Raw genomic sequence first — 288,358 nt, forward strand, 5'->3', positions numbered from 1 at the left:
CTCTTCCTAACCTCCTCTCGGAGCTTTCACGCTACCAAACTCTCTCCAATTATAAAATTAACCTACAAAAATCTGAAACACTCAACCTCACTCTCCCTCCCTCTGTCGCTACCTCACTGGAATCCTCATGCCCTTTCCGCTGGTCGCGCTCCTCATTAACGTATCTAGGAGTCCAGTTAACACTGGCGGTATCTGACCTTTTTAAGGCAAACTTTCCACCGATGCTTAAACGGATCGAAGCAGACTTGCTCAGGTGGCACAAGGGCACCTTCACCTGGTTTGGGCTCTGTTCGATCTTTAAAATGAATATCCTACCGCGTCTGCTTTACATCTTCCAAGCCCTCCCCGTGACAGTGCCCTTGTCTTACTTTCGGCAACTCTCTACACTTCTCACGAAATTCATCTGGGCGTATAAACAACCCCGCCTAGCTAAATCGATTCTGTACCGTCCCAAGGCGAGAGGTGGGCTTGGTCTCCCCAACCTTTATCATTATTATTATGTGGCTGCCCATCTCTCTCAGGTACTGGATTGGCACCGCCACGCCCCCACTAATTATGGGTAGGCCTGGAAATGTCAATCTCCCCAATACCTGCTGCCTCTCGCTTTGCTGGTCCCCACCCCACTATCGCCCCCACACTGAAGTTGTGTTATAAACACCTTTCCTCTGGCTTCCTGGCCCCCCACCCCTCCCCTCTGTTCCCTGTCCTGGGCAACCTCTCTTTCTCGGCCGGCAGGGAGGACCCGGTCTTCTGAGCCTGGTCTTTCTCCGGGGCCCGACATGGTTGCCCCTCGCTGACCTTAAGGACCTCTCAGACCCGACCCCCATAGGGTTCTGGATGGCGTTACAACTCCATCACTTCCTTTGCTCTCTCCCGAACCCCTCCGGCTTTGCCCGCCCCCGCACGTCATTTGAAACCCTCTGCCTGGGCTCCGGCCCCCTCCGCCATGCTCTTTTCCTTCATTACACTATGCTGGGCTCTCCGCCGGAAGAACCACCTCCTCCATTTCTCACCGCCTGGGAGGGGGATTTAGACATTTCCCTCTCTGCGGCCCAAGTCAACAGAGTTTTTACATGTACACACTCCTGCTCTATCTCCTCACGTTTGCAGGAAGCGGGTTACAAACTACTCTTGCGCTGGTACCGAGTCCCCACCTGTCTTCACCGGATTTTCCCAGAGGTCTCGCCATTATGCAGGAGAAACTGTGATGAGGAAGGCACCCTTATACACACTTTCTGGAGCTGTCCCAAATTGGTACCCTTCTGGAAAGAAGTGTGGCGTATCTCCTCCACCTTTACTGACCATCAGCGTCCCTTTTCTCCATTGCTTTTTCTCTTGCATATTTTCGACATCTCCCTTAAATCTTATCGGCACTCTGTCTTCCGCCATCTGATCAACGCTGCGCGAGCATGCATCCCAGCATCATTTTGCGCCGCCCTGACCCCCTAGCATAGCCATGTGGATCCGCAAAATCGAGGACATTAAACACATGGAAAACTTTACTGCACTGCTCCATGGACGTAACTCCAGGTTTTTCCGGACATGGTTTTACTGGGACCAATTCTCCGAGACGGCTGAATACGGGACTCTTTTGGCTCAGTGAGGCGCGGACACCTTGATCCCCTTCCCCTCTTCCTTTTCCTCTTCTTCTTCCTTCCCTTCGTTTTTGTTTTTCTCTTCCTCTTTTCCCTCTCTTCTTCTTTCTTGGTGGTTCAATCTTGGTCACCGACCGAGTGGTAGCCCATTCCCAGCTCTTTTATACCCTCACAATGCAACTCCCGCTGTGAATGCAACTCCCAAGTTGTAAAGTGCACTTGTTAGTTTTAGCAAAATTGTCTGTTGTTGTTGGCTGTTCCTCCTATGATCCCACATGAGTTTATCGTGGATGTATTGTTTCACCCTTTTTTGTTAAAAATTGAAAACTTTAATAAAATTGAGAATTAAAAAAAAAAATAAAGTAATAAAGTCAGGAACCATTGGCTGCACATCCGTCTGTGTGGTTGGGGATGTGCGGCCGATGATTGATTGCAGTGAAAGGACACATGAACAATGCAGCACGGTTTTATATTACTGTAATCACGACACCAGAGGCAACAAACTGATTAACTCTGTTTCCTGTGCTGGCCACAAGTCCTTTTCATTAATAGATGCAGTGTATATAGATTGTAAGACAGCATTGAAAATCTTTTGATATGGTTTCCAAGCTGCTTTTAGTCAGCTTGAAAACTGCAGCATCCAAAAGTGACATTAAAGCAAATGACATTTACAATTATCACATCTAAAAGCTTGCTGTGTTTTTTTTTTTTTAAGTATCCATAGGTTTCCACATTCGTAATGGTTTCTGAATATGGCCTAAACCATGCCCTAATTTTTCTCCAATAAGCGGTAATTTCAGCAACATCAAGCAGGTATTGGGGGAAGAAAGGAAGAAATGGGGCATGGGTTTTGGCTTTGTTCAGAATGTAGGAAATAGCCTCAGTTTTCACATGTGACTTTAATGGTGACTAACTGCAGCTTTAAACACTGTATATTAAAGTCACAGTTTTCATAGAATCAGTTGTAGGAGAATCTGGAAAAGTTTTTATAATAAAAAAAAAAAGTGTCAAAATATATATTGCCTTTTTACATTAGTGTGGCCCAGTTGCGCATATTCTTACAAGTATGAAGTTGTAGATTATGATGGCCATTAGATCACTCAGAACTGAATGCGTTATAAGGAGAAAGAGAGAGTCATTACATATACATCAGTCTAGAAAGATGGAATGAATGCGGGGCAGCTATGACAGGTTTTAAATAGCTGCTACCAAATTAGCTCTAAAGATGAGTCAGCCTGAGTGCCCCATGCCATTTAAAGTAGGTCATGCTAACATCTAGCAATAGGTGAGCGAATTCTAACAGCCTTTACTTGCTGAAACAACCTAAACTGACCTTTCATTTAACCCTTTCCCTCAAAATGATTAGCTGCACCTTGACATATAGATATTGTAGATGGCACACACTCAGGAGCTGCATGTATCACCATCGGTGGCAGGAGCCTACGGCCAGTTATGGCTCCCAGAAAATGCCAACACGTGGAAACATTTATTTTTTATTTTTTTAAAAAGGATGGATGTACAAAATAGCTCTCACACCTCATTGGGAAGGAGGTGTTCATTCAATTCAGTGTTTCAATCCATCCAGGAGTCTTAGAACATTGACTAGGGATATAATTTCAAGTGATTTTATTATGCAGAAATACAAACTGCACCATTAAATGAGAAACAAAAAAGTTATGGCTCTCAGAAAAAGGGGCCAAAAAATAAAGGCAATACACAATTAAGGAAATGCACATGGTCAATGCTGTAAAATTTAAAGGAGAAAATTGGCAGAATTGCAGATAGTTTTTCAATTCCTCCCATAAAAAGTAAATGAAAGTTAAATGAAGTTATATGTATCCATGGCCGACCATAGCTATGTGTGACAGTGTGCCAGCCGCCAGACTGCTTATTGAGGAGTGATACTGGCTGGCGGGACAACATTAACAAGTGCCTGTGCCCCCTGATTTTGGGGAACAAAGGCTTAATTAGCATTAAGGGGCAAAGAAGGGGCTTAACTACTATATGGACACACAAGGGCACCCACCTAACTACTATATGGGGACACAGAGGGGATCTAATTACTCTATGGGGGCAAAGAGGGGACCAGACCACAATATTGGGGCAAAAAGTGGCCTAACTACTAAATGGATTCACAGAGGGGACCTTACAGCTATTTGGGAGTAGTGAGGGAGGGAACTAACTACTATATGGATGCACAGAAAGAAGCCTTAGCACTAACCAGGGCCGTATTTGTGTGTCATGTCTTCCTGGTTCTATATTGGTGGACCCCAAGGATCAGTCCGACACTGGACAGAAGCGGTCCTCAAACTAAGACGTCCCAAGCCTTCTTCCTTCCTCCATCACGTCTGTTTGATGAGAAGAGCGGGCAACAAGAGGGGGAGGGGTCAGCATGCAAAGTGCCTAGGGCAGCATGAACTCTAAATACAGGCCTGGGCCTAACCACTATATAGTAGTACAGTGTTAATCTAACTCTGTGTCCCCTAATAAAACGGGTACAGAGGGGACCTAACTACCATATAGGGGCACAGGGGAGATCTAATACTATATGTGTAGAAGCAAGGAACTGAATATGTTTTTCTGCCAAATTCTGCAGAGAAGAGTTGTGGCCCAGGACACAAAAAAGGGAGTGACTTGTGAGTTGCTGTCATCATTTGTATCACCTACAGAGCCTGTGCAAAGCTGTAATCTATCAATCTATGGTCACTGTGTAGGGGGATAGTGGTCTTGGCATAGTATAGGATTTTATTCAGTAATAGTATTACTGTGGTCATGGTGTGGGGTTATTGTTAATAATGGTCTTGGTAAACTGGATTTGCCAGCAACTAACTGCTGTAATCCACAGTAGCACAGTAGATGCAACCAACCAAAACCCACAGTGCAAGGTGATCTGCACCCCACCATGCTAGTTACTCTTGCAGGTTTCAACCACTAATTTTAATTTTTGCAATGCAATCTACAATATCTATTAATTTATCTCTTTCATATCTATCTGTAAGGATTCAACCTCTCATGAAAGAACAACAATAACAGCACAAGGCCATTCTTAATTTTTCACAGCATCACCATGACAACCACAGATGCTATATGTAGTGTAGTCACTGACAGCCATATAGTTATTATCAGACGTCTGCAGGTTGTGTTAGTGTAGTGAGCACATGGGTCCCTCTTTGTTCATCTAAAAAATTGGGCGGGCATGTGCTGGTTACAGGGCCGTTCTTGGGTATATCACATTTACGGCTACCCGTGTCCTCTCTAAGCTTTTATTTAGTGTTATTAGTGCCTGAACCATAAGCTGCTTAGTCAAAAGTGTGTTTAATGACCTCTGCAGTAATTCTCATGGCAAGTTGTTAAAGGGTTAATGCTTCATATTACTGTGGGCACTTTTAGTAACTATAGCAACCATGAACTATGAGGACAATCACTTATGTCATAAGGAAGGTTCCATAAAAGGCTCGCTGCCTGGATCAGTGCCATCTTGGATGCCAGAGGGCCTTGAGCTTGACTACTTTACTCTTCCCTGTCCTTGATGTAATTTGGAGGTTCTAGAAGGGGAAAGGGGGTTGGCTGTATTAGACTACCCCTTTTACCGAGTGTACACAAGGAAGAAAAGTTACTTCCACCCATCCATTAATAAGGCTACAGGTATGGCAGCCAGATCTCTCCCACATCTAGTGTAGTATATTTTTGTTATGCTATCATCTGTAAAGTGAATAAAATGTGGGGAGGGGCAACTCTACAGCCACAGCTCCCTCGAGGTTTCCTCCATAGGGGGGTTTTCCTCGCCTGTGTGCTGGAGGGTGACTCTTTGTGAGTCGGGGGTCTACCGTTTTCATTGTTATGTGATTTTAAATAAAATTGGGATTATTTGACACATGATTACAATATGTTGTATCTTTATTTTGTATCTTGGAATGCAGCAGTTTGGGAAACATTGGGGGAGGGGGGATGACAGGGAAATTTTGCCTGAAGCCTAAGGAAGGCCCTGTATGTATCCAGTAGTGGATCATAATAGGGGCGTTTCGGGCGGCAGCCCGGGGCCCCGAGCTCCTGGGGGGCCCATGACCACCCAAAAAGACTTTCAGTGGTGTACTGTCTCCTGGCTACACTTCCGCCATGATTTGCAAAAAGTCACTGTTTTTTTATGGTAATTTTGCCAAATCAGGACATCATGACATCATCTATCCTGTACTATGAACGCCAGGCTAGTGCTGCCATAGTTACAGTGGTGTGGGGGGGGGGGGGGCAGGCTTGGTGCACAGCCAGGGGCCTATGGTAAAGTTAATCCGCCCCTGTATGTATCCCACAAAAGAAGGTACTCTTAGAAGGTAGGAATAATAAAATACAATAATAATTCAGCCATAAGTGTATCCAGAATCTGCACTGACAGATAATGTACCTAATGTGCCTCCACAGGTGTCTCACTACTCACCTCTCCTGCTTCATACTGTACTCAATTGTCAGTCTTTTTCCCATGATCTGCACTCTTTCAGCTGCCTCTATGCTACTGCATTTTCTGTTATATTCTATAGGAGCAAGTTGCATGCTCCACAAGCTATTTAAAAGGGCTAATGCACATAAGTCTTTCACCACCTATCCTTGCTAGGCATTTATTATATAAGGGGAATCCACCCAACATCCTGTGCTAGAGTTGTTGGTTTCTAGTGTCCATTTACTGTACTGACTTCCCCGTTGTCGTCCTGCTTTGAGAATCTGCCATAGACCATGTCCCAGGGTCCTATTACACTAAGCGATTTTTAACGATTAACGATCGCAAACGAGATTGTTTATTGTTAACCTGAAATCGTTCACCATATTACACAGAACGATAGTCGTTAGTTATGATCGTTACTATGATAGTTTATTCCTTCTGATCCCAGGAAAACAATGAACAATGTGCAATTATACTGAACGATTAGTGAACAAATGCGGAACTTGAGCAAACGAATGTGGAATTACAGCGAACAATTGGCGAAAGATTAGCAAGCGATGAACGATAATTTTAGGTTCAGATCTAAATCAACGATCAACGACATATGAGCAATTTTTCAATCACTGCCTGCAATTACAAAGAACAATTATCGCTTAAATTTGAACATATAACGATTTTTCGCACAATAATCGTCCCGTGTAATAGGGTCATAAGACATGGCCCAAAGACAAAGCAGTTTGGTGCCACAGCAGGTCCACATCTGTTGTTTTACACCACATTTTTCTGTCTGCTCTAACAGACGGGGTTCTCGCGTCCCCCTGTATATTATTCATGTATGTGCCATAACAAGTGATGTCAGATTTTTCAGTGTAATCATCCCACATACTGTAGTACACTTTATATCACGCATATTAGTCACTAGCACATATATTTGTTTCTCATTTGTGATATTGATTTCTTTATTCATTTTTTGAGGGTTTGTTGAGCTGTATTTTTCTACCATGTTGTTGGCCTGAGACTCCCTATATATTGTATGGGTCTCACATGTCCCCCCCCCCCCCCTTTGGTAATTTTAATTGTTATTAATATTGTGTAGGGAAGTTTTTCCGTGCCATTGCAGTTATATATGTATGTGTTTTTGTATATTCAATAAACTTGGTATTAAGCGGCCATTTGCTCTCTGCTCTGCGAGTCACTCTTGTGGCTGCAGACAGGATAATTTTGCCTCTTATATGCTGTGCCTTGTGTTGGGAGGGGGGCGCCTTACAGTTTTTTTTGCTATGGGGTCCTGTGAATCCTAGTTACGCCCCTGGGTGATGTGCACAAGGGTTGTCCATAGAGAGAGAACCTTTAAACGTGTTGGTAATATATGGTGAATGTTCTTACAGATCGGTGTTGGTACAGGCTCAGTAGAGCATAAACCTGTACTGTAAAGCATAGACTAACACATTCCCAGATATATGTAATTTCATCATGTGCTGCTGAATTGCTGCCACCATGTAAAGATGTTGGTGTCATTTGCAGTATCACATTGCTAATTATAGAAGTCATAAAAAAAATTCCCATTATAAGACGCTGTTATAGTGAATGGTAACTATATACTACTCGGGAAGGGATTGCTTTATATACAGGCTGCTGAGTGATCACATGGCAGATGTGTATAAGAAACCAGTGTAAGTCACATTCTGTTTACGACAGAAACATGTAAATGTGGAGGAAGACTCCTGTTTCTTAGACAGGGTCAGTTGCTTAGCAACACTTAGAACAGCACGGAGAAGAACAAGCACGCCAATTGTGGGAGCCGACCTGATCCATCACGTGGATTACAATTAGAAATGATAATATGACATCTGAATACTATATTAGCCAAATAGTTTTTTTGTGTGTCCTTTTTTCAGTATATATTAAAAGCTTGTATACTTACCAGGTTCCCTAAAAAATTACACTATAGCAAAGCAGATTATATTTTGTGTGTATAAGTATTTACCAAAAAGCTACAATTATGGGCTCATTTAGACATTAACGTCCAAAGCAGCCATAAAACCCTGTAAAGAAGCAGTTCACAATTTTTTTTTTTTTTATTATATTGCAGTCCAACTCCTCACAACCCCATCAATCAGCTGTTTGAACAATCCAGGGTGCTTATGCAACCTCTTCAGTGTTTAGAAGCACTTGTAGCAGTAATGCAATGTACTGCAACCCTTGCATGGTATAACGCTACAGTACTTTGCACCACAGCTTGCACCATCACATCAACTTTCAAAGGCTGGATAGCCAAATTAATGCTAACTTTACCTCTATACTCACAACAAGGTTTGCATGATCATTTATGGCAATTGGCAGAAGAGTAGATTTAATCTAACTGGTGCTAAGCCAGAAGTAATACCTATTTTATATAAACCCAGAAAATACGCTCCACCTTAGATCTCCTACAAATAAGACCAGATCATCTGTGTACAGTGACATTTTAACTCCATATCAATTTAAAAATGTTATGATGTTAAAACAATCATAATCTTCAATACCAGTAATTTAATCCAAGGAGGGACCAGCAGAATGAGCGGGTTCATTCTTTGGGTGGACGGCGGAATCTGGCAAACCATAGAATGAAGTCTATGGGAGCAGCGGAGATATGCGTGGCCAAGTACACAAGCAGGTGTGAGCTGTGGAATCCGTGACAGGTGTTCTGTCGGGATTCTGTAGTGTGCACATACCCTAATGCCCCTATTCCACGAGTCGTTTGGAGGAGCAAAACGAGCGCTATTAGCGCTTGTTTGCTCCTCGTTCCCCGCTTGCTGCCGCCGCTATTCGACGCGGCGGCAGCGAGCGGGTGAGTGCGGGAGGGGCTGCTCGGAGGATCGCTGATCGTCCGGGCAGCCCATAGGATATAGCAGCATCTGCTGCCGATGCTCCTATTCAACGGAGCGACGGCAGCAGATCGCTGCTATATCAGTCGCTTGTTTTTCAACATGTTGAAAAACAAGCGACTGCAACGATCAGCCGACATGAACGATGTCGGCTGATCGTTGCACTCTATTCCACGGGACGAATATCGTTAGTAGCGGCCGATATCGGCCAAATACGAAGGATATTGCTCCTTTAAACGACCCGTGGAATAGGGGCTTTACTGTGAAAAACCATAAATCTCCCATTGTCATCTAACATCTGTACTATTATTTTCCTAATAAATAAAAATGGCTTCCTTCCACATTTCTGGAAAAAGAGTAGACTCAGTTATAAGCGTGACTCATCCATTTTTTTACATAGCCTATTAGCCAACTGACCAGTAAAGTGAGTCACCTGAAGACAAATCTCTGTAGGTAAGTGGATTGGTAGTTAAAAGCAGCACAGTTCTTCAATCTATTCCCTAAACCTCTCATATTCCAATTAAACTTGATTTTCTTTAGTAAAGAAGCAAAAATAAAGGCAGAAAAAAGCACATACAGTTGATATAAAAATTGTAATGTAGTATACGGTCCCCTATACCATTGACTATTGCTGTAAAAAAAGGTAAGCCAGCTCAAAGATTCCCTATTCCATTTCCCTTCCCCCACATAAGTGTAAAACTATGTCCTTAAGGGATAAGGTTGATAATTGCTGTGCAGGCAGCCCCTTGGGATCTATGGTGTAGCACCTTCATTCTAACAAAAATACTAGCATTATTATGCCTGTAAATAATGGCTTCAGGAAATAACGTTAATATTTGAATAAATTAACCAGTTTACCAGACCTGTAAACCGAGCCCTGTAACCCCTGTCAGCATTTACCAGGTAAATAATATTCCCAGACCAACCTGTTTTGTCTGTCATTATCCCGGGCTCCCAAGATGCTTTTTTGTACCAGGTGGCTATGTTTTTGTTGAACAGTAAAACGTCTCCTGAGAATGTCGATTCACAATAAGTGTCATTAACTCCAATTCTTTTGTTATAGCTGTTCTCACAGATCATTTTATATTTAGGAGATCCTTAAACTCTTCTCTGTATAGGATGATATATTGTTAGTTACGATTTTTGTCAGATCATGTGCTGGCAAATCAATCGATTGCACAGCTTTCTCTGGTTGTGAAAACCCATCTAGATACAGCAAATGGTATCATGTATTTATTTCCTAATTTTAAAACTGATGAAAACTTTACTCAAAAAATAAAAAAAAGTTTCTGAAATATTCTGTGTTAGATTATTGGAGGAAGTCTGAAGTATGAAATATCCAACACAGTGCAAGTCAGAATCTGCCATATTTTTGGGTTATGTACAACAGGAGCATTTGCAATGGTCAACAGACTGTATAGCCTGGAGCAGTGCTTCTCAAACTGTGAGGTCCCCATTCCTTGCTAGAGAGTCCTTTTAACACAAGTAATTTATGCAGCACAGGGATTTTTATGGTTGCATCAATGATTGGTTTAGCAATGTAAAAGCCTAAAAAAAAAAAAAATTCGATAGAGTTTCACCACTGGAGCACAGGTGCTGACAGCCTGGGGAAGGGTGCAGAGAGCAGAGGGAGGCCGGCGGGTGATCCCCACTAAGCAGGGAAAAAGCAGGCAGAAGTAGCAGGGAGCAGGGGCCGCCGGCATGGAGAGGTGCAGGGAGCTGGGGGAGGCCGGCAGGGGTGATCTCTTTTGCGGACGGACTGGAGCAGCAGGAGCCAGCAGTTTATGTGATGTGACGTCACTACTTTACAGAGAACTGAACACTCCATGATGTAGTAAGTGCAGAGAAAATGCACTATAGGTGCATTTCCCAAAATAAGTGTCTATTAGTAAATTTCATAAGTTTTATTGGGCAATAACATATCTTAAAGGGAACCTGTCACCCCCCGTGCCGGGGTGACAGGCTCCCGACCCCCTGTTAGAGCCCCATATACTTACCTAATCCCGCCGGGTCCCGCTTCTGGAGGTGGTCCGGTGATGAAGATCTCAGCAGCTGCAGCCCGGCGCGCGCGCTAAGAGATGAGTCCAAAGCTCATAGAGAATGACAGGAGAGTCCATATATATGGGGCTCTAACGGGGGATCGGGAGCCTGTCACCCCGGCACGGGGGGTGATAGGTTCCCTTTAAAATTGATTTTGCCCCGTAATTTTCCTTTAAGGCTGGTAGCACATGGGTCCGGCTGGAAGGCAAGTAATAACTAATAGTATTACACAGCATGTATTTAACTGGGTGGACATGTGTTTGAAGGTCAGGCTGGGTCCATCAGAGTGGCTAATAGAGGAGGCCATCCGCTAGGTCTATATGCCCTAAAATGGTATTATATGGACAGGGGTCTCGTAGCAGGGACAACCACTTTAAACATCATAATAATTTTCAATAATTCATTCATGATTATTTAATCTTGACATTTAGGGGGAGATTTATGAAAGGGTGTAAATAAACACCTGGTGTAAACTGTCCACAGCAACCAATCACAGCTCCTTTTATATTTTACCAGAGCTGAAAGCTGAGCTGTGATTGGTTGCTGTGGGCAGTTTACACCAGGTGTTTATTTACACCCTTTCATAAATCTCCCCCTTAGTGTTCTTATTAAAAGTTTAACAATAAATATAAAATCCCCAAATCAATCCATAAGGTTTTTAAAAATTCATTTTAATGAAGAAATAATTCCATTCCAAAATATAGACACACAGTTATTATAACCACTTTAAAATAGGACGTGTCCCATGTAGGTTACAACACATACACACACACAAAACAATACTTAACAGCAATACAAAATTTTCCATACAGTAGTAGTTTTGTTACAATACCAATGAAAATTGTCAAATTCTTTAGTGTGTCTGTTCTTGCGGTCTTCAAGTGGTCAAGTAGAGAAGGTACAGAATTACAAATATCACTTAGTAACCTTGAGATTTTTTTTTTAGATGATATTTTTGGTTCAGAAGTCAAAAGGCCTGTTCTAATACAGAGGATCGCTCGCTGTTATCTGCTCTGTATATTACTGTGACACCACTTGATTGACGCAACCTGAGGCTGCCCATATTTACAAGATCTATCTACATTGAACTTCATCTGTTTCCTGCACAGTGACTTGGCGGCCATTTTGTGGGTTAAACATATGTTCCTGAGAACTTCTATCCCTGCTACTCCAGTCCCAAGCCAACAGAATCAAAGGGACAATCACGCTACAGGTAGATAATGATAAAAACCCATGAGTACCCTTTTCCAGCCCACAAAATGACCCCTTCTACTCTGTTCAGTTGACAGGAGCACTACAAGATGGGAAAGAGAACAATATGAAAAAGATACCTTTGTTAACTAATTGTTACATGATCCATGCAATAAAAAAGCGTGAAAAAAAGAACACAACAGCAAAAGTACCTCAGTAAAGCATCTTAATAAAGGCCACGCAAATCATATGCGAAAAACTGTAAATAATCTACATTCTAATTATCTCTCTGTATACATTCTGTGAACACTCAAAAAGCAATATATGGAAGCCAGCCTGTGCTATGATTAAAGCCTATTTATGTTTAACACAGTATAATATAGGCTAAATGAACCACTCAGAATAATAGTGGAAAAAAAACAGATAAAACCAACAAGGTGGAAATGGCTACTCCTCTATTGCTAAAATCTTCTATGGAAAGTACCCAGTACATAATCCTTATCCCGCACTCCTCTTGTGAAAACACCAGGGACTGTGCCTTCATAGTGACTTTCCAGTCATCTATTTTCTCACTGTACTTTTTCTTCAACTAAATTTTGGGTCATAAAAACAAAACAAACAAAAAGAACATAGATGCAAACAATAATAAATAAAAGCTGATACCATAGATCATCATTATTAGTTCTTATGTACAGTAAAAGTACAGTGTCAGATTAGCAAATCTCTGTATTATTTAACATATATGTGAGGGTATGCATCAATTGGTGATGGCCCCAGTATGTGACTCTATACCTACATGATATGAAAGGTAATTTAAATATTGAACTCAACTTTAAAGGCCATGGAACCTTTGTACAGATTTTTTTTCTTACCTGTATGCAAACCAAAGCAACTTTCTAGATGGTCTTTATTTATAATGTCCTACTATTTAGTAAAGATAAGTGAATTTGCCGAAGTTCGGGTTTGTATGAACCTGAACTATCGGCTTCTGATTCCTGCTGTCTGCAGCCTCCGCGAACAGGGTGGATACAACCTAAGGACCGCCTGGAAAACTGGGATACAGCCTATGCCAGTGTTTGTATCCCAGTTTTCCAGGCGGTCCTAAGGCTGTATCCACCCTGTTCACGGAGGCTGCAGACCGCAGGAATCACAAGCCGATAGTTCAGGTTCATACGAACCCGAACTTCGGCAAATTCGCTCATCTCTACTATTTAGCTGCTACTTAGAGAACATTAGGTCCATCAAACAGACTTTCTGTTGAAGATAGCTACGGGGAGGGATATTGAGTTACACAACAGTTCAAAGTGTTGACAAGGAGAGAGAAACCTGGAGAAAGAAAGGAAACTAGTACTATGTAGTGGAAGAACATAAAGGTTGTGCACAATTATATAGAGAAAATAGAGTTCATACAGCACACTGTACAGGTTGTAGAAGAGAACATAAGAACATTTTTAATAAAGACCTTTGAAGATTTTTTTTTTTTGGACAAAGCACAAATAAAAATTGTCAAAGATGTCCATAGCCTTTAAAGCTAGATGTCCTCTAATGATAGGCAACCTGAAATACAATAACTTGACACCAAGGAGTGTTTAGAAAATATAGTAAATTTATTTCTTCTGATCTACCAAGATGCCATAGCATCAAATAGTTCTGATAAAAGCCAAGTGCTGGATCATCAGACATAGAGCTAAAGGTATTTTACTTCACTTCTAAATGTTCTTGGTATAATTTGGATTAAACACACTTGAACAGTGTGACAAAACCACTTCATGATTCGTTTAAAAGAATCAACGTAAAAAACTGTAGGGCTATTTATAAAGAAATAGACCACACACTAAAACCTCTGTCTCCCAGATTTATCGGCAGCCTCATAGTTTTGAGCTGAGGATACAGGTATCTGGATTCAGTGGTCTAAAGCAGTGCTTCTCAAACTGTGAGCCAGTTTTCACAAAAGTAACTATGATCTGCACAGTCCTTTTGCTGTTTGCAAAAATCTCCATTTTAGCAACATTATTTATTTTGTACTTGATTTATTAGCATAGAGAGCTTGGGAGACAGGTGTAAGGCAGCCCTAGCATTATTTTCAGCTTTAAAATGGACTTTAACCACAGATAGTAAGGCCCAGGCACCCTCTTGGTTAGTCCGGTGAGGCCCAGGCATTGCCTTTGTCTGTTGGGTGAGGCTCCAGTCAAAAAAGTTTGAGAAGCACTGGTCTAAAGTAATGTAGACACTTCTAAAACAAATGTAAACGACTCACAACTTGAGTTTAACCTTCAGTGACAACAGATATAAACACTTTCCTGACCTTTCATTCATGTCCAACTAGTAGGCACCTAGAATGCAACTTAAGCTAGGTTCACTTAAACTGTAATTCTCAATGTTTTGTTGTTATGATAAAAAAAAAATAAATAAAGCAGCTTGCCGCTGGTGTGAACCTAAGTAAACCTTTATTAAATTCATTATCCACAATTCTGTACAGTATAATTTACCTTCAGCATAGCAGCATGTCTATTCAAGACCTTTACATGAGATGTACCTCAAGCAGTTAGACATAAGGGTTCCTGTTTAATATACTTGACCTTTGCTCCTATCCATACTTACCTACTTATCTTAGAGGCATCAATGAGATATTTCCCGACCCCAGCATTAAACACTACTTATTAAAGCTATTATCCAGGCCTAGAAAAACATAGCTGCATTTCCAAAAACTGTACTATACATGTCCACAGGTTGTGTGTGGTATTACAACTCAGATCTAGTCACTTCAAAGAAACTGAGCTGCAATACCATACCCAAATTGATAACAGTGCTGTTCCTGGAAGAAAGCCGCCATGTTTTTCAAATGCTGGATTACCTCTTTAATTAAAGAGGTAATGAAGGATTAGAAAAAACACAGCTACATTCTTAAAAAAAAAAAAAAAAAAAAAGCACTGGATAACTCTTTAAATTAACTTTAAGGCCTAGTTCACACAATGTAAAAATAAGGGCAAAATACGATCTGAAATTAGATCATGTTCTTTATTTCTGTTCTGTATTTTGCCCTTATTTTTATGTTGTGTGAACCTAGCCTCAAAGGGGGTTCTTTGCTCTTCCTAAAAGTCTTCCTTTCCTACATAAAGTAACAATTCTGGCGATCCTTTTGTGTATTTCGTCATTCCTCTGTTATTCATCATAATTCAAAGGTGATATCTGGAGAAACATTTTTCATTGAAATTTGAGCAAGCTGAGTTACAAAAAAAAAATAAAACTTCCTGGTTTCAGTTTCAACACAAGGGAGTCACTGTACAGCCAGTAAGTGGCTGCCGCAGAGGCGACCCCCTCAACCACTGACTAGCAAGTAAGTACTTGTGTCAAGACCAAGACTGGGAAGTGCTGTGCAGCAGGGCCAGGCACCATTGAAACAGCAGTGGAGGGGGAGCAGGGCAGGTGAGTAAACATTTACGGTTTTGTTTTTTGTTTTTTTACCCTAACCTGGCCAAATGTTATTGAAAAAAAAATATTACCAGAACCTTCCGCTTTAATGTATGCTTAGACATCTGGACACATTTATCCAGAGAAAATTTTCCTGAAAAGCTAATGAGAGCAAGTGATGTTGTCACCCCCTTTACATCTCAGCACCATTCTTTACATTTTATATGTTACTGTATAAAGGATTTCTTGGTGGTGTCTCCACTCAAAAATACATGTTATCGTTGGTGGACAGTGCCATATGGGTGGGGTTTCATGACCATCGTGCCTCATCTCCCCACCCCTCTGTGACATCATTGGAATGGGCCAACCTGAAGACTTAGGCCCGACCCCCTTCGCGGTGTTATCAGAGATAGCTGGATCAGAAGTAGCTGAAGGAGGATTTCTAACCTTAGGGCTTTATCCAACTTCAGCAGCCACCGCTAATTAAATGCCGAACGATCGGGTTCGGATGGACTCGAGCATGCTCGAGGTTCGCTCATCTCTATTGACTGCATGTGGGCTAAACACCACATATGCCCTGCAGGACGACATGTGTGGTGTTTAGCCCACATGCAGTGAACTTACTGAAATCTTCTTTTAGCTCCTCCTGATCCGGCCAGTCCTGATGACGTCACAGAGGGGAGGCAATTATGTCATGGAGGGGTGGGTCCTATTTTGCCAAAGTAGACAAGGAGATAGGGCAGAACAACTGTGAAGCCCCACCCAAATAAGCTTAAGGATGGTGCTGAGAACTCCTTATCTGTAAAGGGGGGAGGTGACATTATCACTTTAAAGGCTATGGACACTTTAATATATGTCAAAGGGTACCTATTATTTAAACAAACTTCTGACATGTGATAGGTTTGTATCGGTTGGGGTGCGGGTGCTGAGACCCCCATCGATCGTTAGACTGAAGGGGAAAATGAACGCAGCAGTGTGCGCTCTGCCTCTTCATCTAATGTAACGATCAATGTAATTATGATGGGGTCCCTATGGAACGTACGGTAATTGCTCTACCGGAAGTTCCATAAGGCACCATTATAATTCTGTCGATTGCTACTTTAGCAGTGAGACAGAGATGAAGAGGCAGGGCATGCGCTGCTGCCTCTTCATTGTAACGATTGTCGTGGGTCTCAGCACCCTGACCCCAATCGATACAAACCTCTGACATGTCAGAAATTTGTTTAAACCTTTTAAAATATTTTTTACTTTGAGTTAAAATGTTCTAACTAGTGTTGAGCAGACTTGCTGAACTGTTCATGTTTGGCAACGTTCTTCAAACCTGAATGCTCGGCATTTGACTCCCAATGTCTGGAGAAGTTGGATAGTGTCCTAGAGAGTGCTGGAAAACATGTATACAGCCATAAAATGTATTCATGTTTTCCTGGCAGCCCTAGGGCAGCATCAAATGTCTTCAGGAGTCAAATACTGAGTGTTTAGGTTTGGAGAATGTTGCTGGACCTACTGGATCACTGGTTAGAACATGATTAATTCCCACCCCCATATTTAGGTTTTCAAACTGAGACTCTTCTAATATGAGATTGTCCTTCCCAGTCTATATATGCTGAATGTGAGTTCTGTCAATTAGGGATGGAGCTACCTTCAAAAGATGTCATGACCTAGCTTCACTCCTTGCTTTCCTTGTACAGCCCATAAAGGATCTCATCTTTGCTTTGCAGATACACAGTGACACAAAATATTTGTTTCCTATTTCCATACTTCTGTAAGTTCAGCCATGGGTACTCTTTTTTTTTTTTTTTTTTACACAAATGCACAGACTTAAAGGCTGTGAACACCTAATGGGCATTTTTATTTACTGAAATATTTTTCCAGTTGTTTATTTAACTGTTTGGTTCTGTAGCTTCTGTGTATCATCATACATACTGTTGCAAATCTGCAGAATCCCATTCACAGGGAGCTCTAAACTCAATCAGTTATTATATAATCGAGGCTAATCAGCTATGCTATGTTCTATGATGCACAGAAGTTGCAGAACCACAATGTTTACAAAAATGTATAAAATTTCAGTAAAAAAAAAAATGCTTCTAAAGGTGCTCGTAGACTTTATAGGGGTTATCCAGCGCTACAAAAACATGGCCACTTTCCCCCTACTGTTGTCTCCAGTTTGGGTGGAGTTTTGAAACTCAGGTCGATTGAAGTAAATGGAGCTTAATTGCAAACTGCACCTGAACTGGAGACAACAGTAGGGGGAAAAGTGGCCATGTTTTTGTAGTGCTGGATAACCCCTTTAATTTTGCGTAAAGGCAAAGGACAACAGAAGAAAAATCTAGTGCAAAGATGTTTATAGCCTTTATGTACAGTTCCATTCAGTCTGTGACTCTCCTATGTACAAGATATAGGTTCAACAACTAACACAGAAAATGGAAAGTCAACATTATGGTTCGCTGGCATGGCATATAAATGCCACTGTGTGAACAGACATTTTACAAACAAATGCGCTACATAAATGAGTGTTCCTGTGTGTCTTAGCTGTAATCCAGCGCATCCCACCATTAGAGTACTGTAGCATGCTTCCCTATATACACTCTTACACACGCAAGCCCTTGGGCTTTTCACTGCTACACCTACTTGCCCTCAATACACATGCAAAATGTCTGGCGGCCATAAGGCATTCAGAAAATAATTCTTAGTATATTCGCCGCTAATATGCAGGGAGGACATTTTGCTGCATTTTCCTGTGTGTGTAACTTAGTAAATCAGTAGGACTTTGCAATATCGCTGAGGCAAAATGGCTGCCTTCACTATGTCTAAGTGACAGATGTACTTTTACTTTGCAGGCATGCAGTAACAGTGAATACAAAGGCCTCAAAAGAACAAGTAAAAAAAGCTAAATAAACATCAAAGAACACAGTAGATATTCTATAGGTGCATCAAAACAGCAAAATAACACAAAAAGAAGACCGCGAGGCAACAGCAAAATGGAACAAAATGAGTTTCCGCTATGAGTTTGGGGGTTTATGGCACCTGTGGTTTATAAACAGCTCTATCCTTTCAGCTGCCAAGGATGGGCATGCAGTGCCCAGCAGAACCCTGCAGCAGTGAGAGGGTTAATAATGAGTCGCTCAAAACATAGTTCACAGTTTAATAGCATTTGTGTGGATTGCAAAAACTAGATTCTAAATAGTCTGAACATTGTATATATTTTGTCTTTTTTTGTATATGATAGTGTCTATATTGAAAATGAAAAATATATTTATATATAGATATATACACTAAAAACTTGTATGGCTGATTTGTGAGTTCTTGAGAGGAAAAGAAATATAAAATTATACAATTAGCCCTAAATGTATTACTTTATTTCACTTGGGCTTTGTACACATAAAACTCTAGAACTGTTTAGAACTAATCAAAATAATATTTTATTTAATGCATCCAATTCTGTCCAGTGACTGAAACAGAAGTAAAGAACTCTATGAAACTGCTGCCTTACTGCCATTATCGGATACACCAAACTGATATCCAGGATTGCAGTCCCAAATTGCAAAGTGCAAATCCTGCTGTAGAAGAATTAAATAAAAAGTGCTGTTGTCTGGGTGATGCCATCCATGTGCATTGCAGGGTGCTGGAGCCAGTGCTCCTGTTTCTCTAGTCACTAGCCCGACTATATAAAAAAGGGGCAAGACAATGCCCTGCACAATGGATGACATCGCAGCGGCGCTGCTTGCCTAGGTACTGCTACTAGATAAGTGGCTGAGTAGGTTCAAATGGAACTAAGGCACTCAGACATCTAGTAGTAACAGCTGCTATTATACAAATCATTGGCTTCTATGGTCCACCACGACGTGGTGATAGAGAGGTTCTCCTCTGGTAGTTTGGCCAGTGACAGAGAAGACATTTGCATACACCTGGTTGATATATTCAGTGTGTTTTTACAGTGCATTAGTAAGCTTGTCGGAACTTGTCTCAATACTTAATTCCCCTTCCCCTTGGAAGTTAGGGGGATGTCAGTTTCCAAAGATGAGACTGCCTGCCAATCTGCACTGGCAGCTCGTACATATATAATATATGACAATGAATATGACCGTATGTGCAAATGGCTATATTTTTTCAAATGCAAATTATGCTTTACGTTCAATTTTTTTTTTTTTTGTTCTTAAAGTAATCGTTAAAACACACACCTACAAACTACACGGTTTAGAACAAATGTGCTGTGCTACATTCCGGTGGACTCTGATGGGATTCTTTATACTAGAAGATGCAGCAGGTGAGGTCAACCTGCACTTTTCCTGCCGGATTGAAGGTTGGCAACCAATTCTCATGCTACGTGCATCTTCTCCATACTACTACTTTTCTGTAACATAATAAAAAAAAAACAACACAGAATACAATGTTATTCCTCCTTGCACATAAAAGATTCAGCTTTTTTTTTTTTTTTTTTTTATAAATTACTTAGAAAAACGTATAAACTTGGATCTAATAATATATTGCAAAATGCATTTACAGCATCTTTTGATGACATGACATGATTATCTTTTGGTGCATTCACACCACATTTCTGCTCTTTAGACAGGCACTTTACTGGCAAGCTCTCAAAGCTGGAAGGTGACGTAGAACCTGATGTGCCTGCTAATTTTAATGGGCTGAATGGAGTCTAGTTGCCCATTTTCTGAATGTTTATGTTTTCTGTGATGGTTTTATGCTCTGTTGGGAAAATTAGGGTCTTTCCATTTATAAGGATGTTACACTGACATTTACCACCTAACTAAACATTGTTGTAGTCCGTACATCCTACAATGACATAGATTTCCGGGCGTTACGCAAGCGGTGTTAACGTTGTGGCTGGTTGGTGCGTGTGTGTGTGTGTTAGTGCAATATCTCATTGGAAAACACTTCTTTCCCTAATTTTATACATAGATAACCTGTATCTGTCTGATGACTTAGTCGCTAGTACTGAGAGATTGCTCACTGGCAGATTAAAATAAAGACGTGAGCGCCCTCTGCTGTTTAAATACCTGCATTTTTCACTATCAGCCCTTACGGCTGTTCAATACACCTAACTATATAAAAAAACAATGTATTTATTAGTTTTCCAGGCAGATGCTTAATGTAGTACAGTATCTCTTTATCCTGACAATCTTTCTAAACAATACAGACAGCTAACCATGCCTGTATTATATTACCTACATTTACATGTTTAGGGGCATGGTGCCCATGGGCTGATTTGGTTACACAACTGCTAAATGTTGTAACACTTAATAATTTAGTACTATAGTAAAATATACTTACTTCAGAGGGGAAGGAAACAGAATAGTGCATTCAGCCCTGCAAACTGACCTGTAGGGAGAGAGTGAAGAGGCAGATGATTACAGGTGTATTTAGGGCTATGACTAGACATTTGTAGTGTGGTTCCTTTTCTTTAGTTACATAATTAGAGTCTAACTGAATATTTGGGCTCTGCAATTTTGCCTAAATTAATAGTATTAGTTTGGTCATGTAACTCATCACCAGGCTTCATTGCAGAGGTTTTTCTTGTTGTAAATGCTTGGATTAAGCCTGGTAATGCTAACCACAGACAGTCAATTTAGACAAAATTTTAGCCACCAAATAATTATTTAGGCTATAAATATGTAAACAAAGAAACAACAAAATTGCGTGTGTGGACACAGCCTTAGACATCTCGCATTTCATTTTTAGAGTGATTAACATTTTAGAAAATGGAGATTTCTTTCATACAAAGCTAAGATTCATACTACAATATTTTTAGCAGGATTCTCGCATGTCTATTACTACCTTAGGCCCAATTCACGGAGCAAAAACTGTGGAATTCCGCCGTGCCCAGTGCCCTGCAGTGAGTGAATTGGACATGACATGTCAATTCTTTGAGCGGAGAGAGGAGGAAGCGGACTCGTGCACGCGTGCCCTCTCATTCACTCACTGCAGGACACAGAGCATGGCGGGATTGCGCTGCAGAGAGTTCCGCTGTGGGATTCCGCTGGTTTTGCTCAGTGTGAAATGGGCATCTCAGTGTGAATTGGGCATCTTTCAGCACCCAATTCTTAGGGTCCTTTTAGATGAAGCGATTTTTAACGATTAACAACTAACAATAAACAATCGCAAACGGGATTGTTTATCGTTAACCATATAACACTGAATGATTGTTGCTAGTTACGATCATTACTACGATCAATTACTCCATCTGATCCCAGGAAAAGAATGAACAATGTGCAATTACACTGAAGGATTTGTGAAGAACAGTGAACAATTAGTGATGATTTTAGGGTCAGATCTAAATCAACGATGCATGAATGATTTTTCCATCGTTGCCTGCAATTACACAGGATGATTATCATTTAAATTCGAATGATATAACGATTTTTTACTCAATAATTGTCCCGTGTGCTAGAGCCCTTGGGGTTTTCTGGTTCACGTTCAACAAACTCTCCCCAGAGGAGAAAAATTTAGATCACTTAAAACTGATAATCCACTGTTCTTACCGCCTAAGTCATTTGAGAGAAAAAAAAATAGCTAAAGTAAATGTGTACTCCTCACTTGTTCAGACCAATGTACATTTTCTCCTTCAGTAGTAATGAAACAGTTTCAAATTTACCTGGTAAGCTTCATCCTGCAACTTTTGTTTCAGATACTCTTCCATCTTCAGCTCATTTTCAAGTTGGCGCACAGAGTCATTCTCGTACACTTCATCCTCGTGTCTGTTATATGGATCTTCAGAGACCCTAAAAATAGTAGTTATTTCAACTGATGTAATTTCCTCAAGCTTTTATAATCACCCTAGCATTTACATTTGCAACTTTTTAATAAGATTAACCACATGACCTTTAAAGTAGCAGGCTCTTAAACGTTTTAGGTAGGCTCTGATAAAATCATATTTACAGTACACTCCCAACAATACCATACAATATTTACTGCTCCCCTTGGCTGAAAGTATCAAGGCAGAAATCCAGGAATGGAAACCAATGACTACAAAATTGCCCCTTGCAGCTATAAATACATCATTTTATGACACTGAGCCCTGTCTCTGCTTATACGGCCCGGAAACGTACTTTGCCTTACCTATGTATGTAGCGCTGCTAACTAGTCACGACTGGTGTGGAAACTCTTAATCAAACACGACCCCCTGGAAGCGTCAGAGCTCAGGGACGGCCCCTTCTGTGACACTGCAGGCTTCTATAAGCCAACGCTCCAAGGAAGCTGTGATTAGTGAAGAGTTTTCCCAATAGCCATGACTAGTTAGCAGCAGAGGACCGCCCCAGTGCCTACAAAGGAGATTGGAAGTGTGGGCTTCAAAAGTGCTGTGCCTATTACATAAAGGCGCGCAACGCCTGCATAATTTGTATTGTCCCCTCTGCCTCTAATAAGAAACTCCACGCAACTGCTGTGAAACAATAGGGCAATATTTAAGCGGCAATGTTGTCTTCTGCAGGATTCCTTCCAAAGAGCACAACATGCACAGTGTGCAACACTTTCATTCCACTACACTAGCGTAGAATATGTGAGAGACGGAGATGACAATACAGCCTAGAGGCTGTCAAAGGAAGGGAGAAGGTAACAAGCAGCCCAATAGGCGTTGGTAACAAGTGGATGTGATGAACTAGGCTAAGTAGAGATGACCGAATCTAAAGAACACGATCATGTGGCATTTGATTACTGGCGGCAGCAGAAGTTGGATGCAGCTCGAGGAAGTCCTGGAACAGCCTATGGCTGTTTCCATGTTTTCCAGGCAGCCTTAAGGCCCTATTCCACGGGTCGTTTAGAGGAGCAATATCGTTCGTATTCGGCCGATATCGACCGCTACGAACGATATTCGTCCCGTGGAATAGAGTGCAACGATCAGCCGACATCGTTCATGTCGGCGGATCGTTGCAGTCGCTTGTTTTTCAACATGTTGAAAAACAAGCGACTGATATAGCAGCGATCTGCTGCCGTAGCTCCGTTGAATAGGAGCATCGGCAGCAGGCGCTGCTGTATCCTATGGGCTGCCCGGACGATCAGCGATCCCCCGGGCAGCCCCCCCAGCAGCTCCCCGCCGCCCCTCCCGCACTCACCCGCTCGCTGCAGCCGCGCTGAATAGCGGCGGCAGCGAGCGGGGAACGAGGAGCAAACGAGCGCTAATAGCGCTCGTTTGCTCCTTCAAACGACTCGTGGAATAGGGGCATTAGGGCTGCATCCAATGTCTTCAGTAATCAGTAATCAAATGTAGACGTTCAGGTGAACCTGAGCATGTGCGAGGTTAAGATATTTCTAGTGCTGAGCTTTTGTATTCCAGAGGGATTTTAAGGCTCAATTGGCTTATTACGAATGTGATCTTTTAGAGCTGGAGGGGTCAATTGTAAAAACATAGCTACTAAGGGATTCGGGGTCAGAAGTCCTATACTGCAATGCTGACAGGTTAGCTTTACAGAGGCTGGAAATGTAGGGAAACAATTGGAACAGATTCTAAAACTATTAAATACTAGAAAGTTCTGACTTAAAAGGATAACAGATACATACTGAATATTTCCAGCAGCTGAAGAATTATGGTTGTATGTTGGTTTTCTGGCATGAATTTGAGCAAGGAAAGCTTTCTCTGAGGTTGGAGATGGGACCAGATCATCAAAGTGAACCCTCCCATACTCTGCATTCATACTGCCTTCTGCTTCATTACCCACATCTAGGAAAAAAATTGATAATAAAACACATACTGTTATGAAAGTAAGGACATAACTTCAAACCGTATGTACAAAATGCCTCACCTGCAGCATTTAAATGGCAAACAACATTGAGAAACTGGATTAAAACTGAACACTACTGAGATAAGTGTTTTGCCACTTCTCTAAAACCTTATGGAACAACCTTCCAAATCTTAGAGACTCATGAGCAATTCCTGAAGATATTTTTAATGATAGACTTGTGTTATTTTGCACTTCATAAAGCTTTTTAAGAAAGAACCCTAGTTATTTCCTTGCTTATTGCTGAGCCGATGCATGAAGAGACCTTGTACGGCTGTCACCTTATGCACATTATGCGTGTATTAGTCCTTTCTGCTTGAATTATCAATACGATATAAACATAGTGATTTGCAAAGCAGCAGCATTAAAAGGCCACCGTGTATCTTTTCAAAGGGAAACAGCTATTGACATAGTCTCATTTGGCTCAGAAAATTATGTATTTACAACACACCTACCAAAAAGCCTTTGAGTAGTTGGCACAGAAACCTTACAAAACAGCTAAAAAGTTTGCATTCTAGATAAACGTAAAACAAACATACAAATAACACACAGCAGAGGTTGGGGGTCTGTAAATATACTTTAAAAGTTTTTCACAGTAATAAGCCTGAAAAGCAAAGTAAACAGCCAATATGCTTTATGATAGATTATTTCCATTAGAAATATCACCTGACAGACTTATCCACAAGGTAGGTAACAGTACCTGCACTCACCAGCTTGGTTCAAACGCTTTATTCCAGGCAGATAACACACAATACACAGTGCAATCCAATAAATATGATCGTTCCACGCTACATGAGCTTCAACGGGCTGTGTGAGCCCGTTGAAGCTCATGTAGAGTGAAAGGATCGTAGCCATGGCCATAGGGCCCAAGGTATAAACAACAACATGTTGCATCCTTCCTCCCGCAACAGTCAGTCAGCAATGGCTTCCTGTCTGATTTGTGATAATATCAGTAAGTGACACTACTGAGACAACACTGATTAAAGGGGTCCTTCCAACTTGCTAATTTATCCACGTCCACATAACTATCTGATCGCAGGGGGTCTGACAGCTGGGGGGCCCCCCACAATCTTAATAGGGACCTGAGTCTCCTGGTAGAATGGAGTGGAGGGTCATACATGCCTGTTGCTGCTCCATTCATTAACTGAGTGGGCAGGTCCTGCTCTGGTAGGGATAAACGGTGAGCAAAGGGGGAACAAAAGGTGCTGAAATGGGAGCTGCTGGGGATCAGGGTAGGAAAGTATCACTTTGAAATGTTTCTTTCGTCCAATTCCTTGCTCTTCAGAAAATAAAATAAGTGAACAATTTACTTTTTCTTTTATTATTATTATTTTTGAATAACCATTAGCAACCAGAACCTAAAGGCCTCAGTATGTTAAAGTCCTTTGACCAACTTCGCACAACATAACACTACACTACACAGGTTTCTTCTTCTGTTAAACATTCGATTCCTCTCGTACCTGACTTGAGCTCCTTCACTAGAGAAGACATGGTGTTGGTTATGGAATCAGCTGCCACCAGCAGGTCATTCCGCAGATTCCTCCTAGCACCTAAATGATGAAATAAATAAAAGACACAAGACATGAGTGATATCTGCTGCACATAACAAAGGCTCTGAGATATTCAAAGCATTTCTGTACTACTGATAAAATAGTTTACTTAGACTATACAGTTTGTAAAATCCTTGTCCTTTTCTCTGGATAGTGTGACCCCACACTCCAGAAACACTTTCCTGTTAATTGGCTATTAATTTGGCAAACTGGCACAAGTGTGTGTAGTAGAGATACAGGAACCAGACTGAGAGCTCCACTCAGAAGTGGGAATGGTACAAAGTTTTTTGTGTGTGTCTTTTCTTAACTGCTAAACTTCTAAAAGGTGTCATCAGGACACCGGCCAGAGGCTTTGTATATCCCTTAAAGAGGACTTCCATCCACAATGAACAAATGCCCATATATTAGCAAATAAAAATATGAACACTCTGTTAATTCTATTACTTACAGAGACATTGGCTTTCTAGCAGCAGCTGTTTCTTCTTATGTAAAAATATAAATGCCTAATTGATATTCAATATATATAGTACAAGGTTAATCATTTTATGTTATCACTTACTCTGAGCAAACGCCTCTTGCACATCTCCACCAACCCCTGTGAGAGAGTCCTGAGGAGTGTGCGTTGGGGTGGAGCAAGCTGATGCGGACCTTATAGGCATTGGGATAGGCCGGCTGATGGTATGGCTGGGAGAAGAGCGAGGAGAGCCTGCCCCCTGGGTCTGTAAAACAAATAAACATCAGTAAGAAAATGTATGGATGAGACTGTATGTACATTTGTATGTGTTTTGTATCTGTGCAATTGGGGTCCACAGGACAAGAAGCTCATCTAGACATTGTCATTATGCATTCCTGACTCTTGAGGCATCTGCTATTTAGGAATATTAGGAATACAACCACAGTCTATAATTGTTATCACTGCACTATAGATGTTATCAACAATGCAAGTCTACCCTGTCTTTACATTTCGGCAATCACCCGAATAAAGTATTACCCATGCCACATGCAAACTAACTATATGTAGTCATCAGGACGTGAAGCAATGTGAAACTAGTCACAGTACTCAGTTTAATACCATGCTCAGCAGACATGTCTGACAGGTAAAAAGGCTTCTATGTCCCAGCAGCGAGTGGTAGAAGCCTCTCTGTCTGTCAGTCATGATTACAGACTCAGACACAAAGTACTGTGAGTAGTTGCACTCTGCTCCCTGCTCCGATACCTATAAATAGTTCATTTGCATTTGACACGAGAAAGATTAAAACTATTTTTGAATTATTGCAGTAACATAAAATCAAGATAAAGATATGGTAGGGGCAATGCTAACAATATCTACAATTCAGTGGTTTAATGGGGTCAACCCTCCTAACAGGATCCCTTTAACAACTTGTCAAGCGAGAACAGCAACAACAAAAAATCCCCATATTGTCTAAATTCTATTACAAAGAGGCAGAAAAATCAGGAACATTGTTCCCCACAGCAGTTCGTACATAGAAGCTAACCGTATAGATATGACATTTGCACAATCCATAATTAATAGAAATGAAGCAAAAATGGTAACTATGTCACAGTCATGCATGTAATGTGTCAGACTTTATGCACTGATCAGGTATACAGGAATGCTAAACATATATTACAACTTATTTGCCATCTATAGCAACAGCATGCACAACAACAACTTAGATGCACTACTAGCAACTACATATCGTCAGTCCTACACAAGTCAGATTGATGTTTCACATCATTATAACGGCCATACTTTATCACTGTTTCATAAAAATATAATGCTCATATTTATAATGGGCAAATACACTAAGACCGTTGTTCTAGACATATATTGCAAAATGGCCACAGATTTCACTCTTTGCAATCGACAGTTAATGATAAAGTACGGTGTGATCTAATCTATGCTTGCTACAAAGTTCCTGGTGTTTGTGCAATATATATAACACCCAGCCAGAATGAGGCGCATTTGACAATTACCCGAAACAGTACAGAACAACCATGGTAGAGTTATCTATAGCAGCTATTTAGAGCACAACCAACAAAAGCTGAAACAAAAGTAATGTCAAAAGACAATATTTTACAAATGAGACAAAAATAGTTTGTGCGCATTTGTGTGTGTATGTGTGTGTGTTCACTAGTAAGTACAAGGGAATACAGACTAAAAATAGACACAGGTTATTGTACACAAAAATACGGAAACGTTCTGTTAGACAAAGAAAACTTTTTCTAGATGTCTTTATACCAAATTTAAGACACATAAAATCATATACAGTTTTTTTAAAATAAATCTTAGATGTCCAAAATTTCAAAACACCTGAGATACCTTTACAGTCATGTGTTAGATTCTTTTTAATTTTGATTTTGTTAAAATAATGTTACATTTTTGCATATCATGCCAATACAGCCAAAACATGCACCAGGTAGAGGCAATATACAAGAGTAGGACTTACTGCCTGTCTCAGCTCTTGTTCCTGTAAAATGTTCATACACAACAGAAAACACAATATGAAGGATTATTAATATTCCTGAGGCCCCCCAAACTATTAGAGATTGCAAATAAAGTTAAATTTTTTTGTTTAGGATTAGAAAAACACTGCTGCCTTCTTCCAAACTCGGTGCCGCACGTGTCCACAGATTGTTGCTTTCAATCTCAGACTTAAACACCAGACACAATCCATGGACAGGCAAAGTACTGTTTTTGGAAGTAGGGCTAGGTTCACACTGCAGCGGAGCCTCCACTGCAGAATCTGTTTGAAATTACGGGACAAAAAAACACTGCATGCAGCGTTTTCTGTCCCGTTACACTCCTGTAAAGTGACAGACCCAAATAAAGTCAGTGAGGTCTGTTGGACTCAGTTGGTGTCTGTTGATACAGTGTTCAGTTGTGTTCCATTTGCCAATGTCGAACAGCAATAGAGTCTCCGATGCAGTGTGAATGCAATACTTATACAACCTCTCTACTTCTACGAAAACAAATGGTGCAAATAACTTCTGTCCCTCACCTTCAAAAGTTTCATGAGCCCTTCAAGCTGTACCATCAGCTCCCTCCTGCTTTCTTGCAACGCGGACATCCTCTGCTCAAGTTCATCTTTTCGCTGTCTGAAGGATGACAAGAATCAGATCAGAGAGCTCCTGAAACACCCGTGAGAGATTACAATCAATCCCATCATTTAAAACCTTCTTGTCCCTTCTTTTAGTTGGCAAAGGAAAAGATGCTATCTCACAACTTCTGAACAAGTAACGTGCACAAAGAAATTAAATGGGAAATATATCACTGAGACAATCAAACTGCTGTATGCCACAACAAGAGTTTATGGTGACACAGTAAACACGAGCATAGAAAGCTGGCGTCTCTGTGATTAATGTGGAACTGCGAGTTCACTGTCTTCCGGTGTCTGCAATAGTACATTGCCAACTCATATGCACATTAATAAAACTGCTGAAATCCAACAATAAAGACAAGTGAAAATGCTTCCATTGTATTTTTTTTCAAACATAATCCATGTTGCGGCATGCTTGTTTTTTCCCTCTTAACTGTTGAATGGGGTGAACTACGCAGCTGTGTACATTATTATCGGCACGTCTGCTCTTATTTGATGTGTTATAGGTAATTATCCTGCTGCAGTATAAATCCTTTTCCAAAGACGTTCAAGCCAGAGGGTACTGTGCAGGGCAGGGGTAGAGAACCTTGGCTCTCCAAGTGTTGCAAAACTACAACTCCCATCATGCCTGGACAGCCAAAGCTGTATCCATGTTTTCCTGGCAGGCAAATGGCGGCATCCAATTTCTCCAGACGCCGGGAGTTGAATGCAGAGTGTTTGTGTTCGGCCACGCTGCTTTGAGGTCACTACTAACCTTCTTAGTACAGTGGTCCCTCAAATTACAATATTAAAGGGAACCAATCACCTAAAAAATCAATATAAGGCCAATAATCTGTGCTAATACACCCTCTAACACACTTTCCACACAAACCTATACACCCCAAAATCATACTTTGATCTTGTCTCCGCCGTATGCTAATTCCAGTAAGGTAGTCATGTGGGCGTTCGTTCAGACCAAGTAGTCACGGCCTCGGGGGGGCGCGGTATCGCTGTTATCACGCCTCTATAGGCGTCATTCACAGCCCTGTCACTGCATCATCATTCGGGGACAGAGCCTGGGACTCTTATCCCCTTCCTCCCCCTCCTCGCTCTCCTCATGTTCTCCGTATAACTCCATGGCCCTGTGACAGCAGCGACCCCCCTCCCTCCTCTCCTTTCCTCCTTCTGCAGTCGGTGCTGCGTTCATCTCCCATCTCCCTCTCTAGCGTAAGAGACGGAGCGGCACCAGAAACGCACGGGAGAGAGAGGAGGGGGCCACACACAGTAACTGCTGGAGAGGACGGGGGATATGAGCGTCCCTGAATGAATGATTCTACACCAGCAGCAGCTGGGTTAGAATCATCCATTCAGGGAAGCTCAGTGAAGCAGCAGCAGCCTGTGTGAGAGGACAGTTCACACATACACAGTATAGGGAGGATAGGCAGCTGCTGTGATGGTTCTCAGTTACACAGTCCCAGCCCCGCCCCGGATGATGATGCAGGGACAGGGGGCTGTGAATGACGCCCATAGAGGCGTGATTACAGCGATACCCCACCCCCTGAGGCCGTGACAACTCGGCCCGAACAAACACCCACATGACTACCTTACTGGAATTAGCATACAGCGGGGACAAGATCAAAGTATGATTTTGGGTTGTATGGGGCAGAGGCAGATTCTATAGACATATGTGTGGAAAGTGTGTTAGAGGGTGTATTAGCACAGATTATGCCTCACATTCACTTTTTATAGGTGATTGGTTCCCTTTAATTGGTTACAGGCTGACCATTGAACTTTATAGGAAAATGATAACTGGTTCTGAAGCCTCCATAATGTCATCCCAAAATGAGGAAAAAATGGAGATTTAAAGACAACTAAGCATAAAACTAACATGAATAAAGCAAGTCCTTACATAGAACAGTCAGAAAGAGCAACTAGAGACTGTCAATTACTTCCTATGTAGAGGAGTGGAGCATTTTCAGGGTCCTGTACAGATCACAGGGTTCCAGAAAAATAAATGAAGCCGCCCTTACCTGGTGCCCAAAGGAGAAACTCATCCTGGCACAGGTAAAGAGCAGTACAGAACATGTAGTATCACACTGTACTGTACGGAGGTGCTACTAGACAACTAAACACTGCATCCACTTCAGCAATACTGGGGTTCCACAGATTTACATGTTCCACAGATCCTGACAGTCTGCAGCATTTTATGTTGAGTCTGGTCTCAGGTTATGATGGTCCAAGAAGAATCATTGTATGTTTAATATATTGTAATCTAAAGTCATTGTAAGTTGAGGGATCACTGTATCACAGCACACTCTTTCCTTGAGTCACTGGTCTCTCTTAGTAAACCACTTTCATTACTGGCCTCCTGATGGTGTATAGCACTATCTTTTATTATGCCTTACTGTGTTTTACATGAAACTGATCCAGTTTGAGGAATGTTTTTGATTGCCATGCACTTAAGAAACTCCCATTCTACAGTAGCTATGATTTCCTTAGAATCCCAATGTAGATCCTAGATTCTGACTGTCACAATGGCACTGCCTCTAATGCCTAAAATCAAACCCATCTAGGAGTTGTCAGAATAATAAAAATTAAGTATTTTGTGCTTGCACATTATCTTGAAAATAAATCTGCCAATTTTCATATACAGCCCCTGTGCTGATGTGTGCGTCTCTACTGTCACATACTACAGAGTCTTTGTGCAGCCTGACCCTCAGTCATTGCTTTCGACCCTCCATCTGACCCATCTTCTACAGGGAATAAAGGTCCAGAGAGAATGCTGTAATACAGTACGTTTTAGGAAGGCGCAGTCTTTGGGAGCACAATTCATATTCCTAGCCATTAAATGTTGCTATTTATTTATTTAGTCACTTCTTACAGCAGCTCAGCAGGGTCTTGAAGTTGCCTTTACAAAGTATTACATCTGAGTAAATATCACACAGGGAGCTGTGAATATTACTTTGTTTGGTCTGTCTTTCATAGGTCTCTTTATGTAGTCATCTCTTTATTTAGCGTCTCTGGCTACTTAGTTTTTCCATGTACTTACAGACATAGGCAAAGTACTAGTTTTTAGTTTAGAGAATGAATACACTTATAAAACAAAGGTGTCCCAAAGTGCAAACAACCTATTTATATCATGGCATGACAAATAGAACACTTTGTCACATTACTGTTGCTTTAATATCTACAATTGATGTACAGTGGTTTTCTAGGCTGTGGTCTGGGGTTTTTTGTCTAAGGTTTGCTTTGAAAGACAATTCTGCTATCAAGATGACTGCTCTGCATACCCACTCATAACAGAATGAACGGGGACATGTAAGTACTCTGCTTCATAGTGATAATCTGTAGCCAAACTGGGGTGGGTTTTCTCTTTTGTTACCTGAGCAGTCGGAGTTCTGCCAGAAGAGTGGGATTCTGCTGTGCTTTTTCTGGTGTGGGCTGGGAGGCCTGTTCGTGTTCAATTCTCAACCTCTGTATTTCCTGCAATATTTCTCTGAAAACAGAAGAGGGATAAAAAAAATTACTCTCACATACAGCATATACTAATTTAAAGGGATTTTTCAGGATTAGAAAATCTTGGCCACTTTCTTCTCGAAAAAAAAGTGACTCTTGTCTCTCGTTGTCTAGGTAACAGACCACCACTCTGCTCTAAGAACAGTAGTCTGACTGGTTTATATATATAGTTTACATATATTATACAGTATATATGCACAATACAGCTCTATGCATCTACATTATACCTATATATACACTAGCCAGACCACTGTTTTTAGACTAGAGTGGTGGTTTGCTGTCAACAAGGGAAGGAGAAGGAGACAGGTTTGCTAAATGAATATATTTTGCGAAAATGTTTAATATGACAAGCCCTACAAGATTAACTATAAGGGTTGAGAGGGTTGAAATGGAAAGAGACAATGCTGCATGCCCAAGCACAGCTCAGAAATCATTGTGACTACAGAACGAGCTAAAAAGACTAGAATTGTGGTGTACCTTAACTAAAATAACTCCCTTGACTTTCCCTACCAAAAAAAAAAGTTATTTAATACATCATTTAATGCACCCAGAAAGTCTTCAGACCCTGTTACTTTTTTTTTTTTTGTTATGTTGTGGCCTGCGTTTTCGCCCACCATTCTGCACTTAATAATGACAAAGTGAAAAGTAATAACAGGATGTTAAAAATCTTTGCCAATTTATTGAAAAGGAAAAATATATACAGTGGTACCTTGGTATAAGAGTAACTTGGTTTAAGAGCATTTTGGTTTAACAGCTCATAGTTTTTAAAAATTGTGACTTGGTTTAAGAGCTCCCTGTACCAGGTGGGAGCACGAGTGGAGGAGGGGCATGGTCTGCATAGCGTGGTCTACAGCCCTGTACTCTGACCTAGGAAGTCTCCCTCACCTTCCAAATCATAGCAGATCCATTTCAGGCTGGGGCTTGCATCAGGAGACAGGACTGGAGATAATCTCTTCATAGCTGTAACCCCTCTCTCCCCAGACAGAGAGTGCTGCATGTATGTGCCCACATCTGCCCTGCTCATTCCTTCATGCTCCCTGCAGTCTCTGTCAGCCCTTGTGTTTCCCATACTCTCCATTACTGTACAGTAACTTATAATATCACATATTCTGCTGTTTCTGAATGTTTGTTTCATTAGTTTTACATCTTATTTAGAATAATAAATCATTATTTTTGGGGTGTGGAACCAATTGTCTGCATTTCTATGATTTCTTATGGGAAAATTTGCTTTGGTTTAAGAGTGGATTTGGATTACAAGAACAGTCCCGGAACCAAATATGCTTGTAATCCAAGACACCACTGTACACATATCGCATTGATATAAGGGTGCCTTTACACAGAGATTTATGACAGATTTTTGAAGCCAAAGCCAGGAACAGACTATAAACAGGGAACAGGCCATAAAGGAAAGACTTAGATTTCTCCTTTCAAATCCATTCCTGGCTTTGGCTTCAAAATCTGTCAGATAAATCTCTCTGTGTAAACACACCATAAGGGCCTGTGCACACTGAGAAAAAGAGGCAGAATTTACAAGCAAAGTTTACGTGGTGGATTCCGCTTGTCATTCTGCCTATCCTATTGCTTCAATTAGATTTCTCCTGTGCCTCTGCTTTCCGATCGAAGAATGAACATGTTCATTCTTTGAGCCGAGAGCAGAGGCACACAAGAAATCCTATTGAAGCAATAGGACAGGCAGAATTTCAAGCAAAATCCGTCGGGCAGACTTCGCTTGCAGGTTCCGCCTCTTTTGCTCAGTGTACACGGGCCCCTATGAGTCTCTTTACAAATAAGGTTTACACACCCGTATTTCCTTTTATTTTTGTCATTCTTCTGTGCAGACCATCTCAAGCTCTATCAGGTTGGATGGGGACTGCCGCTGGACACTATTTTCATGGCTCTTCAGAGATGCTCCATTGGGTTCAAGTCAAAGATCTGTCTGGGTCACTCTGGGACATTCACATAGTTGTCTCTAAGCAACTCCTGTATTGTCTTAGCTGTATGCTTAGGGTCGTTGTCTTCTAGGTAAGGGCCCTAATACATGGGACGATTATCGTGCGAAAACTTGTTAAATCGTTCAAATTTAAACGATAATCGTTCTGTGTAATTGCAGGCAACGAAAAATCGTTTGTTTGTCGTTGATATAGATCTGAACCTAAAATTATCGTTAAACGTTCGCTAATCGTTTGCTGTAATTCCACGTTCATTCGCTCAAGTTCTGCATTTGTTCACTAATCGTTCAGTGTAATAGCACATTGTTCATTGTTTTTCTGGGATCAGAACGAATAAACGATCGTAACTAAAGATTATCACTCTGTGTAATATGGTGAACGATTTCAGGTTAACGATTAACGACTAACGATAAACGATCACAAACGAGATTGTTTATCGTTAAAAATCGATCAGTGTAATAGGACCCTAAGAAAATGAGCTTTCCTTGTTGTTCCTATGGAAAGCTATTTCACAGTTCTTACAGTAAAGACCCCTTTATGCAGTAACTAAACAGCTTCATCATTATGTTTGTGTAAAAGGGTTCTTACTGTCCACATAAAATGTTAGTATCCCTTTTTAATAAATTTGCAAAACTGAGTGCAGACTAATGGGGGGGGGGACCTTTTTAACAAATATTTAAGATTCAAAATGGCTTCTATAAATATATATATAATATATATATATATATATATATATATATAATGGTTTCATATAGCAACAGGGATGTTTGATCATTATAACTGTTACAACGACGAAAATAACAACAATAGTAGTAAGTGTACATGCCCATGTGTCAAATGTAGTAGATAAAGAGCACTCAATAGGCAAGTTCATCATTGCAATATATAAGTAAGCTGGCCAGAGTGTTGAACAATTGTACGATGTGCAGCCTGGAGGAATTTCTAAAGTTATCAAGATCTTCACTATCAAGATAACTTAATCCAGTTCCAAGTAACATTTCCCCGCAGTATAATGACTTTACTCACAAAGTGTCCACAAGAGAAACCATAAAACCTTCTACAAATGACAGATACCGTACCTATTTTTATTTTCCAGCTCTGCAATAAGCTGTCTTTGCTGCTTATTTGCATCGATCGTAAAGGAGATGTCTGGGCCTCTCTGCTGACTCTGCTGTAATAAAACAAAACATTCTTATCAAGGATCTCCCCAGCGTCCCAGCATAAGCCGCACAATGACACCCAATAGGGGAATAGACATTCCATTGCAAGATGCGCTGAATGGATAGAAAAACAAAGCCATATTTTCAGTTCAAGCTGTTTTCCTTGAAGGAATGCTGTTTTTTTTTTTGCACATGATCGTAAGTACCAGAGTATTCTACATGAGAAAATTTTTAAAAATGTGGTCAATGTTAAAGGGGTATTTCCATCTTACACATGTTGGCATAGCCACAGATTACTCCTTTAATACTTTATGTGGGTCTTGTTCATCTTCCCAACCGGTGGCTCCCCAGTTGTTGCAAAACTATGATTTTAAGGATTCCCTATGCTATAAAAACATGTTGGAAATTGTAGTTTTGAGTCTTGCAACAGCTGGAGGGCCCATGGTTGGGATTGCTGTTCTTGGCAAATGGAGGTCCAAGGAGCTTGCCTAATTTCTTAAAAGGTATGGGTCCCACGAGTATAATTAAGCCCTAATAGAAATACCTTTTTAAAGGGGTAGTTCAGCAAAAAAAGAAAAATCTCCAGGCTTTCGATACTTATCATCTGCTGTATATCCTGCAGAAAGTGGTGTATTCTTTCCAAGCTGCCACAGTGCTCTCTGCTGACATCTTTATCTATGCTATGAACTGTCAATTATATGTATATCTCTGTCTCATTTTTGTCTATGTATTTACCTCCAGAATTGTAAACTGCTGCGGAATCTGTTGGTGCTATATAAATAAAAAATATTTTCATCTATCTATCTATCTATCTATCTATCCATCTATCTATCTATCTATCCATCCTATCCACTGTATGTATCTATCTACTCTATCTATCTACTCTATCTATCTACTCTATCTATCTATCTACAGAGGAGAAAGAAGCCGCACTTCTTCACAGGTGTAGCGGGTGCAGTTGGATGCAAATCCCTTGGCAGGGGGGATCCCCAAGTATCGCACGAAAATCCAAAGCACTCCAGCATAAGGTGAAAAAAGGTAGTGGTTTATTATAAAAATGTGCAAAAACACAGGATGCAACGTTTCAGTTCTCTTACAGAACCATTATCAAGCATGCTTGATAATGGTTCTGTGAGAGAACTGAAACGTTGCATCCTGTGTTTTTGCACATTTTTGTAATAAACCACTAACTTTTTTCACCTTATGCTGGAGTGCTTTGGATTTTCGTGTGATATCTATCTATCTATCTATCTATCTATCTATCTATCTATCAGCAAGACTACTGCTAGACAATAAGCTGTCAACAAGAGGAGAAAATCAGGTACATATGGAAGAGTAGGCAGGTTTGCTAAATTAATGTGTTTGCAAAAACATTTATTTTGATGAAGTGCAAGTGTTAGTTAAGATGGAAATACCCCTTTAAGTAACATACCAACTCTTTTTTTTTGTTATTTGGGGGGGGGGGGGGGGGGAGTCCTCTAGACACTAACACACACCTGTGGTAATGAATTACATTTCATTTTAGAATAAAAAAAAAATCTTTCTGGTGGGTTTCAGCTGGGTTTGAGCCCAGCAAAAGCCTACCAGTGTCTTCCTCTAGTATTAGACTCACAGCATCAAGCAATTTTTATGTCGACTTGATATCATTAAGATTTTTGTAGATATGCTAGTCTGCTACCCATGCTGCCATGTCTGGCTTTATAACTGAACAAAAGGTTGCTAGGTTTTAAGGTTGAAAGTATTATAAGATCCAAGTCCATCAATCAAAATGCCAATATGTGTATTTTAACACTTAGGAATCTCCACCTATGGATATGAGTCCAATGTCCATAAGAAATCACTGCTCTAGTGGCATCAGACTCCTTTCTGCTCATTTGCATAATGAGCACGGTGGCAATTTCTATGCAGCAGGACTGGTATCCGGAGGCAGACCACCAAAGGAGGGTAAGTGTCAACTATTAAATCCCGGGGTAGGGTGGGTTCTGGCCCACTGTCTGGGCTGACGTTCCCTTTAAGGGATTTAGTTTTATGCTGTGCACCTTGTAGTAAAACTGATATGTTATATTTATTCTGAAGATCAGTATCAGTACAGTGACCCATTTAATTTAGAATTTAAGTTATGTCTAACAAACTCACCGTCATTTTTCATTTTTTTTTATCTACAATGTAATATGATGGGTTTTTGTTAGCTTTTTATTCTATTTTACCTGATACATAAATAGGACCAAAAATCAGCTCTGGCATTTGGTATTATTTTTAGTTTACGTCATTCATTAAGCCAAATCAATAACATAATATTTTAATACTTCAGACAGTTTCACACACAGCAAAAATAAATGTTAATTCTTTTTTATTTCCTTTTTTTTTTTAAATGGGGGGCGATTTGAATTTTTATTAGGAGAGGGACTTTGTATACTTTTATTCTATTTTTTTTTTAACAGATTTTATGTCCCCCCTATAAAGTGTAGCTTTGTACTAGCTAGAGAACTCCCAGTTTGACAGCCATGGCCTATACTGATCAGTGCATTGCACTTTTCTTTTGCACTAGTCTCCATTAATGAGTCTGTGGTGGGTACACTGGTGCAAAGGCATAAAATTATACATGAAGAAAAATGCACAAAACAAAGGTTAGGAAAGCACATAAAGAAAGTCTGAACATTACTTATTTCTATTCTAGTAGAATGTACTTACTGCTGAAGTGGTCTCTGCTGCCAGCCTTGCTGCATATCTGGCAATCAATCTATGTTCTTCATCTAGGCGGCTGGGACTGTCAAGCATTCTGAACAAAGGAATTTAGGACAAGAAGAAAAAGGGGGAAGAGAAACATTTTACTCCTGGAAACTTACTACATGCCAAGCAAAAATCCCAAATGGTAGACAATATATATAAAAGAATGGAATTTCCATATTCATAATAAGGGTATGTTGACACTGAGTAAATACAGCGGAATTCGGCGGAGGAGAATCCTGCCGTGCTCTGTGTCCCACTGTGAGTGAATGAGAGGGCGCGTACTCCTCCGCTGCCGCCGATCTCCGCTCTCAGAAGTGACATGTCACTTCTTTGAGCGGGGAACGGCGGCTGCGGAGGAGCACACGCTCTCCCATAGACGGGCTATGGGACACTGAGACAGGCGGGATTACCAAACTGTTCATACTCTATGTAGAGTACTGTAGAATTGTATAACGCACGCAATAGTAGTCTAGATGTACCAACACAATATAACATGAAATTTATCTTTTAACACTGTATATTATAATAACTTGACATAATGTTAGAGTACGGTACAAAGCAGTAATTGGCAGATATCTAACGGTTCATAACTTTCTCTACAAACCAATGAAGCCTGCACCATATTCCCAGTGGTTTTATATATATTTTTTAACTTAGAAATCAGCCCTATCATCACAATGTCCTGACCATAAAATACTAGACAAACAAATCTTGCACATAACTACATATTGTACATAAAGATAATGAAAACCCATACATTATTGCCACCTATAAGATTTATGAAACAAAAAATAAATCATGGAACTACAGATATACACAGTGTCAGACTGTAGTACCTTGGTCCCACCTGGGAATTTGATTCTAGGGGCCCGCTCTACATACACCAGATATAACTAGTACCAAACCTTTCACATTACTATAGTGACTTTGCACACAGCTGTGTATGTGACCAGCGATGCTAGCTCACTGCTAGTAACCTGTCAGTCTCTCTATGCAAACAGCATAACGTGCCACTTAAGTCTCTTGAAAGGAGAAGTCCCATGAAACTAACAAATCTCAGGCAGGCAGGTGTGTGGAAACATAATAAAGAAAGTATACTTACCATTCCTCGTGCTCCCCGTAGAGCTTCCTTAACGATATGAGATAGCCGCCGGCCTTCTGCAGCTCCCCCAGCTGCAGTGTTATGTACTTGGCTGATGGATTGCCCGCTCAGCCAATCAGTGACTACGGAGGGACACTGCTGCAGTCACTGACTGGTTTTATACTCTGGTACAGAGTTAGAGGCTTCTCCAAGCTCCTTAATAGCTGCAAGTGGAATGTCTCCTCTCTTCCCTCCCAGCTTAAAGGACACCCGGAAGCTGAGTCTCAGGAGGTTTAGGTATGGGAGGTGGAGTTACAAATGAGTGCACATAACATGTACATACAAATATGCACAACACATAGACACATTATATACAGATATAAAGAAATGCACATTACCTATATGTATATAGTACACACACACACACAATACGTACAGTACATACAGCATACAGATATAATCAAATGCACATTAAATATATGCATAGATAATGCACACAGAGACACAAACATTCTTCATGTACACACAGCATTTAAGCTGTACCTGGTGCTTTCCTCTACCACAGGTAAATTTCTGTCAGATCTGCAGCTCCAAGAGCTTCTCCAAGGTGACACTGTGCAAACTGCAGCCCTTATCCCTCCCCTCTTTCTGTGTCCTGACTGCCAGCAGCAGCACATAGAGCAGATGCAGGCAGCCTGAGATAAGGAGGTGGGGGAGGGTCCCAGGGGAGAGGAGAGAAGCTGCGCTGATTCTGCACATTACATGCTGCTGCCTGTCACCCTGGTCACTTCCGGCCTCTATATAGCAAGATGAAACTCCAGGTTACTATAAAGGAGCAGTTCATGACCAGATGACAGGCATGTGAAGCAGTGCTGGTGGAATATATGTCATCCTGGAGCTGTTAAACAGGCAGGCCCACCTCCTGCTCAGGGGCCTACCAAGGGGTAGGGCCCACCAGGACTAGGGCACTCCCCTGATTCCCTGTAGGGCATTCCCCTGATTACATTTAGAGCCCACCACAGCTTGAAACTGCATCTCCAGCAGGTGTCTTGTACATATTATATACAATTTTATAAATTATTACAAAAGTAGTCTTAAAAGAGGTTATCCAGCGCTACAGAAACATGGCCACTTTCTTCCACAGACAGCCCCGCTCTTGTCTCCAGCTTGGGCGGGGTTTAGCTGCTCAGTTCCATGGAAGTGAATGGAGCGTAATTGCAAACTGCACCTGAACTGGAGACAAGAGTCATGCTGTCTTTGAAAGAAAGTGGCCATGTTTTTGTAGCACTGGATAACCCCTTTAAAAGGTGTACAGTACATTCACATATACTACATCTGCTGTATTAAAGCAACGGTGGATTCTGCTACCTATTGACCTCAATGGGTAGAAAAATCCACAGTCGATTTCCCAATTCTGCACATCTGAATGTACCCTAACAATTGTAGATTTGTGTGTTGACCACATAAACAGGAAATCCCAATAAAATACATTTTCATAAGAAGTCACAATATAATATTATCTAGATAAGTATTTAAAAACATAAGACCTAGTTGTGTGACTAAGATTATCCACGTCCACCTTAGCTGTTAAAATAATATTCTATATAACCCACTGTAACTAATATCACTAAAAGCTGATGTAGCGCCCTCTCTATGTACAGTGGGTAAACCAGGCCCGGACTGGCCATAGGGCAGCTCTGGCAAATGCCAGAGGGGCCGACCCCCTCTGGGCCGGTCCCGACCCCCTACATGACCGTCCAGGGGGTGTTGGTACCGGCGCTTCCTGTCAGCTGTGCTGTCTCTACTTCCTTTCCCCAGCAGCATCTTCAAGCCCTGTCCCACACACACAACGCTGCTGGATGGGGAAGGTGAGAGACGGCCGGCGCTGCAGGAGAGAGGTTGTACTGTGTCTCACAATCTCTCTCCTCCCCTTCCCCACCTCTCTCTTTCTCCTCCCTTCACCACCTCTCTTCCTCCCTCCTCCATCATCCCCCTTCCGACATCTTCCCCTCTCCCCCCATCCTCCATCTCCACCCTTCACCTCCTCTCTCCCTCCCTCCTTCATCATCCCCCTTCCGACATCTCCCCCTCTCCCCCCCTCCTCCCCCCTTCATCTGCTCTCTCCCTCCCTCCTCCATCATCCCCCTTCCGATATCGCTCTTTCTCCCCCTTTCACCTCTTCTCTCTCCCCTTCCTCTATCTCCCCCCTTCACCTCCTCTCCCCACCTCCTCTCTTAAAAATTAAAAATAAAATGACCATGTTAATAAAGTAAAGCAGGGAAGAACAGAAAATATGAAGTTGTGAACTCCACCTCCGGGCATGCCCTGGCAGCTATAGACCATCAGGAACTGCTGGGAGTTGTAGTTCTCCCTACAAAATGAAAAAATGTATTTTGTAGGGAGAACTACAACTCCCAGCAGTTCCTGAAGGTCTATAGCTGTCAGGGCATGATAGGAGTTGTAGTTCCCAATCTATGGGGTTAGGTGTTACATAATTCTAAATAAATGTAACACCCAACCCCATAGATTGTGAAATACAACTCCCAGCATGCCCTGACAGCTATAGACCTTCAGGATCTGATGGGAGTTGTAGTTCTCCCTACAAAATATATTTTTTAAATGAATGTAAATTGAAAACCCCAGAATTATGTAATACCTAACACCATCAATTGTGAACTACAACTCCCAGCATGCCCTGACAGCTATAGACCTTCAGGAACTGCTGAGAATTGTAGCTCCCAGTATGTCCAACAAGATTACATGGTATAAAGTGTCTGTGCTGCTGTGACATTTTATCATAAAATTTCCCCTGTACGGTCAGTGGGCCTGTGTGCGTTGAAATGCCAGGGCAGATTTTCATTCACAGTCCGGCCCTGGGGTAAACAAAGGTACATTTTTACTTAGCAAAAAAAGCTAATTATGTCAGTAAAGGTCATAATATCATTAGGTTTCATAAATTCTTGGATATAAATTTTGCCTCATGGGTTCTATGCCTCATTTCAGACTGAGAACCAAGCTCTCTCTTTCTACTACAGAGCATAACAAGCCAAGTGAATCATAGAAATAAAAGGAACAACAAATGAATTGCATCTTTTGTGTTGAACCACATTTAAGTACATGTATTCTATGTGAGATAACAGTTCTGGAACATCTTTTCGTATAGCTCTTTGTGCCATTCTTTAGTTATTCTTACTAGAAATGTATGACTAAATAGCCAACTAGGCGTTGCCAGGATAGATGGAGGCATATCCGTACTCTGCCTCCGAATCTGTGCCATCAAACATTTATAAACTAGCAAAGATTATGTTTGAGGGGTTATCCTACCAGTTCACACATTGTCATATTAATGATTGCATCAAAATGACGTATGTTGGTGTGTTGTGCGCCCTTTGCAGAGTTTTTTTTTTTTCTGCTCCGGACAGGATGTTCAGTACCCCCATAAAAGACCGTTTGCACTTTGTTACCATTGAGATACAAAATGGTAGGTATTTGTTTTGTTACAAAGTTTACCATTTTACACACATTGGAAGATTTAAAGAAACAAAATCTGTACACACTTTTTCCACTGCACATGATCAGTTTTGTAGAACCCAATTCTTTGGTATTACACTGTACACCATGTTGCAAGTTTTTGGTGCAGAATCTGTAACCATGTAGCCTAACAATTTCTGCTGAATTAGCATTGAAGGAGCTGCATGTAGCTTGTTTGTATGGCATTGAATTTTGGCTGACTATATCAAGGCTATTAGAGCCTTCAAATTTAGGATTTAGTGATACTCCATAAGGCTCAGTTCACACTGTTTCCACAGTGCATGTTTACCTAGGCAGCAAAAAGATCCTGGCATATGCAGTGAACGTAACCCTCAAACCCACCCGTTATCTGATGAAGGCCAAAGGTGTTGTTTTGGCCCCCGTTTCGGTGGAATACATCAGGGTTTGCTGGGTGGAACAGTGTATATTGCAGTTTTCTATTGAGCTGTATCCAAAGTATACCACACAGTATATGTTGTTTTTCATTTTTATGTAGGGTCTTATGCATGCAACTAAGTGTATACATCCGACAGAGACTGTTACATCTGACGGAACCTTAAAGAAGGCTAGCCTTGAAAAAATATATGACAAAGGAAGCCATAAAAAAGTATATACTGACAGTGCTTGCTACAACCAACTGAATACAGTAACTATACTAACAAATTAGATGAGTGCCAGGGTCAAAGACAGGGAGTGAAAGAAAGCATAACATCAAACCGCTTAATATCCAGAGCATGATGCAAGCTCGGCTCCTTTCTTACAAATGCATCTGTCATCCAAGTAACCAGGCCACCTGAGCACAGACTGAAGTCGTCTGACGACTTAGCCGACTATGTTTCATAAACAAGTGACCATCATATGCTTCAACCTCCATTCTGCACACAGAAGACATTTGCCAAGCTTTAACTAACCGTGGAAGGTTGTTCTGCAGCATATTGGCATATACCCCGATGAGAACATGTTCATCAGCCAGCCTGTCTGCCACATCCAGGCTGTACTGTAACCTAGAAGGATGGTTTGGAAATATGAAAGGCTTAAATGTAAAAATAAGGAAATTTAACAAAGAAAAATATACAAAGTGGGCATGCTGGGAATGTAAGTTAGGAGAGTAAAAGCAAAGAGAAAGAGCATGCAGCAAAATAAACCATCACCGCTGATCAGGATATGAAGAAATAAGCAGCATGCAGTAGTTCCTAAAGGCCACATCTCTCTTTCAATATCTCAGCCATCTGGGCACTTTATTTATGCATCTGCCAAGCAGAGTGTACCAACATTAGATTTTATTTTCTACAAATATACCACCAAGGATCACAAAAGCTCTGTTCAAATTGTTCACATCATGTACTATGTTCTGTATACACTTTTCATGTGTGGTAGTTTAAAGCCCAAAAACAAGCAGGAGTAAAACCAAAAATATATAGCATCAAAACCATGAACTAATACACGGTACATGTGCATGGACCCTTACACTTTTTTTTACATCTAATTATTATGCAATATTACTGTTTAATTGTATTAGGAGATTTTTCTGTCTATGCAGTCAGCTGCACCTAACTATTCAGTAGTAGACAGTGTCTAGAGGTCTAGAATGCAGAGCAGGGTGCTCCACCTCCTACTGTCTAGTATTGTGCAGACCACTATACCGCCTGTTCATACTGCAGTTTAATAGTATAATGACCTAATACAGTCACATAGAGAAATGGTTATAGTGCAAACTTCTGCTCTGTAATGGCTTCTCTTTAATAAGTGGATTGGAGCTGTGTCAGACACAACATCCTGTAACACAATAGCTGTTTAGAAAGTTGTATCACCATTGTGATTCATTCATTTAAACCAGATATTGATAACTATTTTTTTTCTCCTTATCTGTTTTTATTTGAATATTGTAGAATTTTTATTCCTTTTTCTATACAAGATTATTGGGGCAGCCATCTTGCCTGAGCTACTTTTAAAAACATTTAGGGATATGCTTTACAGCAGTCACATGGGACAGAGGAAACAGTCTGGAGCTGACTGATTGACTTCTATACCAGAGTTTTCTAGGCATGATTTGTGCATAGATCATTGTGCAGGGGTGGCGGGGGAGCAATATTTATTGTAAATGGTGGATCCGGTGTAATCTATATACTGTTATCACCTTTAATTTATTTTTTAAGTAATCCTGCCCATCATAATAGAACTGCAGAGAAATTTCCTTTACAGAACAAGTATCATCTGCTTCTTTTTAGGCTAAAACTGCAAGATTAATAAGTAGAAAATAGGTAGTGACATGACAAATATAACCAAAAAAACTAAAAGTCTTTACAATAGGTTTAACATAAAGCTTTTATTTTGACACTAGGTCATTCTTGATGGCACGTTCCCTTTAAAAGTTATAGTACCTTAGTTAGAAGGTATATACTTTACCAATTCATACACCAAAGACAAATAAACAAAGATGTAAAGCTATTCCTGACATCAAATGTTGAGAAAAGGATAGATTGGGCATGTTGGATTTCAACATGCAAGCTCCTTTATTGTTAGGTAAAGATAAGATGACAGATTGATTTATCTCTCTCTCTCTCTCTCTCTCTCTCTCTAGTGAGGACGCATGCATGTGTGGGTGAGCCGAGCATGCATATGTAGGAAGTCCAGGGGAATAGAGACATGTCAGACCTCAAATGATCATTAGAATGAGCTAGGAAAACTGTGCGCCAACAACATTCCTAACTCGTTCTGGCAATCAGCTAGGGCCTGTACACTCAGACCCCGACCACTCAAACCTTTTGACATATTTCTATGACATGTGATAGTGCCCATTTAATTATAAGGCTTGAGAAATTCTAGTACGACTGCATTGAAGACAAAATATGCTACTATCAGTTTACAGTGTTACTATATCTCAGACTCTTCTGTCTCTAGTCTAGAAATTTGCTTTCCTAAAGCAACAAATTGTTTGCAGAATAATTTAAAATTTTCTTTTTATTTATATAGCGCCAACAGATTCCGCAGCACTTTCCAATTCGAATAAATGAACATAAGGAATTTACCTGATTAAATCGGAAATAAACAGTTCCCATCTATGTATCACGATGTAGTTAAAGATCAAAAGTTTTATTCCCCTAAAAAAGTCTAAAAGCTTGTGGAAACAAGAAACTTCATAGTAACAATTCACACAAATACACAAAATTTACAAAGAAACAGCCACTAGGCTTGGATACAATGTTGCCAAAGGCGTCTAGTAACTGTTATACCAATTTCCACTGGCAAAAACTGACGTTTGCTGTACTGTACTCACCTTAGCCACATGTTGTCAGGTTTATTTCTATTATATATAGGCAGCACGGCAGAACAAGTCATTTTGACAGTTGTGGAAAGACATTAGGTGACTGTATAGTCGGCTTCCCCTATAGACGGTCACTGTTTGCCTGCTCTGCAGCCTCTTAGGTGTAGTACTGCTGGTCACAGACTGTAAGCAGGCAGGCAGATTATTATATAAACCAGCAGAGAGGACTCTCATTGGATAGAGGAGACAGTCATCCACTCCGACCATGCATCAGAGGCCTTGACATTCAATCTTCCTGTTTTCTATGGCCAAATTGGCTTTCATCAGGTGACAAAAGACAAGTATAACAACACCAGGTGGACTGCCGGATAGTGGAAGACATAGTCTCGCTATGATAATAGTATGATTACATGGATCTCCTGTTTAATCCCATAGGACACATCATTGTTGTCAGCAAATCCCACGGCTAAAATAGAGTCTGAAGACTGGGAACACAGCTTGATCTTACTTTTACTCTTACATCACATTATTTTTACTGAATCATAAAATTTACTATATCTGGTATTACAGCTCCTCCCTGCTGAAGTAAAAGGGGCTATACTGAAGTTACTGACAGATCTCTGTTTGTCGCAGCCTCCTTATTCTACCCCTTAATAGTTAGTCACCATTCACATTAATAGCAGTACATTTTACAATGTTAATGATGATGCTGACAAATGTAACTCATTGTAAGGATTCAATCAATTCAATGCTGAGAGAATCACACAAGGGTTTATCAATAGACTTTTCTTAGTTTATTAGTGATGCACGAATTCAGTTCTATGTTGGCGTCGCCATTAGTATGGGTTAGTAGGACTATAGTACCACTACACACCTGCATGCTCTGGAGGACTACATGCAGATTCCACCACTAGAGGTCAGTCTCAAACTTACCCTTTGCCTTTTAGCAAAGTTGGAGCGGCCATAGCCAGCTGTCTGCTCTGCTCGGTTTCTGAGGTCTTTTGAGTCGAGCTGGTTAACAAGACAGAACAATGCGGAGAAAAGCTCAAAGGAGGAACAAAGGTGTACGATACATAAGCATAAGTGATGAATGAATGCTCCAGAATGTAAAGTAACTGGTTCACTGGTTAAAGAGAAATTAAATGAGGGGCAGAATATAATTTAATTTACAAAAAAAATAATCTAAAAGGAATGGAAGGTTGAAAAGATTCCTTTTACTGAGCCAAGCTAAACTAGCCTAGGCAGGGGAGAAGCAGTCTGCATTTTATCCAGGTAATAGAAATATATTTAAAAGAATCAGGTCATTGAGCCAGCCAAAAAACATGAAGATCCATCAACTGGAGATCCATTGTTGTTCCACTGAGGGAAACGTTGTTAGGTAAGATGGATTTTACCTTCTTACACTTACACTTTGTTTCCCCTAAAATAAAGGGTTAATGGGGCTTATAGCTCTTTTATGCATATGGTCAGCCCTTCTGTGGTTCCAATACATAATACAGAGCTCAATCAATAACTACTTCATGTCAATGCTGTAACTGTGATTATCGGGTCTAATGGCTTGTGTAATTTATAATTTTTGTCTTGATTTTTACGCTTCATATCACATTGCTCTGTTCTACATTTAGTGGGCAGTTCCAGTTAAACTACCAGGCTACAACACTGGTGTTAAGCAAAAGATCAGCAAATTTTTGCTGTCTGTGTTCTCTTTGACAGAGACGCAGAAAGAGAAAGGGGTAGTGGGCGCTGCTGCACACAAAGGGGCGTGGCTTGCATTTCTGAAAATGTACGTCAGCTCACCAGGGTAAATTTTTAGATAAATTTACGCCTGCTCGAATCTGGTATACATTTCACTGGTGGGAAGTGCAGTGCAGATTTTTTTTTTTTTTTTAAGATGAGAAATGCCAGTCTTGATAAATCCCCCTCATCCTCCCCCCACATATATCTATACACAATCACTAACAAAAAATAAATAAAAATAATGCACTAAGCTGAAGTTGTTGGAATGGAATATATGTGTGAATATAATAATATATATAAGTGATTACAATATTAGAGAGAAAGCACACGTTTATTGGGGAAAACTGTACAAATGAAAAGAGGCTCTAATACCCTGTTGGGGCACCTCTAGCCTGGATACAAGATGAGATACGGTTGGGCATGGAGACATACAGGTTCTGTATGGCATCCTGTGGCACATTTGTCCAAAAATATTGCAGCTGGGCTGGAACACTGCGGTAAGCAGTGGCAGACAGTGACATTACTGTAGAGGGCTGTTATGAATATTTATAAGGAGGACAGATATCATATCAAACTACCTCATTTACATATGAAGCTATTAAGATTACATTAAGATTTATCATTAATGGGTCAGTGGACCTTCTAAATAAAGGGGCTATTACACTGAACGATTATTGGCCATACTTGGACAATTATAGACAGTTCAGGCCGATAATCGTTCAGTGTAATGGCACATGTTGAAAGATAACGATTAGTGTGCTGAATGTCACTCCATCTAACAGGAGCAGTGGCAGCAGAACACCGCTGACATCAATAGGATGCCCAAATGATATAAGGAACGAGGGGGAAGCAGGCACTTGGGAACACCAGCAAGAGCCATAAAACCATTGAAGCTGGAGCGGTATGGATTTGAAAGGTCTTCATTTCATTTCATTCATTTTCGCCATAATTAACTTATATTGGACTTTAAAAAAAAATAGTGCTTGGAACCCTTGAGTCATGTTCTACACCCTCTAGTGCAGCACTATGCATTACATAGTATAGGCTTTACAAGGGGCATCTTATGATATGGATGGAAGCATAATACCCTGATATTTGTACATTATTTCTGTGTGTTGTAATAATAAAGCGACCATCCGAACATTCCCAGCTGAAGACTGATGAAATGACTAATTCACCCATATTACTAAGGAGCACTTGGACATGTCGCTTAAGATAAAATTTAAAAAAGGAAAAATATTTACTAAAAACAATGAGCAGCACTGATTGCATACTTTGTTTTACCTGCATATACTGTACAATTGCAATAAAAAATATCCTCTGATTGACAACAACCTGAAAAATGTCCACCCTAACTATACAAATACTTAGAAGGAAAGTCCCATGAAAAACAAAACAAAAAAAAAGGAAGGCAGGGGGATGCAGAAACATTTTAAACAAAGTATACTTACCTGTCCCTGAGCCTCCGCTATGAAGCTCACGGGATTCGCTGTTCGCTGTCATTTTCAGCCGGTATGCAGGTACGTCATGTACCCAGCTTCCCCAGCTCACTCAGCCAGTCAGTGACTGGGAGCGGTGTCCGACCGCAGTCACTGATCACCTGGGAACGCAATGTTGCAACTGGAGGAGCTGCATTAGGCCAACGGCTGTCAATGAGACCCATGAGCAGCGGTACGGGGCGCGAGGATCGGGTAACTTTACTTTACTTTATTGTGTTCCTGCACCCCCCTGACTTCTTGTCATTTTTTAGTTTCATGGGACTTCTTCTCTAAAGGAAACCATAATCTGCACACAACATATTATGAAGTTGGGCAAATTTAACAGATTGCTATACAGTTTTGTAGGTAAAGATTCAATCTAACTTATCATTTATTTAATTCCTTAGGAGTCCAATGGGTGGTCCTGATCAGTAATTAACAGCAACACATTCACAATTATAGAGAGAAAGCTCTCAATCAAGTGGTTATCCAGAGAAACATGGCCGCTTTCATCCAGAAATACAACTCCTGTGCTTAGTTTGGGTGTGGTTTTGCAGCTCGGTTCCATTGGAGTGAACCAAGATGAATTGTATTATCACAAAAAAACCTGGGGATATGGGTGGTGCTGTTTTTGCAAGAAGCTAAATGTTTGCGAGTTTGAAAAATGAAAGTATTTGCAAAAGTTCCTAACTTGAGGAGCCCTAAAAGTACAACTATATTAGCTGAAATAGGAATACCCCTTTAAATGAATAAATAACAATGTATACAAAACCTTTACCTGCAAAACTGTAAATGAATCTGGTCAGCTCCACCTGCAGGAAAACACCTTGCATACAAATCATACTGCATAACTTGACATGTTCGCTTTAAATAATGGAGAGTGGGTAAATGGTCTAGAAAAGCTTTTACCCTCCAGGGCCAGTTAGATATTACAGGATTAGGTTTCACCTATAGTTCCCTTAAGTTTCCCACACATATAAGTCAAAAATAGTTCAAAAATGGTTGATTCAAAATGCAACAGTGAATGGTGATATAAAAAAAATGAACACCATATCTGGCAGCTTAGTGATGGGAACAACAAATGCAGAAAGTACGACATGGAGAGAAAAAGGAGCTGCCTCTCGGCTACATTTAAAAACCAACGCCAGGATGTTGGAATATAATTTGATCAAACCATATTGCCTCATGTACCACGTGCAGGTCCCCTGGCCCACATGAGCCTACACTAACTCACCATCGTGTCAGTCAGCGACCACCAACCCCGCAAAACGAGCGCAAGCAGGGAAGGGAGGCCATAGAATGGCCCTGCAACTCCACTGTCACATGATCAATCCCCAAGGGCCCAAACCCAAATGCAGAAAGGGTGGTCAAATGTTTTTTTTTTTTACAGCCTTTCCCAGTCTGTAGCTGATTTCTTGTCATCACTTTACATCATTAGGCTGAAATGTAAGATAAGCCAAATGGTAAGCATATTGCCTTTTGGTGTGACATGTTTCTGGCACTGTTCACATGAATGATCTTGCACACCACGGATTAGCTGCGTGCAGGATGTTTTTATCTAATGTATCATCATCAGTGGCGGAACTACCGCCGTAGCAACCGTAGCGGTTGCTATGGGGCCCGCCGCATCAAGGGGCCCGGGCCCGGCCAGCTAGTTGTTTGTGTCCTCTCTCCTCTTAGAGTGCAGACAGTTTCTCCCTGGTTAGGCTACCCGGGGAGAAACTGTCTGCACTGTGCATCTGAACTCTGTGCACGTGCGCTCCCCCTCCCCTTCTCTCCCTCCCTGTCACTGTGAGGAGAGGACTGCCTGAGTGATGTGCCCTGGTTAGCTGTTCAGGACGCTTGTCCTGACACTAGCTAACCAGGGGAGAATGCCGAGCGAACACCCACCAGCAGGGGGCCAGGCATCAGAGTATGAAGAGAGGGGAAGATAAAGCATGGCTGCTTCCTTTAGAGACTCCTCTCCTCCTGGTGCAGCTAGAGGCCGCTCTACTGTCTGCCCTGTCAGCTGCCAGCACAGAGGAGCATCCTGTGAGGTTGGTGACCCCCAGCCTTCTCCCGCCGGGACCTCACCCAGAGACAGTGACAACTCCTTCCTCCCCCTCCTGTAAGTATACACTGTCTCTGATAAGGTGTGTGTGTGTGCTTACAAAGAAGCATAAGTGTGGGGTTTTATTTGCACAAGTGCTGTGACATAGGACTACAACGCCCAATGTGGTCTGTCTGCTAACTGTGCCTCTCCCCTCCACCCAAAGAAACAGACAGATCACACTGGGAGTTGTACTCACACACTGTCTGTAAAGAAAGCTACCCTGTGACTGCAGCTATGTATACACACACGCACATATATATATATATATATATATATATATATATATATATATATATATATATATATATATTTTACAGTATGTGCAGTAGCAGGCTGGATGCTGGATATATCTCCAGCCTCCTACTGCACGTACTGTGTGTGTGTATGTGTATGTATGTGTATATATATATATATATATATATATATATATATATATATATACATACAGCCTGCTACTGCACATACTGTGTGTATATGTGTGTGTATATATATATATATATATATATATATATATATATATATACATACATACATACACACACACACACACACAATACGTGCAGTAGCAGGCTACAGTCACAGTATGGCGGTATTGGTCAGGTATGCTATGTTGGTGTTATCCAGTCACAGTGGGGCGGTATTGGTCAGGTCTGGTATAGCGGTATTATCCAGTCACAGTATGGTGGTATTGGTCAGGTCTTGTATGGTGGTGTTATCCAGTCACAGTATGGCAGTATTAGTCAGGTCTGGTGTGGTGGTGTTATCCAGTCACAGTATGGCGGTATTAGTCAGGTCTGTTATGCAGATATTTAATGTGCAACCTTGTTTATATTTTAAGCAGTTAAAAACCACGTAGAAAAAAAGTCAGACAATGCATGTGCCGAAACCATGCGTCCATTTCCTCCTCAGCAGCCAGGAGGGGGGGCACCATTGGAAAGTTTGCTATGGGGCCCAGCCATTTCTAGTTACGCCCCTGACCATCATTTTTAAGTAGCATCAAGTTGGATAAGACTTGACTCAGCTCTCTAAAGTATTAAAAGGGAACCTGTCAGCCCGACACCTGGTGAAGAGCGCATCCAACCCCCCCCCCCCGCCCAGTATAGCCCCAAATACTTACCCACGTCCGCCAGTCCTGCCGCAGAGAAATTGCCGCCCGGCAGTCTGCGTGCTCAATATGTAAATGAGAACATATGAGCCCGACGTCCATAGGGGGGTTGGGCAAGCTCTACCCTGGGTGCTGGGGTGACAGGTTCCCTTTAAATAAACTTCTTTCTGAACTGTTTGACATGAAGGAGAGTCTCAGATGCCATGTGAGAGGAATATATATGGTAGTCATGTACAACATGCTTGTTATCTACATCAGATACTCTTATTATTATGCAGTAATACTGATCAAACAGAAAACAGAGTCAGTTTTGCAACTTATTCCCTTTTGTCTCCAGCCAATGATACTTTCAGAGCTGCCAGTGTAGAGCAGATCAAGCCTTTGAGTACAGAGCTATTTATTCCAACTTGTGTACATCTGTTTCAGGATTTATGAGGCTTGTTTTTAGGATTCATGATGCAAGTGATGTCATGCTAATGCATTCTGTTTTAGGAAGGCATTGCAGAGCTTCACAGTGTTTCCATGGGCCGGAGACCCACCAAAAAGCAACTATATTGGATATGCAACATCATGTCACTAAACACATTACTCCGTAATAAAGTGTGCGCAGAGTATACAGGTTTACCATGTATTCCAAATGATGAATAGAGGCTCAAAATATGTTTTTTGCTAATACGTTGCTTTAAAGGAGAAGTCCGGCAAATATTTTTATTAAGGTATTGTATTCCCCTCCCCAAATTTATTTTTATATATACAGCAATATACACTTATTACAGGAAATGCTTATAAAGTGCTTTTTTCCCTGCACCTACTACTACATCAAGGCCTCACTTCCTGGATAACATGGTGATGTCACGACCCGATTCCCAAGCTGTGCGGGCTGTGGCTGCTGGAGAGGATGATGGCAGAGGGATGCCCTGTGTCCCTCAGTGTCCCTCTGCCATCATCCTCTCCAGCAGCCACAGCCCGCACAGCTCTGGGAGTCGGGTCGTGACATCACCATGTTATCCAGGAAGTGACAACACAATGTTATCAGAGAAGTAAAGCCTTGATGCAGTAGTAAGCGCAGGGAAAAAAGCACTTTATAAGCATTTCCCATAATAAGTGTATATTGATAAATCGTATAACTTTTGGGGGGCAATACAATATTTTTATAAAGATTTTTGCCAGACTTTTCCTTTAATAAAGTTATAATACTTTGTATTATAAATAAATTAATTTATAGTTTTTTCTATATTCCTGTTGAGTGGCAGCAGTTGGGGGGTGATCTGGGAGCCTCTGCTGCCACCAATGTTTGTGTGAGGAATTGCAGGGTTGTGTTCTCCCCTGTGTACTGTATGTATATATATATATATATATATATACACACACATATATATATATATATATATATATATATACACACACAAAATGTATATTATTATATATTTATATACAGTACCTGGAGGTGGGGCAGTTCTACTCTTTGCTATAGTACAACGCAGCAGCCTTTTCATAGCGACTGATGATTGAAATTGTTGTTCTCTCTGCTGGTTCTATTAGTGGAGTATTAGTGGAGAGGCTGCCGCGATGTGCTGTAGTGACAGAGAGCCTCCCACAAATTGGTATGATATATAAAAATATACAGTAAACAGGGGAAACAGGACGCTGCTCTGTGCGGCAGACAGCCCTGCAGTTTCCAACACAAACGCTGATGGCAGCAGAGAGGTTCGTATCGCGCCTTGCTGCTGTCATTCAATGGAAGTGCCTGTATAAAGAAACAATTATACATTTATTGTAATGAAGTTATATTACTATTATATTTTTTTTAGTCTGTGGAGTACCCCTTTAACTTGTGCTATTAAGAAATACAAGTTCAACCATGAAAATATTCATTCTAACAAGGCACTCTGTCTTCAGAGGAGTCACTATTGGCATTAAATACTGTCGCATCATGCAGACTATGTTAATGTTAGGAAAGCTGCCACCTCTGGCCTATCTAGAAGCATATACCAACACGCAGATGCTAATGGTTTAGTGTACAACCTACTGAGCTAGCACGGTTAGTGGTTTAGTTATCTCATACTGACCGTGGACTGTTCTGCAGCTGACATACATACATCTTTATCAGAGAATGTTCATCAGTGATGGCACTAGTTACACTTACATTGTCAGGTAACCTGAATGAGTCAAACAGTGGAGTCGATAGTTATGTTACAAGGCAACGTCAAACGTGTTTAGTTATGCGGGTCCAAAGACTGCTGATAGTACTAAAACCCTGCATCATAAAAACACAGCCAGGAAGCAAACTGGAAATTCATGAGGATGCAGTAGGCCTGAAAACTGCAGCATAACCATGCAGCGTGCATTAATGCAATATAGCATAGTCTGCATTGTTAGCTGAACATGAGTCTTTGTCTTACACAGTAACTTGTCATTCACTACAGATAGAAAGGTTTAACTGTAGAAAGGTTTAACTGTATAGTGCTGTAACAATCCCAAATGTGACACTAGTAAACTGCACATTACATTAAATTACCAAACCACCATACAACTATAGGGGCTCCACTTTCTATTGACTATACAATGAATATACTGCACATGACTATATATATATATGCATAGGACTTACATTTTGTTAGTAAAAGGGCTTCCTGAGGGAACGGAGTGAGAAAACAGAGTGTCATTCATGCTGGTAACTGGTCTTGGAGGCCTACAAGAAAAGTAAATCTTTAGATGCATGTCACACTCTGCACATAGAACAATTTACAACTAACTAATGGTGTAATTCTTCAATGTAAGAGATTCACTGACAGAATGCAATCCTAAATAACCAGTCCACAGAAGAAAAACCATTCTGTGCTGCCTCCACATAAAATCAGATTAGGCAAATTGAATTTCTGCTGGCCCATATTTGCAGCGCTCCTCATATAACATAAGTGGAATCATAGGGTTGGTATACAAAGCTTTTCATGCAGGAAAATCAAGTACTGGTCGGGTGTGGTACTGTATCTCAGCAGTAGATGTTTGACATCTTGCCATTGTCTTGCTTAGGGTTCTATTCTCGATTATATTAAATTCATTATAACACATAATGGAATGAGCCTGAGAATGAAGGAGCTGAAGTATAAATTCAGCTCAGGAGCACCGCAACGCAGACAAAAACAGTGACGGTCCACAGTGACAAAATAGTGCTGAAGCCTATACTTCTTCAAGAGAGGTCAGACTCCTGTCAATCATAGAGTTATGGAAAACATTAGAAATATATTATGAGATTTATGAGACTGAAATACCCCTTTTAGTCTTCGACATGTGAAGAGTAGCCTAGAAAATATAGTTTCCTACTGAATCCATTAAGACAGTATTGACTCTAAAGTCCAGAAGGTCTTGTGATATTTCAATAACGTATTACCAGATTTCATAGTACAAGGCGCATGTTTGGATGATAAGATGTAGGAATACTGAATGTATATTTTATACAGAATGGAAAAGTCAATATGAAAGCTGAAGAGTAAATGTGAATGAAAAGTAATCACAATTCACCATCTATACTCTAATGATAATTGTGGCAGTGATTTTCTAGCTAGAATGGTAGTAGCTCACAATACTCACCAAGTGTCCCTTTTGATGCCAGAAAGGAACAAAAAGTATAGAGTTTTAGGCACATGAGACATTTTGAGTAAATTAAAAAAAAAAAAAAACATTTGGAAAAAAAAAAACAAAAAACACAGACAAGGACGATGACTCACATACATCATACTAGATCTGAAGAAAAAGGAGCACAAAGAAAAATGAGAGCTCTGTAACCTACACTGATGCTAAAATGAATGCAATATGATAGCAAGTTATTACCTAATTCTTTGCAAGGGAATTCTGCAACTATGTATATCAGCCCTTACACATTCATTAAATGATGGCCAAACCCACCATTTGGCTGACCATCTTAAGTGTATGGAGTCCTCCCTGATAGATGCCAGGTGAGGTTTCATGGAGATAAGCTGCTGCTGTTTGACTTCTTCTTTCTCTATTCACACATGTATGTTTGGCCAAACCAAGTGTGCATGTAAATATGGAGACGTGAAGACCAGGAGACATAGCCATCCTTCATCTGACAGCTATCTGTAATGTACAGTCAGCTTTAGGCTTCAATAGAATGCCACCTCTTTATTAAAGTGACACTGTCACCCCCTTTTTGCATTCTGACTTTTCTACACAGGTCAGCAAGAGAGCGGGGCCAATGTGTCTATGACGTCATGGAGGGGCGGGGCTAAATGACACTGTTACAGTGAAGCCCCGCCCAGTTAGCGCAATCTGCAGATAATAAAAGATAAATTTTTACTTGAACAAGCACCATGACGTATGATAGAAAATAAGGTGTGAAAACTGCTAAATTTATCCTTTACAACTGTGTAGATATGTCAGAATGCAAAAAGGGGGTGACAGAGTCACTTTAAGTCTGAAGGTGCCTCATCTGGAATAAGAGACGCCTGGGAGGCCCTGATTTCCCAATAGGTGGGGGTCCCAGAAGTGTGACAGATAGGACAGTGTATCTAAAATGTAATTGATAAGAGGTGGCTTTTAGTGATACATAATGAACGGACACAAAATATTAAGAAGGTAGAGGGGTTGGGGGTGCCATCTAATTGCTAGGCTCTATACAATCCTAATTGAAAATAAATATGACGCCACCTAGGATGGGTCTGGGAAGAAGTGGGAAGAAGATTTGGGCCACATTAATGATAAGGGATGGGGAAATATGATTTCTAGTGTTTATAAAGTAGTCGATAACCCTGATAATAGGCTTATGCAATTCAAAATACTGCACAGAGGCTATTACACTCCAGTTTTATTGCAAAGGATAGGTTGGGGAGACAATTCTAGATGTGATAGATGTGGTATGGAGGAATCTGATATGATACACCTATTTTGGGCATGCAAGTCAGTAAGCGAGTACTGGGAGGAGATAGCAGAAATAGGGTTTATAAAGAGAAATTGTCCTTTGAGTTTGCAATATTGGGAGGTGATACTGGGATAAAAGAAAATAGGGTTTTAATGAATAGGATAGCCTTTCTTGCTAGACTGGTAAAATTAATAAAATGGTACAGTACATCAACACTCTCAAGTAAAGAATGGGTCAATCAGATGAATTTGATTGTCAAGTATGAATTACTAGCAGTTAAGGGGAGTAGAGAGATGATAATAGGGTTAGGAAAATCTGGAGTAAGTGGGGGATTCCTGATTAGTTCTCCTCTGTTTTTTCTTTTTGCTTGCCTAGCTCTCAAGGGTGGGGGGGTGGGGGGGATAGGGGAGAATGAAGGTAAAATGTGACTGTAGTGGTATTCATAATAGGATCAGGGTATAGGAAAATGTGCATAACTGTATAGTATTTTCAGACAATGCATGTATTTTCAGACAACATATGTATCAATGCATTGTTTATAATTATTACATACCATAATATTGGTTGGGGATGAGATCATATATTGTGTATGTTTTTATAAAAGTGAAATTATAAAGAATAAAAAAAAATGTAATTGCAATTTGATAATTCATCCACCACAACATTAAATGTTATCTGTCATGTCTCTTTATTAATATATGGTACTGTTCTGTTTGGCTACAAATCCAATAAAGAGGTCCCTGTCTATATGTTCTACTAGGTATATGGATTTCCTCATGGAGGGACACCCCCTTTTGTAATGTGCCATTTATACATAGCTGCAGGAGAAATGTCTGACTTGCTTTCTCTGGCAAAATCAGATACTGGCATTTCTGGGAGCAGCTTCATTTTAAAAGGGCCTGTCTATGATGTTCATTTAAAGCACGCTGTGTCCAAAAGCCAGACTGAATATAAACTAATATACGATAACAAGTATTGAGCATACTGCAAGAGACAGCTTTTAGTCATGTATACATTAAAACCGTTGTGAAATACTGTAAAGAAAATGCTTACTAAGTCATGTCTGGTGCAGCATTTATGCCTCAAAAGACTTGTTGTGATGGAGCCAATCGGGCCCAGAGAGTACAATCAGTACATTTATTTTAAAAATACTAAAAATGTAAAAAAAAAAAAACCCTATGATGAATGCCAGACATTAAAAAGGAGTGGCACTTAGGACCAGAGTTTCAAGATTCCAAGCAAATTCTCTTATTGAATAGAATAAAGAACCTTGACGCTTCTGTTGATGCTGCATACAGAATAAAGCAACCAAGTATGTTTCAGTAACATTTGGCTTCAGGCTCTGTTTACATATGTCCCTAATAATGAAAACCACAAGGAACTGCCAGGGCCGAACTGGCCATGTTGCATTTCTGGCAAATGCTAGACGGGCCTGTGCCCTCTGTGTGCAACCAGTGAATCAAGTATTGTTCTTGACATTCTATGTCAATATTCTAAACCTACATTCTACGTCACCATTCGATGCCTACAGTCTGTGACAACATTTTAAATCTACATCATATGTCAACACTCTAAGCTTAAATTGTAACGCAACATTCTATGACAACATTCTATGTCAGAATTTTGACACAGAATGTAGGCTTCCAATGTTAACATAGCATGTTGACATAAAATGTAGGTTTAGAATGTTATGTTAATATTCTATGATAGAATGTCAGCATCGAATGTTGGCATGTTACCGGATGTTGTTATAGAAGGTTGACAAAACAGTCAAAACCTACATTCTATGTCAACATTCAATGTGACAGAATGCTCACACAGAATGTAGGTTTAGAATGTTGACATATAATTGTTGCAAAGAATGTTGGATTAAAATGTTGACATAACATTTTAAACCTACATTTTTTGTCACCATTCCATGTCAACATTTTAAGCCTACATCCTATGCCAACATTCTTAGCCTAAATTCTAAGTCAACATTCTATGTCAGAATGTTGACACAGAATGTAGGTTTAGAATGTTATGTAAACATTCCATGTCAACATAGAATGTTGTTTATCCAACATTCTACCTTCTATATAATAACATGACAACATTCTCTCATAGAATATTGACATAACATTCTAAATCTACATTTTATGTCAACATGCTATGTCAACATTCTATGACAGAATGTTGGCATGTTATGTTGTTATAGAAGGCAGAGATAACATTCTAAACCTACATTCTACTGTATGTCAACTTGCTATCACAGAATGCTCACAGAGAATATAGGTTTAGAATGTTGACATATAATTGTCGCATAGAATGTTGGATTAAAATGCTGACATGGAATGTTGACTTAACACTCTAAACCTATATTCTTTTTCACCCCTCTATGTCAACATTTTAAGCCTACATTTTATGACAACACTCTAAACCTACAGTACATTCTATGTCAACATTTTAAAACTACATCTTATGCCAACATTCTAAGCCTAAATTCTAAGTCAACATTCTATATTTTATGTCATGTCAACATTCTGTCTCAACATTCTAAGTCAACATTCTACACATTCTAACCCTACATTATATGACAATGTTCTATGTCAACATTCTAATGTTGTTATGTAGGCTGGTGGAGTAGTTTGTGTGCCAGGGCTGACTTTTTGTTCTAGTCCAGTCCTGGGCACTTCCAGATCCATTACACGTGGGATACCAACAGCTGTCTGATGGCAAAAACTGTGCTGCTTGCTACGGTCTTTCTGTCATCAAATGAGATGGAACTGACAATGCCGCCTTAATCGGACTACAGGTATAGATAGGAAGAATACTTATTCAGAAAACATTACAGTATCAGAATAAGGCTGGGACTTCACCCCAACCTTGCCTGCAACATGGGTCACGCAGCAAAGTGAATGGGTTTACATTGCAACAAGCTAGTGGCATCGACCTAAAAATTACTAGGGTGGATTTTTGGTTGCAGCTGTGGCTACTGGACGATCACAACACAACCCAATTACTCAACATGCTGCCAGCAGCACCATTTAGGAAGAGTGGCAGAGCAATCTTTGGCCTAGCAAATCTTGCTATCGCCAAAGTCCGCTAACAGTCCTAACATAAAGCACACAATTTCAGAAAAACTGAAGCAACGAGTGAGAACCTAAGGTGCTAATCAAAACTTGCTATGTCTGTCACACAGCATTTGTACGAGTTTGCCCGCTGCATCGTAATACCTACATGACCGGGATTCAAATCTGAACCAAACCAAATGAGACAAAAACACTTATTTACTTATAGTTGAAGGCTTATCTGGCTTAGAAAACAAATGTTTAACTATTTAAAAAGGTTAACATGGAAGTGTTTCCTGCTCAGAATATTCACTTATTAGAGAGTGAAGAGTGGCTACAAAAAGCCTGTCTAGAGGACTAGGCATGATATTTGGATATGTAGTGTGCCACTATACTTCTATGTCACCTATTGCATGGTACTTATGTCAGGTGTCACACTCTGGGCTGAAGGCTGCTGTTTTGCATTTTCACCATTTGGTGTCTTCACCCTGTTGTTCAAGCCCAGGACTCGTACTACAAGAACTGACACACCGTGGGTTCTTCTGGCAGAAGGCAGCATATCTCTGTTCTAAACTGTATGAGAGTCTTCAAGCAAGTCACTAACTTATACTTAAAGTTGCCCCGGCAGAGTTTTGCACTATTAAACAGGGCCCCAAGACAGTGCCTTACTCTACACCAGTTACACCTATTTACAGATACCTCTGTAAAGCTAACTCTTCTGTGTTGTCCACCAAGAGAAAGGACTGTTCTATTTTTGTATCTATTGCATCCTATCCAAAGCATAAGCTGTACTGCACTGAAGATTTTTTTAAGTAAATCGGTTCCTGTTTAAGTCCTAGACTCTGTGGTCATTTTGCACTTGTACTTACATACCTTGTTCTACCTTTACAAAACCTGTATTAGTATACCCAGGTGGCCATACCACTCCTGGCCACAATGACAAATGCCTAGTCAGTACACCCCAACACCTAGCCCACTGCTTACACCTAGCAACCCTAGGTTACTGCAGATATACAGTTCAGGTCCATGTTTTTTTTTGTTTTTTTTTACAGTTGCTATATGCAACAATTTTACTAATGGTGTACAAATGTGGTCAATTTCTATAATATAAAAAGTAAATGGCATTGACTATAACATAAAAACAGAATACCCCCAGAACAAGGGTATTATACCTTTGTAACTTGGTGACAACAACCATGTAATGGCTGCAATAGAATACAGTAAAAGCTAAGAAAATATCTGATACTGTCCAAGTACAGTACATTTTTCACTATACTAATTCCAACCTTGAGCATGTTGCTTAGCTGCATAAAAGATATGGGATACAAAAGGCGTTGCATTTCTTTTTGTACCCAAGGCTAGCACACAATTCACAACAACCTAAAGAGCTTTGGTCCCAGAGGTGACCTGTACACGCTGTACTCACATACATGTAGGGTACGCAGATACTTACACAATATGAGCCAGGTTTAAAGGTTTTTCAGGCTGATCGGGAAACATAGGATGCAGAGGCTCACGGCTGGAAGCACAGCTTAAAGACTTGCTTAGTGCATTAGTGAGCTTCTTTGCAGGCGATTTCTGAGAAACAGCAAACACACATAATGAATATATAATATCGTATCACTGGAAGCTGCATATTGCTGTATCATTCTGTTGTTGCAGCGATATTCTCTACACTACAAAAACACCTAGAAAATTTGCAAAGTGTGAACACAGTCAAGAATTCCCCCCCCCACCCCCCAAACCAGATGCACGGTCTGGGCAACTGCAATGATTGCTACAAGATTTCCGATTGACAAAGTTCCTTACAAAATGTTACAAGCATGTGCATCTCAGAACTTACACAATAACAGACACAATTCTATCATCATTGTCTCACCTATTGTTTCTGTGCCTGAGGCCTTAGCATTACACCATTGTTTTATTTGATTTTTTTTTTTTAAATAAAGCTTTATACTCATTCATCATTCCCAAAAGAAAAGCAAGTGACTATAAAGAACCTTCATAGTTCTATAGTTCTTTACACTGCCGAAAGGTTTGATAACAGGGCAAAAAACATGCTGAAATACAGATTATAATAGCTAACATAGAAAAATACATGAGTTTTGGAATACAGCCAATGCACAGATTGGTGTCTTTAATGTTAGTACATGCTAAGATGGCATCTTTTGTAGCAGCACGTTAGATCCACAATTTATATACACACACACACACACACACACTATTTGTGCAATGAACTTTTGCATTGACGTACGAAAGCGATAACCATTATTAAGTGACACTATAATAAGTGCCATCTTTTGCTGAATGACTTTCATTTGCAATACGGACCTATATACAATCTACCTATTGCAGAACCCTGACCCAACAGAACAATACTACGAGTAAGTATGAAAATACCTGAAAGCAACTCCTAGCTCTTGTAGTCCAGCTTGCAGTACCAGCACTACCAACACAGCCAACTCCATACACTGTACTGAGCCGAATACTTACATATGGGCCACTTCTAAACTAGTGTCTTCCAGAATGATAACGCAACAATCGTCCTCTCTCACCAAACTCATTGTGTGCCCTGCCCTGTCTTAGTCCACTCCTGTGTGTGCTTCTTGTGCAGTGCAGCTGCAAAACCCAGTGAACCTTCTCTTACCCATGACGTATACTCTTTCATTTGGTGTTGGTTGCTATGGGAACCGCTGGCATGTCCCCTCCAGAAGCAGTCCTGACAGAGCTGGTAATTGTGACACTGCTGGCAGCGATAGCGAAAACCCATCATACTCTCACTGTGGCAATAGGAACACTCGACAGGGTGGAAGACTACGAGCAAGAAGACAATAACTTTTATTTACAATTAAGACATACAGCTGAATGAGAGAGGATGGTCCCAATAACATTTTAACATTAAGTCATACAAGCTGCCGCACACCGGAGTGTCATGTGACTTCACAACAGTTAACTTAATCCCGGAACATTTGATCCCCACCCAGGTCAACCTCCAAGATGCTCAGGAATGCCCAAATTTGAGTCAAAACTTTGCCACCACTGCTGCAAGACCCACTTTCTTTGTTGCCATTTTCTCGCACTGTAGGTAACTTTGCAGTCAATTGGACTGGTCACTGCCATGACTAAAGACCCACAGAAGCAAACTACATTAATACAACATGTTTTGAGGCCCAATTTAGGCACCCAAAAGATTACACACAAAATAAGCCCAAGATCATGGCTCTTACTTTTATAAAGCTTGCTACATGCTCAATAGTAGCCAGGACGTATCACATATGTCCTTGGCTCTAGAGGTACCACCGTGCCATGACATGTGAGATATGTCCTTAGCAAAGAAAGGGGTTAAGGCAAAAACAGTTTTTATTACCCAGTATTTTTTTTTTTTTTTAATCTTTGGATCATTTTTTTTTTTAAAGACAGCTTTTAGATATTTTTTTTTGCTACAGCCCCCCCCCCCAAAAAAAATGTCTTGCGATGTCTCAAAATATGTCATAACAATTACATGCCAAAATACAGCTGTACTTTGGCATATAATCAATTAGAAAAAAGGCCAGAGCTTAAGAAGTCTCATGAAAATAAAAAAAATTACAGGCAGACAGAGGGGTAAAGAAACATAATAAGGAAAGTATGCCTTCTCGTGCCCTCACATCACTGCCTTAAAGGAGAAGTCTGGCCTCAGCCGACTTCTCCCACGCAGCAGGAGAGAGAGTAACAATAGAGTATTGCTTACCTCTCCCCGTGCCCGTGATGAGCAGTGGGACCGGCTTTGGGAGCCCAGCTGGAAGGCATTTTCCCCCAAGTTGTTATGACGTTACATCTGGGGAAAATGCCTGCCGGGTCATGACGCGTGAGGCGCCGGAGAACCCTAAGTCTGGTGAGGGTCCCCTCTGAAGAGGCACGGGCAGAAGTAAGTTAATACTCTTTGTTACTTTCCCCCGTGCCCATCTTTTAAAAACAAACAAAAAAAACAAAAAACAGGGAGGCCAGATTTCTCCTTTAACAATAGTGCACAGCAGCCGGCCTTCACATGCCAGATTGTTGGGTTGCCTGCTCAGCCAATCAGTGACTGGGGCAAGACAGTGCTGCTGTCACTGACTGGCTGAGCAGGGAATCCATCAGCGGGGGCATGAAATTCCAGCAGCAGGACCTGGGGCCATGACCTAGGAAGAAGCCGGCCCAAAGTGACTTCTGGCGGCTGTCAGAGGTGACAGCAGTGCTACAGAGGTATGGGGGCAGGGAAGTATTCATTCTTTATGTTTACAACCCCCCCTCCCCCTTTGATGTTACATAAAAGTTATACAAGCCATTTTTGGGGCTTTTTGGATCTTTTAAACAGTTACCACTCCAGTCCTAGTAAGCATCACGTCCCCTTTTTTGGTTACCAGGTAAATCACCATACAGTTTATAGTGGTTGAGTCTGGTACTGCAGGTCAATCCAATTAAGCTACATATCAGGCAAAACTGCAGCAAAATGTAGAGAACAAAGCCTGCGATGAACTATGAAAGGCCCATGGCCCCTACAGTCAACTGATCAGTTGGGGTACTGGAGTCAGACCCTCACTAATTATATATGAATGTCTTTAAGTCCCAACAAAACCACCCCATAGCAGCTCCTCTGGAATCTACTGTGCCAGTTCCCAAAGCTGTCCATGGACTAACTGCAGCAAACAGGATAAGGCTTTACCAAAGAACATTTGGTTATAAACTTACCATTTTCTACATTCGCCAGTCGATGCAGAAGAGGTAACCAGACAAGACACTGAGGCGGTGGGTCAGACATAAGTGTGTCCAAGAATGAATTTAAGGTAACTTTTTTCTGTTTAGGGTAAAACATAAAGACAAATCACTCAATATGAATACATCCAGACAGAGAAAATACTGGAGCTGAAACATCTGTATATTAGTGGACTGCTGAGCTTATCTACTCTCTAGCTAGAATTAATATTCAGTGGTACCTTGGTTTAAGAGTAACTTGGTTTAAGAGCTCCCTGTACTAAGTGGGAGGGCGAGAGGAGGAGGGACATGGTCTGCATAACGTGGTCTACAGCACTGTATTCTGACCCAGGAAGTCTCCCTCACCTTCCAAATCATAGCAAATTCACCCCAGGCTGGGGCTTACATCAGGGGACGGGACTGTGGAAGTAATCTCTTCATAGCTGTAACCCCTCTCTCCCCGGACAGACAGTACATCATGTATGTACCCACATATGTCCTGCTCATTCCTTCATGCTCCCTGCAGTCATGTGTTTCCCATCCTCTCCATTACTGTACAGTAACTTATAATATCACATATTCTGCTGTTTCTGAATGTTTGTTTCATCTGTTTTACATGTTATTCAGAATAATAAATCATTATTTTTGGGGTGTGGTACCATTTGTCTGCATTTCTAAAGTTTGCTTTGGTTTAAGAGTAGATCTGGATTACAAGCACAGTGCTGGAACAAATTATGCTCATAATCTAAGGCACCACTGTGTATATGTTTAATACTGGTATACGCTTTCACAGCATTTCACTTGTCGTAACCGGTCCTTGGTGCTACCCTAGGGCACCACAGTGACACAACTGTAAAGACAGGGGCTGCTCTGTAGAAGTCACTGTTTATTCCCAGGGGACTACCAAACAAAAAATTCCCTGGCTATTTCCTGGCTCATGATAGGGGGAAGGCCCATGATGGCATGTGTGCAGTGCAAAAACCAAGACACTGGAGTTGCAGCATAACATGTGACAAAGTGTCACTGTCATAAAAAAAAAAATTCAGAAATCAATAGTACAGGCAATTTTAAGAAGCTTTGTAATTGGATTTATTAGCTGAAAAGTCATTTTTATTATGAAAAAGCAGTTTAAAGTTCTACCCCCCCCCCCCCCCTGTCTTCATGGTTCTCTTATGGAGAGGGGAGAGATGAGGCACCAAGACAGGACAACAAAGAGTTAATTTACACAAGCCAAAAAGACAGAAATGGCTGCACATCGCACCCATGGCTGACACGAAAGCTTATTCAGCTACATTTATAACCAACATCAGAAGTTAGTATATAATTTGACCAAACCATATTGCCTCATGTACCACTAGCAGGTCTTCTGATACACATGAGTCCCTAACAAAAAAACATCACTGTGCCGGTCAGCGACCACAATCCCCGCAAAACAAGCGCAAGCAGAGAAGGGGGGCCACGGAATGGCCCTGAAACCCCATTGTCACAGGACCCGACCCTAAAGGGCGCCTCAGGCGCCACCGGCGGAAAAAGTGAAGGCCAAGCAACACAAGTGTGAACAAGCTCTTACCTCTCTCTATTCCTCTGCAGGTAGAATGGGAGAATAGTAGGAGATCCTCCCCTTATGTACACAGGTGCTTCCTGCTAATTTGGATCACATGGGTCTTACAAAGCACGAGTGCTAGCCACAATGAAAAAAGGGGACAGAATACATAAAATATGCACAAGCCAAAAAGACAGAAATGGCTGCACATCGCACCCATGGCTGACACAAAAGAGTTAATTTACAGCTACATCACCAGGCTCTCTCCTCTGACATCAGCACTGACCTCTCTGACCTCTGAATAGGGTCTTTTAGCAGCTCCCTGTGGTGTAATCCTTTGTGCTCTGCTCTCTGCTGCCCACTAATCTCCTCCCCCCCTCCCCTCTCCATAGCACAGATAGGATCCGACTGATGTAAAACAGTCGAGATTTCCTGATTCTAAGCAGTGGATGACAGAAGGCCGGGGGGGGGGGGGCTAGGAAAAGGTTATTTAAGTGCAGATAATGGCATATTTGCCTAATAAACCCAATTACAAAGTTTCTTAAAATCGCCTGGACTATTGATTTAACAGCAGTGACACTTTAAGCTGTTCCTACAACAGTGCCTGTAATAACAAATGATAGATGGCACTATCATTTATCTACAAATCTTTCTTATTGTAAGGTGACATTTTTTAAGTCTCAGAATGATCAGATTTCCCATAGAATGGTAATCCTGAAACAAATATATATTGTAACTGGGGGGACCACTGTACACGGTAATATACATAATTGCAGTTTTAACAGTAAGATATGCAATGTACATACAGTAAAAAAAAAAAAAAAACTACTCATACTTTATTAAACCATAAGAACACTTGTAGTGGGACACTGCAACAGTTACCATAAGTGTCAAGAATAGCCTCTTAATAATGCATTGTGAAGCACATTGGTACGAGAAATACCACTTAACAGTAAAAGCCTAAAATACTTCACAGATTTCCTTAAAATCACACTCTGGGCAAAACATTACATTTTATTTTATGTCACTAGATATACTATTTATTTTCCCCAAAAATCATTATTTGTCACATCAATATGAGGCGGCAGGTTTAAGGGGGGGTGTTTACATGCCTGTATCTGAGGTCCATGCTCCATTCCATACTTTTTTGGCAAAACCAGTAACCGATCCCAGCAGGAGGAAGCAGGAGAAAAAACATAATGATAAAATATTTTATTCTAAATGAGCCACACACATCTGCAGAGCCACAGGCATGAAATGTGCCTGGTTAGCGTGCATTCCATCCTACATACACTTACGCTTGATTTGTTTACCCACAAAACCATTTAACTGCTTTAGTAAACTTTTTATTAAATGATTAAATATAGAGGCTACAACTGTTTAAATTAAAATATTCTCCCTTCAATGGCTGTAAAAATGTGCAGATCCCACTGGGCTCCACTATTAGAAATACAAGCCTCTGGCTAAAAACGCTGCATTATTTAAATGTTAACCAAATGTGCAATTTCTGTAACTGAAACCCTGTCTACATTTATAGATAGTAAAGCCCACAACCAAATGGTACATATTCTACCTGCAAATTACAGAAAACCAAATAACAAAAATACAGTTAGCCCTTCCTTTGTGACAAAAGACTGGTTGTATGGACCTCTGAACTCCCGGTTACACATGCAGCACCCATGAGATCACAGTGACATATTTATCCTTGACAAAGCATTAAAGGGATATTCTTATTTGCTTGAAGTGTTCTTGTCATTATTATAAGCGTTTTACAGATATGGGTCTATGTGTGTTGCTACATATTCAGCGCTATAAAATCTGGTTACTACTTGGGCTTTATATCTCCGTAACCCTCTCTGGTTTATTTCTATGAGAGACGGCATATTTCTGTAGCCCTATAAATTACCTACTGCCTGCTGTGGTCTAGTTGCATGGGAGATGCCATGTTTCTATAGGCCTGTGCTGATTTGCTGTTTCTGTAGACATCAGCACATACTCAGTTACAGTACATCCAATATGGCGCTGGGCTAACAAATGGTAATGCTGCTCCTGATGAACCCGTGCTGGCGGCAGAATGCGTAGGGTGCTTCTCCTCCATGACCCCACTTTATTCTTCACATATGGTGATTTTTTTTATACCCTTTTATTGTTTTTTGGGTTGATATTATTACCGCATTATTTTCCACCATTGTACTTATTTTTTCATTACTCTTCATCCATGTTGTGTTTAGTAATCAATTGTTAGTGCATCCCATTTTTAAGGCAAGCGGGGTATTGATTTATGCATTTTAAGTGTTTTTGGTCTCGTGAGGCGGCTTGTCTCCTTTTGTCTACGTCTACATAAAATATTGTTTGGATGTGCAGCTCTTGTGTGCTTTTTTTCTGTCTTTGAATTTAGAATTGTAGTTTTGAAACACCTGGAAGGCCGAAAGTAGGGATGAGTGGATTTACAGTAGGAACAAAGCAATTCGGTCCATTAGGATGATCTGGCAGCGTGTCAGGCAGCTGGCTTTGACGTTTCTGTGCCTCCACTCCTCCCTGACTGCTGGGAAAAGCTGGATAAAGACCTGAGAAACTGGGAGAAGTTTCCCAGGACTGGATCCATATTTCCTGGCATCCACAGCGGAGCGGCCCAGACTGCATACACAGACCACTGTATGTGTGTGTATGTATGTAGGTGTATCTTAAAATAAATACACCATACATGCATTTTTTTTCTCAAGCTACCAGAGATTTCTTCAAAAACACCACGCTCCTTGAGAAAACAGATACTTCCAAGTTAGTGCTGCAAAAATAATACACATATGTCGAGTTGGCTCCTTGGGTTATTTTTTTTTTTTATTCTTTATTTAAGCATTTTAACACTTTTCAAATAACATATTTCTTGGGAGATATCACCAGAAGCCTAAGATGATACCATGCATGTACAAAGTGACAATGCAATGGATTCAGTGGCATCCCCTAAATATGTTCCCTTAAGTAGCACAGCACGGTGAGCGTATACTCATCAGAAGTATGTGTGACGCATATATCGGCCAAACTGACTTAACGGCAATACATTAGGAGCACCTCTTTAATTGCATATATGGTATGTAAATTCGCAATCAAGCATAAGGGTGCTAACCTGTGTGTGGGTTTTACTGAATGCCATTTGAAGATGGAAGATGGGAGATGTCATAGAAAATTTAATTTGTTTGCTTTTTAGTACATAGGAGAGGCTGAGTAGACTAAATTCTATAAATAAACTATACTCACCATAAAAGTCACAATGCATGGCATGTTTGGAAAGGTTGCAGTGGCATGGTTCACATTATAAATAGAAGCCATTGTGTTAGTGTGAACAGAGCCAGATAAAACACAACATAATGAGGTAATTGCCTTTCTCCTACCTGCTGTGAGAAACAAGACCTTGCAGATTGCTCTGTATAACCAAATGAAGGTCCTTCAAATACAGCGGTTGGCAGTTTCAGCACCTCCTTCAGAAACTGGTCATACTTCTGGTAAACCATGAGACCACCAGAATCAGAGATCAGCGAGAAAATGTCTGTAAGAAACAGAAGACAAAGAAAATTATAAAACAGGGAATAGGTTTTACACTCTCTTGCTTTAAGAGTAATGGTTTTTCAGACGCAACGTTAAAAAGTCACTGTCGTATTTTTTTTTTTTTTTTTTTTTTGCAGAAATCAATAGTCCAGGCGATTTTAAGAAACTTTGCAATTGGGTTTATTAGCCAAATATGCCATTATCTGTATTTAAAAAGCCTTTTCCCAGGTTCCCCCCTCCCTCCTCTTTTCCATCCACTGCAAAAAAATCAAGAAATTGTGACTTGTTGCATCAGACGTACCCAGTCTGGTCTATAGAGAGGGGAGGAGGGAGTTAGCCGACAGCAGAAAGCTGAGAACAGAGGATTACAGGCACGGAGCTGGGTGAACACTGTAATCAGAGCTCAGAGAGGTCAGTGCTGACTGTCAGAGAAGATAAAGGGTGAGGTATTTGTAGATTAACTCTTTGTTGTCCTGTTTTGGTGTTTTATTTAGCTCTCTCCATAGGAGAACAATGAAGACAGGGGGGAGAGCTTCAAACTGCTTTTTCATGATAAAAATGCATTTTTTGGCTAATAAACCCAATTACAAAGTTTCTTAAAATTGCCTGGACTATTGATTTCTGCCAAAAAATTTCACAACAGTTACACTTTAACCCTTAGAGGACCGGGCCAATTTCAAATTTTGCGTTTTCGTTTTTCCCTCCTTGTGCTTAAAAGGCCATAGCACTTGCATTTTTTCACCTAGAAACCCACATGAGCCCTTTTTTTTTTTTTTTGCGCCACTAATTGTACTTGCAATGACAGGCTGAATTTGTTCATAAAGTACACTGCGAAACCAGAAATAAATTCAATATGTAGTGAAATTGAAAAACAAAACAAAACTCATTTCTTTTATTTGGGGGTTTTTCGTTTTCACGCCATTCGCCCTGGGGCAAAACTGACTTGTTATATATGTCCCTCAAGTCATTACGATTACAACGATATGTAACATGTATAACTTTCATTGTTTCTGATGGCCTGTAAAAAATTCAAACCATTGCTAACAAATATATGTTCCTTAAAATTGCTCTATTCCCAGGCTTATAGCGCTTTTATCCTTTGGTCTATGGGGCTGTGTGAGGTGTCATTTTTTGCGCCATGATGTGTTCTTTCTATTGGTACCTTGATTGCGTATATGTGAATTTTTGATCACTTTTTATTACAATTTTTCTGGATTTGATGCAACCAAAAATGGGCAATTTTGCACTTTGATTTTTTTGCGCTTACGCCATTTACTGTGCGAGATCAGGAATGTGATTATTTATTAGTTTGGGCGATTACGCACGTGGCGATACCAAACATGTTTATTTATTTATTTATTTTTATTTATAACATGGGAAAAGGGGGGTGATTCAAACTTTTATTAGGGTAGGGGGCTTTTTATTAAAAACACTTTTATTTTTACTTTTACACTTCTACTAGAAGCCCCACTGGGGGACTTCTAGTATAAGTGCACTGATCTCTCATACAGATCTATGCTGCATGCAGCCGGAAGCAATCGAGTGCCGAGCCGGAATCAGCGCTATTACGACGACAACGTCCCGGAGAAGCGATCCTCCCCACTAGTCACCAGGGAACGGCTGCATTAAGTAATTGGATGCAGCTGTCAACTTTGACAGCTGCATACAATTACTGTATTAGCGGGCACGGCGATCGGACCATGCCCGCTAATAGCTGCGGCACCCGGGACAGCGGTGGTTCAGAGCGCGGCCACGCTCTGAACACATAGAGGCGGCCCTGGACGTACGGGTACGTCCAGGGTCGCCTAAGGGTTGAAGGGGTTATCCAGCGCTACAAAGACATGGCCACCCTGATGTTTCTCTATTTAGGTCCCAATGCTCGCAACAGAGCGAGGACCTGGGGGACTACGTATCAGGGTGGTTTGGTGTTTTCCCCACTAGGAGGCACCCCTTGGAAACAGGCTTCTCTGAAGAGAAGGATATCTGGCTATTCCCGTGTTTTGAGACTCGCAACTGAGATTCCACTGACCCCTTTTTTTGCATATTCAAATTTTGTAGGGGGCAATCAGTGGAGACTCTGAAATGAGTACTCCATTGTTTTTTTGCACTGTTCTCCCCGAGTTAAGTGATTGTTGTGTATTGTTGGTCAATTTTTCATTGCCCCTGATAGCCAGAATCCTGCTCCACACTGATGAGGGGGCAAATACCCCGAAACGGCTGTCTGTGGATGGATGCCTAGCCTTGGTAACCCTTGTCTTATGTTGTTACACTTGCAACAGAGTTAGACTTTGACTTATAGGGGCCACCCTGGTGTTTCCCTATTTAGGTCCCAATGCTCACAACAGAGCGAGGACCTGAGGGACTACGTATCAGGGTGGTTTGGTGTTCTCCCTACTAGGGGGCACCCCTTGGCAACAGGCTTCCTTCTCTGGAGAGAGGGATATCTGGCTATTCCCGTGTTTTGAGACTCGCAACTGGGGCTCCACTGACCCTTTTTTTGCACTTTCTTCGAGACAGCACCGCTCTTGTCTTCAGTTCAGCTGTGGTTTGCAATTAAGCTCCATTCACTTCAATGGAACGGAGTTACAAAACCTGCCCCCAAACTGGAAACAAGAGTGGTGCGGTCTCTGGAAGAAAGTGGCCATGTTTTTGTAGGGCTGGATAACCCCTTTAAAGACTACAGATACTTTTATAAGCATTTTTTTCTTGCTATTTTAGTTAATATAATGCAAAAAGCAATGTTTCTATAGGTCTTTATTAAACATTTTGCTTACGGTGTCTTCTAACAGCTTGCTGTTTGGATTGCTGCAGCCTTTTGCTTCTATTCTAGCTTGCTGTTTGATCTCTATTTTCTCTCAACCCCTTTGAATTGCTTAGGCAATTCTCCTACAAGCTGCCTTTTGTCTCCTTTCCTCCCCATCTACAGCTCCTGTCAGCCGTCCTCCAAGGATTCACGCCTTTCTGACAACCCCCCCCCCCCTTTTGTTATCTGAATGGCAGCTAAATAGTAGGAATTGTCTTTTTATATAGAGACCATTTGGAAAGTTACTTCATTTGGCATTCAGGAAACAAATAAACAGCTGATAACTGCAGGACAGCACCATTAAAATGGCACCTGCAGCAGGTCAGCAGCAGGTGAGTACACATGTTTTTGTTTTCTCCCTCAACTATGAGCCAAAAAGAAATGTAACATTTTATTCAGAGAATCTGAGTGCTATAAAACCGTACTGTAGGTTTCCAAGAAAAGGGCAGCAGATGGAAGGTAATAACACATGACAGAAGGATTGGACTACACACAGTCTGTCAACAGATCTGCATAGAACCTGTACATGCAAAATTTATTTTAAATCATGACTACTGGAAAAGTTGCTTTATTTCCTAATTTAGATGCATGTGGATCACTGTATTATAAAATGACTGCTAAAGTGTGCTAACAATATCTAGTAGGAAGCTAGTTGATTTGTCTTCTTTTGTGACTGGAGTACTAACCCTTTACATGCATCACTACATATATGTAGTGTATATATTTGTTTTAATCCACTTTGTTCTGCAAACATTACCTTATAAGTAAAGTCTGGTATTTGTATTAATATACAATCACATACTATTATAAATATGTGTATATATGTGTGTATATCTATCTATCTATCTATCTATATATATATATATATATATATATATATATATATATATATATATATATATATATATACACATCCGTTTTCGATTGACTTACATTAAAAAACATAAATAAACGGATCAAAACTAATATTTCTTTATGTACACAAAACAAATAAGAATATGGAACTAGTGAAACGGATGGGAAAACTCAGTGTTAATCCAGCCTTAAAGTACAATAAAATGTGATTTCAAAGGAACTGCAGTTGAAGTGACTCTGTACCCACAATCTGACCTCCCCAAACCGCTTGTACCTTCAGATAGCTGCTTTTAATCCAAGATCTGTCCAGGGATCCGTTCGGCAGGGGATGAAGTTATTGTGCTAAAAAACAACTTTTAAACTGGCAGCTCGTGCCCTGCGGGAGTGGCCTAGATTGTGTATGCATTAGGCTGGCATAACCTCTCTGTCCCTCCTTCCCGCTCTCCTCATCATTAGGAATGCTCCAGGCAGATTGCCCACTATTTGTCAGCTGTGGCAGCCCGGCACATGGGCTGGATTGTTAAGACAACTGTACAAATATTCAGCATGGAGAAAATGTTCCAGTAGCATTCCTAATGATGAAGAGGGTGGGGAGGAGGGACGGAGGGGTGGTGCAAAGTTAGGGCACAGGTACTCCCGTAGGGCACGGGGCTGCCAGTTTAAAAGTTGTTTATTAGCACAATAACTGTAGTACCTGCCGAACAGACCCCAGGACAGATTAAAAGCAGCTATCTGAAGGTACAAGTGGTTTGGGGGGGGGGGGGCAGATTGTGGGTACAGAGTCGCTTTAAAAGCTAGTGGTGCCATTGTATAACAGGTCCTATTTATCGTGGCTTATAACAGAGGTGGTGGAGACATCGCAGAGGGTGTTGGTGCAGGACTGGGTCCTCTGCTGCAGTGTATAGAAGGGTCATTTCTCACAGTGTATTAAAAGCACCAATCGTACACCTCTCCCTCATAACATAACTATATAACCATGTATCCCTAGCTTTGTATGACTGTGGTAGGTCAAGCCTAAAAAATGTACAACTGGACTTACATCTCAGTTTGTCCATGATTTTTCCTCCGCATAGCGTAGCCAATGCCATTTTGACTGCAAAAACTGTGATCTTACCATGTCCTTCCCTGTAAAACAAAGAAATTTAAATCCAATTTCATACACAGCCATAAATGATCTGAGGGAGGTGTGGCTATTTCTATAAGAAATTTGGCATGTCCACAGGATGTGTCACAAATGTCTGATAAATGCAAGTTTCACCTTTGAGATCAAGAGCTCCCTACAGTTTCCACCTTTATGGTGCGTTCACACCTACAGGATCTGCAGCTGATTTTCTGCAGCAGATTTCAGTTAAATAACTGAACACAGCATCAGTTTTGATGCTGTGTTCAGTTATTTAACTGAAATCTGCTGCAGAAAATCAGCTGCAGATCCTGTAGGTGTGAACGCACCCTTAAGGGGGGGGGGGGGGCAGACAGCTTATTAACACACATTACAAAGTTATATAACTTTGTAATGTGTGTTATACCCCTTTAAGGACAAGGGTATCTTGAGATCAAAGGCCCCCCTTGGCCTGCTTGCAACCACCAGAGGTTGCTGGGAAGCTGAAAACAGCAGAGTTGTCTGTTTTATGTTGTTTTTGCTATAATATAAAGTGCACAACACAGGCCATTAGGCTGTTTTCAGCTTCCTTACCAGGTCCAGCTACCACAAGCAGATTAGAGAGGGGCCAGGGGCCCATGATATTAAGATAGACGCGGGTTACGGAAGTCGATATGCAATAAATGTACAAAATGCCAATACTTATTTAGGAGAAGCTGATTCAGGACACCTTACATACAAACACTGCAGGGGAAACGTATAGTCAGAAATGGCTTCCCTTGGTGACTACATCTGATCATCACCAGGTTCTACTTAAAAAGAGGTTGTATTCTACTCTATAGTGCCGTATTTACAGTTTGTGCACTTGGAGTAAATGCATCCAATTAGGATGATTTTACAAGCGTTAAAATTTTTTCATGTACATTTGTCAAAAATACGCAGGAAAAATCACATATGCTACATGAGTATTTTGTTAAAAATTCAATGTGGATCTCATCTCTATACACAAAAAGTAGTGAAAGCAATCACTCCTCAACAACATAATAATTGACTGTAAATCTGCTGTCCTCCTTAACACTGCTGCCCTAGGTACAGGCCCACCAGTACCTAATGGCAAAAACAATAGATACCTCCACTCCAAACCTTGGATAACATCGGGCGCAGGTCCAAGATAAACATTAAAAGTAGTTGTAAAAGATTATTTATTAAAACACAACGCGTTTCGAAGTCGTGCCGACTTCTTTCTCAAGTGTCTAAATACAAAATCCTTCTAAGATCTATAACTTGTGTGGACATGCTCAGAACAAGCATAGCGCAGATGGCGACTAATTACATGTATAATGAATCGATACATGTATACATGTTAATAGTCACATCTGTGCTATGCTTGTACTGAGCATGTGCACACTTGTTAGAGATCTTAGAAGGATTTTGTTTTTAGACACTTGAGAAAGAAGTGGGCACGACTTCTAAACGCGTTGTGTTTTAATAAATAATCTTTTACAACTACTTTTAATGTTTATCTTGGACCTGCGCCCGATGTTATCCAAGGTTTGGAGTGGAGGTATCTATTGCATTGAGTAACCAGTTTGGTTCCTGGGAGTGGCTGCGGTTCATTTACCTACATACTATTGCTGAGAGTTGTGCCTTGCATTTGCACAACTCATTCAGGTGAGAGTCTCCAATTTCTCTCGTATAAATTGTAAAGGTGGACATCACACTATGGAGCGCTGTTCACATTTGTATTTTAATAGCAAAAACAGTCAAGCTCCTCCTCACATTTGTACCAATAGATTCTCTAGTTGACCTCACTTCACAGTTATTACAGTAAGTGTGCAACCACTTGCACAGAATGTACTCTATTTTCTCTATTTAAATCAATTGGTCTCAACTCACCCAGAATTAACATTATTATTCTCATAGATTACTTATACATAGCCTGTATTTATACCACAAAAACATACTTACGGGTCATAGGCTGCCAATAAGAAGTTTAATAATAAGCCGATGGACTGTTCTACATTGATTTGGTGCGTCGTCGGCATCCGCTTATTGAGCTGGTAAAATATTGTTGATAGGACAGCTTCCAGACGTGCCACATTCAGTTCTACATTAGGATCCAGATTGTTTAGTGAATTTTCCCGGAGTGCTTCAATAATATTCCATATATCTACCAGATGCACTGCAAAAAATACACAGTAAATCAGAAAGAAAGCCTTATTGTTTGCATGGGATCTACAGTATCTATACGAGTCATTTAGTATTATATGCAACCACTGAATAAGAAATGTTGCCACATGCTTACAATCCTTTATGTTCACTAAAAGAATTGAAATGTTCCCACACTGTAGGCTGCTGCAATTAGATAAAGTTTTGTTCCTATAATGTACACTCATCATCACTACTCCTACAGTGACATCTATTTCATTCGAGCTTGGCTGCATTCAAACGTCATGCGACCAGCAGTCAGACCACCAGAAAATGGCTGTGTGTGTCAGCTCACTTTCTCTGAACTACAGTAGGACATCATCAAATTGGAGCACTGATAGCTCAGACACCACACCCTGCTGCTTCTGTATGCTGCTGCTATATCTGTGGGATCAGGATATATAGCATTTATACACCTTCCAAGAGGCTGTGTTTCTGTGTTGCATTTTTGGCACCATTTTCTGCAAATGTGATTTTGGAAAATTGCAGAAAAAACATGGCCAAAAGTTGGCAAAAACATGCCACAAAAACATGTAAACACAGCCTGAAGAATTCAAGACAGCACATAATGTAAACTGAACCCAGCCCACTTATGAGTCCCAGCAGTTCAGGCTGCTGGAGTCCAGCCAGGTGATTAGTTTGATCTTACTGGGTAATGAGACCCCACCCCATTTTTCTGCAAAGCGAGAGGTTTCTCGGGAAATGTAGAAATCAATATGGCTGTATTGCCGCTTCACTCACGTAGTACTGTATATAGCATTGTTACACAAGTGTAAAGCAGCTGTGAACAAAAATCTACTGGCTTCAAAATAAAGTACAAAAAAATTATTCTGGTTGCTTTGGGAAAAACATGATAAGGAAACATTGTATTAGCATGTGATATCAAGCAGAGGTCATCAGAGTTAATCAGATCACACCATAAAAGCAAGAACAGACTGAATTTCTTTTTTTAACTGTACTTATGAATTCGGGAATGCAGCATTTCAACAGTAAGTTTTCGAAAAAGACATTATTATTTCAGTCCTGTTTCACATTCACAGGATAAAGTTATTACTTTGGGCCTCTGATGTGAGCGATGTCAGCCCGCTATCAGTGAGGTACTGTCCTTACAGTCTGCCAGTGTCAGCACTGACTGGACGGTATCAGACTGTGAAGGGACATTCCCATGATAAAAGGTAATGGTCACACTTATTTGTCAATTTAATATATAGATTTCCAGGAGAACGGAAGAACACCACAATTCATAGTTCTAAAAATAGATAAAATTATCTACTAAAACAGATTTCAGGGGAAAAGACAGGTTCTCTATAGAAGTGCCATTCCTCCACATTCCCTGCCAGTCATGTGATCCCACCATTTTGTTCTTCCTAGTAAGACCAGGGGGGTGAATCTAGCTCTTCTTGTATGGCAAAGGCAGATTTTTTTCCCCTCTCTTAATGCAGTCTAAACCAATGCAGGGGAATGTGTCACATGATGTTTGGGGGGCTTTTTTAGTACACGGTCAAAAACAGAAAAGCTCTTAAGTCTTGGCAACTTTGTGTTTCATGTTTCTGCAATCTACTGCATGTTAGGGGAATCCAATTACTATCAGTAGGGAGTTAGATGGGCCATAGCTAGTGCTATACTGCGGAGAGGAAGGAAGGAAAGGAAAGGAAAGGAAGGAAAGGAAGTAAGGAAGGAAGGATTGAAAGGAAGGAAGGAAGGAAAGGAAGGAAAGGAAGGAAGGAAAGGAAGGAAAGGAAGGAGAGAAAGAAAAAGAGAAAGAGAGAAACATAGAAGATTGTCAGCAGAAAAAGACCACTGGGTCTATCTAGTCTGCCCTTTTAGTATTTTCTTTCTTATTATCTTAGGATAGATATATGGTTATCCCAGGCATGTTTAAATTTTGTTATTGTAGATTTACCAACCACCTCTGCTGGAAGTTTGTTCCAGGTATCTACTACTCTTTCAGTAAAATTATATTTTCTCACATTGCTTCTGATCTTTCCCCCAACTAACCTCTCACTGTGTCCTCTTGTTCTTGAGCTCAGTTTTTTAATAAAAACACTCCCCTCTTGAATTTCATTCAGTCCGTTAAGATACTTAAAGGTTTTAATCATGTCCCCCTTTCCCTTCTTTCCTCCAGACTATACAGATTCAAATCCTTAAGTCTTTCCTGATATGGTTTATGCCTCACACCCCCACCATTTTTGTAGCTCGTCTTTTGACCCGTTCTATTTTATCAATGTCCTTTTTTAGATGAGGTCTCAAGAACTGGACACAGTAAGTGCAGATGTGGCCTCACCAGAGCTCTATACAGCGGGATCACAATCTCCCTCTTCCTACTGGTTATACCTCTAGCTATACAACCCAGCATGCAATTTGGTTTCTCCACCGCCTGGTTGCACTGGTGATTCATTTTAAAGCTGTCATGCTTGAGAAAGGGGGTGGACCCCCGAAACGTAGCAAGACGTGCTGTCGTCATCTTACGTCCTGTGGAGAGTGAGAGTCCTCAGTAAAGGAATGGAGTCGACCAGCGCCACGGCGTGAACATCTGAGTCTCCAACCTTTTGAGCACTGTGGTGATATCATTTTCTGTTTATTCTTTTGTGGCAAAGTTGTATTACAAAAAGAAAAATATTTATAACAAGAAATTTTTTCTAAAAAGAATTTTTTTGTCCTGGTTTTCATTAACTTAAAGCTGTCAGAAATCACTACCCCTAAATCCTTCTCTTCTTAAGTCTTTTCCAACACAGTACTGCCGATGTGATACTCGGATAGAGGATTCCTCCTCCTCCTGAGAGAGAGAGAGAGAGAGAGAGAGAGAGAGAAAGAAAAAAAGAAAGAAAGAAAAAGAAAGAAAAAGAAAGAAAAAGAAAGAAAAAAAAAAAAGAAGAAAAAAAAAGAAAGAAAGAAAGAAAAAGAAAGAAAGAAAAAAAGAAAGAAAAAGAAAAGAAAGAAAAAGAAAGAAAGAAAAAGAAAAGAAAGAAAAAGAAAAAGAAAGAAAAAAAGAAAGAAAAAGAAAAGAAAGAAAAAGAAAGAAAAAGAAAGAAAGAAAAAGAAAAGAAAGAAAAAGAAAAAGAAAGAAAAAGAAAAGAAAGAAAAAGAAAGAAAAAGAAAGAAAGAAAAAGAAAAGAAAGAAAAAGAAAAAGAAAGAAAAAAAGAAAGAAAAAGAAAATAAATAAATATAAACAAAAATAAAAATAAAGAAAAAGAAAAGAAAGAAAAATAAAAAGAAAGAAAAAGAAAAGAAATAAAAAGAAAGAAAAAGAAAGAAAGAAAAAGAAAAGAAAGAAAAAGAAAAAGAAAGAAAAAAAGAAAGAAAAAGAAAAGAAAGAAAAAGAAAGAAAAAGAAAGAAAGAAAAAGAAAAGAAAGAAAAAGAAAAAGAAAGAAAGAAAAAGAAAAGAAAGAAAAAGAAAGAAAGAAAGAAAGAAAGAAAAAGAAAGAAAGAAAGAAAGAAAAAGAAAAGAAAAAAAGAAAAAGAAAAAGAAAAAGAAAAAGAAAGAAAGAAAGAAAAAGAAAGAAAGAAAGAAACAAAAAAAGAAAGAAAGAAAGAAAAAAAGAAAGAAAAAGAGAAAGAAAAAGAAAGAAAAAAAGAAAGAAAAAAGAAAAAGAAAAGAAAGAAAAAGAAAAGAAAGAAAAAAGAAAGAAAAAGAAAGAAAGAAAGAAAAAGCAAGAAAGTAAGAAAGAAAAAAAGAAAAACAAACGAAAGAAAAAAGAAAGAAAAACAAAAACAAAAGAAAGAAAAAGAAAGAAAGAAAAAGAAAGAAAGAAAAAAAAGAAAGAAAAGAAAGAAAGAAAAGAAAGAAAGAAAAGAAAGAAAGAAAGGAGAAAGAAAGAAAGATGTATACATAAAATCCAAGCTTGTCTACAGTCTACAAAAGATCCACAATGTCCCTGAAAGGTAAATGAAGGCTAACCTTATCGCTGATCACCGATAAAGTTCTGGTCAGCTGTCTCTTGTGTTCCTTCAATTGTACAAACACAGTGATGCCTTAATGTAATCCCCTATCCACTCCCTTTCTTGTTGCAATTTTGCTGCAATTTGTTCCCTTTATATTCAAACAGTACCGTGCAATGCCAATACATCAGTAAACCCATTCTTCCTCTACATGCCATCTAAAGCAGTGTACTGTGTAAACAACCCCCCAATAAAGTGTCTGACTGTTCAGCCCAGTGGACTTTTACTAGCACTATGTGATGGCATAGCAGTGAGGAGCAGGTGCTGTGACATGCCAGATAACTAAGGGAAAGGAAGAGCCTGTGTGTACTACTGGCAAAGAGTCCAGCTCTGATCACATCCTCTGAAATAAAGAGAATGAAAAACAGCTATGCACAGAGAAGACTCTCAGGGCTCAAAAGCAGCGGGTGCAATAAAATCACCTTGTCTCCACTCTGAATAGATAATATAACAAAAGCGTGAAGATTTTTTTTTAATTTTTTTTTTAAACAACAGGTATGGTTTAAGTATTGTCTTATTTACAGAACATATTGAAGAAGGGATAATGGTCCAATGCATAAAAAGGGTTGAAAGCCAATTATTCAGTAGGAGATATAATAAAGAAAACATCTATTTACAAAGCTAATTCTATTATTTCTATTCTACCAACCACTGTGTGGGCAGACAAATTATGAAAATTCTACACATACTAGTTGGGTCATTATCAGCTGGAATCTGCAACTGAAGTACATGGTAACAGCTGCTATTGTGTTAATGAAGTACCCCCCATGTCTTGTCCTCTCTCTCTCTTCTACACCTTTTCATTTACCAGTATAATCGACTAAAGTACCACTCATAGTCATACTGGATTCTATCACGTAACATGAATTTATCCATCCCACAACCTGGATAATATTATACATCTATCCACATTATGTAACACATCATAATCATCTCAATAAAATGAAAACAGTCACACAATAGTGGGCACTGATCTACTGAACATGTTATCACTGCACACCTGCCAACCTGACTGCTTTCCATACTGAGATCAGCTTCTGATATTCACTATTAAACTTATATGATATTTGTTTGAGATATATATATATATATATATATATATATATATATATATATATATATATAATATATATATATATATATATATATATATATATATATATATATATATGTATACAAATTGAAGAATTGTCTGCTTTAAGCAATCCCTTATATTTAAAGGGTGACTTCATATTACCTTGTGGGATTTTGGTCTGCTGTGAGCAGAACAAAATCAGCTGATCAAAGTCTAAGGTGTATGGGGACCTTAAAGAAGAAGACTGGCAAAACATTTTTTTTAAGTATTGTATTGCCCCGTTAAAGTTATACAAATCACCAATATACACTTATTACAGGAAATGCTTATAAAGTGCATTTATAAGGATCCGACTCCCAAAGCTGTGCGGGCTGGGGCTGCATGGAGAGGATGATGGCAGAGGGATGCCAAGTGTCCCTCCAGTTCCCTGTGTCCCTCTGCCATCATCCTGCAAAGCTCTGAGAGTCGGGTCGTGACATCACCATGTTATCCAGGAAGTGAAGCCTTGATGCTGTAGTAAGTGCAGGAAAAAAAGCACTTTATGTGCATTTCCCGTAATAAGTGTATATTGGTGATTTGTATAACTTTTGGGGGGGCAATACAATACTTTAATATTTTACTTAACCAGTGGAGTATTGGCTAGGAGACTTCACATGCCTGCTCAAGGAGAAATTTTACCACTTTATTACCCCATGGGAAAAAGAGACAGTAAGATATCATTATGCTAAAGGTTGCTTTTTATTATAATTCTTTGAGGAAAACACAAGTATATACAGTATAATACCCCCACATGGACAGCGCATTAGATATACAAAAAATAAATATAGATAAATATATAAAGGTAATGATAGACTTTTGCATTGTACCCATGCTTTTCTTTCCCTATACAACTGTGTTTAGTAAGTCAATATAAATGAAAAAAAAAAAAAAAAAAAAAAAAAGAAATCTATAGAATGATGTATTAGCCTAAATAACAAAAATATCCTAAATATGTCTTTAAAAACAAAGGTAAATGTAGCATTCCCGCAGCCATTGGTGGAATAGATGCTTCTTCATGCACAGTCATTCTCCAACTAGTTAATGACTAAGAAGCTTGAGATGTTTGATAGTGATAAATAGATAGATAGACAGATAGATAGATTCATCCATTTATCCATCGTGCTGCTCTAAAAAAATAAATCTGGAGCAGACACTTTACACCATATAGTGTCAGCACAATAGAAGCATCCTGTGTTAACCCCTCATTAGCAAAAGGGAAAGAGTGTCTTGCTGGGCACGGCATGACCACAATACATCAAAAACATGTATTATTCATTAAGCAGCAAAAAGCACTTTGTGAGGGTTTTTTGTATAGTAACTGGTGAAAACTACACATTATAAATACAATTACTTATTATAGTCTAAACACTAAAATATAAAACTATTCAAATACTATAAATCTTTTTCATAAATTGGGGATCTTCCTGTTATAGCAGGCATGTGGTAGTAGATAGTGATTAGTGATGAGAGACATTGGTAATGTAGGTATCCATCCCACACTGATGCCTGGGTGTTTATTTGTAGATAATCATCAAAATTTTTCTTACGACATCCGGGTGAGTACAGCTGGAGCAGGGGCTGGCTGGCAAATTTTAGCCCGGGGGGCAAGCACACAGCACCGGCCCATAAGTAGCAGGCTGGCGGCCCATCCTTTAAGGACCACTCTGGCCCTTACCTATAACATCTTCGTCATTTGTGACCAAATATCCTACTGTGCCCTGTGAAGGGATCAGAAGTCACTTTCCTGTATAAGTCTATGGGGCGGCTCAGCGATGACACGGAACGTACCCATAGACAGATGCTAGGAATGCTGGGTGACCTCTATCGTACTGAGTATATGATGCTGGAAAGCTGGTTGACCTTCATCAAACTGAGTATAAGATTCTGGAAAGCTGGGTGACCTCCATCCTACTGACTATAAGATGCTGGGAAAGCTGGGTGACCTCCATCATACTGAGTATAGGATGGTGAGAAAGCTGGGTGACCTCCATCCTACTGACTATAAGATGCTGGGAAAGCTGGGTGACCTCCATCATACTGAGTATAAGATGGTGGAAAAGCTGGGTGACCTCCATTATACTGACTACAAATACAAGATGCTGGGAAAGCTGGGGTTTCTGTATTTTTTTTTACAATAGTTTATATCACTTCTGTGGTCCTGTGGGTATAGGCATTCCTCTTTTTAGAACACCCCCTCGTGTGTGCACCCCCCATTAGTAAAAATAATAATAAACAAAACAACAAACACACATACTTATATGTATCCTCTATGTACTCCTGTATATATGTATCCTCTATGTACTCCTGTATATGTCTCCTCCTGTATATATGTCCCCTCTATGTACTGCTGTGTATGTCTACTCCTGTATATATGTATCCTCTATGTACTGCTGTGTATGTCTACTCCTGTATATATGTATCCTCTATGTACTGCTGTGTATGTCTCCTCCTGTATATATGTATCCTCTATGTACTGCTGTATATATGTATCCTCTATGTACTGCTGTGTAGGTCTCCTCCTGTGTGTGCGTGTGTATAAATATATATATATATATATATATATATATATATATATATATATATATATATTCACGCGGGAATATGCAATGCAGGAAAATTTGGATCAGTGTAAATAAACATATATATGTATATGTATATATATATATATATATATAATATACACACACAGGAGGAGACCTACACAGCAGTACATAGAGGATGCATATATACAGGAGTACATAGAGGAGACATATATACAGGAGTACATAGAGGAGACATATATACAGCAGTACAGAGGAGACATATATACAGCAGTACATAGAGGATGCATATATACAGGAGTAAATAGAGGATATATGATGTATCCTCTATGTACTCCTGTATATATGTATCATCTATATACTTCTGTATATATGTCTCCTCTATGTACTACTGTATATACTGTATGTATCATCTATATACTTCTGTATATATGTCTTCTCTATGTACTCCTGTATATATGCATACCCCCCAAATTTTGCTGGGGGGATAGAGGGACATAGCCACGCCCAGAACTGAGCTCTATGACCCCATAGCCACATCATCTATTACCATTATATAAGTAACAAATATTATCACCACTCCTTCACCACATAGTTACTTATACCACCATACCACTGGTGCCTCCATCTAGGTAGGGTGTAGTAGTGGAGGTATAGTGAATAAGGGGTGTAGTAGTACAGGTAAAGATGAGGGGTGAGGTAGTACAGGTATAGATATGGGGGGTATTAGTAATACAGATAAGGGGCATTAGTAGTAGTAGTACAGGTAAAGATGAGGGGTACGGTAGTACAGGTATAAATGAGGGGTGTATTAGTAGTACAGATGAGGGGGATTAGTAGTACAGGTACAGATGTGGGCTGTAGTAGTACAGGTAAAGATGAGGGGTGTAGTAGTAATACGGGTATAGCTGAGGGGTCACTGGGGGAAACTGGGGCAGCTGGGGGTGACTGGGAGAGCTGGGGGTGTACGGGGCAAACTGGGGGAGCTGGGGGTGACTGGGAGAGCTGGGGGTGTATGGGGCAAACTGGGGGAGCTGGGGGTGACTGGGAGAGCTGGGGGTGTATGGGGCAAACTGGGGGAGCTGAGGGTGACTGGGAGAGCTGGGGGTGTATGGGGCAAACTGGGGGTGACTGGGAGAGCTGGGGGTGTATGGGGCAAACTGGGGGAGCTGAGGGTGACTGGGAGAGCTGGGGGTGTATGGGGCAAACTGGGGGAGCTGAGGGTGACGGAGAGCTGGGGGTGTATGGGGCAAACTGGGGGAGCTGAGGGTGACTGGGAGAGCTGGGGGTGTATGGGTCAAACTGGGGTTGACTGAAGGGGGACTGGGGATGACGGAGGGGAAATGGGAAAGACTGGGGGTGATTGAGGGGCACTGAGGCAGACTGGGGGTGACTCTAGAGGGACTGGGGCAGCTGGGGGTGATTGGGGCAGGAGTGCACATAGCCCTCCTCCTCTTCCTCTCACCCTGGCACACAAGTTCCCCTCCCCGCCACACATGCAGGTCCCCAGTCTTTGAAGGAGGCCGCAGGGACTGTAGTGGTGAGATCACCACTACAGTCCCTGCGGCCTGCTCCAGAGACCGGGGACCTGCATGTGTGGCCAGGAGGGGAGCAGGACGTGATATTTATAGCTCAGGCAGGTCAGTCGCAGCTCTGTTAGGCGGACTGCCCGACTGCCCTGCACCTCACCTCCGGCCCAACACTCCACGCACCGCCATAAGCCCGCCATGCACCTCACCTCCACGCCGCCCGCTTGACCTGCACCTCTTGCCCGGCCGCCAAACCGACAATCCATGCTGCTCCGCCTGCAATGATTTTTTTGTGAAAATTTAATTTAAGATTTTCACAAAAAATCGAATCGATTCTAACCTTCTGGGCGAATTAATTTGATTACTCACCCAGCCCTAATTCCTCTGTATGTCTCCTCTTGTATATATGTATCCTCCATGTACCCCTGTATATATGTATCCTCCATGTACCCCTGTATATATGTCTCCTCCTGTATATATGTATCCTCTATATACTCCTCTGTATGTCTCCTCCTGTATATATGTATCCTCCTGTGTAGGTCTCCTGTATATATGTATCCTCTATATACTCCTGTATATATGTATCCTCCTGTGTAGGTCTCTTGTATATATGTATCCTCTATGTCAGGGATAGGGAACCTTGGCTCTTCAGCTGTTGCAAAACTAAAACTCCCATCATGCATGGACAGCCTATGGCTGCCCAGGTATGATGGGAGTAGTAGTTTTGCAACAGCTGGAGGGCCTTGGTTCCCTCCCCCTGCCCTATGTCCTGCTGTGTAGATGTCCTGCTGTGTAGGTACCTGGCTTCCTGCAGACACCATCTTCTCTGTCTTCAGGCTCTTCTAGCCCAGACACAGGAGAACCAGCTGGAAGGAGAGAACGCCCTCTGGTGGCCGGAGGAAGATACTGCGTACAGCAGTTTGCTTTTTACCATAAGCCTCATAGGCTTATAGAAAGCATAATGGCCATAAAGGGGCGGGGCTTACCGTCATGGGGGCGGGGCTTTAGCGTCCGCTTCCAGCACAGACCGGATCCACAGCACAGCCACAGGTAAATATGACTGAAGAGGGCCGGGGCTGTAAGCAGGGGAGGCACTGAGGACTCCAGCCAGCTGTCAGCAGCCATGCGGCCCTGACAGCTGGGGGAAGACCGGCCCGGGGGGCATGTGCCCCCCTGCCCCCCGGCCCAGCCCGCCCCTGAGCAGGAGCCTCGGGGAGCTGCGGGGGATGGGGAGGGGGGCTACCCGGGTGATCACTAGATCGTCCGGGCAGCCCATTGCAGATAGCAACGGTCTGCTGCCACTGCTCCTATTCCACGGAGTGATGGCAGCAGATCGCTGCTATATTAATCGTTTGTCTTTCAACACATTGAAAGACAAATGACAGCAACGATCAGCCAACATCGTTCATGTCAGCTGATTGTTGCCTTCTATTACACAAGACTATTATCGGCCATAACGGACGATAATCGTTTTGTGTAATAGGGCCCTTAGTTTGTGGCTGTTTTATTTAATCTGTCAAGGAGGTATTGGTTTTGTAGACTGCTGCACCAAAATGTTACACATCATAAGCCATGGTGTTATTCATCATAAATAAAAGTACAAAACTCACAAAAAAACACTATCTGAACTGTAATACAATGCAAAGCACAGAATGTATAACTACATTTCTTCACATTAAGTTGTAATAGCAGCACAGCCACAGAAACTATATAAGCTGATGTATGGTGTTCTGTATGGCACTGCATTAGAGAAATTATTGCAATGCTTCAGGAGGTTGTCTGGAGAAAACAAACTATGCATACTGCCTCCCTGTGGCATAAAACAACAAACTAACCATATATGCAGAGTCTGAGATTTTCACGGAAAACCTCTTCAATATAGTGTTTGATTGCATTCATCTCAGAGGTCTAATGTGGTCCCATTTAAACTTATTAGAACCCTATTCCACGGGACGATTATCGTTCGGATAATCGTTAGGATTGACGTGATAATCGTTCGGTTGAATAGCAGTTAACGATTAAACGACGAACGAGAAATTGTTGATCGCTTAATAGGACCTGGACCTATTTTTATCATTGCTCATTAGAAAATCGATTGAATGAAATAAGATGTCGTTCGCAGTAGCTACGAATGCAATAGGAACGACAAGACGACTGCAAGAACGATCATAAGTAATGATCATCGTTCCGTGTAAATAGGTAAACGATTTCAGGCTGTTCGCAATAGTGGTCGTTTGAGATTGTTTATTGTTAACGATTATGCGAACGATAACAGTCTGTATTAGAGCTCTGTATAGCTCAGAGGATGCACAAGACCTAAATGTCATTGTCTGAATCCAATGAGTTAATATTAATTATCTTTTGTAGCATGAATTAACTACTTAGGTTTCCACACTGTATTCTCTACATTGCTATAAGGTTCCATACCGTATGCCTTGCATAAAATATTAAACACTTATTTGTTGCTGTCTTCGAATGTCACTAGTCCATATATTCCAGATTTAGCTACTATATATTCCTTCATTGCATGGTCATAAAAACTTGCTGCACCAAACAAATACAATAAGCTTGCAAAGAGAAAGCAAACCAGATTTCCACTAAGGCTGGGTTCGCACTACGTATATTTCAGTCAGTATTGTGGTCCTCATATTGCAACCAAAACCAGGAGTGGATTAAAAACACAGAAAGGCTCTGTTCACACAATGTTGAAATTGAGTGGCCGTAATATAACAGTAAATAACTGCCATTATTTCAATATAACAGCCGTTGTTTTCAAATAACAGTAAATATTTGCCATTAAATGGTGGCCATCCACTCAATTTCAACATTGTGTGAACAGATCCTTTCTGTGTTTTTAATCCACTCCTGGTTTTGGTTGCAATATGAGGACCACAATACTGACTGAAATATACGTACTGTGAACCCAGCCTAAAACAGTAACCTGTGTAGCAAAAGATTTTGGGGTTCTTGCAGGGTATGGGGGAAATTAGTTCTCTCCAACCCTCTTGTACTAGTCAACAAGAGACTGTGCTCTGTAAGATTATATACTATGTATGATGAAATGCTATGTATGATTTATGTATGATGGTGCAGCTTCCTGGCCTCAATTGTTAGTGTATGCATTTGATTATTGGTTGATAAATTATTTTTAATCAAAGTACATTGCCATAAATCTGAGAAAAGTATTAGTCTAGAGAGTCTTGTGACTGTTTAGCTGTGACATCACTGGATTTCCCTTTGCCACAGCAGAAATCAGTTCCTTGTTGAGCTGTAAGAATCATACAAGACTCCCACTCCTCTCATATCTGTCTGATGCCAATATAAATACACAGATGGAGGGCGCAGTCAGCTTGAATGAACTGTGTCTGGAAAGAAAAGTGGCATCATCCTTTATTGGCTTAAAACAACCTGTTGCAGTTTACATGTGGACCTCCCCTTATGTCATGAAGTTTTAGAGTCTTTAAGCTAAGCCCAATATTCATGGGCTAATATTCATGGGTCCTCTTGTTCCACAAGAACAAGAGGTTAGTTGGGGGAAAGCTCAGAAGCAACGTGAGAAAACATTACTTTACTGAAAGAGTAGTAGATGCTTGGAACAAACTTCTAGCAGATGTCACTGGTAAATCTACAATAAAAGAATGTAAACCTGCCTGGGATAAACATATATCTATCCTAAGATAATAAGAAGGGAAATACTAAAAGGGCAGACTAGATGGACCCAGTGGTCTTTTTCTGCCGACAATCTTCTACGTTTCTATGTTTATTTTAAAATACTTAGGGGGAGATTTATCAAACATGGTGTAAAGTGAAACTGGCTCAGTTGCCCCTAGCAACCAATCAGATTCCACCTTTCATTTTCCAAAGAGTCTGTGAGGAATAAAAACACAGAATCTGATTGGTTGCTAGGGGCAACTGAGCCAGTTTCACTTTACACCATGTTTGATAAATCCCCCCCTATACTTTCTATTAATCATAGCTTATTGTGCACTGCCTGGCCAATAACGGGCCTAGAAGCCCCTGTAGGTGTAATGTGTAGGTGCCCCGTTTGTCAGTATAATGCATGTGTCATTAGACTACACTGAAGCTACTGGGGCAAAATTGTTAGTCAGGTTAGGCCCATGGCAGAAATCTGCCATTTGTCTCACACACATGTATAATACCAGAAAAAACAGTATTCAGTGGTATACAGTGACATACCAATAGGATTCAATGGTTCAGTGTAGCCGACTTGTGACTAAATGAGCTCTGCTTTATGTCAACATACTATTTATTTATGAGAAAGAATAGTGCAGACTACAATGTACTGTAGACTGGAGTAAAGCAGACCAGGCATAGTCGCAGATTACATCTGCTCAACTGAACCCTATGGCCATTCCATGGTATACATTAGAGAACCCTTTTGATGATATTTGCAGCATAAGAAAGATTTTTTCATATGGATATACCCTTATATGTGAAATAAAATCGAGTAGTAGTCTATGCTACTGTATTCCACAAATGAAGTGTAAACCAGCCTAAAGCAGACCAAATGTAATCACAAGTAGATTATGTTTGATCTACTGAGCCCCCCAGGCAAGCTGTGGTACACATCTGAGTACCTTTTAGCTGGTATTCTCTATACATGTGACATAGGCAAGAATTCTGATGTGATCAAAACCTAAAGCCTTAATGTCTTCAATGACTTTCAGTATGCTCACGCGTTGAAGATTTCTTGCAGAAATTATGGTTGTTTCATGCTGATGAAAGGGGTAAAGTATACAGTATATGCACATACAGCTACATTTACATTGAAGTTCTGCTATTTATTTTAAATGAAAACGAAGACAGCAAAGTATACTATTTTTTTCCCATCACAAAACAAGGAAGATCGCAGTCAACACCAGGGATTTTGCAGATGAATTTGGCTCAAAGATCCACATTATTTTGCGCTGTTGTTTTGTTCTTAGCATTAAATGGATGTCATGGTCCATACATTTTTATCATTGTTTTTTGCTGTGAATTGCAGTTATAGTTCACTCAAAGAAGCAATCCATGAAATATTCCGCTCATAATTCTCTGCCACATTGTGTGAATGAAATGTACTGTGGCAGCCAGTATACCAGTATAAAAATGACATACAAATAAAGACCAAAACACAAAAGTAATGTAAAGTAAATGATAAATATGTCACAAAGGAGTATCCACAGTCTCGAAGTGGGTAATATGATGCCCCGATTTTATGTGCTTTTCTTCCCCCTTGCCAATTCACACAACTATACTAAACACTGCTCATGGACATAACTAGTACTCTGTCATATGGAATTTAAGTTAAAGTTTCAAGATAAATTTTAAACAGCAGCACAAGTGTTTAAGTATACAGTATGTATGTCTCAGGTATTACTATTTTTAGTGGCCATTATACCTTAACAGAAAAGATTTTAGGATGAGGTAATAAAAACACGACAAGGCTAAACAACAGCCAACAATACACTGCTCCATAATCTCCAAGCAATACATATAACATTATAAAATGTGCCTGCAAAGTATCAGACATGAAATGTAACAATACCACAGAGGATTGCTATTTCTGGGCCACACAGCTTAATAATGACCAGCGATCATCACTCCGCCTGCACAGTACCTCTAAAGTGAAGCACCCAGGAGATTAATGAAGGACACTGTGTGATTTAATGATACTAACTGGAAGCATCGGTGATTCATCAGGCATGCTTCAATCTATCTGGATTAGGCTGAATTACGCCATGCAACGATGGTTATGAATATGTGAATACCTCCTGCAGGGTCCACAACACTGCAAACATTCCTGTAATAGATATGTGAGCTTGAAGTGAATGACATAATAGCTAGCCATAAATTGTGGCTGCTGCATTTCACCATTTGACCAGTAGATGTCTCTGTGCATACTCCCATAAAATGAAATATATTTTATTTGTGGCTATATACGGGAAGGGAAACAACATGAAGCGTTGCTTGTACTTAGCTCGTACAAACAATGGAAAGAATAAAAATGTAGCACATGGTACACTTATCTAATCTAACAGGCAGGTAAGGTTTATTAGTTTGTAGAATATGCATCTGCACCTCATAGAGGAAAAATACAAATAAAACAAATTGAACAAATTCAATGAAAGTCACATGCAAACCTTACTTAAAAGTTAGCAATGAAACCATTAAGTGCGGCTAGGTTCACACACAGTATTTTGAGGTGTTTTTAAGATGACGAATAGCTGAACCACATAGACTGCAAGCAAAAAAAAAAAAAAGTGGACCAAAAGCCATTTGATTTATTTTTTACAGATGTTTTGGGGTTAAAAATTGTCTTAAAACTGTGTGGGAATATCAAAGTTGTGCTATTTGTAAATGGTTGTACAAAACTTTACTATTCTACTGCGGATCCAGATATGCAGAGCTCAACCCATTTTATAGGGATGTTCTGTCTCATTTAAAGGGTACCTGACATGAAGAAATCCCCACACAGATTAGCATGCAGTGTATTCTCATAGGGCGGGTACATGGAACAAGGTTGGTGTGGGACTTATCCAGGGCAACACAAACTTCTGCAAAATCTGCAAAAGGATTCTTCATGATGGGTTATAATGTTTGAAATTATATAAGTTATCATTTTTGCATAACACCCTGTGATATTAATCCAGAAAAAAAGAAAATCTCATATGAGGTAGAAGCCAGGATTTCTCTTCTTGCTTCCTAACTCCAAATCTGACAAACAAGATAAAATCCAACAACCCTTCTCCCCAATACAGGAACTATAAAATGTTGAATTATTACACTCTATGGCTAAGTTCCCACTACCATAATGCCATAAGGCGGCATTCATCGGGAAAAGGTGTCCATCTACTAATAATGGCAGCTGCAAATATTTATCATTATTTGCGTCAGTCATCACCAATAGATAGTCGCCTTTCCCCAATAAATGATGGCACATTTCTGTAGCGGGAACATAGCCTGGAAATGTATCTGGAACTCTAAACAACTGTATCATAGCCAGCTCCTCAGGCAGAGTGCTCCATAAACTTACTGCACTTACAGTAAAGAACATACAGGGTGGATGCCTTCTAGTTCTATCCTGGATATAAAGAAATGACGGGATATTTTTATACATAGTTTGTTTTCTCTAAATAAATGAACTGACTTCATGTGCACACATGCTCCTTGTGATCAGCTCTATCATAGAGCTACAGTTTACTAGACGGGGCTTCATTTCAGTGAGCCTTCTGTTACAGCCTCCAGCAGGAGGAAGAGGAGGAGTTTACAAGAAGGATCTGGAAATGGATGGTAAAGGAAACAAATGGATGCCTATAATCTGTTTGTAATGAAAAAAATAAACCTCACTTTAAAAAAAAAACAAAAAACATTTTGCAATCCTTTTGCAGATCAGATACATTTATGAATCAGAAAAAAAACAGATGAACCGTGAACTGTTGAGAACCTAGCCTTACTAAATTTGCTTAATTCTTTTATAATGCCAGGAGGCATATTATCTACCTGTGGCTGGATGGTGGACAAGGGTACTCTGGGGTCTGCTCGTGTTTGTTGGTGGACCAAATGATGCTCCCTACTGGTGGTCTGTCTGGAGCCTAGTCACTATAAGTGAATGTCCTCACGTAACCTCTGCTCCCAACACACCCAGAACAGCCTAGATGGCAGGAAAGTTGACCACCCTGCATCTCTCAATCCATTGAGGCGCCTCAGTGCAATGATGCATCTGTCAACTGGGCAAAATGTCTTCAAGTACATGGTAGAGGGATGTCTAGCAGTCAATGATCTGTCACCAAGAGGTACACTACTCAAAAATGGCCTCTAAGAACCTTTTATAGCGTAGCAGGGAAGAACTTTGGCTGTAGCAATAATAACCACCCGCTGTTATCCATCACAGAGCCAGGTACTAACCCACGTATGTCCAAGCATTTCCGCTTTATGTGCCAACCCTTATTGAAGCACAATATCAAATGCTTTAGAAAACCCCTAATACATGACATCTAACAACTCCCCCTGATCCAGTCTAGAGGCTGATCAGATACCTTTGAGAAGACTAATCCTTCATAATCCCATGCTGATGCGGTGTTATAAGGATATTTTTATTGGGATCCTGAAAGATAGCATCTCTTTAAAAAACAAACAACCCTGAAGTATTTTAGGCAGTGATTATACTTACAAGTCTATACTTTCTATACTTACATTTTTGAATGTAAAAAAAATAAAAACTGATCAGAGCTCCATATATTATTGAAACAGATGCCCGCTGCCAAAGTTGCAGTGCAAATACTGACACAATAAATATAGTATCACACTGAAAATGCTAAGATACATGGTAGGGCTGGGCGATAATGGCCTAAATCAATATCGCGGTTTATCGTAGATGTAGCCGCGGTAACGATAAATTGAACGATAATTATGACACGCCCCCTTTAAAAGCCACACCCCTTTGAAAACCCCATTTTCCGATGGTAATACAAACGTGAATTTACTCCATAGAACAATGTGCAGCAAACTTCACAAGTAATACACAATATTTTGGCATCTCCTACACCATTTTCAAGTGGCACTTGAAAATGGCATAGGAGATGCCAAAACATTGTATATTACTTGTGAAGTTTGCTGCACATTGTTATATGGAGTAAATTCACGTTTTCACGTTTGTATTACCATTGGAGTATTTTTTACTAGCTGACTTGATCCAAGGTCTGGGATTCGTCTGCTGGCACCCACAGTTTGTTTATTGTGCTGCCTATATTTTTTGCTATATCTATCTTTATACTGTGGGGAGATTTATCAAACAAGGTGTAAAGTGAAACTGGCTGTTGCCCCTAGCAACCAATCAGATTCCACCTTTGATTTTCCAAAGAGTCTGTGAGGAATGAAAGGTGGAATCTGATTGGTTGCCGGGGGCAACTGAGCATGTTTGATAAGTCTCTCCGTGTGTGTGTGTGTGTGTGTGTATAATATATATATATATATATATATATATATATATATATATATATATATATATATATATACATACATATATATATATATATATATATATATATATATATATATATATATATATATATAATAATATTATATATACACACACACGTCCAAAATTAGGGTACCGGCACTCCAAATGAAGAATAAGTGTTTTATTTCAGCTCACAGGAACAAACTAGCCAAGGCTAGTTTGTTCCTGTGAGCTGAAATAAAACACTTATTCTTCATTTGGAGTGCCGGTACCCTAATTTTGGACGTGTATATTCTGCACTCGAGGATCCACAGTGCAGGGGTGGCACCCACTCTCCTTATTTACTGCCCGGGTGCCGTGGACTTTTGTTGTTTGTGTAGGAGATAGATAGATAGATAGATAGATAGATAGATAGATAGATAGATAGATAGGAGATAGATAGATAGGAGATAGATAGATAGGAGATAGATAGATAGGAGATAGATAGATAGGAGATAGATAGATAGATAGATAGATAGATAGATAGATAGATAAATAGATAGGAGATAGATAGATAGTTAGGAGATAGATAGATAGGAGATAGATAGATAGATAGATAGATAGATAGATAGATAGATAGGAGATAGATAGATAGATAGATAGATAGATAGATAGATAGGAGATAGATAGATAGGAGATAGATAGATAGGAGATAGATAGATAGGAGATAGATAGATAGGAGATAGATAGATAGATAGATAGATAGATAAATAGATAGATAGATAGATAGATAGATAGATAGATAGATAGATAGATAGGAGATAGATAGATAGACAGGAGATAGATAGATAGATAGTTAGGAGATAGATAGATAGGAGATAGATAGATAGATAGATAAATAGATAGATAGATAGATAGATAGATAGGAGATAGATAGATAGACAGGAGATAGATAGATAGTTAGGAGATAGATAGATAGGAGATAGATAGATAGATAGATAGATAGATAGATAGGAGATAGATAGATAGATAGATAGATAGATAGATAGATAGATAGGAGATAGATAGATAGGAGATAGATAGATAGGAGATAGATAGATAGGAGATAGATAGATAGGAGATAGATAGATAGATAGAAGATAGATGATAGATAGATAGATAGGAGATAGATAGATAGATAGATAGATAGATAGGAGATAGATAGATAGATAGATAGATAGATAGGAGATAGATAGATAGATAGATAGATAGATAGATAGGAGATAGATAGATAGGAGATAGATGATAGATAGATAGATAGGAGATAGATAGATAGATAGATAGATAGATAGATAGAGAGAGAGATAGATAGGAGATAGATAGATAGATAGATAGATAGATAGGAGATAGATAGATAGATAGGAGATAGAGAGATAGATAGATAGATAGATAGATAGGAGATAGATAGATAGATAGGAGATAGAGAGATAGATAGATAGATAGATAGATAGATAGATAGATAGGAGATAGAGAGATAGATAGGAGATAGATAGGAGATAGATAGATAGGAGATAGATAGATAGATAGATAGGAGATAGATAGATAGATAGATAGGTGATAGATAGATAGGAGATAGAGAGATAGATAGGAGATAGATAGGAGATAGATAGATAGGAGATAGATAGATAGATAGAAGATAGATAGATAGATAGATAGAGAGATTCGTAGATAGATAGTTAGATAGAGAGAGACATACATAGATAGATAGATAGATAGATAGGAGATAGATAGAAGATAGAGAGATAGATAGATAGATAGGAGATAGATAGATAGTAGATAGATAGATAGATAGATAGATAGATAGATAGATAGGAGATAGATAGATAGATAGATAGATAGATAGAGAGATTCGTAGATAGATAGATAGATAGATAGATAGGAGATAGATAGATAGATAGATAGATAGATAGGAGATAGATAGATAGATAGATAGATAGATAGATAGAGAGATTCGTAGATAGATAGATAGATAGATAGGAGATAGATAGATAGATAGGAGATAGATAGATAGATAGGACTCCTATCTATCTATCTCTTTCTACCCAATATCTGCCCCCAGTCACAAGCTGTTCTGGACCCCCCCACCCCCTCTCCCGCATATACACTTGGGGTCAGGTATAGGTCGGCACCTCCATGCTCCACCGGGCACCGCTCTCTCTCTCTCTCTCCTGCACGGTTACTTTGCATATCCTTTCTTCTCTCCTGCACAGGAATCCTCTGCCCCCGTACCTCAGTGTTGTAGCACATATATCTGCCGGCAGCGTCACACACGGCTGCTTCCAGCACTGCCAAAAGATAACGGGACGCCGAGGATTCCTGTGCGGGACAGAGTGCGGTGCCTGGTGGGGGGAGGATGTGCCGACCCATACCTGACCCCAGCAGCCACTTTATGTATGGGAGAGGGGAGGCAGGGCACACCTTGCAGCTTCCAGAGCCGCCCGGAAGCAGCGGCAGCACTGAGCACACAGCACGCCTGTGCGCAGCCTGTCATATCTCCAGTCTTCCTCCTCAGGAAGATTAAACGGAGTGGAGCAGAGCATGCGGCTGCCGGTGAGGAGGAGGAGGAGGGAGGGGGGAAATACCGCAGATACCGTCCTGGCAGAGTTGAGGTCGGTTAACCGACGCCAGAGACGGTATCGGTATTTTTGCGGTATACCGCCCAGCCCTAATACATGGGAATTATTGTACTGTACTGCTGCTATATTTACTACACATGTAAACTTAGGGTCTTAGGACTGTTTAACTAGGGGCTCTTTGCATGCATTTTGATCTTGAGTGTGAACTCAAATGGGGTACTCTGGCAAAAAAAACAACTGGTTTCAGAAAGTTATATATAGATTTGTAATTTACTTCTATTTAAAAATCTCCAGTCTTCCCATACTTATAAGCTGCTGTATGTCCTGCAGGAAATGTTGTTTTCTTCCCAGTCTGACACAGTGCTCTCTGATGCCACCTCTGTCCGGGACAGAAACTGTCCAGAGCAGGAAATGTTTAGTATGGGGATTTGCTACTGCTCTGGACAGTTCCTGTCTCAGACAGAGGTGGCAGCAGAGAGCACTGCATCAGACTGAAAATAAACCACCACTTTCTACAGCTGGGGTACTAAACAACTTTTACTGAAGGTCCACTTACTATTGTCCTGTCTATTGTCAGGTGAAGGTTCGAGCTGAACATCAGTAGTAAATGTGTTGTTTTGTCAACTTTTCACAAACGTTGTTGAACTATTTCTATACAGAATTGATGCTTATTAGTGGAAGAAAATGGCATTTTTTCTCTCTCTGCAGCCCTTTGAAATTAGGTTCAAAGGGGGTGACTCTTCCTAGTAGTATATAGCCCCCCCTGTGCGCTTCCCAAGTAGTATATTGCCCCCCTGTGCACTCCCCAAATGGTATATATCCCCCTGTGCACTCCCCCAGTAGTATATAGACCACTGCTTTGTGCTCCCCAGTAGTATGTAGGCCCCCTGTGCTCCCCCTGCCATATAGCATATACTCCTTTTCTCCTCACTCTTGTGGCTGCACTGCCGCGGTCACAAGAGGCCGTTCTCCCCTTGTCCTGACGCTCCAGTGACGTCACTTAAGCATCGGCACCAGAGACAGGGAGCGGCCTTTTGTGACTACTGCTGCCACAAGAGTGATAGACAGGGAGGGAGCCAATGGCTCCCTCTCTGTCAGTGCTGCTGCATGGTAACTATGAGCGCTTGTTAGGAGCGCTCTTTGTTACTGTGCAGAGGGGAGCCGCGCAGCTCAGTATACAGGTATACTGAGCTGCAGCAGGGGTACGGACAGCCGGCCTCTGCGGTCCGACAGTTGAGGACCCCTGATCTACAGCACATACAGCAACTGATAAGTACTAGAAGACTTGAGATTTTTAAATAGAAGTAAATTACAAATCTATATAAAACTTCCTGGGACCAGATGATTTAAAAGAAAAAGATTTTTGCCGGAGTACCCCTTTAACCCCTTAACGACATCGGGCATAAGTATACGCCCCCTGCAGGGTGGGCTTTAACGCAAACGGGCGTGTACTTACGCCCGATGTTTCCCGGATCGCTGTGTGTTCACACACAGCGGTCGGGGAAGATGGCCTGCTATAATGTATAATAGGCCATCTCTGCTCGTCGGCACGGGGGGTGATTAACCCCTCCCGTTCCGACGATCGCTGCTATCGGCTGATCAATACAAATCAGCATATAGCAGCTGAAAACAGCTTTCCGGGTCATCGGTGACCCAGTGACCCGGAAAGCAATGGCGATTGGTGCTGTCCGAGATAGCACCAATCGCCATTAGTGTCCCCACAAAAGATGGCGCCGCTGCAACCCCCACGATCGGCGTGAAAAGCCGGACAGTACCGGCCGGCCCATCACGGCGATCATACGGTAAAAAAAACTGTTTTGCCGGGTTCTGCACCCCTCAGCTAGGTAGCTGAGGGGTGCAGAACAGGTGTGTGTTGTGCAGGTGTACCATACTCACCTGATCTTGGCGTCCGGAGCGACGATCTGCGGTCCGCGCCATCCTCGCATGAAATAAAGTTTTACACTACACCACTACACATTTACATACCCCATATACTAGTCCCGGTATAAAGATGGCCCCCAGGGTGTTTTCGGCGTCGGACGCATACGTTATTATTGCCTCCGACAACGAAACAGCCAGTGAGGATGAATGGGGGATCCTTCTTTCCTCCATTCACCCTCATCATCCTCAGCGTACGCTGCCCTCCAGACATGTCTTTTCTGCCAGTACCGTCCCAATAAGAGATGACGGTATGGCGTGAAATTCTACAAACTCTGTGAGCGTACCTCAGGGTACACTTACAGATTTAGGGTACGTACTCACTGCGGAATGGCGAAGGATAACCCTTTGTGCATTCCGCAGCTGGCACCCACCGGCGGACTGATGGAGGCGCGCGTCTCCGCCCGTGTCATAGACTCCATTCTATGCACGGGCGGATTCCGTTGTCCGTCCAAAGAATGAACATGTTCATTCTTTGGACAGAGGGCAGAATCCGCCCGTGCATAGAATGGAGTGTGACACGAGAGGAGATGCGTGCCTCATCAGTCCGACGGCGGGTGCCAGCTGCGGAATGCACAAAGGGTTATCCTTCGCCATTCCGCAGTGTGCACGTACCCTTAGAGTGTATGAAGGAAGGGACACCCGAATCCAGCCCCCAGATGCCCCCCCCCATCCTCGGAGTTAGTGGGAAGATCGTTTGGGAACTGATCTTCCCACTGCTGGATAAAGGTTACCACCCGTACGGGGATAACTTTTATACCAGCACCCCCCCTCTCCTGGTCCCTCTCTGCCCGAGCTACTGTAGCTTGCGGCAAAATATCAGCAGTAGTAATAAAGCCCTAATATTTAGCAGCCATGGAGCGGACCCAGCGCTTCTGGATATGAAGGACCCCGTATCGCACCAGGAAAACATTTTCCAGGTGACTTCCCCCACACTGGAAAACAGACCTCAGAAGAAGTGCAGAGTGTGGGGTAACAGGGGGATCAGGAAGGACACCATTTTCCAGTGTGACACCTGTCCTGATCACCCCGGCCTCTGCATACTGGATCGCTTCAAGGCGTACCACACGTCATTGGGGTTCTACATTTTCTAAATTCTGTCCTTTATTCCTATTTCAGGGGTCACGTTGATCCAGGGATTATTCTGATTGCCAATATGGAGTCGGGAAGGAATTTTTCCCCTGTGATGAGGCTACTGTCGTCTGCCTCACGAGGGTTTTTTGCCTTCCTCTGGATCAACACAGGTTGAATTTGATGGACACCTGTCATTTTCAACCTTATAAACTAATAATTGGCCTAATACCCCCAAATAAATTAGAATTGTCCCTTTTCCCCAGCTAAATAGGTATGGCCGCCATTCCCATTAGAGGATGCCATGTTGCAATTACAAAGCCTCTGTGCGGCCAGGACAGTAGAAACCCCCCACAAGTGACCCCATTCTGGAGACTACACCCCATAAGAAATCTAACGAGGGGGGCAGTGGGGATATGGCCCCCTGGTGACGGGCACATTTGTGCCGTGAAAATGAAAAAATTGTATTTTTTATTCTCACGGCACATGTTCCACATATGTGCCCGTCACCAGTGGGGTCCATATGCTCACTGTACCACTTGTTGGATTCCTTATGGGGTGTAGTTTCCAGAATGGGGTCACTTGTGGGGGGTTTCTACTGTCCTGGCAGCACAGGAGCTTTAATTGCAACATGGCCTCCATCCTCTATTCCAGCCTCTAAATGGCGCTCTGTCCCTTTGGTAGCTTGCCCTGTGCCCATATGGCACATTATATCCACATGTGGGGTATTTTCTTCTCAGGGGAAATTACCCTACACGTTTTGTGTTCATTTTTTTTTTAACCCCTTGTGGGAAAGGAAAAAATCTAGGCTAGACCAACATTTAGTGTAAAAAATGTTTAATTTTTACACTAAATCATTGATCTTGTCTTGATTTTTTCATTTTCACAAGGGGTTAAAAGATAAAAAAAAAAAACACAATGTGTAGAGCAATTTCCCCTGAGTCCGTAAATACCCCACATGTGGACATAAAGCGCCATGTGGGCGCAGGGCAAGCCTCCAAAGGGAAGGAGCGCCATTTGGATTTTGGAGGCTGGATGTGGCCAGAATGGATTATGAACGCCATGTCGCATTTACAGAGCCCTCGTGCTGCCAAAACACTGTAAACCCCCCACAAGTGACCCCATTCTGGAAACTACACCCCTCAAGGAATCTAACAAGGGGTGCAGTGAGGATATGGACCCCTTGATGACGGCCACATTTGTGCCGTGAAAGTAAAATAAATGAAAATTTTCCCTTTCACGTCACATTGTTCCACATTTGTGCAAGTCACCAGTGGGGTCCATATGCTCACTGCACCCCTTGATAGATTCCTTGAGGGGTGTAGTTTCCAGAATGGGGTCACTTGTGAGGGGTTTCCAGTGTTTTGGCAGCACGAGGGCTCTGTAAATGTGACATAACCCTTGAAATCCATTCCAGTAAAATCCAGCTTGCAAAGGCCAATGGGCGCTCCCTCCCTTTGGAGGCTTGTCCTGCGCCCGCTTGGCACTTTATGTCCACATGTGGGGTATTTCTGTACTCGGGAGAAACTGCGCTACACGTTTGTTTTTTTTTTTTTTTTTTTATCCCCTTGTAAAAATGAAAATTGAAGGCTAGAACAACATTTTAGTGTAAAAAATAGAATTTTTCCTTTTTTACACCACATTGTTCTGAAAATCTGTGAAGCACCTGTGGGGTCCAAATGCTCACCGCACCCCTTGTTACATTCCTTGAGGGGTGCAGTTTTCTAAATGGTGTCCCTTTTTTAGGTTTTGGCATCCCAGAGCCTCTGCCAACCTGAAGTGGTACAGTCAAAAATGACCAAATATAACGGAGGCGTTGAAATTCACTAGGCGCTCCCTTATATCTGAGGCTTGTGGTTGCGTCAAATAGCGCAATAGGGCCACATATGGGGTATTTCTATAAACTGCAGTAACGGAGCAATCAATATTGGGGTGCATTTCTCTGCTAATAGGTTTATCATTATGAAAGATATTGGATTACAATAAAATCTCTGCACAGAAAATTTTCAAATTTCTTCCACAGCTTTTATTTCTGTGACTCCCCTAAAGGGTTAAAAATCTTTCTGGATATGCTTTTGCAGACTTTGGGGGGTGCAGTTTCTGAAATGGGGTGCTTTGTGGGGCTTTCTAACATACAGTCCCCTCAAATACACTTTAAACCTAAACAGGTCCCTAAAAATATCTGATTTTGACATTTTACTGAAAATTTGGAAAATTGCTGCTAATGTTTTAAGCTTCCTATTGTCTAAAAAAATGAAATATAGTTTAATAAAAGCTACCAACATAAAGTAGACATGTTGCTAATGCTATTTAATATATAATTTACGTGGCATAACCATTTTCTGTATAAGCAGAAAGGTTTCAAAGTTGGAAAAATTCATTTTTTCACATTATTTTGGTGTTTTTCATAAAGATTTGTTATGAGTATCGACTCCATTTTACCAGAAATGTAAAGTACCATATGTCACGAGAAAACAATCTCAGAATCAGCCAGATAGGTAAAAGCATCCCGAAGTTATTAATGAATAAAGTGACACAGGTCATATTCATAAAATTTGCTGCAGTCCTTAAGGCCATTTCAGGCTCTGTCCTTAAGGGGTTAAGGGTAACCTTGTATGAGATGGGATTGTACACTTAACTGACTCACCTCTGTTAGGATCTCTGAGGCATACAAAATGTATTCAGGGCATTTAGGATCTGGCTATACCACATGTACAATTTAAAAATTCAAAATCACTTAGCACCTGCAGAGAATATAAAATAAACATGCACACTGCCATGGCTGCATTGCAAATACACAAAAAATACAGCAGCCACTGAGTGTAGTTCACTGAGAGCTGCTGTGTTTATCCTGTGTCCCCATGTTAAATACTGGCACAGTGGAGATATGTGCCAGCCCTGCGAAATGTACTTCTGGCAATCAGGGAAATAAAACACTAAATATCTATTTAATTTTATTTCTCAAAAAGCCAAGAGAGATTTTGTTATTTGTTATTATTTCAGTGGCTGGATGGGATGCAGAAAATTTTGGTCCACATGTTTGATATAACCACTAAGCCAACTAATACATAGTGCAAAATATGGAGTAGACCAGGGGTAGGGAACCTTTGTTTTCCAGCTGTTGCAAAACTACAACTCCCATAATGTTTGGCTTTGTCTGTCCAGGCATGATGGGAGTTGTAGTTTTGCAACAGCTGGAGAGCCAAGGTTCCGTACCCCTGGCTTATGAAGATGTGCTAGATTTTTAAACAGCCCAAGCCTCCGTTATAAATCTGATACATTATTACACTGTCTGAACTAATTTTACACTTAGAATTAGTTTTTATTTATTTCCCCCATTTTTTCTTACTTTATCCGAGATGTAAAAATGTGTTTTTTATCCTAGGACACCAATAACCATGATGTGAATGCAGCGAGCGTATTTCTTCAGGATTACATCCCTTTAATAAATATCCTGAGGTGTAAAGTTTCACACTAATTGAATAATGCCGATATGTGCAGAGCAAGCGGAGAATGGATATTTCATGTAAATGCTCAATTAATACCAAGACTGTAAAGACAATGAGAATTACAGAGCATAAATACAGATTACACCCGGATATAAGTTCACTTGTACCCAAGAAACAGTAATTAATAATGCATATAATGCTATCAATGTATGATGTTACATAGCTACTGTAAATAACAAAAAGGAGCACAGCAGAATAATCAGAACTGTTTATATCACTTTTGTTTTAACCATTTCACCCCTTGGGAGCTTTTCCCTGTAAATTACCAGACACAGATGAGCAATTCTAAGTACAAGTGGGTTCAAGGCCAAGGCAACAAAACATCAGCATAGGCAAAGACAGCCTAACATATCATTTATCTATGGATTGTTTATAGAAGGAGAAATATTCCTCAATGGGCGAGTGTGGCACATACATATACTCTACATAGGATTATGAGATTTGCTGGCCACCTCCTTGGCTATATAATCACCTACTATTTATTTGAGTACATATTCACAGCAGCGCCACTAGATACTTTTTACTGTTCCATTGTAACCTAACCACACATCACATATATCCTATGCCTTCTGTTCAATTGATTTGCTTACTCACAATTGCATTTCTTCTGTACAAATCGAATTTTACACGCTGTTCTATACGTAGACAGGCGAATACGATCCAGATCTTGAGCCCCTAGTAAGAAAAGAAATGAATCACATTAGACGGCTATAACCTTAGACAAGTACATGATGGGCTTCCATTTGACACAGATTTGGTTTGAGATAGAGCTTAAAGGTAATCTGACCCGAGGTGCTGACATTGTGATACAGATGACAGTGCCCTAGTAGACACAGTACCTTTTGTACAGTATATCTGTCTGTTGAGAAGACAGCATAATCTTTATTTTCTTATAGTAAAGAAGAGTCAAAGAGGAGTTGTGGTGTAGCGTTTGTGCTGTGCTCTGGCACATCTCACCACTCCTCCTTCATCTTCTCTCCAGTGCACGCATTTCAACAGCCATGGGCGTCCTGCACCTTCAACTTTTGCAGCTGCAGTAGGGAAACCTTATCTTATGCTGGGCTGTATAGCTTGAAATATAACCAGTAGGAAAAGGGAGATTGTGATCCCGCTGTATAGAGCTCTAGTGACATCACATCTGGACTTACTGTGTCCAGTTCTGAAGAGCTCACCTAAAAAAGATACCGATAAAATAAAACGGGTCCGAAGACGGGCTACAAAAATGGCAGACGATCTGAAGCATATCATAAAATATATCAGTAAAGACTTCTAAACCTTTATAGTCTGGAGGAAAGAAGGGAAAAGAGGGGATGATCAAAACCTTTAAATATGTTAAAGGACTAAAAAAGGTTCAAGAGGGAATTTAATAACAAAATGAACACAAGAACAAAAGGACGCAATCTGAGATTAGTTGGGGGAAGGGTCTGAAAACAGAAGAAAATATTACTTTACTGAAAGAGTACTAGATGCTTGGAACACACTTCCAGCAGATTTGGTAGGTAAAGGCCCTATTACATGGGCCAATCTGGGGTTGCAAGCGAGCGTCAACCTGTCAGATCAGCGCTCGTTTGCTCCTCGTTCCCCGCTCACTGTCGGCGCTATTACACGCACTGACAGTTACCGGGTAAGAGGGGGGTCGCGGGGAGCTGCGGGAGGGGCTCCCCAGACAATCTTTAGATTGTCCAGGGAGCCCATAGGGTATAGCGGCATTTTTCTTTTCACATAAAGGGACGGCCAGCAGACCATCGTTATCATTCTAAATTTTTTCCCTCAGGATGTTGGAGGGGGTGTGGGGAGGAGGGAACACTTATTCACACCTTTTGGAATTGTCCACATTTAGATGAGTTTTGGAAAGAGGTGTGGAGAATAACTTCCAGTCTTACAACATATCCTTTGCCTTTTACACCAGCCTTGTTTTTATTACATCTGTCAGATATTCCAATGGGGAGTTATCGGCGCTCATTGGTCCGTCATCTGATTAATGCGGCTAAAGTTTGTATTCCAATGCTATGGAAGAGTGAGGAGGTTCCATCCGTTAAAATGTGGTTAAATGAGGTTGAAAAAATATATAAAATGGAAGACCTTACCTCACAATTACGAGAAAAGAATAATAGATTTCTAGATACCTGGTATTCCTGGTGTCAATATAAGGAATCCACCGAATATAAAAGGATAATGGACATTTAGAGAGGAGAGGAGGGATGGAGGGGTTGGGGTGTTTTGTTGGGTGTGTGTGTGTGGGTTTTTTTCTTCTTCCTCTTAGGGGGTGAGTGGGTTTACATGTCTTTGTATAATTGTGTGTGTGGGGGGGGTGGGGGTGGCTCTATTTATTTTATGTAATTATGTAAAAATTTAATAAAGGAGTGAATTAAAAAAAAAAAAAAAAGAGAAAGACAAGGATCAGCCGACATTGTGAATGTAGGCTTATCATTGCCTTTTAACAGGAGCTATTACACCAGTCGATTATTGGCCAAATACGGCTGATAATTGCTTGGTGTAAATCTTAAATCTACAATAACTGAATAACAAAATGCCTGGTTAAAACATATAGCTATCCTAAGATAGTAAAAAAAAAATTCTCAACTGAGGTAATTGGCTACAGCCGCTCAATGCCCCATCTTCCCAGGTATAAGGGTTCACGATGCAGGACACGCATGGCTCTTCACATCAATGGCACAAGTGCAAATTTTAATGGAATTATTATTCAAAGACAAGAGGAAGAGGGAAGAAGTGGTAAGGCATGTTAAAGCACAGCACAAACAATAAACAACTCCTCTTTAAATCTTCTTTACTATGAAAAAATAAAGATTGTGCTCCATGGCTATACAAAAGGTACTAGGTAGAGATGAGCGAACCTGGAGCATGCTCGAGTCCATCTGAACCTGAACTTTCGGCATTTGATTAGCGGTGGCTGCTGAAGTTGGATAAAGCCCTAAGGCTATGTGGAAAACATGGATATAGTCATTGGCTGTATCCATGTTTTCCAGACAACCTTAGAGCTTTATCCAAGTTCAGCAGCCCCAGCTAATCAAATACCGAACGTTCGGGTTCGGATGGACTCTAACCCGAACCCGGTTGGCTCATCTCTAGTACTATTTCTACTAGGGCACTGTCATCTGTATCACACTGTCAGCGCTTCTGGTCAGGTCTGAGTGCTAACAGATTCCCTTTAGGGTATGTTCAAACTGAATAAAATCAACAGAATTCCTTCATTGTGTAGACATATACAGGCTCAGTGTTGGACACTTGGTGGCAGGGCATGGTCACATGCTCCTTCATGTCGGCCATCTTAAGGACAGATTCATCACAGAGCAGGACAGCCCAGCCTAGAAGAGGGGTGCCTGATTTAGATCTATTACGTACACAGGGAGCTGCTGTCAGTAAGTATAATGAGTACAGTTACTAATACTGTATACTGAGCAATTTTACTATAAAGTGACCAACCCTTTTAAGTCTAGTGTATAATAGCATGCCTGCTAAGAAAAGAGGCCACAGCACTTGCATGAGCACCGTATCCTTTAATCAGCTGATTTCAGGGGGTTCCAGGAGTCAGATTTATCTTAAGGATGGGCCACCAATAAAGAAAATCTAATTAAAAGGGTTTCCAGGACTTCTACAGTGATTGTCTTCTCCCTAAAGGGGAAGTCCGGCGAAAGTTTTTATTGCAGTATTGTATTGCCCCCCAAAAGTTATACAAATTACCAATATACACTTATTACGGGAAATGCTTATAAAGGTCTTTTTTTCCCTGCTCTTACCACTGCGTCAAGGCTTCACATCCTGGATAACATGATGATGTGATGACCTGACTCCCAGAGCTGTGCGGACTGTGGCTGCTGGAGAGGATAATGGCAGGGGGATGTTCAGTGTCCCTCCAGTGCCCTGTGTCCCTCAGTGTCCCCCTGCCATTATCCTCTCCAGCAGCCACAGCCCGCAGAGCTCTGGGAGTCGGGTCGTGACATCATTTTATCCAGGAAGTGAAGCCTTGATGCAGTAGTAAGTACAGGGAAAAAGCACTTTATGTGCATTTCCAGTAATAAGTGTATTTTGGTGATTTGTATAACTTTTGGGGGGCAATACAATACTTTAATAAATTTTTTTGCTGGACTTCTCCTTTAAGGATAGGTCATCAAAATCAGATCAGTGGAGTGCCAACAGTCTGAGCTTTGGTGCCTGTATACACATAGACTAGAGCTGAAAGCAGAAGGCTCCATACATTCACACCAATAGGAGCTGAGGTGCAGTAACTCGGCATATCCTATACATAACATATAGAGCTATTTGCTTCCAGCTCTGCTTTCTGACGCAGCTCAGGCAAACAGCTGATCTGTAGGGGCACCTGGTGTAAAACATCCACTGATCATGGCCTACAAGTAGCCAAACTCACTACAGTAGTGGCTTGTAATTTGGACCTGTACTGCATGCCTCTGTGATAGCATACAAGGCCTCATGATGTGTTTGATAGCTATATGAATCTGCCTTGGCCTACAGAGAGCAAAGTTTTTTTCAGCTAATAATCACAGACACAAATTCTCCCTTACAGAAACTTGAATATGGTAATCACTTTCATTTTCTACCTTCCTTTCTTTTGTTCCCACTCATTGCTGTACATTACAGAGGCCATTATTCTCCAATTATGAGTATTGTCTTAGGAGTTATTGTGCTAAAAAAGAGCGCCTGTAATCAATGAGACAGCATTTCCTTCCATTATGCATAATACTTGTGAGAATATAAAGGATTGTGGACTGAGGAGTAGATTATCAGTGTAACATTGGGTCACAGAGCTCTCGAGGGACACTGTTATGATCAGAGCTCTTCTGCGAGGGAGAACACATTATCCACTTTTTACAATACCTTATTGTTAGAAGTGTCCGTAGACTGTGAACTGATCATAGTTTGTCTCATTGTTGGGACCCCCCAGTGGTCAGCTATTAACGGTGCAGAAAATAAGCAGCAAGTGCTTTCTATATTCTTGCAGCATCACTAAAGGAATAATAACAATGTGATGTCCAATGGGCCTGTTGTGCTAACCACTACTGGACAACTTTGGAAGAAAAGCTGCTCAGAGAAAATAAGCACCTCACAAGCCAATAAATTATCTACAGAGTTTTAGAGATATCTGCGGACAGACTTAAGGTCCCCATACACCTTAGACTTTAGATGTTCGAAGCTACTGATGCACTTTATCAAATGTTACCAAAAGGATCAGCGCCTTTTATAAAACTTGACTAAGTCAACAAGAGGAATATATAATTCCTAGTGAGTTCGTTATCAAACATTTGTTATTTGCAATTTTCTATTGCCCATTACCTTTATTGAATGGTTTATCCAGCACTTAAAAACATACAGTGCTACCCTTATTTAAAACATAATAAATATCTTGCTTAAGGGCCCTATTCCACCGGACGATTATCGTTTGCATAATCGTTAACGATTAACGATCTCAAACGACCGCTATTGCGAAAGACCTGAAAACGTTCACTCATTTCCATGGAACGATAATCATTACTTATGATCGTAATTGCGATCATTTTTCTCCGCTATTTATTCGCTATTGCGTTCGTATCTATTGCGAACAACTGAACGATGTCTTATTCAATGCGAACGATTTGCGAACGTTCTGCGAACGAGCAATGATAAATATAGGTCCAGGTCTTATAAATCGATCAACGATTTCTCGTTCGGTCGTTAATCGTTACCTGCATTTCAAAACGAACGATTATCGTTTAGATTCGAACGATTTAACGATAATCTGAATGATAATTGTCCGGTGGAATAGGGCCCTAACTCTTCACACTGCCCCAGTGTCCACCTTTGGTGTCTCCGGGTCCCCAATTGACCAGTGATTGGCTGAATGGGCTATCACTGCTGAGACAAGTTCATCTGCAGAAGTGATCAGCCGGTGACATGGAGACGCCAGGGGAGTGTGGAGAGGTAAGGATAAGATGTTACGAATGTTTTATATTAGGGCCGCACTGTAACAAAAGGGGATAACCCCTGTAATAGATGCCATCACGAAAAATCTATTTAAGGCTAGGTTCACACTGCGTTTTCAGCATCCGTTTAACGCATCCGTTTTTTGCAAAAACGCATGAAAAACGGATTGCAAAAAACGGATTCATTTGTGTGCATCCGTTTTTCCATTGACTTCCATTATAAAAAAAACGGATCCGTTTTTTTTGGCGGACCCAAAACGGACCAAAAAACGTTGCTGACCCTATTTTTCTGGACGTTAAAAAAAACGGATCCGTTAAACGGATGCTGAAAACGCAGTGTGAACCTAGCCTAACACAACTTGGCCTGAAAATATGTTTTATGTTAAAGGGCTTATCCAGGATTAGAGAAACATAGCTGTTTTCCTCCAGAAACAGCACTACCCTTGTTCACATTTTGTTTGTGATACTGCATCTCAGCTTCACTGAATTGAATGGAGCCAAGCTGTAATACCACATGTTGCCTCAGGACAGGTGTGGCACTTCAGGCTGCTCATCACTGCAGAACACCAGATGAGGATGAAGATGCAGTGAGAGGGCATATTGGTGCACTGAGGTGTAAAATACTGGCCCCCAACGCACTTGATTACCTAATTAGCATATCAATAAAGAGAACGTTTTAACAAAGACAATCGGGGAGATTTATTAAACATGGTGTAAAGTGAAACTGGCTGAGTTGCCCCTAGCAACCAATCAGATTCCACCTTTCATTCCTCACAGACTCTTTGGAAAATGAAAGGTGGAATCTGATTGGTTGCTAGGGGCAACTGAGCCAGTTTCACTTTACACCATGTTTGATAAATCTCCCCCATTGTCGTGGATGAATTAAACAGCAGCGGATTAGGAATCAGTGTACCCTGCCCTATAAGAACATAACAGCAGATACAATTATTCTAACCTCTTTCTAATCTAATTTTTTTTAGAGTTTAAAGAAGACGGGGGTCAGCACGTGACAGGTAATGTATAGCGCACCATTCACAGACATAACATACATTACAAGGTTGTATAACTTTGTAATGTGTGTTATTCTGTGAATAATTCTTTACCGCCGCACTACCCCTTTAAAAAAAAATTATTGGTTTGAAAGTGCATTTCACCAAATACTGCTTTGTTTACATTATGTTTTATTGCTCTTACAGAAAGACAGAGGAAAATATTGCAATGGAATATTTGGTTTCAGGCAAGTTTCCAATGTTTTTTAATTTTTTTTTTTAACAGAATATCATAAGCTACAGAACAACTGAATTTAAAAGGATTTCCTTTAAGTAAACCTGACAACTGTTTCAAAAATGCCCAAATTTCAGGAAGCGTGAAAAAGAATCACAGTAAAAAAAAAAAGGGAATAGCTGTGGAAACAACCCCCCATGTTATACATGTTATACCATGTTATTGCTGGCACTTAAAGACCGTGGGGAGAATTTACCAAGAACGCCAGTCAAAAATAAAGCCTGCGGCCCCTTGCACCCTGCCAAGGGGCAGAGGAGCACAGCAGGGCAGGGAGGAGGTGTGGGCTGGCACATCACCCATAATGTGAGCGGGACTGACGTCAGGGAAAAGGCACAGATGGCAAAAAATCTGCAACCATTCCTGGTATACGCTAGGGTGCAGGATGATGAATCCCCCTCTACGAGCGTTTCAGAGTAAATAGTTACGGCACTGTCTCTGATTCACACTGCCCGTCGTTCGAACAACATGAAACAACTGTCAGGTTCCCTTTAAATGCAATGGCTTCAAGACCAAAAGTTATCCCCTTTCTAAAGGAGAGAAAGCTTACCAGTCTGACCACTGTGACTACAAGCATTCCAAAAATAGAGGAAAAATGTCCCCGACTGAATGACATGAAGCTTGTGTGCATGGCCAGTGTTCCATTTGTTCTTTATGAAGCTTCCAAACCTAGATCTTCTGTGGCTTGGGGATAACTTTCGATCTTGGGGTAACCCCTTTAAGACTGGAGTTTTAAACATCAGTATTGGTAAACCTCCCCCATAGTTTCAGGCTACAGGATGAAGCTAACAATTGGAAGCTGCCCAAAAGTCTGAAGTCCCAGTATGGCCGCCTCATCACAATCTTCACAGAAATGTTTCCCACTATGCTCCTTCAGTCATTCTAGTAACGGGACTACAAAAATGTCAAAAGTAATATATGCTACTCACGCATTTCTGCAAACAACTGCCTTCTGTCGGCCATGTTATTCCCCCTTTTCCCACAGTCTTCAATCATTCTGTAAAAGAACAATATCAAGATGAGACATGAGGAGATGAAAGAGGGAACAGTAAAGATATTTATTGCGTGATATTAAACTTCTAAAGATTCATTTATTTTTAGAGCAAGATTCCACACATTTACATAACAAAAGGTCTCCACATAATTTCTAAATTTATTAGGCTATTAAAAAGATTTGTCAATCCTGTGTGTGTCAGAATGGCGACATATTCCGCGTGTATGTAATTAGGTAAAGGCGCTAATTACGACAAATTAAGCAATTACCTAAAAACGTCATATTTATTAGCATTACACTTACAGAAGGTTACTGCAACGGCACATACAGTATTATTATACAAGGGAGATACATTACATAATATGAATTGTTAAATTCCACTTTGAAAATGTCACGTACTAAGGGGTTTAGGAAGCTGAGCTCTTATAGGGTTTGGCAGGGCTCTCACACTGGAAGGGGCTATATAACCTTACAAAGGAGGAAAAAGCAGATCAACAAAGTGTCTTTTACAAAAGTGAGGTTTTGCAGGGTCTGAAAGAATCTATTTTAACTACTTAGTCCTGAGGGGCCATTATCTTGCAAGTCAGGAACAAAATTCATTGGTGATCAGTTTTACTATGTTATAGGCAGCTAAGCAGTCTTCCGTGCAAGGATTCTGCAGACAGCAGCGAAGATTTAAGCGTAATTAAATTCTGGTACCATAAAAATATTTAAAGGGGGGATGTCCCTCAAAAAACTAAATCAAATATATTATAATAGTATGTATGAAAATAGATATTTCATCAATAGCAATCTGTTACATTGATAGATTGTCTCTTGTCGTTCCTTGTTCTGCTAATTTTTGGGCCAACTATCTGGTGGACCCACACATTCCATTGCTGCCATTCTCACCAGGCACACTAATAACTTTGTCCATTTGTATACCTTACACTTTCTTTTTGCACTTTTGCCTGGCTTCATATTCACATCTTCATAACATAGTTTATATATTTTATTGTGATATTGCTATAGTCTTTCAGCGTGGACTATATTGACGGTAAACAATGCAATAAAAGTGCATATATTTACAAAGAAAGCACAGAATTCTTCCCAGGGGTTTTTCCCTCATGTATTAAAAAATATATTTTCTAATGTATTTCATATGTATTAAAGGGATTTTCTAATATTTGTCTGATATGGATAGTCCCATCTCTATGACTATCAAGTGAGACAGGTGCAGAATCCAGATGCACGGGGGGGCAACATTCACATCATTTAATAATAAATTTAGTTTGGAAACCCGTATTCTTCCCATACTATGTTTAGCATCTTAAGAAAAAAAAAATAGTGGCTCACTTTCACACAGATACGTGCAGACATTAAACATACATTATCATCACCTATTACATAATGAATATCTTCTAAACAGCTGACAGACACCACATCCTTGATTCTTCACCAGGAGGCATCAAACATAGAAAGAGGTTTAAGTAAAGTAGGAACCTATCTTTGGATACTTTGTCTCCATGGTACTTTTCACTTGGCCTTATTAAATGTCTATTCCAGGAGAAACCATTTATCACCCACCCACTGCATACAATTTCACGGGAGTTACAGAAACAGATGAGCACTCTCAGTAGCAATCGGTAGTTGTCCCAGAAGCTGGACCATCACAGATTCATCTTTTATCAGCTATCCACTAAACAGGCAATAAATGTATATTACCAGCTTTAAAGGTATTTTTAACCATTTCTATGTTGTATTTTTCCAATTTATTCTCCTCTTGGCAATCACCATATAGGTACAAGATGTACCTGTGTGCAACGCAACATATTTCTGATGACAATTCTGATTGGGTTCATCTCATAGTTCAGTATTTTATCAGTATACAGAGTAAAAACCATAGTTATAACAACATATGTTAGATACATCAAACAACAAAGGTCCTTATACCTGACAACAGAACAGCCCCGTCCAATCTGAATTCCACATGCATTGCCATATTGGAAGATGGCATAATAATCTCCCCACAGAGAAAGCTCAGAACCTGGTATGTTCAAGGGACCGCGATTATAAGTTTTCTATTCAAATATAGAAGAAATTCTTAAAGGAATCATGTTTCATGCATTCTGATTTGCTGCAGAAGCTTAAAGCTAATCCCAGCACTTGGCAACTATTCGCTTATTAATATTATTCCGAGTTCATACAGCTCGCACACAAGATAAGTCTAAGCTCACAGAAAAAAAAGTAATATTTTTTTTTACACTGCCAACCTTAATTAAAGCGTAACTGTCATGTTTTTTTTATTGCAGAAATCAGTAGTATAAGCGATTTTAAGAAACTCTGTAATAGGTTTCATCAGCCAAAAAAGCCTCCTTCTGTACTCAAGAAGCAATCTCCCAGCCTTCCCCCTGACTTCTTATCTGTGCATTATCAGGCAAACACGTCTTCATTACAGAGAAGCCAGTGAAGACGGGATCTGCTCTCTCCATTCTAAGCCTATGAAGGGGGGAGGGGCTGAGGGAGATGAGGGAGCAGGAGGAGGTGACATGAAGGTCAGCTGTTTGTAGACTCTCTGGGCACCTAAACCGCTAAATTCAGGTGTCAGAAAGGTCCGTGCTTATCTATGAACTTACTGAGAGAAGATTGCAGGGTGTTGTGTTGTGCAGGACTGCTCCGTGCTCAGTCACTCCTAACAGCCCCTCCCCTCTCCATAGCCACATGATGGAGACAGAAATCCTGCTTCATTTGATGTGAGGGGGGAGGCTGGGAGATTGCTTTTTCACTACAGAAGGAAACTCTTTTAGTACATAAAACCTATTACAGAGTTTCTTAAAATCGCTTGTACTGTTGATATTTAATGTTTTCTGAAAAATGGCCCTGAAAAGACAGTTACGCTTTAAACAATTCCTGTAAATTTGTTCCCCCCCCCTCCCCCCCTCCCCAAAGCCTAAAGCCTATGTCAATAATTTATGGACCACCCAAGTCGATTACAATGATTACACGTGTAAAAACTACACAATCTTTTTAATCTAAGATTTATAAAAGTCAAACACGGAACAGTGCAATTGTAAAAAAGGGATTCACTTGTAATTATTATATTATTATGCTGTCACATTCTATCCCGTATAGACCAGTGTGTCACTGTACAGAGCGGCCACTCCCCGCACATCCCTGCCTAGGTTTACTTTCTTAATTAGCAATTCCCTTTATTTACCCTCAGAAGCCATCAGCAGATTTTACACTTTCCTATGGCTTCTTTCTGCTGACAGACAGTGCAAAGGAACTGCAGGGAATAGGAACAAACCATAACACAGTACTAGGTTATTATCAGGACTCTCCTGCAGCTAAAGTAACAGATTCAAATAGCAACGTCACATACATAGCAAATATTGATATTATCCGAAAGACTAATAACAAGAAAGATTATACAGGCACTGAACTCAACAAACTGTGCATTAGTATAAGCAAATGAAAAAAATAAGATATCTTATTACACAAAAATATATTTTTTCTCCTCTTAGGCCAGATTCACACGTGCTGGATCCGCAAAGATTTCGCAGCAAATCTGCTTGGATCCCTGTCTGTTAGTTTCTATGAGAATCCATACTCGCAGTGGGATTGTCATCCCGCTGCAAGTATGTAAGTGACAGCTCCCTTAACTCCCCATCGGACGGAGCATACATTACCTTCTCCACGCTCCGGCTTGCTTCGGGACCTCCCGGCTCGACGTCCCGCTCAGTCAATGAGTGCACTGCCCCGCCGCAGCCACTGATTGGCTGAGCGAGATGTCCAGACGCCAGGAGCCCCGAAGGAAACCGGAGCGTGAAATCTGCTGTGGATTTGGTATGTGTGAATCTGGCCTTATAAGTCACCTTTACTCCCCTGCACTGATCATTAAAGGGGTTATCCAGCGCTACAAAAACATGGCCACTTTTCCCCCTACTGTCTCCAATTCAGGTGCAGTTTGCAATTAAGCTCCATTTACTTCAATGGAACTGAGTTTCAAAACCCCACCCAAACTGGACACAACAGTAGGGGGAAAGTGGCCATGTTTTTGTAGCTCTGGATAACCCCTTGAAGGAACTACATAGAGTAGTGAGTAGCTGGAGTGGCAGAGAAAGACAGGACTGCAGCTTATAGTAAGCCTTCTATCTCTCTCATTCTTATCTCTTTCATTATAATGTCCACCAAACTGCTGCTGGAAACCTGAAGACGTCGAAGGAACCTCTCATGTCTCATAAGTACTCTATGTGTACATTGGGGAAAATTTTTTTAGGTGTTAAAGGAGACCTGTCACCCCCCCCACCGGGGTGACAGGCTCCCGACCCCCAGTTAGATCCCCTTATACGTACCTCATCCCGCTGCCGGAGTCAGTCCCGGGACGGAGATATCCAGGTGAGAAGCCGGCGCGTGCGCTCTGGAGAGAGGTCCGGCGTCCATAGAGAATGAATGGAGCTGTGCGTGCGCTGCAGAGATGAGTCCGGCTCCATTCATTCTCTATGGACGCTGGACCTCTCTCCAGAGCGCCCGCGCCAGCTTCTGACCTGGATATCTCCATCCCGGGACCGGCTCCGGCAGCGGGACTGGGCGGGATGAGGTAAATATAAGGGGATCTAACTGGGGGTCGGGAGCCTGTCACCCCGGCACGGGGGGTGACAGGTCCTCTTTAAGTGTGACTCTTCTAATAAGGATTGGTGTATATTTTGTTCCTACAGTATATCTTGTGACCGACATTAAAATGTAGCACTGCTATAGTGAATGTATCTAAGTCACCAAAAAAGTAGTAAAAATTGCGCAAGCATATTCACCTGATTGACCAGACGCATGGCTGCACCAATGATAAATTGGACGCTATTCCTAGATTATGGGAACTTTTGGGTGAATACGCAAAACAGGCCTGTCGAATACTGGTTCATAAATAGAACTTAGACCAAAAAAATCGGTAAAAACCCCCACAATTATTCACCTAAAAATAGGCACAAAGCCCTTGCTAAATTTTCTTCCATTGTGTTTTTTGGCTCAAAAACATCAAAATTTTTGTGTTTTTGCAGAGAGCATAAAGCACAAAGGCAGATGTCCCTACTCCTTGCAATGCTCCTTCTTTCGGCTAGGATCTCACTACGTAAAAACAACGGCCATATTTCATAACAAAGGCCATTTTTGTGCAAACAACGGCCATTGTTATGAAATACGGCCGTTGTTTTGACAAAGTGTGAACTTAGCCTTAAAATGTAAAAAATGTATGACCAAGTGTAGAGCACCTGATAAAATTCAGGCTCAGTTGTGTGCCCCAATCTGAACTAAGAAGTACAAAAAAAAATGATCAGCATGCAGGATGGCTGGTGTGCGTTACTTCCTTACGAAGTCACCAAAATGGCAGCTTAAAATGATAAACGGGAAGGGGAGGGTAGGTTATATCTGCACAGTCACTTTGAACGTACTATGGATTGTATGTGAAATGTACGTAAATACCAGCTTTTTCTAATCTCCTTGCTGTGTTTAGTATCGGCTAGCACAGAAGGCTATCTCAGTTGTCTTTGGCAAGTTATTCCAGACAGCATTTCCACTAAACAAATAATGTCAACTAAAATAACATTTTCATGCATACGGCTGAAGAAAATGCTGACTTACAGCTCAAAAGAAGGGGCCCTAAATAGCTATGAATAATGCTCCTCTCATCCTCACTGCGCAGGAAACAAGGGGAAATGCTTAATTCATGGGAATCAGAAATGCTTTTATGAATTATTTAAGCCTCTTGCAAGTCAATGTGATTTCCACATTCTTTCTCAGATATCCATGCACGTGTTGCACTCAGACACAAGTCAATGCAGCACAGATGTATAATGCAATCAGCAAGGAGGTGTGAGAAGGACAGGCCCACGTAGAACATGCAACCTTAACCATCATAAAGGCATAGGTATCTAAGAACTCTCCCACTGATCAACAAGTTTACTGAACTGCAGGTGAACTCTCAGGGGTCAGTCACACATTTGTAGAATTCCGTCCATACAAAGACAATGTTCTTTGGACTGGACCTGGGAGCTTTCAGCATCATGATTAATTATACTATGATGCTATTATAAGCGTACTGACACAGCTGTGCAGCTGTGTCAGTACACTAGCAGGAACTTTTAAACAGCTTAGGAACTACCTAGCAGCACTTTTTAAGTGCTGCACGAAAAAACTCTGATCCTTGGGCAAAAATTATTAGTAGGAGCATGGACAGGTTATAGCTAAAAGGGTTTTACTGGGCAGAAATTTTTTGTTATGCCTCTGGGTGCAGTAAAAATAGAATGTCGTACTCACCTGCCCTGTGCCAGCCTCTGTTCCATGCTGCTCTCCACATATTCCTTTGACATTTCAGTTGTGCAGGAAATGTCCAATCACTGTGTGAGTCAAATTTGCATCCATTGATTGGATGAGCAGTAGGGACTGGGCACCATTGGACTGGCAGTGGTAGGGCACCTGGAGGCATTTTTCATGTCTGGAAAGCACTTTTAGTCCATGTTCACACATTCTATGAACAACGGCCGTTGTTTGGCACTCAGAAACAATGGCCGTTGTTGCCCAACAGCCGGAAACAATTGACATGTCAATTGTTTCCATGGCTGATGTTAAATACACTATGGGGGAGATTTATCAAAGGGTGTAAAATTTAGACTGGTGCAAACTGCCCACAGCAACCAATCACAGCTCAGCTTTTCTTTCAGCACTGCCTAAAGCTGAGCTGTGATTGGTTGCTGTGGGTAGTTTGCACCAGTCTAAATTTTACACCCTTTGATAAATCTCCCCCTATGTAAACTATGGTCGTTTTTTTGCACACATGCAACACATTTTTCTATGACAAGAACAGCCGTTGTTTTAATTGCAAACAACAACCGTTTTTGCCACAAAATAATATGTTGTGTCAACATAGCCTTAAAGGATTTTCTCTAAAGATATTTATTGCATTAAAGGGCACACCTCTGATAACTGTAATATAATGAGCCATACATCACATGACCAGGACAGGATTTTAATCCCTAGAAATAAACAGTTTCTATTGAATGGCTGCAAATCTAGGAAATTATATGGAAATAAATTATGTAACTTTATTAAAGTATGATTAACCAAAACAATGTATATCTTCAGTGGTTAGTGCAAAAACCCAAATGACCATCACTGCAAAAGTACTGCAATGAACTTTTAACATGTCTGAACACAGCCTTATACATATTTGTCACTGTAACTATTAAAAAAAAAAAACCTAAAGCCTCCCTGTACTTAGCTGCTGTATGTTCTGCAGGAAGTGGTGTATTCTTTCCAGTCTGACAGAATGCTCTCTGCTGCCACCTCTGTCTGAGGCAGAAACTGTCCAGTGCCGAAGATGCTATCTATGGGGATTTGTTATTGCTCTGGACAATATTCATGGCAATAAGCCACATCAAAAATAATGCAATATAATTCTTTAAGCTCACATACAATGTTATTTTTTAAGTTTTATGAGCATATTTAATATGGTGGGAGGTCTCTAATGTGGATAAGACAGCCTCACAAGCCTTGTGTATTGCCCTTGGCAGGATAACACAAACTCTTCTATTTGGCTGTGGAGAATTTGAGCAAAGAAATAAGCAATATGAACAACAAAATGAAGCCACTGTTCTCTTGTGACAAGTGTGTCATTTAACCCCATTACTGTCAGACACTCTACACGCTGCAGTGACCCACCACGCTGACTGTGACGTGAACATTCCCCAAATCAAAGTGGCAAACAGCTAATAGAAATTTATGGTTACTTAATAGCTGTTTTTTTGAATTACGTCTGGAAAACATTTACAAAATGCAGCAATCTGTCAGCATTCAGCATGGCAAGAGACTGCCTGGGGCACAGTAATTAATGAACATATTCTGATAGCAGCCATGAAATTACAGAGTGTGAGTCATCATTTATTTGTTCATACTCCCAACAGCTGAATAACATTGGCAATTATTGTCGACGAATTATTGTGTGTGTAACTGAGCAGTAGCGGGCAGAGTGGCAGATGGATGGCATCTCAGATAATGTGGCCAAACTAATATTTTCCCAGCAGCTACACACCCAGTGCACTGACTTGGGTATCATGAGATCAAAATTTTAACCCCTTAAGGTCAAAGCCAATTTTCCTCAAGTCGTTACGATTACAACGATATATAACATGTATAACTTTTATATTATCTGATGGCCTGTAAAAAATGCAAACCATTGTTAACAAACATATGTTCCTTAAAATCGCTCTATTCGCAGACTTATAGCGCTTTTATCCTTTGGTCTATGGGGCTGTGTGAGGTGTAATTTTTTGCTCCATGATGCGTTTTCTATCGGTACCTTGATTGCGCATATACGACTTTTTGATCACTTTTTATTACATTTTTTTCTGGATTTGATGCGACCAAAAATGCGCAATTTTGCACTTTGGAATTTTTTTGCGCTGACGCCGTTTACCGTGCGAGATCAGGAATGTGATTAATAGTTCGGGCGATTACGCGCGCGGCGATACCAAACATGTTTATTTATTTATTTATATTTATAAAATGGGAAAAGGGGGGTGATTTGGACTTTTAATAGGGGAGGGGATTTTTTTATTAATAAAAAAAACATTTTTACTTTACTTTTTACTTTAACTAGTAGTCCCCCTGGGGGACTTGTATATAAACAGCAAAGATCTCTCATAGAGATCAATGCTGTGTATATACACAGCAAAGATCGATCAGATCGGTGATAGATTGCTATGGCCTGCTGCAGGCCATAGCAATCTATTGCCGAGCCGGGATCAGCGTCATTCCGACGCTGAGGCCCGGCACGGGCAGAAGAACGGATCTCCCCCCCCGCGATCGCATTGCGGGGGGGAGATCCGTCCCACTAGACACCAGGGATGCACGGAGGAAAGCCTTTAAGTGCAGCTGTCAGGTTTGACAGCTGCACTTAGAGGCTTAATTAGCCGGCGCGGCAACGGGACCCGCGCAGGCTAATAGAGGCACTGCCCGGCTGCACATGTCAGCCGGGATCAGCGCCGTTCAGAGCGGGGTCCTGGCGGGACCCCTCTCTGAACACCCCGCGCAGCACCATGACATATGAGATACGTCATGGGTCGCTAAGGGGTTGATCAGTTCTTGGGGCTATTTAGTTTAGAAAAAAAAAAGACATCTTGGGGCGATCTGATCACAATGTACAAATATATGAATGGACAGAACAGAGATCTTTCTAGTCATCTTTTTACTCCTAGATCTGTAACCATGACAAGGGGGCATCCTCTACGTCTAGAGGAAAGAAGGTTTCACCATCAGCACAGACGCGGATTCTTTACTGTAAGAGCAGTGAGACTATGGAACTCTCTGCCACATGATGTTGTCATTGCTGATTCATTTAAAAAGTTCATGGGAGGCCTGGATGCTTTTCTTAAAAAAATATATTACAAGTTATGGGCACTAGACTACATGTGGTAGGATGTTGATCCAGGGATTTATTGTGATTGCCATTGGCGGCGGGAGGGAATTTTTTTCTCCTGTGATGGAGCAATCGGCATCTGCCTCATAAGGGTTTTTGCATTTCTCTAGTCTAGAAGATCAACACAGTAGGGTTTCTGTGGGATGAACTTAATGGGCTGATTAACTACCATGTTTCCCCAAAAATAAAAACACCCTCCTAAAATAAGACACCCCAGCTACTCCACCCTCTAGCCTAAAGTAAGGTTTCCCCCGGAAAATAAGGCACCTCTACTTTAAAGAGGTACATCCTCTTTAACCTGAACCCACAGATCGAGCGGCGCCGGCACGGGGAAGTCGGTGCCGCGGTCCGTTTTTCGGACCGAGGCCAGGTTCCCGTGCACAGCGCCACGGGAACCGGCCGGGGCTCAAGCACTGGAGGTAGGCCGGCCCGCCCCAGTGGGAGGGAATTCCCTCCCCTGTATGACACTGCTCCATTCATTCTAAGCGAGTCGCGTCATGGAGGGGAGGAAATTCCCTCCCACTGGGGCGGGCCGGCCTACCTCCAGTGCTTGAGCCCCGGCCGGTTCCGATGCATAGAACGGGGCAGTGAACGAGAACCGGCCTCGGTCCGAAAAACGGACCGCGGCACCGGCATCCCCGTTCGATTCGTGGGTTCAGGTTAAAGAGGATGTACCGGGTGGTACATCCTCTTTAAACAAGGGCGCCCCACGAAAGTAAGACTTACCACCGCCTCCCAGGACTCACCTAATGCCCTTATGGACCTCCGAAACTGGCACTGCAGGTAGCCTCGTCCATGGCACCCATATCCTCCGCAAGTCCCAACACACGCCGCCGCCATGTCACGCCGATGACCCGCTGCATGTCACACCGCTGATGCACTCCTCTGCTGAGTATTCTGAGGTGGTTAGGGGAGGATGTCCTATTTCTCTCCCCTGGTTGGGCTGGGGGGGGGGGGGGGGGAGGTAGAAATAAGACATCCCCCGAAAATAAGGTGTAGTGCCTGTTTTTTGGGGGGAAAAAACATAAGGTACTGCCTTATATTCGGGGGAAACATTGTATGTTGCCGTTAGTTCTCTGTACACAGTGTATATATTTATGTATATACACACACACAAACACACCTGACTACACACATTCTCTGCCAACGTCTCATCAATGCAGTTTATTTTAGTATTTTTTGCCATTATACGAACGTTTGAATGATGTTGTTTTAATTGTATTCAAGTTTCATCTCACAATATAATTTATCTAGAGAAACTTCTGTTCTAATAACCCTGGTAAGATCAATGTGTTTGCTTAGATAGCTATCAGGCCAATAACACATTCTGTCTTCTGTGCATCCAATATTACAAGTTATGTTTATCTCTTATATGTTTACAGCGAAATTCTGAAAATATATGAAAATGAAAAATTCACACATTAGGTAAAAAATGGTTTAGGATATTCATACAATGGAGTGCACAGAACATTGTATGGAACTTAAAGGATTAAAATGGTTCACCAAGAATTCAAAACTAATGGCATATAATCAGGACGGCCAATCACCCCCCCCCCCCCTCCCCAGTGATCAAATGTTTGAAGCTATGGGTTTTTACTAGTGGCTTTGTCTGGTATGACAATTCATACAGCTTTTTTTTACTCAAACAATAACAACGCATTTAGAAGGTTTCAACACAACAAAGGTTGAAACCTTCAAAAAGCAATAGTCTGCAGTGAAATGAAATGTTCTGCAACAGCTCTGGGCCACGTCTGGTATTCTACAGACAGAGAAGCCCTGTGGTGGGAGTCTTTTCCTGTTCGGCATGATGTATCACCATCATGCCGGAAGCAGGGAAAGTGTTTGAATCTTGCATCATTTTCGGCAGGGAAAAACAATACCACAGGGCCTCCCCCTCTATAGGATTGGGAACAAGCCCTTAGAACCCAGATACAAATAGATTTTTGTTGGTTTCAGAGCTGGAGCAGTAAGCAACCCCTTTAAATGAGTTGTATGGCCAATTAACTCATTTTCAGAAATGGTGTATAAAAATAATAATGGCTCACAATGGTGTATAATAATAATAACAATGCAAAGAGATGAGTGCATCTCAAGCATGCTCTAATCCCATCGTTCAGCATTTGGATACCAGCGGCTAAAGAAGTTCGCTGCAGCCCTAGAAAGTCCTGGAAAACATGGATACAGCCTATAAAATAATAATATTAGTATTGATAGTCACCATAACAATCCCCCACTGTTCCTGCTCTGCCACTTCCAACCATCTCTGCACTTTCAGGTCTTTTTCAACATATACATGAGACCTACTACAGTCATTTACTGGCTGCAGAAGTAACGTGGGGGGGGGACCAGGAAGTGCAAAACCTAGAAGGACCCAAGAAACATGGAAATAAATACTATATCACAATCATGTAACTAAAGTCTAGTCCCTAGATTGGTTCCTCTTTATCTGTCATTTGCTTTGACATATATTATGTGTAGTTTTCTATTATCATTGGGATTTATACAAGCAGCACTGCTGTCTCCTGTATTTAGTAGGAAGGAGCACACCAACATCTGGCTCTTCCCTCTTGTGGCAGCACAATCACTTGTACCGCAGGTAACTTTGCAGGACATTGCACAGACAATGGCATCTGCACTCCAATCACAAGAACACTTCCCTGCATATTGAGCACCTCCTAGAATGTACAGATAAGGTAAAGTATCCATACACCACACTGGATAAATACATTGTTTTTCCCGTCATTTGAGTGCAGATGGCATTTAATGTGTTAGACTATACAGAGGTTATACAGAAGATGGCTTTCAGCAGTCCACCACTATCTATTGTCATGTAGCGGCGCTAGTGTTTTGTGTTTATTTCGTGTTTCTGTTTGCAGGACACTAAATCGGCATCATTGCAGAGTTCAATGCAGATCACAATTAAGACAGTGTCTTAGATTAATTTTTGCACTTACAGATGTGCTATGTTTTCAGGGGATGTCTTATTTTTCCATGAAGAATTCACACTTATTGTTGAACAAAAAAAAAAAATAAAAATTAACATTGATGTTATACACATGGTCACATGACCATAGCACAATTTGCTATATACAAAGCATCGTATGCAGCGCACAGATTAGTCAAGGGAAACCCCGCAATCACCACCTTTTATAACACCCGATGAATACGCTAATTGTTATGGCACAGAATGGCCCTCCAAACCCTCTATCTGCAACCTCTGAATTAATGGACAATGCGGTAGCCAAAATTATTTCTATTAATTGAACTGTATTAGAAGAACTAATGCTATGTTTACACGAAACGATAATTTGCCCGATCAAACGATTAACGATGTTGGAGTAACAATTTTTTTTCATAACGATCAGCGTTTAGACGGTACGCATTATCATTTGGAAAATTCGTTCTACGATCGTTTTGCGATCGCTTAAGCCTATCTCACACATTGGTTAAATCGGAGAACGACTGTTCACACGGAATGATCTGCGAATTTTTTGCGATCGATCAACGACGATTTGAGAAGTTGTTGAAAGATCAAAATGAACGATTTCTCGCTCGTCGTTTGATCGTTCGCTGTGTTTACACGTACGATTATCGTTCAAATTCGATCGTTATCATGCGAATTCGCACGATAATCGTTCCGTGTAAACACAGCATAACCAGGAGGGATAATACCATAAATGTGAACATGCAGTACCAGGTCTCCATTTTATAATATCAGACTAAGCTTTCATCTGGATGGGATTCAGGGCTGCAATCCTTTAGTCAAACAGGCTAAGAATGCAAGGATTATATGTGGAGGCCGCAAAAATCACATGGATTAGATAATGTGGGAAACTTGGTAATGAGAGTTTGCAATATTTATGAATAAGGATAAATATGAGCACATGACTATATCCTACTGTGGCTTTACAGACCTGAAGAGCCACAAGGTTTATAGTGGAGGTTTATGAGATTCATTTAAGGAGCATTAAAATTAACATTTTAGACAAGCCAGTCTTTACTGTTACAGGCGGCTGTGTGACTCCCTAAGGCGCTTGGTACTACAACCATCTGCAATAATGAAAGCTGGCAGGAGCAGACCTGAGCGGGGAGCAACTACACAAAAAACTGCAAAAGAAGGGAAGCCGTCAGCTTGATCATTGTGCCTTAGGCCCAGGTTAAAGTTGTACCTTTACTAGTCGGGGAATTAAAAGGGAAATTCATAGTGGGACACCACTTTTCCTTTCCAATGACTGGGAATCTCTGGGGGAGGGGGGTTGGTCATTTAGTTAATGTAACTGCATTAATCTCTTCAGTTTGTTCACATGCGATAATCTATAGGGAGATAGACATAGCAATAGAATACCTTAACGTGGTCTGCTTCGTGCTGATTTTTTTTTTCCTATCGGAGACAGTCATTATTGTGTCCCCCAGGCGTCATCCCTGCACACAGAGATGAAGCTGACGGAGATTAGGAGCAGTCATTCACTGACCTGTCAGACATGGAGGTCACTTTTAGGTCATATCTGATGAGATGTTGAGCCAGATTACCAACACATAGTCATAAGCAAAACCAGGAGCGTTTTATTAAAGTAATAATATCAAAAGACCGGTTTCATGATGCATAAACCAGGATTTCAGCCTTCTTTCAGCTTGAGATCCATATTTTCTTAGGGTATGTGCACAATAAGCAAGAGTTGGGTTTAGCGTGAATTCTGCCACTAATCAGACTCCAATTGATTTCAATGGGATTTCTGTTACTATGTTCACACAGAACGAATTCTGCTGGAAACAATGGCACGTTAATTCATGAAAATGGTGAATCCACCAGAATACACTGCCACATTTCACACCAATAAAGCATCCAATCCACCTAATTTCTGCTTTATTTGATCATTGAAGAGGTTATCCAGCAGCTCCCCTACTTCCAAGACAAACTCATCTCCGGAGTGCAGCGGGGGAAAACGGCCTGTGACACCTCTTCTTTCTTCCTCCCTACCCTCACCTCATTAGGAACACCCCTGGGCAGGATTTCTCCTATTCATTGCTTGTCTAAACAGTGCACATGCGACACTTTGGATCGTTAAGGCACTTGTGCACTGTTCAGAGAAGCGAAGCATAGGAGAAATCCTGCCCGGGGCTTTCCTAATGACAAAAAGGGAGGTGAGGAAGAAAGGAGAGGCATTGCAGGCCTAGGGCACAGACACTCTAGGCCACGCCACATTGACTCCGCTGTTGGAGATTAAAAGATAATTTTTTTATCCTAACCAAGGCACCAGGCGCATTTTTAAAGACACGACTGGGAAGGACTTACTCTTAACAAACAGGCGGCACCAGTGGTTTAAGGAATTGGTTGGTGTATACAGTATCACTTTAAGCAGAGAAATAGGATTCCTAAACAGCGTTGTGGCCAGTGATTGACTGAGCAGGCTGTCACTTCCGAGGCAAGTTCGTCTCAGAAGAGGAGGTGCTGCAGTTAGTGGGGGACAACAGAGACACTTTAACAGGACATTGGGGGAGCACAGATGGGTTACTATAGGTTTTCCATATGACAGCTATATATTAAAAGTTGTGTATTGCCAGATGACACCTTTAAACTCAACAGGTCAACTGGGAGCACCCTGCAGTATATGTTGTCTTACCTTAAAAGATTGCCAGTGTCTGCCAGCAACAGCAGCCGGGGAGGATAAAATAAATAACATGCTCTCACCTCCCTGGCTCCAGTGCTTGTGACTGCATACAGACGATCCGGTCCCTGGGCGCTTCCTGCTTTAAGTGGGCAGACGGGACATGACTACTAAGGTCTACTAAGCCAGTCAGCAGCTGAGGCGGGACCCTGCCCTGACTGGCTGAGCGGACCTGACATGTCACGTCCCGTGTGCTCACTGACACAGACTCCTCCTTTAATAACTAACGTTGTTTTGCAACAATGGATGTTATTTGCCCTTAACTTTTTACAATGAGGGAACATAGCCTTACCTGGTTGTCATTATTTAAGATACCAAATGCAAGCCAAGTCATGACTAACCATAGTCCCTTTACTGCTAAAATCCAATAATTGTTCGGCAACCCTGGTAACAAGATCATTGATTGAGAACAGTAAATTCGTTCTTCTATTCAGTGACGCATGTGTTTCCTTATTGAGAATCTGATGAGTTAGAAAGATTAGGAGTAAACAAAACCTCACCAACCTGGCAGACAAGCTGATCAATGACTGATATTCTAGTGTACGCTACAGAATTGGCTTGAGAGAGATTTAACATGAAGGAGTCTTGAAAGCCACAGATTGCAATAGTATATGCCGATTCCAACAGGATGTGAGCCACAGAAGCTCAAAAGCAATTTCCTGGACAACACGGCTGAAAATATGACATTTACATCATTGGGGCTATGAATATAAGACTTTGAGGCCCCAATCTCCAGTAAAAAAACAGGTGACCATGTTGGCCTCTATAAGTGTATAGACATTCTACGCGGTGTCACCTTTTTCTAAGTAGCTCAGTGTTCACACAAACAAGAACTACCCATGCCATAGGTAAAATTGTAATAGGATACACAAACCGACCAGCTTCACAATGAATTGCATATTATTGGTTCTCAAAACCCAGTAGTAGGAAAGAGTAGCTTGTAGCTGAAAAACAGAAATATAAAGCACCGAACAGACATCTGCATTTAATAGTCATCATACCATATAAATGTGTTACATTCCACCCTTCTGAATCCAGACGACAGCTAGCCTGTGATGCAATAGAATGTGTAAAGACGTGGGTCAGTTAAGTACTTCTAGCTCACTGAAGGAGACATTTCCTTTCATCTGTCTTCTGCCACTATTTCACAATATGAGCCTGCCTGGAGTTGGGTATTAAAAACTAAATGCTCCTGTGTCTAATAGGTCTATTCCACCAACAGATCTGACAACAGATTATCTGCCAAAGATTTGAAGCCAAACCCAGGAACAGACTATAATCAGAGAACAGGTCATATAGGAAAGACTGGATTTCTCCTCTTTTCAAATCCACTACTGGGTTTGGCTTCAAATCTTTGGCAGATAATCTGTTGTCAGATCTGTTGGTGGAATAGGACCTTAAGATATCGTTCATACATACATTTTTACAGGCTGTCCTGCACCACAACAAAAGTCACGCCACTTTCTAACTTTCTACTGTATTAAAGGAGAAGTCCGGCTGTGGCTGCTGGAGAGGATGATGGCAGAGGGATGCTCAGTGTCCCTCCAGTGCCCTGTGTCCCTCAGTGTCCCCCTGATATCATCCTCTCCAGCAGCCACAGCCCGCACAGCTCTGCGGGTCGGGGCGTGACATCACCATGTTATCCAAGAAGTGACATCACCATGTTATCCAGAAAGTGAAGCCTTGATGCAGTAGTAAGTGCAGGGAAAAAAAAGCACTTTATAAGCATTTCCCATAATAAGTGTATATTGGGGATTTGTATAACTTTTGGAGGGCAATACAATACTTTAATAAAAGATTTCTCCGGACTTCTTCTTTGAGGGTCCCTTTACACAGAGTGATTTATCTGACAGATTTTCAAAGCTAAAGCCAGGAACAGACTATAAACAGGGAACAGGTCATAAAGGAAAGACTGAGAATTCTCCTCTTTTCACATCCATTCCTGGCTTTGGCTTCAAAAATGTAATAGACAACACATGTCTGTGGTATTGCACAAAAAAAACTTTTGACATTTGTCGTAGAAATCTGTGACTGTCCCATTTCTATGAATGAGGTTAGGATAAATCCATGTGCACCCTGCTGAGACAAACCTGTTCAGACTACAACAAATCTGCTGCATATAACTATACTCGCCATAAAAAAACAATGCTGTACATGATCATTTTTACGTATACCTCTGACAAATACAATAAATGCAAGGTGAACATAGCCTTATTCAGGTTCCTAGTTGTATGCGTTCTTTATTTTTTAATGCAACCTTCCTCCAAACAGATGCACTGCAGTCAAGGATGAGAACCTTTTCTGTTTTTATGCTAAAAAATTACACATGTTTATTATGAATAAATTATAGTTTCCCCATAGGTATACCACAAAAACAGGCTAATATTTAAGAGGCTACTTATGATACTGACCCTTGTAAGTGTGTGAGACAGGCAGATTAGAAGAGGTGAACCCTCATGAGGACAGGGATTGGTGTGTGTGTGTGTGTGTGTGTGTGTGTGTGTGCGTGCGTGCGTGCGTGCGTGCGTGTGTGCGTTACATAAAGTGTGCTGCTATATAAATATAAGTGACAAATGCCACAAAATTCTCAAAATATTTCTCTTTTTAAAAAAAATGTAACTAAATAAATAATACAGCAATAACTGATTTGGAGGATCCATCATAAAGAACATAACAACATCCAAGTCCGACATCAAAAGAGGAGCACATCTAAGTTCTGTAAACTTCTACACAACAGTGAATTCTACAGGAAAGGCAAGGGTTAATACCGCAGCTCTGCAGCTACAGATAGAAGTGAATCCGCACAATGACCACACTGGCCTGACGGGATATTTTCATGCAGCAAAACTCCTTTTCACTCCTCTCAAATATACGGAAACACGGGGAACTTCTACATGGTAGGAAAACAGTAATCTTTAACTTCAATGAAAGAAGAAAAAAACAAACTTGGTTCTGTCTGTGAGAATGATCACAGCGCAGCAATTTAATACACCTTATCATGTGGTCTGTTGCTATAGCAATCCTGAATCCAGCAGCTCCCGTACAGGCAAATGACAAAGGGTCTCCCCCCTCCCTTTCTCTCTGGTGCAAGGTAATCCGTCGTTGCCTCTTCCAAAGAAGCAGACCTACATCACCTTGCCCTCTGCTATGTACAAGGAGTTTGGCCTTGCATTTTAATGTTTATCTGCAAAAAGTACTATACCAAGCTACAAAAGGAATACAATTTACCCTGTGCTACCAGGTAACTATACAAAGCAGAGTCCTCCCTCCTACTCCTACACTTCAGCTTGGTGGATAGAAAGCGAGAGATAAAAGCTAAAGTATTTTCTCTAGAAGATAGTAATGTTACTAGATGCGGCGGAGCAGACCTTGTCATTTAGCACAGTTACTGTACATAAAAAGAAAATGTACTGCATCCCCCAAGGAGTAAAATAAAGCTCTGAAATCTGTAAAGAAAGGTTAGCTCAGAAAGGAGAAGTTAGAGTAAAAGCGATGTTATAATGTTTAGAATCCTGTCCTTAAATCAGAAAACAAACGCCTGCGTGTATTCCTCCAGCAATGTTAATTGAAGACTGTGGACACCATTTGTTTTATATGTACTTACAATAGAAGAGAAAGAAAAAAAAAACACCTCACAAAAATTACCTCCTTAGGTCTTCATTGAAAATTTTGCTTAGTTTCTCTACAGGTGCACGATGCAGTGTGACGTTCTCAGTGACATCCATTAAAAGGGGTACTCCAGCAAGAGTCTTTTTTGTTTAAATCTACTTAGAATAAAAGAAGATTGTGGCAGAAAAAGACCACTGGGTCCACCTAGTCTGCCCTTTCAGTAAAAAGATATTTTTTCACATTGCAACTGACCTTTCCCCCAACTAACCTCTCACTGTGTCCTCTTGTTCTTGAGCTCAGTTTATTACTAAAAACACATTTCCTTCCTGAACCTTATTTAGTCCTTTAACATACTTAAAGGTTTCAATCATGTCCCCCCTTTGCCTTCTTTCCTCCAGACTATACAGATTCAAATCCTTAAAGGGGTAGTGCGGCGCTAAAAAATTATTTTAAACAGTTATGCTCAGCCAATCGCGGCTGAGCAGCTGATGACTTCTGGTTATACGGGCTAGGGTGGAGGGACACGGGGAAGGGGGCGATTCACAGACATAACATACATTACAAAGTTGTATAACTTTGTAATGTGTGTTATTCTGTGAATAATTTTTTAGCGCCGCACTACTCCTTTAAGTCTTTCCTTATTGTCAGAAAGCCCTTACTTGTGTCAGAAAGTTATACAGATTTGTAATTAACTTTTATTTAAAAATTTCCAGTGTTCCAAAAGTTGTCAGCTGTTGTATGTCCTGCGGGAAGTGGTGTTGTCTTTTAAGTCTGACACACTGCTCTCTGCTGCCACCTCTGTCCGAGACAGGAACTATCCAGAGCAGCAGAGGTTTTCTATAAGGATTTGTTACTGCTCTGGACAGTTCCGGTCTCAGACAGAGATGTCAGCAGAGAGCACTGTGTCAGGCTGAAAAGAAAACACCACCTCCTGCAGGACATACAGCAGCTGATAAGTATGGGAAGACTTGAGATAAATAGAAGTAAATTACAAATCGGTATAGCTTTCTGAAACCAGTTGATCTGAAAGGGAAAAAAAAGAAAAAAGAACATCACACCGCAGCATGCACATGAAAACTGAGAAGCTATGGAAGAAAAACAAAAGCTAACTCTTTAATAAAGACCACCTGTGGAGAAAACATTTTTCCCTATAAAAATACATTTTAAATAATTTTATCTGCACCAAGTAATTTTTTGCCTTTGATTCCACATTGAAAAACAAGAGATTACCTCCAATGAATTACAAAGGGGCTAATCCAGAGGTTTCCATGTTTCTGCTGTGCCCCTGGGCTGAAATGCCTCTCCCCTGTGATGGCAGAACACCCTGCATGTGCTGTCAATGGGGATTGTGGTACACACGCAGCAAGTCTGGAGGTCTTATTCTCAATCCGCCAGACTCACTAGGTGTATATTACAATGCCCATTAACCTATCCCTGATACGCTAACATAAGTACAGGGCAGGGGCAGATTAACTTTACCATAGGCCCCGGGCAGTTCACCAAGCCTGCCCCTCCATCCCACTGTAACTATGGCAACACTAGCGTGGCATTCATAGTACAGGATAAATAATGCCATGATGCCCTGATTTGTACAAAATTGCAGTAAAAAGCATTTTTTTTGTAAATCATGGCGGAACTGTAGACAGGAGACAATATACTACTGAAAGTATAAGTCTTTTTGGGTGGCCATGGGCAGCGGGCTACCACCCGAAATGGACCTATTATAATCCACTACTGGTACAGGGTCATGCTAGACCTGCAATCCTCCTGACTTGTCAATAAAGACGACAGAGTCTTATCTGCCTACAGAATAATAAACGCTCCATGCAGCTCCTGCATGACTATGCGCGGAGATCAGGAGAAATTTTGTCATGTTGAAGTAGCTCCACCAAGTGACGGGAAGACACTCGGTGTCCTATATTATTAGACATTACATTCAGCCCTGTGGCGATGTCATTAATTGCTCAGATTTCTAAGGGCTCAAGTACATGGAAATGCTGCATGCACAGAGCCTGGACATCAGTGATTTACAGCTACTTAACACAGAGCCTATGCATGTATGGAATAACTCCATATATACTGAGTACAAAGGAACATGCCGCAATGTTCTTGTGCAGAAAATGACAGGAGAAAACGCTATATGAAATCTGACATATATGAAGGCGGTACAGCAGAAGGCTCTCGCATCTCTATTAATAGTTTTCATAAACCAGCACAATAATAATGGTTGCATGAGCTCTAATTTATTGTAAACTAAAATCCTGCACCCATTAGCTAGTGTAATAAAATTGATGGCCTATCCTCTGAATAGGCCATCAATATTCAATTGAAAAAGATTCTGATCCAGGGGGAGGGGGCCAATGCCAGGAGTCACATTTTTCAGTTTTCTACATTTCTCTCTAGAGAATTACAAGAGCAATGTCCATAGAGATGCTTGCCACTGGGAATAGTATACTCATGGGTGCAGGACTAGGCAGGGAATAGCAAAGCATGATCAACACGGTAGAAGAGCTAGTGGGGTTGCAGAAGTTGAAACTGCAACTGGGATCTAGGGGTGTTATATGAAGAATATGATTTTAGGATATCCAAATGCTTAATGATTGAAGCTGTTTTAGATCCTGAAATCATACAGAACTAGAATTCAGGTAAATTGTATTCAGGTAAATTACAATAATTCAGTTTTTTTTCTTTATTTAATGTATTAAATAAAAATGCTAATATTTTTCATTTTATAATTCTTCTGCACCTCCTGTTAAACTATAGCTACACATATATACACATACATATGTAAATTACCTATGTGCAGTGCATGGAATATGCACACTATAAACCACATCAGAGGCAGACTCCTAGGGTTCAGACCTTCCACCTTGCCATCTGAAGCCTGGATAAGGTCAGGGTGTGCAGAGACAAAGCAGATAACTTTCAATCAATGCCCTGTCTACACAAATGAAAAATGTTCACGTAGAAAGAGCTGCTGATACATCATTCACATCAACACCTGGGGCTTAGGGAGTTACCAGTCACAAAGTGCATTATGTCTGAAACATGGAGTGTTACATGCATGTTACATGCAGAAAGACACATCCATCAACTTCATCCTCCTGCAGTTTATGTACATACAAATGCACATAGGGATGAATAGTGTGTTAACATCTAGACCTTGATGCAAAATTTTGTGTACCCATGTCACAAAAAGTTGCATCGCATTTTACACAGATTCATGAATCAGATGGGCTAAAAAGAAAAATGTAATTAATGCGCCTATGGGTACATTCACACGCTGCGGATCTGTTGCATATTTTCTTGATATTGATGCAGAAACACTGCATATTTTTGTAACAGAATACTGCCACGGCCACAAGAGTGGCTGGAAGAGCATGGAGCCAATGGTTCCTTGCTCTGTCAGCGCTCTTCTTAAATTTAAGCACTTCTAAAGGAGCACTTAAAGTTTCATTATAAGCGCCTATTAGGAGTGCTTATAGTTAAAAGCATATGGGGGCTGACCTCCCTGAGCCAAATTCACACTGCCTCATTAGCATACCCCCTCAGCCTCATATCCACACACCCGAGTCTGATTCATGTTGCCTTACCTCATTTTGACACCCCCCTCCCCCAGTCTGATTCAGACACCCTCAGCCCCATATTCATAGTGTGCTAAGCCCGATTCTTACCCCCTCAGCTGGATTCACACCCCTCCATCAACCTCTGATTCACACATTTCTGAGCTGAATAAATGCCCCTGTAGCCTCCTATTCACAACTCCGCAAAACCTGTTTCACTTTCCCTTATTCTCAAATTTACATTAAATAAAATTCCCACCAACATGACTTGTTGGGAAAACGTGCAGATATCAGTGATTCAAATACCACAATATTTATTGAAAGGACAACTCCCACGAAATTTTTTTTTAGCTTATTTAACACACATTACAAAGTTATATAACTTTGTAATGTGGTTAAATACCCGGTCTGGCCCCCTTCCCCCACTTTCGGACCCCCGACCCCCCCGCCCGGAAGTTAAAGAATATATACATTACCTATTACGATCGTCACGGTCCTCTTCTCCCGGGCGGCATCTGGTGACGACGACGTCAGAGCCGGGGGGGCGGTCCGGGTCTTCTTCCTCCTCGGCGTCTTCATAGAGAGTGAATGGGACGGAAAAGGCTGCTGGTGCACATGCGCACCAGCAGCCTTTTCATTGGCTGGAGCGCATCACATGGCTTCCAGCTTCGTCAGCCCTGATTGGCTGAGGTTGCTGGAAGCCATGTGATGCGCTCCAGCCAATGAAAAGGCTGCCGGTGTGCAAGCGCACTGGCAGCCTTTTCCATCCCCAGGACCCGGAAATCAGAGACATCGCTGGACGGCGGTGACGGTGAGGCGGACGGCGGGCGAATGGAGTGGCGATCGTCACCGGAGGAATGGTGAGTATGGTGTCTGTGTTTTTTTTTTTTTTTGGGGGGGGGGTCCCGCGGGAGTTGTCCTTTAACTTTGCCAAAGTTCTTCTTTAAATTGACAACAATGTATAGCTGCATTCCTAGGAATTAATCCAGGCATTATGAAAAACACAGCATCACTGGGGATTACAACAAATTTACAGAGGTGACTAAACCACCAACAATTACAATGACCAACAAAAGTATTTTTTACTGACCATCAAACCCAGAACATAAACTGTGTATCCACCAAGACCTTAACAACAAAAGTTAATTGAAGCATCATGTACCTAGTGCTAAACAGTACTGTAAGGGGGTATTCACATGCTCCGTGCACGTACACTGTTCTACAGACTGGAATACAAAACTCCTGGCATTCTCATTCATTATGATGCCGGGAACTGTAAAACTCTGTGTGTTAGTTAATACAGTAACACAAAGATTTCAAGGATAAGTCCGGTGAAAATTTTTATTAAAGGATTGTATTTGCGCCCCCCCCCCCCCTCAAAAGTTCTACAAATCACCAATATACACTTATTACGGGAAATGCTTATAAAGTGTTTTTTCCCTGCACTTACTACTGCATCGAGGCTTCACTTCCTGGATAACATGGTGATGTCACAACCGGGAGAGGATGATAGCAGGGGGACGCTGAGGGACACAGGCCACTGGAGGGACACTGAGCATCTCTCTGCCATCATCCTCTCCAGCAGCCACAGCCCGCACAGCTCTGGGAGTCGGGTCGTGACATCACCATTTTATTCAGGAAGGAAGTAAAGCCTTGATGCAGTAGTAAGTGCAGGGAAAAGCACTTTATAAGCATTTCCCGTAATAAGTGTATATTGGTAATTTGTATAACTTTTGGGGGGCAATACAATACATAAATAAATTTTTTTACCGGACTTCTCCTTTAAAGAGTTTCTGAGCTCTCGGCCTCATAATGAATGAATCTGTACTCCATTCAGTAGCACATAGTCCGTATTTATGAACTATACATGAAACATATGAATGCCCCCTAACATTATCAATTTTAAAGATATTTTACCCAAATGCCAAAACCATGTAGAAAGCCAGAAAAAAAACTGCTCCTGAGAACATAGCACAGCAGGTAGGTCTGGTAAAAGAGACCACACACTACCAATACACTAATATGTTGTGTCAATGACAACAAGACAATTAGACTCATTGGGGGAGATTTATCAAACATGGTGTAAAGTGAAACTGGCTCAGTCAATTATTCACAGAATAACACACATTACAAAGTTATACAACTTTTTAATGTATGTTATGTCTGTGAATCGCCCCCTTCCCCGTGTCCCACCACCCCCGCCCGTGTACCCGGAAGTGTGTGGTGCATTATACATTACCTGATCCGTGTCGAGGCCGTCCTCCATCTTGTGCCAAACATCATCTTCGGACGGACGGCCAATCGCGGCTGAGCACAGTTATGATGCTGCGGTGGGGGGAACGGCGGCAGCGATTCGGCCGTACGTCCGAAGATGACGTTTGGCACAAGATGGCGGACGGCCTCGACACGGATCAGGTAATGTATAATGCACCACACACTTCCGGGTACACGGGCGGCGGTGGTGGGACATGGGGAAGGGGGCGATTCACAGACATAACATACATTACAAAGTTGTATAACTTTGTAATGTGTGTTATTCTGTGAATAATTTTTTTGCGCCGCACTACCCCTTTAATATGATAGGCTGACTTATCCATTATATACACCAGGCCAAAGGTGACAAGTGTTTGTTTGTTCATCTGCAGTTGGGAAGGCGGCCACATGGCTTATACCCAACGCTGAATATGACAGGAAATTAGTTCTTGCATTTAGGTTTAGATTACCTCTGTGTTTTACTGTAACAGATGGCTCTATTCATAGCTAAGAACAAAAAATTCATTATTTTCTGCTAATACAGATGCCAGAGCTTTTATTAGTTAATATGTTAGTACATATTACACAAATTATATATAGACATAAACACATAAATGTAGCAAATACACAGTGAAACCTCTGAAAAAATAACATCTCTTTGAGAAGACCACCTCCTTATCCAGACCAGCCTCTTCTGCAACACTGGCGGACTGTGATGGTAAGACAACTCGGTCAGGGTAGTGGCCACCATGGCTCACTGATGTGCTTAGAGAGTGAAGAGGACTGGGTGCTAGAATAGCTCTTTACTCTTTATCCCATAAGACCTGCAATTTTGGAGATGCTCTGACCCTGCCATCTAGCCATCAAAATCTGGGCCCTGTAACAGTCACTCAGCTCCTTAGGGCCCTATTCCACCGAACGATTATCGTTCAGATTATCGTTAAATCGTTCGAATCTAAACGATAATCGTTCGGTTGAAATGTAGTTAACGATTAACGACCGAACGGGAAATCGTTGATCGCTTTATAAGACCTGTACCTATTTTTATCGCTGCTCGTTCGCAAATCGTTCACATTGAATAAGACATCGTTCGGTCGTTTGCAATAGATACGAACGCAATAGCGAATAAATAGCGAAGAAAAACGATCCCAATTACGATCAGAAGTAACGATTATCGTTCCATGGAAATGAGTGAACGTTTTCAGGTCTTTCGCAATAGCAGTCTTTTGAGATCGTTAATCGTTAACGATTATGCAAACGATAATCGTCCGGTGGAATAGGGCCCTTACACTTGCCCCTTTTTTTTCTTATTTCAACACATGAACTAAGAAATTACTGTTCACTTGGCTATGGGGGCCTATAAATGCATTTAACATATACACTCGGAGCCTCCGCATAAAAATATACACTCCAAAACACAGTACTACATACATACATACTCCTAATTCTCCATTCTGAAAATATACCTGGCATCCAAACAAAGTGCAGCCCGAACTGATGAGTGAAATGTAACACTGAGACTTAAACAACACGTGGGGTGGGGATAAATTCCGGTACTGACTGAAGAGAAAGCTATTTATATTTGTACGGTTGATAAATATAACTAACAGGCACCAGCTGAGGTCCTGATGTTATACACATAACCTACAACTACTCTGTAAGACTAGATGCCATTCACCGCACTACAGAGGTGTAGCTTATTAGTAATGAATTAGAGGTTCTGATCTACTAATATAGACAGATCAGGAAAAGAGTATATATCAGTACATTTCAAATGAAGAGCACTAGAGACTCTACATGATGTTTTTGGCACATGTTCATAAGATGAATTAGCTAAAAACAAGAGACAACACAATAAAAAATCTTTTTCAGATGTCTCCTATTAGTTATATTATTAGTTAATTAGATTATTTTCGGAACTTTACATTATGTTCTATCATTACTTGTGCATGTTTTTTCTTATTTATAGAATTTTATAGCACAGGAAAACTGTAAATTTAATCTGTGCCGCACCCTCCAAGGGCATGGCCACACATGATGTAAAATGCTGCGAATAGTCTACATAAAGGTTTGGTGCAAAAAAATCCACAGTATTTCTGTCAAGTGTGGTCTCACTTTTTAGACTCATGATTCCCCCCCTTCTCTAAGGTTATGCTCTCCAATTGCAGTCACTACATGCAACTGAAACCACACCTCCATGCGATTAACCATTCCAATCAATCCTGTCAACATTGCATGGCCTATGGAGAATGCAAGGTTGCATAATTTTGAGTGCCTATCTGTATGTATGTATGTATGCATGCATGCATGCATGCAGTAGCACAGCCTTTGGGCTCATGCACACTGAGCAATAGACAAGGAATTTCTGCTTGAAATTCCTCTTCTATTCTGCTCTGGCAAAATAGGAGCAGAAAAGGAGCTGAATTTAAGCGGAATTTGAGCTGAATTCAAGCAGAATGCAAGTGGAATTTAACCCCTTAGCGACCCATGACGTATCTGATACGTCATGGTGCCGCGGGGAATGTTCAGAGCGGGGTCCCGCCGGGACCCCGCTCTGAACGGCGCTGATCCTGGCTGACATGTGCCTCTATTAGCTGGCGGGGGTCCCATTGCTGTGACGGCTAATTAAGCCTCTAAGTGCAGCTTTCAGGTTTGATCCGTGCATCCCTGGTGTCTAGTGGGACGGATCTAGTGGGACGGGGGGGGGACGGGACGGGAGGGGAGAGATCCGTTCTTCTGCCAGTGCCGGGCCTAAGCGTCGGAATGACGCTGATCCCGGCTCGGCAATAGATTGCTATGGCCTGCAGCAATCTATCACCGATCTATCCCCCGGGGGGACTTCTAGTTAAAGTAAAAATAAAAGTAAAAATGGTTTTTTATTAATAAAAAAATCCCCATCCCTATTAAAAGTCCAAATCACCCCCCTTTTCCCATTTTATAAACAAACATATTTATTATCGCCGTGCGCGTAATCGCCCCAACTATTAATTAATCACATTCCTGATCTCGCACGGTAAACAGCGTAAGCGCACAAAAATCCCAAAGTGCAAAATTGCGCATTTTTGGTCGCATCAAATCAAGAAAAAATTTTATAAAAAGTGATCAAAAAGTCGTATATGCGCAATCAAGGTACCGATAGAAAGTAAACATCATGGCGCAAAAAAATGACACCTCACACAGCCCCATAGACCAAAGGATAAAAGCGCTATAAGCCTGGGAATGGAGCAATTTTAAGGAACATATATTTATTAACAATGGTTTGAATTTTTTACAGGCCATCAGATAATATAAAAGTTATACATGTTACATATCGTTGTAATCGTAATGACTTGAGGAACATGGATAACAAGTTAGTTTTACCATAGGGCAAACGGCGTAAATGCAAAACTCCCCGAAATCAAAACAAATTCCTTTTTTTTTTCAATTTGACAGCGCAAATGATTTTTTTCCGGTTTCGCAGCATATTTTATTGAAAAATAACACCTGTTATTGCAAAGTACAATTGGTTTCGCAAAAAATACGGGCTCATGTGGGTCTCTAGGTGAAAAATGCAAGCGCTATGGACTTTTAAACATAAAGTGGAAAAAGCAAAAGTGCAAAAACGAAAATTGGCATTGACCTTAAGCAGAATTGAAGTCCTATTGAATTCTATAGGATTCCTCTTGCAGAATCCGCCCAAAGAAGTGACATGTCACTTCTTTGGAAAGAGGGTATATGCACACTGAGCAATTCTCGAGGAATTGAATCAGAAAGTTTTCAGGCAGAATTCAAGCAGAATTTAAGCCCCCCATTGACTTCTATAGGATTAATCTCGCAGATCTACAGCAGAAAATTCTGCTCCGAAATTCTGCAGTGTGAAAAAACAGAGCAGAAAACCCATTGAACACAATGGGACTTTGCTCTGTACATATTTTACGGGAGGAATTTCAAGCTGAAATTCCTCTTCAATTCCTTACATAATTCCTCGCCTTTTCCTCAGTGTGCACATACCCAGAAAGCGGATCTGCAGCAGACAATTCTGCTCGAAAATTCTGCAGTGTGAACAACAAAGCGGAAATCCCATTAAACACAATGGAACATTGCTCTGTTTATGTTTTACAGGAGAAATTTCAAGAAGAAATTAAGAGCAGATTCCTCTTCAATTCCTCGTCTATTGCTCAGTGTGCATGAGCCCTTATGTTGGGCACTATACCAATCATCACACCATGCGGACAAGGCCTTTAGAAAATACGTGTTTAATGGTTTAATTTAGTTCCCTCTCATTTTAGAAGAATTCTCAGTGTCTTATACGAGTGCTAAAGTTTATTTAATGAAGCTCCAAGTAGCACTGATGTAAGTCAGTGGTATGAAAGTTTAGCAGGTTATACAATGGACCATATGCCATGTACTGTGTTTGAGCCAGAAAAATCTGTAAAAATTCACTAAAAAGGAAGAGCAGAGAGATCATAAACCTTATATATTGCAGGCAGACCTGTGCAATCGTCCGTGCGTTGTCTTATTAGTTTAAAGCCGGGACCAACCACAAGTTGTGTGAAAGAGTATACAATTCTGCTTAATAAAAACTTATACATTATAGACCCAGGGTGGCCATATGTTACCCAATTGGCTTCTACCTCCCAAATGCCTTGTCACGTAAATTTCAACAAAGTTATACGAATGGCAGGTGGTAAATGACATGGTTCACAGAAGGTAGTTTCATCAGCCATCCCTGTGTGAGACTATAACGTTGGTCCCTGATAATCATTTTCATACCAGAGTGGTCTTCAAACTTTGGCTCTCCAGCTGCACAGCTGCAGAAACTAGTTTAATATGACAAGCTTGTGTAAATTGAAAAGCATCCATTTATTCTGTCTGCCTTTAAGGACCAGACATTTGTAGGTGTTAGTGATCTGTGTTGAGGCAGTGGATCCACCTAACCACCTGGACAGTTACGGATACACACCTGTAGTTGTGGGTCTGCAGCGACGGACAGCACTACGGATGTGTAAATCAGGCCTAAGCTCACAGTGAGGACCCATTAGGTGATTAGTAGTACTAAGGGACATGTTTTTGTACACCAATAGAGATGAGCAAACCAGGTTCGGGTCGATTCGAACCCGAACGTTCGGTATTTGATTAGTGGTGGCTGCTGAACTTGGATAAAGCTCTAAGGTTGTCTGGAAAACATGGATACAGTCAATGACTATATTCATGTTTTCCAGATAGCCTTAGGGCTTTATCCAAGTTCTGCAGCCACTGCTAATCAAATGCCGAAAGTTTGGGTTCGGATAGACTCGAGCATGCTCCAGGTTCGCTCAACACCAATTGTCTGATCTTACGGCAAACATTAGTGTTTGGGTTTTTTTTAGGTTTTCCAGGGAAATGTTATTGATGGCCTATCTATAGGATTAGCTATTATCAGCTGATGGGTGGGTGCTGACACTTGGACTTCTGATGATCAACTGTTTGGCCGAGCCTTGGCACCCAGATGTACACAACGTATGGAGTAAGCTTTGACACCATGCACTGTATAGTGTGGCCGCAGATCTACTGCAGTGCAGCTTCTATTCACTTCAATGGGTGCTTCACTGCAGTAACCCTGTAACAAAACTACACAATGTACAATGCGGAGATAGGGTTCGGGGTGGTGGATTTTCACTGCCTGGCCTGCAGTCTGGCTGCAGCCTACTCATCTCCGTTCATGTGTATGGGGAGGACAGGAGATAACTGTTCAGCTGACAGTTATTGAAGGTGAATAGGCACCTGTAGTGGATCTCTAGTCAGTCCTTCATGATGTTAAGTTGTGGGCAAAACAGTGAAGTCACAGGAATTCTCCTACAGAATACTAATACAGAGTAGCAAACATTGACAATCCATTTGCAGCCATTGTAAATCACGGTTAAGGGCATTCATCCTACTCTAATGACACCTTTCTATTCTATTTCATTACATGGAACCCCCTCTCTCTGCTGGTGAAGTATTAAATGGATCTACAAGGGGGCGACTACATAATGAATCCTGGAAACTCACAAGAGAGTTGCATAATTGTAGAGTAGATGAAAGGATTTATTGCTAAACTATTGTTTTAGCATGATAAGCACCATTTACCATTTTGTGTTTGTATGGAATATATGGCTTTCAACCTGACACATAACAATGGGTTGGTAGTCTACTAACACGTGTGCTATAAATCATATGGGGTAAGGGATAAAAAAACATTAACCTCTTGATCTTTTTGCCACTTCTGTCCGACAATGAAGCAGATCTGAGACATGTAATTCCCATTATCACTTAGTAGAAAGTAGGAGTAAGGAGGTCTTCCAGAATCGGAGCTGGAGCCAGCCATCATTTGTAGTGGACACAAGTTGCTCTTGCTGCCAGGTTAAACACTTCTGGCACCAAGTGAAATGATTTATCTGGATTCTCTGAGCTCATAAAACACCGACTACTGACACTTCTCTTATTTGTTGAGATAGGAAAATGTATAGTATGGTACCGTGTTAGCCAGAAAAATCCATATCGTGGTAAATACTTCAAATCAAAGTATTTTAGGAGTGATACCTTTATTGGCCAACAAAAAAACTGTTAGAGCTGTGAGCTTTCGGGATTCACAAGATCCCTTCGTCAGAAGTTCTGACGAAGGGATCTTGTGAATCCCGAAAGCTCACAGCTCTAACAGTTTTTTTGTTGGCCAATAAAGGTATCACTCCTAAAATACTTTGATTTGAAGTATTTACCACGATATTGTTGAGATAGGGAAACCTCCAGACGCTTCCCCTTTGTAGCTAATGGCTACTCCTCCCTGACATGTACTCCAGTGATAACGCAAGGCAGCGATGTCAGTCTTCTGCTTCATCAATACTGGATCTGTGTCATCCTGACACTCCACTTTCCTTTACAGTATCTAATCCATAATCCCGTACTGCATAAAGGCAAGAGATTGACAGACCTTACCATGGAAAAATACAAAGAAAGAATTACACAAGGAAAGGGGTGGTAAACTATATTTCCTCCTACTAAATGCTCCATATAAACTGGAAGTACCTGCTGAAATTCAACAAAATATGGTCGGATTAGATAGTGAATCCAGCTATATAGTCTATGTTAGTGATGATAAGACACATGGTTAGATTTCTATGGTGGAGAGGGGTGAAAAGCTGGAAAATGTGGGTATGTTCTCCCCATAGAGACTTTTTTACCATACAAAATAGTGTTGCAAGCTCAGAATTTTTGAAGTCAGTGGCAGCTCCTAATGGAACGTCCATTGCAAGTGTGAACTTTACAAGGAAAAGAAAATCTACCTTGCCACAACCACTATGTGCAAATTTGGTCTTATGAGCCACTGTTTACCGTGTCAAGTTCTCCTTGACTGCATTATTGCCAATTCTTTGCACTATAAAAACAAGCATGCCTTATACTGCTCAGGATTATGAAAAACAAATCCCATTTTTTTTTGCACAAGCTTGTGGGACCGTATACACACACAACAATCAATCAATATATAAGCAGCATTGCCAATGTAATGAAAAAGCTGTTCTTCAGGATGTGTTTTTATTCCTTTTTTTCACCACTACTGCAAAAAAGCAGGAAAAATATGTCCTCCAGCTTCGACTGACTGCTAGAGATAGACTGCTGAAGAAGTTGGATACAGCCCTAAGGCTGCCTGGAAAACATGGATGCAGCCATAGGCTTTATAATGAAGTCTAAGGAAAAATGCTTCTGGAAGACCTCGGTAACGCTGGCATTATCTAGTGGTGCAAACAACAAAAAATGACTAAAAACATGGACATTATGTAAAGGATTTCTGCAAAATTGTATCCCCGAAACGATAAGCAAATGATAAGTGTATGCAGCTCTCAGCTGAGAACCCTGGCAGACATTTGTAGGCAAGCCCAACAATGGTTTCATTGTTTTCTCAGAAAACACAGCAGACTGGAAATGAAGCCAAATACCAGCTTATGCCTATACTAATACACTGTCACCTCATATGCTAAAAGAAGAAAAAAAATGCTGAAACTAAAGAGACTTTTCTTCAACAATGTCCACACTTAGTAGATGATGCAAAAGATCAGATTGAGTCCTGCTTTAGCGGGATAGAGCTTCCTTTTCATACTAATAATAGGAGCACTATAATCAGAGAAGGTATTTACATTAGTAGTATTACTATATGTCATTCTGTATCTACAAGTGGAATAATTGCTAACGAATAAGGATAAAAAAATAAGTTCAGACCTTGGTCTGGGCAGCTTTTTAGAAATAAAAATGGTGCACGCTGTTAAAAATGTGGCACATCTGTGCCAAAAACAGTCAACCGGCCAACTTTGTAAACAATATGGCTCCAAATTGTGGAGCAATGTGTACTGAATAGCCTATCTACCAGGAGGAAAAAATGGGAATAGTCTCTATGCATATTAGAAAAGAAAAAAAAGAAATTAAATGCCTGTATACGTGTTATAAGATATATGCAATATAAAGTTACTAGGGTAGTCCATTGAGAAATATTTTCACTTTTAGATAGATCCAACTAGTGGGGCCCATTGCCAATCACTAGAACCCCAATTTACCATCATGGGGAAGATCAGTTTACATAGCATGTTGGTAAAACATGCGCACTGATCTGCTATACAAACTCAAAAACAGCCAATCGTTTTTTTGGACACATCCCCATAGGTGTTATCTAGAATTAGAACACAAAGCTACTTTCTTGTAAAAACAGCCACATACCTGTCCTCAGATTGTGTGTGGTATTACAATTCAGCTCCATCCACTTAAGGCCCTATTCCACGGGCCGACAGAGAGGAGCAAACGAGCGTTGTCAGCGCTTGTTTGCTCCTCGTTCCGCGCTCGCTGCCGCCGCTATTGGCGATGTCGGCTGATCGTTACCTTCAATTCCACGTGACGATTATCGGGCGTAAAGGCCGAATACAGCCGGTAATTGTTTCGTGGAATAGGGCCTTAAATTGGAACTGTAAAACCACACCCAAACAGAGGACAAGAGTGCTGCTACTCCTGGGAAAATCAACCATGTTTTTCCAAGTGTGGATAGCCCCTTTAAAGGGGAAGTTCAGGTAGAGGTTAAAAAAATAAACTTCTGCAGAAGCATGTAGCATTACTTACCTATCCCAGTTTTGAAACTACCAAAAATCTATTTGTGTTTTTTTTTGTTCTGTATTGAGTTTCTGTCATTCCTAGTTGAGCAGTTCCCAGAATGCAATGATTTTCCTCAGATGATGATCACAGTCCCCCACCCATCACAATTAGTAAAATTAGTGCTGCACCTGCTTCTGGCCATCCAGAGATGGTGGATCACTCAGGAGATTGGGGGATCCAGCCAAGCCTCCTGTGACATCCCGCCAATCCTCCTGTGACAAACATGTCACTCCTCCAACTTATGCCAGGAACCCTGTTGATATTGCCACCATTAATGCCCTTTTTTCACACTGCAGAAGCCATTCCATATAGACTGAGCCTAGAATCCCTAAGACTGGAGTAATAAGGAATGTCACATTCTAATGCCAATCAAATCTACAGCTCAGCACTGGCAGAAAAAGGATTAACATAGTGAAAGGCTATTTGACCCATCACTAATATGAAAAACAACGCTGCAGTCAGACATCTGCCAAGCATGTATGAACACATGCTCTGGAAATGAAGAACAATGCACTGCACACTGAACACGCCAGACCTGCATCTCCGCAGCCAGCCAGGAAATATCCCTTTTCAAAGAAATGAAAAATGACAAGCTGCCATTAAAAGTTCTGTGTCTCGCCGTTTTGCTTAAAGAAAATGTTACCAGTGAAAGATGATAAAACGTATTGTTCTGCCTCAGCTGTCACTGTATGTAACGGAGACTGATGTAAGCAATTACCTAATCGCTCCTAACCGTTCAGTACTGGTATAACATGCTTATACTGCATGCTGGCAACTTTCAGAGGGATACAATGACTTTATGCCATTTATTTAAATAGTTTGGTTTCTTAGTAAACGGTTTCAATTTAGGGTAGAGGATAAGTATTCTGCTTGTAAACATTTACTCCTATCCATCCTATAACAGGGCTTTGGAATCCTGTTACCATGGGGGATTTTGAAGGGGAAGGAAGAGGCAATAATCATACACCAGTCCTCTAAATACTAGAAAGCTATTATATACACAGACAAAAACAAACATACACCACCTCAAATTTAATTCCATCTTCCAACCGTACCAATGGGAATCCAAACTTTCTGCAAGTTCGCTCATCTCTAGTCATTACATCAACATAACACACAGACTTGGGCAGGAGGGTTCAAAAGGTGAATGTTACTGCATTTTGTATTTATTTTTTTACTTATTTTATATCATATTCAGCTGCAAAGTATTTTTTTAAACCCCATAAATCCAATATTCATGTCACATACTCCAAATGCCTTTTTGGTAATGGTCTAACTTCACATTGCTTAATAGTATTACCATGAAGTCATGAAACAGTGATGGATGATAAAGGTATTGGCTAATTCAATTCTACAAATAAATGCAGAATATATAACGCAAGTAAAAGACTGCTTAGAGAAAATCCTTCAAAAGCCGAAAGGGAATGACAATGGAAAGGGAGGACACTCACAATGACTGACAGGGACATGAGAGGAGGAGGAGGGGGAGAGCCCAGGGAATATGCTGATGCAATTTCATCGGCTTGTAGGTTGAGAAGCAGATTGGGAAACCAAGGCTGCAGCCCCATGAGATCAAGTTTGACACACTTCCTGCTTTTAAATGAACAGACACTGACAGGTCTGGAGGAAAAGACACTGAACTTTAGAGAAAAATTTTCACATGTGGAATCTCTAGTAACCTGACACTTTATCTTTTTGGCTGCAGAACGCTTTTAAGCAAGTCAAGGAGTTTCTATTAATTGAAATATAAAATTCCTATACAAAGTAGAAATACGCATATTGAATGGAGAGGTGTATATTCCATCTTAACTTGTCAGAATGTTGGCCTTGGTGATGGAATTATAAAGCAATGGAAAGGATGTCGGCATTAATACAATGTATCTCCTGGAGGAAAGCTACGTTAAAGCAGACCTCCAGTGTTTTGAAACTGCTAATTCTTTGTACAGAGAAATGCTGGGGGTTGTTTTGATGCTACTAGCGATTCTATACAATTCTGGATGTTGAGAGCTTATAGGGCAGGAAAGCTGCACCAGGATCCCAAATGACATTGGAAAGAGGAAAAATGAGGGATTGGTGGTAAATGAAACAAGGAGAGGTGTGAATTCATGGCAGGCACATTCATTACGGTTGTGACGGGGCTCGTGTAACACTCAGGTGGGAGCCGCAAAGTAAAGTCTTGGATGTTATCCCTTATATGAAAATATGACCAATTCCAGGAGGCCCCTTTGTGGCTTCTTGTAACAGGCTGTTATGTGATCATACTAATGAATGACTGATATACATGGAGATGGCAGCTATTTTCTGGGCTGAACTAGCAGTCAGGATAATGTAGTCTATCATACAACTAGGTCCCTGCAGACCCTATAATTGTCTAGACAGCTAAAGAGTGGGAAGCAAAGCTTCGATCTGACAACTTCCATTGCTCCAGGCAAGATGGACAAATAGGTAGAGCAACTAAAAGGTATAACACAAGAAATATGGACCTCTAAAATAAACATATTTTAAGAGAAAATTTTGTGAAAATGTCCTTAATTTTTTTTTTACAATATCTGTGAAATCCCACTTTAAAGATGAGTGAACTATAATAACCTCTATAACTTTTCGATTTCGTTCACACTATGCATTTTTTCATTAAACAACGGCAATTGTTGTAGGTTTGCAACAATGGTCGTTGTTTAATGACGGAGGCCAATCACATTTACCCCTATGGAATCCTGGCCGCAGTATATACACACACTGTATAAACTGCTGCCAGAATTCCATATGGCTGCACAGAAAACTGCCATGTCTATTTTGTGCACCTGCTATTCAGAGAACAGGGCTGCACAAAATAGACTGTACACACAATGTAAAGTATGGCTGGGAGCTATGGCTAATGCCCCTATTCCACGAGTCGTTTGGAGGAGCAAACGAGCGCTGTTAGCGCTCGTTTGCTCCTCGTTCCCCGCTCGCTGCCGCCGCTATTCAGCGCGGGAGGGGGCGGCGGGCAGGAGGGGGCGGCGGGGAGCTGCGGGGAGCTGCCCGGGCGATCGCTGATCGTCCGGGCAGCCCATAGGACAGGGGTGGGGAACCTTTTCCATGTCGAGGGCCGGTCGGGCATTAATAAAATCATTCGAGGGCCGCATACCGTGCGCGGCAGTTAGTAGCGTGGGTTTGCAGCACCCAGGGCAAGGCAAGGTATTGTTCGCCTAGTGCCCCTGCTATTGTAGTTAATCCCCTGCCATGTCCCTGGTAGCCTAGTTAACCCCCCCAGCCATGTCCCTGGTAGCCTAGTTAACCCCCATCAGGCATGTCCCTGGTAGCCTAGTTAACCCCCATCAGTCATGCCCCTGGTAGCCTAGTTAACCCCCATCAGTCATGTCCCTGGTGGACTAGTTAACCCCCATCAGTCATGTCCCTGGTAGCCTAGTTAACCCGCATCAGTCTTGTCCCTGGTGGACTAGTTAACCCCCATCAGGCATGTCCCTGGTAGCCTAGTTAACCCCCATCAGGCATGTCCCTGGTAGCCTAGTTAACCCCCATCAGTCTTGTCCCTGGTAGCCTAGTTACCCCCCATCAGGCATGTCCCTGGTGGCCTAGTTAACCCCCATCAGGCATGTCCCTGGTAGCCTAATTAACCCACATCAGTCATGTCCCTGGTAGCCTAGTTAACCCCCCATCAGGCCTGTCCCTGGTAGCCTAGTTAACCCCCATTAGTCATGTCCCTGGTGGCCTAGTTAACCCCCAACAGTCATGTCCCTGGTGGCCTAGCTAACCCCCATCAGGCCTGTCCCTGGTGGACCAGTTAACCCCCATCAGGCATGTCCCTGGTAGCCTAGTTAACCCACATCAGTCATGTCCCTGGTAGCCTAGTTAACCCCCATCAGGCATATCCCTGATAGCCTAGTTAACCCACATCAGTCATGTCCCTGGTAGCCTAGTTAATCCCTCAGTCATGTCCCTGGTAGCCTAGTTAACCCCCCATCAGGCATGTCCCTGGTAGCCTAGTTAACCCCCCATCAGGCCTGTCCCTGGTGGCCTAGTTAACCCCCATTAGTCATGTCCCTGGTGGCCTAGTTAACCCCCAACAGTCATGTCCCTGGTGGCCTAGTTAACCCCCAACAGTCATGTCCCTGGTAGCCTAGTTAACCCCCAACAGTCATGTCCCTGGTAGCCTAGTTAACCCCCAACAGTCATGTCCCTGGTGGACCAGTTAACCCCCAACAGTCATATGCCTGGTGGACCAGTAAACACCCAACAGTCATGTCCCTGGTGGACCAGTTAACCCCCAACAGTCATGTCCCTGGTGGACCAGTTAACCCCCAACAGTCTTGTCCCTGGTGGCCTAGTTATCCCCCCCCCCCCAACAGTCATGTCCCTGGTGGACCAGTTAACCCCCAACAGTCATATGCCTGGTGGACCAGTAAACACCCAACAGTCATGTCCCTGGTGGACCAGTTAACCCCCAACAGTCTTGTCCCTAGTAGCCTAGTTATCCCCCCCCCCATCACTCATGTCCCTGGTGGACTAGTTAACCCCCATCAGTCATGTCCCTGGTAGCCTAGTTATCCCCCCCCCCCATCAGTCATGTCCCTGGTAGCCTAGTTATCCCCCCCCCCATCAGTCATGTCCCTGGTAGCCTAGTTATCCCCCCCCCCCCATCAGTCATGTCCCTGGTAGCCTATTTAACCCCCAAATAAAAAAAAAATAAACATCCCTCTCACCTTTCCTCCGTTCCCACGCAGTCCCGGTCCTCTTCTCTCCCAGGTCCTCTGTGCCGGTCTTCTCCTGCAGGCGGCGCGCGATGAAATGACGTCATCGCGCGCGGCCCGCAGGAGACTGAAGACACGCGCCGCTTTGGAGGAGGAAGGAGCCGACACAGACAGCACGGCAGCTGTCACAGAGGATGCTGTGTGCGCCGGCTCCTTCCTTCCTCCAGAGCAGCGCGTGTCACAGGGGAGCCGCGGGCCGCGGGCCGCATCGGGAGGTCTCAGGGGCCGGATGCGGCCCGCGGGCCGGAGGTTCCCCACCCCTGCCATAGGATATAGCAGCGTCTGCTGCCGATGCTCCTATTCAACGGAGCGACGGCAGCAGATCGCTGCTATATCAGTCGCTTGTTTTTCAACATGTTGAAAAACAAGCGACTGCAACGATCAGCCGACATGAACGATGTCGGCTGATCGTTGCACTCTATTCCACGGGACGAATATCGTTCGTAGCGGCCGATATCGGCCGAATACGAACGATATTGCTCCTCTAAACGACCCGTGGAATAGGGCCTTAATTGGAGTGCGGGCACACCCAATGTGCCCTCATGACAATAAAGTTGAAGTGATGGTCACCCAGCCAGTACTGCAGTATCGGCTGGGTTGAACATCTCAGCCTGTTTTGTCTTGTCTGAACATGGCCTTATACTGTGTGGAGATTTGCCATTCTATACCTTGTCATTGACCCTTAACCACATGATCAGAGTATTCCATGTGACAGCCATTTTTTATGCTCATTGCTTTTGGATTCCCTATACAGAAGTTTAGAAAAACTGAAACCTATATAAAATTACTCAAATACTAAGTTTTTGGTAAGTATTACATTGTTCTTTTCACACAAAAAAGTCACTTGTTGCTATCAATGTTCCACTACCATTTGCTGTTCTTTAATGAATAGTCATATTAGAGACCTGTGTGTGGACTGCATTCTAGTAACCAGTATAATAGCTTGCTCTTTGCTATATTGTGACCAAGACCAATATAGAGCTCTGGAGGGTGTAGGTAGTGATCTTTATCCTATAAAGGATAGAGAATAGAAGATGGAAAGGTTGTTGTGCTCATAAAACAGCAAAAATATGTGAATGCATTACTTTTGTGTAACTTTCAATATCTAAAACAGTAGATGTGATATAAAGCAAGTTTGAAATATTTTTCTCTTTTTTTTTTTTCTTTTTAGTTATCATGGAAAACACAGCACTTCCTGTTTTCTGACTCCTTTTTTTCTCAAAAAACAGGAAAACAGTCAGAAAACAGGAAGTCCTGTGTATCCCAGGCCATCTGAGTGCTCACAGAGAAGGCAGTCATGTGATTGATGGACACAGTGAGCCGTGACTCTCTGTACTGGCCGGAATTCCAGTGTTTAGTCTGTTTTTTTCAACCAGCACAAGTCAGAAAAGCTGCCTTCAGTAGACTAAACCTGAATTTCTGGTAAGTTCAGCTTTGTTTTACAGCATGATAAAAAAAAAAATATTGAATGTATATTGCATACTTGTTTTATTTCACATCTACTGTAGGTTTAGATTTTGTCATAATGTGTATGCGAGGCTTGCGCGCCTCCTCTCACCGCACCAAAGAATGGACATGTCCATTCTTCAGCGCGTAGAGACACAGAGAGAGGAGGCGCGCGAGCCTCCCATAGACTGTCATTATGAGAGAGGGGCTGGCGGGATTCCGCGGCAGAGAATTCTGCCAGTTTTGCTTCGTGTGAACAGAGCCCAAAGCTATGTAAAAACAAAGGCCATTGCTATGCAAACAACGTCCGTTATTTCTGAAAATAACGGACATTGTTTTTACATGTGTAAACATAGCTTCAGTGAATGTCACTCACTTCAAATACAGGAGAATAAGACTGTAAGCAAAATCTAGGTCACTCTCTACAAAATACAATGAAATCAGAGACAAAGAGGCAGATTTACTATTACCAGCTTACTCAAATTACAACATGCTGTTTTTAATTTCGTTTCATGTACTAATGTAGCTGATGGCCGCATAGTAATGGGACTAATAATACATATATGCTACCCTGACAGTCTCAGGATCAGTTGGTTTATTTTTCGCCACCTATTTGTACGAAGGATAAACTTAAACGGGGTTGTCCCAGATATAATTTTTTTTACATATGGCCGCAAGTGTGGTAAAACAAAAAAATTATTATTATATACCTTCAATGGACGCAGATTTTACATCAAACCAGTTACAGGTTAATTTTTTTCTCTGGAAAAACAAATGCATTAAAGAACCACTGGAAAAATCCCACAATTTGGCCCCAATAAGTGACAATTGGGCTAAGCCTATTGTGGATCAGCTGAAATATCATCAGTAGAAAACTGGCATCAGCTTCAGAAGTCTACCGTAGATTCTATGAAATATACCCACTGGAATTTGCTTATGGCAAATCCACAATGTGAGACTTGTGCAAACATAATTATAATGGAAAATTTCCCTGACATTATTCACAAAAAATCCAACAGCAGAGAATGTCCTTATTATCGTTCTGTAAGAATGTAACCACTTTTTTTTTCTTATCAACCTTAATGGTGTATTTGTATCTCAGACGTCTATATACTCATTTATACATGGTATATTAATAGATGTAGGTCCCATGACAACATCTGTTGCCACTTTCAGGCAGAGAATGGGGGAGTTACAGAAAAAGCTAAGCATACATAAGTGAAGAGAACTGATCATAAGCATGGACACTTCTCCACTCATTTATCACCTAGACGCAGGGACTGACCACCTTACCAGGCAGGGTGGGGATGGGGGACCCCTGATCTCAACATAGATGCATTCTCAGAGGTCTGAGCCACATCTATCATACATTTAGGGGGACATTTATGAAGACTAGCATACTCTTATGTGGTCTTAAATTAGGCCCTGCAGTTTCAAAGTTTGCGCGACTGTACACTAGCTCAAATTTAAACTGTTTAGGAGCTTCTGACATCTTAATTAATCATGATGCTGGGAGCTCCCAGTACAGACGTAATTCTACAGACTTGTGAATGCTTACCTCCCAAGTGTCCATCTTTTGGAGGGACAGTACCTACTTTTGACCCATGTCCCTCTTTTTGACCTAGCAATTAGATAGGCATTAATAAACTTTCTATGTTGCTCTAGAGAGTGTCTGGTTACTTACTGTATAATAGACCCAAATGTGAATATTATTCCATTATTTGGTGCACAATGGATCCTAAAAATTGTTATATTCAGATGAATCATGTGACATTAAGGTCCCTTTCACACACCATTTCACACATGCAGATGGCTCCATTAACACATCTGTAGGTGTTATGGATCTGTTTTGGGGCCATGTTCCGTGACACAAAAAATTATTAAGCCATTGTGCGTCCGTGCCACCTATCTGACAGAGTCCCTGCAAATGCGGACAGCAGCTGATGTACGAATGGGACCGTGGCAATACGTGGCAGTTCCTGGATGTGTGAATTAAAAAGTATAGAAATGTCTGTAAAAGTGTCACAAGTGTCCCTCTTTGGCCATCCAAAAAGTTGGGAGGTATATAAATGACCCCTAACTGTACTAAATAAGTAAAAAAGGGTAAAGTTATTTAAACATCCCTAGTCGTAGGCACATGCTAGTTTTCTAAGTGGAAGGAAGATAAAAACTTATTTTGTTCCTTAAAAGGAGAAGTCTGACTTTAATAAAGTATTGTATTGCCCCCCAAAAGTTATACAAATCGCCAATATACACTTATTACAGGAAATGCTTGTACAGTGCTTTTTTCCCTCTGCTATCTAGTGCAGTCTGGTCTAAGGTGGGTGGCACAATGTTCTTGATTTTACTGGGATAGTGTTTAGAAGTCAGTCGGAAAATGCTTGAATGTCATGTATTTTGTGAGACACGGCAGGGCTTAAATGCAAAATTTCATAAATCCCTTAGTCTAAAGCTCTAGCTATACATTGGCATCCAGGGATGCCTACATTTACAATGGTGTACTGCAATGGGCCCACTCACTTAAATGGCCTAAACACAGTTCACTAGTGACTATATTAAAGGGAAACTCTCTGCAGATTAGAAGCATCTCACCTGCTATGTCCCTATAGGGCAGGTGGAGGAGGAAAATAATTTTTTTTACCCTGGTCCTCAGTGCCATTTTCAGGATACTTATAGGTTTATTTTATATGCTAATAAGGTGTTTTGGTGCACTGTGGGCAGGGCTACCATCCTCAATGCACTGATCCACTTCTGCTAGCCTGTCTCTCCTAACAATTTTCATTAGGGGGGGTTGGGGGCAAGTTCTACTGGTGATACTGGTATACAGCTAGTAATAATAATCCAGTCCTCTACTGTGCTTGGCTCCAATTTTGCATGTATGACTATAGACAAGTGTCTAGATAATGGCCACCCCCTCCTGCTTCATTAGGATTTAAGGAAAACAGTGGTTCACCCATAGCAGATATACGTCAGTATTAAACTGTATTCTAACATATAGCACGTGCCATGTCTTTAGTGTATAGCAGAAGCCATGCCAGGCCGTGTTGTACGAGTAATGCCAGGTGGTGTTGTAGGAATAATGCCAGGTGGTGTTGTAGGAATAATACCAGGTGGTGTTGAGGAGTATAACCAGGAGGTGTAGGAGTTATTCCAGGAAGTGTTGCAGGAGTAATTCCAGGAAGTGTTGCAGGAGTAATGTTAGGGGGTGCTGTAAGGGTAATGCAAGGACATGATGCAAGAGTAATGCCAGGAGGTGTTGCATGAGTAATGCCAGGAGGTGTTGCATGAGTAATGCCAGGAGGTGTTGCATGAGTAATGCCAGGAGGTGTTGCATGAGTAATGCCAGGAGGTGTTGCATGAGTAATGCCAGGAGGTGTTGCATGAGTAATGCCAGGAGGTGTTGCATGAGTAATGCCAGGAGGTGTTGCATGAGTAATGCCAGAAGGTGTTGTGGGAGTAGCTTTGTGTCCCCTGACCTGGCACAAATAGTTTGATTGGTTCTGGGCACAGCTCTTATCTATTCCTGCACACAGGCTGGTCTACAATATTGCCCCCTTGCAGTGGCGTAGCTACCATAGAGGCAGGGTAGGCAGTTGCTATGGGGCGCCTGCAGGAGGGGGGCCCAGGAGAGAAGGTAAGAGCTGGTGTCTTTCTGCTTAACCCCTTATGTACTGCAGCAAGTAAGGGACGATTATCACGCGGAAAATCGTTAAATCATTCGTATTTAAGTGATAAATCGTTCTAAGTAATTGCAGACAACGATCGAAAAATCGTTTGTATGTGGTTGATCGTTGATTTAGATCTGAACCTAAAATTATCGTTAATCGTTAGCTGTAATTCCACATTCGTTTGCTCAAGTTCCATGTTTTTTCACTTATCGTTCAGTGTAATTGCACATTGACCATTGTTTTGCTGGGATCAGAAGGAGTAAACTATCATAGTAACGATAGCAATAACGATCGTAGCAACGATTGTAACTAACGATTATCGTTCTGTGTAATATGGTGAACGATTTCAGGTTAAAGATAAACAATCTCGTTTGCGATTGTTTATCGTTAGTCGTTAAAAATCATTCCCTGTAATAGGACCCTGAGTGTCCCAATGTTTACTTACATGCTGCAACCCCAAAAAAGGGTTACCAAGCAGAAGACAGAGATCTCTGCTTCACTGCACTGATAACCTCTGTTCTCCAGCTGCACAATGAAGTAGGAAAGGAAAATGTGCAGAGGTCCATGCAGAGGTCAGGGGTTATCAGTGCACCAGCAGTAAAGCAGATTATATATATATATATATATATATATATATATATATATATATATATATATATTGTAGGGATCTTCCCGGGGGATGGTGTGTTTGGACACAGTTCACAGCAGACTTGGACTTGTAAAATAACAGCTTGGCGTTTATTTGCAGCATAAACAGTCCGTCAAACAAAACACAGCAGCACCGTGGTTTAAGAATAAAACAAACAAAAAGGTCTTGCCCGTCTGGGCGCTTACTAACAGGTTTCTTCACCTATCTGACACTAGACAAACAGTGCGTCTTTCACCTGAATACCGCAGGGTATATATATGCACCAGCAGCGTCTGTATTCCTTGCTCCCAGGAGAACCAGCATGCAGGCTGTTCACCCCTGGCTGAGAGCAAACACTGGATCCTCTGCAGGGCTTTTACCTTGTCAGGCTAATTAGGGTCAGAAACACCTGACCCCTAAACCTGACCTGGATCGGGGGAAGGGAATGGCAAGTCCCACTACCAAAAACCTACCTGCCATTCCATGTAAGTCCAGGCCCGGCAATAATAAATAATAGCTCAGCAGCATAACACTGCTGAGCACAGATGCCTCCTGGACTCACCATCTCACGCTATGTATTAACCTGGGTGAGATGTACATCCCCTCGAGCACTTTACCAGTGACATGTCCACAATATATATATATGTGTGTGTTGTGTGTAGGGGGGCCCCTTAAAATTTTTTGCTATGGGGCCCCGTGAACCCTAGCTAGGCTAAAACTCCTTTTAATCTAAACTCCTTTTAATACAGCGGCCTGGGAGTCTTAGGTGCATCCACGCATGCTCCACCTGCTGTGCCAGTTCCATTTCCGTGGTATTTACATTACTTTCTGAGTTTTTTTGGTGCACCAGACACCCTCCCCTATGGCCCTCGGAAAAAATGCTTGAGTTTCCCATTGACTTTAATGAGGTTCATTACTCTAATCGAGCACTCGAGCATTTGAAAAAAAGTCAACTCTAGTAATGAGCATTCAAGCATTTTAGTACTCGTTCATCTCTAATGGGAATATATAAACCACCAGACCACTTATATGGAAAAATAAAAGTCACAAACTACTTGACATAACACTCGCTTAATGTCTTACAACAGGTGCTACTCAGTCCTAAAACGCCTTCAGAAATGACTCACACGGTAGTGATATCACTGAACTAAAAATATAATAGTCCCATAGCTACCCATTCATGACATTTCCCCGTCCCTTTACATATACCCAGGTCACTGTACTTATTATCACTGTGACATGAACACAGCGGCAGACGTCGGCTCATATCAGTGCTGCTTCTTAAGTCCTGTCCAGTGCTCCAAGGTACAGATAATTCCTTCCCGCTCCAAAAGGTATCAGGTACATTGTTTGAGTTCCCAGACACTGACCAATGTCATTACCCAATCGTTCACAATGACAATTCTTAAAAGGTAAAAATCCCAGACAAATACCAATCTATACAGAGAACATCATGTTACTCCCTACAGAAAAGTATATACACTCCAGAGATAGTTACCTGTTAGCAGAAATACAACCTGTGCATGTGTGTTCACACCCCTGGGGTTCAAAGAGTTAACCCAGTAACATATTATGTCGCCTTCTCAAACACATATGTCTTTCAAGTGGTACCAGCTATACTAGAAAGCATAAGAAAGTATCAGAACTTACCCGATAGTTTTCACCATGACTTGGAGGGGTGCTGTCTGTATTTTTAGCTCATACAAAGACAATAAACGCAGGCTCGATCAAAAGTCTCCAAAACAGAAAGAAAAAACTAAAGCGCAACAAGACCGCTGACACAGAGACAGACGAACATTGGATTTGGACTAAGGTTTTGGCTGGGGATGCTGAATATTCTGCGTCTATCTATAACTTGCCAGTGATTTGGTTTCACATACCAGTGTAGTTCTGAAGACAGATGCCTTTGCAGAGTTGGCCAATCCTCGCTCTAGTCTGTACATTCCCCTCGCCTCCCTCCCCCACTTCTCCCTGTCTTCTCTAGGATATCTAGCTAAATAATCGTTCAGCTGTCTCCAACCTATCTTACAGGATGAAAGAAGAGCTTTCCCTGATTGTCAGAGGGAGACCTGAAAAAGGAAAACAAGCCCTTTCTATTCTATTGTGAAGACACAATACAGCAGTTTACTCTGAGCTGGATTCCTGTGGACGGACAGTTACCAGGCATGGATGGTCTCCTCTGCCTGCAAACCCTATAAAGATTCACTGAAACCAGGCAATGGCACCGAGGAATGTCAATAAATCAGGAGGGCGCTTTTATGTGCTTGATGAAGAAGTGTTCCTCTACATTTCCCAACCTGAGGTTAATCAGAATAAACAGATTGTGTCAAGATGATCCTATTTTTTTTTTCTTCTTCTTTGGCTGATGAACACATCCTAACAATTCCTCCTCCCCCTGAGTAACTGCAAGTACTATCTTTCACAACTCAAATAAAGAGAAAAAAAAATAGACCGCACTATTAAGTCCAGTAAAATTCAGGAAACTTCAGTCACTGGCTGATTCATTTAGTTAGTCAAGTGGATGGTCCTGCCAAGGTATACATCGGGTCTTTTTGCAGGTCTCCTAATATATCCCTGGGATGTACAGCCTGAACATGGTGTGAACATAGCAAAAAATGTTGAAACGGGAGCTGGTAAAGTACAAACAGACCATGCACAAGCACTATTAGCTACATTCAGTCCATTATAGTTGCTGGGCCTGCTACAGTATATGTTGGCATATCTTTTTCTGGTATCTCCACTTAACTTAAAAACTTCTTTTCATGCTATATTTTTCTTATTAACATTTGTCAAACAGTCCCTGGAAAATACCTTAACAGTTGTTACATACTACACTGTATATTCTCATAGACTGTGACTGTTACAAGACAACTACGCATATAAGTTATGGTGGTACTGATTTTCACTGAAGGTATTAGTTCTCATGAAGGAAGAAAACAATCTAAAAGTAGATTACAAGGATGCAAACCAATGCTGAAAACAAAAGTGCGGACTTAGATGTTTTTTTTCACGGATCCTCTCAAAGAAATCAATGGGATCCACTATTTTCTACAAATTGTAACCTGTTTGGCATCCGTATTTCTGTAAAAAAATATGGTTGAGTTATAATGTTAGGGGAAAAAAAAGGATTTACAGAAATATGGATGTAGTACATATGCCCAATTTATCATTTTTAGTGTATTGTACAGGTGGATAGCGGGAAGAATCTATGGACTTGAAAAAAATACTGAACGTGTGCATAAAGGCCTTAGTTGCTTAGTCTGTAATATTATTTATTTATAAAGCGCCCTTAATTCCAGAACGCTATACAAGCGAAAGGGGTAACAAACAGGAACATTACAAGAAGAAAAACACATTACATGAAGGCAAGTGACAGACTGGTACATGGGGGAAGAGGACCCTCCCCGCGAGGGCTTACAATCTATAAGAGTAGACAGCTGTTTCAGGGCTCTCTCCTTATCGAGGTTCCCTTGCCAAAAAAAAAATAAAAATCATTCTGTTTTTTTGGAGGTATTTCTGGTTTGGTTAGTAAGAGATAATTTTCTTCTTTCTGCAAAAGAACTAATATGATTATATCAGTTATGGTCATATCTGAAAGGAAATCAATAGAGATGAGCTAATCTCCAGCATGAAAAAGAAGGGAGGTGTAGGTCCTCTGGTTAGAAATATAAATTAGTGGTATGAATATATAGTGAGATTTTCAGGTAACTTGGTGGTGTAGAGGGATGTTGTATAACACTGGTAGCTAGATATATAGGAATATTTTAGGTTAACCTCGATAGAAGTGCACTCTAGCAGTTGAACTCACACTCTCTTCCTTCTACTATAATCTCCAGCATGCTCTGGTTTGTCCAAACCCAAATGCTCTACATTTGATTACCGATGGCTGAAGTAGTTGGATGCAGCCCTAGGGAACCTGAAAGACATGGATACAGCCTATGGCTATATTCACATTTTCCAGACAGCCTTCAGGCCCTATTACACGGAACGATTAACGGCCATATTCGATGCCGGCTGATCGTTGCTGTTGTTTGTCTTTCAACATGTTGAAAGACAAATAACTGTGATAGCAGCGATCTGCCGCCGTTGCCCTGTGGAATAGGAGCAGCGGCAGCAGACCACCGCTATCCTCTATGGGCTGCCCAGACAATCTAGCGATCACCCGGGCAGCCAAACGGCCACAGAGCCTCAAGAACACCAAAGAGGAGAGAAAAACGCCACCCCCCAAAAAAACAGCATGTGTGTAAGGCATATAATAAACTTCCATTGACTTCTAGCTAAGATCTGTCCGCTGGCGTTTTTGCAAAAATGATTTTAAGACAGTGTGAAGCCAGCCTAATGGTGCGTTCAGACGTACAGATTTTTTGTTTCAGTTGGTTAAAAAGCCAGGAATGGATCTGAAAAGAGGAGAAATTTCAGATCAGATAAATCACACCATTATCTCTAACAATCAACAATGCATTAAAGGACAACTCCGGCTAAAAAAAATTTTGGCTTATTTAACAGACATTACAAAGTTATATAACTTTGTAATGTGGTTAAATACCCGGTCTGGCCCCCTTCCCCCACTTTCCGACCCCCCACCCCGGAAGTTAAAGAATGTATACATTACCTATTACGGTCGTCACGGTCTTCTTCTCTGGTGTCGGGTGACGTCAGAGCTGGGGGGCGGTCCGAGTCTTCTTCCTCTTCGGCGTCTTCATTGAGAGTGAATGGGAGAGAAAAGGCTGCTGGTGCACATGCGCACCAGCAGCCTTTTCATTGGCTGGAGCGCATCACATGGCTTCCAGCTTGCTCAGCCCTGATTGGCTGAGCTTGCTGGAAGCCATGTGATGCGCTCCAGCCAATGAAAAGGCTGCCGGTGCGCAAGCGCACGGGCAGCCTTTTCTCTTTCATGGACCTGGAAGCAAGAGACATCGCTGGACGGCGGAGGCAGGTGACGGTGAGGCGGACGGCGGACGAATGGAGTGGCGATCGTCACCGGAGGGATGGTGAGTATGGTGTCTGCGTGTGTCTGTGTTTTTTTTTTGGGGGGGGGGGTCCCGCCGGAGTTGTCCTTTAACCCCCTAAGCACAAGGACCTTCACTATCACATAACATTTTTGGATTTTTTTTACATCTCGCAATTCAAAACAAATGAAAGTTTTTAATCCGAACGCAAACTCTCTTCATTTGATTACCGGTGGCTGCAGCTCTGGGGAGCCCTGGAAAACATGGATCCAGCTTTTGGATGTATCCATATTTGCCCGGACTCCTAAGGGCTGCATCCAACTTCTTCAGCCACCGATAATGAAATACACAATTTGGGTTCAGACAAACCCGAACATGCTCAAGGTTCAATCATCTTTAGTGTGGTGTCCTACCATGGGTGTTACTATTATATACACCCTTCAGAAAAGTCTGTACTTATTGTATAGAGGTGGTGATGACAGTAGTACTAAAGTTTCGCCACTAGATGTCTCTGTGTTAGAGATGTGTATCCAGATGCTGCAGAGCTGAAATGTGTAAAGGGTTATTGTTTGCTTGTATGTCACATGGGTCTGCGAACCAATAGGAATCTGTTCTCCTTCTCTCCGATCATATCTCTCTTTTCTTCTTCTGTTTGCACTCTTCACTCACTCACAGCGCACGTTAGTTACGCTGAGGAAGGAAGTCACATGGGTGTAGGAGGTGCGTGATTCTTTCATGATGTACATTGTAGAGGAAGGATGCAAGCTAGACAGCTCTCTACAGTGGCCCACTCTGGGCCCTGGCCCTATGCCAGGTCCCCTACTCATGTCAGTCTTAGCTAGAACCCTGTATAGAAAGTCAGACAGGACTAAGCTAACAGTTTTCTTCTCAGTAACGCTACACAACACTATGCAGTGTTAGACCCTAACAAGAGAGAACAAGTCAGAGACAACGTCAACCCACGCCATGGACTGGAAGAGTCACAGAGCAGGACAGTATCCACAGACAGCAGTAAGCTAGGAACTGATCCGGATAGAGCAAAGTTATGTAAAGCCTAGGAACTTTATCTTGCAGCGTGGTTGTGAACAAGAAATCCTCAGCATTCCGCTCATCCAAGGTAACAAGGTCTGGGGCCTTGTGTCACCCTCTAGGATGGTTCAGCCAAATCAGGCATTAGGTGGTGTGACGACTAACAGGTCAATCCACGGGCACAAGTATTCTTCTTCTAAGTATTCTTCTACCTCATCCTCCGACATCCCGGCAGAGCACAGTACTACTTGGGTTGGGACTCTCATGACATCCTTCTCTCTGCTACTCTGCTTCTTTGTATCACTTAACACGCAACAGTGTCAGCACGACTATACCCTACCTTACGTTCCTATCGCAGAATCAGTTGCTGTATTGTCAAGTATTGGTCTACAAGTCTTATCAAGCGTATTATCAAGAGGAACATCATAATTGTGTAACCTGTTGCAAGCACACACTTTTCCAGTAAACCAGGCTTATTTATGATAACAAGACTCTGTGATCCTTGGCCTTGCTCTGACACAGCACACACCATAACCTTGGGACACTTCTCCTTTCTGTGGGTGGCGGTTACGATAGTCCGGGAGGGTCACTACACCGCTCTGGTCATCTGTGATTACACCAACCCAAGGGATCACGTAGGAGCCCGGCAGGACACTGTCCACAGGGGAAAAAGGTACAACCGGCCTCATAAAATAAAAGTAGGCGTGCCCAACCAGCACTGGCGTCACAATTTTAAGGTACGGCTGTATCTCGGCCAACCACCACAGGAGTGGCGTCACATTTCACCACCTAGCAAGTCACCGGTCAATCCTCAGACACCACATTACCAGGGGCTCACCCCACACTAGCATTTTTGTTTTACAAAACAGTGCTGCGATCGCTGTTATTCTGTCCAAGAAAAAGATGTGAACTTAGTTGACATTCTCAAAAAATTGCTACAGCAAGATCCATTGTTCACTTTGTTTTCCCTCCAAACAAATATCTGGGACCCCATTTTGGGTGTATTTAATATACACGAATAATAATATAATGTCTTAACAATGGTTCCAACATTTATATTAGCACTGTCCATTTTATTGCTTTTTAATGTATCCAGTTTACCGGTTTCTGTGCTATAATAAATGTTCTTCTGCATCAGTTACAATTGCTCAGCAGCTGACAATATAATCTCTCTGCCGCCCTAGCAATACATTCCTACAAACTCCCTCGATCCTCTGTCTGTCTCAATGAATGTGCAAAGATAACAAATGCTTTCATTTAGCTTAATTGTAGTTAGCCAATATATCTGCAATGTACCCTGGAGCTATGCAAAATCTGCACAAACCTGAAATGTGTAGTTTTCAATAATGGTGTAATAAAAAACAATAAGATAAAAGTGCACAAAATGTACAAATGTTATTAGAATTGATATAAAAAATAAAGTTATGAAAATTATCAAGCATTTCCCAATAGGCTATGAAAATGACTTCACCTAAGGAGCATCCTCAGGTCTACATAATAAATAAAACAGCCAGACGGACAGTCACATACAGATGACAGGAGCAAAGAAAAAAAAAAAAAGTGGTTCCCTGAATTGTATAAATCTTCTAGCTTCTTGTGCTTAAGCAAAATGCATTGCCTAGAGGCAGTGATTTATAACATGTGCCATTAAGTAAAGATTTTCTTCTACTAAATGGAATTGAAGAGAATTAAAGCAATACCTGTCAGAAAATCAAATCCTATAAAATACATGAATCCATTTCTTAAAATGAGGGAATATTTTCCTATTAATTCTTCATGTTAGATGCATCATTTTCTTTCTGTTTATTAAAAGCATGATCACCATAAAAAATAAAATGTCAGGGATGTCAGAGATGAAAATAGTAAACTATACACCTATCATGGGGGGAGAAAACAGCAAATAAAGGATTAAAACATGAGACGTGCCACCATCATTTACCAAAAGTAATATATATTCTTTATTGCCCGACTTTGAATGCTAGTTTCTTCATGTAAAAAGGGTTTAGAATATATTACAGTAGATCAATGCAGTGATGTCAAAGGGGTAGTGCGGCGCTCAGCAATTATTCACAGAATAACACACATTACAAAGTTATACAACTTTGTAATGTATGTTATGTCTGTGAATCGCCCCCATTCCCGTGTCCCAACACCCCCGCCCGTGTACCCGGAAGTGTGGTGCATTATACATACCTGACGCGTTTTGACCCCCGTATCCGATCTTCAGACAATGACGTCCTCTCCGACTGTCCCTAGTGCCGGCCGCCCTCTGCAGCATCATCAGATGCTCAGCCGCGATTGGCTGAGCATATCTGTGCTCAGCCAATCGCGGCTGAGCACAGTCATGACACGGCAGAGGGACAGACTGATATTCTGCAAAAGGTACAGGGAGTGGGACTGCTGAGGACTGGGGTAAAGTCATTTTCTCTGATGAATCCCCTTTCCGATTGTTTGGGACATCTGGAAAACAGCTTATTCGGAGAAGACAAGGTGAGCGCTACCACCAGTCTTGTCTCATGCCAACTGTAAAGCATCCTGAAACCATTCATGTGTGGGGTTGCTTCTCAGCCAAGGGAATCGGCTCTCTCACAGTCTTGCCTAAAAGCACAGCCATAAATAAAGAATGGTACCAGAATGTCCTCCAATAGCAGCTTCTCCCAACTGTCCAAGAGCAGTTTGACGATAAACAAAGCCTTTTCCAGCATGATGGAGCACCTTGCCATAAAGCAAAGGTGATAACTAGAGATGAGCGAACCGGGTTCGGGTTCGAGTCGATCCGAACCCGAACGATCGGCATTTGATTAGCGGGGGCTGCTGAACTCGCATAAAGCTCTAAGGTTGTCTGGAAAACATGGATACAGCCAATGACTATATCCATGTTTTCCACATAGCGTTAGGGCTTTATCCAACTTCAGCAGCCACCGCTAATCAAATGCCGAAAGTTCGGGTTCGGATGGACTCGAGCATGCTCGAGGTTCGCTCATCTCTAGTGATAACTAAATGGCTCAGGGAACAAAACATAGAGATTTTGGGTCCATGGCCTGAAAACTCCCCAGATCTTAATCCCATTGAGAACTTGTGGTCAATCATCAAGAGACTGGTGGACAAACAAAAACCAACAAATTCTGACAAAATGCAAGCATTGATTGTGCAAGAATAGACTGCTATCAGTCAGGATTTGGTCCAGAAGTTGATTTAGAGCATGCCAGGGAGAATTGCAGAGATCCTGAAGAAGGGTCAACACTGCAAATATTGACTTGCTGCATTAACTCATTCTAACTATCAATATAAGCTTTTGTTACTCATAATATGATTGCAATTATATTTCTGTATGTGATAAAAACATCTGATAAACACACTGTGAAAATATAATATTTGTGTCATTCTCAAAACTTTTGGCCATGACTGTATACATTAAAAAATCCCTTACAATTAGAAAAAGAGTAAGACAATATCTATCCAAAAAAAGGGTGAAAAACAAATGAAATAAAAAAAAATTAGGCAATGCAATACCTAATACCCAAAGCAAATGTATCATCCAAACAGGAGTCTTTAAAGACAAATTATTTTTAAGGTATTTCTGGTGATATTTATGATCTTTATGATATGGGGGAAACACATAAGAAGTAGTAAATCATATGTCAACCATGGACTGATATTTGTGTCAAAAGGACTCGTGATTTGGACACAATATATGTGGCCTACTCCCTGTCATATGGATTTACATTGAAGGTGCCATACATTACAAAGCAAGCAGGTAGGGACAGCGCTTTATGCTATATATGTATACTATTCAACTTTTAAAGAAGAAATACGTGGTTTTTAGCTATTATGAAGGAAATTTTGGAAATAAAAAATACAAGCCCTCATGCTGCTACTCGACAGAAAACAAAAACACAGTTACAGCTTTCAAACAAAATTATTGTCAATAACAACGAAACTAAGCAGCATCCTTAAAGAGGTTAAAGGCAGGTGACCAATGTTTTATACCTATTTATTTAATAGTAAAATATACAGTATACTATTGTCAGGAAATTGATGAGAATCTTCTAGGGTATTCTATTTATCACAGTCGAGCAGACATTAGCTGAATATAAGCGGTTGACCAGATGCCATCTCAGCATGTAATGTTTGCAGGACCTTGCATAGATGGACCTTAACAGTGAGAAGATGTTACATTTTTTGCCATTGTCCAATTCATGAAGAAAAAATGTGAACACAATGCCTCTGTAAAAAGCTTAGTAAAAAAATGGATCATAGAAGAGTAAATAATTTATTTTAATGGAAATTGTTAGGGTACATCACACCATTGGGATACCTTTTGAGGAGCAGCTACCATCAGTGGTGAAGTAAGTCACCATGTTTACCCATGACTGGAAAATGTTGCCTTTTGCTGTGCAAGGCAGAGGTCAACACGATGACACATCCATTACATGGTATCACGTTATTGGCCATAATGTAGTATGTTATTGGCCAGCTGTTCCAAATGCAGTGATTGTTCAGTTTGAAAAATATTATACACTAGAAAATGTACCCGTCGCTGCCCGGGTATAAAGTGTCAGTGTCCTGTATACCTGCAGGGTCGTATTTACCATCAGGCACCCATGGTCTGGTGCGTAGGGTAGCACCTTGCAGAGGGTCAGTACCCTCCCGTTCAGACTTGCCAGAAAATCTGGTGTCTTTTCGAGGGGGGTATGGGGGTATTGGTCTGGTATAGCGGTGTTATCCAGTCGCAGTATGGCGATATTGGTCAGGTCTGGTATGGCAGTGTTATTCAGTCACAGTATGGCGGTATTGGTCAGGTCTGGTGTGGCGGTGTTCTCCAGTCACAGTGTGGCGGTATTGGTCAGGTCTGGTATAGTGGTGTTATCCAGTCACAGTGTGGCGGTATTGGTCAGGTGTGGTATGGCAGTGTTATCCAGTCACAGTGTGGCGGTATTGGTCAGGTGTGGTATGGCAATGTTATCCAGTCACAGTATGGCAGTATTGGTCAGGTCTGGTATGGCAGTGTTATCCAGTCACAGTATGGCGGTATTGGTCAGGTGTGGTATGACAGTGTTATCCAGTTACAGTATGGCGGTATTGGTCAGGTGTGGTATGGCAGTGTTATCCAGTCACAGTATGGCAGTATTGGTCAGGTCTGGTATGGCAGTGTTATCCAGTCACAGTATGGCGGTATTGGTCAGGTGTGGTATGACAGTGTTATCCAGTTACAGTATGGTGGTATTGGTCAGGTCTGGTATAGCAGTTTTTTCCAGTCATAGTATGGTGGTATTGGTCAGGTGTGTTATGACAATGTTACCCAATCACACTATGGTAGTATTGGTCAGGTCTGGTGTGGCAGTGTTATCCAGTCACAGTATGGCGGTATTGGTCAGGTCTGGTATGGCAGTGTTATTCAGTCACAGTATGGCGGTATTGGTCAGGTCTGGTGTGGCGATGTTCTCCAGTCACAGTGTGGCGGTATTGGTCAGGTCTGGTATAGTGGTGTTATCCAGTCACAGTGTGGCGGTATTGGTCAGGTGTGGTATGGCAGTGTTATCCAGTCACAGTGTGGCGGTATTGGTCAGTTGTGGTATGGCAGTGTTATCCAGTCACAGTATGGCGGTATTGGTCAGGTCTGGTATGGCAGTATTATCCAGTCACAGTATGGCGGTATTGGTCAGGTGTGGTATGACAGTGTTATCCAGTTACAGTATGGCGGTATTGGTCAGGTGTGGTATGGCAGTGTTATCCAGTCACAGTATGGCAGTATTGGTCAGGTCTGGTATGGCAGTGTTATCCAGTCACAGTATGGCGGTATTGGTCAGGTGTGGTATGACAGTGTTATCCAGTTACAGTATGGCGGTATTGGTCAGGTCTGGTATAGCAGTTTTTTCCAGTCATAGTATGGTGGTATTGGTCAGGTGTGTTATGACAATGTTACCCAATCACACTATGGTAGTATTGGTCAGGTCTGGTGTGGCAGTGTTATCCAGTCACAGTATGGCGGTATTGGTCAGGTCTGGTGTGGCAGTGTTATCCAGTCACAGTATGGCGGTATTGGTCAGGTCTGGTGTGGCAGTGTTATCCAGTCACAGTATGGCGGTATTGGTCAGGTCTGGTGTGGCAGTGTTATCCAGTCACAGTATGGCGGTATTGGTCAGGTCTGGTGTGGCAGTGTTATCCAGTCACAGTATGGCGGTATTGGTCAGGTCTGGTGTGGCAGTGTTATCCAGTCACAGTATGGCGGTATTGGTCAGGTCTGGTGTGGCAGTGTTATCCAGTCACAGCATGGCGGTATTGGTCAGGTCTGGTGTGGCAGTGTTATCCAGTCACAGTATGGCGGTATTGGTCAGGTCTGGTGTGGCAGTGTTATCCAGTCACAGTATGGCGGTATTGGTCAGGTCTGGTATGGCAGTGTTATGCAGTCACAGTATGGCGGTATTGGTCAGGTCTGGTATGGAGGTGTTATCCAGTCACAGTGTGGCAGTATTGGTCAGGCGTGTTATGACAGTGTTATCCAGCACAGTATGGCGGTATTGGTCAGTTCTGGTATGGCGGTGTTATCCAGCACAGTATGGCGGTATTGGTCAGATCTGGTGTGGCAGTGTTACCCAGTCACAGTTTAGTATACCTGTCCTGTAGTGCCCTGTATATACATGTACTGTATAGATGGAGTAGGGGGTCCTGTATACCTGTATAGATGGAGTAGGGACTCCTGTATACCTGGAGTAGGGGCTCCTGTATACATGTACTGTATAGATGGAGTAGGGGGTCCTGTATATACATGTACTGTATAGATGGAGTAGGGGGTCCTGTATATACATGTACTGTATAGATGGAGTAGGGGGTCCTGTATATACATGTACTGTATAGATGGAGTAGGGGGTCCTGTATATACATGTACTGTATAGATGGAGTAGGGGGTCCTGTATATACATGTACTGTATAGTTGGAGTAGGGGGTCCTGTATATACATGTACTGTATAGATGGAGTAGGGGGCCCTGTATATATATATATATATATATATATATATATATATATATATGTACTGTATAGATGGAGTAGGGGGTCCTGTATATACATGTACTGTATAGATGGAGTAGGGGGCCCTGTATATACATGTACTGTATAGATGGAGTAGGGGGCCCTGTATATACATGTACTGTATAGATGGAGTAGGGGGTCCTGTATATACATGTACTGTATGGATGGAGTAGGGGGCCCTGTATATACATGTACTGTATAGATGGAGGAGGGGGTCCTGTATATACATGTACTGTATAGATGGAGTAGGGGGCCCTGTATACATGTACTGTATAGATGGAGTAGGGGCTCCTGTATACCTGGAGTAGGGGCTCCTGTATACATGTACTGTATAGATGGAGTAGGGGGTCCTGTATATACATGTACTGTATAGATGGAGTAGGGGGTCTACCAGTTATTACTGTGGATGTTGTGAGGCAGCTTCCCTAGCAACCATTGCTCCCTGTGAAAATGAAAGCAGTAATCCTATTGGTTGCTAAGGCTCCAACTGCCGTGTCTGCTGCAGCTAATTATATCACCTGTGTTTGCAGTGAGATTTTCCAATTCATCTCTATGGGGCGCCACTCTTCCCCCTCCCCCTCCTCTCCTGTACATCTGGCGGGGACGGGACCTTCGCTAAAACCTTCCCGGGCACCCAATGTATCTGTGTGCCAAATTTGGGGTCAAACGGTTCAGGCGTTTGGAAGTCTATTTGGGACAGACAGACTTTCATTTTTATTATATAGATATTGTACATATTACTGAAGAATAGAGATGAGCGAACCTTGAGCACGCTTGGGTTCGTCTGAACCAGAGTGTGCCACATTAGATGTTATTGCACGCAGCTCTATAGAGTCATGGAGAGCCTATGTTCACACTGCGTATGAATCCGTCCGTAGTGGGAACCGCGAATATACGCACGTAGTTTTGAGGTTGATGCGTTCGCTTGAAAGTATACGATATACGCCCGCACAGTGCACACTACGTATGAGCTTACGGCCGGAACGTATACGGCGCCGTGAAAAATGAACAAGACCATTGTTTGAGGACGGAAATGTTAACTCACGGCCGTGGATTTCCATGCGGTCCCGTACAGAGTACTTATTTCAGCCAAATTGAACTTGATTTTTCAATCAAAAAGGTTCTGTGTGGTTTACGGGGCTGGGCGAAGATTTCAAAGTAAATGACCTGGCTCAGATCGCTTCGAATCAAGCTAGGGAAGCATAACTGTACTGCGGGCGTATGTTCGCGGTTCGTACACATCCGGCCGCATGTCTATTTTTTCCACGCCCGTAGTTTCAGTCGCACATGTACGGCGGCGTACAATCTACGGAAGGATTCATATGCAGTGTGAACATAGCCTCAAGCTGTAGCCATGTTTTCCAGGCAGCCTCAGGGCTGCATCCAACTTCTTTAGCCACCGGTAGTCAAATGCCACACACTCGGGTTTAGAAAACCCAAGCCTGCTCGAAATTCGCTCATCTTCATTTTTAAGTAAGGGCCCATTCACACTGACCAATAGGTGATGAATTGAAGAGGAAAGATTTTTGTTTGAAATTCATTGCCTATTCAGCTCTGGCAAAATAGGAGCAGAATTTGAGTAGATTCAAGGTCCTATAGGATTCCTTTGTTGATTCTCTGGGTGGAAAGCGGATACGCCACGGATTATTCCATGCGGAAATTCTGCAGTGTAAACAGCAGAGCGGAAATCCCATTCAACACAATGGAACATTTCTCTGTTCAAATTTTATGGGAGGAATTTCAAGTGAAATTAGACACGGATTCTGCTGAAATTCCTCGCCTATTGCTTAGTGTGAACCAAATTGTACAATTCACTAATCTCTACTGAAGAACATTTGGGACTCTTTTCTTTCCTCTTCATAATGTTTATGCTTCAACTAAGGACAGACCATCTGGATGTATGCGGCATGGGATCAGGGCCGGTGAGTTCAGAACATCCACCCACACACACATCGCATTTACATGTTGTTAGTCCTCCTAACGTTGGCACTAATCATTGGCACATTGTATCAATATTGATATTGATATAGGTTGCTTAGTTCTGAATTGTACACCACAATCTTTAGGTGTAAACTGTGATTTATGTGAAACATGCCGTCCTGCATGCAGCTGTAAGCATGGCGCAGACCTTGCAAAAATTTAGACTTTAGATTCCCTTCTATGTGTTATTAAATATACCATGTGGCATTGCCAACTGACCATGCTTTATGTTATATCAGTAATCCTGCCAATGCCACTTATCATTAGCACTTGATAATGTATAATTCAATGCATCTAGATTAGCATGAAGTACTTATATGGCTACATTCATACATTAATAATGACTAGATTCAGTATTATATGTGTTTTAACTGAAAAGCCAATGCTGTTAACAGCGACACAGTGTTTGATAGCAGGATCCAATTTTGGCACATTAAAATTCTAGCATTATTTTAATTCGACAAGAAGGCCACTTAAACACACACATTTACACTCATTTATTTTATAACTAGCTGTTAAAGGGGATGAGTCATACCAAAAGTCTGAGAAGCTGTTAATAGCGGTTATAAAGTAATTTACAGTCTATCTACTACAAAAATACCTTTTTATCGTTTTTCACTTCTCAGCTACAGTATGCTGCCACACTACCGCAAAAGCTCCAGTCCTTCCCTGAAAAGCAGGACAGAGCACTACTTCTATGGGCTGGTCTGCAGTGAACGAAGGATCTCTATACAATGCCTTTGCTGAGGGGCAAGTAAGCGCCGTATTACATCGGCTAAATAAACGCGAGTTTACTGTGATTATTACACGGCTTGATTAACTTCCAGAAGGGCTGCACAGAGATTGTTAGCAAGGTCCGTGCAATCCTTGGTTTAAAAGTGTAATAATAAAGTTCGAATATTACCTCTCCACGCTCCCCGATGTCTTTCTGCCTTCTTCCTGCATGCTCCGGTGGAACTTCAGAGAAGTCTCTGAAGGGTCAGGCCACTACGCCAATTACTGACCGCAGCGGTGCCGTCCTGGCCAGTGACTGGCTGAGTGGCTTGTCACTTCAGAGACCACTCTAAAGTTGCACCCACAGCTGCAGGGAGAAGCAAGGATTACACCGGGGAGCGGTAAGAGGTAATGTATGAACTTTATTATTTTCTCTATAGATTCTACAGTCGTTAGCTGCGCCTCACTATAAAACATAGCAATGCGCACCCGATGGCCATTGGTTATAGGTCAGGATCTAAAGACACAATCAGCCAATGATCATTGTCTGTATTACACAGAGTGATGATCGACCTGATTGGGCAGATTATCACTCGTGAAATAGGGCCCTAACTGAGAGCGTGTATCCACCAGCACTCAGCTTAGTAGGTGGACATGTACATTGCTCTACATTGCAACCATCAGATAGTAGCATATAAAACCCCTTGGCATACCACCAGAAACAATATTTCTCTTTTTAATTGCATAAATTTATGAATATGCTACATTTTCTAAAACTTAAATGCTACTTAAAGGTTACGTTCACCATCGCAGCCTAACATTTGTCTCAATGTCTGTGAAATGAAAAATAAGACAACTTTGCAATAGGTCTTAATTATACATTTCCTATTTTTCCAACAGCTCCTAAGCATTTAATACATCTCCAGGTTAAGACACAACACTACACCCTGCATAGCCTAATCCTGCAGTCATATTTCCTTTCATTTGTCCCCCACTATATGTTAATGTACATTTGGTAGGTTAGAAAAATGCTAGAAATGCTAAAAAATGTTAGAAAAAAAAGCTACTTATTATTGCTAAATAAAGTCCTGGATAGATGATGTTATGTATGGTAATGCACTCATGAAGCAGTTTATCTACAGCAGTTGTCTCTCTTTCTGATACGTTGCAAAAGGAGTACAAGAACAGTGACAGTCCTTAACAATACTCTTCATAGTGTGACAAAGTGACAGTATTCATACATGTCCTCTATTTGCACAGAGTAGAATTGTTTTAGGTAATAGGAATTTCAGTCATCCTTCACAATATTGGAAAAGATTCTGCTGCCGTTTTGAAAGATAATTAATCCCTTCATGACCAACAATACCAACTAAGTGTATCACTATTATATAACTATTTTTATTTGTAGAATGGGAAAGGGAGGCGATTTCAACTTTTATTTGATAGGAAAGGAAAAAAAAAAAATCGATCCGGACCCTTGCAGTCACACTGCAGGGGGTTTCAATCGGTCAGTGACATGTACTGCTCTTGTCACTGACACCCTTAAATGCCACAATCACTTTAGATTGCAGAATTTAAGGGGTTTAGAGTAAACAGCAGAGCGATCACTGCTGTCCATCATTGCACCAGCTCCTGGAACTTTAATGTGTGCACTGCTGCTCACACTGAAGAAGCACCATGCACATTAAGTACCCTCTCATGTCAGGAATGTATATACAGTTGTGCTCGAAAGAATTAGAATGTGAATGATAACACAACCTTTTTTTCCCACTCATGGATAGTCATAATGACAACCAAAAACATCCAAATGACCCTGATAAAAAGTTTGCATACCACAGTTCTTAATACAGTGTATTGCTTCCTCTAACATCAATGCCAACTTAAAATCTTTTGTGGTAGTTGTGGATGAGGCTCCTTATTTTCTCAGATGGTAAAGCTGCCCATTCTTCTTGGCAAAAAGCCTCCAGTTCCTGTAAATTCCCGGGCATGAATTGCGCACTTGAACTGCGCATTACCTAAGAATGTCTGACTGCCCACAAATAACCAAAGCTTCAAAACGTGCCCTCAAAATTCATCTTTTCAAGCAGCCCCCCCCCCCCACCAAAGTGCTGCGGAATCTGTTGGCACATATAAATAAAGAAAAATATATTATTACTTTTGAGATCTCCTCAGTGTGGCTCAATGATATTGAGGTCAGGAGACTGAGATGGCCACCCCAGAACCTTTACTTTGTTCTTATATCAAAGAATTGATAATGCCAGTCACCAGTGTTCAAACTGTGATGAAAAAATGGAAAATCAGGGGCTCTGTAAAAACCAAACCCCACAGTCAGGTAGACCAACGGAAATTTCGGCCACAACTGCAGGGAAAATTGTGCGGGATGCAAAGATAAACCCACAAATAACATCAGCTGAAATACAGGACTCTCCGAAAACTAGCGGCATAGCTGTTTCAAGATGCACAATAAGGAGGTGCTTGAAGAAAAATGTGTTGCTTGGCCAAGTCGCCAGAAGGAAGCCATTAGTGCGGAAATGTCACAAAGTATCTCGCTTACAATACGCCAAACAGCACAGAGACAAGTCTCAAAACTTCTGAAACAAGGTAATTTAGAGTGATGAGCCCAAAAATCGAACAACCATAAATGTTACATTTGAGAGGTGTCAACAAAGCCTATGATGAAAGGAACATCATTCCTACTGTAAAGCACAGAGGTGGATTGCGGATGTTATTAGGGATATGTGAGCTACAAAGGCACAAAAAACTTGGTCAAAGTTAAAGGAAATATTAATGTACCAGTTATCAGCAAATATTGGAGGCAAATTTGCACTCATCAGCCTTGAAGCTGCGCATGGGACATACTTGGACGTTCCAACATGACAATGATGCAAAACACAAGGCCTGTCAATGGCTACAGCAGAACAAAGTGAATGTTCTGGAGTGGCCATCTCAGTCTCCTGACCTCAGTATCATTGAGCCACTATGGGGAGATCTCAAGCCTGCAGTTCATGCAAGACAGCCCAGGAATGTAAAGGAACTGGAGGCTTTTTGCTTTACAATCTGAGAAAATAAAGAGCCTCATTCACAACTACCAAAAGAAGACTTTAAGCAGTTATTGATGTTAGAGGGGGCAATACACGGAATTAAGAACTGGGGTATGTAAACTTTTGACCAGGGTCAGTTGAATGTTTTTGGTTGTCATGATTTAAAAAGAGAAGAGACTGTATTTTGACAATAAATGGCTTCATCCAAACACTAACCATAAGTGGGAAAAAAGTTTTTGCATTATCATTCATATTCTCTTTAAGAAAGAAAAAAGGACAAGAAAGAAAAAAAAAATTCTGCCAGGGTATGTTAACTTTTGAGCACAACTGTATACATTTCTACTGCCAGGGCATCGGCTGTAGGAATGTATATAGCTGTTTGACTGATGTAAAGGGGTTAAAAACTTGTGTTTTGTTGAATTTACCTTTTAAAGTTTTGATGAAAGCAGCCTGCTTGGTGCACAACTACTTCTAATTGGGGGTAGAGGGGCAGAGCTGGGCTGTTTGCCACTAATACACCTGGATTTCCTGCTCCTAAAGTCTCTGACCAATGACAGGGCAGCCACTATTTACAACCCCTTCTCCTTTCTGTTATACCATGACAGAGTGCTGGAGATACTGTACTACAGATGGCATGGAGGAGAAGGAAGATATTGATGCATTGGACAAGCAAGGTGCTGTGTGAGCAAAAAGGAAACCAACAACAGTAGGATTACAAAAAGCAAGGGGTTAAAAACAAGGATGCCTTATCTAGCAATGAACTGTTGATAACAATCATGGCTTAAAGGGGTAATCCAGCGCTACAAAAACATGCCCATTTTCTTACAGAGACAGCCCTGCTCTTGTCTCCAGCTTGGGTGGGGTTTTGCTGCTCAGTTTCATTGAATTGAATGGAGCTTAATTGCAAATCGCACCTAAACTGGAGACAAGAGTCGTGTTGTCTCTGAAATAAAGTTGCCATGTTTTTGTAGCACTGGATAACCCTGTAAGGGAGGTGGGAGAGGATCATGGGAAGGAAAGGGTTACATTATGTTAGTAGCTCTGGTCTTAGCAATCAACTGCTGATGAAGGGAAAGGGGAGAAAGAAATTACATTGGAGGAGGCAGAACTCAGAACACAGTGTAGACCCATCAGAGCACATTGTGGATACTCTGGAGGGGGCACACATGTTTAGGATGCTTGTTCACACAATCCAGACACTCTCTCCTGCATACTATTAGTCGTGACCACTTCCTGATCTCTCTGATGCTACAGAAACAATATACCCTAATAACCGGCATTGGACAGCAGACAGTGAGACATCAAGTGGGTGAGAATGTAGGGCTTTTCCTCTGGGCTAAGGATGCCTTTTTTTCATAAATTAAATTATTTGCAAATATGTTAGAATTCCGAGGCTGTCAAATGGAAGGAAGTTATTAGAAAAAGCAGTGACCATTTATGGCTTTTTCCCTGAAAACAGAAAAATTCAATTTCCACTGTAAACGCAAAAATCATCATAGATCTATTCTCTCTTTACAGCAAAGAAATACATTACAAAATGATATACTATAAATACATGTACAAGTGTAGAAAGCTAAACTTGGTTAAACACGGTAATGACACAATATCACCTAGCTGTCACAGGTTAGTGTATTAGTCTCCCATTTATAGATACACCTTTGGCGTGTTAATTCAGAAGACCCAAGCAGAGACGACTATTTATGGTTGCTACGCGACCGGCAACTTTCCTGATTAAAGACCTGAGTGCATCAGGGACATAAAATTATAGGCAGCTGGCACAAATTTGTGAACAGTGCCCTACTCTCTGCAATCCGTAACACATCACTAAGCAACCGAAAAATCAAAATGAACATTCAGAGAGTCATATTTTTGGGTCACATATCTTTTCAAAAACTGGGAAAAAGGGGACCAAGTTTATAAAGGAGTCAAAGAGATTGAAGAAAGATCAATGGTCCATCAGTTTTCCAATGAATCATCAACAGACCTGAAAGTGTACCAGTCAGCACGTCCGCTGACCCGATCGGCCACTAATCATTCTCTGCGGTCAGAAGATCAGGTATCCATGGCTACGAGATTGTAATGTGTGTAACCCCTATTGGATCAGAATGGTGCCTGTTCGCAGCCATGGATACTAAAACTTCCAGCCACAGAGAAGAATCGGGTCAGCAGACGTGCTGACAGATACACTTTATTAAAGGGGTATACCTATCTCAGTTTGTTAACCCCTATTCATAGGAATAATCACTGGGGGTGCGACTGCAGGGACGCAATCATAATTTTAACCAATAGGCCTGACAGATTTTCAATGGTAGATATAGGTGTGTGTGTGTGTGTGTGTTGGTGACGGACCACTTGGGCAATAGTGACACAAGTTTTCTTTAGTGTTGAGCGGAGAGGCCTAACTGTTTGGCATTGGCAACGTTCTCAACATTTGACTCCCCGTGGCTCCAGAAGTTGGATGCAGCCTTAGGCTGGGTTCACACTACGTATATTTCTGTCAGTATTGTGGTCCTCATATTGCAACCAAAACCAGGAGTGGATTAAAAACACAGAAAGGCTCTGTCCATCTCAGGGTTTTGCAGGAATTAAGTACTGTGCTAAACAGACTCTCCTTCCTAATAAAGGAGTCTATAATGGGGATTGTCCCACAGGACTGGCACTTAAGAAGGGGTCAAAAAGTGATCTACTGTGAGTAAAGTATTTAAGGGTTTTCGGATCTAAGGGATGGTATACTTGGAGTTTGTTTTTTTTTTTAATGAAAATAACGTTATAACACAGCACCAGCATGTGTTTATGAGGCATCAGTCCTGTCAGACTAATCTGATCAGTTTCTATGAGGAGGTCAGTTATAGACTGGACCAGGGGGAGGCTGTTGGTGTTGTGTATCTGGGCTTTTCAAAGGCATTTGATACTTTGCGCTTGTAAGGTTGGTCTATAACATGAGGCTGCTGGGACTAGGGGAAAATATATGTAAATGGTTAAGTAACTGGCTAACTGAAAACAGAAGGTGTTACTGATTGGGTCACAGTTACAAATGGGGTACCGCAGGGCTCAATGATGGATTCAAAACATTTTAATATGTTTATTAATGATCTTGAAGAGGGGCTACAGAGTAGAAATTTCCATATTTGCAGATGACACTAAACTGGGTAAAGTAATCACCACAGAGGAGGATAATATAATATTAAAGAGGGATTTGGAGAATCTGGAGGCTTGGGCAGAGAAATGAAATTTAATGTGGACTAATGTTAGGTTATTCACTTGGGCTGCAGAAATAATAAGTACAACACAGGGTAAATTGGCTTCCGAAAAAGACTTAGGCCTTATTCACACGTCCCATAAAATTGTTCATGGTCAAAGATCCGCGACCACAGACAATTTTAGGGCCCATTGAATCCTATGTGTGTGCAGATGGCAGCACAGATGAACCCCCCCCCCACCCCCGTCTGTCACTGGTTCCCATCTCCCCCGCTCCCATCTCTCACCCCTCCTGTCACCGGCTCCCATCTCTCACTGCTACTATCTCTCCCGCTCCTGTCACCGGCTCCCATCTCCCCAGCTCCTGTTACCACTCCAGTCTCTCCCCACTCCTGTCAGCCCCCCACTTCTCCCGAGGACAACACCAGTGCATCCAACAGACATCTAGCGTTTCTAATGGAGCGGACAAAATCACGCTCTGTGAAAAACGCTGGACATGTGAATGAGGCCTTAGGAAGGAATTTTTCTCCCAGTGATGGGGCAATTGGCATCTGCCTCTGAGGGTTTTTGTTTTCCTCTGGATCAACACAGAAGGGTTATAAGTTGAAAGAAAATTTCTTTTTTTTCAACCTTATTAACTATGTAACTATATAAGTTATGTAAATGTTTTATTTGCTTTCAGTTGTACAGAGCTCTCTCTCTATTAAGTTTGAATACATATTGTATTTGCAGTGGTTCATGTTTTATGTCCTCTTAGCATATATTTGTATACCACCACATTAGTACATTTACTGTATATTCCTTCTTACTGTGCATTGTTATATAGCTTTGGCACACACAAAGTGCTGAAAAACTGCTAGCAGTTTTTACTGCTTTTTGGCAGTTTTTCTAAAGCTTTTATCCACTTTAGTGGATATTAGTAAAGGCATTTTTAAAAAATATTATTAGTCATATGATTTTTTTTATCATGTGATTTCTATTGAAGTCTTGAAGATTTCTATTGTTTCTTTGATCGACTGCAGCATTTTTTAGGTAAAAAAAAAAATACCATGTACCAACAGTGGTGTTTTTTGTTGGCACTCTTTTTTATTTTTTTTTTATTTTTAAAAACACCAAATGTGACAGCACCCTTACAGTAAACGTTACTTTGCTTCTTGCTTCTTTATGTTAGCGAATCTGGAGCATTTAATAATATGGAACCAATAGAATTCCTTAGTCTGATGCAAACAGAAAGACCATGTGGCCACATCTAGAGCACAATGTACCTGTAAAGACAAGGCCTGTTGAGGCAATAATATGCTGACTACATAACATACAAAGGGTTGCTGTTCTGACCAGCCATGTTATCCTTTATTATGCTATCACATGCATCCCTCCTCCATTACACACTTCTCTCTGGCTGTCTTGCCTTGTCTCTTCTTCTTTTCATTAGGTTCACTTGAGTGATTAGCTTTTCCATGCATGACTTCTAGTCCCTGTAGACCTATGTAATCTTGTACAGGAAGAAACTACTGTATTCAGATGAAGTTACAGGAAAAAGGATATGCCTTCAGCTTACTTTTAAACACAGAGGGCAATTTATCATTCATTCTAGTAATGGTGTTTTTTGTGTATCTGCACTCTTTTTGCATTTTGTTGAATTTTTGTGAAATTATGTGCAAATAAAACAAACCTGAGTCAATTCTACACCTAGTCAGGAGGAGGCAGACTGCTGTGCAAAGGTTTTGTGCTATTTTAAAGATAAACTCATAAAACAGATATGCATATATCTGAGCTGCCAGTTTCTAAGTGCCTATCACACAGCAGTGCATGCATACCTTTAATGATGCTGTGTGATCAGGCATCTTCTGAAAAAAAGATTCTTCATTTTGGTCTGACAGTGTCAAAGAGGCGGGGTCTTCTCGCCCCACTCTCCGGCCACTACTGTGTCTTCATGCCGCCCCCCCCCCCCCAAGATGATTCACATACAGCTCATCTTTAAACTTGAGCCAACTGTAAATCATCCTGGAGGAGGCGGGGATGGCCTGAAGGCACACTGGTGGCCGGAGATCAGGGCGGGAGTTATCAGCGTGACAGACCTGCCACTGTGACACTGTCAACTTGAAATAAAGAAAATTTTTTCGGAAGATGCCGGATCACAGAGCATCACTCAAGCTATGTATGTAACGCTTGTGTTATAGGCATCTGGAGACTGGCAGCACGGATATATGCATACCTGTGCTGTCAGTTTCCCTTTAATTATTTTTTTTCTTTATGATTTAAATTTTTTGTTAGAGATTTTTCAAAATTTTACAAAATACACAAGCCAAAGAACCTTTCGGCTATTATACAGAGAAGGAAGAAAAACATAACGAACAGGTAAAGACACAGTCCACAAACTAATGCACATTCAGACGGAATAAATCATTCCGGGGTTACGTACATATTAGAAAGTCAAAATGGGAAATGGATAATACGACAACGCCCTACAAAGCTGGTAGGGTAGCGGCAGTTAAGCAAGGTTTAGACCTATACCCAAATATATAATGGTTATTAAATAATAATATAATAATAGGAACAGGAACAACTGGTTGTAGGCCCTTAAGGGACACCGATAACTGTACATAGTGATTGTCTAAACAAGCAATCAAGAAAGTAAGGGCTCCAAAGAGAGCGGTTACAGTTGGAGTGACCGCCACCTGTCCCACTGCATATTGAAACGGGGTAAGTTATTTATCCTAATGGCAATAGCCAATTCCATGTTGTAGTTGAATTAAACAGCTGCCCTAATCTCCGCAATAGACGGGGTACCCTTTAAATTTTTAAAACATTAGTCTAACAGAGCTAAACAGGCTGTAAAACCACTTCAGATTCAGTTAGGCACATACTTTTAGAATGCCAATGTTATAAGTGAAAAAAAAAAGTAATGGTAATAAAAGGAGTAATAAAAGGAAACAGCTCATTAGTTTACTAAAACTAGAATTTGGAGATCTAATTTGGAGATTCTGCAATTGATTGTATTGGAAGCCCTCCTTTGGGTTATATCAGTCAGGAACTTTAAAAACGCAAACCTGAAAACTAAAAAAAAAAAACACACACACAAATCCCCACACACAGTTTGTACCTAAAGTTACCCCACCTAGGGGCACTGTCTTTACCATCTATGTTCCTGCGTTGCCCAAAGTAATAATGTAAGTATAAAATACACAGAATACTTTTGGAATCTCAGGCTTATAAAATAAATCTACTAGCCATATAAATTCTTTAGTCTCCAATTTGGAATACATATATCATGTTATCTAAGACATGATCATGATTCACTGTAAAGAAGTAGTGGGATCTGAATTACATAAAAAGCATCAAAATATGTTTGCAAACAAAGTATAGTTCTAGTTCTAGTCAGTCTATAAGGAAATATAGAATGGTTGATGAATATTTTGAGAATACAGAGAGTCACCATAATAGGTAAATGTGCTAGACTGTATTCTACTCATAAGAAAAATTGATATTACAGTGGTACCTTGGTTTAAGTGTAACTTGGATTAAGAGCATTTTGCAAGAAGAGCTCACAGTTTTTCAAAATTGTGACTTGGTTAAAGAGCATTGCTTTGGTTTAAGAGCTCCATATACTGGGAGGTACGGGAGTGGGGGAGGGGCATGGCCTGCATAGCCGGGTCTACAGCACTGTACTCAGAAAGTCTTCCTCACCTTCCAAATCATAGCAGATCCACTTCAGGCTGGGGCTTGCAGGACTATGGAAATAATCTCTTTATAGCTGTATCCCATCTCACCCCAGACAGAGAACGCTGCATGCATGTGCCCACATCTGCCCTGCTCATTCCTTTATTTTCTCTGCCGTCTGTCAGCCCTTGTGTTTCCCAACCTCTCCATTCCTGTTATAATATGCCTGCACTTACACTCAGCTATACACACTGCTGCTATAATGTGCCTGCACTCACACTCAGCTATACAAACTGCTGCTAAAATGTGCCTGCACTTACACTCAGCTACACACACTGTGGCTCCAAATGTGCCTACATTCAGCCATTCGCACTGCTGTGTAGAAAAGTTTCTGTCACTGTCCTCCTGCACAGCTCTGTGATTCTCACTTCCTAATTGGTCCCTGCTGAACACACACCCCTTCCACATTGTAATGATGTGACCACACAGACCTAGCCTGTTGTACTACGCTACTGCATTATTGGGGTCCGCACCTCCATTCTGTATCTACAAACTGCTGCTGTTTTTCAATCCTTATGCACTTACTATGCATTATACTCCACATGCTGCTTGGCTATACTCTACAGTAACTTATAATATGACATATACAGCTTTCTAAATGTTTGTTTTACATGCTGTTCAGAATTAAAAAAAAACAAAAAAACTGTATTTTTGGGGTGTGGAACCATTTGTTTGCATTTTAATAATTCCTTATGGGAAAATTTACTTTGGTTTAAGAGTGAATTGGATTACAAGCACATTTCCGGAACAAATTATGCTCGTAATCCAAGGCACCACTGTATTTCCTTTTTGCTTACAGCTACAGCCATGAAAGAACAGTGGTAGGATAGATGCAAATAGAAGCAAGACAGTAAATTCTTCACCATTTGCAAATTCTATAGAGTATTAGTTAACCTTCTGGTCACCATTAGCCCTATGTGGTACAGATTTTTCAGCTCATGAACCATAAGTAAGATTGTGTTAGGATGACAGACATCATTAGTAGGTTACTTTCTTTGCTATAACCATTGTCTAGCAGAAACTGGATGATATACAGCAGTATACACTATGCTGCACAGGCAAACCAAGTATAAAAACTGAAACACCTGCTGTATACTTCCAGATGGTAAAAGTAAATCTATGATTACATACATATACAATAACCTTACTAGCCTCTCAGTACTATCCCATTTTCTTACTAGTTGCCTCATACTATGCACACTAGAACTGTCTAGAGACAATGGAAAAATAGTAAAACTGCAGATTTAGGCTGGATTCACACTACGTATATTTCAGTCAGTATTGTGGTCCTCATATTGCAACCAAAACCAGGAGTGGATTAAAAACACAGAAAGGATCTGTTCACACAATGTTGAAATTGAGTGGATGGCCGCCATTTAATGGCAAATATGTGCTGTTATCTTAAAACAACGGCTGTTGTATTGAAATAATGGCCGTTATTTACTGTTATATGGCGGCCATCCACTCAATTTCAACATTGTGTGAACAGATCCTTTCTGTGTTTTTAATCCACTCCTGGTTTTGGTTGCAATATGAGGACCACAATACTGACTGAAATATACGTAGTGTGAACCCAGCCATAATATGTATAATGAAGTAATCACTAATATGTCACAATTTCCTTCTGTCTTGTATCTAACACTCTAACCTTTATGTGCACTGCTGAAATCTCTGACACACATTCACTTTGGGGAATATAAATATGAGCTTACATACTGTTTCCTTATTATTAAAGCATGTACAGTACAATCATTTATGACCAAGCCAAACAGGAGCTTTTAAAATAACTTTATAACAGTGTGAAGCAAATTGAATTACCTAGAGAGCCATTCTCCTTTATTACTCTTAACCCTGTAATATAACCCAGGGCCCCCTTCCTGTCACTATTTGAGACTGCCAGGTATGGATGTTCTTACGAAGATGGCTGTGAGGCCTTATTCACACGTCCGTAGTTCTGTCCGCATTTACGGGTCGCACACTGAATGAGTAACTATACCCTAAGGGGCCTATTCCACGGATCGATAATCGGCCGAATCAGCCTGATTCGGCAGATTATCGCTCGGTGGAATAGAGAAAAGGATCAGCCTATGATCGTGTCATCGGCTGATCATTTATTTAGGCCCAAACCTAAAATCATCAGTCACCCACTGCGCATCGCTTCGTGGAATAGCCGTGCGCGGCGGGCAACCGACGATTTGAGAAGCAGCATACATTACCTAGCAGGGCTTCTCCTCCACTCCTTCTTTCTCCCCGGGTCCCGGGGCGCAGCATCAACTCCGGAGCGGCCTGACTGAGCTGTCAGACCACTCAGCCAATCACTGGCTGGGACCGTCGCGGCCAGTGATTGGCTGAGCAGTCTGACAACTCAGTCAGGCCGCTCCGGAGTTGATGCTGCGTTGCGGGACCCGGGGAGAAAGACGGAGCGGTGGAGAAGCCCTGCTAGGTAATGTATGCTACAAGGGCTGCAAGGACATCGGTAACGATGTCCCTGCAGCCCTCGCTAACGATTGTTGGGCCGTGGAATGGGCCCAGTAAACGAGTGCAGATCTAGCAGATCGGCTCTCGTTCACATTGTTGATTGGGGCCTGCTCGGCTCGTGGAATAGGACCCTAAAGTTGCATTCACACGTTCCATGTTTAACATTCATTACAGCGCAGCGCATATTCATACAGTTTCCCCAATCCCAGCATATTAAACATGCTGTTGAGCGATAGGGGAGGGAACTCAGTTACAGACCTTCTACGTTCGTGTTCCGTGTGAAACACGGAACGTGCGAATGCAGCCTTACTGATAGCTGGCATGTTTCATGATCTTAGAGAACAAACCATCTGAAAACATGGTGCCTAAGAACATGTTCACAAGGGCAAAACACCCAGTGTGTCTATTATTTAGGTGAATATGTTTGGTTTTTCACACAGAAATCAGCATAACTTACAAAGTGCAAACCATATGTTTAGTGTCACATACCTTTACTTACAGGCACACACTTGTAGGCTCTGGTGGGACACCAAGTAATATGAGCTATGTATGGCAGGTGGCAGCTAAGGCAATAAAACACTGAAATACAGGTTTACAAGGGAAAGGCTGCACAGTTACAAAAAGGAAGAGCAAAGTCCAGTTTTCAGTTTTGGTTGGGGGTTTGGTATCATAGATCAAATAGTATATTGTATGTTCAGAACAAAAATGTGCAGTCTCTAGTGCAAAGCCAACACATCTCATCATCCCTAGAATACCAGCTTTTCAACAGTAGGGGCTGTAAGACTGGTCTGAGTCGAGGGGAAGATGGATGGTGCTAAATACAGGGATGTTCTTGAGGAAATCTGTTTGGGTCTGTCAGTGATTTTAGACTGGGACAGTGATTCACCTTCCAACATGACAATGACCCAAAGCACACTGCTAAAGTAACACTTGAGAGGTTTAAGGGGAAAAGTGTAAATGTATTGGAATGGCCTAGTCAAAGCCCAGACCATAATCCAATTAAGAATCTGTGGTCAGACTTGAAGATTGATGTTCACAGATGAAAACCACTGAACTTGAAGGAGCTGGAGCAGTCAAAGACAGAGACCTATCCCAAAGCACTTGCAGCTATAATTGCTGCAAAAAGTGGCTCTACAATGTACTGACTTTAGGGGGGGTGAAAAGGTATGCACAATAACGTTTTCCGTTTTTTGTTCTTTTTTTGTCCTATTTGTTGTTTGCTTCACAATAAAAAGAAAACAAAAAGTTCAATGACGCAAACCCTCAAAGTCATCCATTTTTAAATCCAGGCTGTAAGGCCCCCCTTTACATGGGATTTCTGGACACATAGGATTACATAAGTGACAGACACCCTTTAGGATTTTTCCTGAACAGTGTGCGTTCTGGAAAATAGATCAGGATTTTTTAATATCCTGTCCTATTTCCTTCCAGAATTCTGGTAAGGACGCTCTCATAGAAGTCTATGTAAGTGCTGGAACTCCAGATGCTTCCTAAAGCACATGGATCAATTCCCGATTGGTTGGCAGGACAACACAGGGCCAGTGTCACCAACTGTGTCATCTGCTGGCAGCACAGGAGAACACCCCCCAGCACTACAGGTGACAGGCCAGGCAGGAGACCTCATGGGGCTGGTAACTGCACAGGGAGGGTGGCTGGCTGGTGGATGGCAGACTGCAGCTGGAGCACTTGCACCCAGGGAGCAGACTGTACACACTTCCAGCAAGGCCCAGATTATGCCCTCTAGCCTTGTAGCCCTTATGCCCTCCGCCCCCCTTCTACCTTCATGTGTGTGCTGGTCATTGATGGGATGTATCAGGAAATCCTAAAAGCAAATCCTGATAGTTTCATAAAGGTAAAAGCTGATTACTGTCAGGAAATCCTGTTTTTTTTTTTTTCCCAAGGAGCCTTTTGAGGCCTCCTGATCAGGATTTCAAGCGAATGTATACAAGGGCCAGTTCCTGGTTTATTCAGGAGCACTTACAGTTAAAGGGTTAGGTGCAGAACCCGGGGACAAAGTGGGTCCCTAAACCTTGCCCAGGCTCACTGGTTGCGGACATCAGCCCTATATATATATATGGAGCAAAGTCTAGTTTTCAACTTTGGTTGGAGGTATGTCATAACTGATAATCTCTGCCATTCCTTCTGGCCTGGTGAGACTTACTAAATTGGTGAGATTAGTGATAATGTCACAGTTCTGTGCCACAAACTAGTGCTGGACTATGAGAATTTTCCCCACAGTTGGGCTACATGCACTTAAATTTTTTTGGTCCATTTCAACTTTAAAAATTTAAATTTAAAGCGGCACTATCAGCAGATTCAGGCCAGTGAACCTGCCGATATGGGCAAGCCACTCTTTACCTGAGGATTCCCGGGCTGTACTTGTTATTGCTGTGCAGTCCGGTATAGCTGCTTTTTCTCCTAATTCCCAATGCATAGTGGGCGGGCTGGGAGGGGGCAGGCTAGACGGGACGAGCGGGTGCTCCGGGAGCATGGGGAACGCCCCAAATGCTCTGAGCACGCTAATTAGCAAATTGGGAATTAGGAGAAAACGCAGCTATAACGGGCCACACAGCAATAACAAGTACAGCCCGGGAATCCTCAGCTAAAAAGTGGCTGGCTCATATCAGCAGGTTCACTGGCCAGAACCTGCTGATAGTGCCGCTTTTACTTGCAACCAATGGTTGTGTGTGTGTGAGATGAAAATTGTAAGAAAAAAAAAAGATGCAAAATGTGGACTTTATTTGGGTTGTAAATGGCTGAAAAAGGTGCCTTTAACCTAACAGCCATAACGATAATGGCCCAGATTTATCAAAGGGTGTTAAATATATACCGGTGTAAACTTACCACAGCAACCAATCACAGCTCAGCTTTCTTTTCACGAGAGCTGAAAGCAGAGCTGTGGGCAATTTACACCAGTTTATATTTTAAACCCTTTGATAAATCTCCCCTTATGGCTGTAAAATTTTACTAAATGGGAATAATCAGCCATTTTTTCATTCAGTTCAGCAGGGGAAAAAAAAACCTTGCGGGTGCGTTCACACGTACAGGATCTGCAGCTGATCTGCAGCAGATTTAATGGCGCAAATTTGAATCTGCAGCAGATTTTATGGCTTAGATTGGATTTGCTTTGAATCTGCAACTTGAAATCTGCGCCATCAAATCTGCTGCAGATCCTGTACGTGTGAACGCACCCCTTGAAGTGTCACTCTCGTTATAACTTTCAAAATCTAAAGTCAACAGTAGATGTGAGTCTGCTATATAAATTCATTATTTTTTTGTTGATATTGTGCTATCAAGAAAAGCTATACTTACCAGAAATCCAAGTCCAGTCTCCCGAAGGCAGATTTTTAGTCTTGTGCTGATTGAAAAAAAAAACAAAAAACACACACTAAACACAAAGACTGGCCAATACAGGGCGTCACGGCTCAATATCAAATGACTGTCTTCCCTGTGTGCGCAGATGAGCTGGGAAAGACTGTTTAGAGACTTTGAAGAAAAAAAAAAGTTAGAACACAGAAAGTGATATAAAAAATAATGAATGTAAATGGCAAACTTTCTTTATATCAAATCTACTGTTGATTTACATTTTGAAAGTTATAACGACTGTGACACTAAGTTTGTGATCTGTAAACCATACATTTTTGGGCCCTTTTTTGCTAAAAAAAAAAAAAAAGACCACAACACAGTTTGAAATGCACAAAAAAAAAGAAAAGAAAAAAAGAAAATAAATTGCACATGCTAAGCACAAAATCAAAAATAACATAAAAGTGTCCTTACGTAATGTTCTCTGTGCTAACAGATATTGGCTCAACGTAACAATGTGTTTTTGGTGACAAGTTCATGCAAAAATAACTACAATGGCTTCGGTAGTTAGCTTCATTAGAACAAAAAATATTCATGAAGTTCAAACATCAAATCTAATTTAATGCACAATTACAGATGGCACATTAAGCATTTAGAAATAAGTGTACATATTACACTCAGTATAAGTTTTTATGCCTGAAGCCACACATTTTGATTCCGAGCACTAAAATTACCATTTTGACAGAGTCTTTATGAATTGTAAATAGTAATTAAACTCTCAACAAACAAAAAGGAAAATAATGAGAAAAAAAAATTGCACAGCACACAGTAGCCTTATTCAGTCATCTTCTATGTGTTCATTAAAGGGAAGAAGATCAGACACATTAATAGGCTTATAATGTAACCAGCATTTAAAATTGAAGCATCAAACTTAGCTTATTTTTTCATGTTATAAAGTGAAGGCAATATTGCTACAATCAGATATGCCATCATGTTATGATTGTCTTTGCTACTTAATGGGTTCTAATTAGGGATGAGTGAATTTACAGTACTAGTGAAGTGCCAGCTGCCTTTGAACTCTGTGCCACTCCGCTCTGGGTGTCTGGAACAGCTGGATCCAGTCCTGGGACACTTCTCCCACTTTACCAAGACTGGATCCAGCTTTTCCAATCACCCGGAGCACAGACTTTAAAGGCAGCCGACTTACAAGCCGACAGCCGAGCCTAGCAAAGTGCTTTGCTAGTACTGTAAATTCGCTCATCCCTAGTTCTAATAAGGGATGGTTTATTGCAGTGTTCCCCTCAGGGTTTTTCTTTTTATAGCGATTTATTCTTATTGAACTATTAAATGTATGCTTGGCTGTTATTTTTACCTAGGGTATTTACACCCTCCTAACCATTTTAACAAATAAAAATTTAAATGTAAATGGCAAATTTTCACAGTCTCATTAACAAAACGACATGTTTTTACTGCTGTAACTTTCTTTTTTTTTTTTTTTTTCAACTACAGAGATGAGCACTTATTTTTTGCACTATTGCCTCTAGTTTTTTTGGCACCACATTTGTGAAGATTGGATTTTTGTTTGTAATTTTTCTGGCTTGTGATGTGATTAAAAATCTGCAATTTAGAATTTTTTTGTAGTTTTTGTAGTTTGTGCTGTAGCCAATGCGGTATCAGGATGTTGTCATTGCATAACTCCATGTGGACAATTCCACATGTAGCTATACCAAATATATTTATTTTATTTGATGGAAAAGTAGGTGATTTATAGGTTTAAATTTTTTTTATACACTTTCTTATAGGGGATTATTACAGGCAATCATTCCATTACTCATACAGGTCAGTGTATAGACCGGTATTGATTATGGCATCTAAACAGTTAAAGCGTACCTGTCATAATAATTAACTTTTGACATTTCCAAAGTTTTGGGTTTCACTCAACCCATGCTGTAAATGTACATCACAGGTTGGGAAGAAGTTAAACACCCATAAAGTAAAAAAAAAAAAAAAAAAATTATATATATTACTGCATTTATAACTTGCCTAATAAAAATGTAATGTAAAACATGGGATAAATAATGTGCAAATACATCTCTTTAAGAACATAAAAATGACATTATAAAAGCTATATTAAAAATGTAAACAGCAAGCATACTAAAAAAGAATATGCCTGGAAGTGGTATAATTATAACAAGAAAATTATATGCCAGCATTCTAACACAGATACATAACATAATATCATACATAGAGGCAAATAAACACCTACAAAGTATTTGTGATAAATACAGCAACATCAATGATAACTAAAAGGTACAGAAAGACATATGCCATATCAATTTATATGAAAAGCCAGGGGACAGAAAAACCACGAGGGTGTCAATGCACAGGTGGAAAAAAATTATTTCTGGATTTTTTTTTCAAGTGGTTTGGATAGGAACATAGAAAATTATAATAAATGACACCAAAAATTGTCAGAAAGTAGGGATGGTCCGAACCCGCCGAGGTTCGGCTGAACCCGAACGCTCGGCATCAGATTCCCACTGTCTGCCCGCTCCGTGCAGCAGGCGGATACAGCGGGAGGACCGCCTGGAAAACTGGGATACAGACTATGGCTATGGCTGTATCCCAGTTTTCCAGGCGTTCCTCCCGCTGGATCTGCCCGCTGCACGGAGCGGGCAGACAGCGGTAATCATTGCGGATGGTTCGGGTCCGTACAAACCCCGTCCGAACTCGGTTCAGACCATCCCTATCAGAAAGTATGTTTAACATAAAACTTGATTTACTGATGTTTAGAGATGAGCGAACTTGCTGAAAAACGAAGAATCAGCATTTGAATTCCACTGTCTGGAGATGGTAGATACAGCCCGGACTTCCTAAGCAAAAATCTACACCAAGCCAATGCCAACTCAAAAGCAATTTACAGGTAAGCTTTTTAGGATGGAGCCTTTTCAGGAACCAACTGGAATAAGATCTTAACTGTGTGTTTCATAAAGAAAAGCTTTAACATCCTTTGTTCTGTCGCAAAATGCTTTATCCTAAATTTTTTTTTACAAAATTAACCAAACCGATGTTCTATCGATAGATTGGGAAAAGTGTCCACAATCTCGATCCATGTATTGACTGTTGAGGTAATTACAGTAATTTCCCCTGGTCTTTCACCTTTACATTACAACAGAATATTGATTTATAACCTGGTTTCCTACTGTTTAGATGTTTTTGTTGGTTTTAATTCGGCTTTTCGTTATGTACTGTAAATTTCATTTTAACAGGCAATTTCTTAAAATTTTGTTGCAACAACTGAAGGGAATTTATTAAAGTGTCACTGTCGTTAAAATTTTTATTGCAGAAATCAATAGTACAGGCGATTTTATGAAACTTTGTAATTGGGTTTATTAGCCAAAAAATGAATTTTTAATCATGAAAAAGTAGTTTGAAGCTCTCCCCATCTTTATGGTTTTCCTATGGAGAGATAAAGTAGAGGCAGCAAAACAGGACAACAAAGAGTTATTTTACATTCACATAACAGGCTCTCTCTTCTGACAGTCACCACTGACCTCTCTGACCTCTGAATAGCACTGTGAATAGCTCCCCCGCTGAGCAATCCTTTGTTCTCTGCTCTCAGCTGCCGGCTAATCTTGCTCCTTCCTCCTTCCCCCTCCCCTCTTCATAGAACAGACAGATCTTAGAGATGAAAAAAAACTGTCAAGATTTCCTGATTCAGAGCAGTGGATGAAAGAAAGGAGAGGAGGGGGGGACCTGGGAAATAGGCTTTTTACATGCAGATATTGGCATATTTGGCTAATAAACCCAATTATAAAGTTTTTAAAAAGCGCCTGGACTATTGATTTCTGCCAAAAAAAAAAAAAAAAAAATTTAACGACAGTGACTTTAACCCTTTGAGGACCAGGCCCAAAATGACCCAGTGGACCGCGCAAATTTTGATCTTAGTGTTTCCGTTTTTCCCTCCTCCCCTTCTAAGAGCTCTAGCACTTTCAGTTTTTTATCTACAAGGCCATGTAATGGCTTATTTGTTACAGGAATAGTTGTACTTTGTAATCGCGTCGTTCATTTTACCATAACATGTATGATGGAATTCCAAATATATTATTTATGAAGATATAAATAGGTGAAATCATAAAAAAGAATGCAATATGGTAACGTTTGGGGGGTTCCTGTATCTACGTAATGCACTATATGGTAAAAGCGACATGATACAATTATTCTATAGGTCAGCCCGAACACAACCATATGCAGGTTACACAGATTCTCTAATGTTATATATTTTTTTAAAATGAAATCCTTTTTTTTGGCAATTAATTATAAATAAAATGGGACTATTGTGACGCTTATAACGGTTTTATTTTTTCATCTACGGGGCTGTATGGGGTGTCATTTTTTCCGCCATGATCTCTAGTTTTTATTAATACCATATTTGTGAAGATCGGATGTTTTGATCACTTTTTATAATTTTTTTTTTAATATATAATGTAACATAAAATCGGTAATCCGCGCACTTTTTTCCCTCTTTTCGTGTACGCCGTTTACCGTTCGCAATGACGCTTGTTATATTTTAATAGATCGGACAATTACGCACGCTACTGTATATTATATGTTTATTTGTTTATTTATTTTTATATGTTTTATTTATATAATGGGAAAGGGGGGTGATTTTAACTTTTATTGGGGGAGGGGTTTTGGGGTTGTGTGTTAGTGTTTTTAACTTTTTTTTTTTTACACATTTGAAGTCCCTTTGGGGGACTTTTACATCCAGTACTTGGATTTTTACACTGATCATTGCTATGCCATAGGCATAGCATTGATCAGTGTTATCGGCGATCTGCACATTGAGCCTGCCTGTGCAGGCTTAGTGCAGCAGATCGCCGATCGGACCGCACGGAGGCAGGTAAGAGACCTCCGGCGGTCTGTTTTACCGATCGGGACCCCCGCAGTCACACTGCGGGGGTCCCGATCGGTAAGTGACAGGGGACTCCCCCTGTCACTTACACTTAAACACGGCGGTCGCGCCGTGATCGTGGCGTTTAAGGAGTTAATGACACGCGGCAGCGCGATCGCTGCAGCGTGTCATTACCGGTGAGGTCCCGGCTGCTGATTGCAGCCGGCCCCCACCTGCTATGAAGCGCGCTCCGCTCCGGAGCACGCTTCATAGCGGGAGAAACACCCAGGGCGTACAGTTACGCCCTAGGTCGTCTGGGGACAGACTTCCATGGCGTAACTATATGCCCTGGGTCGTCTAAGGGTTAACCTCTTAAGGACATATGACGTACCCGTACGTGATATGTCCTAATTAGCACTTCAAAGCGGCGCCGCACGGCGACCCTGCTTTGAAGCGCCGCGGTCCCAGGTGCTGCTTGTAGCCCGGGACCGCTGCTATTAGCGGGCACGGTCTGATCGCCGTGCCCGCTAATTAGCTAATCGGAGGCAGCTGTCAAAGTTGACAGCTGCCTCCGATTACCGGAGGCAACCTTTCCCTGGGGTCTAGTGAGCGATCTCCCTGTCTGATGCCGACCGGGGACTCATCCAAGATGGCGTCGTCCCCGACTCGGCATTCGTTTGTTTCCGGCTGCAGCAAAGATCTCAATGAGAGATCAAAGTATATATACTAGAAGTCCCCCAGGGGGGCTTCTAGTATATGTGTAAAAAAAAAAAAAAGTGTTGTTTATAGTAAAAAGCCCCCCCCCCCCCCCTTTTCCCAGGTTTTAAATAAAATTAAACAAATAAATAAATAAACAAACATGTTTGGTATCGCCGCGTGCGTAATCGCCCGAACTATTAATTAATCACATTCCTGATCTCGCACGGTAAACGGCGTCAGCGCAAAAAAATCCCAAACTGCACAATTGCGCATTTTTGGTCGCATCAAATCCAGAAAAAATTTAATAAAAAGCGATCAAAAAGTCGTATATGCGCAATAAAGGTACCGATAGAAAGAACACATCATGGCGCAAAAAATGACACCTGACACAGCCCCAAGAATAAAAGCGTTATAAGCCTGGGAATGGAGCGATTTTAAGGAACGTATATTTGTTAAGTTATAGTTAAGTATAAAGTTATACATGTTATATATCGTTTTAATCGTAACGACTTGAGGAACATGCATAACAAGTCAGTTGTACCCCAGGGCGAATGGCGTAAAAACACAGTACCCCCGAATAAAAGAAATGCGTTTTTTTTTTTTTCAATTTCACCACACATTGAATTTTTTTCTGGTTTCGTAGTGTCCTTTATGCAAAAATTCAGCTTGCCATTGCAAAGTACAATTAGTGACGCAAAAAATAAGGGCTCATGTGGGTTTCTAGGTGGAAAAATACAAGTGCTATGGCCTTTTAAACACAAGGAGGAAAAACCGAAAACGCAAAAATGAAAATTGGCCCCGTCCTTAAAGGGTTAAGACTGGTGTTTAATGCACTGGTCTTAATGCAAACTTTTTTAGTCACAATACTAATTAAAAGGGGTTATTCAGGCTTACAAAAAACATGGACATTTTCTTCCAGATACAGCATCACTCCTGTCCTCAGTTTGGCCCAGTTTACGCTGAACAAAAACAGCAGAAACGCTTCCTCCCCTCTCCACTCAATGAATTGTCATGTCACTTTGAGCAGAGAGCAGAGTACAGTAGTGGTGCTGGTTTTGCAAAAAAAGTAGCTTTAAAGCAAATGTACCACTGGGTACATCCCTTTGTGTTTTTTACATGAACAGACCTGTGCCAATGTAGGGATGTTGTTGCTGCAGTCTTTTTTTTTTTTTGGACCCGTCACCTGGTTCCTGTGCACGGAGCCAGTCTATTCCCGTGCACCAGCCTGGCATGAAGCACTGGGGGCAGGCTAGCCGACCCCCAGTGTGACAAATCTCCCCTCCGTGACGCGGCTCCATTGACACTAATGGAGCTGCATCACAGAAGGGAGGGGGTTTCGTTACACTAGGGGACACCCCCCCCCCCCAAGTGCTTAATGCTGGGCTAGTTTGTTCATGTAAAAAACAAAAAGTTGATCTTAGGCAGGGGTGTTTTTATTCCCGTAATGCTCTTAGAATATCCAATAGCTGCAGATTGTATGTCCACATAGTAACAATGACTGCAACTGGTACCAGCCCCCATGGTGTAGAGGACACAAGTGAACGTTACAGAGAAGAACAGGCAAAGCGTTTCTATAATGCTTGCCATTGGGTCTTTATACAAAAAGTTTTGCCACTGAAGGCTTAGTTGTGGTTCATACACATTCCTTTCGGTGTCTATAAATAATTTTTCACAGATCTTTTTTTTCACAATATTCTGAAACACACAGCCTTTCTCATCTGAATATGAGCACTGACAAGTAACCAAGCAGAAGCACACCGCCTGGAATAATTTACAAAGGACAGAGAAAACATTTGCTTTCTTGTGTACTACTCAGCGTGTCAGTATCAGCCTTCATCCTAGCCTGCTCTTATCCTGGTCCTCCGCTCCTCATGTTCTCCTGCCCACCCTCCTGCTATCACTGAAGCTCCATTACAAGGAGTGCATATTTTTCCATCAAGACAAAGTACAGTAGGAATCACTGACAATTTCTCATACCAAAGAGCGCTATTTCTTAGATGAATGTATATGACCGTCCCATATTTCCATGGAAACTGCTGAAGCCATTATTGGATATTAAAACATTCAATGTTTGCACTGATGTGAATGAATACAATCTGCACACAGTGCTGCAGGGAATACTGTGGCTATATAAATAACTGGAAACACAAACAATACAATGCTAGGTCCAGAAGCGTAGATAAACACTTGGAATGGCAATTTTGCCCAGTAAATAGGCAATACGATCCATATTTAAATTATTACCAAGTTCGATTTTTTTCAATTTTCCTTCCTTGTTCAAGAAATTAAGTATTTTTCCTATTAGTTGCAAAGCAAATAGACTTCTAAAAGTATAGCTTGCAGCCGCACAAGTGTCGCTACATGGCTTATGTCAATCCTCAAAAGTATTCTGTATCCAATGGTTAATTCTTCAAATGAAAAGCCACATTGCAAACAGCGCAGATTTCACGGTTATTAGAACATTAAGCTAATTTGTTAATATCTTTGTGACTTTATACATAACTTTATGGCCAATTTGCTCTCAAACACAAATGTCAATTCATGTAAAAGCAATTATGCAAAAATCTATCAACATTTATAGCAATGATCGTGATTGTAGCCGGGGAAAAACAGAGCGTTCACTGAATCCATAGAAGCCGAAGCAAAGTAGTAAAGAAGTCAATTGCTGCTCAGAAAAATTGGAAAGCTGTAAATAGGTACAAGGGATACATTTCTGATACATTAACAGCACTAAAGTAACTATAGGAAGTCAACAGGCAAAAGCATAAAGTCACCAAGAAGTCATAACAAGGAATTACTACTTCATCAAAGTGACATGAAGCTTGTAGTATTTTTTAATTCACTTCAACTGGAGCACAAAGGCAGTCAATTACAGCTTAGCCTGTCAACTCAAAACGGCAGCATGTGTCACATAAGCCAAGTGTCCCCAGTAGAGCTAAGGCTACGTTAAGTAAGGAACGATCAGTGTATGTGCATCGGATTTTAGCATAAACGTAAAAAACAGAAAAGGGCATGGTGTCTCATAAGTGCAGGAACGCTCATTAAAAGGTAGCCATTACGAATGTTTAGCAGGTAGTCTGCATAATTTTGGACAATATTCAAAGAGAAACAGATACTGATTTCACGTAGCAAAATAATCTTTATTAAATACACTTTTTAAAATAATTCATATATAAAAAAGAGAGATGACCAAACATTAAAAAAGAGAACAGCGGCCGTCCTGGAGGTATTCCTATTGTAACCACATCACATATGCTGAAATCCCTTGACCTACAACTTGCATCACAAACCAGGGGGATATATACTAAAATCTCCTGCAATAGGGTATAGTATTGCTAGTATTACAGAATAAAGTGCTAGTGCATCCAATCCATATACAAACCTACAGCTAGTTAACTAGTCTCCTATCCACCCTTCACCTAGATATTACCACCCCATCGTATCCAGGGATCCAGCCAGTCAATTTACCTTTCACAGTGTGTAATTGTATTTATCCTCCAGGACGCCACCACCCCGACGCGCGTTTCGTTGCCTTCGTCCGGGGGTGATGACGTCCCATCTATTCAGGGTATATATAGTATCATCCCACCAATCACCCTCCATTATTACTTACTTAACACCTGTGGCTAATATGGCGCATGCTCCGTCCTCCATCTCCTCACCGCAAGTGCGACTCGGCCAAACCGGAAGCAGCGTCATGGCGCCGACCACGTGACCCGGCGTAGCCGGTCACATGATCATTTGGCGTCATGACGTCGCCGTCAGTCACATGGGCCGCCCCGCACCGCAGGAAGAGTAGTTCTTCGGGCATGCGCACTTGCCACGGAACATCTATTAGAGCAAACGTGCAGATAGGATGTACAATACCCCTCATACAGTATACATGTAAGGGCTCGTTCCCACTGAGCAAAAGCAGCTGAATTTCTGCGCTGAATCAGCGCTGAAATTTCAGCCGTTAAAATAGGTGCAGAGCTAATTTCCATTGTGTTGAATGGAAATTCTGCTCTGCAGTTCACACAGTGGAATTTCCGCACTGAACTAATCCGCTTTCCGCCAGAAGAATGAACATGTTCATTCTTCCGCTAGCGGAAGCCTATACAAATCAATGGGGCTCTGATTTTCTGTTTCAGCGCGGATTCAGCGCGGAATACAAGCGTAATACAAGCGGAAATTACTCGCTGAATCAGCGCGGAAATGGGGAAAAGGGGGGGAGGAGGATTCTAGTATATGTTCTGGTATAGTCTAGTTTACTCACCAAATACTCGCTGAATTTCAGCGCTGAATGCATGCGGATTCAGCGCGGATTCCTCGAGTATTCCGCGCTGAATTTGTCAAGAGCTGATTACGAGCTGAACACTTTCCTAGCAGAATACGCAGGGATTCTGCTTGCATTCTGCTTATATTCTGCTCGGAATTCAGCGTCAGTTGATTTCAGGCGGAAATATTTCCTTGCGTAATCCGCTCCTTTTGCTCTGTGTGAACGTAGCCTAATACAGAAAAACTGGATAGTGATCATAAAGTGCATTGAGTGCTAATGTAAACAAAAAAATGTTTATGTGACTTATTGAAAAATGTGAAATAGATGGTGAATTAATTGGTAAATATCAAATTATGTGTATGTATATAAAAATATAGATATATAATAATGAATTCATATCACTATATGGATACGTTCTCTTTGTGCCTAAGTGTGTGATAAAAATATGTATCTTGTGTGACAAGTGTAAAAAGTGCATATGTGCAAAAATAGATGGGATAAAGTGCAAAGTGTATAAAAGTATTTCATCAAATTATGTACAATGATAAAGTGCAAGTCAAACGTTACAAAAAAGTAAAAAACGCATCAAGTGCCAAAAAACGCATAGTGTGAATGGAGGGAAAAAAAAAAAAAATAAAAAAATAAAAAAATTTTTGAATGAGAGGAGTTCTTCAAATCATCTTCAGCTCAATGTATATGATCACGACATCCATGCTGCAAGTTTTTGAGGGTGGGGGAAAAAACAGATTCAACACTAAAAAGAAAAAACACAAGAAAAGATAGTTAAGTTAAAAATAATCACAGCATTAAAAAAGTTTTTTTTAAAAACAAAATGGGACTTGGAGAAGAAAATCTTAGGATCTAGCACCTTAATTCAGAAACGAAGCGAAGCTCAGAACCTCATTCATACCCAGAGGATACACTGTTTTTAACTTCCAAATCCACTTGGCTTCGCATTGTGCCAGGCGAGTATTCCAATCTCCCCCCCTGGTTCCTACGTTCATCTTGTCAATGCCTCTAACTTTTAAGAGGCGGGCATCACACTCGTGGTACTTCTTAAAGTGCCGTGCCACCGGTTTCAAATTGGCATATATAGATTCACCGCGTGCAGCTTCAATGTCTCTCATGTGCTCTCGGACTCGTACCTTCAGAGCCCGGCTTGTGAGTCCAACATAAATTTTTTTACAAGGACATGTAGCATAATAGATCACGTACCTTGTGTCGCATGTAATTGTTTGTCGAATTTCGTACGTCCGTTCCCCAGATGAGTCAGTGAAGTCCGTTGCTCTTTCAATGTTTGGACATGCCACGCACTTCCCACATGGGGTGCAACCCCATTTAGGGCCTTTAGTGTTAAAAAAGTTTTTTTGCTGTCCAGGGTAGTGACTTCTCGTCAGTATGTCTTTTAGGTTTGCAGATCTTCTAGCAGTTATTGATGGTGTTTTAGGTAAGTATTTCTGTAAGATGTCATCCGAAAGTAACACATGCCAATATTTTTGCATTATATCCCTCATTTTTTGCCACTGGCCGTGGTAGTTGGTGATGTATCTCACCTGATTTTCTGCCTTCCTGGAGATGGATGTGTGGATTAACTGTTGTCTATCTGATCCTTTTGCCCTTCTATATGCTCTCTTCAATATTCGTTTACTGTACCCTCTATCCAAAAAACGTTGTCGCAATTCCTGGACAAGCGACTGAGGCCCGATTCACACATCAGTACCCTCTGTAGACGTTGACCCGCAGTTAAAGACAGGACTACAAGCGTCCAAAGTTGCATGAACCCATTCATTTCCAATCAGTGATTTGGGCCACATAATGGCTTGACAGTTTTTCGTTTTGGGCACGGATTACGGCCCCAACAGACAACCATTGTAGCTGCTTTTTTTTTTTTTTTTTTAAGTGTACCTGTCATTATAACTTTCAAAATCTATATCAACAGTAGGTGTGATATAAAGCAAGTTTGCAATTTACAATAATTTTTTTTTTGTTATCATGGAAAGCACGGCACTTCCTGTTTTCTGACTGAGAAAAAAAAACTTGTCAGAAAACAGGAAGTCCAGTGTTTCCCAGGCCATATGAGCGCTCACAGAGAAGGCGGTCATGTGACTGATGGACACATTGAGCCGTGACTCTGTGTACTGGCCAGAATTCATGTGTTTAGTCTGTTTTTTTTTTACAACCAGCACAAGTCTAAAAATCTGCCTTCAGGAGACTGGACCTGGATTTCTGGTAAGTTCAGCTTTGTTTTACAGCATGAGAAGTAAAAATAAATAAATAAATAAATAATGAATGTATATTGCAAACTTGCTTTATTTTACATCTACTGTTGATTTAGATTTTGAAAGTTATAACAGTGACACTTTAAGCATTTTTTGAGCCATAAATTACAGCCTAAACCATGACTATATTACTGTCAGTAAAAAAAAAAAAAAAAAGATATCACCACAACAGCGCCTGAAGGATTGAAGGACAGAAGTAATCTGTTACAGTAAACTTCTTAAATGTGTGGCGAGTCCCTGGCTGGCATAGATTACACATGTAATGAAGTCTCACTGGCGATGCCTTTTTAGTAATTAGAAATTATATTTCTTTGTTCCCTTATTTATGGATTTGTATGAGGTTATCCACATTTACAAAGAAAATAATAAGCTCCCAGAAAGAGCCTGGTAAAGCTTCAGAATTTCAAATTGACATTTTAATAAGACACTCCGGTGATTTTATTTCTTTATATTATATGTCACATGTACTAGAATAGCTCAGATTTTATCATTTTCTTATAAGACTATTCTGTGCGGTCACCCTGCTAACCAGAGAAGTCCACCTTCTCATCTCACATTATTTATTTGAGAGTAAATGAAGATTTAGGCACAAATTATCCTTTATTCTTGTGCAGGGAGTCATAAATCTTAAAGGTAACCTGTCACCCCCCCGTGACGGGTTAAAGGCCGCCCGACCCCCAGATACTTAGCCCATCTTGCCAAGTCCCGCTCCTGGAGCCGGTCCTGGGACGGAGATATCCTTGTTGGAAGCCCGTCATGCGCGCTGCTGGGATGAGTCCGACGCCCATGGAGAATGAATGGAGCTGTCCTTCACTATGGGCATCAGACTCCTCTATGCAGCACTCGTGGCTTTCGACAAGGATTACTCCGTCCCGGGACCGGCTCCAGGAGCGGGACTTGGCAAGATGGGGTAAGTATCCGGGGCTTAAAGACACACCCCAGGAAAAGTGATATATGAATTTTTTAAAACAATTGCCAATTGTGCCAAAGCCTAAAACATTATATTTAAATAGTAGGTGTATGACATATTTAGAGATGAGCGACCCTTGAGCACGCACGGGTTTGCCTGAACTCGAACTCTCGGCATTTGATTACTGGTGGCTAAAGACATTGAATGCAGCCCTAGGGAGTCCTGGCAAATATGGAAACAGCCTATGGCTGCCCAACTTCTTTAGCCACCGGTAATCAAATGCTGAGAGCTCGGGGTCGGACAAACCAGAACGTGCTCATGAGTCACTCATCACTAATCTTATTATGAAATGCATACATTGCAAAGCCACTTATAGGACAACTCCGGCGCTGATAAAAAAAAAAACTGAACTGAAGCTCCAGTGTCTTCATTTTTTATTCACTTCCTGGTTTGGGCTTTCCCATGATGCCCTTTGTCTCCTGTGATGTCTAACTGACTTTGTAGAACTGTTAGATGGGTTACAGCTTGCTCAGCCAATCAGAGCTGAGCAACCCGAGTCATCTGGCAAAGGGAGGCTGGCCTAACAGGGCTTAGACCCGCTTCCCTCTTGATGATGTCATTGTCACAAAATGGCTGCCACAGAGCAGCCTGGGGTCAACAGTCATTAGGTAAGAATGACTTTACTTTACTTCCTGGTGGGGGGTTGGGGGGGAAAAGATAGTGAGGAGGGGCATATAGGTGATTGAAGCATATTACAAAGTTATATAACTCTGTAATGTTTTTCAATTACTGGGAAAAAGCTTTTCTCTGGAGTACCCCTTTAAAGCAACTCTGTACCTACAATCTGACACACACACCCCCCCTCCCCCAAACCGCTTGTACCGTTGGATAGCTGCTTTTAATCCAAGATCTGTCCTGGGGTCCGTTTGGCAGGTGATGCAGTTATTGTCCTAAAATACAACTTTTAAACTTGTAGCCCTCTGTCAAATTGGCGTGGCCTAGAGCAAATGTACCATCAAGTACATCACTAAGTTTTTATATAAATAGACCGACGCAGGTCCTTTTTTTGAACCACGGCCCAGTTCAAAAAAAGGACTGCGGCATCGGCATAACTCACCAGCGCCGGGCTATTTATATAAAAATCTAGGTAAAATTAGGTAACTACATCACCCAGCAGATACTACTATGTCTATATTTAACAAAAGTGAAGCTAAAATAAATGGAAAAGTCACGTAAAAAACTGTCCACTCCATGAATCAAGAAAATGTAGAACCCCTTTAGTAGCAATAACTTGGGAAGTAATGTTTTCTGTTTTTCCTCTCTGGCACAGGCCTGAATGACCCAGAACTTCTGCTTTTATGGCAGTGGTCACAGTTGCTCAAGATAAAAAGACAAACTATAAAAGACTAGGTGGCAAAAAATCCTAGTCCATCTTTTCTGTCCCATTTTATTTTTACTCTCATCTTTGGATAGATACAGGATCCCAGGATTTATCCCAGGGTTAATAAAATACAGGGCATTTAATTAGCAGCACCTGACTGCTAAGTACCCTATTATTTCCTATGGAAACAGTATTGGTGTGTTCACACATAAAATAAAACAAAAATAAAAGGCAGGAATAGATTTGAAAAGAGGAGAAATCTCAGTCTTTCCTTTATGGCCTGTTCTCGATTTATAATTCGTTCCTGGCTTCAGCTTCAATAATTGCAATTAAAACCTGACTGTGTGAACACACCATATGGGTGTACTTATTTTTTCACACAATGCTTCTGCAGACTGGCCTAGTTTGTGTTAAATAAATTATGGAAAAGTCATGTGTTGCTTTTCATCAGACCAGATTTCTTTTTATTATCTGCAACTATAAAATTCAAAGAGGGTGTACTTTTTTTTATTTTTTATATAACTGTAAGTTCACATCTGAAGGAAGCCTACATTCATGGTGTACATCAGTATGTTATGGATACACCTCAACAGTGCTGTCATATTAACTGTCTGCTCCACATTACAAGTTATAAGTTTATAGTGCGCACTGAGCATCAAACACCCTGACAGATTGGTGGTTAAGGTGGATCTCCTTTATTCAAAGACGGCAGCCAGTTTATATACCCTGTGGGGCGTGTATACTTCTATTAAAGGGGTAGTGCAGTGGTAAAGAATTATTCACAGAATAACACACATTACAAAGTTATACAACTTTGTAATGTATGTTATGTCTGTGAATTGCCCCTTCCCCGTGGCCGACCACCCCCACCCGTGTACCCGGAAGTGTCGTGCGCTATACTCACCTGTCACGTGCCGACACCCGTCTCCGATCTTCATTCAGTGACGTCTTCTTCGGCCAGCCGGCGAACAGCTCCGTCTGTCCCGAATGCCGCCCGCCCTCTGCAGCGTCATCCAATGCTCAGCTGCGATTGGCTGAGCATAACTGTGCTCAGCCAATCGCGGCTGAGCACAGTTGTGACGCGGCGGAGGGGGACGGGCGGCAGCGACTCGGCCGTCCGTCCGAAGATGACGTTTGGCACAAAATGGCGGACGGCCCTCGACACGGATCAGGTAATGTATAATGCACCACACTTCCGGGTACACGGGTGGGGGTGGTGGGACACGGGAAGGGGGCTATTCACAGACATAACATACATTACAAAGTTGTATAACTTTGTAATGTGTGTTATTCTGTGAATAATTTTTTAGCGCCGCACTACCCCTTTAAGGTTCGTGCCAGTACTTCATTGGCTGAGGTACAAAAGGTGTTCGTTACGTAGCACTAGTGTTTACTAATGTAAGCTGTAAGGAATGTAAATATCTCTACTTGTTTAGAAGGTCAGTGCCATATTGTAATGGCTACATTAAATATAGAAACTATCACATCCCTAACAGGTATAACAATCTGCTGGTACTTATGCTGGACCCACTGATTTCTAAGGACCAAATGTAGTTTAATAGTGACTAGGTTTGTTGCATTTTTGAGAAAATGCAGCTTTTTGGGGGGCCTTCAAAAGCACAACTGGCCATACTTCTAAAATAAAGTGTATATGATTGGAAATTTAGTCCAAACTCCCTATAAGGCCAGGTTCACACTACGTGTAACACCGGCCATTCTGTGACAAGGCCGGGTAACGGCCCATGTTACTGAAGATCATGCCGGCCGGTACTGCAGTACTGGCAGGATGATCTTCATTTCTGGTGAATTCGGATGCAGGCACATCTGTGCACGCCTGCTTCCCAATTCACCGCTGCACCCAATGGAGCGTTCCTGTTCTGTGCAGCCGCTATTCAATAAGTAGCGGCAGCAGAAAACTGACACGTCTGTTTTTTCGTGCAGCCGGATGGAATCCTGGCCGGAGCATCGACTATGTGTAGACGGTCCGGACGGGATTCCATTCAATCACATACAACGTATCTTTTGTATGAATCACGCCCGTTGTTGCAAACATACGTTGTGTGAACATAGCCTAAAGGTGTGTTCACACGTACAGGATCTGCAGCAGATTTGATGGCCCAGATTTAAAGTTGCACACTCAAAGCAAAGCAAATCTGAGCCATGAAATCTGCTGCAGATCTGTTAGAGATTTAACTCTGCGCCATCAAGTCTGCTGCAGATCCTGTACGTGTGAACGCACCCTTAGAATATATTAGGTCAACTCAAATTAACAAATCTGCAGTAAGTAGGCTGCTATAGTCCCACACTATACAGCATGGGTCTCCAAACTGCGGCCCTCTAGCTGTTGGAAAACTACATTTCCCATCATGTCTGGACAGCCAAATTCGAAAGCTTTAGCTGTCCAGGCATGATGGGAGTTGTAGTTTCGCAACAGCTGGAGGGCCGCAGTTTGGAGACCCATGCTATACAGCTTACAAAAACATCTATATACTTATCTAGTATCGGTAGAGATGGATACTTGGGAACAGTATTGTTTTAGAGGGGGCTAGGCGCTATACAGTCCTATACAGCTGAATGGTGAAGGAACATGTACTACATATGTCTGACTGCTGCTCCATTCAACTGCAAACCTCTACCTCAGAAATCAAAAGCATCACCCATCCTGCACAGTAAGCTATAGTGTTGTTTATGGGAAAACCCCTTTAAGAGCCTAAAATCCAGAGAAAGCAGAAAAATAATAGAGGCAAACTGTGTGAAAATTATCACCAAGCTAAGCAAAAGCTACACTGGAACAAAGCCAAAGCTTCAACAGAAAAAGTAAAACACTAGTTTGAACTGTAACTAACATTTTCTTGAAATGCGTTTCAAACGTTCATTTACATGAGAATAGTCTGGTTTTGTATTTCCTTCTAAATAGATTTTTCCAAAAATGGGAAAGAATTTCAGCAGAGGAAAAAAGAAAAACCCTTTAAGGTCTCCTTAACATTTATTTATTTTGGTCGCCACTTGCCCTTCACTCTTGCATGTTTTACATAGGCCACGACTTTTAAAGCGTTTATGATAGGCCACATACTAGTGCACACCTGACATGTACACATCATAGTTGCTGGAGTGTTGGAGTGTACAAACACATTTCTAGTATGGGTAGGTTACAAGGCAAAAGCTATTAATTTTTTTTTTGCATTTAAAGGAGAAATTTTTTTATTAAAGTATTGTATTGCTCCCCAAAAGTTATACAAATCACCAATATACACTTATTACGGGAAATGCTTATAAAGTGCTTTTTTCCCTACACTTACTACTGCATCAAGGCTTCACTTCCTGGATAAAATGGTGATGTCAGGGCCCCAGGGAATAAAGACACAGGACAAGTGGGCCCTATGGCTAAGACCCCCCACGCTGTCCCTACCTACTTGCAGAGCAGGTCCTAAACGACCGTCCACAACTGGGCGGCGTTCCCTACGCTGCAGTAAGTGCGAAACACAAAACAAGACGAGACAAACTGACACAATAAAGAATAGTCGGCGGGCAAGGTTGGCAACAAACGGTCAGCAGAAGTACAGAGTCAGAATCCACAAGCAAAGTCAAGGTCACAAAATCTAGGTCAGAAACACTAATAAACACGAAACGGAGATACAAGGAAAAGGTACAAGGAACTATACGCAATAACAGACAGTAAACAAGGTACACGGTGAAACAGAAACCAGAGACAATAACCAGGTAACTAGAGGACAAGGCAAGGAACACTGAGGACAAGCAAGGCACACTGAGGACTAAAGGAGAACACTGAACCAAAAGACAAAGACAAGAAACAAGCAAGGGATCAGGAACTAGGAATACAGACAAACTGAGGAAAGGCAGGATCTAGCAGACAGACAAGCTGAACAACGCTATCAAGAGCACTGAGTGAAGGGAGAGGCACAGGTATAAGGGATCAGAAGTCCTGGACTCAAAGCTGATAGGTGGAGCAGGAGAAACACACAAGAAATCACAGAAAGCCAGAGGTGAGGAGACCTGTCCATCACAACACAGCAGACAACAATTAGAGAACAGACCACAGCAAGGAAATGCAGGGAGAACTAAGAAAACATGGACTAGAACACAGATGACATAAACAGAGACACAGTAAAACCAGGAACGGTTTAATGCCAAAAGCGCAGTCTTTGGCGCAGAGGTGGGATCTTCACCGCAGAGGATGGCACTGATGCCTTTTCAGGCACGATCATGACAGTACCCCCCTTTTAAGAGGGGCCTCCGGACCCTCACCAGACGAACCAGACCTGGGAGGAAACGGACATCTTACAATACATGTCTCAACATCGCTAAAATATCGTCGTCAGTCTCCCACTCATCAGAATCAGACTCCAAGAGATAGGTAACCGGTCTCCTCACACATCTCCCATAACTGCTCAAATCAATACCAGACACAGATCCAAATTCTGCCTTACATGAGGACACAGACCTTCACCAGTACCATCACCAGGATATACAGAGCCAATTTCCACCTTACATAAATTAGCAGACATGGTATCTTCGGCAGGACGCACAGAGCCAACTTCCACATTGCACGAACTTACTGACATGTTATCAGCAGGACAATGCACACCAACTTCACCCACCTGCGCGCCCAGATGACCCTCCTGGTAGTCATCTGGACGCTGATGATCTGGCCTTGCAGGATGCTTGGTACAAAAGCTGATAAAATGTCCACTGTCACCGCAGTAAAAACAGAGTCCATTCCTTCTTCTGTGTTCTTTGCGTACCAGGGAGCTTTTAACTTGGTCCAGTTTCGAAGGTTCCTCCAGGGTGACCAGAGGACGAGTTATAGAAGGCAAAGGTTTAGAGGGGACAGAGGAAGGCACATCAGTGACACAGGGGGAATCTTGGTTTGATTTATTTTTACGTTCCCTGAACATGCGATCAATGGTAATCGCCAGGGAAATGGCCTCTTCAAGGGAGCTAGGGGTGGGGTGACTGACCCAAGCATCTCTGAATGTCACATATGTGTTCAGGTCCCCTGAACACTTGTCAGGCTCCTTGAGCGTGACCACTGGGGTGGCAGGAGTGGTAGCTGGTAGCTGCTGGGCCAATAACTGAACTTGCTTGGCCAGCTCAAAAACGAGTGTAGCAAGACCCTCAAAACGGACAGATAACTCCTGTGCTGAGTCCATTACTGGCCACAGGTAAGGAGTTAAAAAATTTTTTGTATGGCTCTTGATAATGTCAGGGCCCAAGGGAATAAAGACACAGGACAAGTGGGCCCTATGGCTAAGACCCCCCACGCTGTCCCTACCTACTTGCAGAGCAGGTCCTAAACAACCGTCCGCAACTGGGCGGCGTTCCCTACGCTGCAGTAAGTGCAAAACACAGACAAGACACAGGACAGACAAACAAGGTACAATGACAGCAGACAAGGCAAAGTCACAAAGACACACAAAAGGACAGGACCAAGAAAGCAGCAAGAAACGGAGGACCAAACAAACGGAGGACAAAAGCCAGAGATGCAACCAGGTAACTGTGAAGCCAAAGCCAGAACAGTGGAGCCAAAGCCAGAGATGAAGCAAGAAGAACTGAGCACTAAGCAAGGTAAACTGAGGAGAACACTGAACCAAAAGACAAAGAAGCTAATAAACAAGCAAGGGATCAGGAAACCAGGAATACAGACAATATCACAAAGGCAGGATCTAGCAGAACAGACAAGCTGCAAAACTATCAAGAGCCCAGAGTGAAGGGAGAGGCACAGGTATAAGGGATCAGAAGTCCCGGACTCCAAGCTGATAGGTGGAGCAGGAGAAACACACAAGAAATCACAGAAAGCCAGAGGTAAGGAGACCTGTCCATCACAACACAGCAGACAACAATTAGAGAACAGACCACAGCAAGGAAATGCAGGGAGAACTAAGAAAACATGGACTAGAACACAGATGACATAAGCAGAGAACACAGTAAAACCAGGAACGGTTTAATGCCAAAAGCGCAGTCTTTGGTGCAGAGGTCGGATCTTCACCGCAGAGGGTGGCACTGATGCCTTTTCAGGCGCGATCATGACAGGTGATGTCACGACCCGACTCGCAGAGCTGTGCGGGCTGTGGCTGCTGGAGAGGATGATGGCAGGGGGATGCTCTGTGTAGGAAAATATTAAACACCATACCCACATGGCTTTTTAGTGTTTGCCATTTTTTTTCAGATCATTTTGGCATTTTTGTTTTTCTCTTAGCAGTTTTTTCCTCAAGAAATTGCAACGTTTTCTCTCCCATAGACTTCTATAGGTGGGTATAAACACCAGAAAAAAAACATTAAGGGGCACATTTATCAAGGTATGCTCCTAGTGCAAACTTGAAATAAGCCCACTGTATTATTGTATGTAAGTAAGACTATCAACTCAAGATATAGAACTTGCAATAGAAAAAACTAGACAAATGATCTACAGCTCCCTAGCTCCTCCTTCTCTCGATAGACAACGCATCATCCCCCTGATGTCACTGGAGGATTGGTTGGATCTTGTTTCTGGTCTCTAGCCCTGCCCCGAATGATGTCTGTGCAACCACAAGCCGCCCATGAATGAAACTCTTAGCACCTGAAAGGGTATGCCATAGAGTTTCACATTACTGACGGTAGATACCTTTCCTAGCACACAAATAATCCCTCGCCTCAGTCATTCCCAAGATGGCGACCCCACAACACACGTCATTTTGTGTTCAGCAATTCAGCAAGGCTGAATGCATAATTGCGGTGCAGCATTCACTTCAACAGCATTGTGGCATTGATCTGCCCATACCAAAGAGCATTCATCATAGTTATCGATCATTTGAAGAAACAAGCTCTTTATGTAAGAGGAGGAGCAAAGGGCAACCACGCATTTCATTGGAAAACGTGAGAAAAATCTGAGTGTTTTCTTTGATGCCTGCGCACATCTAGCTGTGAGCTTACTGTCCGGCGCATTTTAAGGCTTTATTTAATCATGAGGCCATACTGGTTTGCAACTGGTTACAGAAAATAGACAATATCTTTTTACTGTGTTTGCTATTCAGTGATAAATAGAGATGAGCAAACCTTGAGCAACCAGAGCATGCTGCATTAGACTACCAGTGGCTAAAGAAGTTGAATGCAGCCCTAGCGAGTCCTGGTGCTGTAAAACATGGATACAGCCTATGGCTTTATCCATGTTTTTTAAGGCAGCCTTGGGGCTGCATCCAACTTCTTCAGCCTCTGGTAATCAAATGCAGCATGCTCTGGTAGCTCAAGGTTTGCTCATCTTTAGTGATAAAGCAGTGTTCTATCTAAGTTCTATCACACCACATTTTTGCAATCTCTTTAACGTATATGTTTTATGGAAAAAACCGGATCCAACCGTATGTCATCCGTTTGGATCCGTTTTTCTATTGACTTCTATTATATAAGCGAATTGAAACGGATGCGCTTTTTTTTAACGGACACAAAAGTAGTGTTGACTACGTTTCTCTGTCCGTTAAAAGTAACCAATTAAAAACGGATATGTTGAACGGATTGCAAAAACGCAGTGTGAACCAAGCCTTAACCGTCACAATGTGCACATATGGCGAAAAATTGTACATTACGAGCCATGTGTTTCTGTGCCACCATTAGCAACTTATCTGGATGATCTTAAAGGGGTTATCCAGCGCTACAAAAACATGGCCACTTTTCCCGCTACTGTTGTCTCCAGTTCAGGTGCGGTTTGCAATTAAAGGGGTATTCCCCCCAAAATTATTTTTGCATTAATAAGTTGCCCACCCCTAGTTTTCCATCTTTCCAATATCAAGTTATTATGGATTCTGCACAGTTTAGCTGTTATCTAGATGCATTCACCCCCACGGAATGCATAGAATCATCAGCTCTCAGTCCAACCCGACAGCTCCCTGCTTCTGGCCCGCACCCTCCGAGACGGCATCACGTGTCCTCAGTCTCTTCAATGGGCTGGGTTAGCGCTTCTAACCCAGCACACTGAAGTGAGGAAGGACACTGAGATGCTCACAGCTGCAGCTGATCTCTGTCTGCGTTTCTGACAGCAGCCCCCCTCACTGTGTAACCCCATTCACCCAACCCCCCCCTGATCTCCTGATCTCACCCCACTGTGTGCCGCACCCCCGCTCGCACTGGAGCTCACCAGTAATATGTACCCCCCCAGCTTACCCGGTGGCCGCCCGCTGCGCTCCTTTCAGTGCAGCCTCCCCCAGGTCTGCCGGTGGCCGCCCGTGCCCGCGGTCTGTGTTGTCCGCCCGCGCCGCTGCCCATAGTCTGTCTTCCCCCCCCCCACACACACACAGCTCACCCGACAGCACACACACAAAGCTGCCCCGCCAGCTGTCGTAAAGCTGCCCCGCCAGCATGTAGACGTAACATGTTGCCATCAGGAAACGTACTGCTTGGAAATTGAAACCCCTTGTACATTGTGAAGCTGTGTAAAGAGAATACAGAAGGGTACCCATATTGAGCCCCAGGGATTCCTAGAGAGAGAGGGGTAGGGGAATAGAGGCATAGCCAGGAAAGGGAACACAAGAGGGAGCATGTTAGAATGTGTTATGAATGTTACACTATTGGATGGATAATAAATACATTTACACAAACCACAATTATTTTAGTCTGTTTATCCCTCCAGTGTAACACACATAACTTATGTATCAAAGAGGATTTTTAGTTCACAATGTGACACAGCTAATTGGGATCTTGTCATCACACACAAGCTGAACTGGAATGTGCAACTGAATTATTCATCTGTTATTCTCAGACTCCATCTAGTACACCTATACACTACAGTGCACTGCACATACCATCGCAGCATGGAAAGCTCACATTATTACTTACATCTACTTACATTAGATTAGGCTGGCAACGTTTGGTGTACTAAATAAAACCACCATATATGTATGCTAAATGCATTCGTTTACATACAGTATGAATTCATGAGTTGTGAAAAATTTATATAATTTTCCAAATGATGTGCGAATGATGAAGCTAAATTTGCATTGCATTTCAGACGTTCAAACAAGAATGCACCTGCACCTCCAGGTTCATGGCGATCATTTACTAAGGCGCTACATCAAACTTGGACCACAGAATTAAACACAGGATAAGCTGGCCATTATACCACCTGAATATGGCATTTTTAACCAGATTTCTGCTCTTAAGGCTTTGTATCTATTTTTCAGCTGTTCCTGAGCTAGTGTTTACAGCCTAGCCTATGATGACTCCCATACTGCACACAGAAATGGGGGAACCTATTCTTCTATCTCTGTATGGTACCCCCATAAGAAGCAGCCACAGGGAGGACATTGTAAGAGTATTCGCACGCTATGGAATTTCCGCTGAGACTTCAAGTGAATCTCGGCAGGCAGCCTCCGCTTGAAGTTCCACCCGTTCCATAGACTCAATGATATTTTCCGGCGAATTCCGTGGTGTGCACATACCCTAAAGTAGTAATGACCAGTAGAGAAGAGCGAACTTCCTGAAAGTTTGGGTATGCATGAACCTGCACAATCAGCACTCCTGGAGAGGGTAAATGCAGCATGAGGACTGCCAATGGCTGTATCCATGTTTTTCAGGCCATCTGGCTGCATCCACCTTCTCCAGGTAGCGGGATACAAATGAGCCCAAACCTAAGGCCAGTTCAATCATCTCCAGTAATGAGCAGTCTAAGTTATCACTCAAACTCTGAGGTGAGAGCTAACACAGTAAACTTTTGCAGTCTCTTAGTAGTCTCATTGCTTTGAATCTCTCCCTTCTCTCCCTGACCCTCTTTAAAAAGCAGCATGTAACGTAATTATTCAGTGTGCTGCCAAAAAGGGTACGTTTACAATATGGAAATTGGGAGGAAATTTGAGGCAGAGTCTGTGCGGCAGTCTCCGCTTGAACTTTCATCTGTCCCATAGATGTTCTGAAGCTCAATCTGCCATCCAACCAAAGAAGGAACTGAGCTCTTGTAAGATATTCTTCAAATGAAGTATTCTTATCTCAAATAAACATAGTTAAAATGACACTGTCACCCCCTTTTTGCATTATGACTACATACCTTATTTTATGTCATACATCATGGTGCTTGTTCCACTTCCACATCACTACTGTAGGCCCCATCCCTACGTGACGTCATCGGCGCATAGGCCCCGCCTCCTCAGTGGCCATTGGTGTGGGCTGCCCTAGAGGGGGTGGGGCCAGGACCTTTAGGCCGGCACTTTCCAATAGCCATTGAGGGGAGCGGGGCCTATGCGGCGATGATGCCACAGAGGGGCAGGTCCAAGGTGGTGATGTGGGTGGGGCAGTCGTGAAGCCTCGCCCAGATAGCACAATCCCCAGATGATAACGTACGATATAAAATAAGGTATGAAAACTGCAAAATTTACCCATTACACCTGTGTAGAGCACAGCTACATTCTTGCAAAAACAACACTCCTGTCCGCAGATTGAGTGTGGTATAGTTCAGTTCTATTTACTTCAAGAATCTGCAGAATCTGTCACTATATGGCACTATACTAATAAATAATATTATTATTAACTGAGGTGCAAAACCCACACCCAAACTGACTACAGGAGAGGTGTTATTTCTAAAAGACTTCAGACATGTTTTTCTAAGGCTGGATAATCCCTTTAAACTTGTAAGGTCAAGTAAATTATATTCATTTAGAAGATTTGCCCCCTTCTGATATGCTCTACCTCCTATTGTTGACAGCTCATTGGCTAAAAATGTATCAGATATATGTGAGGCATTTATAGTAAATCCTGTGTATATACCATACATACCTTTCGAAAGTGTCTCGGTTTAAAAATAAGGCTGATATTAATGATATTAATGTAATAATGTACCTGAAAACTTTAGGAGCCAAATACATTTTTACCAAATTCAAATAAGTACATAAGCTAACAAATGGGGAGGAGGGGGTGGGGGGCGACGACACACACACTTACTGTGCACAGTTTCCCGAGTCTCTGTTTAATTCCGCCCTTCCGTGCCTACGCTTTCTATACAGCCCAAGGCCCACGGTTTTGGCTGTTGGTTTTGCTCAATCACTTTTCTCTGTGGAGATATTTGTAAAACCTAGGCTATGTTCAATCACTGAGGGTTTGCCAATAGCAAATCCAATGTGAATCATTCGAACAATTGATGGCAAAAATCAAACAGTGAGACTGGGATTTCTAGCACAGATGTTCCCGGGGAACGGCATTTGGATTAGCCCTATTGTAATTTAACTGGAATAATCTAACACTTTGAGGCTGCTAACATCAATTTGTAACTATAATGCTGCGTTTACACGGAACGATAATTCGCCCAATCGTACGATTCGAAGTAACGATTTTCTTTTTATAACGTTCAGCGTTTAGATGAAACGATATATCGTACAGAAAATTCATTTTGCGATCGCTTAAGCCTATCTCGCACATAGGAAATCGGTGAACGACTGTTTACACGGAACGATCTGCGTTTTTTTTTGCGAACGACGATTATAGTACATGTTGTAAGATCAAAATGAACGATTTCTCGCTCGTCGATTGATTGTTCGCTGCGTTTACACGTACGATTATCGTTCGAATTCGATCGTTATCATGCAAATTCACACGATAATCGTTCCGTGTAAACGCAGCATAAGACACAAGTATTCTTCACAATACAAACAAAACTAGACATACACAGTGACATGCCCACAGTGCAGCCATATGGTACAACAGATCAAACGTAGTCTACATGTGCACTTCAGAGGTGGGTTTAGTAAATGTGCCAGGTGTGCAGCACTTCTGCTATTTCCTATAGCTATAGTAAAGCAGCCATTTGCAAATGCATTAGATGTGTTAGTGACCATTTTCATCCCATGCTAAAATAAATTTCTGTTACCATAAGCGGAAATATTTTATACTTTTGGTAGACCTACCAAAAAAAAATAAGAAAATCACTATTTGTTGTAGGGCATATCTAAAAGTAAGGAGGAGATCTGCTGCCAGCAATGGAAAAAATATGTTGCTACACTAATGGTCACAAGCAAACATTCCAGCAGCTGTTGACTGTCAATTGCCGGCTCATCTCGGGGGGCATTCACATGTTCCGCAATTACGGTCAGCTCCGTAATGTCAGCTGATCATGGTCTGATCATGTCTGATCATGTCAGCAGGTCTGCTGCTTGTCATTTCGTGTAATAGGAGCAGACCACCACTGCCTTAAATGGGCAGCCCAAATGATCTAAGGATCATTCGGGCAGCCCCTCCTGCTGCTCCCAGATCCTTGTCTGAGCATGTAATAGCACAGGCAGCGAGCAGGGAACGAGGGGGGAGGTCAGTAGGTTGGCGCTCGCTTCATGCTCATTATCAAGCCAAGTAAAATGACCTTTAGCCACAGCCACTAGAGATGAGGATTTACTGACTGCAGCAAATGCAGTACTGGCTGATTATGGGCTGCATCTGGATTTGCCATTGTCTAAAGCTGCTGGTAGTGCGGTGTGTAAGAGACACCTAAGGCTGTGTTCACACATGCAGCAATGCAATGAAAATCCAATATACTGTAAATGCATTATTTGATTGCAGTGTTGCATAATTTCATTGCATCAATGCATCACTTCATTGCAATAATTCATTATGTATTGCCACCCAGCCATCCTTCATTATGTAATGAAGTTCCAACGTGTGCGAACATACCCTGAGGCTATGTTCAAGCATGTATTTTTACTGCATTGCTGCATCATTTTATTGCAGTAATTAATAGCTGTCCAGCTGTCCTTTATTGCATACTGCAAAGGAACCCCAACGTTTGCAAACATACCCTAATGGTGAGTTTACACGGAGCAATTATCGTTCGAATTTTATCAATAATGATCGCATTTGAGCGATAATCGGCTCATGTAAACACAGCAAACGATCAAGCGATGAGTGAGAATTCGTTCATTGTGATCTATGAACATGTTCTCAAATCGTCGTTAGTTATTCGCTAAAAATTTGCAGATCGCTTCGTGTAAACAGTCTTTCACAGATTCATCCTAATGTGTGAGATGGGCTTAAGAGATCTTAAAACAATCGCAAAAACTACTTTAATGATTTATCTCTTCGTCTAAACGCTGATCGTTATAAAAACAAAATCATTGCTTCAAAATCAATAAACGATCAATTGGGCGAATTATCGCTTCGTGTAAACGTACCATAAGGCTTTTTTGCCACAAATTTTGCAATTGTGGTAAAATAGCATTAAAATTAATCATTAATGCCAAATAAACGCTATGTTGGAACACAGCCGCAGGGCTCTATATAATATGCACCAATCAACACATAGTGAATCAGAACTTCGCTTGGGCAGCTCCAGTATCGGACCCTAATAAAAGGAGTTGTGAGTTATAAATCAATCACCCGTGTGTGCTCTGTAGTACATACATCATGTCACTCATTGCTAATATGTTATCAGTTCACCCCCGTAGCATAGGCTTCTCGGGATCCAACATTGCTGCAGCCGTTCACATGTGACACCATACCTCTATTTGTTTTGGCAGTCTTATTTAGTAAAAGTCATCGGCTTCCAAACACAAGCAGAGGCTTATGGTAATATTGTTACATTTCTTTTACTCTGCAAGCATTTATATCACAGCATGGGTCCCTACTGAGAAGTTAAAATGAACATGCACTGAACTACCTGCTGACACCGGAGCTGCTATACATTACCTCTTCAATTGTAGTATTTAAAAGCTATTTGCCAGTATTTTATCAGATAGGGCCATATAAAAATCCAGCTGTACAGAGGTATGCCATGACCAGAACAATCCTCCCTGTGAATGTAAACAATAGATGTAACTGGTTCATCATACCTACCCTATACCATTGAGGCTAGTGATTGGATTGTCATCACTGAAGCCACATACAGAAGAACAGAGAGGCTGGATGCTGCAAGGATTAGAGGGGTAAGTATACAGTTATACATGTCTATTATATACAGTTTTCCCCATAAGACAGTATAGTATATTTTGCTGTATACTAGCAGTAAGTTATATAACACTATAGATACTTAGTTTGTTACACACTAAGCTCTTTTTAATATGTCGATTGTCTAGTGCTGATCTTCGTTAAAGGTCAGCTCCAAACTAATGTAATAAGAATACATTTTTGCATCGGTATTAGGCTATGAGATCACACGCAGTACAAACAATGGCCGTTCCGTGAGAATTCTTTAACGCTACCTACGGCAAAAATAATGATCATGATAATTAATTTCAGCAGTAGGTAACATTAACCAACGGCTGTTGTTTGTAAACCGTGTGGACATAGCCTTATGGTCGCAACTCTCGGCCTGACCGAGTCTGTCGACCTCAACTGATAGCTATCGGGCTGTGTGGTTAGTCCAGCAACTGGATGGACTATGGATGGAAAAGTGTGTGCAGGTGGTCATCCAGGCGGAGACTTGTGGCCCCAATACTGATGCAAAAATGGGTGCCTATTACACTACTGTGAAAAAAAATGTCTAAACCGCACCACGTGACATCATCTCAATATGTGGCCTTGGATGCAGATGACTGTCTGCCCTGTGACATCAGTAATATTAAACTAAGAGTGCATCATTTATGTTATCTTAAAGCTTACAGAGGTTTTACCACTTTTTCAAGCTTGGATCCAAAGCTTGTGCCCGCATCCGAATTATCTGCTCCACACAATGGAGTGTGCGGCCGGAGCCACACGCTTCATTGTGTGCACTAACAGGTTCTCTGCGGCCGCAGAAAACTGACATGTCAGTTTTTTGTGGGGCCACTGGCGTTCCTGGCCAGAGTGTATACACTTTGGCCGGGATTCCCTCTAGCTGCAGCAAATGTAAGTAAAGTATTAATCACGGCTCTGTTGCAAATCGGCAACAACCGCCGTTAATAATACTTTACTTACGTTGTGTGAACATGGCCTAAAAGAGTTGGGTAAAAATCAGGTGATTTTCTTTATAAAAGAATTGATTAAATTGAAGTGGGAAAAATCACAGTTATTTCAATAGAGGTTAAATTTATTAGTCTTTTTTTGTCTGAATTTTAGGTAATAAAAATGAACAAGATAATGCAGTTAGCTGTAAACCGTAAAAAAAAAGCCAAATGTTTACAAAAAAAGGTCTACAAATTTCAACAAAACTTTTTTCTTTCTTTCTTTTTTTTTTTTTTTACAAAAAACAGCTGTAAAATGACATTGTTTGAACATAGCTAAAAAGTGTGTAAACGTAGAACACGTTTTTTTTTTAACAAAAAACTGCTGTAAAATGACATTGTTTGAACATAGCTAAAAAGTGTGTAAACGTAGAACACAGCAATTTTGTGAAAAGCTGCAACTGCAGTTTTTTAACCCAAGACCAGAAGTTGATATAACATAATGGGAGAAAAGGCCCTATTCCACGGAACGATTATCGTCCGTATTTGGCCGATATCGTCCCGTGGAATAGAGTGCAACGATCAGCTGACATCGTTCATGTCGGCTGATCGTTGCAGTCGCTTGTTTTTCAACATGTTGAAAAACAAGCGACTGATACAGCAACGATCTGCTGCCGTCGCTCTGTTGAATAGGAGCATCGGCAGCAGACGCTGCTGTATCCTATGGGCTGCCCGGACGATCAGCGATCCCCGGGCAGCCCCCCCCCCCCCGCCCCTCCCGCACTCACCCGCTCGCTGTTGCTGCGTTGAATAGCGGCGGCAGCAAGCAGGGAAACGACCCGCGAAATAGGGCCACCTTTAACTAACTACTAGAATAGGGAGATAGGATTAAAGGGGTACTCTAGTGGAAGAAATTCTAATCAATTGATGTCAAAAAGTTGTATAGATTTGTAAATTACTTTTATTTAAAAAGTCTTCCTATACTTGGAAATCTCCATATAAAACCTCTCCTGCTGTGAACAACAGGTGGCAGCAGAGAGCACTTTGTCAGACTGAAAAGAATACACCACTTCCTGCAGGACATACAGCAGCTGATGAGTACTGGAAGACATCAGATTTTTAAAAAGAAGTAAATTACAAATCTGTATAAAAGCTCTATTACACCAAAATGATTACCAACTGATAATAGGCTATGTGGAAATCATGGATATAGTCATTGGCTGTATCCATGTTTTCCAGACAACCTTAGAGCTTTATCCAAGTTCTGCAGCCCCAGCTAATCAAATACTGAACGATCGACCCGATCTCTAGTCCTAAACTTTCTGACGTCAACTGATTTAAAAACTTTTTTTTTTTTTTTTTAAGTCCAGCAGAGATGCACAATTCACACAGCACTTTCAATAGAAACCATCATGATTTTCGGAGCTTTTTTTTTTTTTTTACAACCCCAAAACAGCTCCATCAATCTATGCCTTGCACCTTATTGCTTTACTTTATTCTGGGTGACATTATCAATACAATATTAACCTGGGCACAGCAATACCTCAGCATTTGGGTGTAATGAGCAAAATGCTACCATTGCATGTGTAAAGGAACATTTGCTCATGTCATATCTTCATGTAGAACATCAGGACCTATGGAAACTAAGGTAACGTGTCATTACAGCAATATTATATAACTGTGCAGGTAACACGACAAGCCACTGTGCACTGCCACCTCTAGTGCTGCTAGTCTCAGATATCACAGGTGACAACCCCCCTCCCACTCCGGCACAGGATGCCACTGCAAGATCTGCACCCACCATTGCTTCTCCCCTGTATACAGCCAGGGCTAATGATCAGAGACAGGACAGGATGGCCATTCCTTGTCCAGCATCAATGATATCATCCGCTGCCGGAACACATACAAATGTGTGTATAATAATGCTGCACAGAACAGAATCCATGGCAAACAGAAGCGAGTGCTGATGTAATACAAGCCTCCCATCCTCATTCTTACACTGACGTCACCTACATCAGCCTGCTGTGATGCTAGTAGTATATGCCTACACGTCTGTATACTGTACAGTGACTACACACGCAGCCTCACCAACTGTGTATAATAATGACACAAATGCATGCACATAGTAAATCTGAGCACATATAGCCTTACAGCAGCCAATACACACGTCACAGATCACACACACAGGTACCTACACATTCACAATATGATTACCTATAGAGTACAGCCTTACAGATATGTATCTACACAAATACATCACACAGTATATTCACACCATGCAGTATAATGGTTCTATATACAGCCTCATAGTGACTGCACACATATACGTACACCTCCATAATACAGTATACTGGTTCTATATACAGCATGCATCTACACATACACAGCCTCATAGTGACTGCACACACATACGTACACCTCTGTAATACAGTATACTGGTTCTATATACAGCATGCACCTACACAGCCTCATAGTGACTGCACATATATACGTACACCTCTGTAATACAGTATACTGGTGCTATATACAGCATGCACCTACACAGCCTCATAGTGACTGCACATATATACGTACACCTCCGTAATACAGTATACTAGTGCTATATACAGCATGCATCTACACATACACAGCCTCATAGTGACTGACCAAACATACCTACACACCATAATAGTGCAGCCTCATAGTGACTGCACATATATATCCATAGAGCAGTATGGTGATGCTATATACAGCCTGTAACTAAGCATTTGCAATGTATAACCTCATAGTGTCAGCACATAAGCACCTACACATCCATAATATAGTATACTGATGCTATATATAGAATGCACCTACACACACAGCCAGCACCTACAGTGCATAGCCTCATAGTGACTACACATAAACATCCACTATACAGTATACTGATGCTATATACAGCATGCACCTATACAAACAGTGCATAGTCTCCTAATTGTTACACATATGCACCTACATATCGATCACACACTATAGAGTACTGATGCTATATACAGCATGCACCTACACATACAGTACACAGCCCCAAAGTGACTACAAATATACATCCACTGTACAGTATACTGATGCTATATACATCATGCACCTAAACATACAGTGCATAGCCTCATAGTGACTACATATCCATAATATACAATATACTGATGCTATATATAGCCTACACCTACAGTGCATAGCCTCATAGTGACTGCACATATACATCCACTGTACAGTATACTGATGCTATATACAGCAGGCACCTACACATCCATAATATACAGTATACTGGTGCTATATATAGCAGACACCTACACAGAGCAGCCTGCACTTACACATCCATAATATACAGTATACCAATGCTATATAGAGCAGGCGCCTATCTATAATACAGTATAGAGCAGGCGCCTATCTATAATACAGTATAGAGCAGGCGCCTATCTATAATACAGTATAGAGCAGGCGCCTATCTATAATACAGTATAGAGCAGGCGCCTATCTATAATACAGTATAGAGCAGGCGCCTATCTATAATACAGTATAGAGCAGGCGCCTATCTATAATACAGTATAGAGCAGGCGCCTATCTATAATACAGTATAGAGCAGGCACCCACACAGAGCAGCCAGCATGGAGCAGTCAGGGTCCAGTGTCTGATGCTATATACAGTATATACTGATGCTATATACACAGAGCAGCCAGCATGTAGCAGTCAGGGTCCAGTGTCTGATGCTATATACAGTATATACTGATGCTATATACACAGAGCAGCCAGCATGTAGCAGTCAGGGTCCAGTGTCTGATGCTATATACAGTATATACTGATGCTATATACACAGAGCAGCCAGCATGGAGCAGTCAGGGTCCAGTGTCTGATGCTATATACTGTATATACACAGAGCAGCCAGCATGGAGCAGTCAGGATGCTATATACAGTATATACACAGAGCAGCCAGCATGGAGCAGTCAGGATGCTATATACAGTATATACACATAGCAGTCAGGATGCTATATACAGTATATACACAGAGCAGCCAGTGTATAGCAGTCAGGATGCTATATACAGTATACATACAGAGCAGCCAGCATGGAGCAGTCAGGATGCTATATACAGTATATACACATAGCAGTCAGGATGCTATATACAGTATATACACAGAGCAGCCAGTATATAGCAGTCAGGGTCCAGTGTCTGATGCTATATACAGTATATACACAGAGCAGCCAGCATGGAGCAGTCAGGATGCTATACACAGTATATACACAGAGCAGCCAGTATATAGCAGTCAGGGTCCAGTGTCTGATGCTATATACAGTATATACACAGAGCAGCCAGCATGGAGCAGTCAGGATGCTATATACAGTATATACACATAGCAGTCAGGATGCTATATACAGTATATACACAGAGCAGCCAGTATATAGCAGTCAGGGTCCAGTGTCTGATGCTATATACACAGAGCAGCCAGCATGGAGCAGTCAGGATGCTATATACAGTATATACACATAGCAGTCAGGATGCTATATACAGTATATACAGTATATACACAGAGCAGCCAGTATATAGCAGTCAGGGTCCAGTGTCTGACACCTATGGGGCAGCACTGAGTCACTGGGATAGGCTGGGCTGTGGAGTAATGTCTATATACGGTCTGATAATAAAGGATGTCATGCTGAGAGGGAACACTGGCAGTCCCGGGGGGGCACACCTCCAGAGCCCTGTCCTCACATACTCCCCGGTGTAGCACTGACCGTGGCTGCATTATGTACCTCCGGAGCGGCATGCCGTGCCCCCAGTGCCCATACCACATAGCAGAGAAGCGGCGCTGCAGGGGGTGGGCTGCCCCACACCAGCAGCAGCAATGTATGAGCGGCCATTCCCACACACAGGCTGCCTCCCTGCCCCCGCCGGCTCCGTGCACCTGTGAGATAACGTGCAGGAAGGTCACCGTGTGAGAAGACGCGTCCTTACCGCTCAGGGGACGCCGCAGACACCGCTCCCGGGGCATGCTGTGCTGTCTGGAGAGGACACTCAGGCTTCACGGCTCCTAATCCAGCGGCCGGGGCTCGGAGGCAGGCAGCGCCGCCAATGCTGCTGCTCTCCTCTGTTTACTTTGCCTATTGCATCGCCCTCCCCGCTGCGGTCTCTGCGTCTCCCAGCCCGGCTGCCAGAGTACGTCATGCTATGTGTAGCCTCACCTTGCTATTCACCAACGCGTCTTACGCACAGTGCGCTGCCGTCTGCCCACAGCTCTGCCTTCTCCTCACCGCCCAATGGAGAGGGCTGCTGCTCGTCGGGATCCTCCAGCATCTTCCCGGTGTCTTGTCAGCTGAGCTCACTCCTGAGGATTTCCCGGTATCACAAGACACTGTAGACAGTGCTGTGCCATCAGATGGACGGCTGGCAGCACATTGCTGTGCATCACTGTAATGGGGCTGGTTATTGCAGCTTACTGAGGAGGATGATGATAAACAATGAATATTGGATATATGACATATCCCACACCCAGGGCCGGTTTTAGACAAAATGTGGCCCTGGGCAAAGTTGAAGGTGGGGCCCCAAATGCTAAAACATTGTAGCAGCAATTTAAGGTCCCGATACTTTTTTGTCAGCGGTTGGCGCGCTGCTCGAGGTGGGGTGATCTTCTGTGACCTTAAATAAGACCCCTCTGTGCCCTATATAGTAGATAGGTCCCTCTGTGCCTCCATAGTACATATAGTCGGTATCCCTCTGTAGGTAATTCTTCTGGTAGTTACCTCCACCACCCAGTATGTAGTATCCACCAATATAGGAGGCATCTCACTGTAGGTTTTACACCTGTTAGCTAGCCCCCTGATAGTTGCCCCCTCAGCAGATAGCAGCTCCCCTGATAGTTACCCCCCCCCAGCACATAGCATCTCCCCTGTCCCCCCCCCCCCCCCCCCCCAGCACATAGCATCTCCACTGATAGTTGCCCCCTCAGCAGATAGCATCTCCACTGATAGTTAAATGCCCCCCCGCCCCCAGCACATAGCATCTCCTAGGGCTGGGGTGATGTGGGCAAAAAATAAAATCTCGTTTTTTCTTTTCTCGATTTTTTTTATTTATTTTTTGATGGGTGTAGTAGTATAGGCATAGTGGATAAGGGGTGTAGCAATAGTAGAAGCATATAAGATGAGGGGTGTAGTAGTAGATAAGGGGAGTAGCAGTTTTGGGAGTAGTAGTAGTATCAGGAGTGGAGGTAATAATAGCAATGGTAGTAGAGCAGTATTGGGGGTAGTAGTAGAGCAGTATTGGGGGTAGTAGTAGAGCAGTATTAGGGGTAGTAGTAGAGTAGTATTGGGAGTAGTAGTAGTAGAGCAGTATTGGGGGTAGTAGTAGAGCAGTATTGGGGTAGTAGTAGAGCAGTATTAGGAGTAGTATTGGGGGTAGTAGTAGGGCAGTATGGGGGTAGTAGTATAGCAGTATTGGGGGTAGTAGTAGAGCAGTATTGGGGGTAGTAGTAGAGCAGTATTAGGAGTAGTATTGGGGGTAGTAGTAGGGCAGTATGGGGGTAGTAGTAGAGCAGTATTGGGGGTAGTAGTAGAGCAGTATTAGGAGTAGTAGTAGGGCAGTATTGGGAGTAGTAGTAGAGCAGTATTAGGAGTAGTATTGGGGTAGTAGTAGGGCAGTATTTGTGGTAGTAGTAGAGCAGTATTGGGAGTAGTATTGGGGGTAGTAGTAGGGCAGTATTGGGGGTAGTAGAGCAGTATTTGGAGTAGTATTGGGGGTAATAGTAGGGCACTATTGGGGGTAGTAGTAGAGCAGTATTAGGAGTAGTATTGATGGTGGTAGTAGTAGGGCACTATTGGGGGTAGTAGTAGGGCAGTATTAGGAGTAGTATTGAGGGTAGTAGTAGAGCAGTATTAGGAGTAGTATTGGGGGTAGTAGTAGGGCAGTATGGGGGTAGTAGTAGAGCAGTATTGGGGGTAGTAGTAGAGCAGTATTGGGGGTAGTAGTAGAGCAGTATTAGGAGTAGTATTGGGGGTAGTAGTAGGGCAGTATGGGGGTAGTAGTAGAGCAGTATTGGGGGTAGTAGTAGAGCAGTATTAGGAGTAGTAGTAGGGCAGTATTGGGAGTAGTAGTAGAGCAGTATTAGGAGTAGTATTGGGGTAGTAGTAGGGCAGTATTTGTGGTAGTAGTAGAGCAGTATTGGGAGTAGTATTGGGGGTAGTAGTAGGGCAGTATTGGGGGTAGTAGTAGAGCAGTATTAGTAGTAGTAGGGCAGTATTGGGAGTAGTAGTAGAGCAGTATTAGGAGTAGTATTGGGGTAGTAGTAGGGCAGTATTTGTGGTAGTAGTAGAGCAGTATTGGGAGTAGTATTGGGGGTAGTAGTAGGGCAGTATTGGGGGTAGTAGAGCAGTATTTGGAGTAGTATTGGGGGTAATAGTAGGGCACTATTGGGGGTAGTAGTAGAGCAGTATTAGGAGTAGTATTGATGGTGGTAGTAGTAGGGCACTATTGGGGGTAGTAGTAGAGCAGTATTAGGAGTAGTATTGGGGGTAGTAGTAGGGCAGTATGGGGGTAGTAGTAGAGCAGTATTGGGGGTAGTAGTAGAGCAGTATTAGGAGTAGTAGTAGGGCAGTATTGGGAGTAGTAGTAGAGCAGTATTAGGAGTAGTATTGGGGTAGTAGTAGGGCAGTATTTGTGGTAGTAGTAGAGCAGTATTGGGAGTAGTATTGGGGGTAGTAGCAGGGCAGTATTGGGGGTAGTAGTAGAGCAGTATTAGTAGTAGTAGGGCAGTATTGGGAGTAGTAGTAGAGCAGTATTAGGAGTAGTATTGGGGTAGTAGTAGGGCAGTATTTGTGGTAGTAGTAGAGCAGTATTGGGAGTAGTATTGGGGGTAGTAGTAGGGCAGTATTGGGGGTAGTAGAGCAGTATTTGGAGTAGTATTGGGGGTAATAGTAGGGCACTATTGGGGGTAGTAGTAGAGCAGTATTAGGAGTAGTATTGATGGTGGTAGTAGTAGGGCACTATTGGGGGTAGTAGTAGAGCAGTATTAGGAGTAGTATTGGGGGTAGTAGTAGTAGGGCAGTATGGGGGTAGTAGTAGAGCAGTATTGGGGGTAGTAGTAGAGCAGTATTAGGAGTAGTAGGGCAGTATTGGGAGTAGTAGTAGAGCAGTATTAGGAGTAGTATTGGGGTAGTAGTAGGGCAGTATTTGTGGTAGTAGTAGAGCAATATTGGGAGTAGTATTGGGGGTAGTAGCAGGGCAGTATTGGGGGTAGTAGTAGAGCAGTATTAGTAGTAGTAGGGCAGTATTGGGAGTAGTAGTAGAGCAGTATTAGGAGTAGTATTGGGGTAGTAGTAGGGCAGTATTTGTGGTAGTAGTAGAGCAGTATTGGGAGTAGTATTGGGGGTAGTAGTAGGGCAGTATTGGGGGTAGTAGAGCAGTATTTGGAGTAGTATTGGGGGTAATAGTAGGGCACTATTGGGGGTAGTAGTAGAGCAGTATTAGGAGTAGTATTGATGGTGGTAGTAGTAGGGCACTATTGGGGGTAGTAGTAGGGCAGTATTAGGAGTAGTATTGGGGGTAATAGTAGAGCAGTATTAGGAGTAGTATTGGGGTAGTAGTAGGGCACTATTGGGGGTAATAGTAGGGCAGTATTAGGAGTAGTATTGGGGGTAATAGTAGAGCAGTATTAGGAGTAGTATTGGGGGTAGTAGTAGGGCAGTATTAGGAGTAGTATTGGGGGTAGTAGTAGAGCAGAGGAGAGATATGGGGGTACTTTATCATACAGGATACTGTGTGATTCAGCACCCACCTCCATCATGTACTGCTCAGGGCCTGGTGCCCATAGATACAGAGGGAGGAGGGCCCTGAACAGTATATGGTGGAAGGGGGGACTGCATCATACAAGATCCCCTGCCCCCTTCCTGTATACTGTTCGCTAGGCTAGTATATGGGGAGGGGGTTACTGTTTTATAAAGACACCCGAGGCTCCGCCCACCCGCGGCCGTAAGCACCGCCCCCTGGCCGCAAGTCCCGCCCCCAGTCTCCGTGACCCTCTAACCCCCCCCCCCTCTATTTCTTTACCTGGGCTTGCCGTTCCTCCTCTTCTGTAGGGCACAGGCAGCTCTTCAGGAGGGGCGCTCCGTCCTCACAGCTCAGCTCCTTCGTTCATTAGTGGAGCAGGGGAGCTGCTTGTGCTGCTCTGCTTCCTGCTCCACTAATGAAGGAAGGAGCTAGGGGGCCCCTGGGGGATGGGGGCCCTGGGCAAGTGCCTACTTTGCCCCCCCCTAACGCCGGCCCTGCCCACACCAGGCCAGGGCTTCACATAGAGGCTGCAGATATAGCACTCACCCATAAGATATTAGTATAAACCCATTTACAATGCCCAGGGTATACAGCAAGGAGTCCTTGCAGGGGAGATCCACACAGCACATGCCTTAGGGCCCTATTACACTGGACGATTATCCTGCGAAAAATCGTTATATCATTCGAGTTTAAACGAGTATTGCAGGCAACGATCGAAAAATCGTTCGTAAGTCATTGATCGTTGATTAATGGTGCTTTTAGACGGAGCGATAATTCGCCCAATCACACGATTAATGATTTTGAATGAACGATGTGTTTTTTATAACGATCAGCGTTTAGACGGAACGATACATCGTACGGAAAAATCGTTTTGCGATCGCTTAAGCCTATCTCACACATAGGTTAAATCGGTGAACGATTTTTTGCGAATGACAAACGACGATTTAAGAACATGTTGAAAGATCAAAATGAACGATTTCTCGCTTGTCGCTTGATCGTTCGCAGCGTTTACACGTACGATTATCGTTGGAATCCGATCGTTATCACGCAAATACGAACAATAATCGTTCCGTCTAAAAGCACCATTAGATCTGAACCTAAAATTTTCGTTAATCATTCGCTGTAATTCCACATTCGTTCACTCAAGTTCCGCATTTGTTCACTAATCGTTCAGTGTAATTGCACATTGTTCATTGTTTTTCTGGGATCAAAAGGAGTAAACAATCGTAGTAACGATTGCAATAACGATCGTAGTAATAGTCATAACTAACGACTATCGTTCTGTGTAATATAGTGAACGATTTCAGGTTAACGATAAACAATCTCGTTTTTGATCGTTTATCGTTAGTCGTTAACCGTTAAAGATCGATCCGTGTAATAGGACCCTTAAGGCTGTATTCCACAGGCCGACATTCCACGCGGCAGCAGTGAGCGGGTGAGTGCGAAAGGGGCCACGGGGAAATGCAGGGGGGCTGCCTGGGTGATTGGTAGATCGTCCGGGCAGCCCATAGAGGATAGTGGCGGTCTGCTGCCACCGCTCCTATTCCACGGAGCAACAGCAGAAATCGCTGCTATTACAGTCATTTGTCTTTCAACATGTTTGAAAGACAAACAACGCAATGATCAGCCGACAAGAATAATGTCAGCTGATCGTTGCCTTCTATTCCACGGGACGATTATTGGCCGCAACGGCTGATATCGGCCAAATACGGCCGATAATCGTTCCATGGAATAGGGCCTTTACAGTAGATGGCATTCTGCAGAATTTTCTTCTGGTGCCTATTTCCAAATAAAACGACTATACATAGGCTGATATCACTGACACTGCCATTATACAGGGGGACAAATAATTGTTCCATTACCACCACATAGTGATGGGATCCTAGCACTATACTGATATCAAATAAAAAAACACTGTCCTAGGAGCTCTTATTTACCCGATAAACAGGAAAATGCTAGCTTATTGAATCTTTCGTGCAGTCAGTAAAATAATTGTTACTGGCCACTCATTGCTCTGTCTGGACAGGAGACGTGCGGCAGATAATGATGCATTTAAATGACCGCACAAACTATACAGCCATCAGTGCTGTGGCCTGGCCGGACAATTAGCTGTGCCTTGTAGAGGTGCTGCCAACCATGGCTGATCCCATTAACTGGCACTTGTTTCCGTCTGCACATTGACCAGTTTAAGAGGACCCTAAGGGCCCTATTCCACAGTAACGATAATCGGCCGGATCGGCCCGATTCGGCCGATTATCGTTCAGTGAAATAGAGAGAACGATCAGCCGATGATCATGTCATCGGCTGATCGTTCATTTAGGGCCAGACCTAAAATCATCGTTACCCCACCGCGCATCACTACAGTTGAATAGCGGTGCACGGCGGGCGACCGACGATTTGACAAGCAGCAGCATCATACATTACCTGTCCAGGCTTCTTCTCCGCGCTGTCTTCATCCCCGAGTCCCGCACGCTCTATCTTCAGAATGGCCGGTCAGCTGACGGAGAGCTCAGCCAATCACAGGCCGGGACCGCCGCGGCCTGTGATTGGCTGAGTGTGGCCTGTCAGCTGACCGGCCACTCTGAAGATAGAGCGTGCGGGACCCGGGGATGAAGACAGCGCGGAGAAGAAGCCTGGACAGGAAATGTATGATGCTGCAAGGACATCGGTAACGATGTCCTTGCATCCCTCGCTCAACGATCATCGGGCCGTGGAATAGGCCCAGTAAACGAGCGGCGATCTAGCAGATCGCCGCTCGTTTATACTGTTGATCGGGCCCTCCTTGGCCCGTGGAATAGGACCCTTAGACTCAGCACTCCCCAAATAATGCCTCCCTTGGTCCCCTGAATAGTATGAGTGGGCAGGGGAATTGTGGGGTCAGGTAACTCCCCTTAGTAGGTAAAAGCCCCCAGTAGGTAATTTCCCCCATTAAGTAATCCCCCCTCAATTAGGTAGATAAGTAGACCGGGGGGAAGCGCCATTAGGTAGATGATATCCTCACATTAAAAAGAAATCCCCACTAAGTAGTTAACCCCAATTAAAGTGTCACTGTCGTGAATTTTTTTTTTTTTGCAGAAATCAATAGTCCAGGCGATTTTAAGAAACTTTGTAATTAGGTTTATTAGCCACAAAATGCATTTCTATCATGAAAAAGCAGTTTGAAGCTCTCCCCCCTGTCTTCATTGTTCTCCTATGGAGAGAGCTAAAGAAAAGACCAAAACAGGACAACAAAGAGTTAATCTACAAATCCCTCACCCTTATCTCCTGGGACAGTCACCACTGACCTGTCTGAGCTCAGATTACAGCTGTCACCCAGCTCCGTGCCTGTAATCCTCTGTTATCTGCTTTCTGCTGCCGGCTAACTCCCTCCTTCCTCCTCCCCCCTCCCCTCTCCCTAGAGCAGACAGGGGACGTCTCCTGCAACAAGTCACAATTTTCAGATTTTTTGCAGTGGATGGAAAAGAGGAGGGAGGGGGGGACCTGGGAAAAGGCTTTTTACATGCAGATAATGGCATATTTGGCTTATAAACCCAATTACAAAGTTTCTTAAAATCGCCTGGACTATTGATTTCTGCAAAAAAAAAAAAAAAATACGACAGTTTAAGTAAAAAAAAACCTCCCACAATTAGGAAGATTCCCCTAGTAGTTAGTTAACCCCTCCTTGATTAAATAAGTTCCCCCAGTAGTTAGTTAACTGGATGCCACCACTATTTAGTTAACCCACCTCACCAATTTAGTAAATCCCCCCAGCAGGTCCCACCAAATGAAAAATAACAAATATTCCCTTCACCTTCACTCCTCTTCTGCTCTGGGTCCGAACACCTGGAGCAATGCAGGTCTTCTCCTGCAGGCATCATGCAATGAAATGATCTATAGAAGCAGCAAGTCCCTGCTCCATATGTACATTACTTATGCTACAAAAAGTACCTAGACGTGCAGAGATTCCAGTTTACTGCTGTCGCCGTGTTTCTGTACTATGGTGAATGGTGTTGACTGATCGCAAGTCACTTTACATTGTTAGGGGCTCAAAATTTAAACACTTATGCCCACTGGCTTTGTTTCCATGGGCGCAGACCATGCAGCTGCCATGGGGCCCGTGTGACAGGGGTCCCCCCCCGGCAGGGTGTAGTCTGCCTCCATGGTATGATAGCTCGCAGCAGCACATCACCTCCCCCACCCGGACAGCTGCTGACCTGCCCCTGCCCCATACACATATGAGCACACAAGCTTCTCTCCTGGCCTCTCTCACATGAAGGTCTCCAGTCTCTGGAGGAGGCCGCAAGGACAGCAGGATCAGGTGATAGTGTTGCTGCGGGTGCTGGAGCTGTACAGCGGGATCAGGGGTCTGCACTGCGCCCCCCCCCCCCCCGATTCCGCTGTACAGCTCCAGCACCTGCAGTGATTCCATCACCCGATCCCGTCCTCATCCAGAGACCAGGGACCTCTGTGTGGGAGCGGCCAGGAGTGTGCCTGGGGTGGTAGGGGGAGGGAGTGTCACCCCCAGCTGCCCTCCTGCCCATAAATCACATATTCAAGATGGAGACCAAGCTCCGAAAGCAACATCAATGTCTTTATTAGCTTCATTAAAGGGGTTATCCAGCGCTACAAAAACATGTCCATTTTTACCCCTACTGTTGTCTCCAGTTTAGGTGGAGTTTGCAATTAAAGCGACTCTGTACCCAAAATCTGACCCACCCAAACCACTTGTACCTTTGCTGCTTTTAATCCAAGATCTGTCCTTTGGTCCGTTTGGCAGGTGATGCAGTTATTGTCCAAAAAACAACTTTTAAACTTACAACAACCCCGTGCCCTACGGGAGTATCTGTGCCCTAACTTTGCACCACCCCTCTGTCCCTCCTCCCCACCCTCTTCATCATTAGGAATGCCACTGGAACAGTCTCTCCATGCTGAACATTACACAGGTCCTTAACAATCCAGCCCATGTGCCGGGCTAAACAGGTGGGGAATAGAAGGCAATCTGCCTGGAGCATTCCTAATGATGTGGAGGGTGGGGAGGAGGGACAGAAAGGTTGTGCCAGCCTAATGCATACACAATCTAGGCCACTCCCGTAGGGCATGGGGCTGCCAGTTTAAAAGTACATTTTTAGCACAATAACTGCATCACCTGCCAAATGGACCGCAGGACAGATCTTGGATTAAAAGCAGCTATCCGAAGGTACAAGGTTTGGGGGGGACAGATTGTGGGTACAGAGTCGCTTTAAGTTCCATTCACTTCAATGGAACTGAGTTTCAAAACCCCACCCAAACTGGAGGGGGAAAGTGGCCATGTTTTCGTAGTGCTGGATAACCCCTTTAAAATTAGAGGAGGAATCACTCGCAGGCAATCCCATATGGTCAAGTATATAGTGTAAAACACCACATGTACATCACATCTCAAAATGCATCTTTTCAGAAGACCTTATTTTAAAACGTTAGCTAGCACATGCATTTTCAGGAATAGAGAGCTACATTTTGCAATGTGATGTACATTTGATGTGTTACGCTAAGTATAGCTTGACTTTAAGGGCAGGGTCACAAGTGTGGTATTTTTGGGGGATTCTGTGTGCAGAGTGTCTATGCAGAAAGTCTGCAGCATTTACAGTAGCAACAAGGTGGATACAATTTTTAAAAATCTCCACACGCTACAGAAAAAAAAATTACTAAATCCATACAGAAGGTGTTAGGCGGTCTGGATTTGAGATCCACAGCATGTCACTTTCTGTGTAGGAAAGGCTTTGGATTTAGTAGTCTTTCTACCCATTGACTGTAATTAGGATATCAAAACCTACAATAAATATGCAGTGTTGCATAATCCACCCAAAAATCTTTATATGTATTTGGTGTGGATTTTCTGCTGCAGATTTTCTTGCGTGTGCTTGTCCCGTTATGCTCTTTTTAATTCTCCGTCCCTTTATTACATTCTGTGCTGGCACACCTCTTAAACTAGCCCAGATTTAGCAATATGTCAGAAACCAAAACTGTCTGACTTGCCCCTAGCAAACAATAACAGCTCTGGTAAAATGAAAAGCTGCAATCGGTTGCTATGGCCAAAACCAGACAGCTGATTGATAATGTGTTGGCCACTAGATGTCTCACTTCTTGAAATTTGCAGCTAACTGCTTGCTATTGTTGGCTCATCTCTAGTAACAGAAACACCAATATTTAAAGAGGAACTATCAGCAGGTTAACCTGCTGATAGCTCCTTAGTGGGCATGGGGCACTGAGGATGAAGGTTTGTCTGTAATCCTTCATGCCCGCTGCCATTCTCAAGCTGCCCGGTAAGCTGTTAGAAGCATTGAGGTCACCCCCCCCACACCTGAGCACTGATTTGGGCGTCATCCGGCTGGCCCACTACATTAATAATCATTAGAAAGGTTGGCTCAGCGGGGGCTGTAGCCCTGCCCCCACACTGTGATCTGCCCCCACCAATGATTATCAATGAAGGCGGCGGGCCCGATCAGTCCAGGGGGGGGCAGTAGCCACACCTCTAGTGCTCCTAACGCCTTACTGGGCACAGAATTTCACAGTTAAAAGCACAGGAGCGGTACAAAGGATGAAGATAACAGACATACTTTCGTCCTCTCTGCCCCATGCCCTCTTTAATTGGTGGCAGCGCTACATGTACACACTGCTGCCTTTTAAATGTAATCCCCTTCCTTTGAGCTGAGCTGTGAGTGGTCAGAAAAGGTAAAGGAAGGCCTGGGTGTGTACTCTGGCAAACAGTCCAGCTGTGGTCCTTCCCCCTGACATGGATAGACTGAAAAATAATTGTGAACTATGAACACTGAAATCACCTTGTTGCCACAAGAATACTAAACTAAAATTGGTGATTCAGATCTGCAGCATATTTTATGGAGCAAAAACAAGGGCGCCATTACAAAGTACAATTGGTTTTGGAAAAAAACAAGACGACAGAGTCTGCAGATGAAAAAATAAAAAAGGTTGTGGCTTTTAAAGGCAAGAAGGAAAAAATGAAACCGTAAAATTGACTGTGACATTAAGAGGTTGAAGGTTAACAAATAGAACTCCACCCAGGCATCTAAACCTGAGCAATCAGAATCCAAGATTCATTACTATGGAATCAGACAAGAGATTATTGCCAAGCAACTGCTTTGGGCTGTACAACACAGGAGGAGAAGAAAAAGCAGAAGGATTCCTACCATGTGTAAGAAGCAGGGACATATTGATCCATAGTGTCAGTTGTGCTGTACCAGTACCTCACTTGGATGTCACTGATGTCTCATATTCCTATCCTGTCCCTCACTGGTGCTAATTTTTTATGCTACTATTATTCCAGATCTCAGTCTTCTAAAGTACTTCATGTACCCCCTAGTATTGCAGTTACCCCCCCCCCTCCCCCCAATATCCATAGTATTGCAGTTAAATCCCTCCACTTCCCACCCATTCTGTGTACCCCTTGCATATCAAGTGCTAAGTATTGGGGTTTGGAGAACATTGCCAGCCCTGAACAGTTTAACCAGTCCATTCAACACTAATAGAGTGAGACTGAAGTGCATGGATGGTCACTCTGCAAGGTCAATAATCTATTTTCATATTATTTCATATCTCACCTCTTTATCTCTTCTGGGGACAATCATGTTTGAAATCACTGGGGGGTCTCAGCACTTATAGCCTCAGTCAGGTGCGTAGCTGGGAATCATGGGGCCCCATAGCAAGGTCAGTGGCGTAGCTACCATAGAGTTAGACCATGCAACTACTATGCCCCCCCCCTGCAAGCATGGCCTTCCTCCATGGAACTAACTATGCCTACGGCCCTTCTCTGGCACTGACAGGTGACAACTTAACAGCATCAACACCCAAACCTTACATATTAGAGGGGTATATATGAGGGTATTATAAACATATGTGAGGGCTATACATAAGGGTGTTATATACATATAAGAGGCTCTCTAATATGTTTATGATATACTCATATATATCCCTCTAATATGTATATAATACCCTCATATATATACATGGTCTGCTTCCACAGTAGCTATGCCACTGGCCTCACTGACTTTATTCAGTCAATATACCATACAAAACCTGTAGTGTGCTAATCCCTTGTAAATGCCAGACTATGGTTTGTGGGACTACTGCATGCAGGAACTGCTCAAGGTACCCTTAAAACGTACCCGTCATCACCAATGGAGAATCCCACCATAGGCAAACCTTCCTGCTTATACCAAATGGATGGAAATTAGGTAAGTTGAGATTGGCTCCCGGACACAACAATAACCTATTATGGCCAAGGGCATACCACCCCTCTATGCAAGATCTCCTGGGACCTATAGCATTTTTACATTTGGAAACATTGCTCTGTGGGTTTCCACTTGCTTTTGAATCCTACTCCCAGTCATCCCTTCTATTCCATCCACATTTGGCTAGTAGGTTGAGTTTCCATGCTTCTGCTCCCTGGTTCCTGGAACGGCCTCTTCCGCTTAGCCAACAAAGTAAACCATAGAATTCAACAGCTACTTCTCTTTCAGGACCTTGTATCCAGATTCTCCCTCCTCCCTTGAGCGGTGTTCTTCTATCTACAAATTAAGCACTAAGCTCACACACTCAAACCCTTCCTATCACATTTGAATGGTATGCTGCTTCAGCACCTACACTAGGAGGCATATTTCTGCTATCTACGTACTTTGTCCTGCTGTCCCTGCTCTCTGAAAGCCTACCATACCACTCCTATATGTTAACATATTAAAATTACCTAGGTGCTCCCCTGACGGATGCTGAATGGGAAGCAATCTGGATACAAGCAGCCAAAACTTCCCTGTGCATGGTATACAAGGTAAACCAATATGCAGTGTCCCAGAACAGAGTATTTGTCTGTAATTTTGTTTCTGCATCTTTAGCATGGTTATTCCTGTTCTGGAAAGATAGTCCCACTGCAAACTGTGTATGTTATGTCACCCCTCTCAGTATTCAGGTCTGATATTTCATTTATTTCTTTATGCACATTAATTTATCAGTGTTCAATGGTGTGATGATGCAATGGGCTTGGTGTCACGTGACTTTCCCCGGCTGCCATAGTAACCCCAATAGCCGTCAAGCTTTGGCTGGGGATACTGTGTCACTTCCTGTCTACCTCAGTAGTCTTCTCCCTACCCTCAAGGGAGGAGGTTGTGTGGTCTTCCCTCTACCTTCAAGAGCGAAGGGTGTGTGCTCTGCTGCTCCTGTGGTACAAGGCCGCAACTCCGCGGTACCAGCTCCAGTGTTACCCAGAAGTACTCTGGTCCAGTCGGGACCTTCCTCATTCTCAAGATTCTCCAAAATCCTCATCTTCAGCAAAAATCTGGATGTCGTTCTTCAGTCATCACCCTTCTCATCATCTGTTCTCATCAACAGCAAGTATTCAGTTCAATCCATTCCGCCCAGTATCATATCTCCGGCACTACTACTCCCATCATTCAGTCTCCTCACTTCAAGTAACGCTACCATCACAGCCTATTGCAGCATCACCCATTCCTCAGTTATATTTAAGTCTGCCTCAATCCAGAGAGACTGTTGCTATTGGTTACCTCCGTTATAATAAACGCACAACTACCGTTGTTTCTGAACCCTGGCATTGGTCTAGTTATTGGTGCCTTGACTAGGGACAACGAAGTCAGCTTCCCTCGTGCCAATACCGTGACCTAACATCTGGCAACTGGCTACCCGGGTCCTACCCAGTACTACCACCTACTACTACCCTTAGCGGGAGGCCCCAGCGCAAATACAAATGGCTCATGCACTGGTATCACATCCTCGAGAATCCTGTTCTTTTAATTATTGTAGTTAGACATCCCCTGACCCCTAAGGCCTGTTTGTAGACCCTCTTACCAACCCATCTGCAGAAACATTGGCTCGAGATGCTCCTGCATGTTCTCACAGCTGCCGGGCGTCTCATAGATAGGAAAAAATAGGCTGCTCCCTTAAACCTGGAGTTTCTAACTAGGATCACAGAGGTTAGGGGAGATAGAGAACTTCTTGGCAGTGGTGGTGGACAGAGTGGATGCCTTTAATCTTATCTGGGACCCTTCGGGACTCCTACGGATGGAACATCATACCCAATAAGACATTTGTGACTAAAGCCCTACAATGGGACCTATTGGCTAAATCCCCACCCCCTTTATGTGTCTAGTCTTGTCCCCCTCCTTTCTTGACATGAATTTGACATTTGGTTTTGTTCTCTGCATTTTCACACATGGTTGACTCACAGCATCTTTGGCTTATTGGCTGTTTTGGCAGTGTTTATGGCTATTGTCCCCCCCTCGGCACCATTTAGAATTTTACATGCTACACAGTTCATATTTAACTGTATAAAACCTGTCTTTCTTGTCTTTCTTGTCTTGTTTTTTTTCATCATTGTTGGACAAAGACACTGGGGGAGATTTATCAAACATGGTGTAATGTGAAACTGGTTGAGTTGCCCCTAGCAACCAATTAGATTCTACCTTTCATTTTCTAAAGAGTCTGTGAGGAATGAAAGGTGGAATCTGATTGGTTGCTAGGGGCAACTGAGCCAGTTTCACTTTACACCATGTCTGATTATTCTTCCTTATTGATTTTCAATGGAAAAAAACCCTGCTTTTTTTTTTAAACGGATTATTTTTTTTTAAATACAATTTATGTCTTAAAATAATGTGTCAAAATGCTGTGTGTGCACTTAGCCCAAAGCTTATCTTCTCTTAGTATCTTGTAGCAGCTGTTTTGCCCATTTTTAGGGTGTTTCTTTATTTTACAGTTTTTTTTTTTATTATTTTCCTATCCTGATACATTTGAGGAACGGTTGTGTGTCAACAAATGATTGCATTCAACCCTTCCAGTCTAACCGCTATAATATAATTCTTATTGGCACTACATCTTAAATCTTTTGGCTTGTGGCTAAAACGAAAGAACAAGTTTCTAACCTGTCACTTTGAGATTAAATGAGTTGCTCTGATGTCTTTCTATAAAATGACGGGACATGCGATATTTAATAGATGTATTCCCTATGGTGCTTTTATGCTCTAGAAATCTGATTTTTAATTTTCATTTTTAGTTCAGTCCACATAACTCTTCCTGTATGGCTCAATGAGATATTGCTCTGTTTAAAATATGAATGTGAGTATACCGTTGTTGGTAATGATATCTTAATTGACACATAATCTGACAAAGCAAGGTAAAATGTGGCTGTAGTTATTTGCTGTTCATAAAATAATGTTACTGAAAACCTTATTCTGATAGAGAAGTGCCTCAGTGCACACGACTATAAAGCTGTTTTTATTTGGAAGCTGCAAGTCTTACCTTGTTATATAGCCATGTTACGATCAACAGATCTAGCATGATGGAAACCACAATGCATAATGGAGTAGAACAATAAAATAACTGGCTTTGTTCTTCCTAGTGATATCAGTAAGCACAATGTTCAAACATCTAGGAGACACAACACCAGCACTATTTAGTACCTAGAGCTGCCAACTATACAGATAGGCTCGCATTCAGCATTCCAGTTTGTTCTAAAGGTGCTCAAAGGGGTTTGCGGACAGGGCCCTGTGTGGCCAAGTCATGCGCCTGCACATTAATCTAGTCAAAATTCATTGTGACATCATTGAAATACACTGTGGCATCATAAAGACCCATTGTGACATCACAAGGATCCTTTGTAACATCACAAAGACTTATTGTGACATCATAAAAATACAATATGACATACAAGCCTGATCTTGGCCTGTATTTAGTTTGTACGCCCTTGTAAGCAGGCCCTTAATCCTCATGTTTGACTTGATGGTTACATGCGTACTAGGGCCATGTTCTCATGGTGCAAGACACCGGCCGTTTCACGGACCAGCCAGTGTCAAAGAAGCTCATGCAGTACCGGCCGGATGATCTTTATTTGTGATGAATTGAGATGCAGGTGCATCAGTGTGCGCCCGCATCCTAAATCGCTGCTGCACACAATGGAGCGTGCAGCCGGAGCAGAACGCTCCATTGTGTGCACTGACATGTCTCCTGTAGCCGCTATTCAATGAATACTGGATGCAGAAAACTGACATGTCAGTTTTTTGTGCTGCCACTAGGGATTCCATGAAATTGTGCAGTGCTGTGGAATATGTTGACGTTATATGAATAAAATTGTTTTTATAACTACTACATCAATGTTGTGTTCAATGGAAACCAACTGGGATTTAGGTCCAAATTTGAAGACAAAGCTTCTTCTGAAAAAAACAGTACAGGGTTAGCACTTACGTGGGGTGAAGCCAAGACAAGATCAGGTAAATGTGGATGTAATCCTGGGTGATTAAAGGACATGACTCCAATTAGTGTAAGCATGGTGGGACCATAATGATGGGTAATAGAAATTTTGGGTCATTTCAGGGGGCAAGGAGGACCACATAGCAAAATATAGTTTGGCCATAGTCTAAGTTACTGCAATGCCCTAGATTTCTGACACTAAAGTTGGTGGCCACCTGAAGGAGAATGGAGGATTAAAGGAGTCTGCAATGTTTAATCAGATGCAAATCCCTGTAGACCAAAGAGAAGATGGCAGAATGCAAACATGGCAGGTGCTAGGTTGTGATACAGTTATAGTGTTATGAGAGAAGGCTGTGCAAATATGGTCAGGTTAGATCTTAAATGTAAGTAAGGCTAAGCTCGCACTGCGTTTAAGCAATATGTCACAGCTACCATCAGCATCCTGCCAAGAAGGGTAAGCTGACTTATAATGTGGCATACCGTAGCATTCATTTCAATAGCCCAAGTATAGGCAGCTAGGGAGTATATTTACATTCATACTGCTTCTCGCTGGTATACCTTTAATTTATCGGGACACAATAGCATGTTCTGATATGTTTTTATGTCCTGGTAAATTAGTGTATACTAACATGGTGAAGTCCAAACATAGTCACTATCTGCCTGTTTCGGCAATTAAAATGGGGCCCACTACAGTATGCCACAGTATTTGTATGCATCCCTTACCTGGTGGAATACCAGTGGGTAGCTGTGATGTCCTGTCTAAATGTAGTGTGAACCTAGTCTAAGCTGTTTAGGCATTGACAGGGGCAAATTTAGGGTCAAAATGCAGGATGCTGGAGGAGTCAGCGAAAGCTAGGTGAGTATGAGTGTTTCCCTTATTTTTCTTTGCCCAGTGGGGCCTGATACTATATGGGGGCTGTAGTGGAACAAATATTGAATGGGGTGCAAGGGGTGTGTGTAATATTATATGAGGCTACACGGGGGTGGGGTCATCTACTATAAGGCTGTCCCTGTGTGTGATAATTTCCCCTGATTCCCCGTCAGCATTCGGACAGAGCCCAGTCCTGCTGCACAGCACTTCCTGCTCTCAGAAGGGAGTGCCCCTATTAGCTAGTAGGTAGCTGCAGTTGTGACCCCCCCTGTTCCAGTGATTGACTAAGTGACACTTTATTGTGTGAGGACCAGGGAATGTAGCTTAGCTTGGCTCAGGCTCTACCAGAATGGTTATTGGGGGAGTTGAGTACACGTTAATGTTTTTACCCGGCCTGATATCACATTTAATTGTTAAAGTATTCCACTAACATCTCTTTTACCACAGAAACTGTTTAAAAAAGTCAATGCTACAGACAACAACTATTCATATTGCTGTAAAGAAAATACAATTTTGGCTCAACAAACATTGTCTCTCTGAAAGCAGCTAAATGCCAGATAACCTGTCAGAACCTCTGATAATGTATTCAAATTCATGTCAACTTGAAATTTACTTTTCCTCTGAGAATTGTATATTGTATTACATCTGCAGGATAGAATACCTGACTAGAGCAAAACAATAGATACAGTTTGTCCTTCAGTAAAATCATTTCTGATCGATGCAAAAATAATTATGAACAGTATATTTCTTATCCCCCATACGTATAGTCAGGGGCTTAACTAGAAATGGCATGGCCCTATAGCAATCTTTTGATTAGGCCCCCCTTCCCTTCCCTACTGACCACTAAGCCGTCAAGTCTAGTCATAACTGTATAATTGTATAAACGCTTGTCAGGAGTGCCTGCACTTAAAGGGACATTTGCAGAACCAGGAGGCCACCTGATAATGCAAATGATGAGAGGAGCGTGCAACGGGGTCCCCTGATGCGGTGGGCCCCATAGAAGCCTCTATGGCTGCTACAGTGGGAGTTATGCCCCTGCCTATAGTTTTTATGCATAGCATGCATATGATTGCTGATGATAAAGTAGTGGTGAGGTGGTGATTAGAGATGAGCGAGTAGTGAAATATTTGACTTTCAAAAATTTGAATCGAATAGGCACCGATATTCGACTATTGCGGCACTTGGAAATCTAAATTTGACCACTTGGAGGTCACCAAGTCCCTCATAAAACCTCCCTAAACAATGCAAACACCTCCGGAATGACACTGGGACATTAGGGGGAGCATGCCTGGTTGCACCCAAAACCCCAAAATCGCAGTTTAATGCCACTCTCTGCAGTTGCTAAGGAAAAATATTTGCGAACGCTTTACGAACATTTATGGTAATGTTACATACATGATTCCAATGTGCGTCCGCAGAGCGTCATGTTATTCACGCGTATCACGTGTCATGCTGTACGAACGTTACTGGAACAGTATGTATTTTTCTGGGCTACTGAAACAATATGTATCACGTGCCTTTTTCTGTGCTACTGGAACAATATATATCAGGTGCCCTTAGTGGGCTACTGGAACAATATGTATAACGTGCCCTTAGTGGTGTTAAACAGGGACACTAAGTCACTTGTACACCCAGGGTACTGGAATGAATACACCTGCTGATGCTGATGCTGTTATATCATCTATTTATTAGCACTGAGAAGTGCTTTTGATTTAGAGATGACTTTTTCACTTGATCTTAGCCCTGAAAAGGACTTTTGGGTTCAGTAGTATTCCTGCCTAACCAAACGCTACTAAAACCTATCTCCCCCTGCTGAAAGATCTCTTCCTGGCTAGGTTGAAAGCGCATCTGCGGTCGAGAGGCGGGAGCAGTGTCGGACTGGGGTACCTTGGCCCACCAGGGAAATTGATTCTTGGGGCCCACCCGACATACACAGACAAAGGCAATGTTCACACTATGGAGGAGACCGGCTGTTCCGTGACTCCGGCCGGGTCACGGAACGGCCGGTCTCAGCCCAGATCATCACGTCCGGTACTTAAGTACCGGCCGGATGATCTTTCCTCCGTGGAGCTCTGATGCGGGCACATCAGCGCGCGCCCGCATCAGAGCTTCCCATAGCACAGAGTGAAGCAAGCGGCCGGAGCCGCTCGCTTCACTGTGTGAACTGCCAGGTCCTTCTGCGAACCCATAGCAAACAATGCTATGTTCCACGCCGCACATCTACGACTGTAGTTCTGCGGCGAGAACTACGGCCATAGATTTACATAGTGTGAACATAGCCATAATCAGCGGCAAACCTTTCACGTTACTACAGTGACTTTGCATTGAGCTGTGTATGTGAGCAGCAATGCTAGTGCACTGCCAGTCACTTGTACAGTTGTTACTGGTTTATGCAGTTACGGTAAAACAGGATTATTTATGTAGAAACCTAAATGAAATTTCAAGAATATTGCTGCAAAAACATATGAAAAATGTCATGTGTGAACACAGCCTCAGAAGATGAAGGAGAAAATGACCATCTAGTCTTCTCTTCTATTACAATTTCCAGCAGAGGAGACCCATAACGGTTCATTCTAGCCTCACCACAAGCTGTTGGGCTAGAATAAGACTTTTAAGGACCTTCATGAATGGCATATCAGTGGTCATTAAAGCGTTAAAGGGCTTATCCGGTAAAGAAAAAACAATTTTCAACTCTGATGTCAGAAGTTACAGATCAGTAAATTGCTTTACCTGGTGTATTCTCTCCAGTCTGACACAGTGAGACTGTCCAGAACTGTCTCAGAACAGCAGCAAATCCCCATAGAAAACCTCTCCTGCTCTGCACCGTTCCTGACATGGACAGAGGTGGCAGCAGAGAGCACTGTGTCAGACTAGAGAGAATACACCACTTCCTGCAGGACATACAGCTGCTGATAAGTACTGGAAGACTGGAGATTTTTAGTTAGGACCGGAAGAAGCAGATGGGAGTGCACCAGAGGATTCGGCCCCAATTCACTGAATTGCGGCGGGTGAAAACTGACATGTTCTTTGCGGCGCAGTATGGGATCCCGGCCGAAGCGTATACCATGTGTGTACTCTCCGGCCGGGATCCCATAGCAGTAAAGGCAGTGTCCTACACCGTACAGAGTACAGCCGTTGTTGCAAATGGCAACAACGGCAGTACTTTTACATAGTGTGAATCTAGCCTTATCAAGGTGTGATCTGCCATTGTATACATGTACAAGGAAATGGCAGAGAACACCATAAGGCGCACATGGCGTATTACTGCAGAACAGATTTGTGCCAGTAGCTAAACTTGCTGCTCACCATGGGGGCTACAAGCCCAACACTGCCAGTCACTTTAGTGGTGGTTTATACACCTTGACGCCATCTGCAGCCCTTTCAACACAACCAGGAGACTCGGTACAATCATTCCGCAGGAGAGACAGCACCAAAGTGACTTTATTCACTCCCTCTTGTGCGACTAAAATTAAAACATCACACTAGAGGGTTTGAATAAAGTCACAAAATTTTTTTACTACTTCGGTGCTGTCTCTGCTGCTTTTTTAAAACTCTGTTCAGATGGAGTGCATTATCCTACCTGCGTCTACTGCGGCAGCTGATGCTGCTTATATATTTATTTTTTGAGTCGGTGCAATAATTGAGAAGACGTTCGCCTTTTGGAGGTCCCAGTTGTGCAGGAGATCTGTGAGGCTTAGGCGCCGATCAGCTGATTGAGGATTCTAACAGCAAGACTTTAATCAATGGATGTTTTGAGGGGAACCTTCTTCGTCAGATCTATTGAGGGTTTTCTACAAAACACATTATCCATTGATTAAAGTCTTACTGTTACGTCTACTACAACTCCTATCATCTTTGATGTGAGAATCCTCAATCAGCTGATCGGCGCCTAAGCCTCACAGATCTCCTGCACAACTGGGCCACACTGACTGAGTGCAGGGGGAGGGGAGGGCCCATGATTAGCTCACCGGGCGGTGCTGATGCCGATCTTTACTCCCCACAGCAGTGTGGAAGCCAGCAGGGGGCCCCCTTGAGCTCCCCATACTAAACGGGATCTAAACAGGAGGCCCCTCTCCGGCTCAGGGGCAGGGCCCAGCAAGAGGGAGGAGGGGGCGGGGCCCACCGGGGAATCCCCCGGCTCCCCGGTGGCCCAGTCCGAGCCTGGGCGGGAGCCAAGTATTTAAGATTCAAGGTCATGTGGTTCAGCTATCCAATTAGGGTAGATGCCGTTTTCCCGCTGCGTGCGTACTTCCAGGGTCCCTCAAGGCCTCCCTGCATGGTCATTGGATTAAAAAAAGCGGCAACTGCGATGGGAGGGCTTTTGAATGTTTCCCGCATATTCGCCTCACTACTCGATTTAATTCGAATCTTTCGAATACCGCAATATTTGATCGAATACCATCTCAATCGAATCGTATTCGCTCATCTCTAGTGGTGATGTTATTTTGTATTCTTGCAAAAAGACTCTGAAAATTTTTCTAAACAAAGAAGCATTTTCTATGAAACGTTGTATGCGTCCGACTTTTATGATGTTTGAAAATTGTAATACTGAGACTGGCGACTGGCACAGGATTTAATATTGTATATTAATAGATTTGATAAATAAAATAGACTTTATTAGTTGAATTTGTGATCTTATCAAAAACAGCTAATTTATTACTGGACATGGGAGACCAGCAGGTCAGTTTCAGATCTAAAGTTTATTGTTTACACTAAGCATTTCATACATTTGAATAAGAAGTAGGAAAATATTAGTATCTAATTAATTGGCTAATTGATTGATTTATATTTTCAAGTTATAAATACCTGGGATCTTGAAATTTTTTTTTATTTAAAAACTGCATGTATGGGCAACTCAGCTTTGTGCTTATACTGTAGATCTGCAATTTTCTTGGGCAATGTTTTTCTCTAAGGGTCTGTGCACATTATGGAATGGCGACGGAAAACCCGTCGCACATTCTGCAGCTTGCACCCGCCCGCAGACTAAGGCGGACGCACGCATCTCCACCCATATCATAGACTCCATTTTATGCATGAGCCTATTCCGTCGTTCGTCCAAAGAATGAACCCCCAAAATTACATCAAGGGTAGGAAAGAGTAAAGTAGTCAAGCTCAAGGTCCTCTGGTGCATCCAAAATGGCACTGATCCAGGCAGCGAGAATTTCTTTTATGGAACCTTCTTTATGACATAAGCGATTGTCCTCATAGTGCATGATTGCTATGGTTACCACAGGTGCTCACAGTGATCTGAAGCATTAACTCTTTAATAGTGATGCCATAGCTCCCAACTGTCCCAAATTCCGCGGGACAGTCCCGTTTTCGTGGGTGCTATCTCGTGGTCCCGGAACGGCACCCAGTGTCCCGCATTATATGTGGCCCCACCGAAAAAAACAAACCAGTAACTCACCTGCCCGCCGGTCCCAGCAGCTCCTCTCCCGGCAGAGCGCACACTCCCGTCATCCTCCGGGGCGGGCAGCGGGGTATACAGACACTGACTGTGCAGGAAGTGACCTGCAGCCTCTGTCATGAATTACTTCCGGCACAGTCAGTGTCTGTATACCCCGCTGACCGCCCCGGAGGATGACGGGAGTGCGCGCTCTGCCGGGAGAGGAGCTGCTGGGACCGGCGGACAGGTGAGTTACTGGTTTATTGTTTCTCTGGTCGGGCCACACAAATGGAAGGATTGGCTACTATGTGGGGCACTATATGGGGGATTGGCTACTATGTGGGCACTATATGGGGGATTAGATAATATGTGGGGCACTATTTGGGGGCATTGGCTACTATGTGGGGCATATATGGGGGCATTGGCTACTATGTGGGGCACTATATGGGGGCATTGGCTACTATGTGGGGCACTATATGGGGGATTGGCTACTATGTGGGGCACTATATGGGGGGATTGGCTACTATGTAGGGCACTATATGGGGATTGGCTACTATGTGGGGCACTATATGGGGGATTGGCTACTATGTGGGGCACTATATGGGGATTGGCTACTATGTGGGGCACTATATGGGGGCATTGGCTACTATGTGGGGCACTATATGGGGGATTGGCTACTATGTGGGGCACTATATGGGGGATTGGCTACTATGTGGGGCACTGTATGGGGGGATTGGCTACTATGTGGGGCACTATATGGGGATTGGCTACTATGTGGGGCACTATATGGGGGGATTGGCTACTATGTGGGGCACTATATGGGGGATTGGATACTATGTGGGGCATATATGAGGGCATTGGCTACTATGTGGGCACTATATGGGGGATTGGCTACTATGTGGGGCATATATGGGGGCATTGGCTACTATGTGGGGCACTCTATGGAGGGATTGGCTACTATGTGGGGCACTATATGGAGGGATTGGCTCCTATGTGGGGTACTATATGGGGATTGGCTACTATGTGGGGTATTATATGGGGGCATTGGCTACTATGTGGGGCACTATATGGGGGATTGGCTACTATGTGGGGCACTATATGGGGGATTGGCTACTATGTGGGGCACTATATGGGGGATTGGCTACTATGTGGGGCACTATATGGGGGCATTGGCTACTATGTGGGGCACTGTATGGGGGGATTGGCTACTATGTGGGGCACTATATGGGGATTGGCTACTATGTGGGGCACTATATGGGGCATTGGCTACTATGTGGGGCACTCTATGGGGGATTGGCTACTATGTGGGGCACTATATGGAGGGATTGGCTCCTATGTGGGGCACTATATGGGGATTGGCTACTATGTGGGGCACTATATGGGGGGATTGGCTACTATATGGGGCACTATATGGGGGGATTGGCTACTATGTGGGGCACTATATGGGGGCATTGGCTACTATGTGGGGCACTATATGGGGGCATTGGCTACTATGTGGGACACTATATGGGGCATTGGATACTATGTGGGGCACTATATGGGGGCATTGGATACTATGTGGGGCACTGTGTGGGGATTGGATACTATGTGTGGCACTATTGGGGGGATTGGATACTATGTGGGGCACTATAATGGGGGATTGAATACTATATAGGGCATTTTTTGGGGGATTGGATACTGTATAGGGCACTATTCAGTCAGCAGCATGTGGTGACTGTAGGGGAGTGGCTATGGAGGGTTGCTATGGAGGGTCGCTATGGGGACCGCGGCACACATGTCCCTTTTTGCTCTTTGCAAAAGTTGGGAGGTATGGTGATGCACTTCACTATGAAGGTCAATTATGACCAAGTGATTACTTTATAGTTAGGGCACCAAGAACACTAAATAATAAACTTAGAGATGACGTACAATATAGGTAGTTGTAGATGTGATATACCCAAGAATGGCCCTTTAACTAGCATATACCTCCCAACCAGGGGCGCCGACAGCTAGGGGGCGCCCGGCGGTGGCCCGCCCCGCCCCTCCCACTCATCGCTCATTCAAAGTTCAAACCCCCCTCAGGCAGCAGAGCGGACGCTGGATCCTGGACCGCACGTGATGTGACCAGCCAGCGCCACCCTCCCGACCCCTCTGATCTCCCTAGGCAGCCTGAAGCACCCAGTCCGGCCAGCCCATCCTACTCACCGCTCATTCAACTCCCCCTCAGGCAGCAGAGCGGATGCTGGCACATGATGTGGCCAGCCAGCGTTACCCTCCCTCCTGACCCCTCTGATCTCCCGGGGCCGCCGGAAGCATCCGCTCCCCCTCCCCTGCCTTCTCCTCCTCTCCTGAGCCCAGCACATCGCTCTGTTATAGTTGACGTTGCCGGGACTGTCCCTATTCGGAGGAGACAGCCCCGGCAAAATCATGTCCTGAGTATGTCCTGGGAAGCTCCGCCCCCGTCGCGGAAGCCCCTCCCCCGCCAGCGCGAGTGATGTCACTCATGCAGAGCAGGGAGAGGAGTCCATGGGGGACTAGAGGGACCATACAGGTGAGGTAAGTATGGCTTTTTTTTGTTTTACATAGAGATGTAAGTGGTAGTGGCATGTTGATGAAGGGACAAGAGGATGCTGAAGGGGGCACTGGTATGATGATGGAGGGGCAGGAGGAGCATGAAGGGGGTAGTAATATGATAATGGAGGGGTAGGAGGATGAGAGGGGTAGTACTTTGATGATGGAGGGGCAAGAGGATGAAGGGGGTAGTAGTATGATGATGGCAGGGCAGGAGGATGATGAAGGGGTAGTATGATGATGGAGGGGCAGGAGGATGAAGGAAGTAGTAGTATGAGGATGAAGGGGGAAGTAGTATGATTATGGAGAAGCAGGAGCATGATAAGCGGTAGTAATATGATAATGGACTGGCAGGAGGATAAAGGGGGTAGTAGTATGATGATGGAGGGGCAGAAAGATGAAGGGGTAGTAGTATGATGATGGAGGGGCAGGAGAATGAAGGGGTAGTAGTATGATGATGGAGGGGCAGGAGAATGAAGGGGTAGTAGTATGATGATGGAGGGGCAGGAGAATGAAGGGGTAGTAGTATGATGATGGAGGGGCAGGAGAATGAAGGGGTAGTAGTATGATGATGGAGGGGCAGGAGAATGAAGGGGTAGTAGTATGATGATGGAGGGGCAGGAGAATGAAGGGGTAGTAGTATGATATGGGGTGCAGCTGCATCATATGGGTACAAACTACCAGTACATACAGTCAGTGAGTAGAGTCTCAGCCTGCTCTGAGTGTGTAATATACTGGAGACCTAATACTGGGGTGTGCTATGCTTTTTCTGTTGTTTTGACTGTAAATTCTAAATGAAAAATTTTGAACCCACACCGGTGATAGGTCAAACCCCACCAACACCACACCCGTCATCACTGCGCCTGCTGGGGGATCCCTCGGCTGAAAGGCTGGAGAGGAGAGAAGTCAGAAGAGATCCAGGCCTGCAGGATTAGGTGAGTATAATGTTTTTGTGTGTGTGTGTGTGTGTTGGGGCAATGCAGGGGGACACTATTACTATATGGAAGGCACAATAGGGGCATTACTATATGGAGGCACACTAGGGGACAGTATTCGCCCTGTTGCCAAAATGGCCTAGAAACTGCCCTGCTCCCAACATTTTGACAACCAAAGAGGGACACATGGTTCACTACACTAACACATACAGCAAACGTCCTACAACCACTCTGTAATTGTCAGTTACTGCACTAATACCGCGCCTGTGGTTGTCATGGTGATGCTGCCACAACTACTACTAGATAGATGGATAGAGATAGCTAGAGACATATAGGATATATAATAGATATATACATATGAGATAGATAGATAGATATCTGGCTCCAGGTTTCAGCAGTACCTTGTGCGACAGAACCTAAGTGAACCTCTTTTCAGTGCAACTCACACAGTGACAGTAAGGCCTTATCCACACATCAGTTTTTCTTCTCGGACCTCAGAAATCTGGATCAGTGTTTTCTTGGAGAAACCATCCATTTTGCATCAATGATGCATTAGTTTTTTTAGGATTTTAAAAATCACATAGGTAGGTAAAAAATAACTACTAGGAGGACCCTGCCTAGAAGATACAAGCAAATGCTATAGTAAAAACAGGCGGTGGTGCATCTATATTCCATCTGTTTAAAATGGACCTATTGACTTCTATTGGACCCTCCATTTCATAAAACTGCAGGTCCTACTTTTTTACAGAATGGATCAATGGTCAAAAACGGATTTGGATGACAGCATTGAAATCAATGAGCATATTTTCTATCCATAAACTAGGATCCTGATTTACGGCCAGAAAAAATTACTGTGCGGATGAGGCCATAATCAGCAGAAACTACAGACACCTAATTGTTGGGCTCCTGCTGTAATCGCATCAGGTCTCCCACTGCTTTCAACCTTTGCTTTGCAAAAATAGTAAGTAATAAGCCTCCACCAGTAAATAGAACCGCCTATTTTGGTAATCCCCCATGCAGACATTCCCCCTCTGTCATATAAAAACAAACACTCATTACAAGTGCTTGCAGTTATAGTCCTAGGCACAGCACCCAACTGTATCACTCATCCATCCCAATGTCGCCCCCATAAGTAGTCTGGTGGCTGGTGCCCTGTGCTGGTCGTATACAGCTAATGCTTCACATGCGAGGGAATAGCTGTAGGGACTGGGACATGGTGGAACTGCAGCTGTAGGTGATTGAGGCAGATGAGTATCACCTTGAAAACTCTTCCCCGCAGTCATTCCTGTCCTGATGCTTGTGGCTCGTGTTTATTAGACTTTCTTCTCCAAGTCACTACACCATAGTAAAATGAGCACATACTGAAAATATAGGAACATCACAAATAACAACAGAAAGAACTCATAACAAATTTCTTAGTTAATATGGTAATATGTGTCTCATTCATGTCCATTTTTTGCCATTTTAACTGTATTGTGTAAATCATCTGTTGATCCAATATGGTGAACATGTTGGAAGGACAAGCTAGCTTGGTGTAAAGGCAGGAGTTCTGAGAATATGCCATGGTGTATGCCGGGGTGCAACTTGGATAAATGTGATCCAATGGTTTTTAAAAGATGGCTCTTCAAATCCTACTTGGTTTTAAAACATGGTTCATTCAGTTTCTTCATATTTCCCATCAATCATTCATATGTATTATTCCCAACTTAAAAGTGATTGATGTCATAATTAAAGGAGTTGGCCACTTTATATTAACATTGTTTTGAGTGTAGTATAAGTAAGTGTATGCACATTACTTACTTTCAGCAGCTACCTGTGTACTTCATAGAGCTAAAACCAGACTCCCCTCCTCCAGACTGTGCTGCCCTGCTCTGTGGTGATTCTGTCCATGAGATGGCTGACATGGAGGAGCATATGACCATGCTTCACCCCCCAGTGTCCACCATAGGCATAGGCAGTCCAGCCTTGAAACGCGTTGATATTCCCTTATTTTATTGTTTAAATATGCTTTTTAAATTAAAGTTTTCATAAGCTCTAGCAATCCTATTGGAGTTGGCTGCACCTGTTGCACCTGCCTTTCTGGAGTGGAGGTCTGCATCTTTCACCATAGGCATAAATGGGCTCAGTGTTGGACACTTGGGGGTGGGGCAAGGTCACATGCTCCTCCATGTTGGACATCCTATGGACAGACTCACCACAGAGCAGGGCAGCACACCCTGGAGGAGAGGAATCTGATTTTAGCTCTATGGGGCACACAGGGAGCTGCTGTCAGTTAGTACTGTAAGTACACTTACTAATACTGTACACTAAAATATTTTACTATATAGTGGCCTACCCCTTTAAGTTCCTGCCCTCCTACCCCCTTTAACACTTACTTGTAGTTGCCTCTTTAAATTTTTATTGGGTTATACACTTTGTAAAGCTATTCTTATATGACTGCAGCTCATGATATTTACCCATGTCAATGCATAAATGATAAATATTCTGGCTTTTCCATGGATTAAGCCATTTAGAGGAATCTAGGCATAGAAGTATAGACTTGTATAAAAGTATGCATCTATCACAAAAGATTCCTTGTCAGCCACAGGCACAAGATATGACTAATGGATCTAGTATCAGCATGTACTGGGCTGTACCCTCAATTATATTTTGACACTACCTATATATATTCATTTGTTCTGTACTATTTAGAATTGTATGGCATAGCCCTGCACATTGTTGTATTATATTATAGTTAACAAGCTAATCCTAAAATATGTAGTTTATTCTAGCTGTTTAGGGTTAGGCTAAGGCCTTGCAAAATTCCTTATTAGTCATGTGCTAGATGTAATGGTCATCAATGTATCAATGTATGATAGCAATATTGTAAAATAGTAAACATTGTATAAAACAAAACCGCCAAAAGATTCAAGCCTGAGCTTTTTTTTCAGTTTCACCCCATAAGTAATTTTTTTAGTTTCTCACTAAAAATTGAACATTGGGGTTGATTATTTACTTAAAAGCAAAAAGAAAAAGAAAAAATTGTCATTTATACCATTCAATATGGAGAACTGCATGTTTGTCATGAATGATTTTTACATGTAGAATACAGGACATGGCTGTGACGCTACCAATTCTAGGGATCCAATAGATTGTCTGGGCAATTAAGGTGATGGATAACACAGATGTCTAGGGCAATACAGTTCTGGATACCAGGGACTGAGACTATTCAACATCATTCCAATTGACTAAAAGGACTAGGGTTATAAACTGTCATAAACTAATGACTGTTAGGGCCCTAAAGGAGCATAAAGGTAAGAAGTAGTCACACTACACATTAGACCTCCTTACTGCTTAAGTCTGATTCTTATCAAACATAGATGGTTCCGTGATGGTCCGAGAGTCATTCAGAGGAATAGTACACATGGAATCTATGCAGCTTAAAGGGGAAATCTTCTTCTATTAAATCAACTGGTTTCAGAAAGTTATACATATTTGTAATTTACGTCTATTTAAAAATCTCAAGTCTTCCCATACTTATCAGCTGCTGTATGTCATGCAGGAAATATTGTTTTCTTTTCAGTCTGACACAGTACTCTCTGCTGACATCTCTGTCCGAGACAGGAACTGTCCTTAGCAGCAGCAAATCCCCATAGAAAACTTATCCTGCTCTGGGCAGCTTGTGCAGAGATGTCAGCAGAGAGCACTGTGTCAGACTGAAAAAACAAACTAACATTTTCTGCAGGACATACAGCGGCTTATAAGTATGGGAAGACTTGAGATTTTTAAATAGAAGTAAATTACAAATCTATATAACTTTTTGAAACCAGTTGATTTGAAAGAAAAAGATTTTTGCTGGACAACCCCTTTAAAGAAAACATGTCAGCTCTATATCAGAGCCCAAGCATCAAGGAGGCATTGCTGAGCCTCAGGATACTCTCCCTGTTTGCATTGATTGATGTAAATCTCCTGCTTCCAGCACTGAGCCCTGTATGTCAATCAGTCAGTCAAGGCAGATAGGGGCGCAGTAGGCGTGTATACTGAGACTCTTCAATGCCTCCTTGACACCTGAGCTCTGAGCCCGATAAAGAGCTGACAGATTCTCTTTATCCGGGAAACACACAGGCTTCACCCTGAAATAACAGAGCCTGTGTGTATCAGCCTCTTATGTGTGATACCCCCTTTCCCCCTTCATCTCAGTATGGTCACGAAATATAATTTTTTGCCATTTAATAGACTCATTCAATAAATATTGACTCAAAAAAAGTCTGGTGTATCTGGGCTCATATTAAGCATCACAATAAGCATACAGGCAGGAATAGGTTTCTGCTAATTGTCAAGAAATGGGGAAATTTCCTGGGACAATGAAATCCAAAGAGCAATTTAAAATGAAGTCAGGGATCACCCCTGAAGACTAGGGTGACCAGAAGACCACTGCCATTCCTTTTCATATTATACAAATGATTCGTATATTTATAAGCCATAATAGAGCATATAAACACAACAATGTGACATTCCTTGTAGCTGCAGCAATGATCAATAAAGGCATGTGCTGCTGGCTGCCAGCTCCTCTCTCCACATCTCCACAATAGCTTACAAGGACAGGCTGAGTTTCTGCATCATTAAACATGACCTTTCCACATATAAGGCAAGCGAAGAGCATACGGCTCCATTTATCTATATGTTTAATTCCCATCATTACATTATAATAGAGGTAAGCCAGTAAGAGACAATGGAGTGGGTAGTCATACTCAGATTGTATACTAAATACTTGGGTATTGGGACTGGATTTTATATGTTACCATACTGAGTCTAATTGATGGTGACATCAATTATAATCAGATACATAATATGGAGCCCAATTGTAATGTTTATTAGGTCACTTACCAAAATTACCTAGATAATAGGCTCCCCACAGTCATGCATTGACCTAATGATCTTAAACCCTTTAGTGTTCACCAGTAGCAGCACACATCCTCCTATTTATAGTCCTGACAAACAATAGGAGTATTTAATGCAATAAAAATATTTTTCCCTAAATACTATCATAAATACATTCAGCAACGGTGCCTGTACAGCTGTGCATTCAGTCCACAGATATCTCTGCCAGTCTCTTTATATACGTGAATGTTTGGTTCTGCCAAGCGCTCATGTGTTCAGAATGAACAGTATATAGTATATAATAGAAAGTAAAAACCTTCAATATATAGTAGAACAACCTTTCCAGTAGTTTCCTGACTAGCAATGAATGTAATGTCGATCACTCTATGTCTAGGGTTAAAGGTAGAGATGAGCTAATTGGGCCAAGCTTCGGGTTCATATGAACCCGAACCATCGGCATTTGGCACCAGCTATCTTCTTGTTTTGTGGGGAAGGTGGAGAAAGCCAAGGCTGTATCCAGACGGGACACTGAACCGACGCTAGCTATAGCGTAAGCCGGACCAGGGAGCGGAGTCTAAAGGGCCACTGGCCTTCAACAGAGCCTGCCGCAAGGTGCTTTGGATGAGCTGTGGCAGGCGATGCCCAGGTTTGGCTTGCTTGCTGTGGCGGGCAAGGTGCAGCTGGAGACACGTAGGCAGGAAGGCAGGTAGAACCACAGCAGGACTCATGGCTGGAACCATGGTCAGGAGTCAAAGGCTGAAACTACAGGCAACAGTCACGGCAGAAACGATGGGCAAGGGGGCGTGGCCTGACTGCCGATGTAGGAGGACGTGTGCAGCCCGAGCTCCCCGCACAGTGATCCTTTCAGACATCCTTCCCGTGGCCGAAACCCCGCACAAACCACACCGGGAGACTTACCGGGTACCCAATCAGCTCCTGAGTGAGAGAGGGCGAGATGGTGCGCACATCGCGGAAGATCGCGGAGGATAAAGCCGGCGGCCCTGCTATGCCGCAGATCCAACATGGCGCTGAGGGAGAGCAGCGCGGAAGGAGAGCGTGCCGCGACCACAGAGGCTTGCCCGCTCCTCAACAGCCTGGGAGACAAGCTCTATAGAGGAGGATATTGATCCCTCAGAGTACGAGACAGGTACCGATGTGAGGAAGCGGGGGGCTGACGGTGTGGAGGGGGATAAGAGGAGAAATCCTGGAGACCGGGAGCCGACATGCAGTAGCCAGGCACATGGTTGTGCACAAGGGGGATCTGAGAATGCAGCACAGCCTACTGATGATCCCACCATAAAAGATGTATATGCAGCCCTAACACAGAGCAGTGCCTCCTTACATGCACATATTGGAGGTCTGAAGGAAGATATTAACCTCATCCGACAGGACATGAGAAAAGTAAATGAACGCATTGGTGAGGTGGAGGGTCGGATCAGTGAGATGGAGGACCAGCTCCCTCCAGTGAAACGTGATTTAAAGAGGGTTGTTCATAATGTGTCCCTGCTGATCAACAAATCGGACGATTTAGAGAACAGACTGAGGCGCAATAACCTGAGACTTTTAGGAATCCCTGAAAGGGCGGAGGGGAAGGATGCAGTGGTCTTTTTTGAAAGCTGGCTGAAGGACAAAATAGGAACTAACAACCTCTCACATCTTTTTGCCATTGAAAGAGCACACAGGGTGCCCTCTCGTCCTCCACCACCAGGGGGAGCTCCCCGACCAGTGATCATGCGCCTTCTGCATTTCAGAGACAGGGATGCAATACTACGCCTGGCTAGGGACAATGACACTCTATCCATCAATGGGTCCAGGGTCTCCATTTACCCAGACTTTTCCGCTGAAGTTCAGAAGAAAAGAGCTCAGTTTACTGACATTCGCAGACGCCTACGATCCCTACAAGTCCCCTACTCTACTATATACCCAGCCAAACTTTGTGTGGTAGCCTTGGGCACTACTCACATTTTTGAATCGCCTAAAGCTGCTCTGCAATGGCTGGATAATAATGAAAGAGAGTTGAGACAGAATGACTGAGATTGCGGATTGGTGGTGAATTGCCCGGGGACATGACAACGTCTCTCTGCCCAGGTTCCGGCGGGCCCTGCAAGCTATTTTGCGACTGTTGCAACGTTTGTTTAAGTATATGTGCCTAACCATTTTGGTTATGACTTCTGGTCACGGGAACGTGTACATTAGCATATCATATTGACCTGTGCGGGTGGATTGGGGGAGCGGAGTTTGGTGAGCTTAGAGTCCTACACGGGGTCTAGAGTATTTTTTTCTGCCCCACTTTTTCTCTTGTTGGAGAATAATGTTTATGTTTTTATTGTTTATGTTACTGTTAGCTATCCAGCCTTTATATGTGCCAAGTGGAGAGATCGAATGTAGTCAGAAAGGGTATATGTGTAATAAGACTATCTTTACTGCAGCACCAGTATTGCTGACTCATACACATCTTTGTATGCAATGGCACCCTCCGTAGCTGCAGTGTCTGTGGTGGCCTGGAATGTACGGGGCTTAAGGGATGCAACTAAGAGATGCGCCATCTTCTCCTCACTTCACCCTCTCCAGCCTGCTATAGTCTGTCTTTCTGAGACACACCTCACTAAAGATGACGTGCATCTGCTGACTAAACCTTGGGCCCAATGTGCATTCCACTCCACATACTCCACTCATGCCAGGGGAGTCAGTGTGTTGGTACACCGTAGCATTCCCTTTGTGTGCCACGTCTCTAAGACAGATAGCGAAGGACGATTTGTGTGCCTGCACTGCTCCCTGTATAATGTACAACTGATATTGGTAGCCCTTTATATACCGCTACCTTTTACAATGGAGGTGCTTAAACGTATCCTTACCCATATTGCATCGTTACCTTCTGTGCCGGTGTTGCTGATCGGTGATTTTAACACTGTACTCTCTATTCCTCTAGACAGATTGGCGTCCACAAGTACGCAAAGTACATCCCAGCCGACAGCCCTGTCGCGCCTGCTGGGGGAGTGCGGTTTTTGCGACCTTTGGCGAGTCCGCCATCCTGATCATCAACAGTTTTCTTGCTATTCTGGGTCGCACCACTCCCTGTCCCGGATCGACATGGCTGTGGGCTCACCCACCCTCTTGACGTATGTATCTGATATACGATATTTACCAAGGTGTGTGTCAGACCACTCCCCGCTGCATGTGAGTTTCAATATGGGGGTACGGGGGGGAGGCGAGATCTTGCCCTGGAGGCTGCACCCATTTTGGTTGCAACTCGTGGACATAGATACCTCTATAGATGTAGCCATCCGGGAATTTTTTGAGGTAAATACTGGCTCAGCCTCGACACTCTGTGTGTGGGAGACTATGAAAGCGTACATGAGGGGAGTTTATATTCAAAAAATCAGTGCACATAAAACTAAGTCCAGGAAACTCACCACGGTGCTTCAGAGTAGAGTCGGGGATACTGAAAATGCAATGGTGACAGATCCGTCCCCTAGGAATAAGGCCAACTGGGAGGAGGCCCAAACAGCCTATAGCAACCACGTACTAAAAATAGCAGAGGATAAGAGATTCTTCCAAAAACAACGGTTCTTCCAGGAGGGGGAGAGCGCAGGTCACCTCCTAGCCACCATAGTAAAATCCCAGTCCGGCCCACCTCATATTGTTGAGCTAACTAATTCGGGGGGGCAGAGGGTATGCTCAGATGAGGATATCTTGGGAGTCCTGTATGACTATTACTCTAACACATACAAATCTACTCTACAGGTCTCGGAGGCAAACATAGAGCAATACCTGCACTCCATTTCACTCCCGAGTCTGACTGCCGCCCAATTAGAACAACTGGAGGCGCCTTTGCAGCTGGAGGAGTTGGAGGAAGCCCTTCAATCTTTTGCAAATGATAAAGCCCCTGGTTGTGACGGCTTTCCTGCCGAGTTCTATAAATTACACCAGGAACTCCTTCTCCCTCAGCTGTTAAAGGTTTATAACGAGGCGTTTGGAGTTGGGCTTTTGCCGTCATCCATGCGAGAGGCTACGGTGGTGGTTTTACCCAAACCAGGTAAAGATTTAGCTGACCCTGGGTCGTATCGACCTATTTCGTCAAGCTCCTCGCACGGGTGTTGGCGGATCGCCTCAAGCGCGTCATCACTTCTCTGATCCACCCAGACCAATGTGGCTTTATGCCAGATCGCTCAACAGCACTGAACCTCCGTAGACTGTATATGAATATCCAGCTGGGGGCGGGGGAGGGGGGCTGCCCGGCGGTGGTCTCACTCGACGCTGCCAGGGCCTTCGATAGCGTCGAGTGGGCCTTCCTATGGGCGGTCATGCGGAAAATGGGGTTCGGACCAGGATACCTGGGATGGGTGCAGCTCCTTTATTCCCAACCTCGGGCCAGAGTGAGGGCAAATGGTGGGATATCAGGTGGGTTTGCGTTGGGGAGGGGCACTAGGCAGGGTTGCCCCCTGTCGCCCCTCCTTTTCGCACTCACAATAGAACCCTTGGCGTGCTTGTTGCGGTCTACTTCAGACTTTGAGGGTTTCTGTAGGGGAGCATGGGAGGAACGTGTATCCTTATACGCTGATGACCTCCTGCTATACGTCCGTGATATTAGCAGGTCACTACCAATGATTATGTCACTTATTGAGGAGTTTGGCCGTAATTCCGGCCTTTTAATAAACTGGTCTAAATCAGTTGTTATGCCCTTGCACCCGCTTTCGGACACTACACAATTGGTCTGGTCCGGCTTACAAGTAGTCACGTCCTTTAGGTACCTTGGTATCATGATAACGCCAGATGCTAGAGACTTCCTGAAGATAAATATGACCCCATTGCTGCTCAAGTTCCGCTCTAAAATTGACATATGGTGCAAACTCCCGCTCTCAGTCATAGGCAGGGGTAATCTACTTAAGATGATTTTAATGCCACAGCTATTGTATATCATTCACAACTCCCCAGTGTGGATCCCTCAGAGGATTTTTCACAAAATACAATGTTTATTTAGAGAGCTAGTGTGGCGAAAGCGGGCGGCGCGAGTTAAACTAGAAACCCTGCAAAGGAGTAAAGAGGCGGGAGGGTTGGCCTTGCCTAATCCGTACATATACTTCTTCGCTTCCCAACTACAGCAGATTAGGGGATGGGGACAGCTACAATCCATGGGACAAACGGGGCGGCTGGTGACCTGGGCCAGTGGCCATAGTCTGCCTATTATGGCATTGGAAGCGGGGGTCACAAAATGGGGTGGGAGAGAGACCCCTACACTGGCCTTAATGGTACGGGCGTGGAATAAGGCCAAGGCCCTGTTGGGCGTTACTGGATTCACGATTTATACCCCATTGTGGCGGAATCCAAAACTGCCTGAGTTTTTTAGATTGGAAGGATTCTCCCCATGGGAGAGGCGAGGTATAGTATATCTGCATCAGTTAAAACAAGAGGATAATTTTGTGTCCTTTGATCATATTCGGGAGACTTATAATGTCCCTAACACACAGTTCTACCGATACCTCCAGGTACGTCATGCGTATGTGGCCCAAGAACGTACTGGACCAATGACTACCCCCTCCCATAACTCCCTAGCATATATCTCCACGGATAACTCGGCCAGGGGTCTTATATCGACAATATATGCAGATCTATTGTGTGAGCACCTTCAAAAGTACCCTCTGTCTGTCAAAGAGAAATGGGAGGCGGATGTGGGAGACATCTCAGACGATCAATGGAATGATGTACTTGAACTTACTACTAAGGTATCTCTGAGTGAGGCACAGCGTCTCTCACAGCTGTATCTCCTCCACAGGGTATACAAGACCCCAATTCTCCTTCATAAGATGGGCTCTTGGCCGGAACCTAACTGCCCCCGTTGTGGTGCTGAGGAGGCAAACTTATTGCATATGCTGTGGGGGTGTACACAATTGGAGGGCTTCTGGAGGGGGGTTGTGGAGATCGTGAGGAGGGCTTACTCGGTGAGCCTTTCTTTTGATCCCAGGGCATGTATACTGGGGATTCTGGAGTTCTCAGATGCGGATGAGCACACTCTCCTGGCGGTGCAGAGAATGCTTTATCAGGCACGTAAGGTTATAGCTGCCCATTGGATACAACGTGTCCCACCTACCAAGCAAGAGTATTTGCAAAAAATGAATAATACCTTGAGACTGGAACGCGCAGTGTATATAAAAAGGAAGTGTCCTCAGAAGTTTGAAAAAATATGGGGAAGATGGGTGGACACCCCGGGTCTCCCATCTAGGGCGTTGTTGCAGATTTGCAGGCTACCACCACTTCCCCCTAGTAATATTCTACCATAGTTCACTGGTACAAAGAAGGGTGTCATGTGCAGACATATAGAGTCTCTCCACGAAGGCCTAGGAAGCAGTAGTGAGACAGCTTTAATTTATCTCAGGTCTATCTTTTACAATGGTGTTTATACAATACTCATATTAAGTTTGGATACAGTATAGTGCTACATATATGGTTGTGTATCTATATCGAGTCTATTGCTGCGGCCTCCTGTGTGAGGTCATACAGAATCTTGGCCTGTTCTTTTTCTCCTCTTCTTGGCAATGTCTTAAAGTCTCGTTTTGTTTCCCTCTCCTTTTTTTTTCTTTTTTTCTTTTTTCTTGTGTAAAGTTGTATGTCTGAAAATGGAAAAACTTTCAATAAAAATTATCTGATTTAAAAAAAAGAAACGATGGGCAAGAGCCTTCGACAGGAACCATGCGCAGGAACCACAAGTATCGCAAACTATCGCAAACTAAGGATTACATGCAGAGGCTCCAACAGCGGGGTAAGGGCAATGGCAGCTATATAGGGAAGTGAAATGCATTTAACCAATGAAGGGTGCACTGCCCCTTTAAATCTCAAAGAGCCAGTGGGCGGGCACCCTAGTAGGCGGGGACATGTTCCGGTCATAGAGGTAGGAAGCAGAGGCGCGGACGGGTAAGGTGCTTAGAGTGGCTGAAGGAGATGCAGAGCCAGGCCCCAGCATTTGGGCTCTGGCATCCAAATAGCGCAGGGAACCAGGGGAGTGGGTACGGCGGCAGGCCAGAGCATTGGTCGCTGCCGCTGCAGCCGTGGCAGCCAGACCTTACCCTAATTTTTCTATTTATTTATTCATGTATATAGTGGTGATCAATTCCAAAGCACTGTTTATAGATGATAACATTTTTCTGTGTTCCCATTGGGGCTCATGCTCTAACTTTGGCCTTCTTCACATGACCATAAGGATCCAAAGTCAACATGTAATTCCATTTAAAAAAACGTATTTATTGAATCTGTATTGCGTCTGTATTTGAAAATCTGCAAAAAAGGGAAGTCTGCCTAAATAAAAATGGAACGCTTGAAATAATATCATAAGCTTGTCCCAATCCCTGCAGCACCCAAGAATTGCCATTTGATTCCAAAAATGCAAAGCATCCGGATTGCATCTGTACGCTTCCACATATTTCAAGGATCCTTTCACTTCTGTGGGGAAGTCTGTTCCAAAAACATGAAATGTATATATGCATATCCTATTTTTGTGTGCTTGTGTGCATTTCCCTATAGAAACCAATAGATTCTATACTGTCTGTATTTACGGATCCATAATTACGACCAGTATAGAGAAAAAAATAAAGTCAAAATAAGTTAAGGAGGCCTTAGTACCGCGTTTCCCCCGAAAAGAAAACACCCTCCTAAAATAAGACGGAAACACGGTATGTTTTTAGACATTGCAGGAATCCAGATTACCCAGAGGAAACATATGCAAATGTGAAAACATACAAACTCCATGCAGATTTTGCCTTTGGTTGAATTTGAACCCAGAATGCCAATGCTGCAAAGTAAGAATGCCAGCTACTGGGCTACAATTGTCACAACTTCCTACCTACAGGCAATCTAGTCCTCCATCTGCACCATGTGGTATATTATATATTACATGGCAGGCAGCTGGAGGAGGGCTTGGGGATGACTGAAGTTACTCATTATTAAACCATGAATTAATGAATGAATGAATGCAGCTATTGCCATTTATGCTGCTTGTCGCTCCTTCTGACAGTAAAGATCCTGTAGGATGTTTTCCTTCACATATAGCATATAAGAAGTCTAATTAAAGCATCTTTTGTTTGATGAAAGAACATCACATCTGCTGTCACCCACTAATGGTAGTGTACAGTTTTGCTTAGTTGCCTTGTGCTGTGAAATCTTCTGGAGAATTCAAGCTATTACCACTGTTATTAAGGAATTTCAAAAGATCTAGGGCAAACATTTGTGTTATTGAAATTCCAGCAGCATAGTTGGCATCATAGTCAACATGTTTCAGGGAGATAATTCTGCTTTCCTCAGGACATATGACAACACAAGCAATTACAATTTTATGCATAAAAATATTAGCATGCCTGCCGTCTCCGTTACTGATGTTACGAACACTTAATAAAATTGCTAATATCCAAATCAAACAAATAATATTGTATAAGATATTATGTAAAAACAAAGATAAACACAAAACACATTTGTAGAAAAAAAGAAAGAGGTCAATCTAATAAAAAAAAAAGATTCCTGTAATACAATATGTAACAGAAACTTTTAGGGCTAAGCAACTTGCTGTATCTTGCACAATACAAGAATAACATAGTCTAGTATAATATACAGCATAAATAGTAGATTATACCTTTTTAGCACAATTCAGCTGACATCAGTAAGTATGCTAAGTCACAGTTGGGTGAAAGATTTACATTTATTCATAGTAATATCTTAAGCAACAAGGTATTGCTATGAAAAAGCTGCTGGCTAAGCTTGGAAACACTGAGCCTATACATCAGATCTCTAATTGTCAATAGTGTTCAATTTGTGTGCAGCTTTTCTAAACTGCAATACCTGCCCCTTTACACTACTTCTTAAAGGGGTTGGCCACTTTATAGTAAAATAGGTCAGTACAAAGTATTAGTAAGTGTACTCAATGTATATACTGACAGCAGCTCCCTGTGTACCTCAAAGAGCTAAAATCAGACTCCCCTTCACCAGGCTGGGATGCCCTGCTCTGTTTTGTTTCAGTCCATAAAATGGCTGACATGGAGGAGCATGTGACCAGGTCCTGTCCACTGTGTTCTCCATAGACATATACAAGCTCAGTGGTGGACACAGGGGGCGGGGCCTGGTCACATGCTCCTCCATGTCAGCAATCTTATGGACCAAAACACCACAGAGCAGGGCAGCCCAGCCTGGAGGAGGGGAGTCTGATATTAGCTCTATGAGGTACATAGGGAGCTGCTATCAGTATATACAGTGAGCACACTTACTAATACTGTACACTGAGCAATTTTACTATAAAGTGGCCAACCCCTTTAAAGCTAGAATCACACACATCGGATCCGCAGAGAATTTCACGCTAAATCTGCTGTGGATCCCTTGCCTGTGATTTTCATCCCACTGCGAGTATGTAAGTGACAGCCCCCTTAACCCCCTGCTGGCCAGAGTATACTTTACATGCTGCACGCTCTTGCTTTCTTTGGGGGATTCCGACATCTGGACATCCCGCTCAGCCAATCAATGGCTACGGCGGAGCAGTGCACTGGCACATCCAGCCAGGAACCCCCGAAGGAAGCCGGAGTGCGAAGGAGGTAAAGTATGCTCCCGCGAGCAGGGGGTTAAGGGGGATGTCAATCCTGCTGCGAGTATGTATTCTCATCATGTATGTATTCTCATCTCAAAATCACAGGCAAGGGATCCGCAGCGGATCTTGCTGCAAATTTGCAGCATGAAAATCGCTACAGATCTGTTAAGTGTAAAACTGGCCTAAAGGCCCTATTCCACGAGCCGACTGAGAGGAGCAAACAAGCGCTATTAGCGCTCCTTTGCTCCTCGTTTCCCGCTCACTGCCACCGCTATTCCATGCATCGGCAGTGAGCAGGTGTGTGAGGGTGTGGGGAGCTGGGGGGGGGGGGGGGGGGGGGGACTAGACCGTACAGGCAGCCCATAGCATATAGCAGCAACTGTTGCCAACGCTCCTATTCCACGGCGTGATGGCAGCAGATTGCTGCTATATAAGTCATTTGTTTTTCAACATGAACGATGTCGGCTGATCGTTGCCTACTATTCCACGGGACGATTATCAGCCGTAACGGCCGAATACGGCCAATAATCGTTCTATGGAATAGGGCCTTAAGTAGAAATACAAAAGTGTAAAAATAATCATAATTATAAAAGCAGATATTTGTATCACATAATATTTTACAATGTTTTATATCTGCTATTTAAAGAGGCTGTGTATTATTTTGAACTCAGGACACAGTACAGAAATATCACTTTGGGATCTAGAGAAGAGAATTCTGCAATATGTATAGTAACTGTGGTATGTTTTTTATTAGATTAGACATGTCAACCACAGATAAGTTAATTTCTCCAGCAACGGAATCAATTTGAGGCTATGTTCACACACTGTCAAAGTAATGCCCTTTATTTGGTACTCAAAATATTTTCAGCCCTCAGCCCATTAATTTTCATAAAATTCTATGGAACCAATGGCTGTTAGCTCCCACACTATATAAAATAATGGTTGTTGTTGACAGCAACTGTTAAATTAATGTTCAGGACATTTATTGGCGGCTGTTATTTAGCCAAACAATTGCCATTATTTTACTTTTTTTAGCGCACAGATTTTTTTTTCTCCCAAGAAAACTCAATGGACCTTTCAAAATAACCCCACCCAAAGTGGCCATCATTCAACCTTAACTTAAATAATGTAGCAATGGCCGTCAAAATATGTTAAATAACGTCCATTGAAAATCATTTTGTGAACATAGCCTACCCGAGTCATTGGGGAGAGGGGATTAAGGGACAGGAGAACTGATTAGTCCCATTTAGACTATGTTCAGACTGTGTAAAAAAAAAAAAAGGAGTCTTTTTTTTTTCTAAATAACTTCCGTTATTACCAATTATTGAAGTTATACCATTATAATTGAAGTCAATGGAATGCATTGAAGTCAATGGAATGACTTCCACTCAATACACATAGAGGGACATTTATCAAGGTTGCGGCCGGGGCATACGCCAGGAAGAAGGTACAGACTCGCCCCTTCTCCCTGGCATAGACCTCTGTATCGCTTACTTACCTCAAAGGTGGACAGGGGGTGTGGCAAGATGCAAGATTTACCATGATTTACACCTGGCATAAGGAGCAGGTGTAGATTTCTGCGCCCACTGTACGGCATGCGCAGATCACTTTGGCGCTTAGCCATCAGTATAAAGTTTAACAATAAAAGTTTTTCATATTCTTTCCAAATTGATATTATTTTGTTTTATTTTTGAGGTACCAGAAATTCATTGTAGGTGTTATGATAGTTTCAACATATGTTCCTATTGGAGGTGCTACATCAGTGTACAGTACCCTGATAGTATTTGGCTCACTCATACTTCATCAGTGTTTACTGTGTATTAGTTTCCTATATATCCTGACCTCTACTATCAATCCTTGAATTCAAATTGTTTCCTAAATTTGTTCCTCGCTCCCGATTGATTCTGACCTCAGCTAGTGTTATAGTTTTTCCTTTTAAATCTGGTTATTGACGGTTATGGTTTTTGGGCTGTTGATGCAGACTGTTGACTTCTCTCCCTTGACGGCCCAGCACATAGCAGTGCAGGGACTGTTGCCCAGTTGGGGACTGCCAAGTAGGTAGGGAGAGTGGGCCAGGATCTACTTGGGGCTCACTGTATCTCCCTTGATGTGACATGTAATTCTGGTCTCTACACTGGTAAGTGTTGTCATCACACCTTAATCTAGCTATTAATCTATTTGTCACAAATATCTTTATGTCAGACAGCAGCAAATAAATAGGTCCTTTCTCCTATGGCCTCTCTTTAAACAATATGTTACTGACATTTATTAGCTCATGGTGCTCTGATTACACATCTTAGTTTCTTGATATACCCATCTGTTCCTGAGATATTATGTGGGTTTATAATTTAATACAGTAATGCAGCAATACAGTTATTAGTCAGATGGGCGTGAACGTATTTGTGATAATAGGAGTAAATTTCAGGTGATGGGCGAGATTATACAGTGGATGATTTACATTGAGGGTTGTGTATGCCTATTAACCCCCCCCCCCCCCCCCCCCCCCGACTGTATAGTCACATGCATCACCTATTATTAATCTGATTACTTACTAAGTTCATGCCAATTTACTGACAACTGGCATAGAAGACATGGTTGACTCTATTGACTCTACCATTTTCATTTCTCACTTGCAGCATCTTGACACTTTAAAATGATGGAAATAATCCTTTTTAGAATTTGAATATAATATATATTTATTTTATATATATATTATTTATGTAACATGTATGTATGTAGGTCACACTGAAGCCGTGCTCTACATTTATTCCTCCTTGTCTTCTAAGAGCCATAACTCTTTTATTCTTTCAGCCATGGAGCTGTTTGAAAGCCAAATTTTTGTGCCATGATCTATAATTTTCTGGTACCATATCAGTATAGATGGGATTATATTTGATTAGTTTGAACAATTCCAATTTTTAGATTGCTTGTACTGCTCAATTCCATGCTATTGGATTGTATAGCATTTATCAGTAAGATCAGTGCCCTGTCTGTGATGCCCTTAAACACCATAATCCCTAATGATCGTGGCGTTTAAGAGGTGTCTCTCAATGTACCAGCTGCTGGAACTTTTAAGGAGAAGTCTGGTGAAAATATTTATCAAAGTATTGTATTGCCCCCGAAAGGTTATACCAATCACCAATATACACTTATTACAGGAAATGCTTTTTTCCCTGCTCTTACTACTGCATCAAGGCTTCACTTCCTGGATAAAATGGTGATGTCACGACCCGACTCCCAGAGCTGTGCAGGCTGTGGCTGCTGGAGAGGATGATGGCAGAGAAATGCTCAGTGTCCCTCCAGTGCCCTGTGTCTCTCAGTGTCCCCCTGCCATCATCCTCTCCAGCAGCCACAGCCTGCACAGCTCTGGGAGTCGGGTCGTGACATCACCATGTTATCCAGGAAGTAAAGCCTTGATGTAGTAGTAAGTGCAGGGAAAAAAGCAGTTTATAAGCATTTCCCGTAATAGGTGTATATTAGTAATTTGTATAACTTTTGGGGGGCAATACAACACTTTAATAAAAAATGTCACCGGACTTCTCCTTCAAGGACAAACTATAAACCTATCTTGAGAATGAGTAGGCGTCAAGAAACTGTGTGTACTCAGGGCAGCCCAAGCTTAGTATTATTAGATAAATATTATTTTGTATTAATATGTTTTACTTTCTCAATTTAGGTTTTTAGTTTATTTTCTGTATATTAAGTATAGAGGCAGCCATCATTTTGAGGATAGCCATCCAGTCTGAGCTGCTGCCATGAAATGTAGTTCAGAAATTTTCTTCACAGCAGTCAGAAAAATATCGGAAATCTCTATGTGAAAATGACCTATTGATGTCTTTCAGAGAGATTTCTAGGCATGCTCTGTCACCTGAGGAAAGGTCAGTATGCCGGATGGGAAGGAGGTGAGCTGTCCTCAACACTTATTGTCAATAATGGATCTTGTGTTCTCTGCCTCCAGCTTTATAATGGAGGTGTTTCATTGTAATCCTGCCTGCAGTGATAATGAGATGAGAGCTTGGAGGTGATCTGTGCAGAAAAATCAAGTGTCATTCTATAGCAGGCTCATGGACAGTGTAAAAATATAATATTTTAATACAGAACATTTCACAGAATAAAGCTTAAAATAACAAACAAAAGAAAAACATTTAACATTTAAAGTCAATTTAAACAAAAGGCCATTTTCTGATGACTGATGTCCTTAAAAAAATGGTGTACAAAATGTTTGTATGTATGTTTGTAATGTGTTCTCCGGCAAGTTGCATTACAGTACAGAGCTACTACATGGGGATATCTCTACACAAGACTAATACTTCTAGAAAGTGGTATATGCAACCTTCATCTATCAAACAAACGCACCTCAGCTCTATATGATGGGGTTCCAACCAGCATTTTTAATATATGTACAAGAAACTGCATCACCATTTTTACCCATATCGTACAGGGTCAGGTTTTGTGGGATACAGTAAAACAAAGAACTGTGAATAAAAAGTTAGATTTTATGACTGCACCTGTTGGGACCTTGGCACTGTCCTCAGTTCTGTGGGCACTTATCGTCAGCTATGCCTATGCAGTCCTTGCTTTAGTGTAAAGCAAGTGTCCGGTGTCCTCCAGTATTCTCTATAGCATTCCCCGATTACCACAGCTGTAGCACACGCCAGGTCACATCTCTGAAGTGACAATCCGCTCAGCCAATCACTGGCTGAGAAGGGACAGCATCACGACCACTAATTGGCTGAGCGGCCTGTCACTTCAAAGACCAGTTTGGAAGTCCTGGAAGCGGCTGCGGGGCTGTGAGGTTAAAGTCACAGGAACCAGGCAGGACATCGGACGAACCTGCACAAGTAAGTAGTAACTTTATTATTTAATATGCACTTCATAATCAGCTGTTAGCCGCACTAGCTATTACACAGAATGATGATTTTTCAACTCGCCAAAAGACAATGATCAGCCGATGATTGGCTCTTTGGTTGCACTTTGTCTTTATTAAACGGAGCAATATCGTCCTGATTAGGTCAATATCTATAAGGTCCCAATAGTGACAGGGTCACCGTTCAGGTGTATTGAACACTATTAGGTTTTTCATAGCTGATGGTTACTGAACATATTGATAGTTACAAGTAGGGATGGTTCGAACCGAGTTCGGTTCGGGTTCGTACGAACCTGAACCCTCGGAAATGATTCCCATAGCCATAGGCTGTATCCCAGTTTTCCAGGTGTTACTGCTGCCGAGCGTTCGGGTTCATACGAACCCGAACCTCGGCAGGTTCGGACCATCCCTAGTCACAAGGTTAATAAACACAGGTATTCCTAGAAATGAAGGGCAGCTTAAGTCTTTGTAGAAAGGACAGAAACAACATTGCAGTATGTAGCCATATCTGGCTGCATCTATAATGCATTCTCTTTTTTTTTTCTTTCTCCAAGTAAATCTTAGTTTTACTAAAATAAAATAAAAACGTACCTAGAAAATGATGATAAATTGCACGCATCAAAGAGCATGGGACAAAGAATAATGCAGTATGTATTATGGGAAGGAAAAGAAATAACAGCAATACTATCCCTGTGCTTAAGTGCTTTTGCATCTCTAAAGATAAAGAGAAGAGAATGAATGATTCATATATATGCATGGAAGCCGAGTTTCACAAATTGATGTTATTAATTCACAAGCTGGATAATGGAACCCAGGGGTCATTTTTTAACATATGATGAATTTACAAATGTGACTGGAATCTAGCAATAGAAGATGACAAATGAGGGAACTCCTGGGTGGTTTAGTCATCTGAGCACACTTGACACTTTTCTTTTAAAAGCAAATCATTTTTACACACAGGCATAATGATCGATGTCAGCGCCGGACTGAAAAATGACCTTTACTCAGTTTACATACGGCCCAACCACAAACACTTGAAGTCTATATCATCCCTCATAACATTCATACAGTACTTCATCCACAGCATACAAATAAGCTGCACCTTAACTGAAGAACTGACCTCTGGGAAATTTAATTTACATTAAAGACTCTTAAAGGGGGTTACCTAGCTCCAGGAAAAAAAAATGTATAGTTGGCACTGGGCAATGTAAAAATAAAAAACAAAGTCATACTCACTTGTCTGGGCCCTGCAGCTGCCTGTCTAATGCTCCTGCTACTTAGTTCCTGTGATGTATGAAAAAACACAGGCACTGCCTGCTCAGCCAATCACTGGCCCAGCTTCCTTCTTTATCTGCTGCTTTTACACAAACAGGAGGGGGGCAGCGGAGAGCTTGTATTGTGAATCATATAGCTTCAAAATCACTAAGTATATCCAAGCATTGATTTTTTTTGTTTTGTTTTCTGTTTTTTTTTGGCATTCTTGGTATCCATGGTGATGTTTTCTTTTCTTTAAAATAAAACATGCGCTGGGTTTAGCTTTTTTTTATTTATAGGATCCAAAACATTAGATAAAATAGATTTTCAGAAATGTTACAAAAGAATATAAAACTACTAAAAAGGCTTGTAAAACAGACCAAGGTTACATCTATGGCTGTAGAGATAAAGTCATTACTAGTAGCCAGGGTATATGTCACACATCTTTGGCTCCTGAAGTGCATCCTTTCTGTGATGTATGAGATAGTCTTTGGCAACAGAAAGGTTAGACCATATCGTTATTTTATAGCACATCACCCTATGGAGGAATCACTATATGGCTGTCCTTCTTTGGTAAACAGTACATTGCCCAGTATTTGATAAACTATAGGGAAAGTTAACCAAAGACCAGGATTTTTACATGCCAGTCATCAGCTGATGTCTATTGAAAAGTGTCAAGCATGGCTTAACCCTTTGAGGACCAGGCCCAAAATGACCCAGTGGACCGCGCAAATTTTCATCTTTGTGCTTTTGTTTTTCCCTCCTCCCCTTCTAAGAGCTCCAGCACTTTCAGTTTTTTATCTACAGGGCCATGTGGGGGCTTGTTTGTTACAGGAGTAGTTGTACTATGTAATGGCGTCTTTCATTTTACCATAACATGTATGACGGAATCCCAAATATATTATTTATGAAGATATAAATAGGTGAAATCGTAAAAAAGAATGCAATATGGTAACGTTTGGGGGGTTCCTGTGTCTACGTAATGCACTATATGGTAACAGCGACATGACACTATTATTCTATAGGTCAGTCCGAACACAACCATATGCAGGTTTTAAGGCTGCGTGCACACTATGTATATTTCAGTCAGTATATGTATATTTCAGTCAGTATTGTGGTCCTCATATTGCAACCAAAACCAGGAGTGGATTAAAAACACAGAAAGGCTCTGTTCACATAATGTTGAAATTGAGTAGATGGCCGCCATTTAATGGCAAATATTTGCTTTTATTTTAAAACAACGGCTGTTATATTGAAATAATGGCCGTTATTTACTGTTATATGGCAGCCATCCACTCGATTTCATCATTGTGTGGACAGAGCCTTTCTGTGTATTTAATCCACTCCTGGTTTTGGTTGCAATACTGACTGAAAAATACGTAGTGTGAACGCAGCCTAACACAGATTCTCTAATGTTATAGATTTTTTTTAATGAAATCCTTTTTTTTTGGCAATTAATCATTAATAAAATGGGCCTATTGTGACGCTTATAACAGTTTTATTTTTTAACCTACGGGGCTGTATGGGGTGTCATTTTTTCCACCATGATCTCTAGTTTTTAATAATACTGTATTTGTGAAGATCGGATGTTTTGATCACTTTTTAATCATTTTCTTTATATATAATGTAACATAAAATCGGTAATCCGCGCACTTTTTCCCCTCTTTTCGTCTACGGCGTTCACCGTTCGCAATGACGCTTGTTATATTTTAATAGATCGGACAATTACGCACGCTACGGTATATTATATGTTTATTTATTTATTCATTTTTATATGTTTTATTTATATAATGGGAAAGGGGGGTGATTTCAACTTTTATTGGGGGAGGGGTCTTGGGGTAGTGTATTGGTGATTTTAACTTTTTTTTTTTATACATTTTAAGTCCCTTTGGGGGACTTGTACATACACTACTTTGATTGTACACACTGATCATTGCTATGCCTTAGGCATAGCATTGATCAGTGTTATCGGCGATCTGCTGATTGAGCCTGCCTGTGCAGGCTCAGTGACCAGAGTGCCGATCGGACCGCGCGGAGGCAGGTGAGAGACCTCCGGCAGTCCGTTTTAACAGTCGGGACCCCTGTAGTCACACTGCGGGGGTGCCGATCGGTAAGGGACTCCCCCTGTCACTTACAGTTAAACGCCGCGGGCGCTCCACAATCGTGGCGATTAAGGAGTTAATGTCACGCTGCAGCGCGATCGCTGCAGCGTGTCATTAACGGTGAGGTGCCGACTGCTGATTGCAGCCGGTCCCCACCTGCTATGAAGCGTGCTCCGCTCCGAAACTTCATAGCTCAGGACGTACCGGTACATCCAGGGTCGTCTGGGCACAGACTTCCAGGACGTACTGGTACATCCTAGGTCGTCTAAGGGTTAAACCTTCCAAAAAATGTCTAAAATGAACTTAAAGTGTCACTGCTGTTATAACTATCAAAATCTAGACCAACAGTAGATGTGATATAAAGCAAGTTTGCAACATACATTCATTATTTTTGTTGTTGTTATCATGCTGTAAAACAAAGCTGAACTTACCAAAAATCCAGGTCCAGTCTCCTGAAGGCAGATTTTTAAACTTGTGCTGGTGGAAAAAACTAAACACAGGAATTCCGGCCAGTACAGAGAGTCACGGTTCAATGTGTCCATCAGTTACATAACTGTCTTCTCTCTGTGAGCACTCAGATGGCCTCTGTGAGCACTCAGATGGCCTTGGATTTTCTGACTCTTTGAGAGAAAAAGAGTCAGAAAACAGGAAGTGCCGTGTTTTCCATGATAACTAAAAGAAAAAATAATGAATGCAAATTGCAAACTTGCTTTATATCACATCTACTGTTGATTTAGATTTTGAAAGTTATAACGACAGTGACACTTTAATGCAAAAATGTGAGACTTTATATGCCAGAAACCTGGCGGATAAGACATGATAAATTCTCCTCTATGTTTACAGCTCCCAGCTCGGTTACATGTAGAGAGACAGTCTAATTACCCAATTCAAAAAATCTATAAGTTTCTTACAAAACAGATTAAATGCTTTGTAATCACTGGCCACATAGGGGTCATGAAGGGAACTTAATTCTGGGAATTGTTGATTACTCAAAACAGCTATAAATAGTGGATCTGTGCTGTATCAGCATTTATTTATACACCTCTCTTTTGCCATCATAGCAAGATCAGTACAGATTTTCATTCTTTGAAATTAAACAATGAAAATTTCTACTGAATGACTGAAGCAAAGTTTCTAATAATCATGATAACCTTATGCCCTTGCTTTTCACTGACTGCCCTATTTTTCAATGGACTCCAGAATATTTCATTTGGCAGCTTCATGTTCATGACCAAGAACAATAGCAAGCAGAGGAACATTGAAGAGAAGTGGACTGCTTTCCTAATAATATAGAAGAGAGAGAAGAGACAGCAGATTGGAATCTAGCATTGACCTTAAAGCGACTCTGTACCCACAATCTGTCCCCCCACCCACCCTCTTCATCATAAGGAATGCTCCAGGCAGATTTTCTCCTATTCCTCACCTGTGTAAGCATGGCACATGGGCTGGATCGTTAAGGCACATGTGCAGTGTTCACTGCAGAGGAATAGGAAAAATCCTGCCAGTGGCATTACTAATGATGAAGGACGGGATGATGGGGAGGAGGGACGGAGGGGTGGTGCAAAGTTAGGGCACAGATGCTCTAGGTCACACCAGTTTGGCACAGGACTGCAAGTTTAAAAGTTGCTTTTTTAGGACAATAACTGCATCACCTGCCGAACAGACCCCAGGACAGATCTTGGATTAAAAGCAGTTATCTGAAGGTACAAGTGGTTTGGGGTGGGCAGATTGTGGGTACAGAGTCACTTTAAACACAGCAATTGGAAACATCACATATTTATTCCATAGTCATTATACTCATAACTAATGATTAGGTATTTGGGACTTGATATAAAATATTAGAGAAACTATGCCATCCAAAAGACTAAGCTTTTGAGGGGGACACAGTGCTCAACCCAGTAATATCAAGCCATGAATTCTTCAGTTGTATCTAGACCTCTGGCTCAATGGCTAAGTTTCCTGATCACTTTCTTAGTTATAATAATTTGTAGAATGTTGTGGTATACTAGATAATGAAAGTATTGATTCTGGCAATTCTAGAAGGTTAATGTAATCAGTTTAGCACTGACTAATGTTAACCCTACAAGGTGTTTACACAAAACAATTTATAATCTTTTTTTATGCTCAAATCCCAACCCAAGGCCAGAGAGTCTTCAATTCAAACCCACAAAGCTCACACTTATTAATAATAGAGTATGTTAAATCAATAAAATGATAGGAGGTTTTTGATAGGAATTACACTTAATTTATTTAAAGGCACAGGCCTCTTAATAAATATGAAGCATTATGGCGGACTGATTTTCTTTTTATATCTGTTATGATCACCCCCATATGTTAACCTCTTAGATGCTACTGTCAATTATCTTTGTTGTGTAAAAGAGGGTGACTTCTATCAACTGTAAAGCCCCTACAATGTGGGGGCTGATAGGTTGCTATGACCCCCTTAGGGAGCATTCACCCATTCTGTGATTATGCTCCGTGCACGGAATATGTGCTACGGCCTGGAATCACGGAATCAGTACAGTAGCACGAAGATTTAAACAGTTCCAGAGCTCCCGGCATTATAAGGCATCATGATGCCAGGAGTTCCGCATTCCACACCGTAGCACATCTTTCATGCTGGGACTGTAATTATGAAGTGTGTGAATACCCCCTAAATGCTTTGGTCATTGGTAATGGTTTCTAAATGGTTAAACTGCAAGTTGGTGTTGGCAGTATTATACAACTGGCTCCTGGCTCCTCATATATGTGTGGATAGCAACTAGAGCTGCACACCTGTATTAGTACAGTAGTAGAAACATTTAACCTGTTTTGAAGCTACTGGCATCATAATGATACATGATGCCGGAAGTTCTGTGATTCTGATCCAAAGTAAATCTTTCATGCACGGACTGTAATCACAGAATATGCGACTGCCTCCTTAAAGTGTCGGCAAATAAGGTATGTAAAGGGGAAAACATGCATTAGTATCAAACTACCCTGACACAGAGGAGAAAACACAATTTTGGAACCAATTATTGTTCTATAATAAGGGGTTTACTATAGGAATATGTGTAGGGAGAAATTATGGAGAGAAAGGGAGAAGAGAAAAGAAAAAAAAAAAGAAAAGGGAAGGAGGAAAAAAGTGCTAGAAACCTACTGTGCTAAGATTAACCAGTATTCTGTCAAATACTGAAACATTGTCCAGTAATGCCAAGTGTGGAATAAGTGAGCATTGTAGTTATACAACTGAGCCGAGAGACCCTCAGTGCGTCTGATTCCCTTCAGTGTCAGACTTAAAGCGACTCTGTAGCCACAATCTGTCCCCCCCCCCTCCCCCCAAACCACTTGTACCTTCGAATAGCTGCTTTTAATCCAAGATCTGTCCTGGGGTCCGTTCGGCAGGTGATGCAGTTATTGTTCTTAAAAACAACTTTTAATCTTGCAGCCCTGTGTCAAACTGCGGTGGCCTAGAGTATCTGTGCCCTAACCTTGCACCACCCCTCTGTCCCTCCTCCTCACCCTTTTCATCATTAGGAATGCCACTGACAGGATTTTTCCTATTCCTCTGCAGTGAACACTTCACAGGTGCCCATGTGCAGTTCTCACACAGGTGATGAATAGTAGAAAATCTGCCTGGAGCATTCCTAATGATGAAGAGGGCAGGGAGGAGGGATGGGGAGGTTGTGCCAGCCTAATGCACAGACACTCTAGGCCACGCCAGTTTGACACAGGGCTGCAAGTTTAAAAGTTGTTTTTTTGGACAATAACTGCATCACCTGTCGAATGCACAGATCTTGGATTTAAAGTAGCTATCTCAAGGTACAAGCGGTTTGGGGTGGGCAGATTGTGGGTACAGAGTCACTTTATCATCAGTGCACTGACCTCTGTGGTCAAAGACATGGCTGGCCTATGTGTGGCCAGGAGCCGACCCAATGCTTGGAGGTAGACAATGGGATGAGTGTGTATAAGTTAAAGGGGTTGGCCACTTTATAGTAAAATTGCTCAGTGTAGAGTATTAGTAACTGTACTCACTGTATATACTGACAGCAGCTTCCTGTGTACCTCATAGAGATAAAATCAGACTCCCCTCCTCCAGGCTGGGCTGCCCTGCTCTGAGGTGTTTTGGTCCATAAGATTGCTGACATGGAGGAGCATGTGACCAGGCCCCGCCCCCCTGTGTCCACCACTGAGCCTGTATATGTCTATGGAGAACACAGTGGACAGGGCATGGTCACATGCTCCTCCATGTCAGCCATTTTGTGGACTGAAACAAAACAGAGCAGGGCAGTAAAGCCTGTCAAGGGGAGCCTGATTTTAGCTCTATGAGGTACACAGGGAGCTGCTGTCAGTATATACATTGAGTACACTTACTAATACTATGTACTGACCTATTTTACTATAAAGTGGCCAACCCCTTTAAGTACTGGGATTCACCCATCTACACTGTGCTTCCCTTCAAGCTGCCATCAGTGTCTTCATCTCATACAGCCTGGTGCCTTGACATTGACATCACCATGTTGGGTTGTGTAGGTCACCTCATCACCTGCTGGAGTCTGTAGTGGCAGTGGTTATAAATACATGGCAGGGGAAATAGCAATTCATAATAATAATGAACAGGGGCCTAATACCATATAGTGGGGAAATAGTAGTACCACAGTTGTGCCACAAAATGTCGTTGTTGTAAGTGTATATGCTTAGTTATTGCATGGCTGTAGGAACCAAAGGGTTACTGTTTATTTGTGTGTCACATGGATCAGTGTACCAATGAGAGTTCTTTTCATCTATCATCTCTCTCTTTACTTCTCACATACACACTTCTCACCCACTTACAGCACACTTTACAGGGGCTGTAGGAAGGAAACCATGGGTAGAGGAAGTGTAGTGGTCTTTTGCCGTTAGACTTTGTAGAGGCAGGACATTACCTTCAGCTCTTCTCAAGTAACCTCACTCAACACTATGCAATGTTAGACTCACAAGAGAGGACAAGTCAGGGATTATCTCAACCCATGCCATGGACAAGGAGAGACACAGTGCAGGACAGTATCCATAAAGAAAGTAAAGAAACTGATTCAGATAGAGAAAAGTTACTAGAAGCCTATGAACTCTATCTTGCAGCACGGGTGCAAGCAGGGAGCCCTCAGCACGCCGCTCTTCCCAGGTAACAAGGTCTGGTGCTTGTGTCACCCTCTAGGACGGGTCACTCTATACTGGTGGGCAATAGGTGGTGCAAAGACCAAAGAGTCAAAACACAGGCACAATTTTTCTCTCTCTCCTCAAGTATTCTTCTACTTCTACCTCAAAAGTTCCGGCAGAGCACAGTGCTACATTGGGTTGGGACTCTCTTGACATCCTCCTCTCTACTTCTCTGCTCTTCTACTTCTCACTACGCAACTCAGTCAGCACGACTCTATCACTCTCTACTTTCAACACAGTTCTATATCCTAAAGTATTAAGTATATTATCAAGTGTGAAGTATTGTATCAAAGCAAAGCTGTATAATCTGCTACCTGCTTCCAGTAACTTCAGAGTAAACAAGACTTTATTTATGCTAAAGAGACTCTGTGATTCCTCGTCAAGCACAAACACAGTACACACACTCCTTGGGTTTTCTCCCCTTTCTGTGGGTGGCAGTGCCAATAGTCCGGGTGGATCACTACTCCACTCCGGACCACCGTGATAAATACCCAAAGGACCCTGTAACAACCCGGAAGGTCACTGTCCACAGGGGAACAAGGTATAACTGACCATTTAAAATAAAAGCAGGTGTGCCACCATACCTGTGTGCCCAACTGGCACTGGTGTCACGACATAACATCACTGGGCCCGGCTTTATCTCGGCCAACCACCATAGAACTGATGTCATGCTTAAACATTTGGAAAGTGACCGGTCGTACCTCCACACCGGGGGTCACCACAATAATATATAGGGGCACATGGGGGCCTAATACAATACAAAGGAGGGAGGAGGGATAATAATGTACAGGGGCATAGAGAAGACCAAATACTATAAAGGGACAAAGAGTGGGCCTAATACTATACAGAGGTGGTTTAAAACTATACAGGTGCCCAGATATTATACAGAGGGGCATAATACTATACAGGAGCACAGAAGGGGCCATATAATATACAGAGACACAGAGGTGGCATAATACTGTACAGGGGCACTGAGAGGGCCTAATACTATACAGGAACACAGGGGCTGGGGGTAATATTATACAGGGCACAGAATAATATAGAATAATAATATAGAAACGGGGCTCTAGCGCCTCTTTAACTTGACTGTATATTTCTATCCATATGCTGTCTGTAATTATAGAAAATATAGAACCTATTGGTTCCTACTGGGTAACGTACACAATCATTTTCTTTCTCAGGGTCCGCATGAAAATATAACATAAAAATATAACATATAACATGACTCATAGAAGTCACTGGGTCCCTACTTGCAAATGATTTCTCTGGAAACCCCTGGTACCTCCAGGGTTGGAACAGGCTTGTGACATTGTTCTACCATTACAATTAATATGAGGCCATTAACCCATGTCAGGATTACCACAGTATATTCTGTGGACTTGGCCCCCTTTACAAAGGGACTAATTAACATCATAGACTTGTCCCTATGTGACCACCAGGCAACCTCATAAGACAAAGTCCTCTTCACACGATAATATAACAAATAACGCAATGTAGACACATATACCAAGCAGGATAATTCATTTCTGGCCAGCTTATCCAACTGAACAGGATTTGTTCGCTATAGACTTAGACTGGAGCTTGTCTCTACAATGAGATCAGGTTGAGCAGGATGCTGGGGATTGAAGCTCGCTGCCGCACACTTCTCCTGGTTACATCTTGAGATTGGTGGGGGTCTCATCACTGTAACCCTGACCAATCAAAACTTTTTATGTCCACTTGCCATGCTAAATTATTTTTTTGAAATGACAGCAATGCTTTAACTTTGTCAATCCATTATAGTTATGTTCTTCCTGTTAAGTCTTTGTCATTGTAAAGACTGTGGCTTCCTTCATGAATCATTTTTAAATCTATCCTGTGTCTGCCTGCTTCTGTCCTTCATATATCACAGTTGTCCTGCTCTCTCTCATCTGTCAAAGACTTCTGCTTTTCATTGTCCATAGATACTTGTTATTCTTGCTGTTATACATTTCCCTCTTGTCACCCAATCTTTTGTAATAACAACTTGCCTTCTAGACTCCCAAGCTTTATGGAAGACCTGCCTTAAAGTGTCACTGTCGTGAATTTTTTTTTTGCAGAAATCAATAGTCCAGGCGATTTTAAGAAACTTTGTAATTGGGTTTATTATCCGAAAAATGCATTTTTATCATGAAAAAGCAGTTTGAAGCTCTCCCCCCTGTCTTCATTGTTCTCCTATGGAGAGAGCTAAAGAAAAGACCAAAACAGGACAACAAAGAGTTAATCTACAAATCCCTCACCCGTTATCTGTTCTGACCATCACCAGTGACCTGTCTGAGCTCGGATTACAGCTGTCACCCAGCTCCGTGCCTGTAATCCTCTGTTATCTGCTTTCTGCTGCCGGCTAACTCCCTCCTTCCTCCTCCCCCCTCCCCTCTCCCTAGAGCAGACAGGGGACGTCTCCTGCAACAAGTCACAATTTTCAGATTTTTCAGAGTGGATGAAAAAGAGGAAGGAGGGGGGGACCTGGGAAAAGGCTTTTTACATGCAGATAATGGCAGATTTGGCTAATAAACCCAATTACAAAGTTTCTTAAAATCGCCTGGACTATTGATTTCTGCAAAAAAATAAATAAATACGACAGTGACTCTTTAAGTGACATAATGGAGAGGTAAGTATGTTGCCTACTCACATTTCTTAAAGGGATTCTTTAGGATGGGTTCTCTGGTACTGAATGAAAATTCAGCTTCAAGTTGATATATTGGCAACTACATTGTATAAATGTTTACACATCCATATTAGTACAGCACTGTCTATAGATAAAGACACAGGGCCATATTTAAAGCTCATGCTGCCCTAGGACTGCATACAAGAGAAAGGAAGACTGATTAATAAAGAGAGTAATGAAGAAAAGAATGTATGAGTGTATGAGCAACGATAAAAGTTCTTCCACAGTAAGAAAGGAAAGGAAACTGGGTCTATTTCTCAGGTGCAGGATGCAGGTAAAAAAAAGAATGGGAAGGTGACATAGCCCAATAAAAATCAATGCGCCCTAAATTTGTTCGTAAATGCAGATCCGCAAGTATGGATAAATTTACAGAATGTGTGAATAAGGCCTATGTATGTAATTTTACGGCCCCCTGCCCCCCAGTAATATACATAATCAACAGTACTATTGAACTGGCCGGCTGTAAAATAGGCTGCTCAGTAATGTACGGATGTACAGTAATCAAACCATTAATGATCCTATAATATTCAATAAACAGTTTGAAGCACCATTTTACATTCCAAAACCACAGCTATCCAATGAAGAGAAAAACATTTCACAGTATTTGGCTGGGTTCACACTACGTATATTTCAGTCCTCATATTGCAACCAAAACCAGGAGTGGATTGAAAACACAGAAAGGATCTGTTCACACAATGATGAAATTGAGTGGATGGCCGCCATTTAATGGCAAATATTTGCTGTTATTTTAAAACAAAGGCTGTTGTATTGAAATAATGGCCGTTCCTTACCGTTATATGGCGGCCATCCACTCAGTTTTACCATTATGTGAACAGATCCTTTCTGTGTTTTCGAACCACTCCTGGTTTTGGTTGCAATATGAGGACCACAATACTGACTGAAATATACGAAGTGTGAACCCAGCCTCATGTTGTGAAATTCACGCTTTAATTAATTAATTCACCATAAAAGCACATATAACTCCATTAAAACAGATACACAGACACAAAACAATGAATCACTGTTATAATTTCAATTGTTGAAATCATACACATTTTTGAAGTGAAAATTATGTTATTATCTTAAATAGCAGATACTTTTAGAGACTATCGAACCTGGATGGAAACCTTTGACAATTTACAGTTCCCCCTAACTGAAAAACGTTATTTCTCTCCATCTCAGTATCGTTTGGTCTACAACCAGGATTTATTCATTTGTTGCCATTTTTCAGCCAATTGCTATTACTGCATAACATGTACATTTTATTTTATGATTCCATAATGGATTCCAATTATATTTTGTTTGACTTATTCTCCTGAATTAACAAAGGTCATTCAATTTATGCATATAAAGAGATGCATTCAGGCTCAGTCACGAGTCTCAAAACACGGGAATAGCCAGATATTCCTCCTTGGAAGGAAACCCATTGCAAAGGGGTGCCTCCTAGTGAGGAGATCACCAAATGATCCCAATACTCACAAATGAGTGGGATTTAAGGTGGTACGTATCAGTGTTTTTTTTTTTTAAATCTTCCCACTAGGGGGTACCCCTTCCAATGGGTCCCTGATTTGAGACTCGTGACTGAGGCTCCACAGACCTCTATTTTGCATTATCTAATTTTTTAGGGGGCGATGTATCAGTGGAGACTCTTGAATAGGTACTCCATTGATCTTTTTCCTGATCTCCCTGAGCTCAGTGAATGTTGTGTTTTGTCATTTAATTTAGTTTATATGAATATGCAAAGTTGTTTAGCCAGTTATTTAGTTTTCTACATTGATATTTTATGTTTTATTGGCTAAATGAACCTCTACCCATGCAGTAGTGTCTAGTGGCGGGGTCATAGATTTATAAAATACATTTACTGTATAAAAACAGGCAATGCCAGTTAAAGTCAGTTTTGCATTGGGAAACTTTTAGGACAGTGAAGGTCCATGGTTTCTGGAAGAAGGGTCAGTGTTCAGTAACAGATTTATGGAAAGGTTTGGGGATAATCAGTTTTTATAGTTTGTTTCTATTCATTATCCATCTGGTACAAATCCTGACTGCCGTCTGCCTCATTTGTTTATGCCATCATCCATTCCTGGTTCCTCATCCATCATCATTCGGCTTCTGTCATTTGTTGGTGAGATCCTGTTGTTGTTATTTGTTACCTGTTTGCATTGACACATGCTTTCATACAGATGATAGTCTAGCTGCTGTAAATCCTAGACAGATGTGAGTACTAGGAACCAGTGCTAGGACCCGGGGAAGGCAACTGTAAAAGGTGAACTCCAGTTCTGCCAACTTATGACCAGCCAGCATTGTTACAAACAGGGACCTTTTTTTATTCCTATTAAGGCTGGGTTCACACTACGTATATTTCACTCAGTATGTGTATATTTCAGTCAGTATTGTGGTCCTTATATTGCAACCAAAACCAGGAGTGGATTAAAAACACAGAAAGGCTCTGTTCACACAATGTTGAAATTGAGTGGATGGACGCCATTTAATGGCAAATATTTGCTGTTATTTTAAAACAACGGCTGTTATATTGAAATAATGGCCGTTATTTACTGTTATATGGCGGCCATCCACTCAATTTCAACATTGTGTGAACAGAGCCTTTCTGTGTTTTAAATCCACTCCTGGTTTTGGTTTCAATATAAGGACCACAATACTGACTGAAATATACGTAGTGTGAACCCAGCCTTAAGCTTTATTGGAGCATTAAGTATATTAGGGGTACAGAAAACAAAAAGGGGAAGTTATAAGAATACGAAGGGGGTACAGAGAAAAACACTGATGCATTGAGGCTGCTCTTAATACAACAGTCAAACTATTCAAATGAGAACAATACAGATACATCCTTTACTTGACATCTGTAAGGGTTAAGTTGTGAGACCTGAGGTAAGCACCTAAGAAGCTCCAGTGCAAGAGTCTCTGTATTAAAATCTCTAACCAGGAAAGAAGAGGGAAAGGGAGGATAGGGGGGAATGCCAATGCGGTATTAGAGATATTGAAAAACGACTCAAATCCCAAGACTACGGTACTCAGGGGTGTCCAAAAAAGCTGACCATGGAAGCCACAGCTTCACTACAACAGGGACCTTTTTATATTTTTCACATGTCTCTCTTCTTCTAATTAACCTCACAAAGAAAAAAAAAGCATATACACAAAAAAGGTAGCACATCAACAAAATCTTTATTGTAACACTATCGAAAATATCAAAACATGCCAATATAAATGTACAGGAGTAGTAAAATGAGGGAGACAAAGCCCCAAAATACTGATCTACATTAAAATCATTTGAAATGTCAACATAAGTCCTGCTGACGTTCCAGCCTGGACTAATCTACCAAACTGACCCAGGACTGCACATATAATGATTGTAGTAACACATCAGCACCTAAACAGAAAACTATATACAACACAAAATATAAGTGAAAAGGAAATGAGGTAAACAAGGGGGGGGTCACCATATGCAGTCCAACAAAGTGTGGGAAAGGGGTCAGATGGGATCAGACATCACCCCACGCGTTCCGCCAACTAGCGGATTCCTCAGGGATGTGAGCAGTATAATGGGGGCATGCTACATATACATATGCAACATGTGAAAGTAATTACAGAGTTGATGAGATGTCATACCATGTGCCGGAGAATGCGGCGTGCCGGGACAATGATCAGCGCCATTTTGGAACAGTCGCACATGCGCAGTCGCGCTAGGAAACTAAACCTAGAGAAAAAAAATGCATTTTATGCCTCTTTTGTCAGCGTCGAGTTATGTCTTCTATGCCTTTTATATCCTATGACGCTACCGTACTCATATATGGAGCCACATGGTATGCACAATTTCTGATAGGATCTTAGTTTGTAAGTCCTTCGATCTTTGTTGTATGGGGGACAATATTGAACATATAATGGCGGTCAGCTCCTCATATCTAATACAGTGTCTGTGCTGAAATGAATATAAGCGCGCAAGACATATTCATACTGAACATTACCACTTATTTTCAGATCCTTACATGGATATATATGGGTGGTATATATTATTTTATATCACTTTGTGAATATGCATTTATTTATTGTCTATATGTTGTACTTTATAATTGGCGGCCATTTTTTTGTAGCCCGCATTTCGGCGGCCATTTTGCCGTAGAAGGCTTGCTCTATACTTGTATTGATTGCCATCTATTTACAACTTGCCTCCATGCAGTGTTATAATTGCACATCTCCATACATGGAATTGGTGGACACTTTTTTTGTAGTAGAGTGAGCATTGTAATGGTATAAGTATACATGCATTATTTGTTAGGTCCTTGTAGGCTGCACAGTTTCTCTTCTTTTCTCCACTCTTTTCCTTTTAGCTCCGTCCGCCATGTTTATGTCCGCCATGTTTCAGCTCGTCAGCGCTATAGCGCATATGTGACTATTCCAAGATGGCGCTGATTATCTGTGAGTTCCGTCTGCCATGTTTTTGTGGCCTGTACAATTTTCTCTCTAGGTTTAGTTTCCTAGCGCGACTGCGCATGTGCGACTGTTCCAAAATGGCGCCGATCATTGTCCCGGCACGCCGCATTCTCCTGCACATGGTATGACATCTCATCAACTCTGTAATATTTTTCACATGTTGCATATGTATATGTAGCATGCCACCATTATACTGCCCACAACCCTGAAGAAGCCGCTAGATGGCGGAACGTGTGGGGTGATGCCTGATCCCATCTGACCCCTTTCCCACACTTTGTTGGACTGCATATGGTGACCCCTCTTGTTTACCTCATTTCTTTTTCACTTATATTTTGTGTTGTATATAGATTTCTGTTTAGGTGCTGATGTGTTACTACAATCATTATATGTGCAGTCCTGGGTCAGTTTGGTAGATTAGTCCAGGCTGGAACGTCAGCTGGACTTATGCTGACATTTTAAATGATTTTAATGTAGAGCAGTATTTTGAGGCTTTGTCTCCCTCATTTTACTACTCCTGTACATTTATATTGGCATGTTTTGATATTTGATAGTGTTACAATAAAGATTTTGTTGATGTGCTACCTTTTTTATGCATATGCTTTCTTTTTCTTTGTGAAGTTGATTCAATATTTATATGCATTGGTTTAGCACTCTATGATTATGTCTTTGTATATATATCTCTTCTTATTATTGTGATTTCATATATCCTTACTTAAGCGGTAGTTAAATTAAATATAGATACTTACATACATATAAACAATAATCAGATAAATAGATAGATACTTAAAATCCCCAAGTCCCCAAGGTGGTAAACCCCCCAGGCCATGTTTCCCATGTGTCTTTCTTATAATCCAGTCCTGGATGGGGATAACTGAGAACCACAGTATATGACAGATAACACATCCATGAAGAAAACCAAATCTAGACTGCATTTGTAGTGCTCATGTAACCCTCAGCAGGCCACAGAAACCAGCATGATGTATCATAGAGTCTTTCTACTAATGAGGAGCCATGAGACTGTACACACATTATGTACATGTTTAGTATTATAATGGCCGGGATTGAGCAGTTGCTAGAAAGGGATTTCTTTGCTATATATGAAAATTAGGTTCTGAATAGGAATTGTCAAATGTCATATGATATTAATAGTACAAATATGTAACAAATAGCAGCTAATTTCCTCTGGAATAACAACAATTTTAAGTATTTGGCTAAGTAAACTAAATTCTAGAAATTACCACAAGATGGTGCTGTTTAGTGATCTGTACTGTATATTGCAAAGAATGTCAAGTCTCTGCAGAGACCATGCTTCTATGTATTAGCATTGTAGTATAAACTACTGTACATGTGTATAACTGATGTTATATGGGTGTTTCTTTTTAAAAATAATACTAAAAATACAAAATGTTAAGTGCAGCACTACAATCTGAGAGCAGCTTTTCAATTATTTATAGCACGCAAAGAAAGTAAAAAACTAACAAAAACAACCCATATTTATGATAGCACATAGGTCTGTGTGGACTTTCTTTGTTTGCAATAATCTGACAAAAAATGGCTTGTTTGGCATTTTTGCCGTTTTTGTAAAAATTTATGCCTAATAGCTATGAAAATCCAGAGGTCCTGCTTCTCCAGACATCTTCAATTTGCGAAGTGTCAGCATATGGATCCAGGGTTTACAGAGCCCCCCAGATGAACTGGTTTATTTCTCTATGAAGACAATGAAATAAGGTTAGGGGAACCCAGATAGGGAGTTTGGAATAGGTATACAAACCTTGGTAGGTCAATCAGAAATAAATGCAGAACACATCGAAAGTTTCTTTCAATACTTGCAATATATTTACAGATTTGTTTAAGAAGATATACAGAACAATGTTTTCTTACTGAGACATGAACTACAAACACCTATACTTGTAAGTGCTGGACGGTATTTGGACTCTGTTGTGGCTTTTCTGCTTGGGGGTGTCGGTCGTCCTTCAGACGCAGTTCGCTCAGTTGATAAGAGGCATTGTTTTGCAGTGCATTAGTCAGTACGTCATTCTTTTAAAGGGAAACTATCAGCAAGTTAGACGAATCTAACCTCATGATTGCCCCCAAGAACATCAGGGACACTGAGTGAAAAGGTATGTGTCTTACCTTCCATTTCAGCGAAAGTTCTACGCTGTTAGTCAGGGTAAACTCCGCTCCGGAGCACTGCCGCGCCATCTAGCCATCCCCCTTCATTGATTATCATTAGATGGGGTTGGCCAGATGATGTGGCGGTGCTCCGGAGCGGAGTTCACTCCGACTAACAGCATGGGACTGGCGGCGAGGAGAAAGGAAAGACACATACCTTCCTCCTCAGCATCCCGAGTGTTATAGGTGGCTATCAGCAGGTTAGATTCCCCTTTAACTTGGGATACCCCTTTAATGCTAGTTTCCACATGGACTGCCACTGCAGTTTTTGAGCCAAATCCAGAAGGGGATTCAAAGTAATGAGTAAAATAAAATAAGAACTTACATGTCTCCTACCTGCCAGATCCACTCCTGGCTTTGTTATAAAAACTGCAGTGGCAATCTTCCAAAAAACAAGCATAACACTACAGCAAGAAGTTCTTACGTGTTTTTTCATTGGATTGCTCTATAGTTACTTAGGTCTTTGATAAACACATCTCTTCAATGTGAGCAATATGCATTACACTTATTAGATACAAAATAATAATATGCAGAACTGCTCACCTAGAGTCATGATTTAGGAGATAATATTTGGCAGCAATTACATTTTTTATTGCTTCTGTGTATGGGGTACTGCAGTATTTGGCCATTACTAAATTGTTCATTGATGGTCTCAATGCAACAGAACATAACAGCACATTGCAGAATCTCTATTAGATATACTAGACTGATTTAGCTCCTCCATTAAACTGAGTTTGTGTTTAAGCCATTGTTCTGTAGATTTAACTTCACGTCTGGATCATTTGAAAAAAGAAAAAGAAAATCTCACAAATCACAGTTCTCATGCAGACTCCAATATATGAAGATATGTCAGCTCACCATAAAAAGACTTGTGCTGTGTTGGTAATTATCCCAGTTGAAGCGAGTGGATATGGAGCGAGCCGCGCCCGGGAAGTAGGTAATAGTAAACGTAGAGACTACATTTACTATCTCATGCAGACTGCAGCAGTTATTTTGCTAGGATTTCTATGTACGTCACTGTATTTATATTACCTTGTACCTTCATAAACATTGAATGATGCTGCTATATGCTTTATATGAGGATGGTGTGTAATTGGCTGTGCACATGGGGGCAGATTTAACAATAAACGCCCCTGACATATTGCACGGAAAGGGGGCAGATTTTACTCTTGTCCATGGTGTATGTCAGGGGTAAGCAACTACTGCCTGATCGGTGGGCAGGGGTACTGGGCGTGCACGGTAGCAGGTAAAGGGGATGGAGACTGGTGTATGCCAGTCTTGATTAATCTCCCCCACAGTGTTATTTTTCAACCATGGACTTATCACCACCAAACTTTTTCACACTTGATGTCAGAGTGTCACTAAAGGTGACACTATTTTGAATATTGGTTCTTTCTTGGTTCAAATGTTTATCTTCACTGTGCTCTTTTTTTTTTTTTTTGAACTAGAAGATACTAGGAGATGAACTAGGATGAACTTTGTAAACACGAATGTTCGGTATATACACATTTATACTATTTTTACTTGGGGAATTAAAGAAACAGTTCATAAAAAATTATAGTTGCCCCCCCCCCGCTAGGCGCTGGCGCGTATACTCACTGCAGCTGATCGGTGTCCCGTGGTGCGGCTTTGTTTCGGTCTTGCGGCGCAGTTCAAATCCGGTGCGCGCTCACTTCAGCCTCTGCCTCTGCTGTGACTCCTCCTGTGTCCTGTGATTGATCGCCGGAAGTCACGCGCTTTCATAGAGAATGCATTGAAATGTGTGAGTTCCGGCGTACTATCACAGGGGACAGAAGAGGGGTCGCAGCAGAGGCTGACGTGAGCTTGCGCCGTATTTGAATGGCGCCGCGGGACCGAAATGAAGCCGTGCCACAGGACACCGATCAGCTTCGGTGAGTATACGTGCCAGCGCGGGGGGGGGGGGGGGGGGGGGGCAATAATAATTTATTGTGAACTGCTTCTTTAATAACTTTACCTTTAAAGGACAACTCCGGCCAAAACTATTTTTTAATATGTCATTACTTATACTTATGGAATATTAGACAACTTTCTAATGTACATTAATTATGGGAAATGCACATGTAGGGCTATTTCCCTTAATTTAGTAGATCAGGGAGACTTCAGATTCTCTGAAATACTGTGATGTCACGAACCAGGGGTGTAATTACAATGGAGTGTCCAGCAGGGGCGCACTATATATAGAAGTCAATGAGTACCATTGACTTCTATATATAGTGCGCCCCTGCTGAACACTCCATTGGAATTACAATGGATGTGGATGTAAATGTAATATACAGTGTTTTTGATTGAATACATTTATGGAATACTTTGGGGAGCAAGTGTCCAACTACTCTCCCATCACCTGGTCATGCTATGAGCAGTTGATGAGAGTAGTAGTTGAGTGTAGTCCAGAGCGGCGGCGGTAAGTGGCAGCCGTTCGGCAGGCGGGTGGCGGCGGTTTGGCAGGCTTACTGTGATGTACTGATTGATTACATTTATGGTATACATTTGGGAGCAAGGACACTTGCTCCCCAAAGTATTCCATAAATGTATTCAATCAAAACACTGTATATTCCATTTACACACACATCCATTGTAATTCCAATGGAGTTTTCAGCAGGGGCGCACTATATATAGAAGTCAATGAGTACCATTGACTTCTATATATAGTGCGCCCCTGCTGGACACTCCATTGTAATTACACCCCTGGTTCGTGACATCACAGTATTTCAGAGAATCTGAAGTCTTCCTGATCTACTAAATTAAGGGAAATAGCCCTATATGTGCATTTACCATAATTAATGTACATTAGAAAGTTGTCTAACTTTCCGTAAGTAATAACATATTAAAAAATAGTTTTGGCCGGACTTCTCCTTTAACTTTAAAAAACCCTAGTGCAGTAAGGACTTACTACAAATTATTATAAATAATTATATAAATAATGATATAAAAGTTTATCTCTAATCAGTATCTGAATGAGATGCACTGAACATAGACCAATATCACCAATAACACACTGATAAAAGGGACAC

The 288,358-nt window shown here is 42.0% G+C and overlaps 1 protein-coding gene across 26 annotated transcripts; it reads right to left on the bottom strand.

Moving 5' to 3' along the window:
• Window positions 1–15,569: 15,569 nt before the first annotated feature.
• Window positions 15,570–222,791, bottom strand: DTNA (dystrobrevin alpha). Of its 26 annotated transcripts, XM_069957616.1 has the most exons (25): window positions 158,447–158,625; window positions 112,574–112,641; window positions 105,022–105,102; window positions 76,990–77,203; window positions 74,962–75,047; window positions 70,111–70,265; window positions 67,834–67,863; window positions 65,176–65,281; window positions 63,113–63,279; window positions 61,919–62,043; window positions 55,148–55,228; window positions 54,606–54,695; window positions 47,058–47,135; window positions 43,771–43,863; window positions 38,209–38,296; window positions 35,437–35,528; window positions 32,275–32,388; window positions 28,815–28,911; window positions 28,263–28,283; window positions 26,372–26,531; window positions 25,723–25,812; window positions 24,045–24,204; window positions 22,144–22,270; window positions 20,823–20,870; window positions 15,570–19,887 (listed from the first exon to the last, which is right to left on the bottom strand). In XM_069957616.1, exons 1-24 carry the CDS (start codon window positions 158,461–158,463, stop codon window positions 20,853–20,855), a joined length of 2,358 nt encoding a protein of 785 aa, XP_069813717.1. In that variant the 5' UTR covers window positions 158,464–158,625; the 3' UTR covers window positions 15,570–19,887; window positions 20,823–20,852. The 26 variants fall into 26 exon arrangements, with proteins under 26 accessions (XP_069813717.1, XP_069813719.1, XP_069813718.1 ...); XM_069957618.1 differs by lacking the exons at window positions 20,823–20,870; window positions 158,447–158,625 and adding an exon at window positions 222,668–222,791; XM_069957617.1 differs by lacking the exons at window positions 20,823–20,870; window positions 158,447–158,625 and adding an exon at window positions 222,441–222,642.
• Between the last annotated feature and the right edge of the window lie 65,567 nt (window positions 222,792–288,358).

The sequence above is a fragment of the Dendropsophus ebraccatus genome, chromosome 2, assembly GCF_027789765.1.
Source record: "Dendropsophus ebraccatus isolate aDenEbr1 chromosome 2, aDenEbr1.pat, whole genome shotgun sequence".
Classification (NCBI taxonomy): domain Eukaryota; kingdom Metazoa; phylum Chordata; class Amphibia; order Anura; family Hylidae; genus Dendropsophus; species Dendropsophus ebraccatus.

Coding starts and splice junctions, on each gene's coding strand:
- DTNA (XM_069957615.1), bottom strand. Junction 63,280..65,175: donor ACTGGCGAATGTAGAAAATG/GTAAGTTTATAA, acceptor TCTTGCTCGTAG/TCTTCCACCCTGTCGAGTGT. Junction 47,136..54,605: donor CAGCTGCAGAACAGTCCACG/GTCAGTATGAGA, acceptor CTTGTTAACCAG/CTCGACTCAAAAGACCTCAG.